Source organism: Lissotriton vulgaris, chromosome 11, assembly GCF_964263255.1.
Source record: "Lissotriton vulgaris chromosome 11, aLisVul1.2, whole genome shotgun sequence".
Lineage (NCBI taxonomy): Eukaryota > Metazoa > Chordata > Amphibia > Caudata > Salamandridae > Lissotriton > Lissotriton vulgaris.
In genome coordinates, this window is record NC_141699.1 from 1,076,451,714 (window position 1) to 1,076,740,071 (window position 288,358).

General features: G+C 44.1%; 1 protein-coding gene across 1 annotated transcript; it reads left to right on the forward strand.

Moving 5' to 3' along the window:
* Positions 1-46,218: 46,218 nt before the first annotated feature.
* On the forward strand, positions 46,219-206,583 carry LOC147684148 (uncharacterized). The gene is made up of 13 exons (XM_086942602.1): positions 46,219-46,360; positions 62,311-62,454; positions 75,451-75,804; positions 79,014-79,445; positions 87,798-88,229; positions 100,119-100,550; positions 119,256-119,669; positions 125,612-125,983; positions 153,436-153,789; positions 158,039-158,317; positions 173,361-173,660; positions 189,549-189,643; positions 200,956-206,583. The coding sequence occupies exons 1-13, from the start codon at positions 46,219-46,221 to the stop codon at positions 201,049-201,051; spliced, it is 3,846 nt and encodes a 1,281-aa protein (XP_086798728.1). The 3' UTR covers positions 201,052-206,583.
* Positions 206,584-288,358: the final 81,775 nt, after the last annotated feature.

The following is a 288,358-nucleotide window of genomic DNA, read 5'->3' on the forward strand; positions in this document are numbered from 1 at the left end:
GTTTGTATATCACTGTGTCTTGCCTGATTGCGCGCTTTACTTCCTTTTGGTTGAGAAATTTTACTGGCTCGCTCCGCTGGCAGCCCACCACCTTCCATGGGTCGGAAGTTCCCGGAAGAAGCATACTTGTTTTGAGAATATATATATATATATATCACATAACATCTCTTCAACAGAAGAAATCAGAGGCCAGAAGGGAGTCCATGGAGAATGACACGCTTTATTTGGCAATACCCAGTGGCGGCGGATGCATTTCGGCAATAAGCCTTCCTCAGCGCCCTGCACTGCGTGGAGCCGTCTCTCGTTTTTCCACGACTTGCTGTTCAGTAGTGAATTCACATGCCCTTAAATCTCCTCCCACCTACAATGATTGATTCAGCACACCCGTTGGTCGTTCTGGTAAATGCACACACTGCAACTCCCACAATGTATTATGTTGATGCATCTGGGCTTTCGGCATGGTGGGAAGGGAGCATAACACGTTGGTGTGGGCATGGTGATCCAGTACAGGTAGGTGATACAAATGTCTCCACAGTATGTGTCAAAGTCCGCAGTCACCTCCTTGGGTCCCCTCAAACTGCTGCAACCAATGCACCCAAGACCGCAATAGAACAGGGGCAGTCACGGGTCAGCATAGCGCCCTGACGTAGGTAAAATACCTCGCTCCGTTCGTGTTGGTCTCAGTAGATTGGTGGTCCCCGGACTTCTCGATCCCTCGAGTCACGAAAATGCTGTAAACAGCATGGTGCCAATTTTAAACAAATCTCTCTCTCTCTCTCTCTCTCTCTCTCTCTCTCTCTCTACATATATATATATATATATATATATATATATATATATATATATATATATATATATATATATATATATATATATATATATATATATATATATATATATATATATATATATACAAAAGAATTACAATGCAAAAAGCGGAACGCAAAATGCCATGCCAGAAGAAAAAAGCGCAAAGCCACAGCAACAGCAAACGCAGAAAAAGAAAAAAACAATGGTACAACAAGAGAAAGTAATGCAAGATTGTACCATTACAAATTTATCTGACGTTACACTGACAGCAGCGGAGAAGCAAATATTGGCTCTCGGATTAAATTATTGCCCGGAGAGCACCTTCAACTATACCAACACGAGGGCGGACGTGTTCCGCTTTATTCGTAAATTAAAACTTAAAAAGTTTTTTTCCTCTAAACCGTCCTCTAAAACAACTGAGTGCACCACCAACCAAGAGCCATCTACAAGTCGTATCTCTACAGTTCCAGCTGCATGAGATGCCAAATTGTTATTAACACTTTGTGACCTAGGGGAACCTTGGAATCCCACAAAAAATACAACCGCAATAGAAATTCCAAGTACACAGTGTGAACTACAGGATGTGGACATTCGACAGAAAGGAGCCGGTGATAGTCCATTCAAGCCGGTAAGCACATTTTTGCCTGTTATGCCCAAAGACGCGGTAGACATTTACCATGAATGCGTAGTAGAAGATTTAAAAAAATTACACCGCAAAGTACAGGCACAAAATTATAAGCACAATGTTGAACTAAATCAATATATGACATTAATGAAAAAATTGAGTCAAAATCATGAAGTAGTAATCAATAAGTCCGATAAAGGCGGAAATATTGTCTTGTGGCAAAAAAAAGACTACATTACAGAAGCCATGAGGCAATTAAATGATACCAACTGCTATGTAAGATCTAATGGCCTGGCCTATAAAAAAGCCAAAGAGGAACTTAACATTTTTTTACTATCTTACGAAAGACAGAACTCTCTTTCATCAACTGAATTTGACTTTTTGCACGTGGAACATCTGGTAATACTGATACTATACCTGATTCCCAAGGTGCACAAATTGAAAGTTCCAACACCAGGTCGACCAATTATATCGGCCATCAACAGCATTGGGGAAAATATTTCCCGTTATATTGATTTTTTTCTTCAAGACATTGTTAAAAGCTTACCGAGTTACTTGAAAGACACTGGTGACTTTTTAAATAAGTTGAATTTGATTGAATGGCAGGAGAATTGGTGCTTAGTGACTCTTGATATCGAGCCGTTATATATTTGCATAGATCATACCAAAGGCATTGAAGCAATTCGGTACTATTTGGGTTCAAGAACGTGTGAGTATTACAGTCACAATAAGATGTTGTGTGAGCTGGTCCTTTGGTGCTTACATAATAACTACTTCATGTTTGGGAAAGAGGTCTGGAAACAGGTCAGGGGTGTTTTGCGATGGGATCATGCTTCTCTCCCAGCTACGCGTGTTTACACGTGGGCTGGTGGGAGGAGCGTGGTCTCATCGGCACACCCGGTTTTAGTGGTGTCCAACACTGGATGCGATTTATAGATGATGTGTTCTGTATATGGGAGGGTGACGAACAAAGAGCCTTAGAATTCGTCAATGCTTTAAATTGCAACAAAGAAAATCTTTTCTTTACCTCCAATATCAGTAAAGTACAGTCAGACTTTCTGGATGTACACATCACAGTGAACAACAACACAATAACAACATCACTTTTCCGCAAACCTACTGCTGGCAACAGCATATTGCATGCCAGCAGTAAACACCCGAAACATGTTGTTGCAAATATTCCATTTGGAGAGCTGTTACGACTGAAAAGAATCAGCAGCACTCCTGAAATGTTTGAAAAAGAAGCAGATATGATGATAACCAGACTGAAAGCTAGAGGATACAGCAATGCAACACTACAAAGGGCTCTGAGGCAAAGTCGGGAAAGATCAAGAGAGTCTCTGCTAAAATCAGGGGTTCAACAGATCCATAACGACAATGCTACTCCTTGCTTAATCTTATCATACAGTAAACAAGAAAGGCAAATTAAATCGATTGTCAGGAGACACTGGCCAATTCTCATGACTGATGGGTTCCTAAGTGACATACTGTCAGACTGTCAGAAACACCGACAATAACATATAAAAAAGCCAGGTGTATGCACAACAGCCTGGTTAAATCAAGCCCTGAGCTAGGTGGTGGCAGCACCTGGCTCAAACATAAAAATGTTTTTTACAAATGCTCAACGTGTCGAGCGTGTAAATTTAGTATCAATACCACGCATTACAACACCCCCTTCAGTCAAGTCAGTAAAGCTATTAGAGGGAATTACAACTGCCATAGCGACTTTGCCGTGTATGTTCTGACATGCACCTGTGGCCTATGGTACATAGGCAGTACCAAATTACAGGTGCACGTCAGAATTTTACAGCATCTTCGAGCAATAGTCAACAATGATAGCACATACCCCGTTTGCCACTTTAGATCTACTCACACAATGATCTGAGCAATCTGACATATTTTGTCATTGATGCAGTGGCCCACCTCAAGCAAGGGGGAGACAGAGAAAAACTGCTTAGAAAGAAGGAAACACAATACATTGTTGAGCTAGATAGTAAATATCCTAATGGGCTCAACACCACAGAAGATTTACATCATTTTCTGTAGATACCAAGCTGTAAATTCAAACATGTGCGTGATAAACCCTTTTCTTGAAACAAGTATTCAACTTATGTTTCCAATATTAGGGATTTCCAGTTCGAATATATAAGTGAATTTTTTGGAGGATTGTTTGGCGATCTAGTGCATTTCTGGTGAACAGGTTGGATAAGAAACAACCACTAAGGAACTGAAGCTAAATCAATTCACCCGCAATTCATTTCTAACCAGACCGTTCTATGTAAATATTGTTCATATAAGTATTATGTGTTTAGTATTCTTTTTCTTCATCTTCATTCAATGTATATATATATATATATATATATATTCTCCAGTCCTGACCAAAACAATAGCAATCAGGCGCTGACTCCGTGGGGTCATGTTCAGAAACAAGTATTTTATTTTTCAGTGCATTAGGATTGACGCGTTTCGACGGTCAAAGCCGCCTTGCTCACACCACAGAGCAAACAATGAGTCATTGCTTTTAAACATGTCAACATTTGATTGGTTCTCAGTTTGGCTTCCCCGTGGTCATGGTTACCAGATGCAAACTCACTGGAAAGTTACAGCGTTTTATGTAGTTTAACTGCTCTTACTTATTAAAAGCATCCTAAAGTATAACCACATATAAATCCTGCTATATAAATAATTGACAATTTATCTCATTGCCGATTATGAATTTTCAGCCAAAAAACATTACATCCTTCGCAATTTTCAAGAGAATGTATGTAAACTATGTATCACAATGTGTTTAAAACAAATAAACCAGTTCAATCTGCCGTGTAAGTACAAAAACCCTGGTTGTACTTAAATTTACAAAATACTGGGTCTAGTGCCCGTTTTATAAACAAGAACCTTAAAAATCACGGGGTTCATTGTGTGTGTTTAACACACATAATTGTTTTTTAGAACAATTTTGAAATTGAGCCCAAGTGGGCAATGGCAACACATTGTATGATTAATAATACATAAACATCACATTGAGCTAATTATTAATTGCACAAACTAGCAATGTTAAAACAGTGAGAAATTAATAGATTCCGAGGACAACCAAAATAAATCTTGTGAGCATATACGAATATACTACAATTCAGATAAGTGACATGTAGGATATATATATAATTACATTCTGATCTCTGTTACCGGAGGAGTGGTTTGGGAACTTCGTGGAAAAAATACTGTTTTACATTATTGAGGGAATCATAAGTGTACACTAAGTGCTTCATCTGCATTAAGGCCATGTGGCGTCTTACTGTCTAGGAGAATGATGTATCGTGATTCCAATCTCCTAAGGGCTAATTGTCTGTTACCCCCTCTGGCGCTTTTTTTCACATGGTCTGTTACAAAATATTTTATGTTGTCTGCATTACCTTCGTGTGTCATGTTAATATGCCTCGCCACTGGATACGTAGGGTCGTTGTTTTTTATGGCCCTTAGGTGTTGAAGCACTCTTACGTGGACCGGGTGTATTGTACTACCCACGTATAGTTTATTACAGCTACACTGCAATACATAGACTGCGAAGTCTGTTTTACACGAGTAATTTGCTCGTATCTCTAGTGGGGTTTTTCTGTGTGGCACATTTACCTGAGTAACATTGGTGCCATATTGACACGCTTTGCACTTAGTGCACTTAAAGAAACCATTTTTAGTTTTTAGCCATGGCAGTTCTTTCTTTTTCAACACTGGGGCATTGTCAACTAGCACTTCCCTCATACTTTTCGCTTTTCTAAACGTGAGTTGTGGGTTCCTAGTGCAGCATTTGCCTATTATCGGATCATTCCGAACTATAGGCCAATGTCTGTAAATTATGCTTCTCACTTGTTTATGGTAAGCGTTATATCCTGTAATGAGACGTGGGATTCCTGTGTTAGCCTCAGATTTAGGTTTTGCAGTTTTGACATTGAACAGTAGTTCTTTTCTGTCTTTTGGGTCACACTTTTGTTCTGCCTTTTCTAGTATTTGTTCTGAATATCCCCTTAGTTTTAATCTGTTGAACAGTGCAGTTTTAGAATGATTATAAGAGGTGGCTGTACTGCAGTTTCTTTTCATGCGGAGACACTCTGCATATGGTATGCTGTCAATTAGGTTTGGAGGGTGGAAACTGGAAGCGTGCAGGATGGTGTTACCTGCAGTCGGTTTGCGATAGGTGTTGGTTTCAATTTCATTGTCTATGGCTAACAATTCCAGATCTAAGAAATTTATCCTATTAGTACTTGTATCACAAGTAAATTTTAGGTTTAGACTGTTTTCATTGAGCCTTTCAGCAAACTCTCGGGCACTGGATTCACTACCTTTCCAAATTAGGAAGATGTCGTCTATATACCGACAGTAAAATATTACATTTTCTGTCATTTTCTCCATATGTTTCACCCTGAGTACTTGCTCCTCCCACCAGCCCATATGCAAATTAGCATAGCTGGGGGCGAAGCAAGTACCCATGGCCGTCCCCTGTATCTGTTTGTACAGTAATTTATCAAAACTGAATGTGTTGTTTTCTAAACACCACTCAACCATTTGGAGTAACATTTGTGTATGTTTATACAAATCTAGACTGCGGCCTCCCAAAAAGTATTTTATAGCATTAAGTCCATCATGGTGTCTTATGCTTGTATATAGACTTTGAACATCAAGTGTGACAAAAACATAATCTGAGTCCCATTTGATATCATAGATTTTTTTCAAAAAATCACCACTGTCTCTCGTATATGAGGGTAGGTCCTTTACAAAGGGTTGTAGGAAGGAGTCCACAAATCTGCTTGTATTTTCGAAAAGACCTCCAATGGCGGAGATTATTGGTCTTCCCGATGGGCAAGTCGAGTTCTTATGCACTTTCGGGATTAGGTACAGGTTCGGCGTAATGGGGTAATTATTCCGTAGGAACTCAAATTCATTCTTTGAAATTATCCCCGCTGCTTTCCAGTCATATAGACTTCTGTGATATCTTTCTTTTATGTTGATAATGTTTGTTTCACTAATTCTTTGGTAGCATTCTCTGTCGGACAGTTGTGATAGTGCTTCAGCATTATACATCTCCAGTGGCCAGAGAACTACGTTGCCACCTTTGTCCGACCAGCGCACAACTACATCGCTTCTTTCTCTTATTTTAGTCATTACCTTTTCATAAGCCAGTCTTTCATTTGCATATGATTTGTTGAAATCATTGCTGCTTGACCATGATAGGGTTTTGAGATCACTGATGACTTTTTCAGAAAAAATGTCTATGCAATCTTTTGGCATAATTGGACAAAATGTAGATTTGGGCTTAAAATCCGTCTTTGATGAACTCCCAATCCTTACTCCTGCATGCTCTGCTGCTTCCTGGGTGTCCATTATTTCACTCGTTTCATCTTTGTCCAGTTCTGCCATTGCCCTGATGAAGGTCATATCTTCGACTTGCCAATTTGTGGTTCCTAGTGAAGCTTTCTCCGTATTGTTCATTTCTCTGGTGGTGAAAAAGTGTTTTTTTAGTTTCAGTTTTCTTGTAAACTGATGCAGATCTATCCGAGTCTGAGTGTAATTGAAGTTTGTCCGTTTACAATAGGTTAATCCTAATGATAAGGTTGCTTCTTCTTCTTTGGTCAGAGCCATATTTGTTAGATTAATGACTGTGTTTTTGTCTTGCATGTTTTCCTCAAGTTGTGTTTCCATTATCTTCTGTTGTATCTTCTGTAGTTCTGTTTCTTTGTATTGTCTTTTTGCTGTTTTGCATGTGCTCCATCTCCTGTTTTTTCGTTTCCTGCTTTTCGTGAGGTTGCAGCCTTGTCTTGTGTCGAGTTCCTTCGGCCCCGCAGTGGCCTTAGGGTTCTCAGTCTTTCCTCGCGTAAAAAATCTAACTCGTCTACAGGGGTGGGTATTTCTTCGTCTGCCGTCGTCGTTCCCGATGTACCGGGTTCTGATTCGGCTCCAGAACTTACTTCCGATTCTTCTGGTGTTCTGTAGTCATCTGTGTTTGAGGAGGTTTGCTTTTTCTTTCTGTAGTTGTCATACTTTTTCGCAAACGTGTAGATCCGACCTTTGGTATAGTCTGCGCGGTCTCTCTGAAATTTTTCAGCTTTCCGGTCTTTAATTGTTTGCTCATATTTACTTACACGCGTTTTCATATCAGTCATTTGTTTGGTTATAAAGTCTTGGTCTTCTTGTTTATCCAAATCCTGGGCAATGTTGGATAGTTGCGCCAAAAGTTTTTCTCTATCCGATGTCGCATATTTTATCAAGATTTCCAACATATTTTTAGATGACTGTGCATTATTATTAGCCCATTCTTCCAACATTTTTGGGTCCGGATTATCATAAGTTGGGGCAAGAAGAATTCTTAGGCCTCTGGGTACCCTGTTAACCTCTAGGTACCTGCGCAAAGAAGTACACTCCCACCACTTAGAGATTTCTTGTTTGCGAAGTCTTTCATATTCTCTAAGTAGTGTTTTCACATCAGAGTCTTTTGTTGACGGTTTATCACTACTACTTCCCTTTCCAGTGCTGGATTTTTTATCTACATCTTCAAAGATGTCACGCGCTGCCTCCATGCGCTCCCTTTCCCAATCCTCCGCCATCCTGCACTCGTTCTAAGAAATATATAGTCGTTTCTGACACCCACTGTCCGTTTCGGTCTTATTGACAAGTTCCGCTTCGGACTACCTCTCCCATAAGCCACCTGTACGGATGTAGGCGCGCTCGCTCACAGCACTCGCAGGCTTACCTGGATTCTCCGATGCCCTCCGGCACACAAAGTATCCCGCTCACCGTGTTCGTGCCGATCGCTCACGCAGGCTCTTTTCCGATCGTTTGGCTCGGGGGACGCTTCCCTTTCTTCTCCTCGAAGAAATACCAAGTCGTTCTGCCCGTTGAGGAAAAGTGCTCCAAATCGAGGTGGGTCAGCGTGCGGGGCTCAGGCTTCTCCCGTAATACTTTCTCCAGTCCTGACCAAAACAATAGCAATCAGGCGCTGACTCCGTGGGGTCATGTTCAGAAACAAGTATTTTATTTTTCAGTGCATTAGGATTGACGCGTTTCGACGGTCAAAGCCGCCTTGCTCACAACACAGAGCAAACAATGAGTCATTGCTTTTAAACATGTCAACATTTGATTGGTTCTCAGTTTGGCTTCCCCGTTGTCATGGTTACCAGATGCAAACTCACTGGAAAGTTACAGCGTTTTATGTAGTTTAACTGCTCTTACTTATTAAAAGCATCCTAAAGTATAACCACATATAAATCCTGCTATATAAATAATTGACAATTTATCTCATTGCCGATTATGAATTTTCAGCCAAAAAACATTACATCCTTCGCAATTTTCAAGAGAATGTATGTAAACTATGTATCACAATGTGTTTAAAACAAATAAACCAGTTCAATCTGCCGTGTAAGTACAAAAACCCTGGTTGTACTTAAATTTACAAAATACTGGGTCTAGTGCCCGTTTTATAAACAAGAACCTTAAAAATCACGGGGTTCATTGTGTGTGTTTAACACACATAATTGTTTTTTAGAACAATTTTGAAATATATACATATATATATATATATATATATATATATATATATATATAAAAAAATTGTTTTTTTTTTGCACAGGTCTTTTTTTGGTTTATATCACTGTCATATATTTCACAAGAAGTTTTTGGGTACAAAAGGTTTCTGCAATACACAAGGAGCCAGTGCATAGGGTTATCTATTGTGACAAAAAAAACTATGTTTGAATACAGGATAAAGGAATGTGATAGCAAGAAGTATTTGTACAAGAATAGACCTATCTTTGGGCTTGATATTTTATAGTACTATGTATATAGATGAAATGTTATGTAAATAGTGTAGATAGATGTATATACATTTATTTATATATATTATCTTTATCTTTTTTATACAAAGACTACATTTCCTGTAATTTTTATGCCGGCCACAATATTTCAACCTTTGTGTATTATACAGTCCTTGTGTGATCAGGCATTCATGCTGTAATATTATTGTACCTTGTTTCCCACAATGTATTAATGTGGTATACTATTAAGTATTTTCTTTATGTTTATTGGGTGACCATGTGACTCACTTGAGAGGTGGAGCATCACTTTAAAAAATAAGTATTTAATCAGTCAGCTGACCGGGTGTACGATGTGTGAACAAGAGCACTCGTTGCTCGAAATGCGTCGCCCGTTGAGAGGTTAACAATAAATCTACCTTGCCGACAGCCTGGGGTCCGTGTCTTCATTTCGCCGTGAGTTCGGAAGTGGTGAAGATTGTTGGTGCATATATATATATATATATATATATATATATATATATATATATATATATATATATATATATATATATATATAGAGATAGATAGATATAGATATAGATATATATATATATATAGAGATAGATAGATATAGATATAGATATATATATTACCTACTGGCAGTTGCCAGTGGGTAGTTATAGTTAGGACCTAGTTTCCAGAAAAGCATTTTTTTACTTGGCTATAACTTTGGCATTGTTTGACCTAACTTCATGAAATTTGTCAAGAAGGGTTCTATTGTCATGGTTAGTTTGGGGGTGATCCGTGTAGTGGGGACTGAGAATGTGGGGCACAACATAAGGTTGCTTTTTGTAATGTTAATTCCAATAGGAATCTTTAGCCACAGCTACAGCCCAAACCGCTGAACGATTTACACCAAATTTGTCAGGGAGGTAGATGTTGGTTCAAGTAGGTGTCTTTTGCTTATTCATTCATTCAGTAGTTGTTGGGAAATGTAAGTTTGAATCGTGAATGCACCCGCCAACAGGAATGCTCTGATTGGCTGGATGCAACCTGAACAGAAATTTGCGCCCCCCCCTCATTTTATCTATCGGGAATGGTTCCATGTGCTTAAAATTTCGGAAAAAGCTAACATAAGGGGTCAGAGTAGAGGTACTCTGACCTCATTTTTGAGAAATGGGGGTGTTAGTGACACACGTTATGTGCCCAAAATTGATTTTTTACATTTCCCATGATATTGGTGATGACTTTGCGGCCTCAGTGCATCCCTCGTGTATCATCGCAGGGACATCGCAACTATCAACATAATCGTGAACATTGGTGAAAAAAATTAAAAATATATCAGTGAATCACTAATAATCATTGTTATAGAGATATTGAGATTTTGATAAATGTTTTTATAGAATTATTTATATACTGTGTTATCTACTGTGATAGTTAGAATGAATTATATCAATATCATTTTTGAATGTGGTGGTTGCTATTGAATTTTAGAGATGGTTGCTCTAGAAATACAATAGAAAAACATGAGTTTGAAGTATACAGTAATAAACCCCTAGTTTGTATACTATACTATGTGTGCATGTATGTGTTTTCACTTTATCGAAAAGGCGCAACCGTTGCAGTTAATGGCGACATTGCAACATCCCGAATAACCGTGAAAACTGAAAATAGGTCTGAAAGATGGTTTTTAAAGAAACTTAGTACAAAAATATGAGTTTAAACATGCTTTGAAAAAAGTATGTATATTGTAATATGACCACAATGTGATCCTTTCGACAGTATGCTCTGGCAGTGGGTGCTTGGCGTAGAAGCCGGATCCTGGCCTCGAAATTCAATTTTAGAAACAAAATGCACAGCACTCCCGAGTGAAAGTTCTTTCACTTGTTTTATTCAAACGGACCCAACGGTTGGGTCCGTTTGAATAAAACAAGTTAAAGAAATTTCACTCCGGAGTGCTGTGCATTTTGTTTCTAATATTGTAATATGTGTAGGGCAATGTTCAGAATGCATGTTTTGACATATTTTTGGATGTGTTGGTGGTCATTGAATGTCTGCTTTTGTTTTCCGTTTCGCGATGTGTCCACGGGGATAACGATTAGTGACATCATCGCGGTCTCTGGAGTCACTGCAAAAAGATAAAATAGGTTTTATGGATGGTTCTTATAGAAACTCTACTAAAACATGATTTTAGAGAATACTGTTAGAAACCCCTAGTGTGTAAAATACTGTAGTATATGTGTTTTACACTTTATAGAAAAGGCACGATCGTCGCGGTTAATGACGACATTGCGACGTCTCGAATAACCACAAATATGGAAAATAGGTCTGAGAGATGGATTTTAAAGAAACTTAGTACAAAAACATGAGTTTAAACATGTTTTCACAGAAGAATGATATAGTAATAAGTCTAGGGTAATGTTCAGAATGGATTTTTTTACATATAATTTTTTTGGATGTATTGGTGGTTATTGAATGTCTCCTTTTGTTTTCCGTTTTTTGTGATATGTCTGCAGTGATCACGAAGTCGTCGCGAATTAAAAAAATGTAAAAAAGAAAAAAAACAAAGCTTATTAATCCACTGAAGCCAATACAAGCTTATAAAACTACCTCTTTAGCCATTTTAGATAGAAAATACAGCTTAAAGCCCTTACAAATTCAGTAAATAAATCATAAGCTATATGGACTTTGTAGTTGGGAAATGGAATTTAAAAAACCTTAGAAATTCACTAAGAAAACCGAAGGTTACTGTGAGGTTATAGTGAGAATGTAGCATTTAAAAAACCTTAGGAATTCACTGAAAAAGCAATGGTTTCAGGGATGTTATAGTTAGGAAATAGAATTTAAAAAAACATAAAAATTCTGTGAAAAAATCAAATGTTACAGGGATGTTATAGTTAGGCTGACATTTCACTCGTACAATAGCAGAGAAATGCAGTAGTTATAGTTAGGCCGAGCTAACTATACCTCCCACCCCCGCAATGCATTGCTTATGACCTCACATTAATACATCACTCATGACATGGTCAGTGACATAACTGATGACATCACTGATGACATCTCAAATGACATCCCTGATGAAATCATCCTAAGAATCTCTGACGCACCCACTCACACCCCCATGTAACCTTTCATATACCCACTCCAACTTCCACACTACCATTCTCGAAATCATGACACACCCAAGCCAGTACTTACACACCCGCTCACTGATTCATAGGTATACACACACATTCACATAGTCACCCATATAGCCACTTAAACACCAACTTGCTCACTAATATAGCCACTGATATATCCACTCATACACCCATACAGCCACTCTCACACTGTCAGTCACTCATAGAGCTACTCACACACCTACTCACTCACCTAGAGAGTCACTCACACAGCCATTTACTCATCTTTACAGTTATAAGCACTCAGTCACTTATTCATACAGATATTAACAAATACTCACTCACCTATGTAGTCACTGACATAAGCACACAATCACCCATACAGCCATTATCTCAATCCCTCACTCACAACTACAGTCACTCATATACTCTTACACTCACCTATACTGTCTTTCACATATCCAGTTACTCACCCAATACCACTGACACATTCATGCACTCACCAGCACACCCATACACACACTCAGTCACCTATACAGCCCCTCACTAACAACACTCACTAACCCATACTGCCACTGACTGACCCACTCACTCATCCATGCAGGCAGTCACACACCCTCTCACCCAGCCACACAGAAGCTCATGCACCCATACAGTTACTCAGACACCCAATCAGTCACCCATAAAGCCACTCACGTACCTACCCAGCAACCCATACAGCCACCTAGACACCATCTGACAGACTGATACAGCCATTCTCAAAACCTAGTCACTCACCCATACATTCATTGAGACACCTAATCACTCACTTATACAGTCAGCCTTGCACCCACTGAACCATCCATTAGGCACTCATACAACCACTGATTCATCAATACACCTTGTTATATATATTTAACACTCATAAACATTTTAAATACTCTCACAGTCACTGGATGATGTCATAAACATTTTAAATACTCTCACAGTCACTGGATGATGTCATCAGTGATGTCATTTGAGATGTCATCAGTGATGTCATTTGAGATGTCATCAGTGATGTCACTGGTGATGTAAATGACCATGTCATAAGCAGTACATTGCGGGGGCGCGAGTTATAGTTAGCTCAGCTAACTGTAACTGCTGAATTTCTCTGGTCTCGTACAAGTGCAATGTCAACCTAATTATAACGTCCCTATAACCTTTGTTTTTTTCACTGAATATATATACACACACACACAGACTGCACCCTTCTTGCAATTTATTCCTGTATTTCTTTATTTCTCGTAAATTCATGAATTAAAGGAGTGCCCCATCTATGCCTTTTTGCCTTTTTATTTTGAATTGAGGGGAAGGGTGCACTTTAGATATATTTGATATATTTGCACCCGTCTGGTGACCACTCATGCCATAGGTGGATCTGACTAGTGATGTTTGCAAGAAATCATGAGCATAGGTATATATATATTGACTGAAAAAGCCGCACTTCCTCGAGGAACTTCCAGGCAATGAAGCATCATGCACCACATCATGCGTGTAAATTACTTTATTTAATCCATGAATGCATCAAATAAATGTGTGTATATATATATATATATATATACATCCGTGATGAAGGAGTGACTACAACTCCGAAACGCGTTGGACATCGTGCCTGAATAAACTTCCTTGCACTGAGAAAACTGTGGCCACGGCTCCTTTGTTGGCAACTCTACGCTAAAATTGTGAGTTCTCTTCGAGGTAACAGCGTGTCTCATACAGAGGGGGTGGCTACCCCTGCCATGTGCCCGCCGGATTGGAGGCTTGGGTAAGACGAACTTTTGTGTTTCATATATATATATATATGCGCGCTCACTCCTTACAACTGGGCTCCGGCACCCGGGCATCACACCGACCCCCGCTGGTGAGAAATCCGCTGCGCTGGAACGTTTCTTCAAAATATATCCATACTAATATAATAAAGAGAGAGCCAAAACCTTTGAGACGGGTAATCTCAGGAACCACAGCACCAATCACAACACCCAATACAGCGTTGGAAAGGGCAGTTGCAGCAGACGGACATAGGCTATGCAGACGCCCACCATATACATTTAAAAGGTAAAAGAACCGTGTCAGCAAAGTAGTCCCTTATGGGCGTATCTGCGTTGTGCTGTGGGCGTGTGCTGGGGGCGTGACAAACGCTGGGGGCGTGTGGTACGTCCTCCCTTCATGCCATGTCTCATATCGTGTGCTAATCCCACCCTGCTCCTTTTAAATACCCCTGCACCTCTTAATCATAACCCAACCTTACTCCTTAAAATACTCCAACACCCTTAAACACTAATCCATCTTAACCCTATAAATATACCCTGTACCCCAAAACCCAAACCTATCCCTAAACCCTAAAAATACCCCTGTACCCCAAAACCCAAACCTAGCCCTGAACCCTAAAAATACCCCTGTACCCCAAAACCCAAACATAGCCCTGAACCCTAAAAATACCACTGTACCCCAAAACCCAAACCTACCCCTGAACCCTAAAAATACCCCTGTACCCCAAAACCCAAACCTAGCCCTGAACCCTAAAAATACCACTGTACCCCAAAACCCAAACCTACCCCTGAACCCTAAAATACCCCTGTACCCCAAAACCCAAACCTAGCACTGAACCCTTAAAATACTCCTGTAGCCCAAAATCCAAACCTACCCCTGAATCCAAAAAATACCACTGTACCCCAAAACCCAAACCTAGCCCTGAACCCTTAAAACAACCCTGTACCCCAAAACCCAAACCTACCCCATAACCCTAAAATACCCCTGTACCCCAAAACCCAAACCTAGCCCTGAACTCAAAAATTACCCTGTACCCCAAACCCAAACCTAGCCCTGAACCCTTAAAATACCCCTGTACCCCAAACCCCAAACCTACCCCTGAACCCTAAAAATACCCCTATACCCCAAAACCTAAACCTAGCCCTGAACCCTAAAAATACCCCTGTACCCCAAAACCCATACCTATCCCTAAACCCTAAAACTACCCCTGTACCCCATAACCAAAAACTATATCTGAACCCTTAAAATACCCAAACACCCCAAAACATATACCTCAGTACCCCAAAACATATACCCCTATACCCATACTTACCTTATCCAAACATAAAAAAACCCATGCTTTTACCATTCATGCATTTACAGCGAATTTCGTTGTAAATGTATGAGTGGTAAAAGCATATAAAATGTAATGCCATGCGTTATAATGGCATTGCGGAGTCATGGTACTTTCGTAATGAAAGTATGCAGAATGAAGTTACGGAATAATGGGTGTTTACCCTCCCCGGTAAGTACATTGGTGGCACGGCGGCCCACATCCCCAGCAACATACTCATGTTTTTTCACCACCCATATGAAAAATGCACTGGTCTCTCTCATTTATGGCCAGCCCCGACATACACTTTTAGACACACCTCCCGCCACAAGTTCTAGAATTACGAACTTTAGAGCTGGGGAGCTATGTTCGAATCTCGGCATCAGCTCAACATCCTGTGATTCCAGGCAAATCACTTTGTCTCCCCGTGCCTACCACAAATGAATGTGTTCTTCTGTAATGTAAATTGTGCTCATGTCATTTTGTCAAGTTCGCGCTATATAATATTGCAAGGAAAAATAAAGTAGGGAAACTCGAAACTCGAGTTCACACACTACTGAACGCGCACTCTTAAGTGCATCAGCAGTGCACTGTGAATCAGAGCGTTTCACAGGCCTGTCACAGATAAAAAATGCTATCAAAACGAAATCCTACAAATCAATATACTACTGGCCGGCAGCAATTCATACCCGGACAACGTCGGGACGGGCTGCTAGTATATATATATATATATATATATATATATATATATATATATATATATTACCTACTGGCGATAGCCAGTAGGTATATATAGTTAGGATTTTTTCTCTATGGAACTTTTGAAAATTCTATGTCTAATAACTTTGGCGTTTGTGGACGGAATTGGCTGAAATTTTCAGGAAAATGGCACATTTTGTTTCTGAGCAGCCCCTGAAAATTGGGGGGGGGGGTCGTCAAGGGGGGGCCGAGAAAAAAGGGGGGTCCCAAAAATGCGTTTTTCCCATTCATTTTTCCATAGGGCGGTTGGCCTCACTTTTAGCTCGAACGGCTGAATGGATTTGCACGAAACTTGGCAAAATTGTAGGGACTGTTAGCCCGATGTGCCTTTGCTAGGTCTCAATATATGTGCTTCAGTGGATTTTGAGAAATTAACGTTTAAAATAAGATATATATCTGTAACAGCGCTCCGGGCAGCGCTCCGGTTCGCGTACTTTTCGCGTAACGGAACTTTGCGATGCGAAGCTGATTGGCTCTCCGGTGTCTGTCAACATTCTAAACAGTCCGGAGCGGCCGCCATCTTGTCTCTCGGTAGGATCGAGAGACAATAGGAGGCCAAAACAAACGGGGAAATGAAGGAAAGGGGGCAAGGTAGACCCCCTAGGATTGATGAGGGGGATATTATAGAGCCACGCGGGGCCCAAAAAAAAAAAAAAAAAATCCGATTTTTTCGCCGTAGAGACGCGTCTTGGTACGCGAACCGGGCAGCTCCGGGAAGCTAACCGGCAGTGTAACGGGAGTCTGAGGAGTAGCTGATTGGCTGTCAACATTGCAAGCAGTCCGGAGCGGTCCGCCATCTTGTCTCTCGGTAGGATCGAGAGACAAGAGGAGGCCAAAACAAACGGGGAAATGAAAGAAAGGGGGCAAGGTAGACCCCCTAGGATTGATGAGGGGGATATTATAGAGCCACGCGGGGCCCAAAAAAAAAAAAAAAAAATCAGATTTTTTTGCCGTAGAGACGCGTCTTGGTACGCGAACCGGGCAGCTAACTGGGCAGCTAACCGGCAGTGTAACGGGAGTCTGAGGAGTAGCTGATTGGCTGTCAACATTGTAAACAGTCCGGAGCGGCCGCCATCTTGTCTCTCGGTAGGATCGAGAGACAAGAGGAGGCCAAAACAAAGGGGGAAATGAAGGAAAGAGGGCAAGGTAGACCCCTTCTGACCCCCTAGGATTGATGAGGGGGATATTATAAAGCCACGCGGGGCCCAAAAAAAAAAAAAAAAAAATCCGGTTAAATATATATATATATATATATCTTTAAGCGTGTTCTGGCGCGCTTACGTTTTGGGTTTGGTTTGCGCTGCAGAGACGATACGTCACGGTTATGCGATGCATCATGAGGCGTCTCACGGGCTACGTGATACGTCACTTAATAAAGAATATATTTTACAGCTATAGATATTAGCTTTTAAAAAACCAATGAAATTCACAGAAAAAACCATAGGTTATAGACCATATATAGTTAGGAATTTGCATTTACAAAACCTTGAAAATTCAATGAAAAAACCATAGGTTATAGACCATATATAGTTAGGGATTAGCATTTAAAAAACCTTATTTTATTTGCACAAAACCATTGAAATTCCATATATAGTTAGTTGCACTAACTATATATCGCGGACCCGCAATCCACTGCTAATGATGTCACATATTACATCATTCATGACATGGTCAGTGACATCACTGATGACATCTCAAATGACATCACTGATGACATCACTGATGACATCTCAAATGACATCACTGATGACATCACTGATGACATCTCAAATGACATCACTGATGACATCACTGATGACAACACCCAGTGACTGTATGTTTCTGTAAAGTTAAAATATGTCTTACATATTGAAGAATGAGTGGATGTATAAGTGTCTGGATGAAGGATTTAGTAGGTGCATGACTGACTGTATGAGAGAATGATTAAATGTGTCTCACTGAGTGCATGGGTTAGTGATTAAAGTGTCTTAATTTGGCAATCATTATTTATGTTGTTCTGTAAACTGCTGCATGTTTAAATCAGTAGCTATATCAGAAACTATATGGGTTATTGAATGGTTGCCCAAGTATTTGTATGGGAGACTGAGTATGTGTGGGTGTGGCTGGGAGGTGTATAACTCTGTGCATAGATGTGTGAGCAGTTGATTCCCTAGGTGTATGGGTTCAAAAGTGCATGTAGAAACAGCTGTATGCACAGTTGACTGTGTGCATGAGTATATTGGTGAGTGAATGGATATCTCAGTGCTACATGTCAAAGTAAGTACATATGTAAAACACACTCCATGTGAGAGTTGACATATATAAATAACTGAACATAAGAGCCAGTGAATGTGAGAGTGGCTGTATGAATCATTGTGAACTTGTATCAAGGATTGTATAAGAGAGTAAATATGTGTTAGTATATGTTTGAATAAGTAAGGTGTGTATAACTGTATAGTTGAGGAAATGGAGATGTGATTGATTCTTTGCATGACTGACTAGGTGTGTGAGTAACTCCATGGATGTGTGACAGTCTGTGAGTGCCTGTTTACACTGAGTGTATCTATGGTTATATTAGAGTCTGAAGATGTATTATCACATAAATGATATCATCAGTGATGTAATCAGTAATGTCAAATGAGACGTCAGTGATGCCATCAGTGATGTCATTTGAGATGTCATCAGTGATGTCATCAGTGATGTCACTGACCATGTCATGAATGATGTAATATGTGACATCATTAGCAGTGGATTGCGGGTCCGCGATATATAGTTAGTGCAACTAACTATATATGGAATTTCAATGGTTTTGTGCAAATAAAATAAGGTTTTTTAAATGCTAATCCCTAACTATATATGGTCTATAACCAATGGTTTTTTCAGTGAATTTTCAAGGTTTTGTAAATGCAAATTCCTAACTATATATGGTCTATAACCTATGGTTTTTTCAGTGAATATATATATATATATATATATATATATAGATATATATATATATATTATCTACTGGCGATAGCCAGTAGGTATATATAGTTAGGATTTTTTCACTATGGAACTTTTGAAAATTCTATGTCTAATAACTTTGGCGTTTGTGGACGGAATCGGCTGAAATTTTCAGGAAAATGGCACATTTTGTTTCTGAGCAGCCCCTGACAATTTGGGGGGGTTCCGTCAAGGGGGGGCCAAAACGTGTTTTTCCCATTCATTTTTCCATAGGGCGTTTGGCCTCACATTTAGCTCGAACGGCTGAATGGATTTGCACGAAACTTGGCAAAATTGTAGGGACTGTTAGCCCGATGTGCCTTTGCTGGGTCTCAATATATGTGCTCCAGTGGATTTTGAGAAATTAACGTTTAAAAAAACAGATATATCTGTGACAGCGTACCGGATAGCGCACCAGTTCGCGTACTTTTCGCGTAACGGAGCTTTGCGAAGCGAAGCTGATTGGCTCTCCGGTGTCTGTCAACATTCTAAACGGTCCGGAGAAACAGTCCGGAGCAGCCGCCATCTTGTCTCTCGGTAGGATCGAGAGACAAGAGGAGTCCAAAACAAAGGGGGAAATGAAGGAAAGGGGGCAAGGTAGACCCCTTCTGACCCCTAGGATTGATGAGGGGGATATTAAAGTGCCCCGCGGGGCCAAAAAAAAAAAAAAATGTGATTTTTTGTCGTAGAGGTGTATATCGGTACGTGAACCGGGCAGCTAACCGGGCAGCTAACCGGCAGCGTAACGGGAGTCTGAGGAGAAGCTGATTGGCTGTCAACATTGTAAACAGTCCGGAGCGGCCGCCATCTTGTCTCTCGGTAGGATCGAGAGACAAGAGGTGGTGAAAAACGAAGGGGGAAATGAAGGAAAGGGGGCAAGGTAGACCCCTCCTGACCCCCTAGGATTGATGAGGGGGATATTAAAGTGCCCCGCGGGGCAAAAAAAATAAAAAAATTGCGATTTTTCGCCGTAGAGGCGCGTCCCGGTACGCGAACCGGGCAGCTAACTGGGCAGCTAACCGGCAGCGTAACGGGAGTCTGAGGAGAAGCTGATTGGCTGTCAACATTGTAAACAGTCCGGAGCAGCCGCCATCTTGTCTCTCGGTAGGATCGAGAGACAAGAGGTGGTGAAAAACGAAGGGGGAAATGAAGGAAAGGGGGCAAGGTAGACCCCTCCTGACCCCCTAGGATTGATGAGGGGGATATTAAAGTGCCCCGCGGGGTAAAAGAAAAAAAAAATGCGATTTTTCGCTGTAGAGGCGCTTTCCGGTACGCCAACCGGGCAGCTAACCGGCAGCGTAACGGGGGTCCGACATCTTGTGTTTTTGGAGCGTCCGGTTTGCGTACCGGGTAGCGTTCCGGTAAGCGTAACAAGGGGAAAACCAAGAGAAACAGTAAAATAAAATTTAAAGGAATAGATTTCCACCAAACTTGGCAAAATTGTAGGGACTGTTTGTTTGATGTGCCTTTGCAAGGCCTCAAGATATGTGCACGTGTGGATTTTGTCTAATTAAGGTTAAAAAAAAATATATATATCTGTAAGAGTGCTCTGGCGCGCTTACGTTACAGGTTTTGTTTGCGCTGCAGAGACGATACGTCACGTTTATGTGACGTGTCATGAGGCGTCTCACGTGGCTACGTGATACGTCACGTAATAAAGAATATATTTTTCAGCTATAGATATTAGCTTTTAAAAAACCAATGAAATTCACTGAAAAAACCATAGGTTATAGACCATATATAGTTAGGAATTTGCATTTAGAAAACCTTGAAAATTCACTGAAAAAACCATTGGTTATAGACCATATATAGTTAGGGATTAGCATTTACAAAACCTTAATTTACTCGCACAAAACCATAGAAATTCGCATATATAGTTAGTTGCAATAACTATATATCGCGCACCCGCAATCCACTGCTGATGATGTCACATATTACATCATTCATGACATGGTCAGTGACATCACTGATGACATCACTGATGACATCTCAAATGACATCACTGATGACATCTCAAATGACATCACTGATGACATCACTGATGACATCTCAAATGAAATCACTGATGAAATCACTGATAACATCTCATTTGACATTACTGATCACATCACTGATGACATCATTCATGTGATAATACGATGATCCTCTTCAGACTCTAATATAACCTTAGATATAATCAGTGTAAACAGACACTCACAGACTGTCACTCATCCATGGAGTTACTCACACACCTAGTCAGTCATGCAAAGAATCAATCACACCTCCAATTCCTCAACTATACAGTTATACACACCTTACTTAATCAAACATATACTAACACATATTTACTCTCTTATACAATCACTGATACAAGTTCACAATGATCCATACAGCCATTCACTCATTCACTGGCTCTTATGCACAGTTATTTATATATGTCAACTCTTACATGTACTGTGTTTTACATATGTACTTACTTTGACATGTAGCACTGAGAAATCCAATCACTCACCAATACACTCATGCAGACAGTCAACCGCCCATACAGCTGTTTCCACATGCACTTTTGAACCCATACATCTAGTGAATCAACTGCTCACACATCTATGCACAGAGGCACACACCTCCCAGCCACCCCCACACACACACTCACTCTCCCATACAAATATTTGGGCAACCAATCAATAACCCATATAGTTACTCATATAGCTACTGATCAACACCTGCAGCAGTTTACAGAACTACAGAAATAATGATACACAAATTAAGACAGTTTAGTCACTAACCCATGCACTCAGTGAGACACATTTAATCATTCTCTCATACAGTCAGTCATGCACCTACTAAATCCTTCATCCAAACACCTATACATCCACTCATTCTTCAATATGTAAGACATATTTTAACTTTACAGAAACATACAGTCACTGGATGTTGTCATCAGTGATGTCATCAGTGATGTAATTTGAGATGCCATCAGTGATGTCATTTGAGATGTCATCAGTGATGTCATCAGTGATGTCACTGACCATGTCATGAATTATGTAATATGTGACATCATTAGCAGTGGATTGCGGGTCCGCGATATATAGTTAGTGCAACTAACTATATATGGAATTTCAATGGTTTTGTGCAAATAAAATAAGGTTTTTTAAATGCTAATCCCTAACTATATATGGTCTATAACCTATGGTTTTTTCATTGAATTTTCAAGGTTTTGTAAATGCAAATTCCTAACTATATATGGTCTATAACCTATGGTTTTTTCTGTGAATATATATATATATATATACATATGAAAGCTCCGATTGCACCACAATGCATGACACGTTTCGGCGATGCCTTAGTCGTATATAAACGACTAAGGCATCGCTGAAACGCGTCATGTTACGCTTGTCCCTGTAAATCATGGATTAAAGTAATTTATGACTATTGAAGTCCCTGTGGAGTGCTTTCCTGAGGCCAAGAAGGAGTAAGGAGTGAGCATGCATATTTACGCGAATTCACCATCGCGTTACAAGCACCCGTCCGGGAGTGCACTGCATTGTGGTGCAATCGGAGCTTTCATATGTATATATATATATATTTAGAAGAAACGTTCCAGTGCAGCTGATTTCTCACCAGAGGGGGTCGGTGTGATGCCCGGGTGCCGAAGCCCGGTTGTAAATATGAGAAATTCCGTGTTCGGTTGTGTCCACAGATAAGAATCGCACACCAGGGTCACTTTCAAAGATCAAAGTGTATTTAACGGCAACACGTTTCGACCGAGACAGTCTTTTTCACAAGCCACCGTTCCACCATTTACATCCACCATTTGTAATGCAAATTATTAAACATGAAAAATGGACAGACAATTTTGGTTACAACGAGGCTCCAGATTGCATTTGTGGCTATAGCTGAGCATAAGAAGATAATGAGACTATGATTCCTGTTTTTTTATCATGGGCATTTGAGGTTGGATTTTGATATTTGTTGTTGTGTTGGGGAATGTGGGAGTGTTCCTAGGCATTTGGGAAGGTGGCTAGACATATTGGGTTGTGCTTGGGTATTTGGAGCTGTGTTTGAGCTTTGGTAGCCCTACTCAGACATTTTGGACTGTGTCTTGGTGTTTGAAGTTGTGAGTGACCATAACAGGTTTGAACTTAGACATATAGGAAACTATTTGCAAACTGAATTTTGTAGTACGCTTAGTAGTTACACAATAGTACCACTCACACATTACAAAATACTATTTACAAACCAACATGCCTGTCTTTATGTGCGGGGATCATTGCCCATACTGCAGAGATTTCTGCACTCATATATCTACCTTTTAGTTCTAAATGTTGGAGAGACAGGCAGGAGTCACTGGAACATTGGGAATACTAATGACTACTTTGGAGGGGTTTAAGGAGGAGTAATAAGAAGTTTTAGGAGAGATGGGGATGGACACGCACCCACCCAACTAGTAGTCCATTCCTATGCACAAACTGCACTTCTAAAGGTACAATAGCCAAAAAGGTTCTCAAAAAGTGGACAACATACTTCTACTGAGACCTGGAGTATGTCTTGAAGCACACATGGCCAACAACTGGCACTGCAACATCTTATCATAGATAATAATGGAGGCAGGGACTTAAAAAAAACCCTACAGGAAATAATGTTAAAATAAATACATTTATTTTAACATATATATGTGCATTTAATTTAATATTATAAAAATTATATATGAATAAACATAACTATTATTTATTATAAATGATTGTAATACATTTTTTACATTTAAAAATACATGCAACTCATTTTTTTAATTAACTAAACTAATTTAAATCACTCCTACACATATTTTAGTAATTTTTACAACATAAAAATACATATAAACTTTTTACTTTAGGTTTTTTAAAACAAATCCATAAAAAATTCCTTTGGTTTATTATATCTACAATCATTAAATATTTAATTGAAAATTAAGGTAATAATGTTGCTGCATTTTGTTTATTTTGTTATATAAAATTACATTATATTAAGATTTAACATACAAATATGGTTGTCCTTTTTTTTTTCAAGTTTACCAAACCTTTCAGGAAAAAGACATTTAAGTCTACACTTTGAGTAAATATATACTCGAAAATGGTGTGTAGCTAAAGTAGTAAAGTTATTCAAAAGTGTAAGAATTCATTTATTCGTAGTAAACGTACATGTGTAAATGTACCTTTGTAAATAGCGTCCATGTTGTCTTGCACAATTTGGCTGTACATCATGGTAACATCTGCTTTAGAAATGCTTTTGCTATTTTAATGATCTTGCTAACATTGTAGGTATTTGTTGATTTGACTATTGTCATTGCTTGTCACGTTGTCAGACTCAAAAGTCATGCAGCTTCTTGGGATGCTGTTGGGGGCCTTGAGTCAAAAGCATTGCTTCTTATTATATTATCAGGAATTTCAGGGCACAAGATGTCATTTTCTCTATCTCTGGCATGTTGTTGAATTGTCACGCATGTCCAGGTGGAGGTGATGTGCTAGTCAGTTACAAGGTATGGGGCAAGAGGAACACTACCTACTAGGCGGCATATTTATCAAAAGTCTTGAGTCGCCCTTGCACCACGCAAGGGGATGCAGGACAACACAAAGCTTAGAACTAGATTTACCATTCCACGAAAGGCCACCTTGCGTGGCCCTGCGTGACTTGGTTAATCTGATACTGTGCATGTTGCCATACATCAACCCATGGAGTTTGGTGCATTTTCAGATTTACCATGAGTGTTAGACCTGGGAATGTGTCAAGACGCCGCGACTTCCCAGGAGATCATAACGAGGAGAAATATCTTTATGTCTCCTCGTTTTTTCCTTTTTCTACATGTGCTGCATTCTGCCGGCACACGTAGAAATAGGAAAATTCCTCAATGGATTATTTTTGTGCAAGAAGGTGTCCCTTACTCCACAAAAACAATCCTGCCTAAAATACAGGCGCCCTTGCACCGTGGTGGAAGGTTGCCTGTGTTGGCGGTAGATAGCCAAAAGTGTGCCATCGCAAGGAGCAAGCAGGAATGTGCCATATATTGATAAAGATGGTGCATACCTCCCCTCTCCCTTTCATGCAGTGTGTTGCTGTATTGTGTTATGTGAGAACATGATAAATATGGCCACAGATTCCCTAGTGTTTACAATGGGGAAATCATACTGCAAGATCATATTGCTGCTGTGATCTACAAGTAGAAATGCATTTAGGAGAGAGACTTGCCAACAAGTCTCCTGCAGCCTTGCCAGTTCCTGTGTAGCCAAGATATTCCCTCCAATGTGCCCTCTCCTCCATTATGTGTGCTTTCAAGATCAACAGCAGTGCAGTAGGTGAAGGTTGACAAAGTCATTGCTCAACAACTTTCTGTGGCAATCCAGAGTAGTGGAGGTCTTTGGAAGACTTAGGGTTCTCCTCAGGCTGAGTGCACACCTGTTAGCTTTTTATTGCCACAGAGGCATTCTATACTTAACAACTTCATTCATTCATCAAGCAGAGGTGGCCCAAGTCATTAGGGTCCATTTAGAATTGCAGCTGTAATTGTATTCTATTGCACCATTTGTAGTGCATTTCATACTCCCAATAAGGTGGCGAAGAACTCTGATTTCTGAGCACTCCTTCATCGTGTATGGTTGGAAAGGTGCATCCCAGCGCTAGACCTCAAAAATGTATGCGCTGCGACTGCCTACAAAAAGGAATAAGAGGGTAGATGGAGAAGAGCCAGGTCCCGGTTTTGGCTGAATGGGATGATTGGGTCCCAAGTTCTTTAGGCCAGATGGATAAAGGGAGATAGGAGGCCCATGTGCCCCATTCTAGAGTCTCAGTTATGGATGTATTTAACTTAAGGTGATTGCATGGTATCTATTGGTCAGTTTCATATAGACATTGTTTGATAGTACACGAGCCAGGATTGTATGGATTTTCAAGCACTAGGATATGTAATCTTTGTACGTATAGCAGTTTAGGTTAAAAGATAAGATTAGATATGGTGGTTGACTGAGGTTAACGATGAAAAAGGTAAAATTGTAAAAGAAAGGAACATGTTTCAGGGCAGTTAAGGATTTAGACTGGTCTCCATGCGGCGGTTCCATAGGTAGGAACATAGGCAGTATGGTTTGACGACTGTTTGACTACAACCTATGCCCCTCACAGCTTCCACGAGGTGTGTCAGAACTTAACTTCCAGTTTGTTACCCCTTCCACAGACAGCTGAACGGCAAACATATTATAAGTAGCGGTATGTTCCACAAGTAACTCAGAGAATGGTGAACCTTAGTGCGTGCATACCCATCGGGTTCCTCTATAGGTCCTGAAGAAAGTCTGGCAGTGACACCAATAGGCTGAAACATGTAGAGCATGTATCTCTTTTACCACCTTTACACTCAGATGCCAATTTAACCTTTATAGGCATCCCACACTGTTTTTAAACCTTGTCTTATTGTTCCATATTAAAGTCTAGGGAACAATAAAGATAACTTTAACTTTCCCTAACTCACTTACTTGCACACCGTTCACAACAATATCACGCTCCGCTGTAATTCAGGCATCGTAGCACACCCGAGTGGCATTCGGCCATTTGGGTGGGACACCAATGATGAAGCATGTCGCCAACTAGTGGTGAGTGAGGGGTCTTTTTCCTTTTTTTCTTTCTTTCCTTGTGTGTTTCTCTACATCACTTTTTATATTGTGGGGCATACTCCCTCTGTTGTTTATTTGTATAAAACAGCACTACATAAAATATTTTGTGTTAGAATAGGACATAATTGTTGACCTGCTGGAATAGTCCAAGAAAAATAAAATAAGTAGAAAAAATAATTTAAAAGCTTAAAGACTGTGTGCAGAATCACAGCATATATAGATACGTTCATTGCAATGGCTTAACTGACCCTTCTGCATCGCTTTCAATAAGAGCATTAATTTGATCTGGGATGGGGGGATGGGCATCGCAGATGTCCGCCTATGCTATTGGGCGGCCCACTTACTTGTGGTTAATGATTGGTTGAATGGAAGATAGGGTACTCAGCTTTTTGGATGGAGGTGGCAATCCTTGGAATGGAAAATATTTGATTTATACTCTATGGAAACCCCATCCCCCCTCAGCCCCCTGAACCAACTCCGGTGATCCCCTTGATGTAGCGGTGGCACTGAATTGACTGGTTGGGACACAAGGATCGTACTCGAGACCCCAGTGTGGACAGGATGATGACTATGACACTCGTCCTCCTTGACGGGATTTAGGAGATGGGATACAATTGGGATCTGCACAGTTGGAGACGTTGGAGACGTATAGCAGGAAGCTCACATCAAGACATTCAAAACCCTACAAGAGGACCATGACCTACACAGATCCCAGTTGTTTAGATACAGCTATGGCACACCCTCAAACACCACCGCAACAGCCTTGGGACTGTCCCTGAATACGGCCCCCTTCAATCTCAAAGCCTAATGGGCTCCATTGAAGGGAAGGGGATCTCTGAGATTTACAAAACCACTACATGCATTTATTTCTAAAGTTTTATATAGCGCAAACATGACCCGAGAGGGAATCAGAATGTTTTACAGGTGATCGAAGTAAAAGACAAGTAGAAGACAACAGAACAGTCTCATACACAAGAGAGGTACGATCAGGGAAAACTAATAAGCTGAGGAACTTAATGCCCAAGACCTGTTTACATCGCTGCATACCCAGATAGAGGAATGACTAGGCCACCTAGATGGCTCCGACTAGAGGGACGTCCGCATGTCGCCCAGGGTACTGGTTATCTCCTTGAGGCTCAGTCCCTTCCAACATAACTTCTTTCATATGACCCAGCTGACCACTCTGAGGCAGCCGTTGCCCATGCAGGTAAGAGCGGTGGGCCGGATTCTGACAGACGACTACAAGGGAAAATTAATTATTTATTTAATTTTTCCTCGTGGTCGTCTGCTGAAACCCCATCCCCCCCCTCCAACCCGACCCCACAGCCCCGCCGCTCTTACCTGCACGGGCCGCGGCTGCTCTGAGGCTATAGCATGCAGGCAATGTTCACAACCTGTCCCCTGCTATCTAGAGACATCAGTACCGATGGGCTTTATGGGTCAGTGGCAGACTGGCTCACGTCAGCCAGTGACATCTTTGCTCCCCTAACCAAGTTCCCCCAATCCCGGCACAGTAACTCCCATAAATGGTTTACCCCCCACCTCAAGACCCTCCATCTGGAACTTCGGCAACTTGAGCGTAAGTGGAGGAGAGACTACTGCTCCTTAAGCAGAGATGCCTATGTGGCCGCCCGCAATAGGTACAAACTGGCCATCCTCGCAGCAAAAAAAGCTTACGCTTCAGAGAAAATCCTATCTGCTCCCTGCCAGTCGAAAGAAATCTTTAAAGTTCTTAATGAATTTATCTCCGACCCCAGGACGCTCCCAATTCAGACCCCCACTCAGGAAACATGCAACACCATTAGCACCTTTTTTATTGAAAAAATTGTATTGATTAGGGACACCATTCCAGTCATTCCTCCTGGCGCTGGATCTGTCTCCCCTCCCCACAATACTCTTTCACTTACACAGCTCCCTCTTCTAGATTCTATTTCTCTGGCCACTCTTGCCACTCGTATTAAGTCTGGATCTCCAGACGATTGCTGCCCCCCCTCCGTACTCCGGGACATCTGCCACTCTCTACCCGACTGCATCCTCCCTCTGTTAAACTCCTCCCTTCTTTCTGGTACGGTGCCGGGCGCCTTCAAGGAGGCTGTGTTGGTGCCCCTTCTGAAGAAGCCAGGGGCTGACCCCGACGTCCCGGCTAATTACCGTCCTATCTCTCTTCTACCCTTCTTTTCTAAAATCCTGGAAGCCCACGTCACCACCTGTCTCTCACAGTTTATCGAGAGCTCCAACTTTCTCGAGGCTAATCAAGCCGGCTTCAGACCCGGCCACTCTACGGAGACAGTGATCTTGGCCGTGCTGGATGCCTTGAGAGACGGTGTCGACAAGGGTACCCCCCAGGCCTTGGTATTATTAGATCTGTCAGCCGCCTTCGACACGGTGGATCATAACATCCTTCTCCACCGTGTCGAGCAGGCTGGCATCCAAGGCCTGGCGTTGGCCTGGGTCAAATCCTTTCTGATCGGCAGGTCTCAGACCCTTAGTCTGGGCACTTTCAGGGCTCCCAGGGAGCATTCGCCCTGTGGAGTCCCCCAGGGTTCCTCTTTATCCCCTCTTCTTTTCAATCTCTATCTTCGCCCCCTTCTTTTTTCATTGAGGCAGTGGGACGTCACCGTGTTTAATTACGCGGACGACCTACAACTCATCTTTCCTCTTAACTCCCCCTCTGCTATCCCCAACTTTCAGGCAGTCATGTCCCACATTCTCCATTGGATGGGCCACAACCAGCTAAAATTGAACCCCGGTAAGACGGAGCTCCTCCTTCCTGGCAGGAGTGCCACCTTCTGGGGGCCACAATTCTGGCCGGCGGAGCTTGGTCCTTCCCCCACTCCTGTAACCTCGGTGAAGAGTCTGGGGGTCACAATTGACTCCGGCTTATCCCTTGGGCCGCAAGTGGGGACAGTGGTCTCGTCCTGCATCTACCAGCTACGTAGGATCAGGAAGGTGGCATACCTCTTTACACCAGATGCCCTCCTGCGGATCATCATGGCCCTCGTCCTCTCCCGCTTAGATTTTTCCAACGCAATCTACCACGGTCTGCCTAAAACCTCGATGGCCAGACTGCAAGTGGTTCAAAATCAAGCGGCGAGACTGGCCCTAGGGATCCCGAAGTGGCAATCTGCCAGGCCCCTCCTTGCCAAACTTCACTGGCTCCCTGTCACCTCAAGGGTAGCCTTCAAGATCGGCTGTATCATCTTTAAGTCGTTAGCTGGGGCCTGCCCCGTTTTTGTAAAATCTCTCATTATTCCCTACCGTCCATCCCGGGATCTGAGATCCGCTCACCTTCATCTCTTGACCGTCCCTTCTTACAAGCTCTGTAGATCTGGAGGCCGGAGATTTGCATACCTGGCCCCCAAGCTTTGGAACTCTTTTCCTTCACCTCTTAAAACCTCTAATTCTTTGACCCTTTTCCGTAAATCTCTAAAAACTTGGCTTTTCCCCCAATCTGGCTAGTCTCCCTGTCCTCTTTACTTCCAACCAGCGCCAGGAAACCCATGGTGTCAGTGCGCTCTACAAGCACCCCCCTACAATACATATCACCCAATACTGGCGGACTGTCCAGAGTGATTGGGGAGTTGGTAGATCTCTCCCCCACACTGGCCTTTTTGGGAGTAACTGATGGAATCAACGACATGGTCGGGTACAAAATCCTGGTAGGGACTGGAGCCATGGTAGCCAAACGAGACTGTGCCAAATTGTAGAAAGTGGCTTCTCCCTCTTTCTCTGTTCTTTGAGTCTGCGAGCGAGCAATGCGCTGGCGCCCCAAAAAGGAAGAAACTGTCTACATACCATGGGAATGCCCTGGAAAAAAACTAAACGGTATGGGGGAAATGGCAGGCGTACCATGAGCCAATCTAAAATGTAACCCCTTTGTAAGGTACTATACATTGTATTTGCATGACTATGTTTCTGTGTGCAGTTGTGCAACATCACAGCCATTATTTCAAAATAATAAAATTCAATTTATAAAAAAAAGAATCACAGCATAAATAGAGTAGCAGCACTCCTGTACTGCACTTATTTACCAAAGAGAGTGCAAAGTATATTCTGCAAAATGTGCTAAATATACCTTAATGTATGTGGAGACCACAGCCCCTGAGAAAAGCAATGAATATTTTCTTCCACTGCACGCAGGAGAACATACCACTGCACTGGGTCTCGTGTGTAACTTCTGGTGCAAGTAACCAACATGAAAACATTCTGTATACAAGTTGGAAACTATCGTAATACATGATAATACTATGTTAAAGGTGTGATCTGATATCGCAATAAGTAAAGCAAATGAGAAAACCGCAGTTTGATGTAGAACTGAGAAAGAACCTGGCACTTAAAGGGTTCATGTATTAACTGCTCCATGTCTCAATTTACGAAGAGCAGGAAAGAAAGGTATATTGCTCATCTGAAGTGGTATTGTTTTCTGGTGCTTTGACGTAAGGCCAGGTAATGTCTTTGTTGCAGTGAAAGGACACTCTTCTCTTCTTGCGCCCCCGCAGAGATTATAAATAAAACGTACGTGAAGAAGAGAAGTCAGGAGCGGAAGTGCTCTGGACTTACAGGATGTGACGTCACCCAACCAGGTTCACAAAGCTCTCATCCTGATGGGGCATCTTTGCCTCCAGTGTCTGGGTGGGGCAATGACAATCTCCCTTGAGGCGAGCAATTCATTATTAGCTGAATGTTCTTAAAACCATATCTCCATTACCAGTTATGACAGGGAAACTGCAGCTAGCTTTGAAAAATATCAAACCAGCTGATAGAAAACTTGGCCTTTTCTAAAACAAGAGACAGGGGATATGTCTTGAAGTGTAAGCCTCTCAAGCATTCTGATTAGAGGAGTGATGTTGAATAACACGCTCCAGGGCCTTCCTTTGGGTAATTAACTTTACTTGCAAAGTAAATTTCAGATTTACTTTGAAGAATCAGTAATATACAGAATTGTTCATCTCCACACACAATAACAATGACTTTTGGTACTATCATGGGAAACAGTGAAATACCAACACATGAAACGAGTAATGATTCTATAAAGGTTCCTCAAATTCCTTCACACAGCTAGGTTTTATGGAGTCTGTCTTGTGGATAGCACCACGTTAACTGGCACAAAAGACACCTGTGCCAGTCAGACTGTGGGTGACTCTCCATCAGAAGAATTCCTTGAGTCTATTGACACAGAGTTGCCTTAAGTGAAAATGGTTTGAGACCCACCGTCAAAGTGGAGCTAGAGATAGGAGCTGAGTTCAGAAGAGTCGTGTTGGCCTAAGGGAAGACCTCTGTGTGAATTACCCGCTGGGGTGAGTGGAGGCTTTGTTAAGCAGCACCCAAGTTGGTGTCTGAATAAAGTTTTGAAAGGATGAGCTCCCTCAAATAATTCTTTCTATCATAGACCCAGAAGAGTCGCAGGAATCCTTAGGAAATGCATCACCCAGGGCTGCCTATCTCACAAAAGGAGGAGAGAGTGCTGCCTGTTGGGGGTCAGCTGGCAGAGTTAAGTCCAATGGGAGGTCCTTGAGAATTTAAGCTTCCCAGAGCTCTGTCAGAGTATTTCCACTAGACAAGACCTGCACCAAAATTCCCTGACACTAACCTGGTTGCATAAATGTTGCAAAAGGGCCTGAGACACATATTAGTATTTTGGAATTCCTGACAGGAGCCGAGCTTATGCATTTTACAGCACCTGGAGTTTGTAGAGGAGTCTTTTCTAAATGCCGATAAATAGGGCACTGCCGTAATCCAGTTTGAATAAGGTAAAGCATACTGACTAAACACGGGCATTAACTTGATCTTCATAGTTGAGTTTATTGTCAAATACAATTGCCATGTTCTTGCCTTTCTGCACTGTTGAGGGGAGTGCACCCATTTCCTGAGGCCACCAACTTACCTTACAAGAACTAAATCTGGAGGCAGAGTCTTCTGGGTTGCTCGATACCAATGCCACTATTTGGGTATTGTCGACGTATGACACCATTGAGAATCCAAATGATTTAATAAGTCTTGCCAGCAGGGTGACACAAAGATTGGAGAGTAGGGATCACTTAGGAGCCCTGTGGCATCCCACATGGGGAACAGAACTGGTCTGAAGTAAATTCTACAACAGCAACGCGTTGCACTCTTTCCGATAGGAAGGATTTTATCAGGCTAAGAGCGAGACCACTTATTCTTAGCTCGGTCAACCAGGATGTTATGATTGACAGTATTGAAGGCCACTGAGAGATCCACTAATATCAGTGAAGCCTTACCTCCTCCGTCTAAGATGGACCTCCACTCCTCCAATGCGGCTACCAATGCTTTCTAAGTGCTTTGTGCACTTCTAAATCCATATTGTGTAGAATCCAACATACGGCTAGTGTCTTTAAATGATAAGAACCCTTTTCAGAACCTTTTCCAATATCATGGCTCGAAAAGGTGGCCTAGAGATGGCCCTATAACTAGGCTCTTGTGGATCAAGACTGGATTTTTTATTTAAAGGTAGAATGGTAGCTTTCTTCCATCAAGAGGAGAGTAACCAGTGTTGACTATTTAGTTGAAGATCGTGGTCAATTGAGTGTTTAAGATTACTGAGACAAGATGTGCGATTTTTGGAGGACAAAGGTTTTAATGGAGAGCCAGATTTGATAGATGTCATTAGATTAGGGACCTGCTTGTTGCTGAGAGAGGAAAACGTGTCCAAAACAAGAGTTAGATCTGGTGCTCTACTGTCTGCCTGAGATACAGGCAATGTTTGATCATTGATTACAAAGGTGTCAAAAACGTCCTTAACTTTTGTCTGAAAGAAGTTAGTTGGATCATTACAAACCTTTTGGGTGCAATTGTTGTTGTTTGGCACAGGCATCTTCGCTAGACATTTCACAGTGTTGAAAAGCTCTTTTGCAGAGTTATTAGATTGTAAAATCTTGTTGGAGAAATATTCGTTTTTTTCTCCAACATCAGCTTTTTATACTCTGCAATTGATTGCTTGTAGATCTCTCTGTCCTGAGGATCATAATTGGATCTCCAAATTCGCTCTTTCCTTCTACATGGCTGTTTCTGGGCTCTCAAACTCTCAGAGAACCAGGGTTCTGAGGGAGTTTTTCTATGATTGATAAAAGTTTTCTCTGGCGCAAGAGTGGCAATCGCCTTTCCTAATCAGGCGGAACAGTTCTGTATGGTTACACTAAGATCTGTGGTAATGCTAGGCTTAGTCGCAGATAGTACTGAGTTTAGAGCAGACTGACTGATGTTCTGCCTGGCTCTGCCCTGAGTGACCTGGGGGTTCATACCCCTCCTAGGCTGATACCGAGCTATGTTAATATGAACCAGCACAGCTTTGTGATCTGACCACAGTAGTGGTAAAGAATTCATTACCTGGAGATATGGATTGCTGGAAAAGATGCTATTCCAGCATTAGTCCTGTCGAGTGAGTGGGAAATTTGACAAACTGATGCCATCGTATGCTGGTCGTTGTATCGATCAGGAAGGTGGTGTCTTTATCCTCAGCTTTCTGGAGGTGTAGATTCAAGTCCCCGAATACCGAGAAGACCAGTGATTTGGCAATGGATTTCAGCAGTGGGCCTAGGCTTGATGCACAGGATGTTCTGAGTCCAGGGGATGATATGTCAGTGAGCCTCTGAAGGTATAGTGTTTTGTTAGTTCTATTTGAAATGGGGAGGTTTCACAAATTAAACTGCTCCCATCCAGGGAAAGTGTGCAGATGGGAGCAGGAATTGACTTGTGACTCAGCCACAATCAAGTGCCCCTCTTCATGGCCCATATTGATTCACCACATTTGGGCCTTTTCCAACTTTATAGATCACTTGACAATTGCCCAATGATTTACAGTGAATAGCCTGATCCTTTCTGACTCTTGTAGATCCTTAGCCACCTTCATTCAGAGAGGGACTCCGAAGGGAGCCACCCCTATACTGGGCTGTCACCTTCAAATGTCCTGAAGAAGACCCTTCATGACATTTTAACCAAGCTTTGTCTGTAATCGAAACGTCGACGGCTATTCTTGGTTCAGCTTCAACAAATCTCCTGGTCTAAATCACTGAGCAAATACACTAGCCACCAGAGATATTGTGCTTCTTCTGACCATCTTTATGTATATTGTTTCACTTTGTATATATTCACTGGCCCACGATCACTGAGCGCCAAATATCACTATACTTCTTGCCATTGCAATCTTCTTCTTTCTAGCTTTGACAGCCCTGTAAATATTTGTAAATATCCATGGGAGCTTCAATTCTTTTGAATACAATACCGTTACAAGCATCTACTAATGAGTGCTGTTTATTATTACTATCCTGGTGTTCCTACATTCTTGAAACTGTATGCTCTAGTTAATTTAAATGATTGCCGCATTCATGTATGTACTAAGCAACCTATCTTGATTAATTCTGAAATTGAAAATATATTTTTTCCTTACCCCGACGGAAGCATTGTAGCTTTTTCTAATACATTTCCAGGTTCTGAGGCTACACAGGGTCACTCCATTGTGGTTACACCACATCCAGGGAACAACATACAGGAAGGTAGTGGTGAGCGACAATAGCCAGCCCAGTTTTTTTTTATCCTGTCAGCTTTGACAATTGTGTAACCGGCTGGAATTGCCTGAACTTAGGGGCCGATTATGATTGCGGATAATCCGCATCCTCTGGGCCGGCGGAAGACACCGCCAGCCCGGAGGATGCGGATTATCCGCTGCGGATTGGAAAAAGACCCCCGCCAGATTAGGATGACTGGGGGATCTATTTTCCATCCGCCGCTTTTCCGCCGCGGTCGCCTTCCGACCGTGGCGGAAAAGCACTAACATGGCTGGCGGTGTCTATCAGACACCTCCAGCCACCGGTCATATGCCTTTCCACGGCGGCATATCGGCCGTGGAAAGGCATACGGTGTTGTCTTCGGGGGCCCGTTGCGGGCCCCCAGGAGTGAAGAGGGGGGGTGCACATGGGGGGTACCTATGGTACCCTCCGGCCTTTGCGTGCACGAAGCGGCAGGCACCACGCGGTGCCTGCAGCTTCGTGCATGCAAAGGTAAACATGCATTTTTTTAACATTGCGGCATGTGCTGTTTCAAGCAGCACCCGCCGCAATGTTAAAAATACAGGATGTGACCGCCAGGGTGGCGGTCACATCCTAATTAGCATGGAGGGACCGCAGCTGCCCCTGCGGACGGTCCCTCCTCCTCTGGGGTGGCGGACGGACGCAGGCCCGTCCGCCATCCTAATAGGCCCTTCAGTCAGGACAAGATGCAGTGTCCGCACAGGTTTCAGTGAGAAAGGTTATATCTGGCTTATGTATTTCCAAACATTCTGCAAAGTTGATTTTATGTTTAATTAGCTACCTCAAGCTGAGCAAGGTACGCTTAAAAGCCTCATGTGGGACTGCTAGGGGGGCTGAGTTCTGCATGTGTCTTGAATTGTGGCATTAGTAAGGGTCCAATGACAATTGGTGCATTGTACAAAGTTCGGACCGAGATATGATATTGCACAGAGCATATTCTCACTTTCCATATTGAGAGCCAAAGGTTCTTCCCTGGAGTACCTCAGAGTGGGAGGTCTTCCTGGAGGAAATTACTTGGGGTTCTGGCACTCAGTGAGATCTGGGCGCAGACAGCGTGCCAGTAGCGCAACCGCTTCACACCTCTGCTACGTGGGTGCTTCAGAGTGGGGCTTTGTGACTAGGAACGAGGAAGCATTACTGCTCAGCGCATGACGATAAGGTGAGGGCAAATAAAAATGCAACTGGGGTCCAACAAACCCTCTGATTGGTCCCAGGCTCCGCTGTGGAACAATCAGTCCTGCCAAGTATCACGCCTCAGGCGTTAGACTAACGCATTTCAGTGTGGTACTCCAGTACTGGTAAAGCATAAACAGTTAAAGTAAAGGGGAGAGAAAGGAACATATAAAATGATTAAAATGGAGGCAGCAGCCTTCCTAACACAGCGCCAGGTAACTCCTTAAAGTCTGCACGCTAGTGCCTACAAGGACCTCAAATGGGGTCAGAGTTGCAAAAGTCTGGTGCCAGCCCAAAGGCAGAGGCTCCACGGACGCGCAGATTGGCTCTTTAAATAGCCTGTCATCGGGGGGTGTGACTAGGAGTGAGGGAACCGCGCTGCTCAGTGAGCAACAATAAGGTGAGGGCAAATGACATTTCAACTGGGGTTCAGCAACCCCTCTGATTGTCCCCACGCCCCCTGAGGGGTAATCAGTACTGGTAAAGCATAAACAGTTAAAATAAAGGGGAGAAAAAGGCACACATAAAATGATTCGAATGGGGGCTGCAGCCTGTGGCCAGGAGCTAGACACCTCCTGTAAAGTCGGCACTGTAGTGTTTACAAGGAACTCAAATACAGTCCGAGTAGCAGTGGTAGGTGTCAGCCCAAAATCAGAAGCCTTTCAGTGTTTAAGACTAATTAGGTCTAGCCCGCAGGCAGTGCATGTACGTTGTCATGTGCGACAATCTGTTGTTCTTTAAAAAAATTGAAAAAGTGGCTTTTAGGCCGCCCATTAATTACCATTGGTTGGCTTCATCGTCTCGCTCATTTGCTTGCTTCTCATTGGTCAGAGTGTGTTCAGGTTTCATTTTCTTGTTCTTTGTGTGTTCATCTCTTCAATAGCGCATGGCTTAGGTACTGATTGATTGCATGGTTAGTGTCCTTCCACTGCTCCTATTCAAAATTGGGTACTTTGTTCTTTCTCCATCTCACAACTGAGAACATTTTTATGGCTTTGAGTTGAAGGGTGACAAATAAGCCAGTTGTTTTTTAATAAATAGGTCTGTAAATATGGACACAGTTTTGAAATGTCCGTGTCTTTAGGGAATTCACTGGTCTGAATTTGGATCAATTACAGATGACAGATTTTATGCGCTGATATTGCAATATGTACATCAAAGGTGCCTGCCAATGCTAGTGCTAATTTCTTTTCCATCTGTGTTAGCTCTCCGTCTATTTTGCTTTTTACCCTCTGCCCCACCATCTACCCGTGTTGCCTTTAGTCAGCCCTACCACCGTCCATGTTGCCTTTACAAAACCCTCCAACTCTCTGTCCATTGTCCCTTTAGTCCTCTCTCCCTTCTACCATACATCCGTGTTTGAGTTGTATTCCTTGCTGGGGCTTGTTTTGTTTTGCTGCACCCTTGTTGTGGCAGATGCCTGCATCTCTGCATATGCAGCAATTTATGTGGCTGTGTGCCCAGAGGCCCTCTAAAAAATAGATTTTTAGTGCTTTATTTACATTGATGTCTGGGGCAGAGAGGTGTCCAGCAGGTAAGTTGACACCTCATGTTAACAATCCTTTTTAAGCCTCGCCTAGACAGTTCATGCGCTGTCTCAAAGAGACATGTTAAGAAACATGTTGTTTTTAATCTGTGGGCTTCGGCCCAACAACAGGCTTTCCATTTGCTCACTTCATCATCTGTCTCCTATTCTTTGTCACCATTTGTAATCTAATGTAAATTTAATGTAAAAATTATTTATAAAGCGCTCGGACACCACTGGTTTCATGGCGCTATAGAACGGATAGACAAGGGTGGAAAGCAAGGTGCAGGTGTTTTAGTCATCATACGCTTGCCGGAACAAGTGAGTTTTTAACAGTTTCCTGAAAGATGTATAACAGGAGGTGGACCTAAGGGCATATGGAAGGGAATTCCATAGCTTGGGGTGCCAAAAAAGAAAACCCAAGGCCACCATGTTTCTTCCGCTTAAAAGAGGGAACGGATAGAAGGTTATGGTGCAGTGAGCGGAGATTCCGAGAAGGGACATAACGGTGAATCCTAGATGTTAGAAAGGCGGGGCCATGGCCAGTTAGTGATTTAAAAATAGTGCAGCCAAGTTTAAAAATACTGCGCTTTGCCACCGGAAGCCAATGAAGCTTTTTCAGCAAGGGGGAGACGTGTTGATGTTTAGGTTGACCAAAAACAAGTCTCACCGCTTGATTCTGCACCAGTTGTACTTGCCGAAGCAGGTAGGCTGGGATGCCAACATAAAGGGCGTTGGCATAGTCAAGGCGGGAGATGACCAAAGCCATGATGACTAATATAAGGGCCTCAGTGGTCAAAAACCTACAGATTTTTCGAATTCTCCGAAGATGGAAAAAACACGATGAGGGGACGGCATTGATCTGAGGTGTTAGAGAGAGGTCCTTGCTGATGATTACCCCTAGGCTCTTTACGGAGTCAGCAGGGGAAGGGGCGGAGCACCAAGAGGGTGGCCAAAAATTGGGGTTTCAAGGATTAAGAGAGCCTCCAGTTAAAACCAGCTCCGTTTTGTCGGGGTTAAATTTCAATTGGCTTTGACACATCCATTCGCCAATAAAAGTCATAGTAGACTGAAAATTGGCGATGGATGTGGAAGAAGAGTTAAGATTAAAGACTATTTGAATATCATCAGCGTAATTGAGGATAGTGGCTGAGTTATTACGTAGGGATCGAATCAGTGGTTGCATGTACAGATTAAATAAAAGTGGCGATAGCGCAGACCCTTGTGGGACCCCACAGGTTAGTTTCTGAGGAGTGGCTGAAAAGGTGGATAGATGGACAGCCTGGTAGCGATGAGATAAGAAGGATCTGACCCACTCAAGGGCCACGCCCCGGATGCCGGCGCTGCCGACACGGTCGATCAGAATATCATGATCAACAGTGTCGAAAGCAGCCGACACACCATTTGTCCCTGGCATGCATGGTCATGTTTCTCCTTGGGTTCAGCCTTCCCGCAGAGCATGGACCCAGTACTTCTAAACATCCACTGCTCATGTTTTTACAACCATTTTAGATCAATTTTTTAACTTCTTTTTCAGCACTCTACACAGAGCTCATGCTTTTACCAGCTCTGCCTCCTCCCACCCGCCCTCATGCCTGTCCACAGATCACACCCTTCCACAACACTGCTTTTCTCTTCGTTGATGCTTTCTGTTTCCCCCACCTCCTGTCTCTGCTTGTCCCTTGCATCTCCCGGTGCTTGCCCCATCCAGTAATCACTCCCTCTGCCTACCGACTTGGTACATTTGTAGCTTTTGTTTATTTTCTGTGCATGTCGTAAATACATTATCTAATAAATTAGTATGGTTTTATTTCCTCAAGACTTCATTAAGACAACTTAATTAGCATGGTTAAACATACACTTGTGAGTAGATTCTCTAATGTTGCAATAAATGCACTCTTTAATGGTAAATCCCAGTAAAATTCTTTCATTAAGCATGAAATCAAGTAAGAAACGTGCTAAGTGCAAGTTCTTGTCATGTATCTGTTAACATCTTATCTTGTAATTTGTTATGTGTAAAGACTGTCGTGCCAGGCCAGGGGCACTAGGACCCTGAGGCAAAGGGCAGAGGACAGGGGACACCGGACACCGCTTCCGGTTAGGGGAGGGGACAGGAAGGGATAAGGGACATTCAGAAGAAGGACCTCGGGGCAAGAAGAGGTCAGGAATCATGCATGCTAAGTGAGAAGTAAATAAAGACGACTTACAACCAGCCATCTAGTCCTGTGTTTCCTGAGGCAGCACAACACGACAACTGGCGACGAAGAAACATGCATCGAGTGCCCAACAGGATTGCAGAAGTGAAGAGGAGCTGCTGTGTGTCGAGTCGAGGGACGAGCGACGACATCATCGAGACCAAGAGCCCACCCTGTCTCGTGTGCGCGTGAAGGAAATGGCACGGGAGCCCACCCCGATCAATGAAGAGCTCTCAGAAAGCGAGAATGGAATAGTGATGAGAGGCACCAGATTAGTGATGCCCCGAACATTGAGGAGACAGACGGTAGAACTAGCACATGAGTCACATCGAGGGATAGTAGCAACCAAGAAAATGCTATGAGAAAAAGTGTGGATCCCAGGACTTGACAGCATTGTTGAAGAAACTGTGATGCATTGTCACATCTGCCAAGTAACAGGGCCCCCATCAAAGCCGGAGCCACTGCAGATGTCCAAACTTCCAAAAGCAGTGTGGACAGAACTGGCGGCTGACTTCTATGGGCCCCTGGAGACAGGAAACTACCTGTTGGTAATAATAGATGAATTCTCTAGGTTCCTAATTGTAAGACAAGTAGCGTCAACTTCGGCAAATGCAACGCTGCCAGTCCTGGAAGACGTATTCGCAGCATGGGGCTCACCACAGACACTAAAGACAGACAATGGCCCACCATTTTCTGGAGAGGAATTCAAAAGGTTTATGGAATACCTCGGCTTCACCATCGAAGAGTAACTCCTCTGTGGCCACAAGCAAACAGAATGGCCGAACTGTTCATGGGGACAATTAAAAAGGCAATACCGAGAGCTAAGCTAACGCAAATCTCAATAGGACAAGCACTATGCCAGGTATTGAGAGACTATTGAAACACTCCTCACAGCTCCACAGGAAGGTGCCCCGTTGAACTGGTGTTGAGGCGCTCGTGCAGAACGAGGTTGCCACAAGTGAAAGTGGTGGAAAGCGTGGAGCAAAGAGACATAGCTGCTAGAGACAAAGAAGCGAAAACAAAAATGAAGGTGTACGCTGATCAGAGGAGGCACTCTACAAACACAAAAATAAAAGAAGGAGACACCGTGGTGGTACGGCAAAGACAATTGCGGAAATCAGACAGTGCATTCTCAAGAGACGGTGACAGAAGTGAAAGGGCCAATGATAAATGCGTCAGCAGGACAATACCATATCACCAGAAATAGCTCACACTTCAGAGAACTGAAACCAAAAGAAGAAGAGCAACCGACACCTGCGCTAAAGGAGGACACACAGGAGGAGGAAGCACCAGCAGACACCAGAGAACAACGACCAAGAAGAGAGTGCAGGAAGACAAAAAGACTGATTGAGGAGATATAAAGAGACGGAGGCCTGTGAAGACTTTTCTCACTATCTATCTCTAGCTCTCTCACTCTCTCTTTTCTCTCTCTCTCTCTCTCTCTTTTTCTTTCTCTCTCAATGACCACAGGCAGCATCCTGCGAAATGTTTTGTTTGCAACAAGGGGGGAAATGTCGTGCCCAGGACAGGGGCACTAGGACCCTGAGGCAAAGGGCAGAGGACAGGGGACACCGCACACCGCTTCCGGTTAGGGGATGGGACAGGGAGGGACAAGGGACATTAAGAAGAAGGACCTCGAGGCAAGAGGTCAGGAATCATGCATGCTAAGTGAGATGTAAATAAAGACGTCTTACAACCAGCCATTGAGTCCTGAGTTTCCTGGAGCAGCACAACACGACAAAGAGTGGACAACTTTTCGAGACCCCATTACCAAGAGGATATCCTCCATATGAGTGGCCCAACATTTACGTCTGAGGGGCAGACATTGTGAAGAAGTGGTGCAACCCCAGGCTACTTCTCTCAGCAGAAACAGGTGTATATTTGTATCTACAATTTGTTCAGCTTAAAGGGGCTTTGCGGTTTTATGTTTACTTCTGGTGGTGATGATGGGGAATTCATGGGGACGAGGGAGGATGCAAAAGAGCCATGGGCCCAACCCCATCTGGTTCCACCTGGTGACTCTATAGATCATATGCAAGTTCCGTTTTTGGCTTTACTAGGTCTTCTCGTGAGCTCCAAATAGAACGACGCATGTACAAGAAATGCACATACAAAATACTTCTATGAGAACTACTGGAATTACTGGGGTGTACAAGATCCGCCACTGCAATGCAAAAATGCAAGAACAGAAAGACAGAAAGAACTGTTAAATCATCAGCATCACTTGCATACGACCAATGCTGGTTCGATGGATTGCTCCCGCACTGTGTGTTTGTTGTGTTCATGACTGGTATTACATCACTGCAAGGTAGAACTCGTGCTCCTGCCCACACCACACACCTTCTAAAGAATGTGATTATGTGGACGGATTTTCTCACAGTGAAAGTTGTCGGTCTCGTAGTATCTGGGGATGTGTATGCAAAAGTTTTTCAACTCTTCTACAAGACCTGGTCACATTGTTAAATATCCTCTATGGCCTTGATGGCCTGTCGTTCAAAATCTAGACTATGATAACTGACTGTACATTGAGAGGCGTTGCCTGCGACTGGGTTTTTTGTTTTGGTTAAGTATGCTGATCTAGTGATCTGATGCTAGAGTATCAAAACAAATACATCTTCTGACAGATATATAGGGCCTGATTTTGATTTTGGTCGGAAAGCCTCCGACCTGTGGTTGAATGCTTCTGACCGACATCTTCGGTTTCAATTTTGACCGTTGTATTACGAATACAGCGGTCAGAATTGAATTCGGCCATTCATTCCGGCTGTCTTCCAACACGCTCCTTGAGCCGTCAGCCAGTCGGAACGGACACGTAATCCCTTAAGGAGAGCGTTTCCGCCGTCAGGATTACGATGTCAGTTTCCTACAGGCTTTTTATGTCGCGCTTTCTGACATGAAAGGCCTGTTGGAAAGTGGCTTTGGGGACCCCTAGCAGGGACCCCTTTCCACTGCGGCTTCCGGTTGGGGGCCTGGGGAACACGTAAGGGGCCCCCCTGTCAATCCCTGAATCTAGTGACAGGCACTGTGTGGTGCCTGCCACATGGTGCAGAGATTAACAAAAACTTCCATTTCTCTATGGGAGCTTGTGCTGTGGCCTGTTACGTCCTAATACTGTGGTCGGAAACGCCCACCGAAGGTCGGTCGGTCCTGATTCCGCAACGATGTCGAATGGACTCAGGTAATGAAGCCCACAGTGTCATAAATATAACAATAATAAAATTAACACCCAATAGAAGGATATTTTTGTGAACCAAATCTAGATCGTGATATTTTTACTAATGCTATTCAAGCATACAACCTTAAATGTTAATCATTAACCCCTTCCACGCTGATGACGAGCTGGGCTCGTCATGGCGTAGCCTCCTCGCACGCTGATGACGAGCCCAGCTCGTCACGTAAAGTGCGGTTTTGAAAATCTCAGCGTGCGAGCGGAATTCCGCTAGCGCGCATGAGGTTAAACACCGGTGCGTGAAAGCTGTGGATCAGGCCCCCTTTCCTCTCTTCTCCTCCCCAGCCGCCACAACCACAAAAGCTCAATCCCTGTATAATGCTGGCAAATAAAATAGAAAGATTAAATTTATTATTGCATGTGATTGTACTCTTGCTAGACATAAAAGAAACCCTGGGCCTCATTTACAAGCCCCTTGTGCCGCTGCGTCACTTTTGTATTGATACAGGGGAGGCACAATCAGTGCGCCACACTGCGCCACATCTACAAACTGACACATTGGGTCCTGCGTCACATTATATCTGCACTACGTATAATGTATGCAGGGTTGGCATTCCTACGCAAAAATGCCACGTAGAACTGGAGCAGTGACATTTACAACATTTCACTGCGTTAGTCTACGACTTTACTGTGTCAAAATCCATACGCCTGCTCAGACCCGGTGTAAGCAACAATGCTGGGCTTTTACAATGGGGCTCACCTATGTGTTCTGATGCATGGCTTAAGTTCAATCAGTTTTATGACCAACTCCAGCAATGCATCACTTTTGCGCCAACAGATGTGTCAGAATTTCTGAGGCATCTGTTAAACCTTGCGCCAAAGAGCCCTGTTTTGTACATGCAGACAACTTAAAATGAGTCCGTAAGGAATTTCTGAGAAAGCAAGTGCTGCATGGTCTACCATTAGGAGTGCCTTGACCGGGATAACTGAAAATACCTTTACACAGGAGACTAACCTTCCTTGATCAGACACACTTGCTACAGCAATCCATCAGAACTAAACTCTAAAAACTTACCGCTGAGCGGACCAGGTTGTAGACAAAGAGGAACCATCAAAGGCAAGTTAATATTTGACAGCAGATAGGTTGCCAAGGGGAATTTTACTTTGAGAAACTCATCATGTAATCACCATACATTGGTGCAAAGAAAACCTCCAGGCAGGGCTCCCACACTTGGGATCTGAGTTCTTATCAGGACAACCTCACAGTAATGTCACAGCGCCAACATTTTCCAGCATGGATGACTGCCATACTTTTAATAAAAGAGGACTAATGCCTCCTAAGGGCACTATAATACTTCTCATGAACAGTACTGACATTTCTCAGCAGGGATTCGATCAGTGCCTAATTTGTAAAAAAAACAAGTACCAGGGCATTATTCAAGAGTCCACTGCGGCTTGCACCATACAATGCCCCTGTAATACTGCTAACGGAAGTAACAACAAAACTATTAACCATCACACACCTGTAAGTGTGATAATTTGGACTATTCTAGGCCCCCAAAGCTATAAGAATGGCTTGGGTGGCAGGTAAAAGTAATTTTTAATGTATCTGAATTAATATTCGACTATTGTTGTGGTTGTCTCAGACAGCGCCACCTGGTGGCAGACTGCCACATGCACCAGTATTGACAATTAAGTGCCAGTGCAGAGCACCGAAAACCACCGGCTCAAATTAAGCACCTGATTCTGTACTTTTCATACACACTACTAAAGCTTCTCAGCTTGCCCTTCACATCTTTAATTCAACAACACGTCTGGCACTATTAGCATGAATGCCAGGCTTTGACAATAGCAACAAATCTCAGGAGTATAGCCGAACATTTATTAGAACGATCTTCAATAGCGCTTAATTGCTGGTATGCTTTTTTGAATATGGTAAGGTTAGCAAAATAGCTCAGTGGGTTAGATCCCCAGTGCTGAAATTTCAATCATGAGTCTCAGGAAGGTAGATCCAGCTTTTCATCCCATTGGGATTATTACACAATGAATACCAATTTATAATGGTCAATAATTCCAGAGTATATAAATGTTTGTAAATAGATTGGGCTATACCAGCATTAAAGTCCTGCTCGCTTGTTAAAGTCCCTCGCTTTTGGCTCGGGCCTTTAACGCTGGATCAGGCCTTTAATGGCTGATTATAGCCTGCTACAGTGGGCTATAAGGCTATATTAGAACATCGGAATTTTGGGAGCTCCATCGAAAACAATAGAGTGCTCCAGGCTTCTAATGGCCAGTAGAAGCTCTAACATCCCCATGTTTCCCTTTCACAGATTTTGCTGTGAACAAAGGCCTAAAGGGAGCCCAAGGGGATTTTTCAACCCCCTTGGGTCCGGGAGGCCTTTATTTTACAAATTAGAACATTCTGCCCTTTAGGGGCCGAATGTTCTAATAGCTTTAGAGTACTCAGTAGCTGCCTCTACCAGCCATTAAAAGCCCACTTCCCTTGTTAAAGACCCTCACCTTCGGCTCACGCCTTTAACACTGGAGCAGGCCTTTTATTGGCTAGTAAAACGTTTTACATAGTTTCCAAGGCTAAACTAGAACACCTGTTAAGTTTAGTAGGGAGGGGACGGATGAGACTCACACGCACACATAAACACTCACAGCCATGCATTCACACGCACACGCAAACATATCCATTCACAACACTCATTACCAAAGATTCATACATACACATATGCAGGCACCAAACATTTTTTTTTCCAAACACACACACACTTACCTGCAGCTCTACCATGGAGGTCCCAGAAGGCTTGGGACTGCTGCCTTCCCTCATTGTCCACCAATGAGGGAAAGCAGCAGTCCCAACGTCATCACAGAGAGGGATGGAGTCTGTGAGAATGCTGACCCAACCCCACTCTGTGAAGAAGTGTCACTGATTGACACTCGACCCTGGGCGCTTCAGGGCTTAAGACTGAAGCGCCCAGGTACGAGGCAATCAGTGACGCAGGATGGCAGGAATGCGCCACATTTATGCAATATGGCGCATTCCTGTCCTTTTCCCTTTCACTACCGCTGCTTTGGCTGCCTACGCCAATGCAGGCATCCTTGCACCATGGAAAAATCGAGGAGAAATAAAGATACTTCTCCTCATTACGCCTCACCTGGGGATGCGTATCTTTTAGGCACATTCCTAGTCTTGTAAATCTGGTAGTGCATTAAAAACCCATTGGAGTTGCATGGAAACACCCACGCAACGCCCACGGAATGCCTAGCCAGGGCAGAAGAACTCACCTTAGCGATTTGTGCTGCTTTTCTTTACTTCGGATTTTTGAAACCACTCAAAGCCATGCAAAGTCGATTTGCATGGCTTAAAAAGTCTGACATGAGGTTTGCGTTGCTCTTGCACCACCATGAGTGATTAAAGAGTGACGCAAACTGGTTCCAAATATGGCTCTTGATTACTCATGACTGCAGAGCTGCATTGACTGATTTAGAGCAGTGTGGGGTTCGTCCATTATCATCCGATGTGCCACCTTCACTGTCTAGTCCTGCCAAGGTGAGAACCAAAGTCACTCGGCTCACCTGCCTGTTCCTCGGTGTAGACTCACAAACCAGTGTCCATGCTTTGAGCACACAGCCTTTCGTGAGACTGTGGCGCCACGGACCTGGGCCTCTTGCTCTGCTTCCTTTGCTTCCTCTAGCTGCCTTCATTTATTAATTTATCCATCCATCCATACATCCACCCAACACATCCATCCATCCATCCATACATCCATCCATAAAACAGTCTATCTATCTATCTATCTATCTATCTATCTATCTATCTATCTATCTATCTATCTATCTATCTATCTATCTATCTATCTATCTATCTATCTATCTCTCTCTATCTCTCTTTATCTATCTATCTATCTATCTATCTATCTATCTATCTCTCTCTATCTCTCTTTATCTATCTATCTATCTATCTATCTATCTATCTATCTATCTATCTATCTATCTATCTATCTATCTATCTATCTATCTATCTATCTATCTCTCTATCTATCTCTCTATCTCTCTCTATCTCTCTTTATCTATCTATCTATCTATCTATCTATCTATCTATCTATCTATCTATCTATCTCTCTATCTATCTCTCTATCTCTCTCTATCTCTCTTTATCTATCTATCTATCTATCTATCTATCTATCTATCTATCTATCTATCTATCTATCTATCTATCTATCTCTATCTCTCTTTATCTATCTATCTATCTATCTATCTATCTATCTATCTATCTATCTATCTATCTATCTATCTATCTATCTATCTATCTATCTATCTATCTATCTCTATCTCTCTTTATCTATCTATCTATCTATCTATCTATCTATCTATCTATCTATCTATCTATCTATCTATCTATCTATCTATCTATCTATCTATCTATCTATCTATCTATCTATCTATCTATCTCTCTATCTATCTCTCTATCTCTCTCTATCTCTCTTTATCTATCTATCTATCTATCTATCTATCTATCTATCTATCTATCTATCTATCTATCTATCTATCTATCTATCTATCTATCTATCTATCTATCTCTATCTCTCTTTATCTATCTATCTATCTATCTATCTATCTATCTATCTATCTATCTATCTATCTATCTATCTATCTATCTATCTATCTATCTATCTATCTATCTCTCTATCTATCTCTCTATCTCTCTCTATCTCTCTTTATCTATCTATCTATCTATCTATCTATCTATCTATCTATCTATCTATCTCTCTATCTATCTCTCTATCTCTCTCTATCTCTCTCTATCTATCTATCTATCTATCTATCTATCTATCTATCTATCTATCTATCTATCTATCTATATGTCTATCTCTCTCTCTCTATCTATCTATCTATCTATCTATCTATCTATCTATCTATCTATCTATCTATCCATCTATCAATCTATCTATCAATCTATCTATCTATTATTATTAATATTTTTTTTCCGATACTCAGCAAACAGGATCCCTCAACACTCATGTGCCCTCTTCCCCCCACTGGCTGACTCATGATCAAGCTGGCTAAAGGAGCCGCAGCAGTAACATGTGAATAGTTACAAATTAAGAATTAAATAACAAATAATTTATGTAAGCCAACTAAAAATATGATTTTGCCAGGCCCTTTTCGATTAAGAAGCACAAAGAAATGGAAGTCATAATTAGGAAGTGACGTTGAAGGTCACGTTGGGCGGCGTGACATCCTGACAAAGTGCGGGTGTGAAGAAGGAAGTTCCATGTAGCAGGGCATTGGGATAGTAGTAGGTAAAGGTTATTGTTGATAAGAAGCCGCATTTTTCAGCACTCTGAAAAAAAAGGAATACATTCGTGTGCACCAGCCCCAGGGGCAGCAGTGGACTCTTTGAACACCAGCACTTCACTCCCAGCTCACCGCTTCCGGGAGGGAATAATGGCCTTTCCTCTGAGAGAAAGGACCAGGAGACAGCCTCCCTCACAAGCAAGGTGGCGCCTCCTAGGGTTACACACCCCTCAGGGCAGCCGAGATCACGTTTCCTCTGTGGAGTCCAACTTCCCACAGAAAAGAAAGGACATTTCTTCTCACAACCCAGAATAACAAACTTACACTCTCTGGCACTTACTGCAAAACAAGTGGACATCAAGCATCCAACATGTGTATTTAAGATAATGCTCTTCAGTAAAAAAAAAACATTTTCATGACTAAAATAAGGGTACTAAGCAGACATCAATTCAACTTCCTAAACTGAATATTTTTAGTTCAAATATCTTTATTGCATTTTAAAGGAGAAATACAATAGTAACACGTTAACAATACAGTGCAAAGTGAGACCTAAATTATTCGCTCAGACAACTTTTGAGAATAAAAAGATTTAATCGGAAAATTCATTGGACTGGGATAAAAAGGGTGGTAAACATAACATTATAATATGTTGACTACTCTATTAACCTCTAGAGACCACCTACCTGCTTCAGTAATTACTGATGGGCATGCCAATAGTCTTTAAAATAGGGTACCCCCATAAAAGAGATTTTAAGTAAATCAAAAGTTTTTTATAACACACCTCCCCTGTGACTTATCCTCATAACCTACAGTTGGGGATATTTTATTGTGTGTATAATACATGGTGGCCAGTAATACACCAACTGTACAAAAAGTGGCTCTAACTTTCTTTTTACAATGTACTTGTCACATCATTGGATCTGTAATATGAAAACTGAATCACATCATTACTGTGATAAGTTCTTTCAATTGGGTGTTACATTACATTGCCTCCAGCAGAGTTTGTGAAAGGCACGTTTCAGAGCAGAATTACACATACTATCTATAAACAGCGAAAGCGATAGCTAGCTTTTCATCTCTTTTCCAGGAAAATTAACAATCATTAGCAGATGAAGAGATAAGATATTTCTGGCTGTGTGTTTATAATTTTTGCAGTGCTAGATTTCTGTATCAGATAACTGCACTCTTTATACGTGTTATTGTTGATTTTGAACTACAGCCACATGTAGAAGTGATTTACTTAATATTACTTAAAATGTGTTTCGGAAGGAATTATAAACTTTCAGGGCTATTGACAAAGGTAATTTACACTTGTGAGTAATTTACACATGTCAGAGTCAGATTCTTTTTGTTTCCAAGAAATAAATTCACACAAAAATATAACACATTACATATTAAAATTAAAAATATCATGAAATCTCCAAGATAGAACTTAATCATATCAGTACAACCAACAAGCAACACATATCTAAAACAGGTATAAAACAGTATATACAAATATCTTCTCAACTAAAGTACATGTTGGGTGGATCTACAACCCATTTATCCCACACGGATGTATGACGGTACCACGCGTACTTTGACAACGCGTACCGTTACAACGCTACTTTTACCACGCAAGTCGTTACAACGACTTGCGTGGAGGGGCGCTGGATAGTAAATTATTTAATTTACTTTTCCAACTCCAGTCCCTGTGGACTCTAGGGAAAGGAGTTGGATAGTAAATTAAAGTATTTACTATCCTGGAGCGCCCCCCAGCGCATTTCGTTGTAACGACCTGCGTGGTCAAAGTAGCGTTCTAACGGTACCGCGTTGTAAAATATGCGTGGTAACCGTTGCATACCATCCCACACATATCAAATTATTTTAAAGGGCATCAGTTTAACCACCAACAAGACTCATTACATAAGCTTATGCAACAAGTGCATTGCGCCATGTCTGGTAGCATAAACCGGCTGAGAGACGGTGTATATTTGAAATACCTTTTAAAAGAATATCATAAGTGAGTCGACAGCAAAACACTTTCACAGGTATACATTCATAATATATTCAGGTGAAAAGAACTGCTAGGCCTATTTAAGCGTAGGCATAAAATCACAATGATAACAAGTAAAGTGTATAGTGTAACAATATAATTATAAGTATACAAGACTCATTTCAAATGCTTAAGTAAAACAATTACATTGTACCAGGCCAACATAGCGTAAGGCGGAAAAGGCACAGTACATATTTAAAATGCCTTGTGCAAGGACATCATAGTAAATCTACAGAAAAACACTTTTACTGGCATACGTAACAAATTCAGCTGAAAAAACAATTGACCCTATTGAGACGTAAGCATAAAATCTCATTTATAGCGAGTAAAGTGCATTGTGCAACGCCATAGGTATCAAAATTGTCAAAACTTAAACCGGTCCAGCCTCACTAAAAGGCCCTATTTATTAAATTTTCAGGGCCAATGTCAGCCACAGCGCATCCTCCTAATTTGGTCTACATTTACCCCTCTTAGTTCAAGAATCACCTCAATGTCCATATTTAGGACTTCTAGGGAGGGGAAATCCTGGCATAGGACGAAACAATTTGTCGTCAAATATTGGCCGATGGCAATTGCTATATACTGATCCTTAATCCACATCCCAGGTTTAATCCCATTTCTCTAGACTATATTAAATTTTTTTTTAAACTGGGCGTATGATATTCCTTTCCTCTAAGAAAAATACCCAATCCACCAGTAGGTGACTCACTGAATATTTTTCCCTGCTTACATGGACTCTGACCATAGTTCTCGGCTATTTTTGCTTTTAGCCCTTGCATTCACCATCTTAGGTCAATTCCTACCTTCAGCCGCCAAACTTTATTTAGCAGATTCTGTATAAGTACAGGAAGAGGTTGATACCCTCTGGGGACGTTAGAAAGGGCACAACAGATCCCTTGTTCCTCAAGCACTAAGGATTATCACTCCTGCTAGTTTCCTCCTAAAAGTGCTCACTAATGTGTTTCCTTCGCCCATTTCAAGGTGGATATCTGGGACACCTAGGCTTTCCAACATTACTGTCACTGGATTCCTCTTACCAAGTAAGATTGACATTACCTCTGGGAGAACCAACACTTGTGAGTAATTTACACATGCAATTTACTCTTACACTTTTGAGTAAACAGGGGTGGAGCCAGTAAAAAGGGGTTGGGCCAAGTTGAGATTCTAAATTCTAAATTATTACTTAAAAAAAGAAACAGTAGTGCATCTAGCACCACAAATGGTCAACCACTGATACTACAACACCCTAGCATAGAAAATAGTGGAATATGGACTTAAAACAAAACTACATAGGACATTTTTTTAAAATTAAGTTAATTAAAATAGGGAAATTTCCACCACAGCTGTGTCCTATACCTATGCAAAGTATAAGAAAACGTTAAAAGGAATATTTAACACAAAAAATGATACATATATTTTTATGTTAAATATTAATGTAAACTAATGTATATATTTATTTTGAATGTATACACAAAAAAGTTACAGCACAACAGACCTACTTTTGAATTAATTTTGTAATTAATTGAAATATAATAATTGAAATAAAAAGTATTTTTGTGAATTTTAGATTAAAAATTAAATTCCAACCTAAAGTAAAAGTAAATGCAGAAATAATTATTAAACGTGATATGTCGAATTATTAAAAACTAATTTAATTAAAGTTGAATAAAAGTCAATGTCATATTAATTTTCAAAATAAAAAAGTTTGTGTAAATATTTTCATTATTAAAAATAATGTTTTATTTTTGGGGGGATTTTAACTCCAAATTGCATTTATGTATATTTTAAAATATTTAATTTAACATGATTTCCTATGGGGTTTTATGTTAAGTCCTTACCACCATTATTCACTAGGAGAGGGTGTTGCAATACCTGTTGCACCATGAGCCACAGTCCGGTTAGCAACATTCCCATCTGCTTTGCCGCGGGCTACCGTTTAGCCCGCTGTGCCTCCCATTTCCTCCCGGTTATGCCGCGGTGCTGTGCGGCAGCCCGCTGTGGCTATTTTGGCATCACAGGTGTGTTCAGCAATGCCTTTTATTTTTCACACGGCACCCCGTTGATAATCCTTTAGCCTTTCAGGAATGCCACAGTTCCTGTTCTGGAACCGTGACACCGAATACGATGCTGCTGGGGCCTTGATTAACTTAACTTGTGCCCGGGGGTAAGTGTTGCCAATATGATAGCAGCCATTTTCATTTTGGAGGCCATGTTTCTGCCGGTCTCCTTCCGATAGTTCCATTGCCTTGTTCCCAGAATGCCTAGGGAAGAGCCTTTACACCATTCTATAATGGCGTTCTTTCCTATTATTTTCTTTATTGTTTTCCTATCCAAGATGGAGACTTGTTGCATTACTTCTTGTCTTTGGTTATTTAAGGTGCTAAGTCTTTCATTTCTTTGCGTTGCAACACTACTCGCTCCTGCTGGCGTGTCCTTGCTCCTGTTGATGTATTTTGCTCCTTTTGGTGTATTGCGCTCCAGCTAGTGTACCTCTGTTTCTGTTGGTGCTCCTGTTTCAGTTTGGAATGTCCTTTTGAGCCTTTGTTCTTCTTGGCATTCTCCTGGGTTTTCTTGGTTTTTCTTCCTAATAAATATTTGTTGCATTCTTTTCTTCCTAGAGTCTCTACCCCATTTGTTTTTTTTCCCTCTTCTGGTCTCCTTCAAGAAGGCACAGTCTACTCTGGCTTTACATTATCAGCAGGACCGTGGCTTCTGGAAAGGGTCCCTATCTAGGTCCTCTGGAATTTATTTTAGTGCCCGACTACCTGTGGAATTGGAATTGAAAGTGGATTTGTAAAGCGCATGGCTACCCAGGGGCGTCCCAGCGCAGAGCTCGAGGAATTAGCTAGGGAACGGATGTGACCTAGGGGAAAAGCCAGGTTTTCAGGAGCTTACGGAATTTTGATAGGTTGGTTTCCCTGCGAATGTTAAGGGGGAGGGAGTTCCAAAGCTTGGGGGCATTGTACGAAAAGAGGTGTACTCCTGACCGCGCCTTCTTGATTCTGGGGACGTTTGCCAGAAAGAGGTGGTCAGATCTTAGCTTCCTGTTGGCTTTATATGGTTTGATCAGGGTTCTCAGAATTGGAGGGCCCTTGTCCTGGAGAATTTGATGTGTTATGCAGATTGATTTGAAATTATTTCTCTCTTGGATTGGGAGCCAATGTAGTGAGCTTAGGGCAGGCTTGGCAGAGCATCAATTTTTTTGTGCATATTAGCAGCCTAGCTGCCGAGTTCTGGACGAGATGGAGTTTGTTTATGACTGATTTTGGGGTGCCAAAATAGAGGGCGTTCCTGTAATCCAGTCTGGAGAAGATGAGACCCTGAATGAGGAGTTTTATGGAGTGGGGGCGGGGGGGGGAAGGACGGGGGTAAAAGGGGGAGAATTTTTTGTGTGGTGCGTAGAAGACCAAAGCAGATTTCAGCGGTTTTTCTAGCGTGAGTTTGAAAAGTGAGGTCCTGGTCGAGCCAGACACCCAGGCTTTTTATTTCTTTTTTGGGGGAGGGAGCTGGTCCCATGCAAGTTGGCCACATAGGTTTGGGGGAGAATTTAGATTGATTGCCTAGCACTAGGATCTCTGATTTGTCTCCATTTAGTTTGAGGAAAGATTTGCTCATCAAGCTGGAGATTTGTTTGAGACAGGAGCATAGATTTTCCAGGGAGTGGTCCGTCTGATTAAGGGAGACAACGAGTTGGGTGTTGTCTGCGTACGTGACCAGATTGATGCCGAAAGGGGCTACAATTTCCTCCAGTGGGGACATATACACATTCAAAAGTGTAGGGCTTAAGGATGAGCCGCGGGCACCCCACATTGGAGTGGAATAGCTCTGGTTCGAATGTTGCCTTCGGAGACCTGAAAGGTTCTATTTCCTAAAAATGATTTGAGCCAGGATAGGGCCGACCCTGTAACTCCTTTTCTGTTTAGACGGTGGACAAGAATACGGTGGTCCACCATATCAAAAGCTGTGCTTAAGTCTAGGAGAATCACTGCTGCAGATCCATCCGAGTCCAGGATCATTCGTGCCTCTTCTACAACTGCCATCAGGGCGTTGTCCGTGCCCTGGCCAGACCGGAAGCCTATCTGCGAGCGGTGTAGGAGTCCATTAGATTCAAGGAAGGCGGAGAGCTGTTGGTTAACGAATTTCTCCGCCACCTTGCTGATTACAGGGAGTAAGGATGGGCCTGTAGTTGCCCAGCTCTAGGGGATCCAGATGGGTTTCTTTAGCAGTGCTCTTACTGTGGCTCTTTTCCAGTTGGGGGGAACAGTACCCTGTTCTAGGGAGGCGTTTATTAAGCTTGTGATGGGGAGGTGATGTGGGTGTCACAAGTTTCAGGATGTTAAAAGGTGCGGGGTCGAGGCGGGAGCCACTTTTAATGGAATTTTAAGATTGGGGGGAGCATCTTCACTGTGAGGAGGGAGAAAGAGTCTAGGTGGGGGGCATTAATTGAGGGAATAAGGGGTGGTGTTCTGGAAGGTAGTCGGGGACTGGGAGGGTTTTTAGGATATTTTGAATTTTGGTGGAGAAAAATTCTGCCAGTTCGTTACATATGCGGCCAAAGGGGTCGGTGACGGGAGGTGGGTCTGAGACTTTCAGCAGTCTTTAAATGATAAGGAATGTTTCCCTAGAGGAGTTGGCGGAGGCTTGAATTTTTTTTTGAAGAAAGCCGCCTGGGTGGTTTTCAGGGTAGCTTTGTAGGACCCGATGGCTGCTCTGTATTCTATTTTTTTGTTATTGGCCCAGTCCTTCCTCCATATACGTTCTAGTTTTTACATTTTTTTTTCATGTCGCAGAGTTCTGGGGTGAACCAAGGGGATTTGAAGGTTCAATTTTTTTTAGGTAAGATTTTTCTTGGCAGTACTTGATCTAATGAGTTTTCTATCCAAGTTGAAATGTGTATACCGCTGGGGAAACCATCCTGGCTTTCCCTGTGAGATGGTCCCTCCTGGGCATCTCCAAGGTGAAGACAAGCATCCCCGGCGCTGATGGGGCCGTTAGTAGAGATTAAGCAAGCTATTGCCCAGAGTTGCTGAGTGGGACCCATGGTTGGAGTAGGCACCGAGGCGAGAATTATCGAGTCCGCTGACCATGGCCCAAGACCCTGCCGCATTGGGAATCGAACCCTGGTCCCGGGGCGACCTCTGCTTCCGGGTCTGTCGCCTCTAACCAGTGAGCCACACCACTCCACAAAATGGCCTTTTACGTGTGTCGCTTGATGGCTTTTCAAGTAAAGATGATAGGTAGCCAAGTCGATTGTTAGGTCACCTGCCACTTTGTCCAATGGGTCATCAAAGTGGAGGTTTAGGTCTCCTAGTACTGTGAAGTTGGAAGAGGAGCAGGCGCGTGAGATGATGGCTTCCATCAGTGAGCTACAGAATTGTCCCTGTGCTCCCTGTGAGCGGTACAGGAGAATGCCCGAGAGGGATTTTGAAGGAGAGAGTTGAATAATAAAGTGGGCGTTCTCACAGTCAAGGATCGGGCTATCTAGTAAGCGGCAGGAGAGGTGGCTTTTATAGATGATTGCAATTCCACCACTCTTTCCACTTACTCTGTCGAGGCGCTGGATGAGGTATCCTGGGGGGAGGGCTTGCACAACATCAGGCTCCGAGCTTGGGGATAACCATGTCTCTGTCAGGAACAGAACATCTGTTTCTGTGTCCTGAAGAAACATGTCGATTTCCGCAGAGTGTTTGGGCAGGAATCTGCAGTTCAGCAGGGCCATGCTGATTGAGGGCTCGATGGGGGATGGGATTGTCTTTGGTGAAAGAGTGTAGGAGCAGTGGGTGCAGTTGCTTTGTCGTCCCTCCAGGGAGATTGAGTGGAGGCATGGTGTATTTGTAACCTGCCTGAGTTGAAGTAGTGTCTCCCGGGTGTAGATTCTGGGGGCTGAGATTCCTGGCCCTGGGCCCGTTCTGAAGGGGACGGGTGCAGACGGGCTTGCCTTCGGCGCACCACCGGCACGCCCGCTGCACGCGTCCGCTGCGCGAACAGAAAGCCATTGCTCTTTTATAGTAGGACAGGGTAGAACAACTAGCCTGCTAACCTGCACGCTGCAACTGAGGGGAAGTTGTAGTCATTTCCGGCCCGCCTTCCCTCCGCAACAATCTGACTACGTCAGTGGTGGGCCGGGGAAGGGGGTGATTTGGCAAGGGGAGAGCTGCGTGATTTAAGAAGCAATTTTTTTCCGATTAAAAAGAGTGATAGTGTGTAAGGTCTGGTGAGCAGCAGTGGTTTAAAATCAAGCCCTTTGCCACTCGCTCCAGCGATGTGGTAATTCGGTCTCCGTTACCTGTAATGGCGAGTCCTGTTGTAGTATATTTCTTCCATCCCATTCACCGTTGGCACCACTGCACTGTAAGGCCTTCTCAAACCAAGCCGCGAGGATTGTGTAAACTATTCCTTAAACATATCTCCACTCTTTGAAGTTATGGCGCCGTTTGTCTCAGCAATGATGTGTTTGTAAGCCCACATCCCTCGTTGGGAAAATGAGTGACCTCACACTGATGGTTACACTCTTCCATATACTTTGTTGTTCACTGTATGAGCCAGTGTTTCGCATCAGATAGGTACCTACTATGGTCACTGACGATGTTGGCTTATCTGATGAAGGCGTGGACCAGGGGCGGCTCCTCCGTTAAGAAAGAGGAGCGTTGCCCCACTGCAGAGCAGAGCTGCAAAAATAAAATGATAATAATATTATTATAAAAAAAAAATTGTAGCTCCGGAGCTGGGTTAGGGCGGGACAGGGCTGTTGGCACATAGGGGGAGGAGTGGTGTACACTTCCAAAGTGCGCATGAACTGTATAGCTGGTCCTCTTGGGCCGACCAAACAGCTCATGCACACTTTGCTTGTTCCCCACCAGGCTGAATTATACAGACTGATGAGGAACATGCCAAGCCTCCCTGCATTGGAGTGTTGTGATTGTCTCACGGGAGCCTGGGAGCCGAGCGCTTCCTACTGCCAAGACTGCAGGAAAAGGACAAGGATGTAGGAGAGGTGGCGGCCGGTGAAAAGGTAAGTGGTATGTTTACTTTTTTATTTTGTCTACCCCCTGCCACCCCTCCTCCTCTACCGCCATTCACTGCCAGCCGCTACTGGCATTGACCCGCCATTAGTTCACCAATTATGTTTATGACTAGTTGTAGGTTTCCTGATGAAATTGTAAAAATAATACCAATTCATGCGCATATAGCGTGCCAACTGAAAAATGGGCACATGATTTTGATTCTGCTTGATTGTATATTCTGGTGGCTCAGGAATCTTCTAAATTAATTCAAAGGACTTTATATACTTTACGTTTGTTGAACCAATGTTTCCCCAATAAGCCTCAAGAAAGAAACATGTAAGCTCTAGGAAAGATTTTCTTAACATATTTTAAAAGTCATAATTGTATAAGAGACTGTTTTTTATTTCGAAAACTATTTTGAAAATGTATTTCCAAAAATGGAGACCCAAAACTTACAAATATTCTACTAGACTTCTGTTTGGTTCACCATAGAGAAACTGACGATTTGCCCATCATATGTAAATCATAAATTGATCCTAGTACGGTTGGAGGTTAACAGAAACTGAAGTTCCTAGCATCCTACCAACTTCTGGGCAAGAAACAGCATCCCGAATAGATGTAAAGCTCATACGCATTGAGGATCAGAAATCAAAGTAGCATTGTTTAGTATGGCTGATGTTGACTAAGGGGGTAAGGTTGGACAGCCTGAAATCTATTCAGAAGCATTAAAGCTTAGAAAAAAGTAGCTAGTTCTGTAGAAACTAAGGATACACTTCACAGACTATTGTTAACAGGTTTGTGGATTTATATAGCTATGATATAGGGAGCGATGTATACTTTGGCAGACAGAGTAATCTCCATTGGACCGGTGGAGGACTTAATGTCCGCCAGGCCAGGACTGCTCCGCCGGCAAATGTAAGAAATGATTTCCAAACTAGTGGTCCTTTCTAAAGCATTAGCAGGATCTGCCATCATGAAGGGTCCTGTCAATGCAGGGTCCATCAACATGACGGAGCCCTACACCAAACTGTTCTATTTTTTGGTTTGAAAAAGAAAATTCCAACGCTATGGGGAGCAGAGTCAAGACTGATTTGCATATTACTTGGTCCACACTGAAATGGCATGTTGAGCACAAAAACTATGGTTTTAGGTCCACATCTCTGTACTACAGAGAATGTTTGACAATGTTCAGCATTCCGTCCATCATCTTTTTGTGTTGCTACCGCACAAACTAACCATAATACTCTAAAGAATGAATGACAGTGTGTATGCACTTTGAGTAAAGAGGAGCATGAACTTGTTAACTCCTTCGCTGTGGCGGCTATTCCGCCGCAGCGCTAACGGTCGCGGGGGGGGGGGGAGGGCGCAGGTGAGCTCCGCGGGTGACAGAACCGTTCTGTCACGGCTCGCGGGTGAGCTGTGCTCATGACGGAACGGTTCCGTCACGGCCCCGCCCGCCCGCTCAATTAAAAGCGCCGCCCATGCGCGGCGGCCGGGCCGTGAAGGAACCGTTCCGTCATGAGCACAGCTCACCCGCGAGCCGTGACGGAACGGTTCCGTCAATAGCCTCGAAAGGGTTAAAGACTATAATGAGAGATTGGGCAGATGAAACGTTGATAAGAGAATAGATGATGGTTGAGGAAGAATTTTGGTTTTCAAATTTGAATCTAAGATTGTGAATGGAACATGAGAGAATGGGTGAGTTGTGCATGGTGAGTCGTGAGCTTACAGAAGTTAGATAAATAGAATATGTGGGTGAGAGTGAGTGAGAAAGGAGTTATGTTGTTAGTGGTGATTTTTTGGTTGGTGAAGAATGTTTTTCAGAGGGATCTCTGAGTTGGTTGTAAGACTGCTTTTTTCAACCTGCCTCATAACTGGTTGGATTCTTGCTAATTTGCTTTAGTGTTCCCTAGGGCCCGATTCACAGAACTAACTTAAGACAAAATCCTAAACTTACTACTTTTGGTATTCACAGAAGTTAGGATTTTGTCTTAAGACAAACTTAAGACAGACTTAAGACAAACTTAAGACAAAATCTAAACTTCTGTGAATACCAAAAGTAGTAAGTTTAGGACTTTGTCTTAAGTTAGTTCTGTGAATCGGGCCCCTAGAGTCTATCATGTCAATTGAGAGAATGGTGGTGTTGGTTTTAAGAGATTGAAATGGTGTTTTGGGCAGATAGTTTTGGATGTTTTAGGGACTATAATTCCATCTATAGTCTAGTCAAATGGTCTTTATTAGGATTTAAAATATCAATAAAAGTACAAATCATCACTGCCAATATACATATAACATACAATCATCAATATAATACTAAAAAGAGTTAAAAATGGGATAAAACAGTAATCTTGCAATCAATAAATAGCATAAAACCAATGTGCAAAGCATAGTAATGAAATGCAAACATACGCTATGTAAACCTTCAGTAGACACGGAGTCTAACAGCATTATTGTGCAAAAATCGCAAATTGTAAACTTTGAACTCAGTGCAAATAAGCAATTGTAAACATCCAACTAAGTAGAAAAAGACTATCACATATATGCTAAATCCAATTAAAAAGAGAGCTTACAGGTGTATAACATGTTTTAAAGTGTATTCATAGAGGCTCGTGAACGTACCACTGCTCGCAAAATTCCATCTATAGGTGTGGCTATAATTGATGTGAAGGTTAGAAGATTGTCTGTGCTTGACGACCGGCTTTCCTCTAATACTGCCGGGGTCATAACTCAAAATAATTCTGAATTAAATGCAATGTGAGCAATGAGTATGCACACTGGTTATCACCAGAATTCTTTCTCGCAGCAGAAGGTGGTATTTGCGTCTTTAGGATTATGGAATGCTGCACATTCATATTCGATAACAGTAGTGTTATTAATGCTTCTGGACAAAATATAACTAACATCTGTTGTGAAGTTCAAGCTTTAGAAGAGCATGCCTTGTGGGAAACAGGAAGTTCCTGGGTTAGTGGTATGGGAAAGGAAAGAGTTTAGCAAGGCTGTTGAATAGTTCCTTAGTTTGGGTGGTGGCTTGTTTAGATTATTACTGACCTCTGTAACTAATGTGTGGATCTGTGCAATTGTCCTGTTTCTCTTGATTATATTTCCTGAATATTTATTTCTAAATTGTGGGTGTAATTTGAAAAGATGATCTTCAAAGTGGAAAAGATAAGAGTATGAGATGCGGGAAGGCAGAGATCACAGATATTGTAGGCTGAATTTTCAGCTGAATTGTCTGCCTCAAAAGAAGCAGAAAGTGATGCAGTCTGTATTTTAACTGTTAAATTAATTAAACTAGTTGTTTAGTGAGTATGCAATAATCAGAGGTGGGAAATTGTTAAAGTGTTTGTGCATTTATATTTTTGTACATCATTACCAACATGCAAAATGTGGTTTCACATTCAGTTATATATGTACAGACAGACATTGTGTTATTGCCTTTGGAACACATTTTCTATGATATATGTAGAAGCTTTATTTTCCTGACTATTCTTTAGCTAGGACTCAGTTAGGGCCTGGTAGCCATGTTTTCCAAAAAGTATGTCGTCTATGCACATTTCACTGTTCATTATTTCTGAAGCACACAGACAAGAAGAGTCTTGCTTATTTGGTTATATCTAATGACGTTATTCCTGCTGTCTTCGATTAAAACTTCCTAGAATGGTCACAATGATGCTGCTTTCCCAAAGGACCTTCTGCTAGCTCACAGTACCTTATTCATTCATAATAGACTGCTGTTCATGGGAATATTTTGCCCTACCATCTCTAGATGACATTTGCATAGAGTGGGCAGAATCAATATTCATATAGTGGGATAGTGCTTAGGTGATAAGGCAATATGACGTTTAATAAAACTGTGCTCCGAGTTTGCTGACAATGTAACACTTTGATCAAACTACGATGATTTAGCAGTTTTGGTGTTTTAGTATGAAAATAGTGTATATAAATCCTAAATTTTAAGGATGAGCCAGAGCTTTCCTAAATTCTGCCTGTTTCTTTATTGAGTTTTCTGCCTCCTTGGTAAGAAATTTCTGCTTTTGCACAACTCCGTAATTATTTATTTTCTAGGTGTCTTCATGGCAATGATTCTGTACCAGATATCTTTTGAATCATTAGAATAAATACTTTACAATTCTTCAGCTGATCTAAAACTCAGTTATTGAGTGATACCTTACCTAATAGACTTTATTTTGGATAATTTTGCTGTGTTGGGAGGTGCCTTACCTTGAGGACACATTGCCTTGTGAAATTGAGGTTTAACACTGTATCTGATTCATCAAATTGATGACTGTTTTATGCAAGTAATATTTTGGGGTGCAAGAATTTCTGGGGGACCCCTTGCCTACAATGGCAGATAAATGATGGGCCCATCGCAGACAGCCAGCCAGCCTATGTGGTCAGTAGCAGTCTTTAAGCGGTATGGTGTGCTCCTTTCTCCTATTGGCAGGCGGGCATGCCTCGACGAACCAGTAGAGCTAGTCCAACTTCTATCACCTGCTCCAATCTTTCAGGCTAGCTTTGACAAGTGTGACTAGAAGTTATAGAACACTGGGTTCCTAATGGTAATGTATATTTCTTTTGTTTTTGTATAAAGGGCAGTGCACACAGTACCCTGCACTTTGTTGCAAAGGGGTGGACAGCAGCTGCCGGCGGGGTGACTGCTACTGTGATAGTTACTGCACCACGAACTACGACTGCTGTTCCGACTTCACCGCCGCCTGCAATGGCGTCACTCAAGGTAATTCATTGGTACACTATTTATGAATCACACTCTACGCACTATACCATTTGTACTCTTGTTCCTTTACACATTTTATTGAAGATATAAGAAAATGTAATCACAGCTAGAACACTGTGGCACTAGTACAGCTCCCCTGATGACAGCATGACAGTCAGAACCTATAGAAAACATGCATTGGCAAACCCAATTGGCCTGGCTTTTTATTAGTGAAGTGATGAATTATTAGTAAATGTCCTTGATAATTGATAGCCGAGTGTTTGCTTGTGTAGAGGTGTAAGGATAGGCATGCCTATTATGTGGTGGGGGCTACATGAGAGGGCGAATGTTGGTGATTGTGGATAGATGAATGGCCCATTGTTTGACACATGGGTGAACATGGGTGAGTGAACAGCAGCTACAGAGGAGAATAGCCCCTGCTACTGGTAATAATATGACAGAACATGCATGTACTTATCTCTTTACCTGTTTATTCTGCTATTTACTTATTCAGCCATTGATCATCCATCATACACTCCCCTGTTCATCCAGTCATCAGTCCATGTATTCAGTCACCGATTCATCCATCCATGTACTCATTCTTTGACAGATACAGTCACACATCCATTCATCCAACCACTAAACCACTCATAGATCTAGCACTTACTCATCAATCTATTCCACTTTCCCTTAACCCATTTTCACACTTAACCAATCAAGAATTCACACAACAACACCCACATAAAGTGAAATAAATAAGGTTGCTTTTAGCCATACCCAAAAAGAGCATACAATACTATCACATCCTTTCAATATTAGCACATCAGACAAGCACAGCTCTCTGGTTAAATGAGCCCAATGTGGCAACGTTTGTTTAGCTTACAAGTCACAAACTTCACACCTCATGAGCCCTCTCACCGGTTTATCCTTCCGCAGTAACAACAATGAGTGCCATCAAAGTAGGAGCACCAGTGGTCTAGATACTGCCATAAGACAGTCAACAAACATAGCTGTGAAGTCTGGCAGGCATCATATAAAACTATAATTGGGAAAGCTAGTATGGCAACGTTTTTGAAAGTGCTCAGAAGTCTTTCATCATGAAGTGCTGTGTTTGTTTTCACTTCTATGGCTGTTTGGATTGATGGAGGTGGTTAGCATTAGCAGCCCCTAGGACTTACCTGTAATCAGCCCTGTTAGACGGACCGGGAGGGTCGGCCGAGAATAAGGGGAGAGGTCTCCGGGGAGAGCCGTCTCCAGCGATCGTACAGACAAGTAACTTCCCCCCCACAGATGTACACCACACAAGGATAAGGTTTAACGTTCTTTATAAGCAATTCTTTAAGTACGGTGGAAAGGTACAAGGAGGTCTGGACTCAGGGGTCCCCTCGGTTCTAGTCTCTTGGTTAGGGAAGGGGGTAGCGGGACAGTCTTGTTACCACTCCGGTAGATATGGTGATAGATGGATAGCTCACAATCCTCGAGCTCGGCGTTCTAGATGATCGGGCCGCGGCGGAGCCAGCAGGTCCCGAGATGATTGAAGGCAGCGACGGTCCGCGGCGGAGCCAGCAGGTCCCGATGAAGGTGGTAGTTACAAACGGTCCGCGGCCACGCCAGCAGGTCCCGATGACGATGAAGGTTTCAGAAGGTTGCGGCAGCGCCAGCAGGTAGGACGATAGTTCGCAAGGCAGGGCTACGGCAGCGCCAGTAGTCCGTCAAGGATGAGTTCTTCACTGCGTCTCTCGACTCCAGGATACAACTGCCTTCCTGCTCTGGAGCTGCCCCAGTTATAGGTCTGGCGCCCTTTGATGTCCGGACCCTCGCTCTTGGAGGTCGGGAGGTCCGGGATGAGGGAGTCCAGACACCCAGCAGGGGGGTGGAGCCAGCGCCTGGGGGAGCTGGGGCGATCGGCACCTGGCGGGGGAGAACCATCGACACCTCTTTCTCCCATTGACCTGCCAAGTAGTCCGCTCACCTCCTGGGTGGATGGTGGTGCCGGGATGTCGGGGCCTGGCCAGGCCCAGGGTTAGGGTCGATCGGAGGCCACGCGGCCTCGTGGTGCTGTGTCCAAGATGGCGCCCAGGCCGGGCGTGGGGGCCGGTAGTGATTCGGGCCCATGATGTGGAGATGCCAGGGGGTAGGGGTCCCATATGAGACGGGAAACGGGTGGTTGTTGCACGTAACACCTGGGGAGCCAGGCTCGGGCCTGGTCGTGAGGGGAGGGAGCAAGTCTGTCGTGTGGCCTGTCCAACATGCGTCCCCCCCAGCTAAAGGCGGGGAGAGTCACCCATCCTCTTGGGGACTCTCCTCGTCGAGGCGGAAGAAGCGGGACAGGCCATCTGCGTTGGCGTGATCTTGCCCAGGTCGATGTTCCACAGTGAAGTCCATCCCCTGCAGGGAGATGGACCAACGCAATAGTTTCGGGTTTTCCCCCCGCATCTGCATTAGCCACTGCAGGGGCCGATGATCGGTCTGTACCCGGAAGTGGGTGCCGAAGAGATAAGACCGGAGCTTTTTGAGGGCCCACACCACTGCGAAGGCCTCCCTCTCGATAGTACTCCAGCGTTGCTCTCGGGCCAGGAGACGTCTGCTGATAAAAGCCACTGGTTGGTCAACTCCTTCGGGGTTCAGCTGGGAAAGGACTGCCCCAATGCCATGGTCGGAGGCATCCGTTTGGACGATAAATTCCCGACTGTAGTCGGGGGCCTGGAGCACAGGGGCGGAGCACATGGCGTCCTTCAGCTTCTCGAAGGCCGCTTGACAGTCTGGGGTCCAGTTGACCTTCTGCGGTTGGTTTTTGGATGTTAACTCCGTGAGGGGCCCCACAATGCTGCCATAGTCCCTCACGAACCGCCGGTAGTAGCCTGTGAGTCCCAAGAAGGCGCGGACCTCGGTCTGGGTGATGGGGGGCTGCCAAGACTGGATGGCAGCGATCTTGAGTTGCAGCGGGGCCACCAGGCCGCTTCCCACCTGGTGCCCGAGATAGGTCACGGACCCCTGGCCAATTTGGCATTTGCTGGCCTTGATCGTGAGGCCGGCTCGTTGGAGGGCCTGCAGAACCTCTCGGAGGTGGTTGAGGTGGTCGGACCAGTGGTGGCTGTACACAGCGATATCGTCCAAGTAGGCGGCGCTGAATTCTTCGAGTCCCGCTAGGACCTGGTTTACTAGCCGTTGAAATGTTGCTGGAGCATTCTTCATGCCGAATGGCATGACCTTGAAGTGGTAGTGGCCATCAGGGGTGGAGAAGGCCGATCGTTCTTGGGCCCGGGGTGTGAGACCGATCTGCCAGTAGCCCGCTGTCAGGTCGAAGATGCTGAGGTAGCGGGCAGCTCCCATGCGGTCGATCAGTTCATCTGCTCGGGGGATGGGATGTGCGTCGGTTCTGGTGACCGCATTCAAGCCCCGGTAGTCGACGCAGAACCGGAGCTCAGGAGTGGTGCCGGGGGCGGCCGCTTTGGGGACCAGAACCACTGGGCTGGCCCAGGGGCTGTCTGAGGGTTCGATGACCCCGAGCGTGAGCATCTTGGACACCTCCTCTTGGATGCAGGCCCGTACCCGATCTGGTACGCGGTAGGGCCGATGTCGGATAGGAGGACTGTCTCCCGTATCCACGTCATGTAAGCACCAGGGGGTGACCCCTGGGGTGAGGGAGAACAGGGTGGCGAACTGCAGTAGGAGGTCTCGGCAGCCTTGGCGCTGTTCCCGGGTGAGGGCCTCCGAGAGTCGGACCCCGTCCACGGAGCCATCCTTCTCCCGAGTCCGTAGGAGGTCAGGTAGTGGTTCGGAGTCCTCCTCGGCTCCGTTGTCTGTTGTCATTAGGAGGCTGAGCTCCGAGCGCACGAAGTGGGGTTTTAGTCTATTGGCGTGGAGGACCCGGAGGGGGTTCCGTGAAGATTCCATATCTATGAGATAGGTGACAGGGCTCTTGCGCTCGACCACTTTGAAGGGCCCTGTCCACTTGTCTTGCAAGGCGCATGGTTCGGTGGGAGACATCACCCATACCTGTTGGCCGGGTTCAAATTCGATGGAGGAGGCATTCTGATCGTACCACCTTTTCATGTCTTCCTGACTGGCCTCCAAGTTTGCTTTTGCCAGTTCTCTGAACCATCTGGAGGGTTCTTCAGGGGGGGCATTTCCCAACCTTCTTTGACTAGGCTGAGCGGCCCTCGCACAGGGTGTCCATATAAGAGTTTGAACGTGCTGAAGCCGAGGGACTTCTGGGGGACTTCTCGATAAGCAAAGAGGAGGCACGGCAGTAGCACATCCCACTGGCGACGGAGGGGCTCTTCCAACCCCCCAATCATCCCTTTGAGCGTGCGGTTGAACCGCTCAACTAGTCCGTTTCCTTGAGGGTGATAGGGGGTCGTGAATCGGTAGGTGACCCCACACTGTTGCCAGAGGGACTTCATGTATTTTGAAATAAAGTTGGTGCCTCAGTCGCTGATGACTTCTCGGGGGAAGCCCACCCGGGAGAAGACCCCAATCAAGGCCCGGCCGACTACCGGGGCTGTCACAGTTCGCAAGGGAACAGCCTCGGGGTAGCGGGTGGCGTGGTCCACAAGTACCAGGATGAACCGATGTCCTTGGGCTATACGGGGGTCCAGAGGCCCCACAATGTCTATCCCCACCCTCTCGAACGGGGTGGTGACCACTGGGAAAGGTTGCAGAGGAGCTTTAAGTTTGCGGCCGCTTTTCCCGCTGGCCTGGCACGTGGGGCAAGACCGGCAGTGCTGGAGTACGTCGTTCCTCATCTTGGGCCAGAAAAAGTGGGTCACTAGGCGACTGTAGGTTTTGTCCTGACCCAGGTGACCAGCCAGGGGGACATCGTGGGCCAGGTTCAGCAAGAAGTCTCTAAAGCGGAGGGGCACCACTAGCACTCGACTGGCCTCTAACTCTGCGATTCTCTGTTCGCTGTACAACAGGTTGTTGTCCCAATAGACCCAATGGGTTCCGGAGGTATCCCCTGCGCTCTGGGCGAGGGCTTGTTGGCGGAGTCCCTCGAGGGAGGGACATGTCTTCTGTTCGTGGCGAAACTGTTCCTGGGTAGGCCCCCCCTCCTGCCGCCACTGAGCCAGGTCGGAAAGATCCTGAGGCTGAGCGAGCCCCTCGGGAGTTGGCTCTGGGGGGACGGCACGGTCGGTGTCTTCAACTGGAGCGACCGGGGGAGGAGGTGCCGGCCATTCCGGTTCTGTAGGTTGGGGGATAGCGCGGGCAGCCATGGACCGGGTGGTTACGCACGCCCAGTCCGGGAGGCCCAACATCCCCAGGTGCTCTCTTCTCTCTACGGTGGCCCATGGGGAACTCTCCAGATCATTTCCCAGGAGACAGTCTACGGGGGCATCATCTCGGACCGTCACCTTCAACATGCCGGAGACTCCTCCCCACTCGAAGGGGACGCAGGCCATCCGACATAGACTCTCCGAATTGTCGGCTGAACGTACAGGGCAGAGAACGTTCGGCAGGATCTGTTCTGGGGTCACCAGGTGACAGCGGACGGCTGTTACACTGGCCCCGGTGTCACGTAGGGCTTCGGCCCTGCGTCCATTAATGTTCACCCACTGACTGTACTTCCGGGTGTTGGCGGGTAGGGGGGCCCGCGGGACCATGTCTCTTCCCCCTAGGCACGCTAGAACCATGGCGGCTGGTTCCCATTCTTGGTGTTCTTGCTCACATTCCTCGTGTTCTTCGGAGATTTGTTCTTCCCCCAGGGCGGCGGCAGCCATCTGGCGGGGTCTCGGAGTCTGGCTCTGTGGACAATTCGGGTCACTTGCGTAGTGGCCGACTCGCTGGCATCGGTGACACGTGACGTTGGCTCTGTACCCCGGGCGCGCCGGGGTGTGGTCCCGGTTGGCCGGGGGTGGGGTGCTGGCAGCGGGAGCGGCCGGGGCGTTGTCTCTTCCTCGTCCCTGGCCCCCTCCTCCTCCTCGGGGACGGTGCTGACCTTGGTTGCTCCGGTTCTGTTCCTGTGACCCCTTTCGGCCCACTCGGGTAATTTCCCACCGGTCAGCCTCGGCAGCGAGCTGCCGTGGATCAGTCAATTTACTGTCGAGGAGGTGCTGCCTGAGCTCGACGAAGCAGTTGTTAGATAGATGCTCCCATACCATGAGGTTGAAGAGTTGCTCGTAGGTCGTTACATTGCTTCCCTTGATCCAACCCTCGAAGGCTCGGCTGAAATAGTTCACGTACTCCACCCAAGTTGTACCCGGGATCCGGGTGCAGTCTCGGAACCTCTGGCGGTACATCTCAGGTATGAGCCCATAGCGGGTGAGGAGGGTAGCTTTCATGTGGTCATAGGAGGTCATCTGATGGTCTGGGAGCTGTAGCAGGGCATCGCGGCCCTCATTGATGAACCTCCCCCATAGGCCGGCTCCCCAATCGCTTCGATCGATCCGGTGGGAGGTCATAGCTATTTCGTAGGCTTTGAACCATTGCTGTATGTCGTCATCTCGGAAATATTCTCGAACGACATCCTTGGGGATGTGTATTTTCTTTTCTGTTGCTCCCGGGGTGCGTGGTTGCTCGGGCACCCCTAATTCTTTGCTCTGCTTACGTAAGTCTATCTCTGCTAGTTTGCGCTCGTGTTCATACGCCAGTCTCTTCTCTTCGAGCTCTCTTTGTCTCTGTTTCTCTTCCCGCTCTTCTCGGAGCCTCAGATGTTCTAGGTTCAGTTTTTGTTCGGCTAGTTTGAGTTCGCCATCCATTTTGAGCCGGGCCATTTCTAGTTCATGTAGTCTGCTTCTTTCTCGCTCTTGGATCTCGTCTTGCGAGAGACCCGTTCTTCGCTCCTCGGGAGCCGTGGTGTTTTTCTCTGCTGCTGTGACATTTTGGTCCGGGGGTCTGACGGCCCCGGTTTCCGCCCATGACTCAAGGGCGTGCTTGAAATCATCTTTAGTACTCAGACCGGTGGTAGCGATACCTAGTTCAATGCAGAATTGTTTCAACTCACGATGGCTGTATTCTTCCAATTTCTCCATCTGGAATTTCTCGGTGGATCCGCTCTCTTTGGTTGTCATTGTGGTTTCGTCGTGGGGTGAGCTACTCTCTGTACGATTACGCGTTGATTCGGATCGCGCCGCTGGCCACCAATGTTAGACAGACCGGGAGGGTCGGCCGAGAATAAGGGGAGAGGTCTCCGGGGAGAGCCGTCTCCAGCGATCGTACAGACAAGTAACTTCCCCCCCACAGATGTACACCACACAAGGATAAGGTTTAACGTTCTTTATAAGCAATTCTTTAAGTACGGTGGAAAGGTACAAGGATGTCTGGACTCAGGGGTCCCCTCGGTTCTAGTCTCTTGGTTGGGGAAGGGGGTAGCGGGACAGTCTTGTTACCACTCCGGTAGATATGGTGATAGATGGATAGCTCACAATCCTCGAGCTCGGCGTTCTAGATGATCGGGCCGCGGCGGAGCCAGCAGGTCCCAAGATGATTGAAGGCAGCGACGGTCCGCGGCGGAGCCAGCAGGTCCCGATGAAGGTGGTAGTTACAAACGGTCCGCGGCCACGCCAGCAGGTCCCGACGACGATGAAGGTTTCAGAAGGTTGCGGCAGCGCCAGCAGGTAGGACGATAGTTTGCAAGGCAGGGCTACGGCAGCGCCAGTAGTCCGTCAAGGATGAGTTCTTCACTGCGTCTCTCGACTCCAGGATACAACTGCCTTCCTGCTCTGGAGCTGCCCCAGTTATAGGTCTGGCGCCCTTTGATGTCCGGACCCTCGCTCTTGGAGGTCGGGAGGTCCAGGATGAGGGAGTCCAGACACCCAGCAGGGGGGTGGAGCCAGCGCCTGGGGGAGCTGGGGCGATCGGCACCTGGCGGGGGAGAACCATCGACACCTCTTTCTCCCATTGACCTGCCAAGTAGTCCGCTCACCTCCTGGGTGGATGGTGGTGCCGGGATGTCGGGGCCTGGCCAGGCCCAGGGTTAGGGTCGATCGGAGGCCACGCGGCCTCGTGGTGCTGTGTCCAAGATGGCGCCCAGGCCGGGCGCCGGGGCCGGTAGTGATTCGGGCCCATGATGTGGAGATGCCAGGGGTCCCATATGAGACGGGAAACGGGTGGTTGTTGCACGTAACACCTGGGGAGCCAGGCTCGGGCCTGGTCGTGCGGGGAGGGAGCAAGTCTGTCGTGTGGCCTGTCCAACAAGCCCTCCGACTGTTCAAGGACCTTCAGACACCCTCTTTTGGTCCTGTGCCTTGATGTACTTTGCTGTACTTTGCCTGTGCCTCCTTTCACTCTTGTGCATCTTTCATCTCTCTGTGTATCTTTTCAAACTTGTTTTTATTCAGTGTCTCTTTCTGGTCTTGTTACCTTTTTATCTCTCTGTGTGCATCTTTTCATACTTCGTTCTGTGCCTCTTTTTGTGCTTCTTTGTATTACTCTGTTTCTTTCATATCTCTCTGTCAATCTTTCAAACTCATTCTTGCGCCTCTTTTCATCCTCTTAACCTCTTTTAGTCTCCCTTTTCTGTGCTCCTTCTGCCACTTTTCAAACTTGTTTGTTCCTTTTTGCCTCTCCATATATTTTTTGTGCTATGTGTGTGCCTTCTTTTTGCGTACATATCTCATTTGCTTCTCTGACCTTTGTGCCTGTTATCATTCTGTGTATTATTATTGTGTCTGTTTCTCTTGTGTCTGGAAATTCCCTGCTGTTTTCCTGCCCTTCTCCCTGCCAGTGCCATTTACTTGTGCCCACGCTCTCCTGCTTTCCTCCTCCCACACCCCAGAGCCACACCCACATACCCTGCACTCCTCCCCCTCCCAGGACCTAATTAAGGGTAATGCAACCCTGTCTGCGCCCACCCACACGTGGACTGCGCCTAGCGCTAGAAACTCTGGCCCGTCTCTGCCCACTGCTATCCAGCAGTGATCCTCCATGCCCTCAACAAAGCCTGATACTTGCTTTGCTGCTTCTGCTACTTCACCCCCACACCCCCAGTCAGTACTCCAGCACCCACAATAACCACCCAAACAGCACCTCACCTGCTCTAGCACACACTGATCAGCCTCCACACAAACTTCATACCACACTCTTGTGCATGGTTCTCAACACCGAAACACTCAGCAAACATGCCACAGAAATTTGCCCCCTTCTAGACGACTCTGCCCTGGACCTCCTCTTTGTCACAGAAACATGTCTGACCCAAGCATTGGCTCCAGGCATCGCAACAGCCATGCTAGCTGGATATAAGGTCATCTTACATGACCGCCAAAAGAGGGGGAGGAATCACCTTCCTCTTCAAGGACATCATCAGCTGCATCGCTTCCGCAGACAATGAAACCATCACCTCCATGGACAACGAAATCAGCACCTCACCTTCAAGCTTCAAATCACCACCAGCTTCACCCTTTGTGGCTCCCTGGTCTTCCAACCCCAGAACCCCATGCCAACTTCACAAGAAACTTCATGGACTTCATTGCTCCACTAGTTTTTGACTGCAGACCTTCATCCTCCTAGAAGGTCTCCATTTTCATCTAGAGAACCTCATGGACTCAATCTCTCTTGCCCTACTCAAAAATCTTTAAAACCTCATTCTCACCCAGTACATATTTAACCCCACTCACACCACCTGGCACATTCTGGAACCCTTTTTTGCCTCATTCTGTATCCTGATCAACAAATTAACACCTATCACTTGGTCTGATGACGCTCTTGTCAGCTGCAGAGTCAACATCGCACACACAGAAGACCAACCACTACAGGCCTGGCCTACTGTTTTTGGCACAGCCTAGCTGAAAAGGACTGTGTTTCACCCTCTCCAAGACTCAGCCCAAGCACACAGGCAATCTACCTGCAAACACTAAGAATTTTAACAACTCGATTACCACCTGAGTCAACATCCTGGGCCCTTGCACACTAAGCACAGCATCAAGAACATGACCTCAGTCTAGCTGGTACACAGAAAAACTCAGGATGACCAAACAGCACAAACACAATCATCATGGAGAAAACTGCCACAGTCATGTCTATACTTACCAAGCCTCATCAGACCCTTTCCCCCACCATGCCTCCAACAAAGGAATGCCTCCCATTAGCAAAGTACTAAGGGCCAGATGTAGGTAGCCCTTTACCGGTCGGAAACGGCCGAAAATACTGATTTGGTATCATTACCGAATCGGTAAATGTACCGATTCGGTAATATGTACCGAATCGGTAAAATAATTACCGATTCGGTAATATTTACCGATCCGGTAAAATCACCGAAAATGCAATGTAGGTAGGCAATGTACCTTCTGCACATGGCTTACAGAATCGGTATTTTACCATGGAATACAAATCCATGGTAAAATACCGATTCCGGTGTGCATGCACATGTGTGCATGCACACCTATGTCATGTGACAGGCAGACCTGCCCTTAGGGCAGGTATGCCTGCCACATGGCACCTGTGCCTGTTTTGGGGGTGCCAGAGGGTGTCAAAGTGACACCCCCTGCACCCTTGTGAATTCTTTAATTACCGATTCGGTAAATACCGAATCGGTAATGCCTAATCATTCCTATGGGCTTCAAAGCCCATAGGAATGAATGGGCATTACCGATTCGGTATTTACCGAATCGGTAATTAAAGAATTGTTAAGGATTCAGTAACGAATCCAGATGTTGGGACCTACATACCATTTACCGATTTTGAAATACCGAATCGGTAGGATTCGGTATTTTAATATCGGTAAATGGCATTTACCTACATCGGGCCCCTACTGTCTTCATTAACACCTCTATCAACACAGCCACCTTCCCAAAATCTAGAAGCTTTCAGCAGTCACTACTGATGAAAATTTTACCAGACCCCAGCAAGCTCGTGAACTACCATCCGATCTCCCTCCTCCTACCTGGCCAAGGTCCTGGAGAAAGCCATCAACAGACACCTCATCCCACACCTCATCAAACACCAGCTACTGGACACTACACACTCAAGATTCAGACACAACCACAGCACAGAGACAGCCCTCATTGCAGCGACCGACATTATACGTATGATCCTAGATAGAGGAAAAACTGCAGCCCTCATTCTACAGGAGCTCTCAGTGGAATTTGACACGGTCTCCCACACCATCAGAGCCAGCATTCAGGGAACTGCCCTCCAATGCAGCTGCACATTCCTAAAGGGAAGAACTTAAACAGTCAAATTGCGGCCATACCCTTCTGAAGCCCAGGACATCTGTGGTGTACCTCAAGTTTCTTTTCTCAGCCTCATCCTTTTCAACATTTAAAAAAAAATGCCATTCATACCATCAAAATCCTCTTCTACTCCAGTGACCCTGAACTTATACTGTCCCTCTAAGACAATTCCACCAACACAAAGAACAAATTCAGCGCTTGCGTGACTGAAGTGGCCACCTGGATGAAGTCCACCTGCCTCAAGCTGAACACCAACAAGACAGAGTTGGTGAGTTTCAGAAATGATACCTCACCGTAACAATCCCCATGGTGTTCTACAGACCTCGGATGCACCCCCACCACCTGCTCTAATGCAAGAATCCTCTGACTCATCAACAACAACATGCTGTACATATTTGCCCAGGTGAACTCCATCACTGCATCTTGCTTCAACACTCTAAAGATGCAGAAAAAAAACATACAAGTGGCTGCCAAACAACTACAGAGAGACTGTCCCCCAAGCTGTCATCACCAGCGAACTGGACTATGAGAATGCTCTCTATGCAGGATCACCAACCATCTCATGAAGAGACTGCAGACCATCCTTAACAAAGCAGCCAGACTTGTCCACAACCTCCCACACCTGTCCCACACATGAGGGGACTCCATTGGCTCCCAGTACTCAAGCGTGCATAGTTCATACTCCTCACACACACATACAAAGCATTACATAACACAGTCCTATCCTACCTGAGCAGCCATGCTCACTTCCATCAACCCTTGAGTGACCTCAACTCAGCCAGACTATCACAAACTCATGTCCTACTCATTCACAAAACTAAAACCGGTGGTCAGCCTTCTCCTTCGTCGCTCCTAGATTGTGGAACAACCTCCCACTGTTACTTAGAGCCTCCTCTTGTCTTCCTGGATCGTGCAAGAATTTGAAGACCTGACTCTTTGATGACCCCCCCTCCCCCTGGGCTCGCCTCACACTCCTGCACAGCGCCTCAGTCCCTGATGGGTGATAGTGCAATGCATATAACACATGGGAAATGCTGATGTCCTCACTCTCCCATTCATCCATCCATGTACCCAATCGTTCCTGCCCTCATTAATTTGGGCAGGCAACAAATATATTGCTTTGGGAAGGAGGACAATGTAGAGTTAGGGGACATTGCATTGACACTTTTCAGGTATTCAGATTATTTATTTTGCAAAGAAATTTAATGTCATTATTGAGGCAGGTTGTTGATTTTACAAAAAAAATTATATTATTTTTAAGGCACATAAATAAACAAGCATTAACAATGTCCATTATTTTGTTTTTTACATGCTGATTTTTTTTCTCCAAGTTTCACTAACATGCCATAAAGATACTGTTAGGTCAACAGCTGTGCAAGTGATCACTCACATGTATTACACATCACATTCACTCAACAAAACCTCTCCAGCAGTTTTATTCAAGCTTTAATGTGGTATTGGATATAGATGAAAAGATCCACAGTGGGAAGGATAGGGGTAAAAAGAAGTGTTTTTGAAAATTAGGTCGTCCTGGTGCTAATGGAGGAGGAAAGTTAGGACCTGCTCAGCTAACTACCCACAGCAGTACACATAAGTTACAATTCTTTATTCACCTGCAGAGTTCAAGGCATAGACCTATTCTTGTACCTCAATGTGCATTTCTCACTCTACTTGCCACTGCTGGCCATATCTCTGTCACTTACTTCAAACCCTCAATGTTTAATGGTGCCCCTATGGGCCTAGTTCATTATAATTCAAGTGGGTGCACACAGAGTGAAGTTGTGTTTTGAAGGGATTGATTGAATGAGTTGATGTACTGCACCTGGTGGTCAGTACACACAGGAGGATGACTTTAAACCAACACTGCAAAGTACACCTTGTCTCACACCTTGTTCTCTCTCCTTTTCAGCACCCCCTACACCCCCTGCACCTCCAATTGCAGCAGATGAGCCAGTTCAAGCTAAGCCTAACACCACTCTGGCTGCAACCACTCCTCAATCAACAACTATTACAACTACAACAACAATGACCCCTCCAACCATTGGAATAACAACCGTAACTAAGAATGTGGCCCTTCCGTTGAATGGGTCTCAGACCACAACAACAGCAATTCAGTCTTCCAGCATGGGGTCAGCCCTGGTCACAAGTAAACCTTGGAACGCCTCAACATCTGCGAGCACCTCCGTCTCCCAGCCTGTAGGACGCAAAACAACCGACTCTGCTGTGCAACAGGGACAGCAAGCGACAACTGGATCCAATCCAGGTAATGGCTGCCAATGGTCGCCTCTGGGAGTAGAGTATTGGGAGTGGATAAATTACAAAGGACACAACACGTAGTGCCAGGCACCTCCTTCTTTCAGTTGCAACTCAGGGTAGAGTTGCAGAGAAGACAAAAGCTTGCACAGGGAAGTTGTGTGGGGTACACACTCCAAATTCAAATAAACCTCCAACAGTACAACTAGGCCATTATCCAGCCGGTTGATTTAATTGCAAAGACAAACTACTTGAATCAGCAGGCAGAGCTACATACCTCACATGAAATGCAGAGGAGAAAAAGTAATATAGACACTTAGGACTGGGGATTTAGTAACACTTTGAGGTTACTCTCAGGTTCATACATGATCAGAGTGAAAACACATTCAGTTGTACCAAGAGCTTGGGAGGGTACAATTTCCTTTTACTTTCCCAAAGCAGTAAATACACTGATAGTAAGACTGGCAAGGTATGAATGTCTCTAGGACATCTGTACAGGTTCCCTAGCACCTGTCAATGTTATTGTGGCTCCTGCAGCCTTGGTTGGTCACTGTATTGCTAAATGTAGCTGGATGGGAGTCTACAACAGTATGTGTTGGCTGGGACTCGGTACCGCTCCTGTTTATATGTGCACTCGGCTGACTTCTGCTCCCCTTCTTGGAACGATCATGGGGAGATCGAAGGGCTCTCAGGCAACCCAGATTCAGGGAAGAAAGCTGCTTCACTCTGGGCTCACTGATGGGTGACCAGTGTCATTGGTGGATAGCAGCCCAAAGCCCGCTTCTTTCTGCACAGCTCCTGGAGGAACTACTCGCTTATGCATATTCCTCCAAGATTTGCCATGACACAGTTTTTGTCCTCTACTGTCAGCAGGAAGGATCAGGTGGGACTGTGGCTCTCTGTGATGGAGGACCAAACAAAGGGAGAGGATACCTCACATCCTGTTGGATAGAACACCTATGGGGAAGAATGAAGATGGAAAGGACTGTCCCACACCTCAAAAGGGTTCTCTGTCTCCCATCCTCTAAAGCAGGGTTCTCCCCCGAGTGGGTCCTGGAGAGCTGGATCCATGCCAGATTTTTAAGACAGGTATGTTTATCTAAATGGTGATATACTAAATATCTGGTATGGATTCGGCTCTCCAAGACCGACTTTGGAGAACCCTGCTCTAAATCCAACAGTCTGGTCTACTTCAGTGGACATCTGAATGCTTTAAAGGAGTCCCCCTACTCATTGCTGTCTCTGGAGGCTTCTGAAGGCTCCTTCCATGGTCCCTCTTGTGTACCATCCACACATATGAGACACAAAATAGATTCCTGGGCCGTAGCACTCACACACACCACATAGGCTTCACACCCTTACAACTACACATATATAGTGTAAAAATACATACATGCAGCACCTATATCTCAAATGGTGGAGGGAAGAACACGTTTAACGAAGACCAACAGACCATTTTAAAACCCCAAAGATAACTTTCTGTGCAGACATCATATAAATAGGTTTGTCCTGCAGGTCACCACTGTCCGTTCTCTACAGCCAGGTGAATTGATGGTAATCACACTCATAAAAGGTGGAGTGCCCATTTCTACACAGGCCTTCAGTGTACGCATATGATCATCATGTGCACTGAGGCTAAAAATCAAAAATAGCCAGAGACTTATAATTTACATATATCCCAGCCACCGGGGAGAGGTTCAGACCTGCACAGAGCCCACCTTCGTATCCACAAAGTCTGATGGGATTGCATCCTCTGTTGCATTGGCAGTGTCCACTAGAAGGTTTGTCAGATTTGGGTTGATCTTCACAGACAGTGGAAATTGTGAGTCTGGAAATATTCACAGGTGGATGCTATGGGAGAGTAGACATCAAACTACACAGTTTCAGAGATGACGGCAGAGAGGCGCGATGAGTCTACAAAAGCACGGATATCTGTGAAATATGAGAACAGAGGTTGAATGTCCTCTTTATAGATGTACATGAACTTGGTGTCTTGTTTATCCTCTTTTCCCTCTCTATGACTATTTCATGGTGTGGATCTGATCTTGGTGGCCGGGAAGAGGAATCCAAAGAGGGAAAAGTAGGATATTGCTGGACAGGTTTATTTTTTTTCCTGCACTTACCCTGTACCTTTTATATCCCTATCTTTCTTCAAAAAGGGACCACCATTTTGTTTAAGATTATTTCCATTTATCACTTTACTTTAGCTAATCCACCCTCATATCTAGTGTTTTAAGGACCAAGAGGATAATCAGCCTTTTTCCTGAAGTTTACCACAAAAAATCCTTTTTGAGGAATAACAAGTGCTGTGAACAGAATCTTTTGCTGCACTAATTTAGAAGCCCATTCACAAGGCAGTGTCTCCTTTTCCCTGAAGATCACATGTGTTGGAGAAGGGAGATGCTGCAGATTTGCACAAAAGCCCATCTAATTTGTGACAGAGTGGCGCTTCTAATGTTTTAACCAGGCGCTGAGCTGACACCGTAATTGTAGGGCCAATTCTGCTTTGAGGTGACCCCCCCATCATCAGCAATCACCTGCCACCAGCCAACCAAAGAGAAGCCAGTGAGATCTGAAAAATTACAAAAAAGATGTAATGAATGCAAAATCCCTTTTCCTCAATTGAATAAAGAAAATTCAATGAACACACCCTAAAAAGTATTTCCAATTGTTAGGAACAACTTAAAACCCCAAGATAAAGCAAAACCCATCAAATCCAAAATAATGTATGCAAATCCAAGATTTCTGTACCATAAATCTTGTCAAACATCTACTCTCCCAGAAAACAAAAGTCATGCGTCCTTGAATAAACCATGATCACTGGTCTCAATATGACTCAATATCCAAAGAACAAATTACAAAAATATTCAGGACACCAAAACCCATCTGCCACGGTGATGACCCACTGCCTCATAGGTTACTGAAAAGGTCAATTGTGGTCCTTCAACATGTGGTGTCACATAATCATCTAAGAGGTGGGTGAGGGATTTGGGTTGTGTGGTCCTTATGTCCTTGATGGCAGGAGTATAAACATGAAAGGAGTAATGAGATACACATTAAGGACTTTAGAGGTTACCTTAGCTCATGAGTTGTATGGTCTAAAATGTAACACTAATCTTTAAAGGGTAAGTGAGAATTAATGGAACAGTAAATTTAAATTCTTAAAGATTGAAGTTGAAGGTGCTGTGCCCAATAATATTCTGCTCTTCATTCCTTCAGTGTCGCAGATTTCATTAACAAATGTCACAACAATGACCACAGGCCAGATGGCGACAACCACATTTTTAGGAACACCATCCAACAAGACCTTCAATGCTTCTCAGTCAGCATCCACCGTGGGTCCTGGTATGTTTCCTCCCACTGGGTCAGGAAATGTGTCAGTGTCTGCCACTGCCACAGGTGTGAACCAAACCAACACAACTTCAACAGTGATGACAACGTTGAAAAACCCTAACAACACGCAAGCTACCATTCAAGGAATCACCTCTACAGTGACACCAACGATGTCCATCCTAATCTCTGCAGCAACAACAACAGCACAGCTTAACAACACCAATGGGACGGGAGTCACAGGGAAGGATCCGGCAGCAGGGTCACCCACCTCTGCACCATTGGCCGCATCGAATCAGAGCACTGCATCAGGACTAACAGGTAAGGCATCCAGCTGGCCAGCATGATGTGTCTGATTTATATATTCACATAAAGAAAACTTTTATCAGGGGTACTTAGAATTTTTACTAAGATCTGCCTTTATTAGCTACCCACTGCAGCACTACCTTGAGAAAAGGCAATCCTGGTTTGCAGGTTTGGAGTATATTTCTATTATTACACCTGTGTGTACACACCTACATTATGTAAGTGATAGTTGACAAAACTTCTTTGTATACCACATTCTTTGTGCTTTTAGTAGTAGTAGAGTTTTTAGACACAGCACAAGCAACAACTTATACTTCTCCAGGTGATAATGAATGATTTTGGAGGTACATACGCCCTCAGCTGATTATGTGTCCTTCAACAATGAGGACGGTATCCGCTTCAGGGACACCGCACTCTGCTTCTTGTATAACAAAAAACGTTAATAGTTAGCATGGCACCCGCTTCACGGACACCGCACTCTGCTTCTTTTATTTAAAAAAACTTTAATAGTTAGCATGGCGCACGCTTCACGATCACCGCGCTCTGCAATACAATAGGTATTGCTTTTGCAAAACTTTGAACTATTGCTAGTGTAAATGACAATGCCTTTTTATTTTATAAGTGGCATTGCCATTTACAATGCCAATAGCTCAAAAACTCACAAAAGCTACCAAGGGCGTGAGCAGGGTTCATTTAAGAAGTGTAACTCCCTTATCTTGACTAGGAAGAAGGTTCCCTACTTGGACAGGGTAACCACCTGCCAAGTAGAGACCCTACTTCTATTTTTATAAATTGGTATGTTGTGTCTTAATTATGTACTGAAATTGGTGTTGTTAAATGCTTTACAATGTGTTGGAGATGCTGCAGATTGGCACAAAAGCCAATGTAATTCCTGACAGAGAGGTGCCTCTGAAGTTTTAGCTGACTGCTCATGCCAAGCTACTAAGGGGTGAGTAGGGGTTATTTTAGAAGTGTAGCTGCCTTATCCAGACTAGGAAGAGGGGTCCCTTCTTGGACAGGTTAACCATCTGCCAAGTAGAGACCCCCATTTCTAACAGAAGTGAAAGCTGCCTAATAATATTGTGTTCTTCATTTTACAGTGTCGCAGACTTCATTAACGAATGCTACAACAGTGACAACAGGCCAAATGGCGACAACCACAGTTTTAGGAGCACCACCCAACAAGACGTCCAATGCTTCTCAGTCAACACCCATCGCGGGTCCTGGTACGTTTCCTCCCACTGGATCAGGAAATGTGTCAATGTTTGCCACTGCCGCAGGTGCAAACCAAACCAACACAACATCAACAGTGGTAACAACCTTCAACACCACACAAGCGGCCATTCAAGGAATCACCTCTACAGTGGCACCGGCATTGTCCATGCTAATCTCTGCAGTAGCGACAACAGCACCGCTTAACAACACCAATGGGACGGGCACTGCATCCGGACCGACAGGTATGGCATCCAACTGGCCAACATGATATCCCTTACTTTTATATTCCCATAGCTAAAACTTTTATCAGGGGTACTTAGAGTTTCTTCTAAGATCTGTCTTTATTAGCTACCCTCTGCAGCACTACCTTGAGAAAAGGCAATCATGGTTTGCGGGATTGTAGTATATTTCTTTTATGTAACACCTGTGTGTACACACCTACAATGTGTAAGTGATAGTTGATAAAACGTCTTTGTATGCCACATTCTTTGTGATTGGAGTAGTAGTAGTGTCTTTAGACACAGTACAAGCAGCAACTTATACTTCTCCAGGTGATATTGAATGGTTGTGGAGGTACAAATGACTTCAGTTGACTATTTGCCTGTGTGATCCATGAATGTCATGCTGAATTGTTTCTGTGCCAGAAATAGGACATGTCCAAATGGACAGAACAGATTAATCTGGAGGTCGTCATGCTATGTGAGGATGAGTGCCCTTTGTTACAGTTCTTCAGCCAATAATAATCAACTAAGCAATTGACCGTGGTCTATTCCACCCCCTTCCAAGAATGCAAGATGCTTTTTTGGAAGTTCAACATGGGCTGGGGTGCTGCAGGTACTAGTGGCGAGCAATTAGGAGGAACTTTGGGCCCTACTTTGCACACTTTCTCCTCGTTGTTCAAAGTAGCAGCTGTTCCACTTGAGACCACAGCTTGGGCAGTTTTACCTTTGAGCACGCAGAGCAGAGGAAGCTGTGTTGGCACACACTGTTTAGCCACCCCAAACCTGGGGCGTCTACAAAAGTCTATGGTTACACCGCAGTACCTTCGCCTGCTCCACCACTGTAAACATCTGAACTGGCAGGCTGTCTTCCAAGGGGCCACCAAGTCACATTGATGTTTGCCTTACTATATTGAGGGCTGGGAACTGTCACCCATACGCCCTACCCCTCTCCACCACTGGAGGCACTGCAACAATGGGCAGGGAAAATACAGAATGGCCTGACACAAAGATGGAAATAAAGTTGTGCATTGGGAAATCATTGTCTCAATACAAAAAGTTTGCTGAGGGGCACTTTCAACATAGCGGTGCGGTGAGGGCAGCGCCACATCAGTGGCTCCCTTCACAGTACAGGCAACCCCACAATGGTATCGGGATATTTAAAAGGGGTGCTATCCCCTTTAAATCTTGCTTCATTGGAAAGTGCTTTGCAAAGGGAATTTAAAATGTGCTATTTTCCTTGTATGGGGTCATTAAATCCGAGTTTCCTTAGGAATGTGAATGCTGCAGGAGTGGGAAATAGCATTTACAACACAGCATGAACCATGCATGCAGTTGCATGACAAGCGTTACAATAAATGCCTCTTTGCCACGCATTACTTTACCACGCTTTTTGTTACAACGACATGGCTGAGAGTAAGCAGTGTTGGACTTCGAAGTCCAACGCTTTGCCTACTGTTCTGCAGGCTGGAGTTGGAATAGTAAATTATACCTCTCCATAGTCCAACGCATGTCCTTGTAACAACATGCGTGGTAAAGACACATTCGTTGTAATGCCCGCGATGTAACGGCATGTGAAGTAAAGGCATGCGTGGTTCTGACATACAACCTGCATGAGCAGTCGCAGGGGAATGATTCACATGCTGAGGTGTGTAGGACATGATTGGGTCTAGTTTGAGACTTAGAAAACTTTGAAAAAAAGAGTATCATATGGATTCTGATTGCTAGAGGTTGTAGGAAGGCAGCTACAGTTGTATTGATGCTCATTTTTGCATACGCAGAGCGTGCCCATCCTGGCCATCCATGGTAAAGGACACACTGGCACATCACTCTTTGCAACCTAGATACCTCTTGATTAGTTTCATACACTGTAATTGTGCCCTTCTCCAGTATAACTAAATTCAGGTGTAACAAAAAAGAGTCCCCAAAATTATTTTAATCTGCTGCTTATCAATATAGGTTGGTGAGGGTTCAAAAAGAGGAACTGACATCTTGTATTTAACAAAACATTTTCAAGCTTTTTGCAATAGCCCAGGCCGACCCACTTTCCCAATGTGTCCTGACGCAAAGGCTAGCTATTGAGGGAACATTATTGCTTGTCCAACCAATGAGAACCATGGGGGCATATTATCAAGACAGGCGATAAAATTATGGGCGTTTTAGCGGCAGAAAACTGCCGCTAAAACGGCGATAATGGGCTTGATAATATGCTCTATGGAATTCCAATTGAAGCTCATGTTAAATATCCTTCACATCTAACATGGGCTTCAATTGGAATTCCATAGAGCATATTATCAAGCCCATTATAGCCGCTTTAGCAGCAGTTTTATGCTGCTAAAGCGGCGATAATTTTATCGCCTGTCTTGATAATATGCCCCCTTGAGCCCTAGTTCTTCTGCCTCATGCTCCCTCAGTCCTGTTCTATCCTTAAAGCTTCAATGCTAGCTAACATCACCTGGTGCAAACCATTCCTAAGGCTCAAGAGCGGCGCAACCATAAAGAACTGTTTTTGCACGTTTGCTTTGTGGCATTTTGTTGTGGTAGTTATGTGTTCCATTGCTTTTTGTCCTGCTTTACATTTTTGCAGCATTGTTGCAATGTGATTTTGTCGTACTTCAGTTTTTTGTTTGGCGCTCTGGCTGATTTGTTGTGATGTGCCATGCTATGTTTTAATGGTGGTGTTATGTTGCTTTGTGTATGTTATCGTGTTATTGCCACATGTCAAGCCAAAACGAGATCATGCCTTGAAAATTCCTGTGTCGAGCAGCCATGTACAACTTTCTTTGGTGGTAAAATAGCGCTGCTCCAGCTCTTTAACACACGTAAGAAATTTATCAACCCAAATCTGTAGCCAAAGCCAGTGCTCCTTTTATGTGACTCAGGGCCAGATGTACGACCCTATTTTGCATGCGCAAATTGGGTTGCAACCCGTTTGCGCATGCAAAATGGCCCAGGTCCATGTACAATTCCTAAATAGTGAGTGGCAATTTATTTGTGCTTGCTATTTTAGGAATTGCAAGTCGCTATTAGGAAGGGCCATTCCCTTCCTAATAGCGACCGCAACCCCATGTATAAATTTTTGCGACCGCAATTGCAGTCGCAAAACACTCACAAATAACCACCCCGTCCAAGAGGGTGGTAATGCAGTCGCAATTTGGAAGGGGTCCCCAGGGGACCCCTTCCACTTTGTGACTGTCTCTAAAAATATTTTTCAAGGGCAGGCAGTGGTCCCATGGACCACTACCTGCCCTTAAAAAATTAAACAAAAACGTTTCATTTTTTTTCTTTTTAAATCCATCCTGTATCGCTTGGAGTTAGTGAACATCTCTGTACGGTCCCTTTAGTAGACAGTATATGGACAATGATGTCCATAGGAAGATGCAGTATTCCTGGATGAGCTTTCCCTGCCCTATTTGAGGAAGCTGTCTCAATTCTTGAGAATTGTAACTCTCTCTGCTAGAAAAGTTACCTCTAGTTGGATGACAAATGGTTGTCCACATGCATCTCCATGACAACCTCTCACACAAAACTGTCCTCTTTTGTAGGTCTGTCTTGATTGAGCAGATGTCTGCAAGGCTAATTGTTTCCAATGCAAAGAGAGTTGTCTTTGAAATATGCTTCCTTCAGCTATTGGCTAGTTGGGTCAGCCCCCTTTTAGCCATTGCTTTGAGACTTAGTCAATCACAGCTTGGATCAGCCCACTATTGTATACATCTCTTACTTTAAGCTATTGGCTGGTATATTATTTGCCCTCCGAGTAAGGAGGTCACATTTTCTGGGGTTTTTGCTTCTCAATCCTCACACCTTTTTTTGTTTCAATTCTTTATCAAGAGAGAGTGGAAAAGGCACAAAGAGTATACAGCTGAGACAAACATTTGTGAGTACACTCAGATAAGAAGAGGAAAACATTTACAGTCACAAGAGCAGTGGTCCACGAACAGAGAGTTCAAAGTGCAAAGTGTGTCACTTCCCAAAAGCTCGATTGGGTCAGACATCTACTGAAGGTTGTCTAGACCGGTGAGCGACAGGTCGTTGTCATCGCAGGGGTGTACATTGATCATGCGAAATGATCCTCAAGCAGTGGCAATCCATGAACATCAAACAGTGCAACATAATGCAATGGAAGAACAGAAGGGTACATCTAGTATGTAAATATCTGTACACCAAAGCCACAAGCACAGTAACTGGAGGGGAGATGGGAGAGAAGAGTTAGGAAAAAAAGACAGAATGCAAGGAGTTGAAGAGCTAGAAGATTAACAGTGCACTGGGGCTATTTACATTGGGGAGATGCTTAACTTCATCCATCAGTCGCATTAACGGTGGAAGGGGCAGGGGGATTCCAGATGGGAGAGCTGGAAGGGGGTGGGGACCAGGATGGGCTCCTCCTATCAGAGGGTGCTAGTTTATGATCCTTATCTGTGCTTAGGTCATTACATCTCCTCTGCGGTCATCAGTCTCGGATGCGTCTATAAATGAGGCCCATACCTGAGTGAATGTCTCCATTCTGCCTTGAAGTCTATATATAGGTTGTACATAAGTTGCAGTTTTGTGCATTTCCATCAGCCATTCAGAGGTGATTGGCCTGTGGGGGTGCGCCAGTGGTGCAGGATGCAAAATTTTTATGGCTGTGAGAGCTGTCGACAGCAATTGCCTCGCTGGGTTAGTGAGTGTGTGCAGACCGACCGCGTTGTGTAAGAGGACTGTTTCCCAGACAAGGGGATTGGCATGTCCAGGGCATCAGCCAAAGTGGTACTAATCGGGGACCAGATGGCCTTCAGATCCAGGCACAGGATATGTAGCATGTTGCAATCTGAGTGGCGGCATCTTCAGCATACCGCATGGAGTCAAAAGAATGTAGAGTGTAGATTTTTGGGCATCCAGTACTAGTCTTGGAGTTTCTTGAAGTGGGTGAGTTTCATCCTGGACTCAAGAACAACCCATGGCAGGACCTCCAGTATATTGCAGAGTGCATGTTTCATCTGTAGATATTGCCATTCTTGCATCTGGGGGAGACAAAACTCTTCCAGCAGAGAGTTTCTTAACGAAGCTGATCAATCGTCAATATCCTCCTGGACCACCATATCTCCCCGGCTATAGGTCATTTATCTACGAGGAGTATGGAACAGTGACAAATCGGGCTACTGTTGTGAATATAGACATCTCTAAGGAACAATTTGTGTGAACGTCGCCATGCCTGGACAGTGATGAGTAGCATTGGAATAAAGGCGGACCGGTCTTGGACCATATATCAGGTGGAGGTTCGGGGCCATCACCTATCAACTGATGTTCTAAAGGCACCCCGAGCAGCGTGTCTTTGTGCATCAGTGACAGTGGTAAAAATATTTCAAGCTCTGGAGGCTCAGACCTTTGCAACACCTGTGGGCAAGAAGTCAGGACATTTTCAGTCTAGATTTGAGGGTCCTCCATGTGAAGCATTTTATCCTGTAGTCAATGTCCTGCAAGACTGATATTCGTATCATAATTAGCAACATTCCCAGGGCCTAGGTTGGTATAGGAACTACGGCCATGTTAACTGTTTATCTCCTGCCCCACAGGAATAGTTCAGTTAGACCAATTTAGCAGAGTAAGCTTTGGTTACTGGTGGATCCAGATTAACCGCAGCTAATTTGTCCACACCTCTGGTTATGTATACCTCCAAATATTTAAGGCAGTCAGGATGCCACTAAAATTGGCAGGTCACAGTTGCTGCCTGTGTCATAAGCCGGGATAGTGGTAGCGCTTCACTCTTATCCCAGTTAATTTTATAACCTGAGATGGTGGAAAAGCATGTGGTGACAGCCATTAATTGATGGATTGAGTTGCAGGTTCGAGAAGGGGAGTAAGATGTCATCAGCATAGAAAAAGATGTTTGAGAGCCTATCCAGATTAGGGATACCATGTTTATGGTGCTTTGTTGGATGGCCACCGCTATAGACATAATCGCGAGCAGGAATAGGAGGGACAATAGGCGGACCTCCTTGGCAGCGCCTCCGTAACACCAACAAGGAATCCCACAGGAATCCAATGCAGATGACCTGTTCCATTGGTTTGGTGTGAAGCCATTTAATTTTTGCAATAAAGTCCTCTACAAACCTGTGGAGGGTACAAAACTTGTATGCTCTTTCAATCCTGTCAATCGCCTTTTCAATCATCACACTTTTCATAACATTCAATTTTTTATTTCATAATACATTATATACAAAAAACAATCTCTATTTAATTATATTTTAACTATGGCAAGAATGTTTTAATGTTTCGCTAACTAATGGAAACACAGGCGCACACAAATGTATTAGTGCATTCAGGCCGGACCTATTGACTTTGCCAGTTCTTGTTTTACCAGTAATAGCAGCTATTTCTTTGCCTTTGCAAAATTGATAACATCAAATAACTTTAGACATCTTTATATAAAGCTGTTTTAATGTAAGTTGTTTTGTGTAGTGCCAGCATGCCTTGCAAGGTTACATAATTCCTTTGTAATGATTTTATTGTTGGTTAAGGATAGGTCAGTTATAGTGGTGTATTGTTTATTGATTATGAATGATGGTACATGCTCTGACACTCCAACAGCTCAGAGAGAAAGCTCAAGGGGAGACCTACAAATATTAACAAGAGGCAAGACAGTCTGTCAACAGGGGGAAATAAAGCTTATTAACAGAGAAAGCAGAAACATAGGCCCACAAGAAGGTAACACACCATATTGAAAAATAATGAAAGTGAGTGACAGATCCTATTTACTTGAAAATTTAAATTCATTTGAAGGGAATGTACACGATACAGGTAAGATTGAATACTTCAAAGGCCACTACAGTTGTTAAACTATACAGTTGAAACTGTAAAAGGAAACTAAAATTTAAAAGACCACATAAGTGAATTTTGATTTTTATACATTTAAAGGAGTTTTGTAAATATGTTATTTTCTTTATTCATACAGGATCTCAGTCTTTAGGATTGAATTTCACAACTGTGGCCTCAGTTCAAATGGTGACAACCACAGTGCCAGGAGCACTACCCAACCAAAACTCCACCGCACCTCCATTATCTCCCTCTGGGGGTTCAGGAACGTTCTCCACATCTGGGCCAGGACAAGTGTCAGTGGATGCCACCTCCTCAGGTGCAAACCAGACCAGCACTGCATCACCAGTGGTCACAGCTTCCAAAAACCCCAACATTACACAAGGCTCCATTCTAGGTAATGCTTCAGCAGTGCTAACAGCATCGTTCGCATCAACCTCTGCAGCTTCAACAACAGCAAAACTCAACACCACCAATGGGACAGGAGTCACATGGAAGGATCCAGCAACTGTGTCTCTGATCTCCGGACCGGCGACTCCATCGAACCAGAGCACAACATCAGGACCAACAGGTATGGCATACCAGTGGGCAGTATGAAACGATAGATGACACACGTTTTGAAAATTTGTTCAGATCTGATAAACATCGAGTACATAAAAATCTCTTCTGGTGTTGTGAATACATTTTTATAACAAATGTATAGCTTGGAAAAAGTCTCTCAATAAATTGGTTATATAACTGTTTGTAAGACCCTTTCTCACTGATCATCATTAATTGAATTCTTGTTTAAGGTTCCTGATAAAAGCTCAGAAACCAGTTGAGATGTAGAAAGAGCTTTAATGGTACAACCATCAACAGGAGATTACAGCAACTGACTCTTCAGGAGAAAGCATAACATTCTGATAATGATGTCAGGAAAAACAGAGCTGGTAAGATTCTATTAAAGGGAAAGTAACCACAACACATCCCCTTACCAATATAAAAGAAAGGGGAAAAGTAAATGGAAAACATTACAAAAGGTCAAGGACAGAAAATAAGAAATGCTTAAGACATAACATAATCATTGAACTTCCGAGGAAGGTGTATAGACCTCCTAGGAACAACATTCTGAAAACAAGAAGAAGAAGAAGGACCGGGATTACAAGAGGAATTGGAACCGGTATTGGAATAATTACTAACACCATCACACTTGGATAATCTAGACATATTCCAAGTGCAACCATTATCCAAAGTGACAACGTTTTTTTTGATGGAAACAATGGTGAAAGGACCGGTGAAATTTGAAACACCTTTATGACCACACTTGGGTTTTTTCACCAGGACATTGTCACCCACATTCCATTTCCTATGTTTGACAACCATCTTAGCATCATAACGTTGTTTGTATTTCTGCTGATAATTTGTCAACACTTCCCTCCTTCTCACCTCTCTCTCCACACTGTCATTACAACTTTTCTCAGGAAGCCAAGCAGGATTGAGCTTAGAACAAGCTAATCTACCCCTCAAAGCCTCGAAGGGAGATCTCTGCATGACAGCATTGGGAGTCGTGCGGTGTGCCCACCACGTCTCTCTCAAGACACTGCTGAAAGAGACTTTGGATTCCAGAGCCCTCTGCGCACAACTTTTAACAACTCTATTCATCCTCTCCGTGAGACCATTCGCTTGTGGAGAGTAAAGAGCTGTTTTCTGATGAATAATCCCCAGATCTCTTAGGAAATCATCCATCTCTCTGGAGGTGAATTGCACCCCATTGTCAGTGAGCAGGAACTTTGGAACACCCTCAGACACAAATATCTCTTTCAAAAATTCAATCACAGTTCTAGAATTAACAACACTCATACATTTGGAAACAACCCATTTAGAAGTATAGTCAACTAGTAATACAACAAATCTTTCATGCGAGGGCATAAGTTCAAACGGACCAGCAATGTCCAGGCCCAATTTAGTCCACACAGCAGCAGGAACCTCAACAGGAGACAACGGTGATTGGCTAGTAGTACGTGATTTGTCATTGACAGCACACAAATGACAATCTTTGACGACAGTCTCAACCATGTGATCCATACTGGGCCACCAATACCTCTCTCTAATACGGGCTTTGGTGAGGTTTCTGCCCAAGTGCCCTTCATGAGCTAGGTTAACAACCCTCTCTCTCAAGTCAGCTGGAGGTACAACCCTGTCACCTCTCATCAAATTACCCTGCACGAAGGTTAAATCATCCCTTACCGTCCAAAAAGGCTTCAACATATTCTCAAGACTATCATAATGTGGCCAACCTCCTCTGATAACACTTTTAAGCAACTGAAAAGTGACATCATCAGCAACAGACTGTGACCAAACCTCCTTGGAAATGCTGGGCTCCAAAACCCAATTTATGCAAACACTTTCTGTGACAACATCCCTTTTAATGGGAAGACGAGAAAGACAATCAGCAGGTTTATTGTTCAAGCCAGGAATATACTGTACCTTAAAGTTGAATTCTTGCAACCCTTCACTCCATCTTTTCAACCTAGGCGTCATATGATCACTTTGATGACATGAAAAGATTTGAACCAGGGGACGGTGATCTGATTTTACAACAAACGGAATCCCCCACAAATAAAACTTAAAATGAAGTACTGACCAAAATACCGCCAACGCTTCCCTCTCAATACAAGAATAATTAACCTCAGCATCTTTTAAGGCCCTAGATGCAAAAGCAACAACAACCTCTTCACCATTCACAACTTGTGAAAGTACAGCACCTAAACCCTTAAGGCTGGCATCGGTGGTGAGAATAGTTTTGAGTTTTGAGTCAAAATGGCCCAGAGTAGGCATCTTACCAATTTCCTTTTTAACCAATACAAAGGCTTTCTCACAATCCTCAGACCAAGCAAAATGAACACCCTTCTTTGAGAGAGCCCTAATGGGTTCTACCAGACTGGCAAAACCTTTGACAAACTTGGAATAAAATTCCGCCATGCCTAAAAAAGACTTGACTTGATCTTTATCCACAGGAGTCGGTGCCTTCATGATACTTTCAGCTAACTCTAACTTGGGCTGGATTCCACTACCAGAAATAACATGTCCTAAATATGTGACAGATTTTAAACCAATACGACATTTTTCCTACTTCACAGTAAGACCACTCTCATCTAACTTGTTCAAAACAGATCTCAACACTTTGTCATGTTCACACTCATCCATCCCATACATCAAAATGTCGTCTTGAAAGAACATGACATTTGAAAGACAACCTAGAACCATTTTCATTACTCTTTGGAAACACGCAGCAGCAGAAGCTAAACCAAATGGCCTGCGTAGAAATTGATAAGCACCCAATGGTGTGACAAAAGATGTTAAATGTCTGCAATCTTTATGTAATACAATTTGATGGTAAGCCGAAGAGAGATCGAGTACACTAAATACCCTTGCACCTTTCAAAATGCTGATGCTCTCAGCTATGTTGGGCAATGGCTGTCGATCTACCCAGATCCATTCATTTAGACCGCGCAAGTCCACACACATCCTAATTGACTTCCCACCATCCTTGGGTGCTAGAACCACTGGACTTAACCATTCAGACGATTCGATCTCCTCAATCACCCCCAAATTCAACAATCTTTCAATTTCAAGCTTAAGTGGTTCAAGCATCATATTGGGTACCTTTCTCACCTTGTGCACACATGGTTTAGCAGATTTCTTGAGAATGATTCTGTGCTCAAAACCTTTCAGACATCCCAGAGTGTCCGAGAAAACCTTAGGATAATCATCAAAATATTTCTCAGGACCAGACACAGAATCTATTTGAGGAGAAGAAGTAATAGGTAAAAAAGCAGCAAGAAAATCTTCCTTTAACATGACTTGGTTCTTTGGATCATCAGCTCCTGGATTAAGGATGATTCCCAAATCATGTTGGTGCCGCCATCCAAGAAGATTGTCACCTCTGATGGCAATGTAAACTTTGCCAGAAATATTTTTACCTTTGAAAGAAATGTTAGCTACAGTGTATCCCAGTATCTCTATTTTAGATTTGTTATAACTGAAAGGAGAGATATCAGAAGGTAACAACTGAACATTTCCTAAACCTACAACTTCATCCCAAATTTTGTTTCCAATTAAGGTAAAAGGGGAACCAGAGTCTGCCATAAGTTTGAATACAAACTTGTCAATTCCTATATCACAGAATGGCATGAAAATGTGTTCTGAATCAACCATTCCATTACTAACACTAGAAATTACCACTGTACGTACAACGTCAGAAACAGGTTCATTTGTTTCCCTCTTTTTGGTAGACCTACATACACGTGCATAGTGGCCTTTGATACCACAGTTGTTGCAAATACTGTCTTTAGCAAAGCATTGAGGAAAATTGGAAGTATGAAAGAAACTCCCACATCTAAAACAACGCATTTTCTGATTAGTGAAAGGACGTTGACGAGAGTCTTTAGGAACAATGGAATCTTTAGAGGAAGAAGGACGATTTTCAAAAGAACTCTTTTGAGAAACTGGGTTCCTTTGAGGAGGTTTACTTTTAGGTCCAGTACTAACTTTAGCCACCTCTTCAAGACATTCATTGAATTCATCTTCCCCTAACATATGTACCGAGTCGGACGTTTTCTTTTTATTATCACTAACAGTTTGACTCTCATCTTCTTTATTCTTTCTTATTTCTTTGACCCATGTAGAAGTGTTTTCCATACCCTCTACAATAGCTACTGCCTCTTTCAACGAAGGATTTTTGGATAATAATTTCTCCTGAACTCTAGAACTGTTCGTGCATCGTACAAGTTGATCTCTAACAAGAGATTCAGATAGGTCACCAAAATCACATGTGCGTGAAAGAGTCTTCAAAGCAGCAACATAAGTCCCAACACGTTCACGAGAACCTTGAACACGAGTAAAAAATCTATGTCGTTCCAAAACAACATTTATCCTAGGGCCAAAATACTGTTCTAACATAGTCATAGACATCTCAAAAACATCCGCAGGTTCACCATCAGCTCCACCCATAGGTATAGTGTCCATACTGTCATACGTATGTCTACCCTCAACCCCCAAATTGTGCAATAAAATGGCTTGTTTTCTGAAAGCCGAAAACTTCTCCCCACCAATGGCTACCAAGTAAGAATCAAACAAATTCCTCCATCTCTTCCAAGGAAGAATAGGTTCACCTTCCTCTGAAAGAAATGGAGGTGGCTGCGACATGCTAGAAGTAGTAGCCATAATGAAGAATAATTGGAGCAAAATGCAGGAAGATTTTATACAATAATAGAAAAACAATATATATATATACTGACTAGGAGAATACAATACCTATGAAGAAAATAAGTAGACCAAAGCAAACATTGTAGAATAGCACAATTGCGTATGTACCCACATTCGTAAATTACTGTTAATGAGAAAAAAAAAAAAATGTGCTGTTGTGCACATCAACCATGAAAAGAGACAAACCAAAATGTTGTTTTGATGTGTAGCGCTGCTGTGCGCATCAGCGTAGATAAAGGAAAAAATTTGTGCAATATGTCAGGCAGCTGTGCGCATCAGCGTGGTAATGAGACGATAAATAACAAAAATGCGCTACCGTGCGCATCGGCGTAGTCAACTCTGTTGTGAAGGTAAACAATATGCACTGCCGTGCATATCGGCGCGGTTGTTAAGGAAAACCAAAATGGCCGCTGCGTGATGTCGTCACGCGTAGGACGTCAAGCGTAAGACGTCTAGGTCAGAAGTCAAGTTGCCGGGAAGAGGAGACTCGTGCAATGGTGCACAGACGCTTCAGGTGCATTCGCGTAATGGCACGCTCACAACAGGTTGCCAGGGCGAGGAAAGCTGACGGCACTCGCGGAATGACACGCGAAGGCACACGCGATGTCACAGGGGATGGGACACGCTATGGCACACGCGATGGCGTTTAAATAACAACAGAGTAACGGTAAGCCTCAGGAAGGAGGGATTACCTTTGAGAGTACCTGTTGAGTTATTTTCTCGAAGTTGTGAGTTTTCTGTAGAAACCGAAGTCAACAAGAATGCACAGTAAAGCCTCCCAACGTAGAATACAGGGTTCCAATAGTGGTCCAAAAACGATTAGTGAAACTGTCAGCCAAAACAGTTTGCAAGGTTTTGGAGAATCCAATCCAAGAAAGGCAGCAAAGTGAGACTGTAGAGTAAAGATCCAAATGTTGGAAAGTAGGTCCAAAATAATTATACTGAGTCCAATGTCCAATGTAATCCAATGGCCGAAAACCACACAAAAAAAAAAATAATGAGAAATCCAAGTCCAGACAAAATTCCAAGATGTAGGGGAATTGATGGTTGTAGGTGCTTGTCCCCAATCAAGCCTTGACCCTCGTCGCCAGTGATAAAAGCTCAGAAACCAGTTGAGATGTAGAAAGAGCTTTAATGGTACAACCATCAACAGGAGATTACAGCAACTGACTCTTCAGGAGAAAGCATAACATTCTGATAATGATGTCAGGAAAAACAGAGCTGGTAAGATTCTATTAAAGGGAAAGTAACCACAACAGTTCCCTTCTCCCTTCATAGCTAATTTCATTTTTGTATCTTTAATGACTGTGCTCCCTTCACTGATTTGTACCCAATTCAGCATGTTCAACCTGGAAGCCACGGTCAGACCAAGTATGGTGCTAATTGGTCAAGCCGCCTAAAAGTTATAACCAGCGATTCCAAAGCTTGTGACTTTATAATTTAGTGTGGTTCTTCCCATAACAAACTTAGATCTCTAAAAACTTAGAATCCCCTTGGTGAAAGTTCAACAAATATTAGTGGCGTGGCAGTTCTTCCATCATTCTGCGCCTTAGGTCTGCGGTCCATAAACTTTTGCTATGGATCCCCAATAAATCATTAAAGGAATCCAGAGACGCCAACGGAGGAATTTTTGGAAGCCGGGGTCCCCCAGCCTATCCAATTTCTAGGATTTAAACCTAAGAAAATTCACAAAAATATATAAAAACAAGTATACACCAAACATATTTCTGAATTCTGAAATATTTTGTTTGGTTTTCAATGAAAAATAGAAAAAGTTTTCAAATGTGCTTCTTTAGTAAAACAAAAAAAAAAAGTGCTTTTTCATTTGTATACAGTTGATTAATTGTAACATATAATATTTAATTCTGTAAACCATGTGTGGGTCCCCTGAGTTGATCTAGCAGACCCCCAGGTGTCTTAGGACAACAGATTAAGAACCACTGCCTTTGGTAGTTGTGTGAAGACTCATCCAGTTGGTCCTGTGATGTAGGGCAAAATGGCAGTTTCTAATGCATATGCAGCTGTTAGGAATATTTTGATTTTTTCTCACTCTCTTTGGATAAATAAGCATTAGCAAGTCAGTAAGCTTGCATCTAAAGAGGTAAAGAGTTTTAGTAAGGTAACACCTGCAAACAACAGTTATGCATGCCTGGTTTTAGATGTGGTTGTACACTGAAGCCAGACCTATTCCCTTTGTCAGTGTGTGTTCTTGTTTCCATTATTACATACGAGACCCTTGCTACACCACTGTTTGCTCACTGTGCCTAGAGGCCCAGGGTAACACATGCTGTCCAGTCTGAAGTGTACCTGGGGCATCTGGTTGTCTAATGCAGAGGGTAAGAGGCTTAGGGGTTCAGCCCAGAATAATCATTCTAGAGGAAGTGAAACTTATTTGCATGAGCTGCCTCCTCTTCTGCAATGACACAGAAAACATAACAAATCACAGAATCATTGCCAGAGATATTTCAAGTGGTTGAGCATTGAGTTGTAAAGTGAAAAATCTATCTATCAATCATATAAAGAGGCCGTAAACACTGTTTTCCTCATATTTATTTTGCTACATTCTGGTAGTAGCGCTTAAATTTTGCTTTGCACTGTAGAAATAAATATGCAAGGACCGCCATGGATTTCAGTCTAGTGGTCCTGAATCTGAGGATACAGGATAATGAGGATGCTATAAGATGCTCTGAGTGCTGTGCGGTCAACGGGAGGGGCTTCTTGGGACTATTCCTCGGTCCACGGTTAAGGTAGGGCAACTTCGGCCACATGTTTTGATGTCCCTCAAAGTCCTCTTTTGTCCAGCAGAAGTCCAGTCATGACTGGACTACTGGTCTCTGGTCACAGTAGGTCTAGCAGTTTCTTCTGGTGAGGGATAGATCCGACTTTGGAGACCAACCTGCACTCTGACGACTCTCCCAGGTCCAGCAGACTCGGGTGCAACTTTTCACAGCTGAGGAGTAGTCTTTTTGGCTGCATGTCAGCTGCAGTTCTTTTGAGGTGGCTACCGACTAGCCAGTAGGGGCTACCTCAGCTTTTATGGCTGTGCTGCTGGAGCAGAGCAAGCAGCCAGCCAACTAACTCTTGGAGTTCACCTTTTCTGTCTAGGGATCGAGAGCGACCTTTCCATGAGCAGGCACCACAGGCACAGCTCTCCCTTTGCTAGCTCAAGGAGCAGCAGGTGCAGTCCAGCGGTTGCTGCAGCCTCTCCTGCCAAGTCCAGGGGGCAGCAGGGCAGTCCTTCTTTGGTCCTCTCTCAAGTCCAGATGTGACCTGTGGTCTGGGTGCATTGAATGCCATATATATGCCCAGAAAGGGTCCTTGGGCGATGAAGAGGTCATTAGCCAATGGTCTACCAGGTTTCCTCTAGCTTTCTGACCACCTAAGGTTATATGTGGCATCCTAGCTACCCCAGAATGCACTATTCTGCCCTCTCTCAAGTTATCTGAACTCTTCGCTTGGTGTGGAGAGCTTGGAAGCCCACCATGGGGGTATGGCTACTTATGGGCTACATGCCCATGGAAAAAAATGGTTTGGCAGCTGGCTTCCCCTCTCTGTTCCCTCCTCCAGCCTGTCTACCTGAACAAAGGAGCTGCCACTCTTGAGGGCGGTTGCCATTTCCTCATCAAAGGTGGCTTCTCCTTTGAAGGCCAACACATTGTGTGGCTTCCTGAGAGGGGGAGGTAACACCTCCCTCTGCAGCAGGCCTCTATTGTTCCTGTACTTGGGAGTCACTGGCACTCCTCCCCAGGAGGCCAGAAGGCTATCATTAAATCTGATTGGACCTCAAGTTGGGTTTGATCCCACAACTAATTTGATACCTTGGAGTACCAATTTTAGTGGTCCCATTCAGAAGTTATCAAGGCTCAGGTGTCATCCTGTAACTCTAGACTGTGCAATGGCACTTCTGGTCAGTCCGCAGTAACGATGACAATTTGTGGCTTTTACTGTTTGTAAGTATGAAAATATACATACATAATATATATATCACTAAGTGAAGCTTCGACTTTGTCATAAGTGTAAGTGGCGAAGTTGAACTAGGAGTTGTAAAACTGCACTTCCAGCCTGCAGCGCAGGCCGGGAAGCATCTTGTGCTTTGTCACACTCTGAGTGGCACAATGAGTGCTGCAGCCCTGGGTGGACACTTTAGGTTACATGCTCTGGATGCCTGGATACTAGGGACTGATGAATAAGTTAGCTTATGCCAATTGGTGGGAGCCAAAAACAAGCAGCATCAGCCTAAAGCTTGGGAGGCGACCATTCAAAAAGAGGCATTTACTTACAATATTTAGCCAATCCGTGGAGAAATTGAAATCCGTGCTGAGATGGGAGCTCAAGCCATTTTGAAGGACTTCTTTCTGTGTTGGGGTTCACTCCAGGGCCGGTATTATAGAAGGTGCCTTTGGGTGCAGCGGGCATGTGCACCTGCTTTGTGTGCCCCCAGTGCACTTTAATCTTACAGAAGGGGCCGCACATGTATGTGCTGTACATGTAGCACTAGCGCTACTGAGAGAGGGCGGTTCCTCATTTGCATGGGGTGTAGCCCCAAGCAAATAAGGATATCTCTTTACCTCTGCTCGTGCTCCCTATTATGGATGTGGGAGCAAAAATAAAGAAGATGCTAGGAGGCCACAAAAAGGTGCTACACTGTCAGAGCGCCCCCTGATGGCAGCCCTCTGGAGGGGGGGGTCAAAGGGGTCCTATGGACCTCCCAGACATCACCTTGAAGGTGGGGGCAGTCATTCACTGCATCCGCCTGCAAAGGGATCTTTCTCCTCTTAGAAGTGCTGGCGGGTTGCTTTGAAGCAGCCGCTCCGTATTTCACTTGAATGCGCCACCCTTAGGGACGCACAAGTTCACCCACTGCTGCCCTGAGGGCAGCACATTCAACACAATAGGTCATTTGAAGGTGTGTGAAGGTGCGCCGTGATGCAAACAGAGGAAGTGCCGCAGATGCGAAATGTTGATGATCATCCTTTCTTTTTAGATTCATCTTGAATTAAAGTGCCTCTCTGCCCCTGTCTGATCTTGTTGCTTGTCTTCTGGCATATTCTTTCTTTGTTCCTTGCTTTTTGCTTACCATGTTGCAACAGGAACACAACTCTCACTCTCACGTTTGGTCTTCCAATGACTTTTGTTCTGCTGCAAACATCCTGGTGCAGTCAGTGCATCTCCTTTAAAACTGAATACATATGCATGTGGACGGTCTTTCACTGTTTGATTCACTCTTCAATATGCTTTCCCAATTGAGCTAGTTTACATTTATACATGTTTACATATCTGCAGTTTGTTGTTGAAATTGCTCAGTGTGCATTGCAGCAAATTTAATCAATGTTGTAATTACTATGAAGGAACGTTCATCATCACTTTGTATACATTCATCGTATAATGTGGTATTATATGTGTAAAGGCATGAATGGCACTGGGAATGGTTGGTGGTGGGGCGAGAGTTAACTGTCAGTATGCACGGCGTGGGTAATCAATAAGTGCAAGGAGGTACCCTAATGTGTGAATTCTTAGGTCTATTTACGAGGGTAAATGTACATGTGCTAATGTTCTCATGTGTAAATCTACTCATGTATCTGGTGTAAATCTGCACTGTTTGCTAATCTGAGTGTAGAGTACACCTAAGTGTAGACTTACATGTCTTCGCCCTTCAGTTCAGACAGTGGAGAAATCTAAGAGTGAGAATTTAGTGGTGTACAATTACACCTGGTAACCTTTCACACAAAGGTAGAGAGCTCTGTCACAGTGGCCGAGATCTCTTTAGGGGAAAGTGTAGGTAAAATAATGCAGTTTATCAGTTAAAAAAATGTTTAGAGTATTTAAATGGAAAATACAAATGTAAAATAATTTAAAATGATTAGATTAGGCTAGAACTAACAAAATGACATGTTACAGCACATTAACTCTTCAAAATAAATGTGTATTACATAATTTCAATATATTAATTATTTCATATATATTTATTTTTAAAGAAGGCAAAAAATGCTACAATCACTACTATTTTTATTTGTAATTCATATTAAATACATCGGATCCAGTTTTAGATATTTAATGTAAATAATGTTTTCATTTTTAATAAGTTTGAAAATGTTTTTAAAATATGTTTTTGATTAGTTCTCAAAATATTTAAAAATCTAGTTAATAATTTTGTATTTTTTTAACAGTAAATGCATGTATCTTTCTATAATTTACAAGACGAAATAATGTAATTATGATATCATCAATTCCAATGTAGGATGTGACTTCTGTGGTTCAAGAAATTAGACCAATACTGGAATTTGATCAATATGTGTTCCAAAGTTTAGCTGTCTACCCTTGAGTTGGATAGGTCCAGGAGAAATGCCCTGACAACCATTAATACACATTAACATTCTTAGAGTACTCATCCTGGTCATCAAAGTCTAGGGAACCCTCCAAGTGAGTCTTTCATTACTTGAATACATTTCCATACATAGATGCTTCCGTGCCATACTCTGGAAGTTTATTATCATGAACTCCTGTTGTAGCATGACAAAATAAAATTAAGGAAATTCATACTTCTCCAACAAGCCATTCAACATACACACTCTCACTCAGGGCACCTACTCATGTAAATCCAGAATTCATGGTGAATAAATGGTAAGACAGCAATGAGTATTGTGAGCATGCGAATTATTATTCTAAACAGATAAAAAGAAAAGAATGGGCTAGATGTCTAACAGAGAAAAATGTCAAAAGCAAAAAGAAAATGTCTTGAGCACTATGGGATCAACAATGGAACGGATATGTTGTGAAAAAAGCATTCGGCATTAGAAACTATGACGAACTGTAAATTTGTCTTTGCTGGATGAATGATCTAATTATTTCAGTGGTTGGGCCTGTGCTATGGAACACGCTTCCACTCCTGTTGAGGCAATGTTCGGACCATCTGACGTTCAGGAAAAAGTTGAAAACCTTCTTGTTTAAAATGTGACAGGTTCTTTGTATTCTTCCATCACACTCTCCCTTCTCATGACTGGCTTTTTCTCCCTCTATATGCTATTGTTGCTTTTTTTGGGCGCAGAGATACTCCTCCGGGAGTGGATTCAAGCACGATACAAACCCGCAAATAAAATAAATAAATAAATAATGTAAAATGTTATCCTAATATTCAATCCAATGGATCATCAAACGAATTTGATTGCATTTCATTTAAATGTGCCTCTAACAATATTGCTCTTAATTTTTACAGTGTCTCAGGTTGCATTTGTGAACTCTTCCACACTGGCCACAGTCCAAATGGTGGCCAGTACTATGACAACAACTTCCCCTAACAAGACTACAAATGCTTCTCAGCCAACACCCACTGCAAGCCCTGGCGCATTTTCTACAATTGTACCAGGAAACATGTCAGTGGCTGCCATCTCCGCAGCTTCAAACCAGACCAACACTACATCGCAAGCAGTGACGATGATGAAAAATCTCAATATCACGCAAAGTGCCATTCAAGCAAACACTTCTGCAGTACCCCCCACATCGTCCATGCTTACCTTTGCAGCGGCAACAACAGTACAACTCAGCAACACCAGTGGGACAGGAGTAACAGGGAAGGATCCATCAACAGCATCTCTCATCTCTGCACAAGTGGTCCTTTCCAATCAAAGCACATCTTCTGGACCAACAGGTATGGCATATCACTGGACAGCATGACATGCATGTTTGCACATTTGTGGACGCGTCTGTGTGTACATATAAACCTTCTGACACCAATCAAAAAATGTGTCCCCTGGCATATGAACATTAGCAGAAGTTGTTAGCTTTCACTGTGGTGGAGAAGGTGTCAAATATTTAATCCTGGTTGAAACCCTTTTTATTCCAATTCATGGAATCTGTCTGCTTTTCAAGGGAGATTTGAGAGTTGCAAAAGGTCTTGAGAACTGATGCAGTTTTGAGAAGCTAAGCCCATGTTAATGGCTGGACTTCCAACATGCCCTCCAAGACGCCCAATGCTCTGCTTAAATTTCTGGTAGCCAGTGGGTTTAAACCTGCTGCTGACTCTGCTGGTTTAAACATTTGACCTAATAACCCATCCACCACTGGGTCATCAGGTCATAGTGGCAGTCACTGTGCCATATGTAGGGCAGGCGGCCATGACTTGATTTCCCTGCTTCTTCTTGGTCACCGCTGGGTTTCTACTGGCCTCTGCCTTTTAACCAGCAATCAAACTCCTCTTAAATATCTTAAACAATTTTTTCTCAGCTTCCATTTAAATATTTTATGCTAGTTATACCAGTTAGCTTAGTGTCAAACCACTCTTTAGGGGTGTTTGCAGGCTTAACAAAGTCCTGTTCAATCAAAGTAGTCAGGTTTATCCTAGTATTACATACATTATTAATACTAAAGTAGTATTATTTACCACCATTGAATTAAAGTAGTGCATGTATTTTACATAGGACAGATAATAAGTAACATTAGTGGTATGAGTGTGTATTTATATATGTGATGAGAATCATGTAATCCACATATGATTGAAACCTTTTGTGAGTGAATTGTAACTCATAGCCAGGTTAAACAGAAGAGAGCTGGTATTCAGAGTTTAATATACATCTGCAATTTCTAACAAATGATGTCAACATCTAAATGTACAAAAAATACATTTCATGAGAGAGGTATTTAAAACAAGCATTGGCATAGCCAATAGGTCTCACCTTTAGGATCTTATAAGTGTTTAGCCATGCAGCACACAAGCTGGGAGGTTACAAACATCAGAAAGTACATTCAGCAGCCGGTCACATTTCATGTGAGTTGCTTTTTTAGGCATTCAGAACATTGCTTGGTTTACTAATAGTGCCCACTTGTTACTGGTGACAGGGAGGTAGGTACAGGCATGCTGTTGTTAAAGTGCCCTAACAGTGACTTCAAAATAAACCCCATAGCTGAACCAAATAAAGGTAGTTGAAAAGGACGACACTCCTCTGCAAACAGCCCTAAGTGTGTTGATGACTTGGGTTTTAGAGGGGGTGAGTATGCATACCTTACATGCACGTCTGAATTTAAGGACAGTTCACTCTTATTTGGATATAAAGTGGTAACACTGCGGTACCTGAGCTAAATGCTTAACAAGGGGAGTACCCCGAAAATCATCTACAGTGGTCAAGCCTGCTATATGTCAATCAAAATTCCGGGAACTGAGATAATGTATAACACACGCCCCGTTTACAGCTCTGTATTAACACTGTGAGTAGCATGTGTGGGACAAAACGAGAAAAAAAATCTGATATTTAGTAGTAATTCACAAAAGTGAGGACCATTGCTCCAAAATACTGAGCCAGATACCTACTGCTTAACAGCACAAGCTTTGGCAAAACCACTAGGTCTCGGCAAACAGAGAACTATTGGCCTTGTCAATGTCAATGTCTTTTAGCCATACTGAATAGCAAGCAACAGGGCTTCTGTGCAGCATGGCTGAAAGTCAATATGTATATATAACCAACATGTCATCTGTGGACACATTGTATTAAAACCCCAGCCGCATTAGAATGCTCATGCCGAGATGATACCGAATTATAACATGAAAGCTAAGGGAAACAAAACCAATCCAACCACCAATCATTTGAGATGGGCATACCACAACATTAGCTTTGTCTGCGCCATCCATTTTATTCCCCAATCTCAACATGGCAGCTATGGGGAGGGGAATTTTTTATTCAGCCCGAACAAAGATAGCGGCTACTGCTCATGTGTAATGCAGCTGCAATAGACCCACCCTGCGCACCGACTGAACCACCAGAGGGGCAAATTCTGTGCATTGCAAACATGGAGCATGACGGCGTATCATTATAGTGTATGAACCTAACTGTAAATCTTGATGACTCACTTGCTCAGCAAGTAGCGAAAAATTGCATGCTCTCCATGTGAATTGAAAAACAGTTTGAGGAGTCTTTTGTTGTGGCATGCATCGTGCCTCCTATAATGCAGCTTATCGCTGTAAACATGTCAAAGTATGACTTGAAAAGCTTTGCTTTGGCGTAGGGATCGTCTGATGGAAAACACGAGAAAACCAAAAGGTAGCATTTCTGTGGTTGCGTCTTTCATTGCCCTCAATGTACCCGGTTTTTATGTCCACCTTCAGGAGTCTGCCCGGACTTGGTAGCTCCATCTGCCGATGTTGATGCTCGGCGCTAATTAAAACAATAGCGCTTCTAATGTGTGGCAGAATGAACATTCAGTGAAGACCTGCTTCGCGTACTAATGTGGGAGAGGGGAAAACACATGCGCAAAGAAACATACTCAACCAGAGGTGTGTGCTTCGTGCCCAACATGTATCCCCTTTCAGGTATAAACAGTGACGACACACACAACTAGAGGAATGGACTGCTGAAACAAGCATCGGCTAGCAGGCTTGAAAGTAGCAACACACCATGAAGCACTACCAGGAACACACACAACCAGAGCAGGGCAATGCGGCTGTAAAGTTTGTCCATTTGCATGTTGAGAACTGTAACACACACACACGCACAGATGGGGGCACTACAATACAAATTGTTTGTAGGATTAGATACACTGAAGCACACAAACAGCTGCACAGAACACAAAAGGCGGCAACAGCAGATCAGCTTGTCTTCCCACAGACTTAAAATCATCAACACACAAATTCCCAATGAAAGCAAGTTTCCATAAATACATTGCGCAGCGAGTCCTGTGTCCACAGAAAGTGCTGCCAGCTGCACACATGGGCACCTTTAAAACAAGGGAGTGGAATGTCAACAAGTGTGCGCGGCCACGCTAATTGAAAACAGATGGCCCCTGCGCGCCGCTTCTCACTCCTGCAAGGTGGATGCCAGCCCAAGTACTTGAAAAGAGCTGACCGATATCTAAAGGTCACTCCTAAAGCAGCGCTGCACGCTGCCCTAAGCTTGACCTAAAAACTTTCATTAAACACTTAGAAAGCTAATCATTGCACTTGAGTTGTGGACACCGTGGTGTACCTGGATAAGAGGAATAAATTGTACTAAGAAATAAATTGGTATGCAACTTAAAACAATTTGATATATATATATATATATATATATATATATATATATATATATATATATATATATATATATATATATATATATATATAAAAATAACCTACTGGCAGTCGCCAGTAGGTAGTTATAGTTAGAACCTAGTTTCCATAGGAAAAGCATTTTTTGATTTGCTATTAGGGGAACGTGACAATCTTGCCTGCTACCGACCTATCTCCCTTTTAGATTTTCTAGTAAAGGTAGCAGGTAGGATTGTTTTGAATAGATTACAAACATGGGCTGAGGACAATAATATTTTAAGCAGGGTGCAATATGGTTTTAGACAAGGGCTAGGGACAAATGAACAGGTTTTAAATGTTACTATTTTATTGGTAAAGTGTACTCAAGCTAAGGAGGGCAAACTTTACGCAGCATTCGTGGACCTCTCAGCCGCATTTGATTGCGTCATACATAATAGTCTCTGGGAAATCCTTTTGGATTTAAAGGTTGAACCACTATTAGTGCAATTCTTGGTACAATTGTATGCTGGCAACGCCAAACTCTCTCCAGATGCTTCTGGAGAAGACTCAACAACCTGGTGTCGATGAGGCACTAAAACGACTTTAGTCGGCGCCGATTATGCCTCGTCAGACTCCATTCGACGGCGAATCGACCCCACCTGGCGCCGAAACCACGATAAGCTCCCCTTCCGAAGAAGGAGATGGCGCCGTACCAGCGCTGACTCCGGCTCAACCACAACATGCTCAGACTCCGAAGAAAGAAGCGTAGGCGGAGCCGGAGAGCGATTTACGGCACCGGGACAGTGCCGACCCCAGCTCCAGACAGGCGCCGCCTGCCTGGAAGGCCGAGGTGCGCTCAAAGCTTTGCAACCACCTGAGATGCCACAGGGAGCCCCATGGGACTATGCGGTGTGGCAGGGCTTCCATGGATCGTAGAGGGGGACCCAGCCGGGCTGCGCCCTGACGACAACATATCTCCAACGTCCCTGGAGGGCAAGGGCTCATTTGGCCCCAGGGGCAAACCCACCAGCGAGTCCGTCGGGGACCCCACAAGTAGCGGAGGCCCCAAGGACGCACCAGGGACAGGAGAGGACCCAAGGGAAGCCTGCAGAGCTGCAGCATAGGCCTCCATCTCGGTCCGAGTTGCCCCCACACCCGGATAGGGCGGATAGAGGGGAGGCGACTGTTGGGGCACACGTTCGGAACGTTTCGAGAACCAGTGCGATATGTGCCGCGACTTACCAATAAGTGGCGAACGACGGCCCAGGGCCCCAGAGGGCAATCGAAAGTAGAGGGGCCTGCGGGCTATGAAGAGGCCGCGGGGCAAGTCGACTCCGACCAGGACAGCCATGCCGAAAGAAGCTTCATCCGGCGCTCCCGCAGGGACTTCGGCTTGAGGTGTTGGCAGGCGTCGTAGTCCGTCGAGTCGTGGTGTTCACTCAGACATCACATACAGATAAGATGTGGGTCCGTCGCGAACATTTGCTGCGAACAGGAAGTACAAGTTTTAAAACCCGAAGGCATGGCACACTGTTCCAGACACGAAGCGTCAAAAGGGGGCTGAGAACAGGCCAGAGGAACTGCTTACTCTGGATCCCTGTTGCGCGCGCAAAAGAAGGAAACTGACGTCAGCGCGCCGGGAGGGACTTGTATGACCTCGCTGACGTCACGTACGTGTACGTCGTCAGGGCGGAGTCTTGTGGCGCCGTCCCCTGTCGCGCAGAGGTGCTGCTGCTGCAAAAAAAATTCCGGATCCAGTCTGACGCCTGGGGATATTCTAAGTTAAGGAATCTGCGGCTAATGTCTCTATCAGATGAAAGGTACAAAGATGTGCAATGGAGCGAAACACCTGAGCTGAATTACATCATTCGCATCACTTGGACACATAAAATAATTTGTCACATTCACAGGTGCATCACTCAATACTAACGTGCAATATGTTTTTTGAGGAAAGCTAAGCCAAACTGCATTCTCCGTGCTAGAACATGCCAAAACAGAATGTTTGTTTTATTCTTAAAAAAAAACAATATGATCGCAACGTGCATTTATTTTACGTTTGGTGTCATTTACATAAACCACAGAAAGAATGTAAATACATGTTCGGCCACTATTGACGTTTTGTTAGAAAGTGCTAATATCCATAAACCACTTGCCTTGTTCTAAGGTTAGAGGCTTGTTAATAAACTCTACAGCAAATTAATGGAGTACGGAAAGGGAAGGTATTCTACGGAAGCGTCTAGTTAAAGGAGAAGATTTTGAACAGTCAAATGCCCACCTGCTGGTCTGGCATTTAATTATCGGCTTCGCTTCTTCACAAGCAGCTTGACCAAGTTTGATGAGTATTATTATATAAAAACATTATTTCGAGTTTCCGGTGCCCTCTAGAGGAAATTGTGTGGTACTGCCGTAATGGAACTACACCGTCAGCCTGTGGCATCCTGTATCCTCCTGCAAAGCCGGATGTATCTGCAATAGCACCTTCCTGGCCCCCCTCCCCCAGCTCTCCTTTGTCTCTCCAGTCTTTTAGACTTTAACCTGCTCTAAGTGATGTATATAAGAGGAATTATTATTACTGCTGTTAACCCCTTAAGCGCTGCCGTCGGCCAACGGTCGTCGGCCAACGGTCGTCGCGAGCACTACCTTGCCAGTGCTGCGCACGACCGTTGGCCGAGGGGCCAGCGCTCGTTATTCAAACGTTCAGCACTGGGTGCTGAACGTTCGACGCAGCTATGAGGTTAATACTGCTTCTGCTGTCCTACAGCTTATCGTTGTCAACGAGAGAAGATTCTTCTGCTGCTTGAAATTGCACTGTATATATTTAATGTATATATTTATAGATATCTATATATAGATATATACTCACCAGTCATGCTTTAAATGGAAATATAGAAGTGCGAGCACTCACTTTTTAGAGTACCGGTTTGCTCCTGGGAAGTGCCGGTACTCTCGCATTACGTGCATTGCTGCAGTGCGGAGAGTACTGAGAGTAGGGGTACTGTCTAGACCAGCCCTACACCTATCCACCATAGGCGTCACCAGTCACCTGACCCTGCCAATAAAAGGGCCAGTCACATGTGCCCTGGACCAGTTACACATCCAGAGTAATTGTGCCCTTCTCATTATTTCCTTAGCATGAGGGCTTAGGGCCCTTGATACAAGATCACCTTGCAGTCTAACAATGAATGAGGAGATGTTTGAGGGGCAATGCAGTTGTTTGGTACGTGTTATGGGAAGTCTGCGGATGACCTGATCTGACTCCTCCCTTCTGCTCGTGATGTTAAAGGGAGGTAGAGGTGGAGGACTTCTATGTTCACACGCCAGGTCCACTTCCGTTCACTTCAATCACCTATTCAGATACAAAGTTAGAGGTGAGAGGCCAAAGGTGGTAGGGAGAGAGTTTGAAGGTGGTGTACGTGCAGGGGAAGAAAACTGAGGTATATTAAGGGGAGAAAACATTAGTGCAGCACCTGGAGAGAAAGACCAGGCACCGCAGGCCTGTAATAAAAAATTAAAGAATTAAAGCAGTTTTTTAAAACAAGTTCAGTTCTCTCCTCTGAAACTTGGCAACCTGGGCATGGGCTTGTAATGTGCAGGATTCCCCCCACAGATGACACAACACGTCTGCTGTGCTGTACGTGGTTTATTACTTACAGACGCACAGAGAGTGCCGAGCCTCTTGCTTCTGTGGCTCTGGCACCCGTACTAAAGCCTTCGCGCACTTTCCCAAAATGGTGGATCGGCGTGCTACGTCACCACGCCGATCCAAGCACTAGAGCGCTGACTCTACATATCTCCCCTTTTTATATACATTCAACAACACTTGGGAGTTACTGTCCATCACTCATATCATAGTCCGAAATCTGGCCGGCCTCGTCACAGCTCTCCCCCCTCTGGTGCACCTTACCGGGGTGCAGGTCACTTCTCTCCCACTGGATCTCCCCAGGGTATCTCCTCTACCTTCTTGGCTGCTTCCCCCCTTCGGGCTCTCCTGGGACCTCTGTTCCTGCCGGGGCCTCTCTCCGCTGGGCGATCCTGCCGCCCCTTGCTCGCCCCTTATGTTCCTTCCTTCAGTCTCTCCTTCTCCCATGGTTTGCTCATACTCCACCCCGCTTCTCTCCATACCTTCCTGCTCCTGTTCGCCAATGTCCCACTGTAGTATTTTGTTGCATCTCGCCATGCGGTCTTGGGACCATATATTCCCATCACTAAGCAGGGCAGCCCTGTCGTACACCTCCTTGACTTGGAGAGGTCTACTGTACTTGCTGTTCCCCTTTCTCTGCAGCACTGCTAACTTGACTCTTACCCATTCTCCTTCTTCTAATCCAGTGTCTCCCACATTCCTTCTAGAGTTATAGTGTTTTGTGTACACTGCTTGGGCCCTTTCCAAATTCGCTTGGACCACAGCTGGTGACCATTTGCTGGTTACCGTTTTCTCCTTCCACGCCCTGTTGTCCTTCGTGAATGGGTCTCGGCCCCTCAAGATCTGGAACGGGCTATACCCCGTGCTCGTGGGGATGATACGATACGCCCATATCATTTGCCATATCTCTCTCTCCCAGTCCTTGTCTCTCATTATTGCTGCCTGTATGGATCCCATCAGTACGCGGTTAAACCGTTCCACCAGTCCATTTCCCGCTGGGTGGTATATGGATGTGTGTTTGTAAACTATGCCATTTCTTTCCATGAATTTGGCCCATTTATCCGAGGTAAACTGCGGACCATTGTCACTTAGTATAAGTTTGGGAATCCCTTCCCTCAGGAAGGTGTCTGTCAGAAATTTGAGTACGGTTTCAGTGTCCATTTCTTCTTCCACCCTCACGTCTGGCCACTTGGAGTACCTGTCCATGAGCACACACACATATTTCTGTGTTCCTTGTCCATCTAGAATCGGACCTAAAATGTCAATTGATAGTTCTTCCCACGGATTCGTGGGTGTGTAGAATTTACCCAAAGCTGGCCTCAGTGGTTTTAGGGTTTTGTCCGCTTGCTGGCATTGGGTACAATCCCTGACATGGCGTTCTGCTTGTATGTCCATGCCCGGCCACCAGTACCCTTCCTTGGCCCTCAATTTCGTCTTCCCTATTCCCAAATGTCCTTCGTATAGTAGCGTGAGTAGTCTGGGGATGATTCCTCTCGGCGGTATCACCTTGTCTCCTCTGTGTATGAACACCCCTCGGTCGTCCACAGAGAGTTCTTCTCTCACCTCATAGTACCTCTGCAGGTTCCCACTCAGATGTCTTTTCTCCGGCCACCCACACACTATGCATTTCATTACCTCCTGTAAATTCTGGTCTTCTCTGTAGGCTTCCTCCCATTCTTGGTTGCTGAAGACCCTTTCATGGTCCTCCATCAGCGCTACCATTTCCTCCGTGGCCTCTTGATCCTCTTCTTCCATCTCCATCGATGCCGCCCGGCTCAAGTAATCTGCCACCTTGTTCCTGTTGCCGGGGATATATTCTACATCATATATGTATTCTAGGAGCTTTAATGTCATCTTAGCAATCCTGGGAGGGGCACTAGCATGACCACTGGACGTGAGTACCTTCACCAGGGCTTGTGGTCTGCTTTCAGCTGGAATCTTGTTCCCCAAAGAAATTGTCTGTATCTGGTCATAGCCCACACCACGGCTAGCATCTCTTTTTCTATGACGCTGAACTTCTTTTCCGTTTCACTCAGCACTCGGGATGCGAAGCTCAGTGTCTCCACCACTCCTTGCCCCCTGTCTTGCATCAGGACTGCGCCCAGTCCTTTGTCGCTAGCGTCGGTGGTGAGGATTGTTCTCCTTTGAGGGTCGTATCCCTGCAACGGTATTGCCTGCACAACGTCTCTTTTTATGTTCTCAAACTCTTCTTGGGCTTCCTCTGTCCATCCGAACACCATCTTCTCCCGCGTTAGCTGCCTCAAGTGGTGGGTCTTGGTTGTGAAGTGGGAGACAAATTTGCTATAGTATTCGGCCATTCCTAGGAAGGACCTGACCTCTTCCTTGTTGGACGGTGGTGGCTTCTCACAGATGGCCCTCACGTTTTCTGTTTTCGGGGTGATCCCTTGCACCCCAATCTCGTGTCCAAGATAGGTCACCTTCTCCATTCCTAGCCGGAATTTCTCCCACTCCGCCGTTAATCCTCTTTCCTCCAACACTCGCAATACCTTAGACAGCTTGGTGTCATGATCTATTCTGTCCTTGCCCATCACCAGGATGTCATCCTGGAAGTACTGGATGCCTTCCATGTTCTTGAAGAGTTGGTGCATCAACTTTTGAAATACTGCAGCTGCCGATGCCAGCCCGAACGGCATCCTACAGAACTGGTAGCACCCAAAGGGTGTGATGAACGAGGTGAGTTTCCTGCTCTCCGGATGCAATGCTATCTGGTGGTAGGCTGATGTTAAGTCGATAATGGAGTACCACTTGATTCCTCAGGTCTTTGCCAACATCTCTTCAATGCGTGGCAGCGGGAACTTCTCCACCACAATGTTCTTGTTTAGTTTGCGCAGGTCCACACAGAGCCTGACCTTGCCGCTTGGTTTCATCACCACCACCAATGGTGCTAGCCACTCCGCGCATGTGATGGGCTCAATTATGCCCTTCTTCTCCAGCTCCTGAAGTTCGATTTGCACTGCTTCTTTCACCACCAATGGCACGTTTCTCACTCTGTGTGCTACCGGCGTCGCTTCTGTTTTCAGGATGATTTTGTGCGTGAACCTCTCCAGCTTTCCTACTGTCCCGCCGAATACTCTGGGGTAGTCTCTCTTCCATTTCTCCAGGTCCGGCCATTGTTCCGGTTCCGTTAGCAAGACTTGCACCGCACCTCCGGGGTCTAACTTGATGCCTAGGTCACCCTGGTCCATCCATCCCAGTACCGACGGTCCTTTTTCTGAGACATACAGTTTGCAATATGCACAGCGTCCCTTGAATTCAAATTTGAGCGGTCTGAAACCCACCATGGGTATGCGGTCTCTGTTATACGATACTGGCCGTATGTCCAGCCGTTCCAACTCCGGGCCCAGTTGTGGCCTGAACTTTTCATCCCATACCGCCTGTTGCACTATTGTGTAAGGTGACTCTGAATCTGCCACTATGCTGATCGGCACTCCTCCAATGTGCATGTCCAGCACTGGCTTGTTTGATCTCTTGGTGTCCACACACAGCACCTGGTCGTAGATACCTAGGACTGTGTCATCCTCTTCATGACCGCTTTCTTCTTGGTCATCTTGTCCCTGGTCCACAAATTTCACTACATTCCTGATCGCTTTCCTCCGACACACCTTCTCATAGTGTTCTACGATCGAACGGAACAGGCACTTGGAGCGGAATGCCGGGCACTTCCTATCATGCGCTTCGTGAGTCATGCTGCCGCACCGATAACACGTGTTTTTGGCGCCCTTCGAGTGGTTCCCGGGCGGTCCTGGATTTCCTTGCCATTTGTTCGGGTTTCTCTGTGGTGCTCCCTTGACCCTGTTATCTCTTCTGGGGGCCTCCTCTTCAATTCTGTTTACCGTGGGTCTGGCCAGCGTTTCCTTCCTTGCTGCCTCTGCGCATCGCCTCGCCAATTCTGCTTTTTTGACGATCGCCATTACCTCCTTCAGGGAGGAGTCCCCATTGGCCCACAACTTGTCCTGCACCGCCTTACTCGTCGTGTGCATCACTATCTGATCCTTTATGAATTCGTCATGGAAATTCGCATATCTGCACGTGGACGCCAACTTTTTGAGTGCCGCTACATATTCATCGACCGATTTCCCTTCTTCCTGTTTCCGTTGTTGGAAGTTGTATCGGTCAATTGAGACACAGACGGCTGGCCTGTAATGTTCATTTAGTTCTTCTATCGCATGGGCATATACATCATCGTCATTATCCTGTCTCTGTTTGGGTACCAGATTCTTGAACACCCTCAGCCCCTCCGGGCCCAAATTATGAAGCAGTATCCTCCTCTTCCTCTTACTTGTAAACGGTTGCTCATTCTCGTCCTCCAGCACCTCAATGTAATTGGAAATGTATTCCCTCCAGTCCTCCCATTTCATTAGGGGTTCACCTGGTTTGGGTAGAAACGGTATGGGCGCCGTTGTTGAGGACACCTGCGCACACACTGTTTCGCGCTTCTCTCCTGGTGGTGTCTCCCCTTGTCCCTTGGGGCTCCCTGGTACGTTATTTTCCCCTTCTCTTTTCGGGCTCAGTGGAGCGCTTATGGCCACGTCATCACGCTGATCCAAGCACTAGAGCGCTGACTCTACAGGGCCCAGCTCACCCATGCCTTAAGCCAGCCCTGGCCTCTGACATTTTGTGTGCATTCATCTACCTTTTTTCTGCATATGGTGTACATTCTTTGCATAGTTGCGGTATTATGACGCAGAGTACAGAAAGCATATACTCAGAATTGCATGTGCAAAGATGTTTGGTGGTTGAAAATGCTTCTTTTTAGAGTTTGCAGCCGAAAAAAACTGCTTTTGGCAATGTACTAAACCTATTTCAGGAGTCTGTAACTTTTGACCAACTCCCTAAATGCAGGTGGAAATTGAAAAAGAATCACTTTTTGGAAGGGGCATGTTTGAGGCATCCATTGCGAATGGCGATTCCTAGACACGTCTCAATAGTTTCAGACCGATATAGTAGTTGTAAACCATTGAAAAATGACAGACCCCTAAGTTAGGATGGTTACCCAGTTATAATGGGGAAGTGGCCCCTTAGAGATTCCTTCTTCTTTGTGAACTGTAAAAAAAAAACGTTTGTTTAGGAGCAGGCAGTGGTTCACGAGAACCCTGCAAACACTCAAACAACTTTAAGTAAGCTTTTATTTTAAAATGCAGCCCAGTTTCTTTTACGGAAAATTGGATGCCTTTAAAAGAAAAACGTTTACATTATTAAAATGCCATTACTGACACACTGGTCTGCTAATCACCAACCACATCATCCCTGTGGTGGCATCAACAGTTTGTGACCTGCATCTTTAATAATCATGAGGATTCCAAACCACTGCAATTTGGATTTTTAAAAACAGACCTAGTAGTACAAATCTTTACTGATCAGAAAAATACTGGTTGCAGCTTGCAACAAGAATTTTGTGATCAATTATTCATATATCTGGCCCTCGGGTCCTCGTGTACAACGAATGCATTAGACAGAAGGAGTTGCAATATATACACTCACTTCTACCACAAGAATTCATAGTTTGCAAAACAATCTGTGTACTTATAGGTCGGTTCACAAAATACTGAAAAGCAGTGAGTTGTAATTTGACCTACCTCATCAATATTCAGGATGTAGGTTGCAAATCGTGGCTCACTGCGATTGGCTACACTCACAGGCCTGGTGACCTACTGTTATCACCAGACCACCGTGTCTGTGACTGCTTTTAAATAAAGCAATCTTTTTTTAAAAGCAGCCCGTTTTCCTAAAACAAAAATAAGATGCATTTACTAAAAGAGAATTAAAATGTTTTCAATTTTTTTTTAAGATGAAGCAGTGGTACAGACGACTACTGCCTACTTTTAACAAAGTTTTTTTTTCATATTTACTAAAGAGAAAGGGCCCGCTATTGACCTGTTCCCATAAGTGAATGGCTTAACCGCTTTGCTGCTGATGACGAGCTCAGCTCGTCATCAGCCACGGTAGTCGTGTGCGGATGACGAGCTGAGCTCGTCACGTAACGCGGCTTTTCGCAAATTGCCGCACACAGCGGGAAAAGCCGCCGCAGCGATGCGGTTAACACTTTTGTTGAGTTGGCAGTACAATATTAATGTTTGAGACCAGATTTTGGTAATAAAACATTAATGCATAACTTACAGAATGAGTAATTGGAAGCGTCATCCTTAACTCACGTCTTTTAAATAGTGTAATCAAAATGTTTCCTCAACCCATTTAATGATTCGAAAAACCTTTCAATTCTGGAAATCATGAAATAGGCTTGGTATATTTCAAAAAGGATTTTAACGTTTGCAAGCCTTCTGATTTACCAAAACAGGTTTTTGTGAACGGAAAAACCCTTTGTACATGAGGCCATGTATTTCTTATTCTTCTTACTGTGAGTGTCATAGATCATTTCTGACTGTGTTATTTTTTTACTTATTTTTTTTATTTAACTCTGGGTTATCCTATACGCCCACCGGCATGAGATTTTTCATTTTGGGCGGTGGCAATGATTTTAAAAACAAGGACAAATTTAGTGTGACGTGACAAGGTAGCCTGTCAGTAATCCGCATGTGGGGGCTTGGAGAGATAGTTTCAGTCAGTGCTGTGAAGCAGGGTTGATTTCCTCAAAACACATCTTCATGTTTTTCCTGAGTGGTCTTACCTCCACTCCTGCTCCCATGTCAGCGTCATAGGCAAAAATAGCCTTAAACACCAGAATGAGGAAAGGGCTGGACCTTCCGGTTCAGTATCCAGTCTACAAGCAGTAGTTATTGGAAAATGAAATTGGAGGCCACCTTATATATGGGGCTCCCTCATTTCCGTTTTTACAGATTTTTACAGATAAATACAGAGAGAAAACCATTATTTTCCTTTCTGTATCTATACTACTATTATAAAGAGAGAACTCTCACCTTTTGGCAAGGTAAACTCGGGAACCACAGCGCCAATCTACACACCCGATACATTGGTGTAATCCTCAGGGTGTGCAGATGGACATAGGCGATATAACGTTAAAAAATAAGTTAGATTAAAAAAATTAACATTTAAAAAAAAAGTAGTCCCCTCGAAGTAGCACCGGCCGCGACCTGCGTCTGACGTCAGGAGCGCGGCGTCCAGGAGTGGCGGACATGGCGCGGGGGAGGAGCGGTGATGACCTGAGAGGAGCGGTGGAATGAGGAGCAGCAGCTGAGGTAAGGCAGCGGGGGTCGGGGCAGACGGGGGACGGGCTCATGGACAATGTCGGGGCGGGAGGGGTAGTTTTAACATGTTTAAGAGGCAGCGGGGGTCGGGGCAGGCGGGGGACCAGCCGGGCGGGAGACGCACACTCTGTTGGCTGAACACTGTCACCTAAAGCACTGCAAATTGTGGCTAGGTACGACACCCCCCCTGGAAATTCGGAGCGCGCTATGTTTGTTTTGAAAGATGGCAAGGAACGGTGATTTTTCTGCGCATTCCGCCCTTAAACGGCAGGTAATTTGGTGTGGAATGATGGTATAATTGACATTTATGTCTTTTAAACGGGAAACACCATTTACATCGATGTAGTTGACATCGCAGCTTTTTAGTCCGCATGCTATAACGGCGAGATGGCATTAACATCGCATGCGATGTTAAGATGCCATTACTCGGAATAATACCTAGCACGTATTTTAAAAAAATGGTCTGCCTTCGGCATTTTGATACTGGGCACGATATGCGCAGGGAAACATATAGCCTCTTTGGCAATTAACAGGCTGAGACAACTTTAAAAAATGATGCCATTACAATGTCACGTACATTCCCCACTTTATAAAAATGCAGAACAGAAACAGTCTGAGATGCAACGCATGCAACAATCTGAGATGCTGGCTACAATGTTGTTAGGCGACACAATCGCAACAGAAACGTTGCTATTCACAGCCTACATATGTTATAATGGCGCAGATGTAAATTTAAAAAAAACTGTCGCTATCACAACTGGGTGGATGGATGCATGAATTAAGGATGGGTGGAAGGATGGCTGATGGTGGATGTTCTAATGGCGCATATGTCAGATGCATGGGTGGATGAATGGATGGCGGGTGGATGAATGGATGGCTGTATGGGTGGATGGATGCATGGATGGGTGGTGGATGGCTGGATGGATGCATGGATGGGGAAAAGTGTGGAGTGGTGCATGGCGGCGTATGGATGAATGGCTGCATAATGGCGGACCGTATAATGATGAGTGTGTGGTGGGTGTGCGGCTGTATGGATGGATGCATGGATGCATGGCTGGGTGGATGGATGCATGGCAGTCATTTATCCATGCTTCACGGGTCCGAACTGACAGAGACATCTCGCTGCAACATAGCATTGCTCTTTGTGATGCACATCTGAACACTATGAAATATAATTTTCTTGAGCCTCTATAAAAATGGAACCTTGGGCACATGGGCGAATGCACATTAGGCGCACTGACAAAGCAATGCTGAACAGATTCATTTTTTTCGCCTGACCAAGAAAAGTATTTCTCGGAATAATCACAGCACCATCACAAATGGTTTCTGAACTAGCACGTATTTAAACTAATGGTCTGCCTTCGGTGCATTTTGATACTGGGCATTTGTTTACGTCCTGTGTGAAGAACATTAGAGCGACTGCGTTATGTCAGGTTAACATTACGTTTTTGTTTCTCGTGAGGTCCAAGAGTCTCGAGAGCACGATGTGCGCAGGGAAACATATAGCCTCTTTTTTTTGCATGCTATTTTCTATCGCTCCTCTTTACAGGAGACGTAAAGATACGATGGAGTTCAGTATCTTCTGCTTGAAGGCACCCCCCTTGGGCCTGACACACTGTAGCCCTGGAAGTAACATTGATTTTCTGTGACTCTAATGGAGTTCCCTGTAGGTAGCAGTATTGTTTTCAGATGCAAGTCCTGTTTGGAGCAAAACTTCAATGGTGGCGGGTGAAAGGTGAACACGCCTCTGGTATTTTTTTATCATGAGTCACAGGTAGAAGAATAACATCTGCCAAACGTAGATGCTAAAAACGAACATCAACTAAATGTGCATGTTTGAGGGAGAACGGGGAAATAAGAGGAAGAACCATTTCTTGATCTCGGTTTTCCATTCAAAATATTTGACATCCCGCATATTTCAGTCAGGTATTTATTTCCTCGTGTGTGTGCTCAATGGTTTGTTAAACTCAGTGTTATTCAAAGGCCCGGGATATAGATTTCCCAGCGGTGCACAGTGTATGGCCTAGATCTAACGGCATTGCTAGAACTAAGATTTCGGATAGAAAAGCACATTAGTGAATTCGGCTCTGGATGAAGGCTGTGGATTGCAAGAGAGGGTCAGGTACTCACTTCTCCCTCAATTACCATTTGAACGTGTTTGTTGACTTACTTGATTTCGGTATATGCGATGTTGTATATCGTGGTCGTATCACATGTTGCCTTGTAGTCAGGGTTCTTGAATAACAATGCACTTTTCATATTACACATTGACAGTGCAGTCTGTAGAATCATAGCCATTGTCCAGTCTGAAACGTGTGGGCTCAAACATCGCGTTGTCATGTCGCGCGATGTAAAGTCGCCGATGTGACACGCTAACCAATTAAATGCCCGCATTTGCGTCGCAACAACGTGCGATGAGAAAATTGCCGATGTGACTGCCGTTGCGATGTTATGACCGCGATGAAAACTCCTGCGCGGTCTTTGTTTCCGATGGATCGTCATACAACCCTTTTAAACAACCCACTGCCCAGCCCGTCCCGACTTTGTCCGGGAGCAACAGGCAGCTTCCCCGACCCATGTCGGGGCGGGCGGGGGTCGGGGAAGCTGCCTGTTGCTCCCGGACAACGTCGGGACGGGCTGCTAGTTTATATATATATATATATTTTTTTTTTCAGTTTAAGAAATTTTTATTTGTTTAAAGAAAGTACAATACAAAAGATAATATAATAGTAGAGTAGAACCAAAAGGATATAAATGGAAAAATAGGTTGTGTTATCAGTGATTCTAAATGCTATTAGAACATTGGTATGTTGGGAGCTCCATTGAAAACAATGGAGTGCTCCGGGCTTATAATGGCTGGTATAAGCCCGGAGCTCCAACATTCCAATGTTTCTTTGTTCACAGCTCTGGCTCTGAACAAAGGCTTCAGGGAGCCTGAGGGGATTCCAATCCCCTCACGCTCCCAAAAGGCTTTGTTTTTGCGTTAGAACATTCTGTCCTCTAGTGACAGAATGTTCTAATAGCCGGTATAGCCCTCTACGGCGGGCTATATTATAGCCTTATAGCCCGCCGTAGCGGGCTATACCAGCTATTAAAGGCGCGCTGCAGCGTTAAAGGCCCAAGCCGAAGGTGAGGGACTTTAACCAGGCAGCAGAACTTTAAAAGCCGGTATAGACCTGCTACGAAGGGCTATAAGGCATTCTACCACTAGAGGGCAGAATGTTCCAAAAATAAAACAAAGCCTTCAGGGAGCGTGAGGGGATTCAGGCTCCCTGAAGCCTTTGTTCACTGCGAAAAAAGAAACATTGGAATGTTGGAGCTCCAGGCTTATACCAGCCATTATAAGCCAGAAGCACTCCATTGTTTTCAATTGAGCTCCCAACATTCTAATGTTCTAATAGTCATTACTGCCTGGCCAATAGCTGTGCGGATTAAAAGATAAGGGGGTTAAAAAAAGAAATTTGTTTTAGTAATTAGGCTTAATCAGCAGTAGATATGCACAAAGTTGATACTAAAATTTGCACTTTGTCATATATCATCTGTGGGTCTTTTCGTATCAATGAAACCTTTCAGGCATTCAAGCATGAGTGCTCATTTATCAGTTAATTAAATGTTAATTAAATTTGGAAATATACTAGTTTCAGCTTCATATTTTCACAGAACCCGAAAAAACTTTGATAAATGCAGATAAAATTGGCAAAAAATAAATATGTATAAATGCAGATGGAAACGTTAAAAAAAAAAACATAAAACTGAGAGCTCTGCTTATCTTCCACCGCCAGAACTACACGGAGCGTGTTACAGGCATCGTGGATATGATCCCTCATATTACTAAGATGGTGGGCAACGCTGGATTTACTCAGAGGCTTCTGGTTCTACTAGATAATGACTGTGGACCCAACTAAATCATGTCCTTCAAAAATAATCAGTTTCACCCCTAAGGACTTTATACTCTGGGTAGGAAAGGCATTGCTTAACCTTTCACAGATGGCTTGCTACTTGCCAACAGGGCTCCTCATGTCTTCTGGTTCAGAGGAGGGGGCAGAGCAACCGGTTATGTGGGATTCTGTCTTCAGTTGACATCTTCTGAGCTAGGATGCTTGAATTGAAGATAAGGGGGTCCTCTTCTACTGAGTACCTTTCAGTTTTTTTAATTGTGTTTATGTTTGGCCCCTCAGTCTGTACTGTGTCAAAAACAAAATGGCCCTGCACACCACCAAGCTAAAGGAATAAAAAATAAAGAATGGCTACCTATTTCTAGAGCGACCAGGAGAGGCTTGTGCTCAACATAGAGAGACAAAATCAGAAAAAAGTGGAATGGCGCTATAACCCATTAGAATTCGGGAGAGTCATTTATACTTGATTTACTTCTTTCTTGTAAGGTCACACACTTCTTATATGTACGGACTTGGATGAGAATAGCGATTAAGCGACAATAATAATTTTGTCTGTTAAAGCTCTGACATATATCATACAGTAATTCTGATTGTAGTGCACATGCTTTTTGTATGAATTTTATTTTCTTGATTTATGCAGGGATTCAGGTTTCTGTTATGAATGTGACAACAGTGGCTGCAACTCAAATTGTGGCAACCACATTGCCAGCAACATCATTCAATAAGCCAACAAACACTTCTCAGTCAATGACCACCTCAATTCCTGGAACATCTACTACCTCTGGACTGGGCATGTCGAAAACTCTCGCATTGTCAGGAACTAACCAAACCAACACGTCAACAGCGAACACGACTGAATTCAAAAGCCCCAACACCGTTCAAGCAAACACATCTGCCACGCCATCTATATGGTCCATGCTAATCTCTGGAGCAACAACAACACAACTCAACAACACCTATGGGACAGGAACTACAGGAAAGGAACCTGCAACAGGACAGGTCATATCTGCACCAGTAGCCCCATCCAATCAAAGCACAACATCCACACCAACAGGTATGGCAAGCGACCGAGCAGCGTAAAGTAAGGCGTGTGTATGTATTTTCAAAATGGCGGCCATTTTCCCATTATTTCAAGCATTTAACGCAAGTCTTAATTTGCATGCACAATCAGGTCAAAAACGGAATATTACACGTCAGGGAGGAACTCCATCACGCAGTGCAGCAAAGTCCATACGCCCCATGATTCTAGGGGCAAAGGAAAATCTAGTTTCCCTTGTAGCGTCTTACTTAGCAGGATCCCACAGACCAAGTAAGTGGGGACTTCCTGTCCCCAATCATTTTTTATCTAAAGCCAGAGTGTTTCAGTCAGTATCAGGAAACTTTCATACAGTAAGGACAATGAGGGGGAAGACTTGGGCCAGGAGTAAGGAAGACTTCAGATAAGTTATCAGGACCTCACCACAAATCTCCTTGAAACAGGCACCCAGTGAACCTACAGATAAACAATATGTGAGTTATCTAACAAATAAGCTTGGCTTTGAACAAGCTTTTAAACATGATCTGGCCATCTTAAAACAAATGCAAAATAAATGTTGTTAGTTTGGCCTGATGCCAAAGAATAGCTTCTAATTGACTCTGCATAGCTGCCAAGTTGTGCATGTCAATGCCTGATATGATGCTCCAGTCCAATTTTTTTCCTATGAATCCTGGGACTTGAAGTCCTGTTTTATAATGAAATACATAGGTATAGAAGTCCCAGAATTCAAAGAAAAACCCTGGACTGGAGAAGTACATCACGCATGAACCTAGAGAACTAAGCTAGGCTGGATGGCACCATGTTTTGTTTGATCTTTGGTGATCCAGACAATTTTTGCCAACAGAGCTGCATTTTGGGGCAAATAGTTTTACTTTTCCCTTTTAAACCATGGGCTTCCCACGTCCTACATAAAAGTGGTACTGGCTTAAAGATCTGAATGTTTGAGTCACACATTCAGCCTTCGAAGAAAGAAAATATACAGTATCCAACGTAGTTTTCAATAATCAAAAGAAAAAGACTTTTAAAAACATTACCCAGTTCTCATTTTACATTGTTAAGTTATGTTATGTTAAACTTTATTTGTAGAGCGCACGTACACCAGGTTGGTTTCTTGGCGCTGCTCTAAGGGAATTGTACTAAGGTGTTACTAGTATGCCAGTTTGAATAGCCATGTTTTCAGGAGTTTGCGGAAACTCATGATATCAGTGCAGGATCTGATCTCCAAAGGCAAAGTTCCAGAATTTGGGGCCTATGGTGGCGAACCTTGTCCCCCTGGCACGTTTTAACTTGAAAGGAGGTGTGAGCAGGAGATGCAGGTGGGCAGATCGCAGGTTACGGGTAGGGATGTATCTACTGATCAGGCTGTTGATGAATTTTGGGATTTTACTATTCAGGGATTTATAGATGATACATCCTATCTTGAAGGCGCATCTCTGGGTTATTGGGAGCCAGTGTAGTTTTTCAGCAGAGGGGTGATGTGTTGGTGCCTGTTACCTTGGAGGATCAGCCCTGCCGCCTGGTTTTGAACCATTTGAAGGCGGTTGGTGAGGTAGGCCGGAATGCCAAGGTAGAGGGAGTTGGCATAGTCAATGTGGGATATTACCATCGCAAGAACTGCCTGTATTTTTGCTTCCTGATTAAGGAACCTGCTGACTTTCCTTATTTTCCTTAACTGGAAACAGCAAGTTGAGATCACAGATCCGATTTGATTTTTCATGGTCAGGTCGTTGTTGATTACGACCCCCAATGTTTTGGCAGATGTAGCGGGGACGGGGGATTGTCCCAGTTCTTTGAGCCAGAAGTGGGAGCTCCAGGGGTTCGACGGGCCACCTGTGAGGATGTGCTTGGCTGTCTTGTGCAAGTGATGAATCTTTCTGTTACACTAACTACTCTAGTGATGGTTGGTTGGTTGGAGTTTCTGCTAATATCCTAGTGCCATAATTGATTGGTGAAATTAGCGAGAAAACATTTTATAGTTTTGTCAGAATATGTAAATGAGAGTTTCCTAATTGGGCTGTTTTACTTGTGTGTTGCATAAGACATAGGTTTATGTTGGTCGTGGTTCCTAGTGACGTCAAAGACACTGCCAGGATGGGCGAAAGACACTCCAAATTTACTGCTTTGAAGGGGACAGTGAAGCAAGAAGGGCTAGGGCAGCTCAAGGTTGATGAGGCATGAGAGGTGTGGTGCAGCGGCCAGGGCAGCTGACTTCGGAGCACAGGGTTCACAGTTCGATCCCTGGCTCCGGTGGCAGCTCAGCTCAGCACAATGTGACTCTGGGCAATAGCTCACTTAATTTCCACAACGGCCCCCAGTTCCTTGAGGCCCTTAAGGGTGAGTAGTTAGCGCTTTACAAATACGGATTTACATGACAACATTGGGGCTGCTTCCTCCACACTGTTAAGGAAAAAAGAAGCAGAGGGGCGAAAGGCATGATGGGATTGCATAGACTTGGTGTGCACACAAAAAATCATTGAAAACGTTCTAAAGGCCCAGTGTGCCCCACACAGTTTAATTTCACCAGAAATGGCAAATGTATTCTGTGTATAAAAATACTTGAGAATACTGGGAGCTTTCATTTTTTTTTTAAATAATGTAAATGGTGCTGAAGTATGAAAAGTTGGTAAAACGACCCATTTTGAGGTGGTCTTCATCACCTCTAAAGGATGGTGCTTCTCAAACTCAATGAAAGTTCAACAAACACAAGGGTGTAAAATAAAAATAAAAACATTTATATACATTGTGAAGGTGTGCAGTTGCAGGGTGAGGCTTTTCACCTCACACAATGGTTTGCTGAAGATTGAGGACTCCAGGGAGGGGGAGACTCTTATGCAGTAGATTGGAGGATCAAAGGAGTGACCCCAGGGAGCGCCCCAAACCATAAAATGTGGCCATTGGCCACTGCACATGTTAAAACTCAGAGTGCATTAGTTCCTCACAAGACGACTGAGTGCCACGTGTAGTATTTGTCTTCGAATGCGCAGAGCTGCCGCCTAAGTCAAGTGGGGTCAAGAGTTGGAGGCTCTGGAGCAAGAGGCTACACACAGAACTATCTGGCTGCACTTAAAGCCTCTGCAAATTGAGTTGTGGGCTAGGATGAATGCAGCTCCCCATTAACCTGTGGATGCTGCACATGGCCAAATATTTAAACTGTTGGTTTAGGCTGTGCCCTCTGGGAAGATGTGGCCGCCAGTCATGATTTTGCACCCAATGACTTGCCACTGAGCTCCTTTAAAGGCTATCAGGCATATGCATCAAAGTAAATACCGGGAGCAAATGGGCAGATTCTCAGAATCTGCCCCTTTGCTCCCGGAATTTTTGCATTTGGGATGCATCATCCCAAATGCAAATATCGCAATTTAAGGAATCTCTAAATTGAGATTCCTTAAATTGCGATTGCATTTAAAGAATCCCAAATTGAGATTCCTTAAATGCAATGCATGAAAGTCAAAAAAATAGCGAATTCACTAATAGGGGGAGCAAATTACCATGAAGATGTACTTCATGGTAATTTGCTAAAACTTTGAAAAAAGCACTTTTGTGCATTTTTAAAAGTTTCATGTTGCGCACACACATGCCCTTAGGGCATGTGTGTGTGCAACATATGTGCATAGATCAGTTTCAGGGGTGCAACAGGGTGTCATTTTGACACCCTTGCACCCTTGAAATTGCATGAGCAATTTGCGAGTATCTACTGGTACTCGCAAATTGCTCATGCAATCTCGAATACATTCCTATGGGCCTACAGGCCCATAGGAATGAATGGGACAGCATTCCTTAACCCCTTCCAGGCTCATGACGAGCTAGGCTCGTCATGGTGTAGCCTCTTTGCACGCTGATGACGAGCCCAGCTCGTCATGTAACATGGGTTTTTTAAAATCTCAGCATAGCTCCAGAATACCTCTAGCGCGCATGTGGTTAATTGCGACTAGCAATTTGCGAGTAGCAATTAAGGAATGTTAAGGAATCGCTATTTTAATAGCGATTCCTACATGCATAGGCTTTTGCTATTCCTAAATAGCGATTCCTTAAAAATCGCTATTTAGGAATAGCAAAAGGCTACGTTGATGCATCTGCCAGATAGTGCACTGGATTCCAGAGCAGAAAAAGGGAGAGTCCTGCTGTTCAGATTCAAAGACTGATCCCCTGGATGAAATCCAGTTGCCTCATATTAGCTTGGACAAGACCGAGATGGTAGTCTTTGAATAGAATGCCTCACTGTGGAACTCCAGCTGGTGGCTTCACCCCCTTGCTGGTGGCCTCACCCCGTTGCCCTGTTCACAAGCGAGAAACCCCGGAGTCATTATAGACAACCAAACTGGACATGACCCCCCCCCCAAGCCAATCCAGTGGTCACGGCTTCAACACACTAAGGATGCTGAAGAAAATCTTCAAGTGTCTACCAGGCATCACCAGGAAAACAATCATTCTGGCCCTCGTCACCAGCCAACCAGACTATGGAAATACCCTGAATGCAGACTGTCCAAAACGTTGCAGCCAGACTTGTTCTCAACCTCCCAAGATAAGCCCACATCACACCACACATTAGAGAACTCCGCTGGCTCACGATACACAAACACACACACTTTAAACTCCTCACCCACACCTAAAAATCTCTCCACAACACCGGCACTGCCTTTCTGAACAGCTAAAAACACTTCCACCAACCTTCCAGACACCTTCTCTCTGGAAGGATCCCACTAGTATGCGCCTCAAGCATACACAGAAGCAGAGCAGGGGTCTCCACCTTCTCGTGCCTGGCCCCTAAAGCCTGGAACGACCTCCTGCAAGACATCAGAGCCTCCTTCTCTCTTCTTGACTTTTCAAGAAGCTGAAGGCCTGGCCATTTTGTGTAAGCCCCCCAGGACTGTCCACACACACATGCTACAGAGCACCTGGATACCCTCACGGGTGGTTAGCATGTCATAACAACACCAACCATACCATACCATACTATCTCACTTGCATAACACTTTGTTGCAGTCATATCCTCTCCCATGCACATACTCAGAAAAGCAAATACCCTTAAAGTTAACGCATACAGTAATAAGAAAATAATGCTCTAGGGAAACGATATTTATCCGAAAGTTGCCAAAATCATTTCCCCACACTGAAGAACTCTGCTTCCATTTAGCTGTCCACCACAGCTCCCACTTTAGGTCCGAAACCACCAAATTTCACTTCTAAAGGAAAGAGCCTATTTTCAGTACACTATCCAGATGTAGATCTCCATCTTCCTTGGAAGCTTCTCCTTGGATTGGACAAAATGAACGCACTACCTGACCTGGGCAGGCGAAGAAATTCCCAGTATGGACAGCGATTGTCCATCCCCTCTCATAACACCATGAACAGGCCATCTAGATCGATGGAGGTGAGCCGGCGTACCATGTGGCAAAGCAACATCTGCTTGACTGAGTGAAGTCTCATGAAAAACAGACAAAAAGAGGAGAGGGGAAGTGAAGCCCAGTATATGATACAGGAGGTGCCTACAGATTAGTCTTACTTTGAAGTGTAGTCAGGAGGGACTTATACCTGGCATATCTGTGACATATGCTTTGCAACATCAAGAGATTTCAAAAAGACAAGGAAAACTTTCCCTTAAAGGCAGATCTAATAAAATATGCCACAGGCAAAAATATAGGTTCTGGATAGATGAATATTAATTAAAACACCATGCACGAGAAATAGATCAACCAGACTGACTACAAGGTCATATAACTAAGTAAGAAACTAGGAGGAAGGAGCTTTGTTTCAGAGGGTGGAGACCCAAAACAAAAGGTATCTTCACCAAAACCATAAAGTCAGGTAGGAACTCATAACACATGAGTAAAGATCTCACATGAGTGGCTTGACCATGTAGGCTAGTACTGAAATCTAGTGGCTCATAGAGTGAATTTTGATTCTTATGAAGTCAATTTAAAGGTGTTTGTTGTAAACAAATATGTTCTCCATCCATACAGGGCCTCAGTCATCAGGAATAAATGCTACAACAGTGACCACTGTCCAAATGGCGACAACCACTTCATTAGGAACACCACCCAACAAAACCTCCAATGTATCTCAATCAATACCCACTGCAGGTCCTGGTACAATTTCTTCCACCAACGCCGCATCACCTGTGTCAACAGCCTTCAAAAGCCCCAACACCACAATTCAAACAAATACTTCCGCCACGCCACCAGCATTGTCCATGCTGACCTCATCACCTCCAACGACTACACAACTAAACAACACCAATGGGACAGGAGTCACAGGAAATGATTCAGGAACTTGGACCCTGATCTCTGCACCGGGAGCCTCATCGAATCAGAGCACCACACCCAGAGCAACAGGTATGGATTGTCTCTGATCTTTGTATATATGTTTATAACATGAGCCAGATATGCCCTTTTCATCACCTCCATCAAAATATAGTTAGTCTGCGTTCGGCTGATGGTTCGATTGACGACAATAACCTTAAACAGACAATTTGAAGGGTTTTTGATTTATATACACTTATAAATATTAACCTTTTAAATATTACTTTTGTCTGGGGATGATTTGTGGAGGTTTGGCAGCAATATATCAGTGGCAGATTGTTGTAAAGTTTTTTTTTTAAAGGGGTACCTTTTTAACCATGCTGTATCTAATTCCTGTGCCCAAAGTGCCAGCGGGGTCTGGTGCAGGAAGTGACCTTTAGCTTTCTGACTGCCAGAAAGCACTAACCTTCTACTTATACCATGTACCTTATACCTTGTTTGATCCAATTGGAGCATTGCACTCTTTCATCTTGCACTGCCTCTACCAATGACCACATACAGTGAGAATATGAGGGCTAGTCATGATAACGGGAAAATTGGAATTGAATAAAAGGTAAAACAGAGCCACCAGGCACCACCACTTTAAGTCGTTGCTTCAGGCCTAGGTTCCGTGTGTTCCGGTTCAGCGAGGACTGTTTCCATGAGGAGTAGGGTCAAGACTGATTTGCATTTGGCTGGGTCCAAACTGAGGTGGCATGGTGGGTGAAAATGATGGATTGGGATGCGACCTGTGAGATTAATTCAAGCATTCCATACATCACTTTGTTGTTTTAGCATGTAACGCCCTAATTGCGTCAGGTATGCCTGGATGTGGGTCCCGGGCTCATTGTCCCACTGGAACCATGCTGACTGAAGAGCCCTAACTAGGTTGAAACTCGTCCTAAGTTGCATGTGTTTTCCGGTTCAAGGAAGACCTGCCCTGGCAGTTTGGGCTTGCCTGTTCCCACGAGGAGCACCGTCAAGGCTGATTTTCTTATGGCTGGGTCCATACCCTTGTGGCACGGTGGGTGAAAAACGATGGATTGGGATATGACCCGAGTGATTGCCAGGGGCTGAGATTAATTTAAGCATTCCATCATTCACCTTGTCTCTGTAATCAACAGACTACTGAATGAGGTTCTTGATCCAAGGTATAGTTGGGTCTCTTCCTTTGATGTTAGTTCTTGTTTGAATCAGATATAACAAAGTAATCAACAAGTTTAGATTAATCACAACACATTCGTTCCTGTTTTTGTTTGCACGTTCATCACCCACATGCTGCTGTTTTTGTCCATGATTTGTACTCCTATCGTTCTGAATTTCCTCTTGATATTTGCCAGGATGTCTTTGCTTTGCTCTTTCCAATTTTACAATATCAGGGACATTTTGAAGTTTATTCTGCAGAAGCTCTATCTTCAGCCAAGGTCTTCAAGATTGCCAAGAAGCTTTTTTCTCTTTGTGTTTTTTTCTTCTTATCTGGGACCCTCTTAAGGAGACACTTGACACCTTACACATGACCTCTTAAGTGCAGAGTGACACTGCGGCTGCAGGGAGGAGCTGCCCTCTCCTTGGGCAATCAAGCAGGAAACTTGACAGACCTTTACTGCTTGTCAGTTTTAAAAATGACTCGGAGCATTTCATTGGTTGAATGTTCAGGTATCCTTCATCCAAATGACAGAGTGCATCTTCCTGGCAATTGGGGGCATATGTAATTGGAGAAGTGTGGCTCATTGGTTAGAGCGGCAGACCCTGATGCAGAGGTCTAGCCCGGGACCAGGGTTCAATTCCCCGCCTTGGCGGGTCTTGGGCACAAAAATTCCATGGACCTGATAATTCTCGCCTCGGTACCTATTCCAATCATGGAGTCCCACTCTGCAACTCTGGGCAATAGCTTGCTTAATTTCCACAGCGGCCCTCACAATGCTAAGGATGCCTGGCCTCCACCTTGGGGGTGCCCAAGAGTGGACGCCTCACAGGGAAAGCCAGGATGGGTTCCACAGCGGTATTCGTACAAGCGCCTTGAGACCCTTGCGGGTGAGTAGTGCGCTATACAAGTATCAATTTACATTTACATATCCACCATTTTGAGACCTGAACAAGTGGCTACTGTTGCTCACAGCTCCTTTTCAAACAACTATTGCTGTAAGCATAGAAAAAGAGATCCCTAGACTACCCTCTGCTGCTTCAGGAAAGGAAGAAGAAAATATTTGTCTTGGGAAGAGTACATATTTAAAGAAGCACAACAAAACTTAGATGTGTGGGTTTTTTTTCACTCATCTGTGAAGAAGTTGCATGCAAAGAGGGTCCCATTCAATTTAAGGCAGAGGGCACTACACCTTTGGTACATCATCAAAGCAATGAAGTATCATGTCAAAGCATGAGAAAGAGTACAAGGAGTATAGGAGTTTCTTTCAGGAGCAGAAGAGAAAAGAAACAGGTCAAGAAATGAGAGAGACTTCAGAAAGTTCTCCGAAATGTGCTTCAGGAAGCAGAAGAAAACAATCCTTTCCCAAGCATCTTAAAACTCTACTTCAACAAGGAAATTCATCATGTGGGGTGGGAAGAAGAATGTTTTGTTTAACCACAAGAACCCCAGAGAAGACCTAGGGAAGGGAACTAGAGGCACGGGGTGGTAGGAGTAGGCAGCCTCCAATCTATAATGTTTAACGCAAAAAGAGCCGCTCCTAGTATGGTGACCTGAGTGCTACAGTGTTATCTTGTGAGTGCAGGCATCTCACAAAAAGTGAAAGACTGGTCTCACACACCACCTGGTGTCATGCTTCATCATTAACCTGTCCTCGCCTTCTAAAAACGTGGTTCGATAGAGGGCGGTCGGGTGGGCATACACCTGAAGACAGGGATGCACTTCTAAAGCTAAGTGGGTACCCTTACAAAAAAGTGAAGTTAAAAGGCCATTACCAATGTCACACTTGTTTGAATGTAACTGGCATCTGTATGGTGTTTAAAATAAATGATCGGTGTGTTGGTGATACTATTGTCCCTCTGATAGAGCGCGCAGTTCCCCCCAGGTCACCGAGTTCACCAATTACTTACACGCACTGGGCCCTGGCGTGCACAAATTTAATACACCATTGACATTTGGGGTGAACTGGGTGATGGTTTCTGTTGCACGCTTCTATGAGCAATTAAGGTTTGGTTTTACACCTCTGCTTACCATGTACCTGACTTACCCCAGGCACAAATACATATGACAGATCTGGAGCTATTAGGGAAAATAGTAGACAGGGATCCTAGGAAAAATACTCTTTTATGCTTCAAAACATACTTATCCACAATTTTCTTGTAAAATGACCACAGACACCTGATGAAGTTAAAAGTTTTATGTATGAATTCAAAGAGAATATGCCAAGGTAAAAAGCGATAAGCAGAATAATACGTCACACATCAAAATCAAAAATACCAGATAACTGTGCATTAAGACTAGGACCATTTGAGTATAATGGGAAGACTAAAGGTAGGAATTTTAGAACAAAACTAATCACTGCAATTTAATACTAGGACATAGAGTATGAATGGGACCTAAAACATATACTTAACCTAAAATCTTTAAACTATTCTTGCTAGGTTTCACCGCAATCGTACTAAAGGAAAGGGAAAAATAGGAACATACTAATAATTTGACAGTTCAGCAAAGGTCTAAAGGCAGGGAGAGAGGTGGAACAAGTCTAATAAGCAAAACATATATGATTTGGCATTTCAAGAATGAATATCAAAAATCAAGAATATTCCCTTTAAGAAGAAGGAAATGAGTTTAAGTGAGGAAAGACTATGAGAAAACGCAAACCCACCTCTTATATTTACCTAGATAGGAGTGAAGACTAACCCTGGCCACGGGTCAGTTCGGAAAGACGGGGACAGGACCCTCAAGGAATTGGAATACCAGGATGTGAGCAGGTACAGCCCACGGACAGATCAGGACAGGATACCCCTCAGGTTCTGGGTCAAGACTGGGCCACCCAGGGTACGACCAACACCCACAGCTTCGGACAGCAACGCCTGCGTTACCCCCTCTCCTGCAAGTAATCCGCCAGTAACCCCGATTGGGTTTTCGAATTTCCCAGCAAAGTGCTTCGCCAGCACTTAGGACTATTTCCACCCCTTAGGAGTTTGTGGAAAGTATGGACAGAGTGCTCCGCAGCACTCTCAGATTGAGCACCTATAGAGTTCGTAGGGTCAGTGACAGGTCTGCTACTCGGACAAGTCGGACAATTTTCCTAAGCAAAACTAGGGCAATTATACTGTTTTGGGGTACCTTAGACCACCCACTAATGTTGCAAGTGACAGTTTCCCACATTATGATTGGTCAGGAGAGGTGGTGCGGTCATTACCACCTCCTAGAATTCAGTTTTCCCCTCATTATCATTCAATTTTGCACACCCACCCCTTGGGTTCACGTTCCCATCCATAGAACACAATAGAAAATACGAGTGTCCAAGGCATAGTAACAAAGTTTCGGCGTTTCAAGGTGAGTTTCATCATCTTGTGCTGGGTTCTCAGGCGCATTGGGCTTCAGGAGCCAGCTGGCTGATTTCAGCTTCTGCGCAGTAGAGTTTCTCCCAGGTCACATGGAAATACTCAGAGGAGCCTCATCATGGCGCCGGTTATGAATTTTCCAGCCCCCAGAGACGTGATACATGCAAAGTAAGCGAGAACAAATTAAAATCACACATAAAATGGTCACACTGTATACCGTGATGAAATTCTAAACAACCCTTATTCTATAATGACTATAGCATTACTGTTTAGTGCGGAAAGACAGATAGGCTGAAGCGGCGATAGCAAGCAGAGAGCGTGGTGAGAGACAAGCGGCCATTTTTGCATCAGTGCGCATGTGCAATACAATCCCTCCAGAAAGCGAGTGCGTCACATCACATGGGTATGACCGACGCATGCGCAGACTGAATTTCAGCGAAGCAGCCGATTCTTTAGTGCAAGCTTCGTTAATATGGAAAAGACATACAAGCAAGCATCCTGGGGACACCCGCGTGTTTGGGAAGACGTGTAATAAATGACGAACAATTGGTTTAATAGGATTATACATTAGGCGAGGTTCTTGTATTAGAGCAAGGCGCTTTACGTGCGAATCCTTGCTCCATCAATCCCCTCTTTGATGATATTTACTATCATCACCACATAAAGGAAACAGATGCCAATTCTTCATTCATCCACATCACTCATTTGGATTTCAACAAACTTATTGTTGAGTTTTCTTTCAGCTTCTCTATGAGAGTGGTGATTTTTCACCTTTTTGTAGACTTCATTTCTTAATTCTTCTAATTCTAGTTCATCAATATTTCTCTTCACCCCCCTCTTATGCTCTAGAGACTTCTTTTTGAATTTCTGGCACTTGCAGCAGATGAAGATAATCAATACGACCACACCTATCACAACTATTGGCATCAGTATTTTCCACAAAATATTTCTACCTAGGTTAGAAAACCAACTACCTATAGAGGAGAGACCTCCAGTCAGTCTCGTCCAGGCACTGTCAACCTCCAATGGTTTGAGTTATTTTTCCAAATTAGTTATGTTCTTCACATATTGTTTTAATTCGATACTTTTATCAGGAATGTAAGTGCAACAATGTTGCGCTTTCAGCATTCTACAGACTCCGCCCTCTTTTGCTAATAGGGTGTCAAGAGCAAGGCGGTTTTGCAAAACCATTGATCTGATCGCAACCATTTCAGTATTGACCATCAGGAATCCAGCAGCAGTGTCCGTTGATAGCCGGTCCACTACTGTAGACAATTTGCAGATTCTATGAGTGTTCAGAACTACCCCCTTTCCAGGTATCAGTGCACTAAAAATATCACCTATAATTTCACCTACACTTTCACGTTTACTACGCACTAAGCCATTAGTTTCTTCATCGCTTCCAGCAGCATTATTCACATGGTATATTTTCGGGAAAACAATGCCAAAGTAGCAGCTTCCATACCAGTGATCCGGCAATTTGAAATAAGCCTTGTTCCCACATATATAATATATTCCGGGAAACACAGGTTCTGACCCATTTTTGAAACCCCAACCTCCAATTACCTTGTAATTATGTTCACACTCGCTGGAACCGATGAATACATTGTTATAGTACTCTGTCTTTTCCCTATGGATACAAAGTTTCCCTTTTCGTTCAAAATCCAGCAACAAGGCAGGATTAGCTTCGCCTTGCGAGGTGTTATCCATGTGCTCAGCCCACTTAGGGACTCTATCCTTTTCGTCATTTGCCTTCTTTTGAAACTTTTCTCTCCTTCTGTCTGCCATCTTAATGAACATATTTTCCTGCTCTTGCAGAGAACAGGTCAGATTATCTTGTCTTGCTTCATCTAAATCTATGTTGCCTATAGTCAGAAAATATTCTCCCATATAACGGGTCACGTCACTTTTGGTATGTACAAGGTTCAGGTGTCCTCTAATAGGAAGCTCAGAAAATACTACGTCAGCATTTGAATAATAGTACTGTAAAGTGCTCCTATAAAACAAGCTAGCTAAAATACTACAGGAAATTCCATAGGTTAAAGGTAGATGGTGATATGTCACGCCTTCAGCCACTGAGGTAGGTAGCTTCATGCAGACATAACAGTCCTCTATTTCCATAGCTTCTACGTAATGCACCAACAAGTTAGCAAAAACATTTAAATGTGTCCTGTTTCTCATTTTGTGAAAGTGTAGTCCATCCTCATCTGATGCTTCTAAATTAGGTCGTGTGTGTGTCAGTCTTACTTGTTTGTCGCGTCTTTCTAAGCTTCGTGGTGTTTCTGCAGTCTGTACAGCCCCTACGTCTACTGCTTCTGGTTCAGTAGGGGACAAGTTAGGATTTTTACTTATCATAAAAGGTAGAAAAACTGTTAGTCCTATCCACATTACTATTAGCATTGCTATACTACACAAGCATATTTTACAGCAAGTTTTAAGACACCCACATCGGGACCTTCCAGAGACATTCGGATCAGACATGTTTATCCTACAGGTGGCTTTTGCTACCCCTCTTCGTTTCTTTGTACCAGTGGCTCACTTCGGGGCTTTCTCAAGGAGGGTCTTCGTCAGAACTCCGACCAGCGATGGACTCTTCGTCACTGTTGCCACTATGGTGGGGGTCGTCAATTTCCTCCAACACAAAGTAAGTCCATTCAGGGCTCCGATACAGTCGGTTCTGTTTCTTTACTCTGTTGCTCTTTCTTAGCGACTTGCCTTGGGCTGCCTTTCTTTCACTTTCAGCCCTTTTTCGGTCTTTCAGTTTTTCTTCGACTGTCTTTAGTCTGAGCCTCAGTCTTTTGACGTATCGGGGTGCACTTCTGCCTCCGTGCCTCCCAGTGGTTGAGGAAACTTGGCCTTCTTCGTGCACTCTCTTTACTTTTTGTTGTGGCACTTCTGTTTCCCTACCAGTCTGACTTGTTCCAGGTCTTTCATCTATGTCTTCTGCCTGGTCCCTAGTCTGACCCTGCTCAGATTCAAATCGTACTTGCTTTTTATTTCTCGTTGTTTTTATTTCGGTTGTCTGAGCACGTTGATCTATTTCTATCTGTTCCTGTTCATGCTCTTCAATCTCTTCGTTTTCTTCTGCATGAACGTCAGCTCTAATTACTATCTGTCCCTCTCCAGTCTCCGGAGTTTCAGGAGGAGTTTCGGTGTCTTTATCTGACCCTACTTGGCCTACTTCCTGATCAGGTGTGATGTGATTCTCGTTGACCTGATCTCCCTCTTCTATTTCTAACTCACCTGGACTATCCCACTCACTGTCTAAGTAGGAATATTTCCTGGTTCGTATTGGATCATGAACCTGGTCGTCGGCAGGGAACCATTCAACGTCTTGACTTGTGCTCGGCAGTTCAATGTCAGCTAGCTCCGGACTCTCCTCCTCGGGAGCTTCTTCAGCTGCGCTGCCTTCAGCTCCAGTCGCGTTTTCTCCAGTTACCCGCTTTGTGTGGCTGGCGTGGATCCACTTCGATACACCAGCACACTTTACAGCAGTTGTAGTGACGAGGATCACTTGTCGTGGCTTTCCCCACCTTGGTTTCAGGCAACTGCTCCGGGTGTGTTTCTTTAACGCCACCCAATCTCCTGGTTGCAGTTTATGTGCTGGAGTCTTTGGCCACTCGTCAGCTGTCTCTCCAATCTGCTGAGAGAGAGAACGCACTTGGTCACCCAGCTGCTTGCAGTATTCTAGCACCATATCATCAGAAATGCTTAGCAGTTTGTGTCCGGGTACCCATGCCTGTCGCATCACTCTTCCCATTAACACTTCATGGGGACTTAGGCCAGTTTTTCTGTTCGGGATACTTCTCAAACTCATCAGCACAAGGGGTAAAGCCTCTATCCAGTTCATTTTTGTGGAATCACACATCTTTGCCAATCTGGATTTCAGGGTGCCATTTATTTGCTCCACTACCCCAGAAGCCTCTGGACGGTAGGCACAATGCAGTCTTTGCTTCATTTTAAATGCTTTACAGAGTTCTTCTAGGACATCGTTGGCAAAATGCCCACCTTGGTCCGTTTCGATTGTCTCGGGAATTCCGTACCTAGGTATCAACTCCCTGAGCAACAATTTGGCAGTAGTTAGGGCATCATTTTTCTTAGCGGGATAGGCTTCCACCCACCGGGAGAATAGGCAAACTATGACTAAGATGTATCTATACCCTTTGCACCTAGGCATTGTTATAAAGTCTGCCTGCATTCTGACAAAGGGACCTACTGCCTTTCCAACAGTACTCTGTTCTACCACAGTCTTTTTTCCTGCATTGAACTGCTGACACACTAGGCACCTCTGGCAAAGCCTTTCCGCCTGGTTCCTGAATTTTGAATTACAGAACACCTTGTCAAACACTCGACACATTGCGTCTCTTCCCATATGTGTTGGTTCATGTATCATTCTGATCATGGGGTCGATCAAGCTATCAGGCAGTACAGGCACCCCAGTCGAGTTTACCACCACACCATCATCTCTCAATTTGCATCCATCTGCTGCCCACCTGCCTTTTTCTTGCCTGTCTGTTGCCTGTTGCAAATCCTTTAATTCTTCCCACGTTGACACATTCTCAAACAACATAAGTTGGCAGCTGGTTCCACCCCACAACGCAATTTGGAGGGACATTTTGTATCGGGCACAAAACTGTGCAATTTGGTCAGCGTACCTATTACCGGCGGTCACATCATCATTCCCAGATTTGTGAGCCGCACACTTGACCACAGCGAATTCTTTGGGCAATTGGATAGCTTCCAGTAAGTTATGCACCACCTTTCCATTTCTGATAGGGGTGCCTGAGGAAGTCATGAATTCTCTTTGCAGCCATAATTGGCCGAAGTCATGAACAACCCCGAAACAATACTGGCTGTCGGTGTAAACAGTTATTCTCTTGTTCTTACCCCTCTTACATGCTCTGGTTAACGCGATGAGCTCTGCCACTTGTGCAGATTTCACCTCGCTCAGGTAAGATGCCTCTATGGTTTCCGTCAATGTGACCACAGCCTAGGCAGCACACAGACTCCCACTCTCATGTCTCAAACATGAGCCGTCCACGAACATTGTCTTATCCCCATCAAGTAATGCTATTTCACGGATGTCCGGACGGGGCTTTGTACTGAACTCAGTTAAATCGATGCAATTATGTTCCCCTTCCTCTTCCAGTTCTACATCCAGAGGAACAGGTAACAACGTCGCAGGGTTTAGGACATTGCACCGGGAAATGGTTACATTTTCAGCACCAATCAAGATTCTCTCATACTTAGTCAGCCGACTAGGTGTGAGGTACTGGGTCTTAGTTCTAGTCAGTAGGATTACAACAGAATGAGGAACATACACAGTGACGTGATGTCCCATGACAATGTTCTCACTCTGTTCCAGACTGACGCAGGTAGCAGCCACTGCCTTCAGGCACCCAGGTAATCCAGCAGCCACTGGATCTAGGGTGGCTGAAAAATAGGCCACCGGACGACTAACTAATCCGTGCTCCTGGGTCAAGACTGAAAGAGCACAATTCTCTCTCGTGTCACAGAATAGCTCAAAAGACTTGGAGTAATCAGGCATACCCAAAGCAGGAGCGGTACATAGACAGTTTCTCAATGTTACCCAAGCGTTCATGCTTTCACTGTCCCAGCTGACGGGGTCTTCTACTCCTTTCTTGGTCATTTTTATCAGGGGTCTTGCTAGCGCTGCAAATCCTACAATCCATTGTCTACAGTAACCCACAACTCCTAGGAACATTCTCACCTCTTTCTGAGTTCTGGGCAGTTCCATTGCTTTAATTATTTTGATTCTCTCTGTAGTAACTTTCCTGATTCCTTTTTCTATCTGGTGCCCCAGATACTTCACTGAGTTTTTACAAAATTGTAACTTGTCAGGTGACACTTTATGTCCTCCTTTTCCTAAGTGATTCAACAAGGCAATTGTGTCGGTGACACAGTCCGTTTGGGTTTTAGATGCCACCAATAGGTCATCTATGTACAGCACCAAAACAGACTCTCTCGGCAGCACTAGAGTTTCAAGGCACTTCTTTAGTATCTGGTTGAAAATCGATGGACTTTCAGTGTACCCCTGGGGGACACGATTCCAGACATAGATATGACTGTCAAATTCAAAACTGAAAAGGAACTTGCTTTCTGGATGCAATGGGATGGAAAAGAATGCATGGCACAGGTCGATGACAGTGAACCATTCTGCATTCCAGGGAATCTGATATAGTATCACTGCAGGGCTAGGCACAACCGGACAGCAAGGCAAAACAATTTGGTTTACCTTGCGCAGATCTTGCACCACCCGGTACTTTCCACTAGGCTTTTTGATCCCAATGATGGGCGAATTACAGGGACTGCTCATCACTTCCTCTATTATTTCTGCTTCGAGCAACCTGGTAATCTCAGTCGCTACTCCTGCTTTCACTTCTGCACTCATTTTGTACTGTCTGGTTTTGGGATATACAGCATTCGTTTTTATTGTTATTTTAACTGGGTCCACATTTGCCATTAAGCCTACATCCTTTCCCGTGAAATCCCACACTTCGGGTACCACTCTTAACTGGAGCTCTTCAGGTAAATCCTCAACTGTTAAAGGTTTGAAATCAGAATCTTGTCTGACCAACATCAGTTTGTACAGACCATCTTCATCAGGGGTCTGTATTTCGACGCCTTTTGGTGTGCAGTAGATGGTACAATGCATCTTGCACAACAAATCACGTCCTAACAGGTTCCGGTACTGGAATCACAGACTACAAATCTGTGCATTTCTTTGAAATTTCCTATTGAAATTTCCATTGGTTCAGTTACTGGGGTACTTATTATTTGATTGGAGACGCCCACTACTTGGATCGCTTCTCCCGAGAGGGGTAGGTTAGGAACATCCACTGTTCTTACAGTAGATCTGGTAGCGCCAGTGTCCAACAGAAAGGTGACGTCTTTTCCCTCAACCTTTCCTTCAATGTATGGTCCAGTCTGGTCTACCGGTAAGGAGGCGCCAAGCACGCACTCCTCGTCCTCCCCTCTCAGGCCCCGTCAATCTTGATTTTCATAGAGGAAGGTGTCATTTAACAAGTACTGTGGTATGACTGCATCTCTTTCATTCTCGACTTCCCATACTTCCGCCCTCTCATTCTGCTGACCCTGATTCTTAAAATTTTGTCTAGGAGCGCGAGGTACTGGAGGTAATTTTACCTGTTGCTGGTTCTTTCTTGTCCCCTCTTTCTGCACCTGTGGAGTTAAACCATTTACAGGGGCATTACCGGCCTGCAGGTGTGGACACTCGTCTCTCCAATGCCCTATCTGGCCGCACCCGTGGCACGGAAACTTCTTCATAGCTTCTTCTCTACTCATTTTAGTTCGGGGCTTCCCTCCTCCCCCAACAGTGGCATTCTGAGCATTATTATTAGTATTTAATTTGCTTAACTGTTTCTCCTGCTGTTCAGCTAATTTCACCTGTGCCCACATTACCTTTTCTTTGAGAGCCTTCTTTTTATTTTCAATTTCATCTTCGCAGTATTTTGCGTACTTTAGAACATCATCTATGGTTTTCCCTGCCAACTGATTTTATTATCTCGAATCCATTGTGATATTTCAGGTCTTAATCCTAACACAAATCTGTAACTGAAATGGGTCATGTCTTTCATGTCCACATTATCGATACCACTGTAAGTTTTGAATACTTGCAGTAACCTTTCATAAAAGGAATGTACAGTTTCATCACGTTCTTGGGTTGTTCTATCTATTCGGGTCCAATCTGTCTCTTTTGCAGGTACCTTTTTCTTGAGATACTGTATGACCTGGTCATATTTCCTCATTACATCAGGTGAGGGAGCTCCGGTTTTCTCATCTCTGGGGTATTCATCATTAGGCCAATCAATTTCTATTTTACATTCGGTCCATAGATCTACAGGGACTACAATGTCGAAAAACCCATCCAGGTCTTTCAGAAGACATTTCTGAACTTTTATGAAGCGTTCAACCTGCCTGTACCAGTCAACTGGTTTCTCCCGTAATTTCGGGAAGTCATTAGTAAATGACACAATATCCTGTCGGGACCAGGGGACATGGACATACTTTCCTCCCGGGACCTCTCTCATGGGACACAATTTTTCTGCGGGAGTTACTTCTTTCAGCATATATTCTGACGCTTGTGATTTTGCTCTACTGTCTTCCTTTTTCTTTGCCCACCGGGTTCTCCATTTTCCCACATCCCCCCATTTCTGCAAGAGCTTTAATAATTCTTTTATCTGGATCTGTTTTCCCATCACATTCAAGCTTTCTAAGTCTTTGTCTGCAAAATCTACTCGGTAGGGTTTCTGAAGAATTTTGGAGCGACTGACATCTATTCCCATTTCTGTGGCAGTGTCCATTAACCTTTCGTGGAGCAATCTAGCGTTTCGGGTAAGATTTTTACTGATGAACAGCAACTCCCACATTTCCAGCCATCATCTCTTCTATTTCTATTCTTAATTTATATATTTCTAACGCTTTTGGTTGGGGAGTGGTCTCTTTCTCCAGCTCTTTGGTCCATCTGTCTAATTCTTCTGGGGATACTACTGTGGCACTCCTAACCCCAGATGCACCTTCGATCAACACCTCTTTTGGCCTACTCTGACTTCTTGCCCCCGACATGCTAGTCCTAGGTTCCCTAATGGGCAAATCCATCAGAACCACTGATTCACATTCACTCTCTTGATCGTCATCTATGACCACTTCCTTTCTCGAGGGTGGGAAGCTAGGAGTAGGTACTATTGGGGAGATAACAGGAGGACGAGGACTGGCCAGGTTATCCCTATACAGAGGAATAGCTGGACCAATAGTTACTGGAATAGTCAGGGAATCAGGATGGGGATGTATCTGGGCAATGGTTCGAACCAAATCCTCTCGCTGTCTAGCCAGGGTCTCTTTCTCCTTTTCTCGTAAAGCCTTTTCTGCAGAATTGTCATGCAATACCTGAGGTACCAAGGGAGGATAAATACTTGGAGCAGTTGGAGTGACCAATCGGGGTGGACCTTCTCCGAACGGCTGATAATTTGGGACCGTAGATTTAGGTCTACAAAACCCATCCCCGTCACTGACTTTACTGTCCGTACCCGTACCATCTGTATCACTATCCCTCCTACATCTGGGATATTTTGAAAATGGGTTTGGAGATTGCACAGGTTCTGATTCTGCAACATAGGGAGGTGGGTTTTTCATTAACAAATCTTCTAGGTGTTCATCCTCTGAGTCCCCCACGGGCATTAAGTGATGGGTCTTTTCTTTACTCTTTCCTTTCCTCTCTTCTAGCACCCCCATCATTGGAAACAATCCTTCTGTCATCATGTTTTGCCTCCACTGTTTCATTTTCTGCTCTTTGGTTTGCGCTTGAACCCTCGGATACCATTTACTTATTCCCTTGTCCATCCGGGGTCTATCTCTCTCCAGAGCCTCAATCTCCCATTCCTCCAGGGCTTCATACTGGGTCAACCTAGGTCTAGGGTGTAATTCATTCATGCGGGTCCTTAGGTTAAACAGGATCCGACCATTAAATGTACCTTCAACAGGGAATGCCAGGACTCCGTCATCTGCAGTATACTTTGCCCAGTTTTCTAGCCAGACACAGGTATAATACCCTTTATCAAACATCATGAAAGAGGCAGGAGTATTTGGCGGGGGAATGAGCACACCTTCCCTCGTTCTAATGGGTTTATCAGTTTTGAAAAAATTCTTTATTTTATCAGTAAATGACATTTTCCTTTTTATTCCATACATCATGTGTGGTCTACCTCGCAAAATCTGATCCTTATGAAATCCTAGATACTTTGGATTTGGTATAAAATCTGGATACCACATATAATTTTCCAGACTCTTCTAACTCGGCCTGATTAATTTTGTTTACCTTTGTGCTTCCAATGCTAGTGCGACTTCTATTTCGTAGTAACCAATCAACTTAGAGAATACAAAATCCTTAACCAATGGGTGCGCGGCCTTTTCGCAAGACAGAGTCTCACGCTTCGGCACTCACCCCTCCTTCACAAATTCGGCTTCACTACACACCCGCTGTTTCGACCAATACCAGCGCGGCACGGAGTGACGTCAGAGCAGTCTTCCGACCGACTCCCTTCTTCACAAGGTAACGGAAACTTTTTACTCTCTCTAAAGTGCGAATGCAAATTTTAGTTTTTAGTCAACAACACGCAACGTCTGCCACTATGTCTGAGTGTTCTAAAGAGATAAAAGAACTTTCTTTCGCTGCTAGTAAACCACTTCTGTCTACTTTTCATTCACTCTAGGTAGACTTCTTTGCCTACCCTCACACACGAGTAATATAGAACCCGTTATTCTTCCAACTCATCCACTTTTGTCAGGGATATGTACTGAGCCGGGATTTCACCAGCGAACTATTTTACTTACCAGTCAAGCCTCGAAGACCCTACTACTCCTTCCGTATGCGACCCTTACTAGGTGATATCGCAATGAAAGTTTTATAACAGACTCGTAGCTATCATTTACTCAGATGCAAACAAAGGTCCTAATTAGTGCTTCCAGTTATTCCTAACCCTGCACTAATGCCTCAAACCAGTGACTTCAACAGCTAACCGGATTCTGCTCACCGTTAGCTAAATACTTCCCCGGGGATTCGGACTACACTGAACACTTACAAACAATTTTTTCGGTTAATATAGCATACACACTAATGGCAGCAATGCAATATTCATATACATAGACATATATATCCTTAAAACATTTCAAAAAATCTTTAAATCGATGTAATAAAAATCAGCAGCATAGAAATTTCAGCAGCACATTTTATATTCACGGTTTATTTATCAGCTATCCTGTCTACCTAATCTAACTAGTCCAAACCATCCTCTGGTTACCAGAAAATTACTGATAGAGCGCGCAGTTCCCCCCAGGTCACCGAGTTCACCAATTACTTACACGCACTGGGCCCTGGCGTGCACAAATTTAATACACCATTGACATTTGGGGTGAACTGGGTGATGGTTTCTGTTGCACGCTTCTATGAGCAATTAAGGTTTGGTTTTACACCTCTGCTTACCATGTACCTGACTTACCCCAGGCACAAATACATATGACAGATCTGGAGCTATTAGGGAAAATAGTAGACAGGGATCCTAGGAAAAATACTCTTTTATGCTTCAAAACATACTTATCCACAATTTTCTTGTAAAATGACCACAGACACCTGATGAAGTTAAAAGTTTTATGTATGAATTCAAAGAGAATATGCCAAGGTAAAAAGCGATAAGCAGAATAATACGTCACACATCAAAATCAAAAATACCAGATAACTGTGCATTAAGACTAGGACCATTTGAGTATAATGGGAAGACTAAAGGTAGGAATTTTAGAACAAAACTAATCACTGCAATTTAATACTAGGACATAGAGTATGAATGGGACCTAAAACATATACTTAACCTAAAATCTTTAAACTATTCTTGCTAGGTTTCACCGCAATCGTACTAAAGGAAAGGGAAAAATAGGAACATACTAATAATTTGACAGTTCAGCAAAGGTCTAAAGGTAGGGAGAGAGGTGGAACAAGTCTAATAAGCAAAACATATATGATTTGGCATTTCAAGAATGAATATCAAAAATCAAGAATATTCCCTTTAAGAAGAAGGAAATAAGTTTAAGTGAGGAAAGACTATGAGAAAACGCAAACCCACCCCTTATATTTACCTAGATAGGAGTGAAGACTAACCCTGGCCACGGGTCAGTTCGGAAAGACGGGGACAGGACCCTCAAGGAATTGGAATACCAGGATGTGAGCAGGTACAGCCCACGGACAGATCAGGACAGGATACCCCTCAGGTTCTGGGTCAAGACTGGGCCACCCAGGGTACGACCAACACCCACAGCTTCGGACAGCAACGCCTGCGTTACCCCCTCTCCTGCAAGTAATCCGCCAGTACCCCCGATTGGGTTTTCGAATTTCCCAGCAAAGTGCTTCGCCAGCACTTAGGACTATTTCCACCCCTTAGGAGTTTGTGGAAAGTATGCACAGAGTGCTCCGCAGCACTCTCAGATTGAGCACCTATAGAGTTCGTAGGGTCAGTGACAGGTCTGCTACTCGGACAAGTCGGACAATTTGCCTAAGCAAAACTAGGGCAATTATACTGTTTTGGGGTACCTTAGACCACTCACTAATGTTGCAAGTGACAGTTTCCCACATTATGATTGGTCAGGAGAGGTGGTGCGGTCATTACCACCTCCTAGAATTCAGTTTTCCCCTCATTATCATTCAATTTTGCACACCCACCCCTTGGGTTCACGTTCCCATCCATAGAACACAATAGAAAATACGAGTGTCCAAGGCATAGTAACAAAGTTTCGGCGTTTCAAGGTGAGTTTCATCATCTTGTGCTGGGTTCTCAGGCGCATTGGGCTTCAGGAGCCAGCTGGCTGATTTCAGCTTCTGCGCAGTAGAGTTTCTCCCAGGTCACATGGAAATACTCAGAGGAGCCTCATCATGGCGCCGGTTATGAATTTTCCAGCCCCCAGAGACGTGATACATGCAAAGTAAGCGAGAACAAATTAAAATCACACATAAAATGGTCACACTGTATACCGTGATGAAATTCTAAACAACCCTTATTCTATAATGACTATAGCATTACTGTTTAGTGCGGAAAGACAGATAGGCTGAAGCGGCGATAGCAAGCAGAGAGCGTGGTGAGAGACAAGCGGCCATTTTTGCATCAGTGCGCATGTGCAATACAATCCCTCCAGAATGCGAATGCGTCACATCACATGGGTATGACCGACGCATGCGCAGACTGAATTTCAGCGAAGCAGCCGATTATTTAGTGCAAGCTTCGTTAATATGGAAAAGACATACAAGCAAGCATCCTGGGGACACCCGCGTGTTTGGGAAGACGTGTAATAAATGACGAACAATTGGTTTAATAGGATTATACATTAGGCGAGGTTCTTGTATTAGAGCAAGGCGCTTTACGTGCGAATCCTTGCTCCATCACCTCCACCATGACATGAGTGGTAGACATATTTCCTGAACAGTCCGTGGCATTCATCAGGACCTATAATACACAAACGGGCTCCATCCTTACCGTGTTATGATAGTGAGGGTTCCTCTGACTGGGGTGATCAATATCACACTCCACCGTCTGTGTGGCTAAAATATTCAAGCCCTAACAGATGGGACCTACTAGCCCCATAGGAGAGTGAGGAGGGGAGACCCCTGTGGACAAGCGTGTTTGAAGGAAGTTCTCCCGCCTTTGCACCTACGTCCATGTTCCTTGCCTCCTCGCTGGGAAGAAGAACCCCAGGATTGGGAATAAAGAGAGAAAATATCCTTTCTCTAAATTCTAAAACACTCTTAGCCCCCAAAGATGAAAAAAAAGAAAAACCCCAAAGAATCTAAAAACATGAAATCTAAACCCCCTTAAAAAATGTTTTTTTGAGAACCACCACAAAAAAAATAGAAAAGAGATTTTCATTATAAAGGTCTGGGGTTTGCAAGGCTGCCCATCATGAGTTGGTGGCAGGGCCTGTATTATGATTGTCAGTGTTCAGCTATGCTTTAGCTGCAGGCTCCATCAAAAAGGCATTTTTTGATTTGCCTATACTTTTTGGCCCTGTGGACAGATTAACACCAAGTTTGGAAATTGCGTAACGTAGTCAGCTACGGTCTGACATTACCATTTAATGCAGATCTACACAGGAGTTGAAAAAAATATTTTCTACATCTTAGTTCCTATAGGAGGTTTTGGTAGCGCTTGCAGCCAGAGCTGCTGAATGTATTTACACCAAACTTGGAATAAAAGTAGAACTTTACTCAGAATTTAATAATAACAATAAGATTATTTTTGAAAGTATCTTTAGTAATTTTAGTTTTTTAATTATTCTTTATGTACATTATCTAATGAAATGTGTTCACATTAACTTAATTAATTTAAGGTGTTTTTTCTCTTTTTGAGCTGCAAATGTAGGTGACACATTATACCATGTATTATATATTGAAATGTTCTTTTTACCTTTATTGTATCTATTTTATAAAAAGTGAGTCTATAATTTTTGTAAAAATATTTTAGAGTTTGTAAACAATACCCAATCAAATTCTATTCTTTTTTTTATAATTAGTGATGTGTGCTAGTTAATGCTCACAGACATTTTATTGAAGTTACACAACAGATATAATTATCCTATCAAAACGCGAACTTGTTAAATTAGTCATATGATCAGTAAGTTGATATCCTTTGGTGGTGAAAAAAATTATTATTAACCAATCAATTATTAAATCTTTGCTAGGTGATGTTTTCGCTTTTAGGTTTTAAGTCATTTCCATTTGATGCTTGAACTGTGTGGATGGCTTGCCACAGATCTCTTGAAGTCTGGATCCTACAATATTCCATCCTAAGTCTAATGGGCAGAGCAATATATTAACAAGCAAAGTTCTCCAAATAAATGGAATTATTTTAAATGTAGAAAATAATGATATTGGATATATTCCTGGTTTATGCTTTTGTTTTCTAATGATGGACGACCTTGCTTTAAAAAAATGCTGTGTATCCCAAAGTATGCTGTTTTTTTTTCACACTGTTCCCAACATCAAAAGTGTCTCTTCATTATAGAGTAAATTACTTTTTTTCGGCACGTATATGTTGGTGCAGATCGTATAGCTGCAGGAGAAATATATGGGGAGTCCAAATTTTTTTTTTTTATGTTAACTTCCTACGGAAAATGTGTTCTGAGCTGAAGCAAAAAATGATGAACGAATTACATCACACTTGGCATGAAATGAAAACTTGAGACTTATTAAGAATATATCTACTCAATGGTTCCTGAAAAATCATTGTTGCAACAAGGTGTCGGGCTGGCTTCAAGAAGTTCATGTGAAGGGGACTTTTGTACTTCTTGACTATTAATCTGCAAAGCTTTCAGGGATGTAAGTCCAGGAATCCTCTAAAAATATTACATTTGTAAAAAAAAAGGTTTGGAAGAGGGAGCATTTTTCCCTTTTTCAAATGCAAGGCTCACTATGGAGTCAAAGATACGGTCGCTGTAGTGGCCACCACAGGATGTCACGGGGTATAAAGGAACCAGGGTAGGGTCCCAAGCAGCAGTTTTCTTCTTTTGTGTGTAGTTTTTATACAATGCGAACCCGACCCGGAAGGTATTGGAGCGCTTTAGATGAGCAACAGTTACATTTCACAAGGACACCTTCATGTTTTTGGTAGATACAGGGAGGTTAAGTGATTTGCCCAGAATCACAGGATGCTGAGCGGACCCTGAGGCTGGAACCTTGTTCCCCAGTTCCAAAGTAGGCAGCTCTGGTCACACATCCACTCCCTAGCTCTCCCCTAAGTGTGTGAATTCATGATTTTACTAATAGGTCAATAAATTCTCTGAAAAAACTATATCATTAGTGCTGTGGGGAGATGTGGAACCTGGCCTGCTTCCAGGTGAACACTTGATCAGTTGTAATCACCTGTGTAGTGTTGTGTGATTATGTGCAGTAGGACCCTTGTGGTCCTAGGCAGACTGCTTACAAAAGACTCATTACAAAAGTTACAAAATCAGTAGGGAGGTATTTGGTGTGTGCCCGGGTGAGGTCAATAAAGTCCAGGACACAGTGCGCTCAGTAAACGGTTTCATGCTGAAGATTAAAGAGGTGTATTACAGAGCTCCATGTGTGGCGTAGTCATTTGCATGCTCCCGAGCTTGGGTGGATGCGACAACTGGCGACAAGTAGGAGATACATACCCCCAAGAAACAAGACTGCTCTCCCTGAGAGTTTGCCAAGGTCCAGCAAACTGCTTGTGTGTGCCACGTGCGCCCCAGCAAGCAAGCTACTGTTGGCATATTTGGACTCTAAGCGCTGCCCTAGCTCGTAGAAGGCCCTTGAAGAAAGTGAAGGCCTTACAGAGGAGCACGGTCAGAAAAGCCCACCAGAAGCCTACTGGTAAAGCCGAAAGACGGAATACTGCACCACAGTGTGAAACAGGGCCATTGTCCGTACAAAGCAGAAAGCGTTTAAGACGGAGACAACCAGGCAAAAAAGAAATGATAAAAGGTGATGACAAACAGGTACGATGCACATAGTTGAGAGCGGTGGTGAACATTCGCAAAAGACAAATCCATTACTCATCCTCAAGAAAGAAGATGGTGTTGTACATCATCAGCCTGGCCGCGATGACCCAAATGTAAGCACACAGGCAATTCTTACATTAGGTGCAGGTCCGAGTGAGCAGCAGCCGTCGTTGGCAGAATATATTCTCAAAATCTGTAAGTCCCAACACAAGGTATGACACTACTGTGTTCTTGAAGCCACCAGGCCGGCGAGGTACTTTCAGCCACTTTCCGCTTCCTGGAACAGCACCATCTTGCTGCCCGTTCGTATTTCATCTATTTTAGCCTTGAAATATCCGGCATAATCAGACGGCCCCATTGATTAAAATAACACATGTATCTCAACTTGAGAAGTTCCATCCAAATATATAAGCCATGAACTATTGGACACAACCAGACGTTTCTATCTACTGACGTAGTTTAAATCACATGAATTTAGAACGTCCATCTGAACATATAAGTTCCTTTTTCCACGTCGATATCTGTGGCGCTACATAACAACAAATTCTTTGAAGAACTTACCTCGCGGCTTCACACGTTCATCGTGTATGATCCAAATATATTTTTACCTTTGACTAGAAAACGACAGATTATATCAGGAATTAGCCAAGTGGCTTTAACTATTGAATATAAGAAGATACCATCTACTTTCGATGTACTACGTAGAAATTCAGTATTGTTAATAGCTTTCAACAGTGACTCCTGAGGAAGGCGTTGTTTCAGCCGAAACGCGCGTCGAGTTTTTATACATATTTCTTCAGCACCTTTTATGCTAATGACAACTTTGTATGATTTGTTTTAATTATAACTTGTATGATTTATATGCTATGTACTTATTGTTGATATAACCTGTTGATGTTTTTTTATGAATCATATTTTTATCTTATCATATAGTTTGACTTTTGCTGAGTCTCTATATGATTTTTATTTATGCTGATTAAACATATAATTTTAATATAAAATTCACATTCGATTGTTCTTTTCACCACTGGTTTCTAGACATATTGTTCACTTATTTTTCGGATGGCCTAGGATTTTTTTTCCCGCATAGGTTATTACCCTGCCCTAGGAGTCTGTATATTACCGCTACCCAGGGGGTCCTTGTTTTGTTCTCACTTGAAGCCACCACCGTCATTCGACATGGACAAAAAGCAGAAAATTGGAGCTAGATTGACTGCATGGATCGAAACATTTGATGACTTCGTAGATGCTCTAGAAGAAGTAGATGACAAAAAAATCATCCAATACTTAAAGAACCTTGCAGATGATGGAGTGAAAGAAGTGATAAGGAAAATATCACAAGCTGATGAGTCATTGTACCGTCAAATCAAAGAAACTTTGGAAGCCAAGTTCAATCCATTGCCGAATGTTGACTATGAAAGGTACATTTTCAACCAGGCAAGATATTAAGCTGGTAAAATGATGGATGAGTTTGTTGTAAGAATTGATACCCTCATTGTGGAGAAGTGTGGCTCTGGGGTTAGAGGCGGCAGACCCAGGCGCTGAGATCGGCCCTGGACCAGGGTTCAATTCCCCGCCTCGGCGGGTCTTGGGCTAAAAAATTCCACGGACCTGATAATTCTCGCTCCGGTGCCTTCTCGACTCACGGGTTCACACTCTGCGACTCTGTGCAATAGCTTACTTATTCTCCACAACGGCCCCTCGCGGGGGGATGCCTGGCTTTCACCTTGTGGATACCCTGCCGGGGTTATCTCACAGGGGAATACCAGGACGGGTTCCCTAAGCAAGCGCCGGGAAACCCAGTGCGGGTAGCTGTGCGCTATATAAGCTGAAATACATTTACATTTACATAAGACACTGCAAGTTCAGTGAATTCAATGACGAAGAAGCCATGCGTCTCAGAGTCATCCATGGTTGCCTCTTGATTTGTTCAGAAAATGCATGCTGAGAGAAACACTCAGTCTAGAAAAGGTACTCATGGCTGTGAGAACTGAGAAACATGCAGATCAACAGGTTGCTGATATGGAAGCTGGAACAACCCAGAAAGAATCAGCATTGATCATGAAGAGTAAGCAGAAACACAAAGTTTAGGTCCAGAAGACGATGTCTCCGAAGAAAAACAAAATGTGTTTCCGATGTTGCTGCTCGTTTCCACATGAAGGTAAATGTCCCGACATTGCCCAGATATACAAAGGCTGTGGGAGAGAAAACCCTTTCATAACAGTCTGAAAAGTGAAAGAGAAACTAAGTGTGTCAGGCAGAGAAGAGAAAATGGGTGACCGCAGAGAGACATGCACATGTAGGATTGACTGCTTGCAAAGAAGAACCTAAGTCACGGAAAGAGCACCATGTGAAGCAACCAAACTCATTTGGCCGTTGCCTCAAGATCACACTAAAGGTAAATGACTGCCCTATTCATTATAGACAGTGGTGCATCGATCAATATCATGCCGGCAGACAAATACAGCAAACTGTCTCCGGTACCACGTCTAACATCATCTAAAACAAAGGTATACACAAGGGCTGCTTCTGCACCATTGCAAAGTTAAGGGTCATTTGTAGTGACCATAAGGCATAAGAAAATGACAGTACAAGCCCAAATTCTTGTTCAGCAAGGTCCTTCGTCGAGTGCATGTTTACTCCGTTTCAGCACTGACATAGGACTGCTATCCATCAACTACAACTTTAAGGCACATTCTGAAATAGTGGGGCAGTTCCCATTGTTTCATAGACTAGGGATACCGAGAAAATAAAGGTGCAACTTCACATTAATGAAGATGTTTGTCCTGTTGCTCAGCAATACCATCAATTTGCTTTTCATTTACAGGAGGCTGTTGAGAAAAAACTAGAAGCATTATTAAAGCATTACATCAATGAGCGCTCTACTGGTCCGATGTTATGGGTTTCGCTCATAGTAGCAGTGCCAAAAAAGGACAGTGGATGTGCAGTGCCCATTTGTGTTGATATGTGTTGAAAGCAATCGAGAGTGAAAGACATCCAGGTTCACACCTATTCTACATGAATACACAGCTGAATTGTGCCAAAGACTTCTCCCGTCTTGATTTGAACAAAGGATACCATCAACTCGAGCTGGAAGATTACATAGGTACATTACTACTTTTTCAACTCAGGTTGCTTTGTTCAGATACTCAGACTCAGTTTTGATGTGTTAGCGGCAGCGGAAATATTTTAGGATGTGATTCGCCAACAAATTCAACCTGTCACACATGCTTTTAACTACAGTGATGATATATTAGTGTATGGGGTAACACAAAAGGAACATGACAAAGCTCTTACACAAGAATGCTGTTTGGGTGCCGATGCAGGTCTCATGTTAAATGCAGAAAAGTGTTAGTTTCACAAAATCAAAGTCAAATTCTTTGGGCATATTTTCTCTGAAGGAGGAATGTTTCCTGACCATGAAATAGAACAAGCATTGTCATCCAGCTGTCCCACGCAAGATGTAATCATGTTGCGATCCTTCTTAGGCATGTCCAGTTATTACTCCAGATAGAGTTGTGATTTACCCACAGCGTGTGTCCCTTTAAGAGTGTTGACAAAGAAGAATGTCCCCTTCCAAAGGTCCTCTGAATGTGATCAAAGTTTCAAGAATAACAAACATGCAATTGAAAATGCAAGTGAAATGGCTTACTTTGATCCAAATTTACACACTGAGGGGCATATTACCAAGCAATAGCGATAATTATCGCTATTGCTTGGTTAGAGACAAAAATTTACCGCCGAGCTGCAGCGATTTTTATCGCAGATAAACCTTGGTATTACCAAGGTTTATCGCAAATGCGATAAAATCGGCCGCAATGCATGAATATCGCTGAAAAGTCCGCGATATTCATGCATTACCGAGCTAATGCTCTTAGCCATGTTATCCACCTCCCACTGGATAACATGGCTAAGAACTGCTCCTGGGCAGGTGTTAGCTTTTGGAGATATTCCCGCTTAGCGCGAATATCTCCAAAAGTTGGTAATAGGAGATAGCGATGTTAGCGACTGTTTCCAGTCGCTAACATCTTGGCACGCCCACTTTGCATGTCATTAGTGATAAATTTCTCTGACATGCAAAGTGGGGCCCAAGATGGTCACTATCTCCCACTAGCTCTCGCTAACTGGTGTTAGCGACAGCTAGGTAATAGGGAGATAATTTTATCTCCGCTTTCTTGGCTTTTAAAGCCAAAAAAGCAAGATAAATCCCCTTGATAATATGCCCCTGAGATTGTTAGGGATGCAAGCTGGGTGAGGATGCGCACGATCCTTGCTCACCACAATGGACATCCAAATGCTCAGAGACACATTGTGGCCTATGCTAGCAGTTTGTCGGAACTGCCAAGAAATATGACAAACGGTTTGCTTTTGTATATGTAAAATTTATTTTCAATAAAAATATTTTGAAAAAAAAAAAACAGCAGTTTACTTCTCACGAGTGCTGTCACAGCATCACAGTGCAACGTCTAAAGCAACTGAAGCATACATCAACTAGTAAAGTCTAGCACCCCTTCAGCTCTAACCATTGCTGCTACCATTACAGCGACATGCTCACACTCATTGATATCATTGGAATGCAATCATGGAGAAAGCATACTCAACCTCTCACAATTGACACTGAGTAACAAAAATGTGCAGGAAGAACTTTCTGTGAGTCAAGAAGGTATTATGCTAAGAGGTTCGAGGATTTTCATACCTGAGACCTTGAGACAACAAGTCATTGAACTTGCACATAAGGACATTGGGGCATTGTAGCCATCAAGAGAGCCATCAGAGAGTGAGCATGATTTCCTCGCCTTGATGAACGAGATGAGGAACCGAAAACATGTCACCTATGTAACTGCTGATATTCCCAGACAACACAGCATCTGCTAAATATGGCTGACCTTCATAAACAAGCGTGGGAGAAAATTGCAGTTAATTTCTTTGGACCCTTAAACAATGACCATCATCTCATGGTAGTTATTGACGACTATTCACGTTTTTGATTAGTGGAAGATTTATAGTCACCCACACATGACGTGGGGTGTTCCCTTCATCCTCAAATCTGACAACGGTACACCCTTTAATAGCAAAGAATTTAAGGACTTTCTCAGTTGTTTGAACATCAAGCACCAGAAAAGCACATCTCTGTGGCCACAGGCAAATGGCATTGTTGAACGATTTATGGGCACCCTGAAGAAGGTGATTCAGCGTGCTGTGCCCAATGAAATTGATCTCAAGTCAGCCTTAAGTCCAGCCCTTTGTGCCTATTGATCAACTCCGCGTTCAACAACAGGTGAAAGTCCTGCCACCTTGCTGTTTGATAGAGCCATTAGGACAAAAATACCACAATGGACCACAAGCCGAGTAATAGACCCTGATGAGATTCGTATCACCGACAGTACTCAGAAAAGTATTATGAAAGTCTATGTAGATAAGTGCCAAGGCACTCAGGGCACAATTTTCGAAGTCGGAGACCGGGTCCTAGTCAAACAAAAACAGAAAAATAAAACTGACGCTCCATTTAATGCTGAACCATTGAGATTCGCAACAAGTAAAGGACATATGGTGACAGCTCACTTTCCCGGAAAGTACATTACAAGGGACTCCTCAAATTTCAAGCATCTACTATGATGTTTTTTGGTTCCAGACCTTACTAGTGAGACAAGTCCACCTGAGTGCCCAAGTCAAGCATCTGGGTCTACATCTACAATGACAGTGCAAAACTTTCTCTGCATACAACTCGATCTGGAAGATTGGTGCGAGCACCTCTGCAACTCCTTGAAGAATTCTAATGTATATATGTTGTCCGTATTTTTATTTAACAAAAGGAGATATGTAGTGTTGTGTGATTATGTGCAACAGGGTCCTTGTGATCCCAGGCGGACTCCTTATAAAGGTATGTAATCAGTTGTGTGGTATTTGTGGTCAGCCGCGGCCGCAGCAGGTAAGAGCGGTGGGGCCGGCTGGGGGGATTTCGAGAGACAACCACAAGGGAAAATTAACTAAATAATACATTTTCCCTCATAGTCATCTCTCGAAATCCCCCCAGCCAGCCCCACCGCTTGCTCTTACCTGCAGTGGCCGCATCTGTTTGTGGTGTGTCTGTGTGAGGTCATTTAAGTCTATGAGGCAGTGCGTTCAGTTAACGGTTGCATGCGAAAGAATATAGACATGTATTACAAAGCTCTGTGTGTGGCATTCTCATTTGCATGCTTCAGATTGCTACAACCTGCCATCAACCAACCACCACTATTAGTCAGTGGGGGAGGTCTAAACCCACTCCACACAAATCCATATAGAACCGGAGGCAGTGGAGTCCCACAGAAGCCATATTCTCCCTCCAGATGTCCATCTATCTAGGAGCTTCCCCTTATACAGAGAAGCAGGGCATACATCTACTGAGCCCAATTCCTTCTTCTTCTACCTCTTATCACAGACATAAAGAAGAAAAATAACAATTTTGGGAGCAGCATATTGGAGCCTGTTCTCGTGGAAAATAGACAAGAGAGAACATAGGCATATGTTTCTTTACCCCTGAAATGGGCTACATCGTTATTTGAAGGCCAAGGGACCCTCTTCTCCTGAGGGGATTCACTTCGTATATCTGGCATTGTTCTGAGACATATTTTTCCTGTACTCCAAGAGAAAGCAAACAAAGTGTTCAAGTAAGAGCTAACAAACACATAAACAGGCAAAGAATCTTCTCAATAGGATGATACAAAAATAGGAAGAGAAATAGGGCAAAGTGACTTTAAGGAACAACATAGATACATTAGGGAATATTTTTTAAGGGGGGTGCCATAAACCAGGAAAAGCAATAGAACGCAAAGTTTAAGGTTCGAGGTAGCACAATAGACTGCATGTCTGACTTTTTTGGGTGAGTCTTACAGACCAAAAACAAATCCTAAGCTAAATTCTGATGGATGATACAGTAAACTTTATTGAATTACAAAATGCTTGTCCTGTAAATTTTTTCTTAATTCTTACAGGGCCTCAAGATTTGTTTGTAAATGCTACAACAGTGGCAATTGCACAAGTGGTGGCAACCACTTTCACTGAAAATGCTTCTCAATCAGTGCCCACTAAAGTGCCTGGAACTTTCCCTACCCATGGGGCTGGACAAGAGTCAAAAGGTGCAAACCAAAGCAACTCAACCTCACCACCAGTGACAGCGTTCAATAACATCAGCATCACACAAGCAAACACTTCTGCCGTGCCAGCGGCATCATCTGCCTTAAGCTCTGCAGCGACAATACCAACGCAACTCAACACAAATGAGACAGGGATTACAGTGAAAGATCCAGCAGGAGGATCAAATCAAAGCACATCAACTTTACCAACAGGTAAGGCAAGCCAAGGCTCAAACCTGAGACATATTTTTCTGAATCAGTGATGGTGATTTTTTGATACTTATTTGATTTCTGATTATGGCAAATCTGCAGGAAAGTTGGTGAAATGTATACAGGCTCAAGAGTGATCTTGTAAAGGTTTCCACATTGATCAAGGAAGACAAAAGTTATATTGGGGCGGCAGAAGATGGATGTCAGAATTTATATTTCATTTCTGAATATTCCTGTGGGGGAGATTTGCTTAAAGATGGCTCAAAAACTGTTGTGCAATTAGCAACTACATTTATCATTCACCTAGAATAATGATTTTAATTTTGCCACTGCTCTGTTGAACCAAAACGGTGTTGCCAAAAGATGTTCCTGTGAAACATAAACCTGTGCTCGGGATTAGGGAAGAGCTCCCTGTCAAGTGAAGGGTGCTACTTGTAGGGACATGAGGACCTGTAAATGTGTTTGTTCATTTGTAAACAAGTTACCCACCAGCCATCACTCTCCCTTTACCCTGGTGAAGGTGCGATGGCTGCCTTTAATTAGGAGCAGGAGGCTCACTGGTTAGAGGCGGCAGACCCGGGAGCAGAAGTCGGCCCGGGACCAGGGTTCAATTCCCGACGTGGCAGGGTCGTGGACCAGGGTCAATGGACTTGACAATTCTCGCCTCGGTGCCTACTCTAACCTTGGGTCCCACTCGGCAACTCTGGGCATTAGCTTGCCTAATCTCCACAACGGCCCCATCAACGCCGGGGATGCCTGGCTCCACCTTGGGGATTCCCAGTAGGGACCATCCCACAGGGAAAGCCAGGACGGGTTCCCCAGCGGTATACAGCGCCGGGACGCCCCTTTGCTGGGGCAGCTGTGCGCTTTACAAGTATACGACACTTAACATTTAACATTTATTGCGTGCTTGTGCTTTAATGTGCTATGTGCTATGTGGATGATGCTATACAAACTTTGTGGTCATCCACTAGACTTGAGAATGTCCAGTCCATTGGGAAAAAATCAAAAAGGGCAGGATAACAAAATGCAAGCACTTTCCCCTTGTACAGTGCACATATAAAAGCAATTCTAGGCACTGTTCACAATTTGGACATTATTGCAATGCTTCTGAAGTGCTTTAGATATCTGTTGACCTCATTATGAGGGATCTGGTAATTCAGATTCAGTCTGGTAAGTAAAGTTATCAGGCCCATTGGAGTTAGGAGTCTGCTGGAACACTGCTGCTCAGTGGTATTTCACCCACAGACCTGCACCTTCACCTTCTGCAAGTCTTTATAAGCTGTTGCTTTATTTGTGGCACCCATCCTTGCCTCTCATAAGACGCCACTAGTGGGATGTGCACTCTTGAAATGTGTGAATTCTGGCCCTGGGTACGGGTAAGGCAAGTGGTAAGTTCTTCTGCATTCTTAGTGAATGCATACTGTTTAGGTCTGTCTTGACAATGCAGTGACGTACAATATCTACTGTTACAAATTCTTGAAACTATAGATAAGGTTGACTTTGGTTCCACCCAGAGGAGCTATTCTCGCTCCACTCTTGCTAATGGTTGTTTGGTGTACCATTCTGCCCTGTAGAAGAGCTTTCATTGTAACATATGAGGGACTAGTTAACATCTGAAAAGTACAGTCACTGTTTGTTACATTCAGTTACCTCCTCTCTGTATTCTGTAGAGAACTCATACACCATAGGTCTGGCTTCAGTGAGCTAACACAGTGCTTAATTTGTCAAAATAAAAGAGTTCCAGGGCCCTTGTCAGGGGGTTACTGCAGCTTGCAACACTAATTGCCCTTGCCAGCATTGCCCAAGGCAGTACCAACACAATTACTAACCATCGCACCGCTACAAGTTTGACAATTCAGAGTATTCCAGCAGTGGCATAATGAAAGTAGAGGGCCCCCCTCCAGGTGCATGGAGGGGCCCATGCTCCAGATTTTATCCGGAGCTCTCAGGCCTGAGTACTGTGCTAAGTGGGGCCCCCGGCAGCATGGGCCCCCCCCCCCGCCCCGCACAGCGGGGGAAAGCGGGAGCCAGTGTTAAGCCACTGTTTTCCAGGAACCCAAAGGTATAAGAATAGCTTGAGCGGCAGGTATGATACAATTTTTAATGTTCATGGAATTAGTAATCATCTGTTGTTGTGTTCACTCTGGATCAGGCAAACAGCGCCACCATGTGGTGGATTGTCATTTGTGCATATGTTGATGATTAAGCTTTTGATGTTACTATCATCAGCATGGATTGAATAGTAAGATTGTAGCCATTTCATGTGGATGTGTAGTGTCCTGATTTTCCACCTGACCTGGTTATCTCCTCAGACACCTATCAAGTTGCGCCACACTGCATACAACAAGGGCAACATATCGGGGAATACGTTGGGGTGTGGTAGAAGTGCACTGACCACAAATGAGGACAGCTGCGCAGGGAACAGTTCTGTTTTGGGGAATTCTTTGGACTGCTGCAATCACCAGTGAGGCTGATACTGCTTGGCTGGGTCCTGTTTGTATTCAACCCATCGCTCTCAAAATAGAGGTTTCCCTACATTGCTAGTGATTGGTTGTGAGTCCCAGTCACTAGAAGGGGCAGGCCAGAACATTTATGAGTGCATCCCTAATTTGTAGAAAGATGGACTTACAATTGTCCCTTCCCTTGTGCTTGATCTCTCCAGGTGTAAGCATCATAGGTGAATGTGCAATGCAGACATCTTTCACTTTAGATCCAAGACTGTCTTGCAAGCAACTACCATCAAGCTAGGCTTATGGATGCATGAGCTTACCCATTCACTTTTCTTTTTGAATTCCTCGGTTTATGCATGTTAGTGCTGGTATTTGCAGAGCACAAACCTAGCTTGAGACTAGCGAACCTCTGAACAGGGGCACTGAGAAGACAATATCATAGGGGAAAGGTCAAGGGTAGACTGTTGGCTTAGGGGGAGTGCTCCATGAAGAGGTGTGTTTGCATCTTTTTTCAGAATTGTAGGAGAGTCAGACCTAATCTGATGTCGAGAGGATGCTATTCCTGATCCTGTGAGCATGAATGGAGAAGGCTTGTTTCTTGGTTGTTTCTTTCTGGCAATGTTTTGTCTCCAGACTGTCAATATCAAGGCTTCTGGTCTTGTGGTATTCCTCAGACAAGACTAGTTTGTTTGCCATGTAAGTTGGAATCTTGTGTTAAGGGATTTATGAGTAATGCAGCTCGTCTTGAAGATGATCAGGTTCGGAAGCGGAAGCCAGTGTAAGTCTTTCAACATAGAGCGGTGTGATTCAATTTCTTTGAAACTTGGATGAGCTGTGGTGCTATGTAGAGGACAACTTTTAGGTGTTGTACGGTGGAATCAAGGAGACAAATGAGCAGGGCGCTCACATCCGTCCAAATAGGAGCGATCATAAGGCCTATAAGGCTGTTGTGAAGTCATATTACGGGGAAACGGCTCCTGTTCATTCAAGAGGGAGAGTTGGAAAGCTGGTGTCTTGGACTTCCTGGTGATGTGTTGCTTGAATGATAGATCTGTTTAATGGATGAATCCCAAACATTTTGAATGGTTTCTCAGTTGGGAAGTGACGCCTTGCAATTTAAAATAGGATGTAAAAAACCAAAATAACTAAATACTTTTTTCAGAGTACTACATGTCTCTGGCATTTCATACACATTGGAGATGGAACAAATGAATAAGTTGCATGGTTATCATTCTGTGGGGTGTATACCCTTGTGTTCAATGGATCAGCCCTCCCACAGCACCCATATTTCCTCTACAAGTCAGAGAAACAAAGGGGGTGTTTTAAATCATGGTGCCGGCTCCCCATTTTGCCATGGAGATATAGTATTCTCCGCTGTGGCCAAACTCAAGGTTCACTATGTTGGTAGGGAGGCAACTCCATTTTCACCTCAATGGCGTTGCCTTCCCGCCAACATATACATCCTGCCCTAATTGTTGTAATTGTTGTATAGGCTTTTGAAAAAAGCTTGTGAAGTGCTTGACTGTGTACAGCTCAGACTTGCTCAAAGTCTTCCATGATTCTAGCCCATCATTTTTAGAAAAGAAAGGAAAGCAGAAGTCACCTATCAGCAAAATGTGACAACATTAGGCATTAATACCAATGCTAAGTAGAATATTTTAGAGACGGTCTCCTCAAACTTTCAGTGATCAGGATGCTTCATCTGTTTTCAAACCCCAAGTTGTACAGTCAATGGGGAAATGCATGTATAGGCTTTTTCTGAGAGAACTGAGCATAACACCTTCTGAATTCATCCATAGGACTGTCAAAGCCAGCAGTAAATCTCACCACACAAGTTACTTCATCATGGAATGTGAGCAAACCAACGGCGGTGATCCCTGACAATTCATCAAGCTACACAATCTCAGTGAACAGTCCCACTGGAGGCGCTCCAAATGTAGAGCAGCACACGTCATCTGCACCTTTGTACACCGGTCTACTGACGACGAAATCCAGCGACACAAATCAGACAACAATGTTTGACTCAAAGCCGGCTGTGCCAACTGCTTCCTTAAATCCAACAACACCCAAACAGCGAGGTAGGATTTCCCTCTTCAAAATAATTGACCTCCATACTTATGAATTAAGTGGGTGCAATTGTAGCATAACATTTGTAGTAACAGATGCCAGCTTTCTGCTTCTCTTTCAGTCAAAGGTTTTAAGAGGTTTGGGCAAGGGATGAAGGCAATGTCTCTGGCCAGGGGACCTGGGGCACCTTCTGAATTTCAATGCATTCCTTGCTACTTCTAGAAAAGTTGGAAGATTTGGATTTTTCATTACTCCTGGGTAGGAGTTGGGCAGGGGCAATACTTTCTTTAAAAAGTACCCTACACATGATTCATTGCTTTTTTAGAAGTTTTGGAAATACATCTTTTACAGAGGAGTGCTGTGAACCCTACTTTTAAGAAGCAGATGTTATTGTATTTTTGCAGTTAGGGGGAAATCACACACAATACTTTTCTTGCTTCAAAAGGTTATTGGTTCAAAACATATTACACATATATTTCAAAACAGTTTCTCAACTTATACCAAGATTTAAACAAACTGTGCTAACCTTTGCTATCCTTCTACCTACTGAAAGAAGTTAGTAAAATATTATACAAGGTATATATTTTTCTTATCAATAAGTTATAACTGTTTGAGTGGTACACGTTATTGAGTTTAAAACAAATAGGGTTGAGAGGATAAGATTAGGGGAGTTGTTTAGTTACTTTAAGGACCATTTTACACTTAACTGATGAAGGATATTTTTCAGTACTAGATTAACTTTTTGTACTATTTTAACGTTATTTCTTAATTTCTTGCAATAAATTATCTATATATATATTTTAATAAATTATGTTATGCTACCTATTGTACACAACCTTATTTTATTTGTACTGTTTTCATTACGTTGTACAATTTGCCATTTCATATAATTTTACACATTTCACATAATTGTACACTATAGTGTATTACTTTACTTTGTACTTTATAAATTGTATTTTATTAAGTATTGCTTATGTATTACTTATTTTAGTTTGGTTTCTGTATTTTTATTTTACATTTTTTCAGTCATGTGATTCACATTTTATAAAATGCTCCTTTCTTTTAGAACTGTGCCATACATTGTATCACATTGTAGAAAAGTAGATACGTTTGTGCATGCAAAACTATTTGTGACCTTTTCCTACCTTATGTGTGCAATCCTACTTCTCAAGGGAAAGACACATTAATTAATAATTAAAAACAATTTTGATAATCAGTTATAGTTTTTAAATTAAAAAAAACAACTTAGCTAATGTCAGAGGTGGAATTTAAAATAATTCATTTGATGTTTTATCAAACTATCTGCAGCTGGCTACAGGTTCATCAGAGTAGTGTGGGTGGAAACATGAGCCGTGACCGGTGAGCGTGAGAAGGCGGACTTACAGCAATGTGCCATGTGGAGCCGGTAGCTGAGTACTGCTGAGCACAGCATCTGTACACCATGCTGGCACCCTACATCCACTGCCTGGGGGGACAGGAAGGAAGGAAAGCTGGCTGACCCCAGGCACATTGGAGTGGCATATTGGAGTAGTGGCAGCGGTAGGGAGCCAACATTAAGGTGGAGCTCAGGAGGTGCGGAGGCGTACAAACCAGGCTTTGGCTCTGCTTGTACCTTTCCTGGGGTACTCTCCTGGGCCCATTTTCCTCATGTTTTATTGTTCATCATGCCAGTCAAGTTTGGGCCCAGCAATATGCAAATCAGCCTTGACCCTGCTCCCCATGGGAGCAGTTCAGCCCGAACTACAAAGTCAGGTTCTCCCTGGACTAGAAACAAGCATTCATGGTCCAGTTTTGCGGTATCACCTCTCATCAGTCAGACCAGCTTGAATCTTGTGGCATAGCGAGCATGAGACCCATGTCTGGGTATACCCTTTCTTTTCCCCTTAGTTCGACAAATGCAAAAAGGACAGATGATGGATGGAATGCTGAACAAATCAGACATTAACCCCCAGGCACAGATCTGGGTTAAATTCATAGTTTCTTTGCTTGGCATGCAATTGTAGTTTGAACTCAGCCATATGCAAATCAGTCTTTACCCTGAGGGAATAGTCCAGCCCGAACTGCCAAGGCAGGTCCTCCCTGGACCAAAAACAAGCATCCTGGGACTGGTTTCGGATTATCAACTCTATCAGCCAGGCTAGCTTGAATCCGGTGACAGAGTGAGCATGGGATCCACGTCTGGGCATACCCTGCCCACTCCACTTAGGGCAACAACTGCAAAAAGAACAGATGATGGACTGAATGTTGCACAAATCAAACATTCATCTCAGTCAAAGATCTGGGTTAAATCCATTGTTTTCTTAATTGCTGTGCCATTTCAGTTTGGATTGGGCGATATACAAATCATCTTGACCCTGCTCCCCATGGGTACAGTCCGGCCTGAACTGCCAAGCCAGGTCCTCCCTGGACCAGAAACAAGCACCCTGGACCAGCTTAGGGGTATCACTCCTCATCAGCCTAGCCGGTGGCATAGTGAGTACGGGACCCATGTCTAGACATACCCTTCCCACTTAGTGCAACAAATAAAAAAAGAACAGATAATGGTCGGAATGCTGATAAAATCAAACATTCACCCCCAGTCACAGCTCTGCATTAAATCCATCATTCTTTTGCTTGCCATGTCTATCATTTGTCCTTTTAGTAAAAAAATCCAAATCCTGCAATACACAGATGATATGGTTTGACTAATGTTCACCCGGTTCAGCCTTCAGACGTCTCTGAATGCCTCATCTTATTATTGCACAGACAACGCCTTCACCATCAACTTCTGAAAAATGAAAACGATGATCTTTGTCAGGAAACTAATAAAACAGGGCCCTTGGTTCATCAGGGACACTTGGCTAGAAAGAGTAAAAAGCTGTAAACACTTGGGTGTTTGTCTGGATGAAAAAGGCATCATGGGCACAACTAAATTCTTTAAAGGTAACAGCCAAAACCATGACATGTTCTCTTGGGTGCTTAAAAAAGAAGCTGGTCTGTTAAAGCACCAGAACCTTGCTGACAGTAGTGTTGCATAAAATAATGCCCTCAATATCTTATGGAGCCATCACATTTGAAGACCAGCTCTTTGTATGGCTAGATACACAACAATGTGCCTACCACCACCATCTGTTTGCCATTCCAGATAGCATGAGTCATGCGTAAATCTGGTTGGAGTTTCAACTGACATACAGGGTCTGGTGCTCCATGCAAATTATGTGTTGTGTTGCCAAAAACGAAAAGATTCCAGATGTGGAACAATGAAACATCTTCTCTGGTAAAAATACATGAACCCAATTCCGCGTGGGTGTCTTTCGTCGTAACCTCAATCACAGCCTTGGAGGCGGAGGAGATAATAAGAGCAAATCTCCCAAATAAGCATACATTCAAATTATTAATGAAAAATGCTAAGATAATTTCAGCGGAACAGGATCTAAGGTGTCTAAAGCCCAAAGTGCACAGCAATTGGGCAGTAGACCTTTACTCACCATGCTTTCTTCCAGAATACCTGAGTCAGCCGCCCCAAAGCCAGTCCAAATACAAGCTTATTTAACTCCAATTTGGTCTGATTCCATTGAGAACCCAGTGGTTCGGGCGCAAGAAGGGATAAACCATTAACGGCTGCAGGCTCTGTGATCAAGCTGAGGATTCATCGACCCTTGTGATATGCATTTGGAAAGATCTAATGCACTGAGGATTTGTTTGTTACATCTGATGTTTTGTGTACTAACCCTCATAAAACTGTAAGTCCATGGTTTTGGACTGCCTAAAAAGAAAATACTGCCAGTTATCAGGGAACTTTTAACATTCTTGAAAGCGGTGGTGGGAGAATTGATCAAGGAAGATCAAGGTAGCTACTGGCAAAATTAAATTCTTGGTCCCCACTGTGCCCTACACTCTACTGTAGCATGTTTTTCTCCCCGGTGGCAAATGATAAACCCCTCTCAATAGTGGAGCATCTATACCACTTCTTCAATAATGAAATCAGACTTTTTGTGACTACCTCTTTTTATATAGTCAATAAGGGGAAACTATTTTCAAACACCTGATCCTAACTTTTCTATACAGTTTTAGAAATCAAGTCTAGATTGTACTTCACAGATTTTGTTCTGGTGGCCATGACTTGTCGTCCCTTGACCCTGTAGTTTGGAATATCTATTTCTGGTAAACACTTTTAAATGGCAGCATCAGAACTTATTTCTGGTGACAAGTAAGTGTTTTATATCTTTGTGGTCCCTGTTTTTGTTGTCAATTATTTTATACATGCAGGTTAGGTCATCCTAAAATAGTATCATTGACCTGAAATTTTGTGTCATGCAGCCATAGCTCGCAGTACATTCAATATGGCTACTTTCATACTTGGCCATAATGTTGATGGACCCTTTGGGTGGATCTCACATTAGAAAAGGATTCGAGTCATAGGAACTTCCGTCCATGCTGGCTTCCTTTCCCAAACAGAATAGATGAGATGATGGCATAGCTGGCTTACAGATCAGGACTGCAAGCCTTAAGATAAAGTTGGATCCATTTTGGCTTGTTTTACATTGTCAGATGATCTGGTGGCATTGCATGCAGCTTTGTTCTTACTGACACTGTCTTCATATGTGTGCTGCCTTCCACTACATGTGCATTTACTGTGAAGATACTACTGTTAGCTGCATAACTCTGTACACGTGTGTTGTCAATAGCAGATTGGGTATCTACAACAATCCATTATACACATAGACATGAGTATCCAATATAGGACTTCTTTATGGAAGACCTTGCTCAATGGAGATGTATTACCAGCACAGGTTCATCTATTTGCTATGTACTAATTGTTGCCTCTGCATACTGAACTCATCAGAGATCAGCCTTGGTTTCGTGGAGGCGATGCCATGTCATCTCGTTTCGCATCAAAAGACGGGAAGGCAGCTTGCTTGGCGTGCAAGAAGCATTCATCATCTGCCTCACCCAGGACATGGGCGAGCATTGGCATGCGTGCTGTGGTAACTCTGATGGGTTTCCACTGGCAGCTAACTGCTATGCATGCTATCCAGGATGTAGGATTGACACTCTTGAGGAAGCAGTGTTATTAAGAGGTGGATGTTGGTTATTCAATCTCTCTTTGTGCACTTGCTGTACAAGGACAGCACAATTTTCCTATCACAGTTGGTGTGGTTAGGGTTATATTAATTTCTAGCCAAAATGGCTGCCTTTCTAGTTTATTTTGCCAAAGCTTCACTGTCCTTGATGTTATTCAGCCATTTTCCCATGAAATCATTTCCTGTTCTAATCTTAGCACATATACTGGTGCTTGTATCTCAGAAGGATGCATCGCAATGCTTTTGATTACCCTATTTCATTTAACATTCATCACCCATCTTAGATTTTGTTTGTTCTGTAATTCCGCTTCTGCTTTTTTCCCTGTTGTGTTCTGCAGCCTCAGAGATTATGCTATACTCTTTTCTTCTCTGTCTTGGGTAGTTTGGTGTCTCGCTTCCCAACACTTGTAAAGCTCTTCATCTGCCATCAAGAGCTATCCATATTGTCAAGGATATGTGCATGCCCTTAGTGAGTTACTCCTAACTTTCCGACTGGCATCATCATAAGAGGACAAGTGACAAATTCACCTGTATGCTAATAATAGGGTGGCACTGTGGCTATTGGTAAGAGTCACCCTTTCTCCAGGCAATCACAAAGAAAGCATGAGAGATCTTCACTGCATCAGAACCATGACAGATTGCAACACCAACAGCTTTATAGGTCTGCTTTAGCTATGGATCATTCTTAGACCCTGGCTTAAGGGGTACAACAACTTCATCTTGAGAATATAGCTTACAAAATACCATATTATTAAGGCCTACAGTAATTCCAGTAACCCCTTCTAGTGCCCCATTTTTAAAATTGATTCTTTAGATGAATTAGAGGGAACTTCGAAGGTATGGGATAAATATTTGGAGTACCGCGGACTATCATGATAGAAATGTCTGGCGGATATGAAGATGTATTTAATACGCCCTTATATTATTGTACTGATGTGCCTGGAGACATGCTATGTGATATATTGTTCTTGAAAAACCAATAAATATGAAATAGAGGGAACCTTTTGACTTTCTAAAAGTGCATTTTGGTTTTCACCTTCCACAGTTTTCTAATGCTTGAGCCAAAAAAAGATATTTACTTAACAGCCATGCTTGACCTGCTTCGACTTGGGCTTCACCTTCAGTAATGTCTTCTGATCAATGCCTTCAGATTTATGCTACCTTTTATCTACCTTCAAAACGTTCCAAAGCCCTGATCTTGAGAATTCCTCTGAAAATGCTGCTTGTCATATTAGGCAAAGAAGTATGGATTTACAGAGTTATGTGACAAGTTTCCGCCAATTGGCTGCTGAGTCGTCTTTGAATGAAAGAACCCAAATTCCATTGTTTCGACATGGATTAAAAAAAAGAGATTTAGAATGTATTGATTTGTACTCAGCATTTTACTTCAGTTATTAAACTCATCCACATAGTTTTGTTAATTTAATATAGGCTTTGACAGAGAGAGACATAGTGAAAGTAATACGTTTCTAGTTAGATTTATAAACTTTTTAACAGTCTACTATGCTTAAAAATTAGAAAAGACAGTAATTCGCCCTAATGAAGAGAATATTGTGAAAGTAATGGCACCCAGGAGTCCTTATAGATAGAATGAAGAAGAACAAGGTTGAAAAGCAGATTTGTGACTTTTATTGTGGTGATTCTGGACATCTAATCCATGCTTCTCCTATACGGCCTCAAGAGTATTTGGAAAAGACTCAGACCTCTGTGAAAGAGATAACGATGGAAATGAGTTGGCTTCCCTACATTGTATGATCAATAGGTAGCTCAGATAAACGCGATTCATTTGCAAATTTGTACTGAAAATTTAAGATTGAAAGTCTGTTATTGTTCCTACACTGTTGGATAGAGGCGCATGTAGCATTTCTATTGATCATAATTGTACAGTCTTGAATACCATTTATAAGAGAGCTAAGTAGGCAATCAAGTAAATCCAGACTGTTTATGGCATGACAACTTCTCAAGACCCATCTAGGGGGACATCCATTCAGAAATACTCTCTTCGATTTAATAGCCGCTCCAAACTAGGCTGTGACTTTGGTAGTTCCTTAGCTGAAGAAGCACACGCTAGAGGTCCACAATCTCCTGCCTAGTTAGTGTTCAACTGGATTTATTGTTAATCACAGAATCCTGGACTTCACAAACCTCCACTCCAGACCTGGCATTGGCCTGCCACCATGGGTTTAAAGCTTTCTACTTTGCTTGCCCAGACAGACAGGGTGTTTGGCGAGCTACAATTTTTAGAGACCACATTAAAGCAGCCTCATTGGTCCTCAGCCCTTTTTTACATGCTGTGCTTTTACGTTTCTAGATTGCTATCTAAGCCAAATTATAGGTATATCACTGGGATTCAGTTATCTTCCTTCCATTCCAAAGAGAATTTTTGCAATCTCCCGGTTGGTTTTCTCAAACCTCTAATCGCCCAGCCAGTCTACTTTTTTATGGTGTAAGTGATTATGTGGGCAGAGGTCTCCACCAATCCGCCTCCCTATTCCTAGTGGACTATCGATCGGGTCTGACTCTGCACTAATTGGTCACAGGTCCTACGCATACTGCTGGCCACTGCCTTTATCTTATTTTTGCCTTGAACAACCAGTCAACTGTGGTCTTCCTGTCCCATAGGTATGAATGGATCACTCGCCTATCCCTTTCTACCTTCTTTTCCCTAATGCACTGAGCAGTCCTAATTGGTCTCTTAATCTTGTTATCTCAAAATGACCAGGATATAAACTTTCTTCTGAAGCTTTCTCAAGAGCTGTCAACGAGTCTGGGCTTCCATCTTGCATAAATTGGATCACCTTTTCAGGTCCGGGCTAAAGACAGACACTAATAAACGGCTTCCACACAAAGTACAACTGCCACACACATCACACAACTCCGATACACACCACCACTGTCCCATTCATCCCTTTATTGCCATACATAGCTCCACTGCAACACACATGAATAGATACATAAATACAAGACCGTTGCCAAATACAAACACACTATACTGCATGCAGACACCACCAACAAAGAACACATTCACCTAAAATAGCTTAGACTGATTCGCTTTGTCATAGCTTATTCATATAATGCTTGCTGCATACAATTTACCTTTCTGTAATGTAGTAAATAACAAATTCACCCAGCTGTTACACAATTCAAGGGTATTCATTGTGTGGTTATTAAACTGTGATTGCTACTATGGGCCAGATATAGGTCGCCCAATACCGGTGGGTAACGGCCGAAATTACCGAATTTTGTCCGTTACCGACCGGTATTAGGCTACTGAGATGTAGGTGGCCTAAATTGCAAATTCGGTAATTTACCAATTCGGTATTTTAAGGAATCGGTAAATTAAGTGCTTTTCCCATTTTAGGATTCGTTATTTACCACCAACTATAAGTTGGTGGTAAATAACGAATACCTTTGAAAATGCAAATCTGTGCATTTTCAACTGTGCCATGTGGCAGACATACATGCACACAAGCATGATTCAGGGGTGAAACAGGGTGTCAAAGTGACACCCTGGCACCCTTGAATGTGTCCCCCATTTTAGCGAATCGGTATTTACCTATTCGGTAATTGCCATTCATTCCTATGGGCCTCCAGGCCCATAGGAATGAATGTCAATTACCGAATCGGTAAATACCAATTCGGTAAATACCGAATCTTACCGATTCAGTAATGTTTACCGATTTTTTTGCTACATAGCATTTATGGATTCTAAAATACCGAATTGGTAAAATTCAGTATTTTAGAATCGGTAAATGTAATTTACCTACATCCGGCCCTATATGACATAAATGAGATGTACCATGTTATTCAAAAAAGCAGGTATTTGACATGGCTTCTGCTTCCCCGGTGGAGGATCTACAGCCAAATTTAGAGATCCTTGCCAAGCACATGAGATCTCACTGCCTTCAGTTGAAGGCACTGATGCTTTGCTGAGTGGGTGCCATGTTTGATGCACCTACTCTGTTAAAGTTGATGTTGTCTAAAGATGAAAGAATGATGGCCTTGGCACACAGGAAGTTCCCACCCTGCATGTGGGGCCCATTCTGTGTTTTCTCTAATGGTGACGGCCATGCCTCGCAATCCTAGGGCAGAATGATCATCATTAAGACCCAGTTGTGTAACTCAAAATGTTGGGGTGCCCCTGCAGAAGGTGAATAGGATCCCCTGAATCTCCCATATTTCACAGATATTCATTGACCTTCAGCTCCATGGGGCACCCTGATGGGTTAGGGGCCCCTGAAGAGTTGGGGGACACCCTGCACCGCATAGTCTGCAGGGGTCTGCGTTATACACCTGTTATGACCTGATGACCCGGTGAACTTCAATTTAGCTCATTTACAGAAGTGCTGCTTCTCTACAAAACTCTAAATGACTCCAGTGTTTTCAAAGCCTCAGTAGATGTCATTGTGATTCACTGCTCTAAGTACAAAGCTCTAATATTCTGTAGTGATGTGCAATAGTATTACCCTTTGGCGGGCAAGGCCAGCAAGATGGAGGGCTACACGTAGCCATGCAGAGCTCTGTCCCGGCCGAAGAAATCCTCAGTGAATCCTGATGCCCTGGGGGCCCATCATTACCCCCAACCTGGCGGACTGTGCCTCGTAGTCTTAGGGTTGTGAACTGCGACAGCTATTGGGGCCCTGGGCCGGCAGCAGCTGTGGCCTGCTGAGTTGCGGATTGCGCTGTTGAGCGACCCTATGAGACCCAATACCTACATCGGACCCTGCTGGGGCGAGCGGTGAAAGCCCCACCCCGCTGGTTCACCCCTGAGGAGAGCGGAGTATGTTGTGCCTGGTTTGCAGCCTCCCAACGCGGGGGGCACAGGAAGCATGTCTGGGTGGCGTGCCACGAACAGCAGGGCCTGACAGCCGGCATGCGGCCGGTGAGAGTAGTGGGCCTTCCACAGTATGGCTGCCTATTAAGAGGCTGTCAGAGGTCAGGTCTTGGGGTTATATATTCCGCAGCACTGGCTCTGCTCCTGAGGCTGGCTGCAGAATGGAGCATGTTCACAATGGTGAGGTTGTGCCTGGAGTGACAACGCGATGCCTGGTCTTGGGAGATGCACAAGCTGTAGCATTGGAGCAACAATAGACACTTGCAGGCAAGCGGAGCAGGCCTCCCTAGAAGTGGTAGCTCTGGAAGTGGTAGTGAGCAGCATGGCCCAGGAAGGCACATCTGCTGAGACACTGGCATCGTTCCTTGCATTGGAGAAGTGGAGGTAGGGGGCTTTCCTTTTTCTCTGCCCCTGTGATCTGGATGGTTGCGATGCATCTGAACTTGGTGGCCCCACTCGCCTTCCCCCAACATTGTGTGAGCATCTGGAGCTGGACCCTGAAGGGGACTTGCTGGGGCCAACTTTGTGGAGTTAGGAGTCACTGCCTGCTTGACGTCCCCCTGAGCTTGGCTGAAGCACTCATCGCGGAGGAGACATCGACCGCAGTGAAGAGATTTGCCAACAGTTTTCCTAAGCTCCTCCCACTCCCCACGTTGGGGTCATGGAGAACACCAGCAGAAAAGTAAGAACTGGACACTACTGCTCCAGGGGGCAGTGCCGTGTGGAGGAATATCCTTCCCCCTCATTTCCCCCAATGCCTTAACGAAAGGTTGCTGCAACAAACGTTATAGAGAGTGGATTTACTGTTTCGAACTCTGGCAAAAGGCAAAGACCCCAACCACCTCGTTGAGGTAAAATCGATCGATATACCAAGACGGTAGAACCTCCACTAGATGACCCTGCTGCTCCTTCATTGCCCCACATTGCAGCCCTGCTTACGGCGAATTAGACCTCTAGGATCGCCCTGGAATCCAGGATTGGTGAAATCTGTTCTGATGTGTCACTCCTGATGCAGGATCTCTGAAAAGTCTTGGACCATGTGACAGCTGCAGAGGACAAGGTGTCTGAATTTGAGGATATGACACATTCCCTTGGGAAGGAATTGGCAGAGGTGACAACGATCACTAAGGATCTTGCATAGAAGGTGGACAACGCTGAAAAGTGGATGAGGCAAAATAATTTGAGACTGGTGGGATTCCCGGAGGTGGTCGAGTGGGGCAATCTGGTCGACTTCCTGGGACAGTGGCTCTGATCCACTGCAACTGCTGAAAACCTATCTGCATGCTTTGTCATTGAGCGGGCACACACAGCGCTCACTGGTCGACCCCCACCCAGTACACCCTCAAGACCAATAATAGCACATTTTCTCAGCTTGCAGGACTAGGATACGCTCCTTAGAGAGGCAAGGCAGCAATGGGTAAATAACTATGACACCTTCACCATTATGCTGTGCCCAGAATACTCCAGAGAGGAGCAGAAGCAAAGTAAGACGTTCGATGCAGTAAAGGCCAAGCTGCGATCCATGAGGTTGCATTATATGTTACTTTTTCCAGTCAAACTGAAGGCACTATTTCAAGAAAAGGTCTATATCTTCCTAACATCTGATTATGCTTGGGAATGGCTGGAGGAGAGACCCCAGATTTGGACCACACAGGGACAGCCATGAGAGGCTGCTGGCTGTGGAAGGCTGGGGGCCTGGCCAAAACTTTGCAGAGATATTGGGTCTCACGGACCTTTGGAGGCGGTGCCACTCTAGCGAGAGGGAATACTCATACTTCTCCAGAGTACATGAGGTCTTTTCTTGGATAGATTATGTCTTTGCGCCTGTGGGAGAGGTGGTGGTGCTAACCGGTTTGAATAATTGCCACAGGGACTGTCAGACCATTCCCTCTCTCAGTGGGGAAAAGGCGGCGAGTAGGGACAACCATAGGATGAAAGTTAAACGCCTAGGACCTGAGGGATGAAGATCTGGCCCAAAAAATATAAATAGATATGGAACTGTACTTTACCAAAAATGAGGGCTCCGTGGAGTCCTCACTGACACTCGGGGATGCATATAAAGCAATTCTTCAGACACAAGCACAGAATATATGTGCAAGAAAAAGAAGCATGAGGTACAAAAGACAGTGAAGTTTTAAAGGCAGCTGCAAAGCCTGGATACAGCATTCCAGGATCAGCCCAACCTGCAGACCTGTAGGCACATTGAGGTGTTTGAACAGAGAACCGAGACTTGCCTAGGGAGAGGTGAGGCAGCATCAGTTGGCCACCCATCACCGTCTTTATGACGCTGGCGAAGAGGCAAGCAAGTTGCTAGCGTGGCTAAGCAAGAAAGAGGCTGAGATGCATTGGGCGGGAACCATCATGGCTTCGACTGCAGTGTTTTATACGACTGATGCCCAAATAGTGGGGGAGTTTGGCCAGTATTATGCATAGTTCTATGGAGCCTGTCCGCTGCCACTAGCTGACCAATTTAGGGATTTTCTTTCAACTGTGATGATCCTGGGGTTCCCCGTATGGATCTTTAAGGGGAAATAGACCTCTCTGAGGTCAAGGCTGCCATTGTGAAGCTTAAACCTGGGAAAACCCCTGGGCCAAACGGGCTCCCGGTGGAATTTTTTTAAAGATACGCTGGTACACTGGGACCCCATCTCCTGAACCTATTTTGTGAAGCGCAGGATAGGAGGCCGCTCGCACCAGACTTACAATGTGTGGCTATAACCAGGATACACAAAGAGGGCAAGCCTTGAACTAGCAGTGACTTTTTAAGGTCCAATTTCGGTCTTGAACGTTGAATCTAAGGTACTGGCTACGATCCTGGCAACTAGGCTGTTAAAAGCTATTGTTCTGCGGATACATGGAGACCAATCAGGTTTCATGTGAGGCAGATCCACCAGGCTTAACTTGTGAAGACTGAACAACTGGCTGGCAGAGGTGCAAGATAGAAGGAGGCCCCACGACTTTCTTGTATTAGATGCAGAGAAGAAAAATAATATTCAGAGGCTACATTTACAGCATTGGTCCGAGATATAGGCAGTGGGTGGCATTATTGAACCAAGCCCTGATGGCTTTGAGAGAGTGTTGTCCAATAAAAGACTTTCCCGATTGGGTCAGGACGCAGCAGGGATGCCCCCTGTTCGCTCTTACAATAGAACCTCTAGCATGTATCATCTGCTACCCACCCGAACATTCTGGGATTCCGGGTTTTGGACTTCAGTCCGCTGGAAGAGAAAATCTCGCTCTATGTGGACGACATTCTAGTCTATGTCACAGAACTTCATGCAACGATTTCTGTCATCTTCCAGACCATAGAGTTGTTTGCTAGCTACTTGGGTTACAAAATAAACTGGGGGGAAATCAGTGCTATTTCAACCTACGGCCCCTCTGACACCGTCGCCTTACAGGGTAGACTGTGAGTTGAAATAATGAGTTTTAAATACCTGGGCATACATGTGACCTGTGTCTTGCTGCCAACCTTGGGAAGGTGTCTTCTGCCTTTCATGGAGATGCAAAGCATTGGTGTGGGCTGCCCTTGAGAATCCTGCCATCTTCAAGATGATTATACTCCCCAAGCTGCTTTATAGCCTCCAAAATACATATTATTATATCCTGGAGGAGATGTTTATTAAAGTAGACAGGTGAGGATGCTACTGTGGAATAAGGGCCCCACTAGGGTGTCGCTACAGTCACTACAGTGAAACTCCTACAATGGGGAAATATCCCTTTCGGATGTGCGGGCCTACTATTGGACCGCACACCTGATACCAATCAATGATTGGATGTTTGCACCACAAAATCACCCACCTTAAATGTTGCAGAGGGCCAGGCTACTGCAGCGCTCCCCTTGACACTATATATATTGCAGGCAGGTTGCTGCCGGTTACGCAGGTGACGTTGGAAGTTTGGAGAAGGGCCACCAGAACTATGGGTTTGGCATCTAAGGTAACCAGGGAAACACCACTGTAGAAGGGGGGTATGATGAGAGAATTGGGGAAGCTATGAGGTTTGAACCTTGGGACTTGACTGCATCTCCAAAATAGGGGACATACTGGAAGATGGGGACTTTATGCCATTCCCCTCTTTGGGGCGGGAATACCACCTTCAGTAGAATCAGTACTTATATTTTGGGCAACTATAACATGCCTGGCTGGCCGAAGGATTGGACACCATTTACATACCTGAATATGCCCCGCTTTAGGGTAGTTTACTTATGGAGTAGCTTGGGAGCAAGGCAATCTCGCACACCTAGAAAACAATCAATAATAATATCCCGGACAAGCTAGGTGAACTGCGAGAAAGATGGGTGACGGATATTGGGGAGATGGGCGATACAGATTGGGAGGCGGCGTTGATGTATCCACGAAGGTGCAATAAAGTCATGGGTATACTATGGCTAGAGAGGCTGAATAGGGTAGGAAAGGTGGTCTCCTGGATTGTTTAAGGTGTACAGGGTCAAGAGGCGACTTCTTGCACACACTTTAAGTCTGCCCTAATATACAGACCTACTGAGCCAAGGTTTGCATGAGAACTCCTGGCTATCCTGGAGGTGGATGCCCCAATTGACCCAACATGTGATCTGCTGAGAATAGCGACAGAGATAGATGTCCAAAGAGCTTCGCAACTTTTGAGCAATCTGGGTGACGTTGTGGCAAAGAGAGACATGGCCAAATACTGGGGAGCACAGGAGGTCCCAACATTGTGTAAATGGGCATGTAAATGACTGCTGAGTGATTCACCTGTATGAGCAGGGGGTGTCCCTGCAAGTTCAGCAAAATATGGGGACCGAGGCAGATGAGACTGGTAGCGTGAGACCAGGAGCCATGGATGCTGCTTCGGGGGTGTCGGATAGAGGTAAAGTCCTAGCTGAGTGCTGTGGGGTGCACTGTCACCCTTGTTGTACGACACTCTGTGTTGTGGTCACTAAAGGTATGGTTGATTCAGGGGAGTTTCCCCCACCTCCTGATGCTTTAAATGCCTTTGATGTTCCAGACATTGCATGGTCTATACTTTGAATTATGTATCTTTTAAGCACCTACTCGGGTGCTATATGATGCCTGACTATGCTGTTGTTATAAAAATCAAATAAAGATATTTTTTTAAAATAGCATTACACTTGCTCACCCTATATACCCAGTAAGTAGGTCTTCTTGATTAACACAGAATATGCAGTGGTTCCAGAGACTGATACAACCATGAATGCGAGTACATATTCGACGACTGCTGCGCGAGCCTCATCAGCGGGCAACACCACGAGTGCCTCCTTCCTGTTGATAAGCATTGGACTATTGCCCACCATTATCGCCCTCAGCATGCAGGGCACTTCTACTGAGACTGGAAGTGTGACCACCAAGCGGACAACCACGACATGTGCAAATAGGAGGGTCATCACTACAGAAACAAACACAAGAAGAAGCACCACCAGAAAAAACACCCAAAGAGTCACTACTGCCCGCCACAAAGGTACGACGAAAACTAGTGTTATGCCAATCCAATCATTTTTCCCCAGAAAACTGCCGGTGTCACTAAGAAAGAAGCATAGCAACAGCCCTTTTTAAAAAACTGTGCTATGTCTAGCAGCACAGTTGGCCTTGAGCACGTTAGGACCCCTCTGAAAGGTTTAGGGGCCCCTGAAAGGTTAGCGGGTCCCCTCTGAGCTGCAGGTGCTGCAAGTGGTGCCAGGATCTGTGTTACGCCGCTGGGAAGATACTGACATTTTGTGTTACAATTGTGCAGCTTTGCTAGCCAGGGTTTAAATTGAATTGTAATGGACCAACACAAAAGGCACAAAACATCACAATACGATATAGGTCGCTCCTACACTTGTAAGTAAACATGCAGTTGCCCTTGTTGGTTTTGAGTAAAAAAAGCAACCTGGCTGACCTTGCTTTCCATCTTGGTAACTCATGTCTGGTGTGTAGTGACTTTTCCAAAGTTTGTTGAAGTCACTTTGGCATTTGCTTGTAACATGGCTTCTTTATGTGTTTATTGACTGAAGACAAAGCTAGGGTGTTGCCCATATCTTAAGAACTAGCATAGTAATAGGTGGTCTACGCTGGTGGCCACTTGTGTAGTGATTTCTCTTCTGGTCCACCTTTGTTAGTTATGTTAGTGGATGTTTAGTATAGCACTCAGCTACTCCGAGGAGTGTCCCGGCGCTTCTGACCTAAAACAGACACGGGACGGACAGAAGGGGAACAGGCACTACTGAACAAACAGCCAAGATTTTAAATCCTTCCTGAAGGCTAACAAGTTGGTGCTCCTTCTCAAAGACACAGGCACACGGTGTTCCACAATGCCAGGCATCTAAACGACCGACCTCCAATCCGTGCTCTTCTGATAACAGGGACTTAGGCCAAAGCCAATGGTTCTCCCTTAGTTTTGCATCTTAGACGTTTTAGGCTGCCTTTGCTCTGTATAGTCACATAAAACACATTTGTTTTTGTGACATTCTTCTAGGAATACGTGGTACATGTTTGTTTGTTAGTCACAGACTCTTCTTGGGAGTTCCTCTGCACATTTCATACAATGTTGCTAGGAAAACATAGGGCCTCATTACGATGTCGGTCGGAAAGGCTCCGAACGGCATTTGGTTCATCTGAATCTGTGTTGGAAAACTTGTTCCGACCAACTCAGAAACATTTCCGACCGACTGATTACGATAGTCGGAAACAGTTTGGCCGTTCCAACTCAGTTCTGACTGGTATTCGGAGAAACCGAGTCGGTCGGAGCCGACTCGTACGACTCTACGGACCATGTTTCTGACCAAAACGTTACGATGTTGGATTAGGCAGCCTTTCCGACTTGGTTTCTCCGACACAGATCAGCTGTCGGAATCCGAATTTGGGGACCCATAACAGGGTCCCCTTCACCCGGAGACCTCCGGTTGGGGCCCTTCGTGATCCATGGGTACTCTCTTTACAACCATGCTCTGTGTGGCAGGCACCATGGGGAGCCTGCCACAGGGTGCAAGGTTTTCCGCACTCACCCCTTTCTTCAATGGGAGCCTGTGTATTGGGTCGGAACACAAGCTCCAATTGAAATCAATGGGAGTCTAACCGAACGGTGTTCGGAAACTTTGTAATCGGTCGGTCAGACTCCCTGGATCCGATTCGGTCGGAAACGGTTCCGACATCATAATGAGGACCATAGTGTATTCTTTTCTTTGCTCGTTCAGCCACAACTCCCAGCATCTAGACATAACTTCATCACACAGCTGCATCGTCTAACACAATAGTTGTGTCATATAAACTGTGTACTGTCCCTTTGGGGGCAGAGAGGAGAATTCCAGTCGAGTGGACTTTTTTGGAACAAACGCAGCACATGACGAGCAGCCTTGTGTATACTGAGTGTACACTCATGATGAAGACCACCTAACTACATACACCAGGTATGGGGTCTGTTGCCAATCTAAAGGATTACATATATCCCTGTGCTCATACAGTAAGGGTAAACCTAGACAGATAGGTAATTTGCCATGGTTGGGATGCTCATTTTATACACCCTGTTAGTAAAGCTAATTACTTTGTTTAGTTGGATCTACCTAATGATCGCAGCACATTTGCTTCATAATAGACTACAATATTTTAAATAAATGTATTGTAAACTCCCTTTGTGTCTTTCTCGTGGTTATTACGGGCATGCATGAGAGCGAGAGTAACAAAAGAGGATGATCTGTTTCCATGGTTCCCTTGAGGACTAGAGGCTCGTGTTTGAGGTTGACAAAATCACCTGTTTCTCTGGGAAGGTTTGGAGTTCAGGTGAGGCACTGTGAGCTAGCCAGGATTTGGGCTGACAGGCACTGATGTTGTAGAGAGACTCAGTCCCTACATTCTGATGTCCTGTCGTCCTAAGGAGCAGTTATGCTTTGCTAGCAGAATCCATACAACACTTATAGCGAAAGGCAAATGTCTGTCCAGCACCAGGGATCTCAATTGTCACTCATTGTGAGTGAGGCTCACACATTTATAGTTTGAGTTGAGATGTCACTTACACAAGTCTAAATTCACAATGGGAGAGATGGGCTAGAACTTGTACTCTAAATGTGATTGTTAAGGGCTCTGGTGGGTGCAATGAGGCTCCTGGGAGCTATAGGGGCACCAGACAGCTCTCCCAACTCAGGGAGTACTTCAGCATTCAACTTCAGTTGAAGGATAGGGCTCTCAGCATATAGCAGCAGGCTTGGGCCTGAGCAAAGAGTGATTACACCCACTGAACCTGAAATATCACCCCAGACTAAGCAGACCCCAACCTGAACATACCGGAACCCAGCATCTCAAGAGGAGATCGATCTGTGCCTCCTGCGAATAATCATTGCTTGAATTGCACTGTTGGCAAGCCTTGCCCCACCTGCTTCCTTTTACATGGTTTAACATATTGCTTTTATTTGAACCCTTGCTCTCATGCATATTCTTTATTTTAGCCTGGAAGGTAATTTTATTGAGTTAAACCTGTATTTTAGCCTGGAAGTTTATTTTATCTTATTGAGTTAAACCTTTCTTTTACCTTCTTGTTATTTCCAGGTAGTTGCTTTGTGCAGCATCCTTAGTACCCTGGACTCTGTTTCATAGCAACAGCTGTGGTTGCCGAGCACCTGATTGCCCGGCAATCTATCCCCACCCCCCAGTGCCATTGTGAGCTATTTTACTTTCCTCCACCATTGCTTTCCTTGTGCTATTGGGGAGGTTTGCTCTGTCTGCCTCCCTTTCCAGTATGACAGCCTATCACACCCATCAAACGCCATCTTTAAAGCTGGCAGATATTTTTATATGAATGCACATCTGAGGGAAGCTAATCTGTAATCATAGCCGCACTTACTGGGTCTACAGCTTGTCCCCCTGCTAGACTTTACACCTGCTCTGAACTCTTAGACACTGGGGAACAGATAAGTTCTAGTCTTGACATCTGGGATCACTCTTGCCAACCACTACAGCCTCCTTTTTGAGCCTAAATACTTTTCGTGGTACTACTCGTCTCTGACTAACTCAGTATGTGCTTCTGATGTCATGACTATCCCCCAATTTCTCTAGCCACGCCCACACTGGCATTAAGTTAGGCCTACTCAGGGTCTGCTCTGTGCCCACACATGCGCTTAAAATTCACAATTTTACCAAGAATCACAACTTCGATGTCATCTGTCTTATAGAATCTTGTGTATCTTCTACTTTAGCTCCTGCGTCTGGTGGTCGCTACAGGCTTTCATATTATTCACAAAGACAGCCCTGAAAATAGCAGAGGCGGTGTTACAATTAATATTACACCACCCTGCTGTAGCCTGTAAGTCATTTCTCCTTCACCAAACTTCTTATTTGCACAATTTTGTTCCTCCCCAATCTACTTGCTAGACCATAATGCTTTGTTATTGTTACTCATGCCTCCTTTTGCTCAGATTTGGGTGATCTTCATTCTCCTTATCTATTATCCACCTCAAAATTAATTTTTCTAGGAGACCTCAACCTCTGGATGGAGAGTCCTTGATTCAGTACTATTTCTCTTTCTTGAAAACTGCCATAATTTGGATCTTCTGCCCAAACTTAATCATCTGATGAACAATGCCAGCTACCTTCTCAAACCTATTCTCTCTTGTTTTGGCAACATGTTGGTCTCTAACCCCATCCCGATTCCTTGGACCAATTGCATTTTGGTTACAGCTATACTTCTCTTGGCTACTTCCCCTCTGCTCCTTTCAGCTCGCCTGTTAAAACCAAAACTTGCTTTTGGTCATCCAATAAAATTACTGAACTCGAATTCCGCTCACCTTTACACCCTACACCTTAGATGGTTCCATGGAAGACAGGGCTCCCAACTTTATCATATGGACCCTTTCTGCAGTTGAGGCCTTCCTAAACCTAAAACCTGTCCGTCAAGCTCATACTCATCACTAAGCCCTTGGTATACTGAAGAACTAGTCATTAACAAACGCCAATGTAAAATACTCGACTCCAATACTCTCCTTTCCACAGCGACTTTTACCTGGTCACTCTAAAATCTTACAAAAAGCAAGTCATAATTGTATGGTCCTGCTACAACCTCTTGAAAATGTAATCTTCTTGTAATTCTTCTAAAGAAGAGTTCAAAGCGGTTAAAAAACATTCTTCTTCCCCGGGCATTCACAAACCATCTTCCCATAGCACACTATAGTTTTGTTAAATACTATCCAAATTATTTATTGCTAAAATATCCAACATAACATCTCAATTTCCTCCACCCTTATCTCTGCACTTGCTCTACAGCATTTCCTACCTCTGAATTTATATGTTCCCCGACTGATCTTTTAGCTCCTTTCTGCCAATGTTATCCTTGGTCTCCACCCTACCTATATCTTCATCTCCTTCCCTCTCCTTATTGCCTGATTTTTAACTGCTTATCCCGACGAATCTAATGGCCACTGTCAAATCTGGCTCCACACTTGACGTTTGTCCTGTGCACATCTTTTGGAAGCCATCCTTAAAAAAACTACAACTGACCCACTCATTCCTCTTAACTACCACCAAATGTCATTACTTCCAAACCCTTCTGAGAATCTAGAAGAAGTATTTCCACAATCACCTTTCCTAATACTAGGAGGCTTCCTCGTTAATACAGCGTCCTCAATCAGTCTTCCTTCAACCTCATAGCCCAGCTACTGTCTTGTTAGCCATCTCTGAGGACCTGTGAATGAAAATGGAGCAAGGAGGTAAGGCAGCCCTGATCTTACTAGGCATCACACTCTATTCTGATTACTCGTCTTCAACACATAGGGTTCCAGTGGCCTGCTCTGTCTCTGTTTATGTCATTCTTTTCTGACCACTCTTAACCTCAGCAGCGCGGCGCGAATTTTCGTGCTGTGCTGAAGATTCGAAAAATGGGTGTGGTCATGACGGAACGGTTCCGTCATCCGCACAGCCCAACCGACGCTGATGACGGTACCGTTCCGTCATAAACATCGAAGGGGTTAAGCAGTTCAACTTCCTTCCTTTTGATCAAAGTCCAAACATCTACTATTTGGGGGTTCGCAGGAGTCGTCACTAAGCCCCACCATGTTCAACGTTTACGTCTCCCACTTGCTCTTCTCGCCAAATGCTGTGGATATTCAAATTCTATTTTGCATGAATGCATGAGCTCTAGCAGTGGCAACCTTAGCAGCTGTCTATCTGAGGTGATCTCCTGGATGAGTATCAACTGTCTGAAGCCAAATTCCAATAAACCTGATGTTCTCCTTGTTGGCCACCTTCCTTCCATCTGGTCCTTGGCGTGGTACCCAATGGATCTTGGCCCTACACCTGCACCCTTACTCTCAGTTTATAACTTAGGTGCCATTTCTGACTTTTCTGTATCCTTTTCTAATCACAGTTCTCAAGTTGCATCCACTTGCTTCTATTACATCAAGCTCCTCTGTAAGAATCTTCTCTTGCTCAGCCTTCAACTCAGGAAAACTGTGGTCCAAGCGGATATACTATCTACAATTGACTATGGCAACTCCCTTTTCCTAGATGTTCCTGCTAAATCTGTTTCTCAACTCTAAAGTGTACAGAATGGGGCAGCCGTTCTCCTGCTTATTCCACATCATTTTCTGTGTCCCACTCTCTCCCAATTCTGCACTAGTTCCCAGTTACCAAGCATAGCATAGGTATTTGTATGAGTTACGAAAACGTCATTTATTCAGTCATCCATTCATTAATTTATAGCACAGGCCCACTTTCAACATATCCGAATCCTGCTGCACTACTTTCATAAGTGACAAGCCTAGTGAGGGTTTGTTGTTATTTTATATTTATTTCAATTTTTTTCTTCATTTCACTGATGTCAGACTTATGACAAAATCCTTACTTAAGTTTGTCTTAAGTCTGTCTTAAGACAAACTTAAGACAAAATCATAACTTCTGTGAATACCAAAAGTAGTAAGTTTAGGTTTTTATCTTAAGTTAATTCTGTGAATCGGCCCCCTAGATTCTAAATGTGCAGGAAAAATGGTTTCTAGAAAACATGTTTATATCTATAAATTGCTATAACACACCCTCTCGTAAGACGGCTCTTTGAGCACAATTTCCTTGCCCAATTTCTATTATTTTGGTGGTGGAAATGGACAGTGGGGTACAAACATATTCTAGCCACTTTTAAATTTGAAAGCTATTGCTACTAAAAGCTTATCTACTGAGCAGCTAAAATAATGTGATGTTTGGTTCCTAACATTAGGTTGATAATTGACATCTGAACCAAATGTTCAGGGTACATGTAATTTGAGTTGAAATGACCATTGTGTAAGGTGGTAAAAGACCACTGTCCACTCTTCTACTACATAATGCCCCTGCCAGACCAAAGTTTGGGAGGAACCTGTCTTAAACTAGCATTATCCCTCCCCCTCAGTGATCAGTGTGCTATACAAATGCTGATTGATTGATTAATTGATCACCAGGAATGTATCACACCATGTGGGCACTGAAAGTACTAATTTCAGACAGTCCGCCTCACAGTTTTGTGCTGACTGTGGCTGGAACATTTTTGACTGGCACCATTTACTGTCCATCATGGTAAGATAAGGCAGTGCTGGTGCAAAACCCTTTTACCACCTTATTATGAAAACAGGTTTATGGATGTGGAAAGGTGTGACAAGAATGTTTGCTCACATCTGTTGGATTGAATTTTGTTCGATGATGATGTGCTCTGTTGTTTTTTGTGCTACATTATCACAAAGTGATGTTGTTGTGTTGTACAGAGGGTGTGTTGCGTTCTGCGTTGACTGTTTTGATGTGTTGCACCCTCATGTTATGAATGTCTTGTGATGCTGCTTTGTGTATGCATTTTATTATACATTAGATCTGCCAACAAATGTTGCAGCATTTCGATACAAAAGTAGTACAGGCCTTTAAATTTCCCTTGACAACTACAACACAGTTAAAACTTAAGGGGCACATGACTAAGCAGCAGTCAAAACAGAACACAAAACAACAGCTGAAGGAAAACACACCAAAATCACATTGCAGTAATGCAGATCAAAAGCACAAAGGCACAAAAACACAACAGAACAGATCAGCACCACCACAAATTGCCACACAGTGAATGTCCAAAAACTTTTTTGTCCCACATTACCATCTCCAGAATCCTGTTTTTATAAAACCACGGTAAAGCGTGTTTGGAGCGAGCACTTCCTTTACTTACCACCAAGGACATAAAATAGTACAAGTGACATATGTTTCTTTCTGGCCTTGGGTCTTAAATTATCACTGGTAGTGCTGAATTATCTGACACAACCCCTAGTATTGCATCACATAAAATGAGTGTTGGGAGTGCTGTTAAGGGATAGTTTCTGCCACTGTTTTGGGTATCTGTTGACTTAAAAAGCCGAAGAGCTGGAGGAAAGCTATGTACCACCCTTCAGTGTGGTAAATGATTGCCTGTAATGGGAACTTTAAAGATACATGCTACAGACATCTGGACATGTAGCAGCATTTGTTGATATATTTGAATTAGAAAATAGAACTAACAAAGTAATTTACAGAAAGCAGCATTACAACATCATTAAAAAATAGTAGGACACAAGAAAAGGATCAGTCAAAATATTATAATAACCACAGTACAACACAACAAAATCGCATTGCAATAAAGCAACACATTAGTATATAACAGCACAAAAAACAACACAACATGTCACTACCACACAAAAATACCACATCAGTGGTGTAGCTTCACGGGGGATGTTTGGTGTGTTACACCCGCCTGATACTTGGGTACAGGTGCTTTCAGTCAGGTCTGGTGAGGTGTGTGTTGGATTCCACTCTGGATTTTTACATGCCCACTCTGACACAAACACACACACTCTCTCTTTCATCTCTGCCTTAAAAGTGGGTTAGTTTGCAATCTATTGTGTTTTAAGTACCCCTAGCAATCCGTACTCCTCTCTTTCCACTGCCACTTAAGCCCCACTTGAGTACGGCTTCTCATTAAATATTTTATCATTATATGCCAGCATGATTTTGGGAAATCTGAAGTTTAACCCCCCCAAATCTTGATTCAACATACTACTCCCCTGCACATCATACATATATACAAACATTTTTGCCACAGATTACCACCACTAGATTTCTGCCTTCATGATACAGTGGTAATAGATGTGTGCACTAAACACCTGCTTACTTACCACCCAGGAAATGAAATAAAACCAGTCAAAAATGTTTTGTGATCTGGGCCTTTCTGTCTTAAATTGTGAATGAGATCACGCAGTGTTATTCTACTGCCTTAGAAAGTGGTAAATGGTTCTTTTGGTTAACATTAACTGGTGGTATGTTTTAATCTTTCATATACGTACCACTCGTGATGCTTGCATTTCATTTCACATATGCATATTAAGCTGTGTATAACTTACTTTTCCAAACACATAGGCTGATCCAGGAGTTGATTGATGGAGCAAGCAGTGGCACATTGTAAAGTTACTGTAAACACTTCATTCTCTGGAAAGACCAGTTGTTAAGTTGTAAAATAATGAACTCTAGTGCCCAAAGTTCTGCTTCGAAGCCCGCAGCCATAGCTTTTAAATGTCGGTGCTGGGAATGGGTAGTCTTGAATCCACCTCATGCCTCTTTAATCCACTACCAGGCACACCTGACCCCTTTACCCCTTTCCTAGAGGTGTTGGCTATCTCTGTTCATGAAGATATGTCTGACTTTCTCTTCCTCCTTTCCCCAGTGGCGTAACGAAACTTGAGGGGGCCCCCCCTGCAAAGTACAAGGAGGGGGCCCCCCCATTCTCCATGCCAGTCAAGAGCTCTCAAGCCAGCAACCCGCCATACTGCCCATGAAACACATAAAACGTGCCTCCCTATGTCTTTATTCGTCCCTCTCTGAAAACCAGGACATGTGCTAAAATTGCCGAAATCTAATGGGACAGCTGGTGAAAAACCTGGACTGTCCTGGCGAATCCAGGACACCTGGTCATCCTAGGCCCTCCAGAGGTTGGAGGCTTGTGCTCTTCTCTAGTAGTCAGTGTTAGCTGAGTGGCAGGGTGTCCTAGTGAGGCACTGCATCAGAGGCAGGAGCCAATGAAAAGTACCAAGAGGAAGGATGCAGCCATGGACTATCATTTAGAAGTCGCCAGGGATCGCACCTGCGACACCTTGCTACCAAGGGCCTCCCCTTGCGACCCATGGCATCTCCCTTGCGACCCATGGCAGGTAGATCAAAATGAAGAGCAGAGTACAAACAGAATGCTGATAAGAACTGTTTACTTTCAGAAACTTCTCGTTCTTGTGTCAGCCGTTTCTGTTTTGTGAAATAAATATATTCATCCTGGCAACGTACGCTCTGATAAACTTTCCTTGGTTCTCTTGATTGCAAAGATTAATACAATATACGATCCTTAAAATATAAAGCCTTATTTCTCTATTTGGGCCAGATAGATAGCTTCCAAATTACAATGCTTTGTAAAAGGAATAGATGGCCCTGAATAGGGTGCTCCTGGTGACTTGGACTACCTGGTAAACTTACTATACATTAGTACCAGTCTAAGGGCCTGAGGAAGAGGAGATTGTATATCTATCTGATAGATTTGAGAACAGAGCCAAACTTTGCATTTATAAAAGCTTTTTAACAATAAATTATGTGACACCCCACCAAGTCAGCTATACCAGGTTTGACAAACTCCAGACAGTCCTGACCTTCGAGCCAATAGCATGTTGCATTTTTGGAGATGTTATTCATTTCCCTAAACAGAGTCGATACAATCTAGTACAGTTACAAAATTAATTAGGAATATAATCAAAATGGCACAATACATCAGAGCTAGTGAAGAAATACATCAAACACCTTTCTTTGTATTGAGAGAGCCTAAATAACTAAAAGCAGACTGGAGCCTACATAACTAAAAGCAGACCGGCTGTGTGCTTGCGTTTTACACAAAAATGACTAAATCTATATACACTTAACAGGTTGGTTTTGCGTTTTGTGCTCCTTAAAAAAATAGAATGCATATACTTCTTTCAGAGAAACGTGATCCGCTTGACTCAACTAGAGCTAGGGTGACCAACCGTCCATAAATTTCACAGACCGTCCGTAATTTGGATCTCACGTCCGTTGTCCATGGCGACCCCTTTAAAGGACGCCTTTTGTCCGTAGTTTTGGGCATTAGGGAACATCACTGTTCCCCTGCCAGAAGCCTCACCTCCATGATGGGGCCACCACACACTCATCCTCCGAGCGCACTGAGCGCAAGGCAAGCCCCATCCACCCATTGTCATTCTGTATGGGGCTGGTTGCCACATATAGAATGACAATGGGACTGTCTGGGCTCTTAATGCATGTGTTGGCCTCTTGCAACCTCGGTCTAGGGCAGGGCGTTCAGTCAGGTGGAAGAAATGCACAAAAACGCCAATGCTGCTACACGAGAATCAGGTTCACAAAAAGAAGGCGGTGAAACAAGTAAAAAAAAAAAAAAGGGTTATGGGTCTTTCAATGTCTCATCATTTTAAAACGGACGCATTTTCAGTGTTATATTCAACAAAGCCACGCTTGCTGCTTTTTAATTTAATGCAACTGACAACCATTGACAAAGCCAACAGTTCTGGCTTGTAGGCGTAACTCTGCGTGTTCTGTTATATATCTGGATGCAATGAAAGAAGCAACAAATTACCAGTCGGGCGGCACACTATGCTAAGCACAGATTTTTAGCTTAGTTGTTTTAAGCCATGCCCTTAATTACATCGAAGACCCCCTTTGGAGAGAACCCCCAGTTTTTTCATCCCACTTAAAGTCCTGAAAACAACACCATGTCACAGTGGCACTGTGCTTCATGCATGACTCATGACTTCCACCTTTTTTGGATTGCCTATGTAGAGGGGTATAGTGAGCCCTCCCCTGTCCCACCCCTAGCTTTAGGAACTACAGCAGGGGTGAAGCACTTGGTGGGCTCCTTCCATCTGCAACTCTGCCGACAAAGGCTCAGCTCATAATTCATGTGAAAACGTGAATAAGTGAAGGGATGGCTGGATGGATTAGTGAAAGGGTGAATGGATGAATGAAAGGTTGAATGAATGGATAATGAGAGAAAGGATGGACGGATAAGTGAGTGGATGGATGGATGAGAGAAGGTAAATACATGGATGCATGGGTGGAAGGGTAGATGGACGGGTAAATAGATGGATGAGTGGATGGATGAGTGAAAGGGTGGATGATAGGTGAGTGAATGGGTGGATGGATGAGTGAACTGATGGGAGGATTTATGAATTGATAAGTGAAAGAATGAAACGATGGATGATTGAAAGGGTGGATGTAAGGCTGGATGAGTGAGTGCAAGGGAGGGTAAATGGACAAAAGGGTGGATAGATGAGTGAAGGAGTAAAAGGGTGGATGGATGAGAGAAAGGATGGATGGATGAGTGACGGGGTGAAAGGGTGGATGGATGAGAGAAAGGATGAATGGATGAGTGAGAGGATAGGGTCATTGGATGGATTCATGAGTGGATGAGTAGATGGATGGATGGATGGAAGGATGGATGACTAAGTGAAAGGGGATGGTGAGAGAAAGGGGGGATGGATGGATGACAAAGGGTGAATGGGTGGATGAATGAGTAAGTGAAAGTATAGCTCGATGGGTGAAAGGTTAAATGGCTAGATGGATGAGTGAATGGATGGATGAGTGGAAGAGTGGATGGATGAGTGTACGATTGGTAGGGTGAAAGGATGAATGGAGGTATGGATGAGTGAAAGGGTGGGTGGAGGGATAGATGAGTGGAATGATGGATGGATGGAAGGATAGATGATGAATAGGCTTGCAAATGGTTGAATATTGATATGGATGGGCACACAGAAGGAAGGACAGAATGAATGGCGAAAGACTGAATGATGGATGAAAGAATGATTACACCTTGCAACCCCCATTATGTTAAGTAACATTTCCTATACATTGACTTTCATGTTTATATGAGTCCTTGTCTCTGTATGATGTAAGTGATGTAACACACCCAACACCCTGTCCTACTTACTTGGGTTGAGTAGCACTATAAAAGAAATTAAATGCACATGAGATACAGTCTTGGTGGAGATTAGGGGCACCATTGGAGGGTGGTTGCAATACTGGACTGGCTGAACAGGGCATCATGCGTTTCCCTGGGAGGCTGGAAAGGTGGGGTGGGGGTGGTTTTGTTACCACAAAAAGACCTGCACATTTGCTCAAGCTGCGCGCATACTGAAAAACCATGAAGTGCACAATTGGCTCAACCTAATATAAACTTATTTTCACTTGTACTTAAGTAGTTGTCTATGTACTTACTGATATACTTTTGCGCAACCTCCTCTGATATGTCTGTAAAACGTACCTTTTATCCTGAATTCCGACTTCCTGTCCTTAATTTTTGTCCTGAATTTGAACCCTTTGTCCTGAATTTTTACACTCACTGTCCTGAATTTGCACCCATGCCAGTTGGTCACCCTAACTAGAGCTGATTAAGTGAGTTGTGAAGCGCTATAAAAGACTTTACGTACAAGAATCGAGATACAGCAGAAAAATGTGTAGGGACTGGCATAATACAGGATGATGCAGCCAGTTCCATGCGGAGCCTTCTTGACGCCACTGACAAGGGCTTTACGTGGGATGCAAAAAGCGGGGGTCTCTGAAAGGGGGGTGGTCTATGTAATTAAGGGTGTGACTTAAAGAAGTAAACTACATTTCTGTGATTCTGTGTCTGCTTGGTCGTCGGCTTGGTGGCCATCTTGTTTAGGGCCGACCCCCACCCCCTGTCAGGAGGCAAAAAACTTGGGGGTATGGTTTGATGCGGGCCTTACCTTTGGGCCCCAAATCAACCGTGTGGTGGGTTTGTGCTTTGGAGTTTTGAAAAGGCTGAGGAAAGTTCTGGAACTGTTGCCCATGGAGGCCCGTAAAACCCTGGTACATGCATTGGTGACCGCAAGGTTGGATTATGCGAACCTGCTGTACCTGGGGGCACCTGGGAAGAGTTTTGGTCGCCTTCAAGTGCTGCAGAATGCGGCAGCACGTTTGATTCTCAGGCTGCCCAAAAGGGCGCCCTCGAGGGAGGCCTTGCAGAAGCTGCACTGGCTCCCGGTGAGGAGCAGAGTAGAGTACAAGGCCCTCTGCACCTGCCATCGGATTCTGAATGGCAGGGCACCTCGACCATTGCAGAGCTTGATTGAATCCTATGAACCTGCTCGAGCGTTAAGATCTGCGGGTGGGGGACTGTTGAGAATCCCCAAGGTGAAGAAAGCCCGCATGGGAGGCAGATCGTTCAGGTACTTAGCGGCAAAACATTGGAACAAACTTCCGATGGAGCTACGTTTAGAACCAGTAGAAACTAGGTTCCGTGCTAAATTAAAAACGTACCTATATGTCAGATAGACTGCTCGCCCTCCAGCTAAACTCTCAGCTTCCGCCTCTCTCACCTCAGCGCGGGGACACGCCGGTGTGCGTAACTCAGCGCTCTACAAATGCCCCTATTATTATTATTATTATTATTATTATTATTATTATTATTATTATTCTGATAGTGTGCCAACCAATCGGTTTTTTGGTTCCTCTCTGAGCTTTCTGTACTTGTATCCAGATATATAACATAACTGACAACCTAAAATCAGCCAGGACTATTGGCTTTATCAATGATCGTTAGCTCTTCAAGATAAATAAGTAACAGCAATTATTTTGCTATAAATAATTACTATTGATTTTTTTAAATTATGGGACCAGTGGAAGCTGTAGTGATCTTCAGAGTGTTTTAATCGCTCAAACACACAATGCACCCACTCACCTATAAACACTGTATTTTATTTTGCCTTATCAGCCTTTAGACAGCTGTGTATCTCCAGCGCAAACATTACACAAAATGGCAACTGGAATAGTGACCAATTGCTCTGTGCACTCTACAGAACTTTTTTGACCCAGTAACAGGAAGGTCGTAGGATTATTAAACCGTGTGGATGATGAGAAGGCGTGAGCGGCTGGGTGCCCCGCAGCTGGTGCCTGGGCGGCTTTTGTTGAAGGGCCGTTGTCTGTTTTTCCTTGAAGGCACTTCCTAGTTACTGATAAGGCCCTGCATAGGGTGCGTGGGTAGCATCTCTCTCGCCCATGAGTAAGGGTGGAGCTATGCCTTAGGGCGCACAGTGTGTCTCCTGCTCCCTGTAGGCAGGGGACACGCCATAAATTTGAACCACAGGTGGTGGCCAGGGGGTGCAGTCACAGGTAGGGGTTCATGGGTGGGACACGTGGGTACATGCAGGAAGGTGCACGGATGCAGAGACGTTTTAAACACATGGGCAAAGTGGGCTCTTGCCCAGGGCCCCAGTCTTTCAAGTGCCCCCCTTACAGAGCCAGTTCTGTTCTGCAGAGTCTTGCCCTGAGGACTGACTGTTTTTTAAACAAATTCTTAAAATTACAGTTTACCTTTAATTTATTTTTAATGTGGGTGATGTGTGAGAGTCTATTACGGGCCTTTTGCAGCCAAATGTTGTGTTTCGATATCATCAAACATCCATAAATATTTTTCTTTTAGTTCAAAACCAGACCCCATGTATGAGAAATGGGAGGGGGCCTCAAGAGATTATTTGCAGTAATATTAGTGAGCTGCTGCTGTGTTACAATATTGAAAACACATATCACTGTCCCTGAATTTTTAGAAATAAACACATTTAGAATTTAGATGAGTGAGTCTGTGCATTTTCATTGACCTGGCCAAAGAGGGCATAATAGAGCTGAAATAGGATCAGAAATTCAAAACTGTTCTGAACAGGGGCCCCCAAAATCCATTTGGCCCTGGGCCCCCAAATTCCTTAAAATGTCCCTGATCACTGTGTTAACACTTACTTACAGAGCCCTCTAATTGCACATCCCAGGCCTGTAACTCAGAGGGCCCCCACCCCATCCTTCCGGGCCTGGCTTGTGGCTCTGACTGAAAAAAAACAATGTAAGTTGTTACTTTGTTTCTCTTCAGTCAGCAAGAAGCTCGGAGCAGGCTGCTGACTGCACTTGCTTTAAAGAGAGAGAGGCTTGCTTTTGCGCAAGCCTCTCTCCCACAGCTCTCTACGGAAGAGCTGAGGGGGCCCCCTTCACCTACTGAAGCCTGTGGGTGTTTGTTACGTCCCTGCCCTTCCCCTGTGTTTGTCTTTCCCTCACTTACTCTCGATCAACATCGGATAGGAAAAATAAAGTACAGTTCCCCAAAAATGAGAAGCAGTGGCCTCCAGTGGCAACCACCTGCTCAAATTAAGCACTGGGCAAGACTGCAATCCAATGATAACCACGTCCACCAGCTACCAATCTAAGTGTAGATTGTGGTTGTTGCTTTATGGGCAATACAGATCTCCTTTATGTAATTGAGGGTGGTCAAAAAGAATTACCAATACTAAAATATGTAATTATAACACTCCTTTTTTCATTGCAGTTAAAAAGTCTCAGGTGATCACTTTGCAACTGAAGCTCTTGAGAACACTTCCAATTATGAGTATCTTGGAAATTGAGAAGCAACTGTTGGAGAAGGTGAGTATTGTTTACATTTTGTAATGTACATAAAGGATGCTTAATGAGTGCGTCATCCTGCAAACAGATTATTTTTTTCCATACATTATTTAAGGTCTTATAAAGATAATCCATAGCAGTACCCAACGTACTGTCGTCCAGGCTCTCATCATCTCTAGACTGGACTGCAGTAACATTCTGTACTTGGGTGCCACCAAGGATGTGTTACGCAAGCTTCAGTTAGTACAGAATGCTGCTGTGAGACTGCTTTGTAAGATTCCTAAAACTGCTTCCATCTCTGGGTCAGTTCGAGACCTCCATTGGCTCAGGATTGAGAGCGGCATTAAATTTAAAGCATTGAGACTTATGTTTAAGATAAAATCTGGTAAGGCACCTCCCAACCTGAAGACTCTAGTTCACTCCTATGTTCCATCCCGTGCACTCCGCTCAGCCACTCATGCCAAGTTTATTGTTCCTAGGACGAGACTAGTGCGTATGGGCGATCACTCTTTTTCGCATCTGGGTCCTTCTTTATGGAACTCTCTTCCTATAGGTCTCCGAAATGAACTTTCTTATGAGAATTTTCGGAGGGGCATGAAAATTTGTCTATTTAACATGTAGATCTCCTTCCTTATTGCTCTTGGCTCTTTCAGGAGGCGCCGGGAAACCCTAGGGTAGCTGTGCGCCGAGCAAAATCAAAATAACAATACCAAGACACATGTTTAGCAAACTGGACGGTCTGTCTCTTACTGTTTATGGCTCGTTGTGTTTTCGGCCCCCTTGTATAGCTCTAATCTCTCCTAGGTGAGAAATACATCCGTATATGTTATTTCTGGCAAGCTAGACTTATCTGCGGAAGATATAATCCATGTAGATCTGCTTCCAAACCAAGTTTTGGAAGATTGTGAAGGCACAACTGTGGTAAAGAGTGACATGGAAACTAGCAAAGCAATCTCCAGAGATCACTTTGCTTATTGACAGATTGGAAATTGGTTCCTTCAGCATTGAGGCTTCTTCCTCATCAACAATCAAACTTGTGCTTTGTGAGAGAACATTTTTCTTTGTGAAATGAGTGAGGGTATTTTAAGAGTGGACAGATACTTATCTAACCACCATAAGGTGCGTGGCTATTATCCAAGGAGGAATAAGAAACTTAGTGTAGGATGTGAAACTGATTCAAACAAGTGTTCTTTGAGGTTGGATGTGAACTTTACAGGATCTGGTTTTCATCTCAGACAGAAGCACTTTCAGGAAGGAGGTTACAATGTATTGTGGAGACAACATATATAAGAATAGACGTTTTGCAGTCAGGCCCTATATCTCACCTTATTTTCTGACTATGTGCACCTACACAGTTAACAACTCAGCTTTTATAGAAAAGCATGCAAACAATGGCAGAATTTGTTTGGACAGGAAAACCTGTCCTAAAACTTTCAAAATTGCGCATGCACAAGGGACAAACCAATGTCTGTCAATAATAGCCTATAACCAATACTGTCTAAGAGAGTGAGAAAGGTATTCAGACAAAGCTTTATATAGCTTGTTATTTCAGCTGTTTGATGTCACCCTCAGTGTCAGGGTACATACATCTCCATACCAGATAATACAACACTTTTGCTTACATCTAATACATACATGTAATGTTTTACTAACAAAAAGAAAAAAATTGCCTAGATTCCTTATTGACATTTCTCAAGGAATTAGGAACGCCATCTTAAATTTGAAAATCAGTTTTTGCAGAAATTTTGTAAGTGATAACTTCAAAAATATATTGAGATTTTTTATATTTCCTCCTTCTAATATGTTTAGTAAAATCGGCAAATTCAACTGTTTATTGTTTTAATTTCACTAATTAACATTTTGCTTTCTTGTGAGGAAATTCATCTATTTTTTGCATGATTCACATTTTTGTATTTGAATTCTGAATTTATGACCATTGTAGGATTGCCCTGATTCTGTCAGTAAAACAGGCTGACACTCGTAACCTTCCAAATAATAATAAGTGGTTCCTTATAAGATACAAAAATAGGGATTTGGACAATTTGTCCTGTTGCATTTGGGACAGTTGTGAACTATGTGGAGCAAGATACATTGTCCCTATAGTTGTATTCATGCCACGTAACCCAGTTGGTTGTGCTTAGTTGTGACTGCTTTGTTACTTCAAAATTAATTTTTATTTAGGCTTAGTAAATGTGATCACCTTCAAAATAACAGCCTAAGTTGGGTGTAAAGTTACCTTCTTTAGTTTTGATGTTGAAAAGGAGCTAGGTGTGCCTGGGACAGCTCAAGTGACCTAGGGGCAGATGTATCAACATCCGTGTTTGCGATTCTCAAATAGCGATTTTTTGAGAATCGCTATTTGAGAATTGCAAAATGGGATGTATTTAGAAATTCGCAATTCTTTTGCGAATTCTTAATATTCCTTAATTGCGATTAGCAAATTGCGAAATCGCAATTAAGGAATACCTTCCCATTCATTTCTATGGGCCAGGAGGCCCAGAGGAATGATTGGGAAGTCATTCTCAATTTGCGATTCGCAATTTGAGAATCGCAAATTGAGAATAATTGCAAGGGTGCAAGGGTGTCATAAGGACACCCTAATGCACCCCTGAAATGGACATGTGTGCGCATACATGCCCTAAGGGCATTTATGTGCGCCACATGGCACCTTTACAAATGCCAAAAAGTGCATTTGTGAAAGAAATCGCAAATTACCACCAACTCGAAGTTGGTGGTAATTTGCGATTTCTTCATGAGAAATCACAAAACTTGGGTGCTTGATACATAGAATTTAAGGAATTGCAATTTGCGATTCCTTAAATGCTTTCGCAATTCCTTAATTTTGCAATGCGATTTTACTTATACATCGCATTTTGCAAATTTTTAGTCGCAAACGTTGTTTTTTTTGCGAATCGCAGCGCTTGCAACTGCAAAACAGGTGATACATATGCCCCCTAATGAGGTATATTTTTGTGATTGGAAGATTGATTACCTTTGTACCCCTCTTTACAAACCGTACTAAATTAATTTGCTTGCTCAAATTTTTGAAAGGCTACACACAATACTGAGGCGGGGTGGTGGTAATTTGACTTATATTTGCAAGCGAATGTCCCTGTCTGTACGTACCTCCTTCAAAAGAAAGACTAAATTTGATTGTCTCTCTCCAACTCTGTGCTGAACATCCGGGTATAATACCAACTGAAGAAGGCGCTAGAATGTGCTTCAAATGTTCTGGGCATGACTACTTAGTAGTATTCAGGGTGGCTTTTTAAACTCAAGGTTCTTATCAGCCATGTAGAGTTTTGGCTTGCAATGGTTTCTCACAGAAACCTACTGGCTATCGGCATACTCATAAGTGGAACTATGTCATAGTTTATTAAAAGCGAAAGTTGTAAATGAGATAACTGTTTAGGAATTCAGTTATGATCACCTACCAGTGAAATACTATTTCCCATTTTAAAAACCCAAACTTCACCCACTAATGGTTCAGGTGAAAATGTGAAAAAGAAGCTCAGAAGGGAGACTTCTGTCCTGTAAATGTTGGGGAAATACCTAGCAAGATCTCTTGTGAATCCACCTGCTGGAAGGGTCTTGGTTTCAGTATTAGGGGTGCCAGCTTTCTGACTGGGTCTACAGGAACATCTTGAACAGCATCTGTAGAGAATGGTGGATGATGGATGGATGTTAGAATTTGGTAATGGAGGACTAATTGCAGACAGCTGAAATGGTTCTTGATCCAGGGGTAACTGTTGAGCAGGAGGAGCCTAAAGTAAATGGCCTGGGGTTGGTAAATCCAGCACCGAAGAACTAGAGGTATATTGATATATTGACATTTGGAAAACCCTTTTATGATGTTCAAATTTTGGTTCGACAACTTTGAGGCCGAGATGAAAATCAAGCATTAGCTCGAACCACTGGAAAATGATATCAAAGTTGAAGGCTAGAAGATAAACCTTTTTTTTTTACACCACCAAGGGCTCCATCCAGGAAATCTGCAATTTCGGAGTATATACAGAGTCTAGTTGATCAACATTGTACGATCTACTATTGAATTCTAATGACTTTTCACATATTTTGTCCATATATTTTAGGTTTAAAGTATTTTATGAAGGCATGAAAAACACGGGGAGGGGAGCAGGAGGTCAGGCAAGCATACAATACAAGAGGCAAAACGTTGCAGCGAGTCAGAAGAAGAAGAGGGAGGCAGGGAGCCCCAGAGGGTAACAAGGCAAAAAACATAAGGCAGTAAGTCACTGTAAACAACCCCCCGTAGGCCCCCACTCCCTAGGCAAGGCCAAGCCAGAATAGCGCTCTGCGATACAGCAAAGGAGAAGCATACCATACCACCAGCCCCTCGACCCCAGAAAAGGAGAAGAAAGAAAAGCAAGGAGGAAAGAAAAGAAAACAACACCCCAACATCCCCGTCCGAAAAGCAGCATTAGAAGCATATAACCCCACTTCCCGCCCCCAGCCCCCGGTCCCCAATCCGCTCAATCACTCCGCCGCTGGCGCCGGCGGTGTCAGCCTAAGGAGGCGCAAGTACCGTGGGCACGTTAGCTCGCGAAATTCCGTGGACAGCAGTGCCAAAAAGGGATGCCAGAGCTCCTCAAACTGGTCAACATTCCCCGCCACCGTTAGCGATATCTTCTCCATACCCAGTACCTGCCAGAGCCTATGCAACCAACCAGTGATAGAGGGGGCAGTGGGGGTGCGCCAAAGGACAAGTATGTTCTGAACGGCTGAGCCTAGCGCAATCGCAATCTGCCTGCCCCTGCGGGATTTCAGCGGATACATCAAGTCATTGGGGAGGCCAAGCAAGACATACGCGGGGAAGCGCGGGAGCTCAATCTCAAAATGCCTATCCACCTCATCTAAGACTTCCTTCCAGTAGGCCGACAGCACCGGGCACTCCCAGAGAATGTGCGTGAGGGTGCCCTCCTGTCCGCAGCCGCGCCAACAACCCTTATCGCCTAGTTTGCGCATCTCGTAGAGCCGCTCCGGGGTGTAGTACCAATAGGTGGACACTTTAGTGAAGGTTTCCGTCAGCCCAGTGTGGTACGCAGAGTGCCTCGCCCGATACGCAATCTTGTCCCATTCCTTGTGGCTCAGGGTCCTGCCCAGTTCCCTGTGCCAGCGCTCTCTCCCCGGGTTATGGTAGTGAAACGGCGGGGGTTGGAGAAATTTATACAAATCAGTGATGAGTTTGGCGTCCGAGGCCCGGGTCACCAACCATCGCTCATAGGGCGTAATCGTACGGGCGGCGACGTCACGCACTGAGGGTTGAAGAGCCCAGTGGCGGACTTGCATGTAGCGCAGTCTGTCCCCCTCCGTCAGGCCAAACTCCTGTCGGAGCTGCTGGAAGGGGAGCACGCCCTCCGGTCCGTAGATCTGGAAAAGCGCTCTACATCCCGCACTCACCCAGTGGGAAAAGACCCCCGGCTCCAGACCCGGAGTGAAGTCCGGGTTGCCAGCAATGGGAGTGAACGGCGACGGAAAAGTGGTGAGCTCCCGGAGCTCACACACCGCGTCCCACACTCTTAGCGGGACCCGGGTGATAAAGGAGGCGTAGAGATTAGGCGGGCGGTGAACGCGCCGTAGGAACGGGACCTCCTGGAGGGTACGGCCCGCAACTGCCTGGTCTTGAAAGAGCCAGTGTTTGTCCGATTCCCACCGGCTCCACTCCACCAGGTACCAGAGCTGCGCCGCCTGAAAGTACTTCCGGAGGTCCGGGACCCCGAGACCTCCCGCCTCCGGGGCAAGCATGGAGAGGACCCGCTTCATCCGAGGCTTACGGCCTTGCCACACAAAGCGGGAGATGTCTGCCTGCGCCTGCCGTATCCAGCCCACGGGGGGCTGAAGAGGTAGAGCGCGGAAAAGGTACAGGATCTGGGGCAGTATCGTCATCTTCACCGCCGCAATACGGCCCAGCCACGAGAGTAGGCCCTTGTTCCATCGGCCGAGTTCCTCCTTCATCTTCTTGCCTAGAGAGGAATAGTTAGCTGCGACCATGGCAGGCAGGGTGGGAGCAAGCAAAATGCCCAAGTAAGGCACCGTGGAGGAGGACCACTGCAAAGGGAAGAGACTTTGAAGGTCCCGTCTGGTGTCGGCAGAGAGCGACACATCCAGTGCAGCCGACTTGGTCATGTTCATTTTAAAGCCCGCAACGCGGGCAAAAGCGTTCAGCTCCTGGACGCAGGCAGGGAGCGACCGCCTGGGGTCATCTAGGGTCAACAAGACATCGTCCGCGTATAAGCTGACAGTGTGTGTGTATTGCCCCATCTTCACCCCAATGGCGTCCGGGTTGTCGCGGATCCTCTGCGCAAACGGCTCCATATAAAGGGCGAAGAGGAGCGGCGAGAGAGGGCAACCCTGTCTCGTGCCGCGCTCAATGGTGAAGCTGCTGGAGCTGTGTCCATTGACACGCACTGACGCCGACGGTCTCCTATAGCAGTTAAAGACCATAGTGCGGAACTTCTCGCCGATTCCCAGTTTCCCAAGGACCAGCTCGAGGTATGGCCAATGAACCCTATCAAAGGCCTTCTCCGCGTCGACCGACAGCAGCATCCGCTCCCCCGGGACGCGTGAGGCCTTTTCCAGGACGTGCGTCACTCTCTTCGTGTTGTCGACCGTCTGCCTACCGGGTACAAAACCGGCCTGATCAGCCTCCACCAAACCTGGTAAGTGTAGACCCAGTCTGGCCGCCAAGATTCCGGTGTAAAGCTTGAGGTCCACATTTAGGAGCGAAATGGGCCGGTACGAGCCGCACAAGGTCCGGTCCTTCCCCGGCTTGGGGATAACCGACACAGTCGCCGAGAGGAGGTCCGGTGGGATGGCGCCCGGTTCGGAGAAGGAGTTGAACAAGCGAGCCAGGAGGGGAGCAACAGTGGGACAGAAGGTCTTGTAGAACAAGGCCGTGTAGCCATCCGGGCCCGGGGCTTTGCCATGCTTCAGCCGTGCGATCGCGGAGATGACCTCCTCCACGTGAATGTCCCTCTCTAGGTGGTCCGCCTGGGAGGGGTCCAAGGCCGGGAGGGCCACGGATTCCAGATAGGCCTCAGCCTCTCCCGGTGGGGAAGAGTCTGAAGCGTACAGTGCCTCGTAAAAGGATCGAAAGGTATCGGCCACCTCCGCGTCACCAGAAACCGGGATCCCATCCACTCCCACCAGCTCCTTCACCACATTGCGTTGCTGCACAACCCTAAGCCTATGGGCCAGGAGCTTACCGCACCTGTCTCCGCCGGTGTAAAAGGCATGTTTCAGGCGCAGCGCTGCGTACTCCGCCCGATCTAGATCCAACGCAGAGAGGAGTTTTCGTGCCGCCTTCAGTTGCTTCCAAACCCGAGGTGCCCCCGTTCGGCGGTGGACCTGCTCAAGCTCCCTAACCTGCGCCGTCAGTTCTTCCCTCTTGCGCTGGCGTTCCTTATTTTCCGCCGAGGAAATGGAGATAAACTCTCCCCTGACGACTGTTTTCAAAGCCGCCCACTGTGTAGCCAGGGACGTGTCAGAGTTGTTATTGTGGGTCAGGTAGTCCTGGATGACCTCCTCCACTCGCCTCACCACCGATTTCTTATGGAGAAGCGTGTCCCGAAGCCGCCACATCCCTCTCGAGGGGGGGGGCGCCGGCCACGCAAAAACTCCGGAGACCGGCGCATGATCGGACAGAGACAAGACCCCGATGTCCGCCGCCATGGCGGCCGAGCGAAGTGGGCCGCTCACCAAAAGATAATCCAACCGCGAATAAGTGCGGTGTGCGTGGGAAAAGTAGGAGTAGTCCCTATCGGTGGGATGCATGGTGCGCCAGAGGTCATGCAGGTCCATCTCTGCAATCTGGTCCCTCACCGCTTTAGAAAGCTCCCCTGTCTGCGGAAAACGCTGGGCAGACCTATCTAGAGTGGAGTCGAAGACCATATTCAGGTCTCCCCCCAGGATGACATGGCGATCGGGCGAGGCAGTAACGTCCACCAGTACCGAGTCCAGGAAACGATCCTGGTGATCGTTTGGGCTGTAGACCGAACCAACCGTAAAGGTAACACCTCCTAAGCGCATGCGATACACTAAGAGTCTCCCCTTCTGCTCGGCATGTTTATACAGCACCTCCCCCCTAAAGGAGCTGGCTAGAAGAATGGCCACCCCAGCGGTCTTAGTCGCAGCAGAGGAAAAAAGTTGCGTGGGGAACTTGGCAGAGCGCAACCTATGGCAATCTCTGGAGAGTAAATGGGTCTCCTGCAGGAGGCAAATATCCGCCTGCGACCCTTCCAATAGGGAGAGGATCGCCCTACGCTTTACGGGGTTATTCAGACCCTTGACATTAAGGGTCACTACTTTCAGGGGTGGCATCGCCTCCAGGGAAACAGCGCGCTGTGCAGCAGGCGGGGGATCAGCGGAGGGGGCGCGCGGGGTAGGGGCGCAGGGAAGGCCAGAGGCGGCATCGTACTCGTTCGGACAGCTTCGGACGGGACCCCCCCCACAACAAACCAACAATGAAACCCCCCCAAAAACCATTGATGGCAACCGGCCAAAACAAAAAGCAAAAAACAACACCCCATAGTCTCAGTCTAGCCCAAATGGGCGAGTCTGCAGAAAACAGTCAAGTGGACGTCCAGCCACACACCACCCCCCCGCCCCCCGACCCCCAGCCCAGCATCGTGAAAGCTAAGAACCTCTCCCCCCGGAGAAAATTTAGGCCGTCAAGGCCACACCAGTAGATTCAGGCAAGTTCCTGGCCGCAGTCCTCAGGGCCTCCGCCATGTCAGCTCTGATGGTGGGCGAGTCCGGACGACTCACTGGCGCTGACGATGGGCGCCTTCTCGACCTCCGCCGGCCCCGCCGCTCGGGGCGCCTCCATGCGGGGGTAGCCCCGTCCTCCTCCGTAGCAGTAAGTCCCAGCACCCCGCAGACATCTTGTAAGGAGCGCAGCTGGTGCAGTACCCCATTCCAACGAAAGATAAGGCGGAAGGGGTGACCCCAGGAGTAGGCTGTCTCGTGCTCTCGCAGAAAGTCCGTAGCGATGCGGAAAGACCTGCGCTTTTGCAGTGTGATGGCAGACAGGTCCTGATAGAGCGCCACAGGTCTTTCGCGGAAGGTCAATGGTTGCTTCCTACGGGCCTCAGTCATGATGCGCTCCTTTAGAGGGAAATCCGGCAAGAATGCCAGGATATCAGGCGGGGGTGCCGATGACTGGCGCTGGCGGCCCACCCTGTGTGCTCTGTCAATGCGGATGGGGAAATCCGCTCCCTCCTCCAAGATGTCACGGAACAGGTCCTGCAGATAAGCCACTAGGTCCGCACCTTCATCGGCGGATGGAACACCCCGGACCCGGATGTTGTTCCTCCTGGACCTGTTCTCGAGGTCCTCCGAGTGGGCCTGGAGCTCGACACATTGCTCCCGGAGGCGGAGGACGTCCTGTTGGAGATGGGTTATCTCCTCATCGCGGCGTTGAGCCGCCGTCTCCACAGTCTCAACCCGTTCGCCCAGGCCCTCGACTTCCCTGCGCACCTCCCGGACCTCTCCAGCCACTTCGGTCTTAAGAGTCTGAAATTCCTCCTTGAGGGAGGTGAATAAGTCCTCCATGAAGGACCGCGTGACCGGCGGCTCGCCCGCAGTTGCTTCCGTTGATGCCCGGGAGGCCCCCGGGGACGGCTGCGTCCTGTCGCGTAGTTGCTGGGACCTGCCGAGCATTTCCGGCAAGGTGCGATCACCCCGTGCCGCGCCACGTCTTCCAGTCCTCTTGGGGCCCGGCAAAGCCCAGGGTTAGTTGCTGTAGGCGAGCGCCATCGCTCGCGGGCACCAGATGTGAGGCCTTCGCCGAGGACAAGGGTGGTGCGTCACAGGCGACAAAATGGCGGTCCGAGCATGGGCAAGACGGCCCTCGGGCCAGCAGGGCAGGCAGCAATGTCCGAAGAGTAGGCCTCCCGTCTCGTGTTCCCAGGGAGGGCAGTAGATGAGCTGGCGCCAGAACGAGTCGAGGCTCCCGTGTGCGAAGGGCGCGGGCAGGGGCCACCGGGCTCAGCCACACAAAGACAAGATGGCGGGAGGGTGGGACCCAAGAAGGCAGCCCGGGCCAGCAAGTCCGTGGGCAACTCTCAAATGATAACGGGTCCGGAAAGTGCAAACCCGGTGCCTCCCCCCATCACCAGTCGATTGCCCGGCTCGGGCACTGCTCGAACTCCGCCATCCAGCGCCTCCGGGCGCGGAGTTCGCAAGGCGTCGCCCCTCGAGACCCCGGGCAGTGGGGGGGTCGCCGGTACAGAGCTAAAGTCCGTCGCCCAGCAATGGTGCTTGCCACCAGGGCACCGCCAGGAAGCCACCTCGCTCCGCGGAGTCCGCCTAGTCCGATCCTTTGAGATCTCCGGCGTTCCGCTTTTCAGCACTCGGGCCAGCCAAGGTGCGCGGACAGCGCCGCACTACGCTCCGCCTCCAGGCTCCTCTCCTCGGGGCGGCCCGGGCTCTAATCCTCGGAGCGATCTCCGAATAAACTTTTCGGGAACTTCCCCCGGGGCTCCAGAAGTCAAAGTGGCACCAAAATGTGCCCCAGGAACTCCGGCACAGTTCTCTCGCCCGCAGTGCAGCCGCGGGGGGAGAGAGGCGCAGGAATCGGGGCTCGAGCTGAGCCGGGCCGGAGGAGCTACGGGAGGAAGCGTCCGCTCACCCCGCCATCTTGGCCACGCCCCCTGTCCATATATTTTGAACCCCTTAAGCAATCTCTTTTACTTTTGTATGTTTCCCACCAAAGTAGCCTGCTTTTACTTAAACTTGATATGAACCTTTAACTTCTTAATGACATTCTTTTTTCTTGTGTTGTTATTTGTAACAATCACATTTTCTCTGAGAATTGCATTGTTCCTCTGATCTAATCACCAAAAGCCAGCCAAAATATCACAGCAAACATGCTTACCTTCGTGGACTATACTGATGGGAATATTCTGTTGGAGTGGTTTCATGCATTTTGTTTGAAATTTGTTTCTCACTCTGGAATAGATTGAGTAACCTCTTTGCCTTAAGAGCTTCAGTTGTGTTACATATTCATGGGCAGATATTCCATAAATGGAACTAGACAAAATATTTGATGCCTGGTTCCACATTGCAAATGGTTAAACATTGCTTGCTTCAACATGATATTTTATCTTGGTTGAAGATCAACTTTTTACAAGACAAATAAATCCTGGATACCTAATTTAAAATGCTCAATTGACATTGTCAAGCGATTAATGGTAAGTGCAGATGGCCAATGTCTGAGTCGCCATTTTATCTTAAATTCCATATAAAGATTTAGAGGTTTGTATATTGAGAAAATTATGATTATTTCACTGCTGATGCCTCTTTTGTGTTTACAGGTCAGAACTTTTATCAAAGAGAAATTTCCAAACGTGACTATCTCCGCCTCCATGAGAATTAAAGAAAAAAGAATACTCCGGCTTACTGCTTCCTAGAGGGCATGGACACATTCAATATTGCTGTATATTTTTTTGATGATTCAAAAACGCACATTTGCCTCATTCTGGATGACACCTTGAAAGACTCAGCTCAATCCTTTTGAAGTCTGCGTTAAATTAACTCACTACTGTCAACTCTTCCAGGCTTTTCAAATCTGATTTGTCAATCAGAACCACAAAGGGAGTTGTACAATAATTCACTGAGGCAAAATAGGGATTTGAGGGATACAGTTAAAAGACTGAATGCTATTCTCTATCTATAAATGCTCGACAAATGCTTCGCCACTGTCCTCCAAAATGGTATATCATGATACACCTCCAGCAGTTTTCTGCTTTAGGGCTTTTTTCATTCATTCATTCATTCATTCATGAGCATTGAATTTGTGTTATCAACTCCTTTTATAGTTGTTGAAATGGCTACATTTGTGTATAATGTGTCAATGGCAACCTTTACCCCTGTATCCCCCACCAGTTGTATAATGAGCAGTGCTGCAAAGGTTTAAGGATGTTTTATGTCTAATGTCAATAGTCCTGCCACATCATCAGTGTGTCCCAAGGGCATCCCACACATGTCCATGAAGGCCAGACCTATGCCAGATTTTTGTTTACTATGTGAATTAGCTTCTTTAGATTCTGTGTAAGTAACTTAGTTTTTATGTTATTTAAATGTGCTAAAAATCTGCCATACACCCAACACAGTTACCCAATAAGACCCATTCTGCTTGTGTCCAATATATGTCTCTCTTAAAGTCAGACCATGGCCCTTCTCTTAGGCACTTTTTGAGACTGGCTCCCATTCTTGTCCACCTTCCTCTTCACCCAATCTAGTACCGCCTGTTCTCCCTCCCCTTCACATAGTTTTTATCTTCAGCCTAACGTCACTCCAGATGCAGGTCAGCCTGTTGCTGTCTCCTATTCCTCCCCTGGGTCAAGACATTTCCCAGACCCTATCACATTCAAATCCAGTCGATTACCTCCTACCCATTCACGCCCCTACTCCCACCTCCCATCTCTTATGGCTAGTGTGGTGTCTGTTCGCCGATCAAGTGTATGCATGCCATCCACCTTCTGTGTCCAGATCCTGTGCATCTCCACCCTGCTATTAGCTCCTCCACTGCACACGAGTAGGTCACATGATCTGCAACAACATAAAAAGATTTGGCAAAATGTCTGGTGTCAAATGCCATCCAGTGTCCTCAGAGCAGTGTTGACTTGTCTTCTAAATGGGGAAAACACTCTTGTTGGTGTCTCTTACATTCCTATTGTCAGGTACTATGACAATTACTGCTTGCAGCTCTTGCGGACTTAATCTCTAGCAGGAAGGAGGCACAACAGATGTCCGACATGAGGGTGTGCTCTCTATCACTATTTTCTTTGATCAAAATACTGATTTAGCGCTGTGACTATCATCCCTTTATAAGAATCCACCATTCAAACCTTTTTATTAGGGCTTGCATACGACAGCTTATGCACTGCTTGCCCTCTCGCTTGCAAAATATATTGTATATAACCAGGGGCTTGCAGCCTGCCCATTGCTTGGTTAGCTTCATTGTCACTCTTATTTGCTGCCTTCTAATTTGCCAGCTTATGCTGGTTTCGCTTCCTCTTTATTTTGGTGGAGCCTGGACCAAGTACTGGTTGTTTCAGCTTGATTGATGTCCTTCCGTTAATCATTCTGTGATTGAGGTATTACTTTTATTTTGTCTTCTTCCATGTTGGCTTTGTTGAAGCTCCCTCAGTTTGAAGCTATGTTTTATTATGCCACACACACTTCAACAAAACCTTTCTCCTTCAAAATGGATGTTTACTGTGACAACAGATGTTATCTACTTTTCTACGGACAACAGATGGTATCTGCTTCCAAATGTATTTGAACTATGACATGACATGGGCACAATTGCTTTCTTTATGTCATAGGATTTTTTGCCAAATGTCTTTTTTCTTTCTATTTCACGCATGGGGAGATTAACTGATTTGCTCCGAATCACAGGGGTGTTGTGCCTAGACCTAACAAGCATTGGCCAATAGGTTTTTGACTTTGAGACTATTGGCTTTGCCATTGTTTGTTGTTGCTGATGCACAGCATAAGCATTGCTGTCTTTAGCAATAATTTGTAGCTGTGTTGTACAGCAGTGTCACTTCTGATCAGCAATGGCTAAAATAATAATCACCAAAAAGGCCTATAATGCATCCAGTGCTAATGCACTTTGAAAAAAAATGCATTAGCCTTGGCTGAGTCATAGCACTTTTTTAATTTAGTTTTAATCACAGTGCAAACCATCTGCGTTCCTGTACAGTATGATTACATAACATTGCCGAAGCCGGTAGCGAGACCTGTTTACTTTGCCAGTGCTTGTTTAAACATTACAACTTGCCAGATGTCAGAGTGCAGAATGAAGATGTACTTCATGTCACAAAGGACTTGTCATTCATGAAAAGTATGTATTTTCAGACATTAGAGAAAAGAAAACTGGTGTCTTTCCAGGAACAAATTAATTGATACATAATCGAATATCTTCTAAGGATGGGCAAATTAGTTAAAATATTTAAATATATTAAGAATTAGGCGCTCATGTCATATTTTTAGGAAATTATCATGCCATAAAAAAATACACTTTTCTAACTAATCCAAACACTGAGCCCTGAAACTGTGACTTTTTGTATGCTTTTTGCATATTACTGCTAGAATAAGAATTCAGCACTAAAAGTTAGTTTTGTGGCAAAGTTCAGGGTGATCCTTTAAATGTGAGTTGCTGTTTTGCAGTTTGAAAAGACATGGGGCCTGCTTCAGAGGTTGGTTGATAGAGTACTCAGCCCCAATCAGGATGCAGTATACTGTCTGGCAACCTGACTGTAAAGCCGAGCAGACTATCATGTTTCTTAAGGCGGTGCTGTTGTTGGCATCAGCAAGAGAAAACCTACACTGACTGCCCAACAGAGTTGGACCAGTTGCTATAAATACACCTTTTTCTGTTAGAAACCCCCAGAAAATGCATGGCAGTCCTGAACAGAAACCACCCACAAAAAATGACCTTCAAAATCTTGTAGAAAACTCTGAGAGTGTCAGGGCCATTAGTATTTTGTTTTTTCAAAAACAAACTTCTGCTCAGCAAGGCTGTGGAGTTCTCTAAATATGGGGAAGTAGTTCAACCACTACACCCACCACGCTATTTGAAGGCGATATGCCCCCAAAACTCTTAGCCAAGTCCTTGGAAAAGGACATAGGTTTCAATAAAACGGATGAACACACAAAAGATGAATTTTGTTGTATGTAGCATCCTGAGTTGGCAATTGGGATCAAACAATCTGAATCAGGGTACGACATCACCTATGCCTCTACCTATCTGCAAAAGGGAATGGAATCCCAGGCCCTGCTGAATTGATTACCCTAGGACATCTTCGAAGCAAGCCCAGCGAATATCAGCAAATCATATTTAAGAAACGTGTGACTCTTTTTCTTCTACATACGTCATAGTCTTTCTCAAAATGAGTACTGTTTGCTGCATAGGCAGTTTCATAGCATGTATCACATTACTTTAACTGTTTTTAATGAAGACTTCAAAATGTTACAGTAGAAGTGATATTAAGTGCTGATTAATGGAAATGGAGAATTTGATTGCATGTTGATCAGCAAAGCATGCATGATGCCCCCAATGCTCCAGCAAAGAGATCTGCAAAGACTACTTGTCAGAACCCCAATCTCAAAATGAAGAATCTTCAGTACTGGTGACAATGTGCTTTGCATTATAAATGTCGAGGCCAGTACAGTGAGACAATAACAAGTCTGTGTATAAACCGGTATTCTGGAAGCATTGCGACACCCATGAAGTTCTTACTTTTTTCTAGAAACGACAAGTGATGTACCAGGGATTTGAAAGTAATCCCAACCCGCACTTTTGTCTTGTAGTTTTTTAAGTTGCAATATGTAGGTCGCAAGAACAAAATAACTCCAGTAACCATATCCTTCTCTAGAATCAACTTGAGACACCATACTCTGACAGAGCAGGGGAATTATTAATTGTTTCCTGTTCTTTTAGTGCTAGTTCTTCATTTCTGATACCCTCCCATATGGGTTCACTCTCTCTGTGCTCCTTCCTGACATCCTCAGCCCTACCTCCGACACCATTCCATCTCGTCATGTCATCTTCTCGCTACTTCCTGCTCCCTATTTATCTCTCTGGTTCTTCTCCCTCCCTGTTAGCTCCACATCTCTGCCACTTTACTCTTTGCTGACTGCTAGATAGTCAATATGTTCCTATGCATCCAAGAGTCAGGAAAAGATTATATCTTTGAAGATACTTCCACAAGTACAAACACACAACAGTCACAACTAACTACTTCAAAAATTGCTTCATGCTTTTTTTAAAAACATGGCTAAAACTATTTATATTTATACTTGCTAATAGCAAGAATTTATATATTTCAACTGAACTCACTTATAATTTTCAAAGACACAATGTGAATCGCCTTCTTGAGTTAGTGGCCATAAGTATATAGTTTAATATTGTTGTACTTTATTTTATAAATGTCTGTGCTTTCTCTCCAGAACAAAGCAGGTTTTTCTTATATATTAAGTAATATTATAACATTTATAACTGTTGTCTGGAACCTTTTTTAAACGTGTAGTTACCTAATTTTGACACACAATCTTTTCATTGTACAATGTGATCCTTATGAGGAATTGGGATTTCTATAGATTGGGATATCATGTGCATTTAATTATTATACATTTCCCCCACAGTTTTGCAAACATACCAATGCAAATTTTCACTGTGAGTGAAAATACCTTCAGGATGGTTTTTAGAATTTGCTCATTTCCACAAAAAAAGTTTGAGAAATAATTGATGTGCTAAATGTAGGTGTAAATTATTTTTCTAGAAAAGAAGAAATTGGGGGGAAACATTTAGCTATTTTAGTATTCTAAACTTTGACAACTTTGTGAAGTTGGAAAGGTTTAAAACAAATCACAAATAGAACATTTTGTATTTTTAACAAATTCTAAATGTAATATCTGAAACTTATACTTAGGATCAACTGAATTTGTAAACTCAAAGTTTAACTAGGTCAATTTTGAACAAATGTAATCTCCATCACATCTTCAGATTAGCCTTCATTCCACAGGGAGTTTGGCTGCCTCACAAAAAGACCAAATGTTTTGTGAGATACTGATGTCTTATATTTTGATATAGTTCTTCTAGTATATAGAATCTATTTTGAGTTTCTGATTAACCCAGAATTGAACCAAGCTAATTTCCAAATCTTTAACTCACTGTAAAGATCTGATGAACTAATTTCAGGAGATTTTGTCCTTATTGATGGATTGTTAAAAAGAACAATTCTGACATTTCTCATTGCAGTTATTTCTGTTTACAAGAATATATTTTCTCAAGAAGAATGATTGCATTTTGCTAGTCACGCATATTTCTGCTCAGTTGCAAACCGTATGTCAAATGTTGTGTTGCTTGACTGTTACAAACCGTATGTCAAATGTTGTGTTGCTTGAAATAGTAATAAAACCTCTCCTCTCAATCCTCGGAAGACTAATTTCTGCCATGAAAAAGAAACAAATTTGTTTGCTCCTTGCATAGGCTATCTTGCATGTTAAAACAATAGAGTCATCACCAAAGGGGCGGGAAGATCTGTTTTGGGAAAATCACATTGATTGAACAATTGTACTCTTGTATTCATGATGTCTGTGTTAGTAGACTGTCTTTTAGGGATACCTGAAGACTTGGGGAAGGCAATTGTTCTTTGAACCTTAAAAACAGGACATCTGCAAACTTCAAAATCCTGTGCAAGTCTGCTCATAATGATTTATTATTATTCAATTTATGATCTTTAGTGAATTATAGCATAATAAAGTGATTATCAGCAAGTATATACTCCTTACTTCCTTGTTTCTAAACTCATGCTTTATATATCCTTTTAGTGTATCAACCACTCCTCTTCAGTTTAAAAATTAAAAGTATATTTTTATAAGAAAAAAAATCCAGGTGCTTATGTCCACCTTTAACCATGTGTTTTTTTTAGCAATATTATCTATGGGATTAAGCGCTCACAGATACATATTAATGGTGAGTGCAGACATGGGGACCCAGGTAAACTCAAGATCTGATTTCACTCCTGGAGCTTGACGCACCATCTTCGAGAGGAAATATGTGGTGATGTTCTTTTATCGGAAATCATGAATAATGGCTCAGAAAATTGAAGCGAGTTTACCTTCAGAATAAATTCATAATCATCTTCGTCAGCCATCTCAGATTAAAAGTCTCACACGTTAAGTGACACACATACTTTACAAGCAGTAGACTTGCTTCCATTGTGTTCTAATAATGCTTCCTCTTGGTGTACTATTAAAGACCTTGAGTGCTAACATTCTGTATTGATTAAAACACTGAGGCACACTTGCATGCTATGCTGCTTGAACAATTGCTATGCAACTCAAAGGCTTCGCTAACAATCATGCCCTGGAAACAAGCAAACCCCAGACTTTAAATGCATTGTTTATTATCAATGCCGATTTGAAGCTCGCTGTTTGAAATGCAAGTAGTAACTTTTTTAATTATTAGACAATATATATATTGATAGACAATAAACACTTTTTCTGTCTTCCCCTGTGATGTTATAGAATAGGTATTTTTGATGGACAGGGAACTGTTTGCAGATATAACCTACATTTATGATCAAACTACTTGTGACAAAATCGGTGGTGGTGCCCACAAAACAGATGGTATTAAGAGATGTATCCTTTTTTGTATTTACATCTGCTTTTATTATTGTGAACTTTTCTTATGCCCCACTGGTGGCATGTGCTACAAAGTAATTGTTAATATGTGTTCAATGTAGGTTTTTGCTTTTTAATGAACTTAAAATATGTATGTTGTCTGTAAAGACATTTACTTTAGAATAGTAAAGGTTTTGGTCAAACTGGGTAATTGGGGCCAAATAAAAGTAGACATACCATTAAGGAGTTAAACGCCACAAATAAATCCCCTAGGAAGTGTGTCTGCTATCCTTCTCTGATTATTTCAGAAGTCCAATCAACAGGTTTCTGTGTTACTGCATGCTATACAGTGCCGAGTGCATACATTGCTACTTACAATTAGCCCATACATTATACAAGGATTGTTTGCTATGGCTCCATTTATACTAATGATGTTTCTGATCTATAGAGCTTCCCTGCTTTGCACATGTTTTGAAGTTAATGTTAAAGTTAAGGGTTTTATAGAGCGCTCATAGACCCAACGGTTTCTTGGCGCTACGTTTTGGCGATGGTGTTTTAATTTGCAAGCAAGGTTCTCTGAATTACAATAAGACTGAGCCACAGTATAACACTCCTAGGCAGTTCTTGAAAGATATCTGAGAGAGATTATTTTGAGGCAAAGATATAATTTCTTAGCTCTCTGAGAGCCTAGGTAAGTAAGTAAGTAAGTAAAAACTTTATTGTTCAGTTAATTAAAACCATAACAAATTTTCTTTACACTTGTGTCGTAATGTTAAAATTTTTTAAATTAGTTAAGAATACTTGTTCAAAATTTACATCAAGATAAAATTCAAATACTCGTTAAAGGACAAAAGAATGAGGTTTCAGAAAATCACACTACAGTATTAGAGGTATTACTCAGTCGTCAAGCGTTTTTCAAAGGCAAGCAAAAACTTTACAATCTTACAATTGATTTGTGTATCCGTAGAGTCCAAGCAGCCTATAATGGCTGTCCTACAGGTACGTAATCCTTTAGTCAGAAAGTGATTCTTTAAAAGAAGAGTTCGCTCTTGATTCAGCTTTGTACAATGACAAATAATGTGGATTATATCCTCTTTTTTATAATCACAGAGCCGCCAGGCGATGGATCCCGTGTGTTTCCAGGCTGGTGCATCAGCCAGCGTTGGATATTTTCCGAATCTTAGAGCCATCAACCTTTTTTTAGTAAAAACAGAGTATGTAGAGTCCAAGTAGAGCGCCGGAGTAAGAAGTTTATAGCTGTTAATTGCAACCCAAGAATGTGAACGATGGGAAAAGATCTCCTTGTCAATAAGTAGAAAATGTAGTTTGGCGGCTTTTGAGAGCCTAGGTAGATAGTAACTGATAACTTGTTATTCACTCTGCAGGTTGTATTACACTCCTCACCTGGAGGTTTTGATGCGTTATCTTTACTTTCTCGGTCATGTTCTTCACTGGTGGTAATTGTGAAGTGCTCCACTGCTCCTTTGGATCGGTCAGCCCTTTATATTATCTGCTTCACTGCCACATCTAGATCCACTTTCCATACGGTTAGGAGTCTATTTAGCTGACATAGTGTCAGAAGAAGCTCCTCTAGTTAGAATTTCCAAGCGCGAGTAGTTTTCTTGGGAAATGGAGCACATTGTGTAGGTTCTAGTGTGAGTTGTAGTTGTGTAACGGTGTTGACAGCTAGTATAGTTCTACAACCATACCATATCTCAAAATGTATCATAACAATTGCAGTTTTAGCAAGTTTGCAGCCAAGCCTAAGGCATCATTAGCACCTTTCCTGACCAAACAAGAGAACAACAGCACCATAATCTGCTTGGAAGGGTACTTACAGATCAGGTTTAGGGCAATGAATACATGTTACAAATCCCCTGGGTAAACTTGGGGTGCCTTCTACAAATGACAACCAAAAGGTAGAAGGAAAATTGTGGGTATGGGGGGTTGAGGGCAATCAATAAAGGGCAGATTGGAAAATAGGCAGAGCCTCTCACATTGATATGGAAGCGTGTGTTCTGCATCATGGGATCTCCATTCATTGTAATAAACAACGAATAGAAGTTGGAAAAAGAGTTACCAGGCATAGTAACGTTTAATCTGTACTGTAATGATAGGGTTGAAAGTCATCAGATATGGTTGTATATGAACAGTCATGCAACTCTTACAAAGTGGGAAACTGGATCTAGTTGTGAAAGCCGGTGACCTAATTGAGTTGACTTAATGGTCACGAAGCTATAGAAGGTAATGACCTTTGTTATTCATGAGTTGGTCCTGATGCTTGATGTTAAAATCTTTATGTGCCTTATATTCAACTTTGAACCAATGTCTCTACTAGGGAAGGTGGTATCTTTAACACGTCAACCTGCCTGATAGTTGATTATCTCATGAAGGCTAAGGGCCAGTATTATTAGTTATCAGCATCGGATGCACTTTTTGTCATAAAGCAGAAGCTCAATGGTCACCAATGGATGTAATCACGTGCCTCATAACGGTATCGAGTAGAGACTAACGCGTTCTTTCTGCCCTGCTTACAGTATTTGAAAATAGAGTAATCCTTTTGTGACAGAGTCCTGATGAAGTCATTCCCGAAACGTGTTGTGTTTTCCACAAAATATCATCAAATCTCTGCACATAAATGAGTTAGACTAATTGTTGTATATAAGAAAAGGATTATCTTATGCTTTGTTGGAATATTAAATGAACATTCAACGGAGACTCTAATCATCAACATGAGGGAATATTGATGTATTAAACGTTATAATAAGTATCAAGTTTTATTTATATATGGATTTTTTTTGTATTAATAAAAAATGATTTTATAATTCAAAAAAATAATAAAATATCAACAAATTCACTTGTGTTTTTGTAATAATGACATTGACAAAGAATTGTAAAGAATAATTTTCAAGAGCACACATGCCCGTGCCTTCAGATTAAACAGTACTATGCCCGGTAACTCTTTTTCCAACTTGTATTTTCCTTGGTAGGGTACATCCTATTTTCCAGGGGCCCGTTCTATTTCCAGTAAATAAACAACGAATAGCTCAGCCCATACTGGGGCACTTTTTTAAATGGAAGTAATAGTTTGTACAAAAAAATGTATTGGATTAAACATTTTGCTACATATCTATAAGCTATGCCGGTTCAATTTAATTTAATAGCTCAATAAAATGAAGACACTTAAGCATAAAATGATCTCAAATAAAATTAATTCAATGTTATCAACCTTCACAAAATATTTTTAAAGGATTAAAGAAAAATTAAAGACTGACACTTTGACAAGATAAGCAGCAACTGGGTCAGGCCTAAAATTCACAGCTTCTTCAATGGTGTCAGTACCACCACAATCCCATCATGCCTTTGTGGCGGTAATTTAAAAAAATCAAGGGATACTGGAGGTCTACTGTAGGCTCAATATTGTGTGCCAATTCCAGAAAAAGGTGCATATGAAGAAAAGTGTCTGCATGGAGAGGAAATAGAGTGTGAGAACAAGACAAAGATATTCCCATCAGCCTACCACTTGGCAGAAAATCGTCATCTGGGAGTTTTTGCACAAGAACTGGTATCTGCTAGGTCTCTCACCTGTAGATATTGTGAGGAGCCTTAGAAACAGATCCTCCAGTGACAGAAAAGATATATATATATATGACATGGCTGGATGGGAAGAGTTGCAGTGAACAAAAAGTGTGAAAGGAAATCAAAAAGTGAATTAAAATTACCTAGTGTGATGCCAAGGCAACATACTTTATTAAGGGGGTCATCACAGAGGTAATATTAAAAGCAACAGTATGTGGATAGTATTGAACAAATATTACTATCAATCAGATGGATCTGGTCGACATGTTTCAGCCTGTAAAGGCTTTCTTCAGGACCTATGATATAAAATACTACTGCAACAGATGTTGGACGAGTTATAAAATCACTTGTCAGGAGAACCACAAACTATGTGGATGCCTACCGTATCTCAAGTGGTAGATCAAAGTTTTCTCACCTGTATGAAAAAATAGAAACAACAGACGCGAGACAAACATGCAAAGAAATGAGAAACAGCAATGTATACAATAAACATCACATATATTGGCCTTTAATCTCATTTAGAACAGATATTAGATTGTTGAAACTCACCCAAAGAATTTATGGGGAAAAGCCTCACCTCGCCTGGCACTCGCTCAGGTCAATAGAGGTCCCGCTCTAAGGAAATAGAAAAGGTAGCGAAATATCCTTTTTTTTTTACTATTATTTTTCAAATAACAGATCAGTGAATTGTTAATCCATATTTGTTATATATCTCCTTCAAACTGCCTACTTTAAACATGAAACACTGGATACAAGATGCGGTTCATGGACCAGGCAAAGCTGACTGATGACACTTATCTAGCGTTCTCTCAAGAGAGATAGAAGCACCAAGTGTAACAGCTGATAGTGAAGCAAGAGGTGGAGCAAAAAATAAAATGAAATGTCCAACCTAAAAGCTCTGGGTAAGAAGTATCAACCCCAAGAAGAGGGTCAGAACAGAACTCCAAAAGAACAGGCCATCACTTTAATCAGATGCTGTAAGGACTAAATGGCTTCTTAACTAAGTGCCAAGATCACCCACCTATCCGTAGGTACCTCGGGCTTCCACTGAGCCGAGGGGAAGGTACTGATGCAGGTGGAGACTGCGCTTATAAGGACCAGTGGCTGACCATAGTGGAAACCACCAGCCATGGATAGTGATTGGCTGGTGGGTTAGGGTGTGGTCCCCTCACATCAACATACAATGTATACCAGTAATGTGCTTTCTTGTGATATCTCTGTACCTCACCGGATGTGACCGGCTGGTACCTATGGCAGTAGTGATATAGCCTACATGGGGTTGTCAAATATCGACATTTTGGTGTATTTTCTTTACACTATATATGCCTTTGCCAAGCGTCCCATCTTTAACCTTAGCTGCCCTTATTTCAACGTACACTGCGCCTTGCAATTGCTGTGGTGACAAATATGCATAACACATGATCCTTAACAACGATCTTTGGCGTTGCTGTAATCTGCTCGTTTTACTTTGGAGCTTTCTTTCTTGCAACCTTTTTGCATTTTTCGAACGATTTCTCAAATGCAGCCTCCGCCTTTCTGAAATTGCATTGTATACCTGTACTGTTTATAACTACGGCCTTTATTCCACTTGGATTGGCCTCTGCCATTTTTTAACAGCTAGGATTGGCCCATCCTCGGACCAATCGTGTGCCCTAGTTCAGCCACAAAAACTGTGTGAAGACAATAGTAGTCCTGATTTCATTACCTCTGCAATTTCCTTGGATCTCTAGACTGGATAACCCCAGCCATTATACACCAGAGCTTATGATAATATTGGGTTTTTTTAGTCCGTAAGTGATGTGTATTAAGTTTGAAAGACCAGAGGACTTGATGATGGAATCAGAGCGATGAAATGAATGGTCCATAATTGAAGATGGTATCTTTAAAGAAATTATTGGTAAATAAATGTTGGTGGAATCGGCGTAATGAAACTACTGGTAAGTAATTGAAGATGGGATTGGAGTAATGAAAATTGGTTAGTAATTGAAGATGGAATTAGTGTAATGGAAACTGGTAAGAAATTGAAGATGGAATCAGAGTAATGAAATTACTGGTAAGTAATTGAAGATGGAATCGGAGTAATGAAATTACTGGTAAGTAATTAAAGATGGAATCAGAGTAATGAAATTACTGGTAAGTAATTGAAGATGGAATCGGAGTAATGAAATTACTGGTAAGTAATTGAAGATGGAATCAGAGTAATGAAAACTGGTAAGAAATTGAAGAAGGAATCAGAATAATGAAATTACTGGTAAGTAATTGAAGATGGAATCGGAGTAATGAAATTACTGGTAAGTAATTGAAGATGGAATCAGAGTAATGAAAACTGGTAAGAAATTGAAGATGGAATCAGAATAATGAAATTACTGGTAAGTAATTGAAGATGGAATCAGAGTAATGAAAACTGCTAAGAAATTGAAGATGGAATCAGAATAATGAAATTACTGGTATGTAATTGAAGATGGAATCGGAGTAATGAAATTACTGGTAAGTAATTGAAGATGGAATCAGAGTAATGAAAACTGCTAAGAAATTGAAGATGGAATCAGAGTAATGAAAACTGGTAAGAAATTGAAGGTGGAAGCAGAGTAATGAAATTACTGGTAAGTAATTGAAATTGGATTCAGAGTGATGAAATTATTGGTCAGTATTTGAAGCTTTAAAAGACTAACATCCTGTCCAAAACATTGAATAAATATGTGTCTCTGTCACTTACGACCTCATGTATATAATTTCGTACCACAGAAAATGTGAGGTTCTAATAATATACCCCATCTATTGTCACTCGTTTCCACCTAAGAAAGAAGAGCGAATTGCGTCTCATGCAAAAAAGCAGCGTATACCCCTCTACTTTTAAACATGAGTAGAATTAGTATATTTTGGTAACACTTCATTACTCTAACATTTCATATGAGTACTTTAAAACTAGTCTGGGTACCCGTTTATTGACGTCAGCATCTTGGTTGTCTAGGTCTGCCCCACAATGGCAGAGAGGGAATATAGGTACTCCTTTGTGGAAATTATGTCCTTTATGTTCATGTTTGTGTGCCCTATGAGGTATATTTACTAACATTTTATGCTGACTTTGCATCACAAAAGTGAGGCAAATCAGCACACAATGGTAATTCTCAAGCCTATTCACTGAAGACTCACATAGTAACTTACTAATCTATTGTGTCAAGAACCCCCTCAGGACTGAAAGGCAACGATCCTTATCCATAAACAAACAAATAACAGTCAATAAATAAATGCTGGTATCCACAATTTGGGGCTGTCAGAAATTGAGTTTGACAATACCCATATTCCCGCTGGCCTCACCCAAGCCTCAATTACTGTCATTAATGTCATCTTTGTCAAGCTCCCAGCGGCAGGACGACCAGCTGTGCCCTAGTAGACTCTTCTTATGTTAATCATATCAGTTCATTAGCTGATATCAGGGTCAGAGTAGGCCTGTCCATTTCAGAGTTTGTATCCTCATCTGTTAAGTTCATAGAGTCACCTGCTGTGTCCCTATCTGGGAGACCCAATACTGATGCCAAAGATTGTTCTTTCTCACCTTCCATCTGCTGGCATTTTGGTCTTCTGGAGCATGTCCTCTTGCTGCTAGGTCTCTTTGATCTATGTGCCAAGCATCAGCTCTGGGTCAGTTGGTTATCTGTGCCTGACGTTTATGCTTCCCTCCATTCCAGTTTGTTTTGTGGTGCTTCTCCACCATGGTCCTAATTTGTGACAGCCTTGTATGCACTTCTCTTGACAGAGGGTCACATGCACTTTCTTTAGGTAATGAGCTATTTCCTTTGCATCAGGACCATCAAGACTTTTTTTATTCTACATTGCCATGTTCAGTCACTTGGTAGTTGAGACTAATTGGCCAGAAGATTAGAGCATCATTATTCTAGCAGGGACTAGGAGTTGTGGTATGGAGCCCAAGATGCTTTGCACCAAACTGCCTTCATCCTACATCATCTGGGCTGCACAGACTCAACCACTAGTTTCCCTCTGGTGTATTATACTTGTTGCACCCCCAGATTTGCTGAGGGAAGTTCTGGGCTGCCAGGCCATGGGGATACTTTGAGCAAGGCGGGTCACATGGTTGGCCACTGACAGCGAGGCCTGCCCAGTGTGTGCCTGATTGAAGTCTTCTGCCAGAGGGTGAGGACGCACCATGGGAGAGGTGCCCTGCCTGCTGGACAGTGAAAGTGAGCAAGAGGTTGAGGCCCTTAAATCTTGTGGCAGGTGCTGGACCTGGCGTGTACTCAGATAGCTGTCCTTAAAATTGCAGATTAAGCCCCTGGTCGTGCGATGTGGCGGAAGCACCAGTTGAGGGCCCTAACCTAAGCTCACGTCTAGCTCCCTATCTCCTGCCGCATTGGGTGCCCGTCATTGACTCTTCCCCATGATTGGGCCTGGTAAGCAACTTGGGATGGTGACTCCTGCACCTGGCCTGATTATGTGGCTGCCCTTGGATGAGGAGTGGCCTTTATTGAGACATGAAGGGCTACACCTAGCTCTGCCTGCTCATTCCCATCTGTGCTCTCTGGACTGCACTCCTTTAAGGCCACTGGAGGGCAGTCTACCACAGAGATATTCCTGGTAAGAGATGTTTTTCTACATCAAGCAATGTTGCTGGAAAACTAGAGTATTTCAACCTGGGTCTGGTAAACTAGCAAGGCAGATGGCGACCCCTTCTAGGCCACTGTCGATCCCCATGGCTAGTGGTGACTTTCACACAGTTCTGAAGGAACTATTTCTATTCTGGCCTCTATGGTCATTCCCCCTCTTTTTAATGCAGGCTGCTGTTTCCACTACTGGACAGATGTTTTTGTCTCCCTTCCCTTTGGATGGTATGTTCACCTTCCTTACTCTAATAGGTAATATTAAGGAGACAGGCAAGATAGCTCACAGAACTAAATTGAAATTTGACGTCCCAGCAGTGGCTGGCAGGGCTGGGGGTGGAAACCCTTTGGTTCAATCTTCAGACTCTAATGAAGATGATTTTGGCACACTTAACATCATTTTGAGTGTGCCCTTAAGAGCAAGATCATCATTGTGGTCATCGACCCTGGTTTACTGAGAAAAGACCAATGAAAACTCAAAGAGAAGCTGCAACATCACAAAACCATCCTACAGGATCTGCTCCCTCAGGCGCTGGACTCAACATCGCAGTTGTAAGACCCTCCTGAATTGGTGAAGTTCCTTGACGGCTGTCCGATGATACTGAAGATAGAGCCAGAAGAAATAACTTTTGCATTGTAGGTCAGTGGCGGCTCCTCATTGAGGGCCCGATGTAGGAGCCTTAATACCGGTCGGAAACGGCCGATTTCGGCCGTTTCCGACCGGTATTAGGCTTTTGAGATGTAGGGGGCGTTTTATTTAAGAATCGGTAATTTTACCGATTCGGTAAATTTACCGATTCAGTAAAATACTGAATCGGTATTTTTACCGAATCAGTAAATTCCACATGTAGGTGGCACTGAAAACAGTGCCACAGGCCTTTAGGAGTCGGTATTTTACCACCCAATCCAATTGGGTGGTAAAATACCGAATCCAGGTGTGCATGCACATCTGTGCATGCACACCTGTGCCATGTGACACACAGACATGCCCCTAGGGCATGTATGTGTGCCACATGGCACACATGCCTGTAATTGGGGTGCCAGAGGGTGTCAAAGTGACACCCCCTGCACCCTTGCAAAATTCGGTATTTACCGATTTGGTAAATACCGATTCGGTAATGCCCATTGATTCCTATGGGCTTCAATGCCCATAGGAATTAATGGGCATTACCGATTCGGCATTTACCGAATCGGTAAATACCGATTCCTTCCGATTCGGTAATTAATTACCTACATCTGCCCTCCTCTTTTTTACCACTTCTTAAATACCGATTCGGTATGAATCGGTATTTAAGAAGTGGTAAAAAAGATTTACCTACATTGGGCCCTAGGACCTCATTTGGGTGTCTCCTCATATAACACTATTATCCTGAATTATCCCTCATGCTCCTGTTTCAATGGAATCCTGATTATGACCCTATTATTTTAATGGATCAAAACGCTGTTGACTATTAAGGCAGACTTCATTGCATCTTTGTGTACTATGTGGGACGTAAGTTTAGGGAAATTGTGGTGTGTATATATTTCTGCATATTTCACGCGTTTATCATATTCTTCTTGAGCTCCAGGCATTTTTGCTTACCACACTGCACTGTGTTCTTTATTGGTGGTTGAAATGTAATGGCATTATATGAAGGATTATTAAATGGGAACGATCATTCTTTGGAGTATACGATCAATCACGTTTTACTAGGGATTACTGTTCTTGGTACATAATTGAAACCCCAGGTCCCTCGTGATCACGGGGTACACCTTGAGCTACAGATCAAACTTCTGTGAGATAAGGCGCAGCCGAGTCCTACCTTAATTTCGACTATTAGGCAGTATGAGCAGGGGTTCATTGGTTACATGGCACTACGCCCCCATCATTCCCCGATGTCTTAGTTATTTGGCAGGTGCCATGACCACCACAACACGTAGCCTGCATTACTTTCTTTTGTTATTGTTTGGATGGGTTCTGTGCTTGATCTGTCTAGGATGCCAGAATTCGAGGGGGAAGGGAGGTTTCAAGGGGCTAGCTCAGCTCTTGGTCAGGACCATGCCCTCTGTGCACTTCATTAGGTCATCAATTAATTATGTGCTCTGGGGATCCTTTAAGTAGGGCACTTTAACATGCCCACATTTTAATATGGTAAGTTTAAAACTGGAACATTTGAGGAATGGGCTACCCTAGCAAAAAAGTGTTAGAGCATGAAAGACTACAATGTAGATGTAGAGGGGTGTTTTTTTCAACTTCCTCTTCAGCTTATGCTAGAAGGGCTGCAATGTGGGTTCATCTGGGGAGCCCCTTTAAGACTCACACTACCCTTCTAGACCTGTTAGCAGAAAGGACTTGGTAATGGGCTCCCTAGACACCCTGGTAATAGTCCTAGGCAGCATCCATGCTACCAATGTGAAGCATTTGTTTTAATTTCACTTTCTAACACTTTGTGTACATGGGGAGGCATTTCCTGGGTTCTACGAGGTGACTACAACTGCTTCTTAGATGCTATCCAAGACAGGTTCCACAATCTCCGGTCATACACAAGGATAAGACTGGTTATAACACTGATCAGTAGATTAGCCACTAGACATTTCATTTTACTCCAACATGCAAAATGCATGTCAGGCTTGATCTTATTTTATGCACTGAGATTGACAAGGTTACATTTCTCACACCACAAACATCAGAAAATAAAGCTTCCGACCACAACTCATTAGGGCTGCGTATTATCTGGGAAACTGGAAACTACAACCTGCTCAGCTGGAAGATGCCATCTTCACCAACACGTTGAAGGAGGCCACTGAGAATTTATTTCGCTTCAAACACAAGAACTATGATCATTTGGAAGGCTTTCAAGTTGGTTGTTGGCTTGCAGGAGCAAGCCTGTATGCCCCAATTGATGATCACAAAACTATTGAGAATTTGCTTGAAGAGTGAACTTCACGTTAGCTGCTGGAAGAGGAGGCAGCCAGGAGCACAGCGGGGAAAGCATCACTATTACAAGAAAAAGATAAACTTGCTTGCTTGAATACTTGAGCTCCTGAAGTGTATTGATTAAACTTCTATTGGGCCAAAACAAACACAGAGTGGGATCAAATGGGTAAATGTCTTGCTAGACGAGTCCACCCACCTTGGCTTGAAGCCACAATACTCACAACACACGACAACATGGGTGGCACTTTGAACTTACAAGGGGCTCCGCTTTATATGATTTCTATTGACGGTAATGCACTCAGCATATATCCCTATCAGTGGATGAGATCTCAAGATATTTATCCAAGATAACAATTTCCCATTTACCCTCCTCCTGGCTGCGAATCTGGAGAAGCCAATCAATGAGCAGTAAATTAGAGGGACCCGGTTGGAACTACTGATGAGTAAAACCTCTGGCTCTGATGGGCTTCCTGCCTTGTTTTATAGAACCTTCGTCGTATTATTGGTCTCCACTGCCCAACCTTCTACAAAGCCTCTCAACAAAAGGGCTATATACCACCTCCACTCATGAGGCAATTATTACACCCCTCTCTAATGTGGGTTGAGACTCAACTTCTATAGCCGGTTACAGCAGATGTCAATTTTAAATAATGAGTACAACATTTTTGGTAAAATACCTTCAAGTAAGTGCCTAAAACTTCTCCCAGGATTACTCCACTCAGACTGGGGTTGCTTTATTCTCAGGCACAGCACTTCTGTTAACATTAGGCATGAGGCCCCCAAACCTGGCCTAACTCAATGTGCATGGCTTTAGACCTAGAAAAGTCATTTGATGCTTAAACTGGAAATATATATGCTTCAGATGCTGGAAAAATATGGGTTTGGAAAACAAATTATCAGAGTTGAAGCAGGAAGCAGCAGGACTGCCCACTCACTCTCCTTCTTTTTTCCCTGGTTGTTGAACCCTTAGCAGCTATGATCCGTGAGATCAGACAAACTGGGGTCTCCAGATAAGAGACATCTACATTGCATCTTCTTGTATGCCGATGATATCCCAATATATTTAAGAGAGGCAAATATTGATTTATTCCATTTGTCTGACGTATTGATAATCTTTCAGGGGATATCAGGCTTGGGAGCTAACGGGGCTAACTCATGTGCATTACCCTATTGCTCCTCGCACGAGCCCATACCTGCTGTACAGATCAATGAGAAACTGCGTTGGGCCATTTTTTGGGTATTGAAATATAGGATATGGATGTCAACTTATTATATAGAGTTTTCCTTTTGGGAATTCTGGCATTTATGTGAAAGCAGAATCAATCCCTTTAGGCTTTCACAAGAGTGTGCCAGGGAATTCTCACATTTTCACACATCTCACCTTGCATCACAAGGTTTATTTTTCTCAACATAAATGGCTTAGCGTGTATATTTTAGCTGTTCATAGCTCTCTCAGAGACAGAGGTGAGGACTTTGATTACATTTTAGAAAGCAGAATAGTGCAGTTCTGAGCTCTGAGTTGAGCTACCTAAGGCCATCTGTGCTCTTTGTCCCTTAACCTTTCTTCTCATGTAGACTGCCTTGGCTGGCAGATAGGTCAACTGTTCTGACAAATATAACGGATGTAAAGGAACAAATGTGTGTAGAATCTGTTGAACTGCTTGCCCCCATTATGGCAATACTTTTTATAGGTTAGTCACACAGGGACTCTTAATAATGTAGAATATGCTGCAGGGTTTCATAACATTTACATTCTATGATTACCCTAAAGCTATTTCTAATTCTTTTATTTCATTTATTCTGCAGTAAAATTGTCTTACATTGAACCTTAAACAATATTTTTTCAGATCTCTTTTCTGTGTGCCAGAATTCACAACAACAATAAATATGTGAGCTTGATAGTCTCTGGTATTGTTACATACCCAAGAAGCAATAACTTCAGTTACACTGAGGGATATGCCTGGGTCATGACCTGCCTGTTCCTTGAGACCTGCTTTGGTAAGTTGGTCCATGTATACTCTTGCCAAAGAGTCACAAGGGATCAACCAGGTAATGTTTGTAGAAACATAACACAGGTGTAGCATGCATACATGTATGGTAAAGTTGGTTGTCATTTATCTGAACACTCTTCAGATAAAGCTAAAGTATCAGTAGTTCAGCCTAAATTAGAAGAGACGATAGTCAGGGAAAGGTAAGAACCTACGCATTAATAAGACTGAAATCTAAAGAAGGAAGAACTACACATAAACTATGTTTATATTGTGGAAAGTCCAGTCATTTTGTTACTGACTGAAGAAATAAACATAGATCAATTAAGAAACATGTTTTGATAGTGCTGCTGTCAGCATCTGGCTTGGAATATGCTTACCTTTATGTGCCCGTCCAGCATTTGACTCTATTCTGAACATGCTTGTTGTGAGTAGCAGAAGAGGATGGGAGGTAACACAGGGTGTGGGAGCTACCTGGATAGAAGACATGTACCCTATTAGGGTGTGCATCCTGAAAAAGCTATGTAAAGACAAATAGGACTACATGTCCCATGGGACCTCAGGACACTAACAAGACTTGCTAATCATGGCAGCCATCTTGAATGCCTAGCATATAAGTTCCTCATGCTCCATGGTATCCTTGCTAGGCAATCATGATAGTAGTTGCAGCTAGGATAATGTGTTGGAATTCTTGACAAATGTTCTTCTGTAAAATCAACCACAAACACGCTGAAGTCAGAGAAGTCACTCACATCACACTTGCAAGGATATGGACCTGTGCTTGTTGTGCTCACAAAGGAGTCAATCATTAAGATGTAAAACTTAATAGCACTTGTTTTTTTCACAAGAAGTTATTCGTAAGGATTACAAACTCTAATCCTTGTATTAATTTCATAAGGTGTTATCCATTAATATTTTGAATTCTATGACTCTACGAAGAGATTTATGTGATTACTTACTAATAGTTGTAGGCTAATCATGCTCGCACATAATTAATGTTGTATAGTATGTGATATCAGTAACAGCTGATATTTAATTACCAGGAGTATAACTAAGATGTGCAATGCTAGTGGATGCATTTCTTATTACAGTTCTTAGCTTGTTATATTGAGTGTCCATAGAATCTTGGCAAGCTAGTTCATAATAGTGATGGCAGCACTCATTAGCGCGCGTTATAACCCTGAGTGTGATTTACTGTTATTATATCACCCCTAATTACATTTCAGCTCAGATGAAATGCTAAGTTGCTTTTCATAACTTAGAGTGGAAAACACAGAGAGTGTCCACAAGTATATCATTTACATTATCAGAAGTTAAACTTCAAGGTTCTCTCTACAGCCATCTAAAAATGTCCTTTTGTTTTTTAATATCTACACTACAACAGTGAAAAGTAGGGATAGATGTGCAACCAGGCAGTGTGATGCTATGCATTGTCTCTGTTTCTCTCTCTTGTCCCATTCCTCTTACTTTGGGTCTAAAGCAAACCTACACTGTAGTAGTGTCAAGTTAGATATGGTGGAAAGTGATAGTTTGTTTATGTCTTCAGGTCTGTATATTTCCAAACAAAGATAAATTTGTTGATCTGCTTTGTTAACAATAATGAAAACTATTGCTTTAACTTGCCAGTTCAAGGTGAATTTGGATATGTCGTTCATGAATTCTTGTCAGGGCAGCTGTCTGACTGCACATTAGTCTGGGGAGAGTCGTCCTTCTAAAAAGCTTGTAGAAAATGGTATACGTCCAGCTATTCTTTGTGCAACTTCCTTGCTCTCTTGTTACGAAGAGTCCAGTGAAGAATTTATTAAGAAAAAAGCAAATGTGTTGTCCCCACATAGACGTTATGATTGTTAGACTGATCTGGAAGAAGGTTATCAATAACTTATAGTTAAGTGTATGCGCTCACTGAATCAAAAACAAAATAACTTAAGCAGTACTTAAATGAAAACCTGAATAATTAGTTTATTAGGCCTTCCCAGTCACCAGCTTCTTCTCCTTTATTTTTTGTTACAGAGAAAGGGCTTGAATTGAGACCATGTGCAGAATATAGAGTCCTCTATACAATTTATGTTGAGGAACTGTATTTGATACAGGTATCTGCTTTGTTAAATCAGGTTCGCAATGCAAAGATTCTCACAAAACTAGGGGCATCAAGTACAAAAATTCCATAACGAAATTGCAATTTATGTTAATTACCAATCCACAATTTATGGTTCCTTATGTACTAAAATAATACCTAAGAATGATTACGGATCATTATGATTCCCACTTGCTAAATAAGAAATTGCTAATACAGAATCATTCATAATCACAAATTGCCAGTGGCATCACAAATTGACAATGTTGCTCTTGCTTTCTGCTTTTGATCAACAGAACTTCTAACGACTGTTCCATGCAAGTCCCCGACTGAGTAACAAAAAAAGAAAATCAGTCTTTGTGAAATCAATTGATCCCTTGGAAAGAGGTGGATAACTTGACCAGATTTGTTGCTATATGATCATGCGCAACATCTCTAGACATTAAACGGGGTTCTCCACTGAACAATAGTGTCGCAATAGACCTCAAAACCCAAGCAAATATCATCAAATAAAACAACATTCTGGAATGCCGACTGCTGCTAATTGTTAGAGATGCTGGACTGGGTAAAGTTATTTTGTTTCTTCTCCACACTCATTTGCTCCTTTAGTAACTGGCTTAACCCACAGTTTACTAAGAAATAGAAAGCCTTGTTTGACTTCATATGTAGAGGGTGCTGTAGACAAGTGACAGCCAATTATATTGGTGAAACACTCTTATCATTTAATAAAAACTCTGATTAGAAAATTCTTATTTTGTACGAGTGTGGGAATAGCTTAATCTGTGATTGGGTCTAGCAATATTTTTTCATGGCATTCATTGTAATGTTTACTTAAAAAGAAAAAATTTCTGAAGTGGCCTTCCAAGTTGATATACTGCTAAATAAGACATTGAAAAGCACACCACAAACGTATTAACAAGAAATGTCCATATAACTGGATAAAATGGCACTCCTTTTAATTTAATTTAATATTTCATTTCTCATGCAGGTGAACTTGCCATTCATATTGATAGTTTAGAAACACATTGTTCTGTATTTGCTTCTTCAAAGGATATGTGTTAGTTTCAAAAATAGCATCACACTAAATTAAATATTATTCACAGTATTTTATTGTTGGCAGTGTTGGTGTCAAATGTAAGTGCTTGTAAATGTTGGCTTTGCTGACTATTCACAACTAAAGTGCAAGAAGGGGTATATAGGAGCCAGCATCCTCCATCCAGTCCAATAGGTTGTCACTAAGCTTTGATTGCTGAAGGCTGGCCAAGCAACTCACAATGTATACCCTTTTATTCACTGACCATGTACCCATACCACCTTAAAGGGCTTCATTTCTCAGAAATAATGGCATGATTGGTGTACTATGTTCTAAGTTAGGCAGATGTTGAATTTATTGCGCGTTTAGGTCATTCTCATGGATGAATCCTGAAATGATTTCCAGAAGTGTCTTTTTTGAGTTTGGAGGCAATGGAGAACTTCTAATTTGTGGAGGAATTGCTGGGAATCATGGTGAATCTAGTAGTGGAATATACTAAACTATGTCACTCAAATCCAAATCAGGTTCTCTCCATTATTTGGAGGCTTATCAAACATGTGTCTGTATGTCTGCCTGATTATTGTTGTGTCAGTAGTTTATGTATCACTGTTAGCTTTGATAAATATAGGTATGTGTGAGAATATTTTCTTCGAAGGATAATTTACTAAACGTTTTTTGAAAATATTACTCAGAAAAAAATATTTTTTTTAGGCTTTTGTCTTGCAAAATATTTTTATTGCAGGGCTTTTCACCTGTGATTCTTTTTATAGGTTCCCAACTTCTTGCAGAGGGCAAACACCAATGTTACAAATTTCGCACCCCACAGAAGACTATTACAATAAAATGGGGGTAATTTACTAAAATATCTTGAATATAAGTGTAAGAATAAGATGATATAGTATACAGATATGGCAATGTAGAGGACACACCTGATGGCTAATACTTGTCTACAACTTGTATATTAATCTTCTTTATTCCTGATTGATCAATTTGATATCTGAGAGCCTTTAATTTCAAATACAACTTACATTTGAATACATTTGAAACTCATTTTTTGTAAATATAAAAGAATCATAACATCTATGTAATTTTTTGGGGATTTCCTGCGCTTTCATTTTAGAATTTAAATTGGAGTTTTGGAACTGAAATGTTGCAATAGCAATATTTGTATTTCTGAATCCAAAAAACGAATGTTGACAAATTTTGAAACTTCAAATATGTGTAGGTTTTCATTACCTTTCAAACTTCTTATTTCGAATTAAACTTTCGAATTTCACCCATTCCTACATTTTCCCCAGTAGGTTATTGGCTATACCAAATTGTTCATACAGTTCTACATGTGGGCATTCATAGTGAAGGCTGCCTTATTAGTAGTGTGCAAAACATATGTGAGAGTTGTTCTTGACTGAATGTTTTTATATGTTAAAAGGGATTTGGAAAAATTGTCAGTTTGTGACGTGATTTGATTTCAAGATGGCCGCTCAAGTTTGAACGCATCTCATTATGACAGTGAAACTACAGCAATTTGCCCGAAAATCAAAATTTGCCATGAATGTCTGTCTACAACTTGTATATTAATCTTCTTTATTCCTGATTGATCAATTTGATATCTGAGAGCCTTTAATTTCAAATACAACTTACATTTGAATACATTTGAAACTCATTTTTTGTAAATATAAAAGAATCATAACATCTATGTAATTTTTTGGGGAATTCCTGTGCTTTCATTTTAGAATTTAAATTGGAGTTTTGGAACTGAAATGTTGCAATAGCAATATTTGTATTTCTGAATCCAAAAAACGAATGTTGACAAATTTTGAAACTTCAAATATGTGTAGGTTTTCATTACCTTTCAAACTTCTTATTTTGAATTAAACTTTCGAATTTCACCCATTCCTACATTTTCCCCAGTAGGTTATTGGCTATACCAAATTGTTCATACAGTTCTACATGTGGGCATTCATAGTGAAGGCTGCCTTATTAGTAGTGTGCAAAACATATGTGAGAGTTGTTCTTGACTGAATGTTTTTATATGTTAAAAGGGATTTGGAAAAATTGTCAGTTTGTGACGTGATTTGATTTCAAGATGGCCGCTCAAGTTTGAACGCATCTCATTATGACAGTGAAACTACAGCAATTCGCCCAAAAATCAAAAATTGCCATGAATGTCTTTCTTTTAAGAAAGAATGTCTTCTATATCATAAATAATGACATAACAATAAAACTGTGATTCACAGCATTGATGCATATGCAGTAGGCGGTGGACTGTATAAGTTGCAGTTCCAGATGTTAATCCACTGTCAGCTCTAACCCAGAGAAGAGAGGTCAAAGCTGTCTCTGTGGAGCAGGTATGTCTTCTTCTTGAACTCTTGTTTCGTCATGTCTATTTGACCCTCCCCCACTTCCAGGTCAGCGTCATATTGCTGTCAGGAAACCATTTCCTCATGAACTGGTTCAGCTGCAACAGAGAAACATTGTTGTTGCTTCATGCAGAAAAAGCACAACCCCAAAACTAGAATTTGATGATACAATAGTTTTTTTAATTATTTTTATTAGTTTTCATCATGTTACATAACAATTCTTCATGCATTTATTCAATATCATTAGTAGTCAACCTTATAAAGACAAAACACAAAACAATAATAATAATTACCCTAAAGGGGAAGCATTCCTGCTCTATCTAATAAATATCAAAGGCAAGCTGTTTACAATACATCTGATGGGATAAGCTACATTATTTGTGGTAAGGATGACATCATTTAATGAGAAGAGACTATAATCAATTATCCATTTTTTCTTATTCTGATTACTACAATCGTCATGTGCTTAAACCTAAAAATGTATAATGTAATGTATAAATTGTATTTGTGTAATCCTCACAATGTCTGATCTACTTTGTCTTCCAGTGCCACAAGTGATGTACAGTGCTCCTTTGCTTTCAAACTAGGTCTACAAAGTAGAAATATCAACACACACAATCCTGGAGCTTCTTCGACTAATATCGGTTCAAGTTTCATCAGGATTACATCCCAATCTGAAATCCCTGCTGCTTTCCCTGCTTGGAGATAATGGGTCTGCTCACACTATTCTCGGCCAGACCTATTTGCGCATCTCTAATTGCCATTTTGTAAGGCAGAGGGTCAGTCCCATTTTGGGTGCCCCTGCATTCATTTCCTAATGGTTGATGTTCTTTATTGTGCAAATGTGTCTGGCAGGACATTCCATCGACCACTGGTATTCTCCCGCAAGGCTCTAGTCCCTGCTTTTTTATCACAGTTTTTGGAGACACCATACACATTTTCCACCAGTGACCGCAAGATTTTAGCGGGGTTGTTTTCAGTGAAGATAAATGACAACAGACTTTTCACTGAATTATCTGTATAAATGCCTTGTCAACTAAAATCCTGATCAATGATAATTATGATGTAATGCAGATGCCTAGAACCTTTCGTAAAACCCAATAAAGTTTGTTTAAATTAAAAAAAAGATAAATGAGAATGGTGCCAAGCAATGTCCTTGTTGTCACAGTACATTGTCTTAAGTTATATAAGTAAGCTAACTGAAAGTGCAAATACGCAAAGCAGAAGAGACATGCTCTGATTATGTGAGGTGAAATAATGCTGAAGTAGCAAAATTCTGAGCATCTGAAGTTCATTTATATTTTATTTTTAAAGCCCTGGTTAGCTAAGCACTTCTGTAATCAATTTTAGATCATATTCCAGCTTTTGCAATGGTAGAGCTATGTTACATTGCTAGAAGATGACACATGTTTCATAGCAGCACCAGGCGGAAATTAGATAATTCAATGATCCTATTCCTTTGGCAATCCATAGATAGCTTCTCATCAAACCAGACTCCAGGCATTTTCACTGCATCTCTAAACTTAATAATGGAATTTCCAACCCCGAAGGAATGGTATAGATAATTCTGTTTTCTCAACCAATGATCTGCACCTATACTCAAAAACTCGGCTTTGGAGGAGTTCAGGATCAACCGACTCACATTTATCCATGTATGAATGGGAGACAAGATTACTGCTACTTTCCTAGCATCAGCTTTTTAATCTTGTGCCAGGGCAAACACAATCTGGGTGTCAGCAGCATAGCTTTGAAAGCTCACATCCATGTTGATGAGCAATTTGTTCAATCGCTTATATATAGATGTTACACAGGAGAAGGGACAAACAAAATCCTTATGGGATCCAGTGTTACACTGCAAAGCTTCAACCTTCTCCTGGCCCATCATCACTATGATTTTTCAGTTTGTTAGAGAGGTTGTCAGTCAATCTTAACACATTCCAGGCATCACTGCTCCTCCACACAGTCTATTGTGCAGGGTCTGGTGGTCAAAGGTGAGGAAAGTTGAAGGCAACTCAAACGGTGGGTGTTGAATATTCTTCCATGCATTTCAGCTAAGCTTTGTTTTAAGTGGCAAAGCATGATGATGTGTGTACTAATTAATTATATTGTGGTATATCACATAAAGAACATCTTCTTACCACAAGTGTGTTTCTGAATCCCCGCATAGTACCAGGAAGGGCTTGAGGCAACCTTACTTTATATGCAATGTTGGAAAAGTGAAAGTTTATGGTATCACAAATGCAGGAAGAATTGGATGGGCTTTATGACAGTCAGATGTTAGCTCCAGTTGAGTGCTCCAGTTGTGTTTATATGACCTCAAATATGTAAGTAGGCCATATCGGCCGTCTGGTGGATGGCCTGGTAGCCGCAAGGCAGCAGCTCCAAAGGAGAAGGACAGAGAGGTTCACAGAATCTCAGTCCTAAGGTCAGGGGGCACTACATAGTGCTCTTCTCCTGAACACATGTTTCTGCCCACTGTGCAAAGGGACCAGCATTCAAACAAAAGTGCCACTCTGTTCATGTATTCACTCCCTGGAGGGCAGGGGAATTACCTTTTATATCCTTCTCTACTCTGACTTTCCACTAAAACACTACTTTCCAGCCAGGAGTTTGATTAAGTTTGAGTAGTCCAAATGTCTTGAAACCTCTTAATGTCTTCACCTTAAAATTTCTTCAGAATACGAAATACTTGTTTTTCATAATTATCCTATAAAATGGTAAATACTGCAAGGAAGCTTAAGAATTATATGGTGCTTTATTGAACACCCTCAAACAGGGTAAAACCTAGGATGCGAGTCAAATATTTCATGAGATTGGGAATTTAAGAGGGTGCAGTTAAGAAAATGTTCAAGAAATATTCTTGTTTTTTTTTCAAATAAATCATGTAGATGAATTTTAAAAATACTGTAAGCAAAGGAGACAAAATACGTGAGCACAAACAAAAATATTGAAAAGTGATATTCTTTCTTGCCTTTTATTTTGACACATTATTATACCCCATTGGCAACTGGCTGCATTTCATATGCAACACCTCTAGCCAGTTTTGGCACTAAAGCCTAAACCACTTTGCATGCTGGAATTTAGTAACCTTTCCTTATCATTTTAATTGAGAAAGTACTATGCCAAAATGCAGTTGCATAGTTGGCTAAAATGCCAGGGCTGGCTGAGAATGGCTCACAAGAAATGGGCCCAAAAGGGAGCTCTGAACATATTCAGTAGTTCAGATATTGTAGTTAAGTTCAACTATACCTTTTAAAAATCTAATAAAATATATGATTGCCAACATACCATTGGTAGCCCTGGCTCAGTAAAATTGTGGAAGTGTCCACATAGTGACCCTTAATCAGAAATGGGAGCCGGTGGGGGGGGGGGGGGGGGGGGGGGGGGGCTAATGAGGAGGGTGATTTGCTACCTCTTTTTCAGTCAGGGCATGAGTGCCAAATGTTTTGATTAATAGTCCATTATGGAATGGCTACTCTGCTTTGTTTCACTGAAAGCAAAGCAATTTGGGGTGGGCGGAATTTACAGTTTCACTCCGTGGAAGTCTGCAGAGTTACATAACACTCAGCAGAGTTCCGCCAACATCCCAAAATGTGCATCTCGCGCTGAAATTTGTCTCCAGGAGTGCGAGCAGCACTGAAAAATCAGTGCAAACTGCACCATGTATTGTGCAACAGTGCGCAGTCATTCGAATTGATTTTGCTGCCGCTCGAGTAGAAAATCTCGAACTGCAGTAAATCTACTAGAGCTGCAGCCCTTTGACCATGACTGCTCATGAATGCATGTGTCCAACCGTGTTAGAAAATCACACTAGGGGATGCCAAATCTCGCTTGTGCTTGCCAACTTTAATTTCTTGGAGCCTCGCCAGAGAACAATTCTGCCATGGGGCGACTGGCAGAATTTGGGCAGACCAATGCATCAAAGAGTACTGCGGAGTCACCAAAATTCTACCAATCCCACAGGCTGAATGAAACATTCGCTGACCCCTAATAGCAATGTGTTCACTATGATTGTCAATTTTTCCGAAGCTAAATACTAAATGAACCCCTTGGCCAGAGCTTGGGGCTCTCCCTGAGATGAATTCATGACCCCCTACCAATCCCCCGCAAGAGTGTCCGGCGTCATAGTTGGAAGACCTCTGTATTTGTCTTTGCCTATGTATTATGGGCAAGGGACCAAATGAACTTTAGAAATTAGGTCTTAGGGCCAGATGTATGACCATAGCATTTTGCGACTTGTAAATTGCGACAAATTGTGAGTTGCAGTTTGCGAGTCGCAAAATGCTATGTACAACAGTGTCTTAGACACTATTTGCGATTCCCAATGGGGTCGCTAATTGCATGCCTCATGATTATTAATGAGGCTGTCGCAATTTGCGAACCCATTGGGAATGGTTAGCACTCCCAGGGATTGTGGCCTGCTGGAGTCAGCTGACCACCATGTCTTGGACTGCTTTGTCAAATTTTTTTTTAATGCAGCCCGTTTTCCTTAAAGGAAAACGAGATGCATTTAAAAAATAAAAATGAAACTTTTCAGTTTCATTTTTTAAGGACAGGCAGTGGTCCCTGGACCACTGCCTGCTCTTAAAAAATATTTCTGTATGCATTCCCAAAGGGGAAGGGGTCCCCTGGAGGACCCCTTCCCATTTGCGTGTGCCTTACCACCCTTCTGAGAAGGGTGGTAAACTGTGAGTGTTTTGCGACCGCAATTGCGGTTGCAAAACATTCATACATGGGTTCTGGACACGCAATTAGGAAGGGACACGCCCCTTCCTAATAGCGACTCACGAACCCTATTTTGCGGGTCGTAAATTGATTAGCGACTCGCAAAATAGGGTTTGTACATTGGCCACACATTTTTTGGTCGCAAACAGGTCTAAAACCTCTTTGCGACCACACAAAACGGACTTGCATCTGGCCCTAAATGTATTACAGAAGGTAATTCAATTTTTCCCCCCATCATTTGAATTTCCCAAAACTAGGCGCCTCATTCACAAGCATTTTACTTCGAATGCGTGCGACTCATGCTTGTTGTACTCCTTTTCAGAAGTGCTACAAAGGTTGTCACAATAAAATATTTGTGGGTCAGGTCGAATATTTGAGTGAAACCAGAATGGAAGAAGAAAAATCAAGACAAAGGGCTAACCCCATCCATGCATGAATCCTATTACTTACTTGTTGTAGAATCCTCTCCCTGACAGTAGTGTCTGTAAGATTCAGTAGGGTGGATAATCCCAAGGACAGATGGATGTGGGTTTCTCCTATGAAGAGAACAAGCACATTATGTTTATTAGACCATGAAATATTTATAGCCCTTATCCTAATCAGACATGCCCACATTCCTGAAATCAGATTTATGGTCAATTGTTTGTAATTCCTTACACATGTTTGATGCCTATTAACAGGGAACATGTTTATTTAGTTAGTATTTCTTTTCTCAGTATGTTTTACATAGAGGCAGATGCATCTCTGCTATCTGTCTTCTTTTAAAGGAGAGAATGGTTGGGTGTTGATAAAAGCTTAATTTAATGATCAACAAGAGCGGAAATTTATGCCCAACAACTTGCCCATTCCAAACTTGAGTAGATGCTCGCTCCGTATGTCTTAAACATGAAAGACAATAGCTGCAAAAATTGAAAGTTTAGTACAACCCCAAGATTGGATAAGTCATTTCATACAGGTTTTAAATTCGGGCAATGAAACCTGCATTTTACCATTAAATAGTGATCACAATGGCATCTTTGAACTATCAGATAAAATAACTTTATAACCATTCACGCCCCAAATCTGGACCCTATTAATCTTGAAGAAGTTATGCTGGCCCTAGAAAAAAGTGCAAATGGAAAGGCTCCCGGTGTTAAGGGGGTCCCCATAGATATCTTTAAATTTAAGATGAGTTTTTGGGGACCTCTGTTACAAAAATTGTTTAATACTATTGCTGAGGGCCTGGTACCAAGAACATGGTCTGAAAGCATTATCGTCCCGATATTCAAAAAGGGCAATATGAGTGATGCTAAATGTTATTGCCCAATCTCTCTCCTCGATACAACTTTGAAATTGATGGGCAGGATATTGCTGGAAAGGCTGGAATTGTGGGCAGGGGAAAATAAAATTATCACTGAAACACAATACGCTTCAGAAGGGAAATAGGGACAATAGAACATTGTATCAATTTGCATCTACTGATTGGTACATATATGATTGTAAAAAAAGGTCACTTACACCTTTGTTGTGTTGTGGCAAACATTGACTCACATGGGTGCAATAAATTATATTGTTAAATATCTTTTGCGAATGTATAGTCGCTTGAGCAGCAGAGTCCGTTATGGGCTAGAAGGAGAGTGTACAAGTTTTAGGGTAACCCGGGGTATTAGGCAGGGATGTGTGCTTGCCCCTCTCCTTTTTTAATTATATATAAATGGAGTTGATGAGGGGTTACAAAAATTAAATGCTTATGTCCCAAGAGTTGGCAAACACCCTGTTCCAACTTACTCTATGCGGAGGACGCGGTTCTTTTATCGAGAACTGCGAATGGCCTTCAGTCCCTCATAGAAAGATTTGCAGAATTCATGCTTTAAAAGGATTTAGTACTCAACTTGAAAAAACATTTACGATGGTTTGTGGGCAAAGAAGAGTAAAAACAGAGATTCATCATGTAAATAGTGTCCAAACACATTCATTTGTATACCTGGGATTAGTAGTTTTCACAGCAAAATGATACTGGAGAGCCCATATTGAACACTGTAAACAAAAAATTTTTTAGGACGACCAAAGCAATTTTTAGATTCTCAAAAACGATGGGTAACAAACCAATCAGGGAAATCATGACACTATATAAGAGCAAGTGCTTTAGTGGAATCTGTTATGGTGCAGCACTTGGGGGGTCGGCAAATTGTACATTTCTTCAAACTCGAGAAAATGTTTTTTTACGAAGGTTGCTAGCCGTACCCAACTCCACCCCCTACGTATAGTGTACATAAAGCGATGGGGGAACCGTATATCAGTGACTTTATAAGCACTATCAGCCCGATTCATGAAGCTAAATTGCGCTCGCAAAGGGCCAGATTCTGAGAATCTGGCCCTTTGCGAGTGCGATTTTTGCATTTGGGATTCATCATCCCAAATGCAAAAATCGCTATTAGCCAAATCGCATATTTGCGAGGAATTGGATTTAAGGAATCTCTATTAGAGATTCCTTAAATGCAATTCATTAACCAATTGGAAATTGCGAATTCGCAAATATTTGGTCGCTATTTACCACGAAGTCTGACTTCGTGGTAAATAGCGAAAAAATAGTAAAAAGCACTTTAGTGCATTTTTTTCTGTTGCAAGTTACACACACACACATGTCCTTTGGACATGTGTGTGCGCAACACCTGTTTAAATTTGCATTTCAGGGGTGCTACAGGGTGTCCTTTGGACACCCCTGGCACCCTTGAAATCGCTATCTTATTTGCGATTAGCTAATTGCTAATCGCAAATAAAGAATACTCCCCATTCATTCCTATGGGCCTTTAGGCCCATAGGAATGAATGGGGAGTTATTCCTTATTTGCGATTAGCAATTTGCTAATCGCAAATAAGGAATGTGTAGGAATCGCAATTTATTTTGCGATTCCTACATGAATCCCGTTTTGCGGGTCTGTAATAGCGATTCCTTATGAATCGCTATTAAAGACTCGCAAAACGGGTCTTTGATGAATCTACCTGTGTAAGTTTAAACACCTGGTACGGGATATGGAGTAAAGAGGGCACAAAGTTTACAAAGGATGCTATTAAAGACTGTATTGCACTCAACCACACCAAATAAATCCCTTGGCTGATATGTATCAGAAATCTCTTAAATGAATGCGCCACGGATATTGATCTGTAAAACCCCTCCCAAATAAGTGAGTACGACAAAAAAGAACTGAAGACTAGTCTGATGGACTCACACATTTGGTTGAGGGAAGTCGGTGCTAATATGAAACATTGACAAAGGAATACTGTGATAGGACCTTTGGGATAGGGATACAAAATTACTTATAACAGGTCACAACACAACATATTGATTCTACCTTACAAGATTACGCATGAGATTAACTCAATTTTTAATAGCTTTTCCAAAAATAGGTAAGTGGAATCGAAATTTGCCAAAGTTTCCCTGTGGGGGTAAATAAAACCAGCCAATGTTGCACTTCATTTTATTTTGTGATTTCTATAGAGGGATCAGGAAGGGTATTTTCACGCCCTCTGTTCTTAAGAGAGAGGCTATTATTATATAAACCTACCTTTGAATACATTTGTGGCTTAGTAAATCTTAAAGTTTGCAATGCAGTGGTGGTTTTTATCCAGAAGGCAATTAAAATAAGACACAATAACTCACATCTTGAGGCCCTTGTTTATGAGGAAATTGGGTTACAAAATGATTAATGTGGATTCAAGCTATAACCTGTGTTTATTACACTACATGTTCTAGCACTTTGCACTTTCTGGATCATGCTTTTTAGAAATATTGATGGAATTCTTTATTCATGTATTTTAGCCTGATATATGGTGAGAAAAACAGAAGTAAATGGGTCACAAATTGATGATGTCACAAATTATATCCTGTGTTCTATATACTACATATCTTATCACTTTTGCACTTGTTGTATCATATTTTTTAGAAATAAGGATGGAAAATGTTAATTATGCACTTTAGCTTGGTATGTTTTTGAGAAAGACATAAGTATGAATGGAGTTAAATTCACGCTTGAAATGGTCATTTTTGCACTGTGCACTTTGTGCCTTTTGATTTCTGGGGACTGTTATTGAGCTGTTAGATTTCGTGGCCAATTTTAAATATACTTCATTTTATATATTGTAAAAAGCAGAAATCCCCCTGCCTTAGTACATACCAAACTAGAAATGTTGCATATACCACCTATGTACATGGGCTGTCCCATAAGAGGTTAAATGAGAAACACCAGTGTTTTCAATAATGTCCTTTTTCCTAAGAATACTTCTGTGTCCCTATTGTCAATTTAGAGGACCTGAGGGATAGCAATAAAAGAAAATGTGATGACCTCACACACACCCCTGGGTGTCATGCTTCATCATCAGTCAGCCCATGCTCGCCAAAAAATCCTCTAATGGCAGACAGGCCATCGGTTACGCTGAGCGTACTTACAGGGAGAACGAGGCAGAGGATCCAGATGAGGATTACAAATCCTGTTCACCTCCCCTATGGATATTACACTTTATTGAATGGCTGGTGAGGAAAAGATTAAAACAAGAATATGTGATGTGTACAACACTATTATGAGTCTTACATCCATTCAAGTCGACAGGTTTCAGCCCTCTTGGTGGCCCAGAAAGGATGAGGTGCTTTCTTCAGGATTGGAATCTGTTGTAAGTAGATTAGGTAAGCAGCAGGACACGTCTTCAGGTTATTAAGATAAGACTGCAGAAGATTAAACAACAGAATCCTACTTTCCCTTAAACGTGAAACAACCATGTGGTTGTTCTTGTTATGAATTGATGCATATTTATGGAAAACCATTGATTCTGAAGCTCGAGGTATTTACATATGTTCCCTCCTTGAGAGTCAGATGGAACGGAATTATATTATGGAATTCTGGTCCACATTATTCCAAGTGGGTCCTTTTTTCTACACCTGTTTTCCAGATGTGTGTGAGCTAGTCCCAATTTTAGCACACAGTAATTCCACCCAGTAAAAAGGCTCATTCCAAGTTTTTGTTCTAAAATACAAAGCTCCACCCTGCCTGAAACCTCCTTTCCCTTTCCTCCATTACTCCCCCAAACCCATCCTTCATCACCCACCCTACTTAGAAGTTCCTGCATACTTTTACTACATACTCAGAGCTGGTGGAAAACGTATGTTTTAAGGCCTACGGAATTGAAATTCCATGTGGTTTTACAACTCGAAAAACTTTCCTATAGGGTGAATCCCCATTCTGTGGGTTTAACTTTTAACTGCATGATACTGTGAAGTATTTACTATATAATCACAATAAAATCACATGCAACTCGGAATGAGGGCCTGTAGTAGTCACCTGCTCCAGATATCTTGGCTAAAGAATCACTGGTCAGCATTGGTTGGAAAGGGTGGTGTGGTGCAAACACAGTCCGGGGAACAGTAGCGTAGCTAGCCATTTGGCCGCCCACAGTGCTTGCTGCCAATGGTGTCTAAGTCTAAAACTTTGCATTGCAAACCTGAGTAATTGTATCTTTAACAGGTGTGCAAAGGGTTTGAACCAGCATAATATAGCCTCCTATCGTGAAATAAAACTGCAGATTCTAATGGATAATATCCAGATTTTATTCAAAACAAAAACAAAGGAGGTGGATATTATCCCACCTCTGATATTTGTTAGCCCTCTCTTTTTCTGATGGTAATATATTTGTTTGGTTACTCCTAGTTACAATCTTGACTAGCCAAGCAATGGGATCAATCATCTAACAATAATCTGGGGCTGCAAGTTGAACATTTGTCCTGAGAGGAGTATGACCAAAAGAAAGAAGTTCTTTGGCTACCCCTTGGTTTCCTTTTACTGTTTGTCATGTTTTTGTTCATGGACTAAAGACTCTAACTCATCAATAAAAGAAGAAGTGGTGTATGGCTAAATGCTGATTATAGGAGGGGATGTCATTTGTACTTCTTGCCCAAGGGAGCAGCATTATGGGAGTTGCTGTATTCTTTTAGGCACACAATAAAGCAAGAAAAGAGGCTGCTTAATCGCCTCTATTGTTAGTAAAATCAGGACTCTCCTTCAATATTATCTTCGATAATCTGAAATTTCACATTTAACTTAAGACATATACAGCAGGAATGAATTTGCTTCTAAATTTTTGATTTGAATCCCCCAGGTTGTTAGTTGGTTGATTTTAGTTGTACAATTTCTACAGAATTCTACTACCGCAATATATTTGAATCTGGCGTATGACGGATTTTTCACCATTGCATATGCCAAATATATTGATGCCTACTGGTGCTTGATACTGAGGTAAATTTAAGAATTATGTTGTTGGTATTTTCTTCTTTTACTAATTATACAATCAAATATACCCAAACACTTTTTTATGCATAGAGTACTGGTAACAGCAATTTCTTACTTGTACAAAATGTACTTGCTCCTGTAAAAAGAGTAATGAGGACTATGAAACAGTAACAGTCTATTTCACTGTTTGATGCTGAACCTTGTTGCACCTTGTACTGTGACATTTCTAGTATGGTGACTAACCAAGTTCAAGGCTCATGTTAAGAGACAAAAAACATGAGGTCTGCTATGCTATTAAATAAAACAATTCACAACCACCATCACCATACAAGTGCATATCTTTGTTTCAAGTATGTACTTCTAAAGATAGTACAGGCAGTCAGATTCCATCCAGATGTCGGAATAGCATATATATTACCTAGTGACGATTGCAACTGGATAATTATAGTTAGGATCTTGTTTCCATAGTAAATGCCTTCTTTGTGTTGTCAAAAACTCTAGTGCTGTTTGACCAATCTCAACGAAAATTACCCAAAAAGTGCCACATTTTGACTAGTTTGCATATGGAAAGTTTCAGAATGATCTGTCAAGTGGAGGCCAAGAAAAAAAGGGGGGGTCCCAAAACACAAAATCCCCATCCATTTTCCATAGACGTTTTCTTAGACAGCTCTACTGCAAACACTGCTGAATTACATTACACCAAATTTGGCAGGAACCTAGATCTTGATCTGGAAAGTGTATTTTCTGTGATTTGGTGTAAATCTCTTCAGTAGGTTTTGAGTAATTAAGGTCCAAATATTTTGCATATCTGAGCCCCTCAAACCCAATGAAAAAAATTGGCATAGAGATCGGCTTGCTTTAAAAAAATATATATAAAGGAGCAGGATACAGATACGTTGTTCTCCTAGGTCAAGTGGGCGGGGGGGGGGGCTTGGGCACCCAGAGGAAGCATTTCAAAATCTCCCACTGAACAGCAGCAACCCCGCTTTGCCTGCTTTCAGTAGTGCTGGATGGGAAGGCAAGTCTGCCATAAGCTGGCAGGAGATTTAAACATGCTTCTGCTGACTGGGAGCAGACTTTTGTTTTGTTTTCCTGCCCTCACTCGAGTGGGTAGGGCAACAGAACACATATTGCTCCCGCCTGGGAGCATAAATAGCTGCTCCCTCCTAGCGGGAGCAATAATAGCTGGTGGTCCTTATGTGCTTCTTTAGGCGGCCTATACCTGCTGTTTCTGGTAGCACTTATCTTCTGTTTCTGATGATCACTGCCTGATGCGTATGGTGACCTTTCCCTGCTTCTGCCAGGTGGTGCTTCTAGTAGTCTTTGTCTGCTATTTTTATAGTACCTATTTGTTGCTTCTAACAGCCCTTGTCTTCTGCATATAACCTTTGTCTTTTATTTCTAGCAGTCGTTTAATGCTCCTTCTGTTGCTCATTGTGCAATTTCTGTCAGCCATCCTTACCTGCTTCTTCTAGTGGTCATTGTCTGCTGCTTCGAAAGTACCTTATCTGCTGCTTCTGGAGGTCAATTTTTTTTGTTAATGAGTATTATTATGTGCTGCTTCTGACACTCCATATCTGCTCCTTCCTCCATCCTTACCTGCAGGTGGTGATGAAACTTATCTGCTACTGTTGATGTTCATTGCCTGCTGTGTCTAGCTATACTTGTCTAGTGCTTCTAGATGTGCTTATCTGCTACTTCAAACAGTCTTGCCTGCTGGTATTTGAAGTCATTATTTGTTTTTGCTTCTTATCTGTTGCTTCTGGCTTACCTTAGCTGCGGCTTCTAATGGCCATTGTCTGTTGTTTCTTTTGGTACTTATTTGCTGCTGTCGCTTATCTTATGCATCTGGAAGCCTTTGGCTGCTATTTCTGGTGGTCCTTTTCTGCTGCTTCTAGTAGTGGTTCTTATCTGGTTCTTCTAGTGGTCATTGTCTACTTTTTTGGGGGATTCTTATCTGCTACTTCTAACAGTCTTTGTTGTTTGCTTCTGCAAGTCTTTTTCCAGCTATTTCTAGTGTTCCTTTTCTGCTGCTTCTGTTGGTACCTGTCTGCAATTTCTGACAGTCCATAAATCCTGCTTCATCAGCCTTCTATAGCTGCCTCATCTAGTGGTCATTGTCTGTTGTTTTTACTGTATTACTTCTGGAGGTCATTTTCTGTTGATATTGACAGTATTGATTTGATTCTTCTGGCTAAACATTTCTGCTTCATCTGACAGACCTTGCCTGCTATTTCTGGTAATCCTGGGCCATAGTATTAGCAGTTCTAATCTGCTCTCTCTGGCATTCATTTTCTGCTGCATCTAATGGTCATTCTTTGCTTGTATTGATGGACCTTACCTGTTGCTTCTGGCAGTCCTTTCCGGCTGACTCTGGTTGATCATTTTATTTCTATTGATCCTTATCTGCTACTTCAGGAGGTAATTGACAGATGTATCTAAAGTTTCATATCTGTGCCTCTGATGGTCATTGGCTACCATTTCCACTTTTCTATCTTGCATCTTCATTTGCTTTGACATAAAGGGCATTCACCATGCTTGATGGATTACTGCTCATTCTATGTTCCTTTACTTAGTTTGCACATTCTTCTCATTATAACACAGTCAATTAAGATTATTGATTAATGTGATTAATCTATATATCACTAGCTGCTATGTAATTTGTTCTTTGGAAGTTGAGAAAATCAATGGACCTGGACAAAACAAAAAAAGCTGTATTACTTACCACACGGCCCCTGGTACTGCAATCCCACTGGGCCCTTCACGCTGCTTCTGGCTTGGCTACCTGTATCAATAACTTCTTAGTTATACGTCCTAATGACAGCTAGCTCCGAGCATTATAGGTCGGCGGGTGATTGGCCATGCATTGTCCCAGGGCTTTACAAAAGGTAACTCTTACATACTTTCCCCAGGCCCTCTGTTGCCTAATTAAGTTTCCCAGAAACCTTTGATCTGAAGGAGCACATAGACCTGAACCTGTGCAAACCACAATTCATTTTTCCACACTGATAGCGTCCGCTGATAGCGCTTAGATACCTTGGGGTGATAATGTGCTATATAAGTGTATAATAACATAACATAACATAACTCCTGATCAACTTGTGTCTTTCAGCAACTCTGTATTTTTGCTGCACTATAATTCTCCTTTGAGATTGAAATAAGGGTATGTATAATCTAATAAACAATCACCGTTACCTGTGCCAGGGGTAGAAGGATTGGAGGTTCTGCCAGTTGAGGTGATATCAGAAGGGGCTCTTTGTGTGGCTGTTGGCCCCGTTGTGGTACTTCCTTTTCTCACTGCGGTGGTGTCACCAGTCAGGCTGTTTCTTGAGGTTATGACAACTCTTGCAGTTGTGGTTTCAGGAGTCTTATTACCTACTTGGTTTTCCAAGCTCACCTGCTTGAAGGCAGGTGTGTTGGTTGATGTAGCCATGCTTTTACCATTATTGATGGATTCAGAGGTACTCCCACTGGCCTGTCCTAAGGAAGTTGTGATGTTGGCTGTTGTATTTTTTATAATATTGTTTTGACTTAGCTGCTGTGCAGTATTGTTTGTTACTCTTGAAGACATGGTTTCTGAACCTAAGGTGTTTGTGAGTCCTTCTGAGCTGGTAGGGCTTGTAGTATTTGCCTTGATATCTTGTGTATTTGGGTTCTCAAAGGATCTGCCGTTGAGAAAATCCGGTGGGAGGATGTTATTTGCTATTGTGGTGATACTTTTAGGAGTAGTAGTGGCCACAGGTTTCCTTGACGTGGTCTGCACCATCATGCCTTTTGTACTTGTGCTTTTGAAAGTTTCTATATTTACAGTACTCTCTAAAGTAGGGTCTGCTATCTTGCTGATGCTGTCTTTTATAGTTGTAATGATAGAAGCTTTCTCAATTGTGACATTGCTTGAGCCAGTTGGTGCTGAGGCATTGAGGTTGGTTGTTGCTGGTGCGAACTGAGAAGCATTTGTGCTTATTTTATCCTCTGAGCTAGTCTTCAAGGCAGTATGGATTACATGATCATTTGCAGATGTGCTTTCTAAGGCAGTGCTGTCTGAAATGACTTGTGCAGGACTGAGGGTGGTCCCTGCAGTTATACTTTCAGTTGTCCTGGGGGTGACAGGATTTTCAGAGGAGACCTTTACTTGAGTACTGGTGATGGAGTCTGTTGATGTGCTGCTTTTCATAGCAGTGATGTCCTCACTGGTTTTTAAGAATACCTTCACTGAAATACTATTGCCCTGTGCCCTGGTTGTATGCTCCCAATTAGTTTTGACTGCATTGGTTTGTGAGGTGGTTTGTTGTAGAGGTATATGGGGTTCTGCTCTGTGTGTTGTGGTCTCAATAGTTGTGCTACTTGGGATGGTTTCTGTGACAGGGTATGTTCTTCCGTCATCTTTTGCTTTTGTACTTTGAGAGGTTATGCTCTGTTTGGGGGTTTCTGTCCTGCTCTCTGCCATGGAAGTCCCACCCTCTGCGGTGGTGGTCACACCTTTATACGTTTGATTACTCAAAAGTGTTTCTTTCTTGGAAGTTCCATTTTCTAATGCTGTGGTTCCTGCAGATATGGTATGGTTTATGAGAGTGTCTGAGCCATGCTCTGTCACAGCAATGGGGTCAAAGGTTTTGATAACTACACGTTCAGATGGGTGGATGCTTCGATAGTCATTCACAATGGTCTGAGTCAAAACATCTGTGCTAGAACTTGGAGCAGTGATGCCTTTAATGAGGCTGCCAGTACTGATCTGGATAAGAGCAGTAGAATGTGGTGCTCTTGGAGTTGCAATATCACTACTTGTAGGTGGCTTTAAATTGCCAAATTCTATTGTGTAGCCAGCACTGCTGGAGGTGCCCTTTACTTGAGACGATATTCCTTCTGATGTACCCATGTTTGTGCTTTTTAAACCTTCCCAGCTTTGCCCTGTGGTGGTTTTTCCTCCACTTGTACTTGCTGCTGTACTGCCGCCTGTAGCTAATGGGCTTATGTTCCCTGTCTCCGTGTTGAGGCTGAAATTTGTGATGATGTCTTTGATAGTGGATCTGTCTTTCTCCTGAGTCACATTTCCTGCTCCAATGCTACTCCCTGTGGTGGATCCTCTTCCTGTTGTGCTGGCTGTAGTGATGGTATTTATCACAGCTGCAGTTGTCTGTGCTGCCTCCATGTTAAGAGAATCTGCTGTGTTTGCTGGTGTATTGCTGGCTAATGCAATTACAGGTGAGGTCACCTTATTCATGCTAACATCAGCACTCCCTGTGAAGTCATTACTAAAAGATCCATCCTTCACGTGTGTCGATGGTAGTGCTGCCAAACTACTCCATGTGCTTTTTAAACTCACCCAACTTCGCCCTGTTGTGGATTCACTTGGTGGTGTGATTGCTGCTGTTATGGTACTTATCACAATTGCAGTTGTGCTTGCTGTTTCCATGCTAATGCTAGAATTTGTACTGAAGCCACTGTTGGTGGACCCAACCTTTATTGGAGCCGATGTTGCTGTCAGACCACTCCATGTGCTTTTCGAAATCCCTGAGTTTTGTTTTGTGGTGGATCCTCCCGGTGATGTGTTTGCTGCTATAACATTACCGGTCACCATTGCAGTTGTGCTCTCTGTCTCCATGCCAATGCTGGCAATTATTGTGAAGTCGGCGCTAGTGGAGCCATCCTTCACTTGAGTCATTGTTCCTGTGGCAAATTTGCTGTCTGTGGTATGTCCGCCTACGGTTGTGCCTGCTGCTGTAAAGTCATGTATAGTGATTGCTTCTGTGCTCACTATCTCCTTACTGAGGCTAGAATTTTTTGTGATGCCTTTGCTGATGGAACTGCTCTCCACTTGACTCAATGTTCCTAGTGCCTGGTTACTCCCTGTGGTATGTCCTCCTATGGTTGTGCTTGCTGTTGTAAGAGAATGGGCAGTGATTGCAGCTGTACTCACTATCTCCGTGCTGAGGCTAGAATTTGTTGTGATGCCTTTGCTGGTGGATCCACTTTTCACTTGAGTCAATGTTCCCAGTGCCAGGTTATTCCCTGTGGTATGTCCTCCTATGGTTGTGCTTGCTGCTGTAATAGCATGTGTAGTGATTGCAGCTGTACTCACTATCTCCGTGCTGAGGCTAGAATTTGTTGTGATGCCTTTGCTGGTGGATCCACTTTTCACTTGAGTCAGTGTTCCCAGTGCCAGGTTATTCCCTGTGGTATGTTCTCCTATGGCTGTGTTTGCTGTTGTAAGAGCATGTGCAGTGATCGTATCTGTACTCACTATCCCCGGGCCGAGGCTAGAATTTGCTGTGATGCCTTTGCTGGTGGATCCGCTCTCCACTTGAGTCAATGTTCCCAGTGCCAGGCTACTCCCTGTGGTATGTCCTTCTGTTGGTGTGCTTGCTGCTGTAATAGCATGTGTAGTGATTGTAGCTGTATTCACTATCTCTGGACTGAGGGTAGAATTTATTGCGATGTCTTTGTTGGTGGATCCACTCTTCACTGGAGTCAATGTTCCTAATATTACGCCACTTCCTGTGCTTTGCCCTAAAGTTGATATTCTTGCAGCAGTGGTCGTGTTAACTGTGCTGGGTTTGGATGTTTCTGTGTTGGCTGTGCGTGCTGTTGCTGAGCCGTAGTTTTCAGTTGTTGGTGTTATTCCTCTAGTTGTTCCATTTGTAGAAATCCTGGTGGTTGCTGTCGTGGATGCCTGCGTCGTCCTCACTTGGAGAAAACAAAAAATCAGAAATACCCAAGTCATTCACTATATATAGTGACAAGCCCATCACTACCCTGACGTTTAAGACGTCTGGACACAGTCAGCTTTGGAAAGCCAGCTAGACACATCTCCCCAAGTAACACAGAGAGTAGAAGTGCAGTGTAATCCGCATGTTGTGTAGGAAGGAATTCTAATCCAAGGTGAACCCTGCTTATCCACATATGTTTATGTAAGGACTTTTCTCCCTCAATGAAGAGGTTAATAGACTGATGTGAAGGTTACTGAGTGCCTGAGTGCCTAAACCTGTGAAAGAATGTATGTGTGAGGGAATGCAAAAGCAAGTGAGTTCTCCTTTAGAAACTCAGGGCAAAATAGGGTTAAAATACGATTGCCATGGGAATTATCTGATTATGTACCCTAAATGTGACCTGATTTCCTATGGAAGATTGTCTTTACAGTGTATGCTACACAGACAACTCGCCTTCTTATATGTTAGCTTGCAAGGAAACCTGAAATCCACCACTGTAGTAGTAGCTTCACAGAAAAATATTCCCAAAAGATTGGTGACTAAAAACATAAAATGCTAAGATCCATAGATAAAATGGGATGTTATTTACCAAGGTATGTAGAGCAGCCTGACTTGAAAGTTGTATAAATAGCATAATGCTTCACCTGGATTTAATTTGTTTCACTTCTTTGATAAGCAAATGCAAATTCTAAGCCACCATTTAATGTGAAAAACAAAACTGCTCAAGACACCTATGAGTGATTTAATTAAAGCACAAGGTAAGTACAAATACACAAAGGTTGTTTACAAATCACAGAAAGTACCTGTACCATATACAATGTACACAAAACAGTCAAGACTACAAAGGGGCACTACATCCCGATATGGGAACACACATTTAAGTGAACGTATCATGGTTATATCCAAACAAAAACTTTCAGGTATGTGTTTCCTGAAGCCCACATAAAGTAAGGCTGTATTAAGGAAATTCACATAGGACAGCATAAATCAGTGTGCTAGAGTGTCCATGATGTTTCAAATGTTTTTGAAATATGGGGTTTTCCTCAGGACAATTGGATGGTAGGGACACCTGGGAGAAGATTCAACAGTAATATAAATTACTAAAGGAAATGGTGTTAAGAGGTCTTCATCATGGGCTGCAGTGAATTAAGGATATTAACCTGAGAACAAAGAAGGCCACGGGGTGGTAACTTATCTCAGACACACACGTAGAGTGAATTGTTAGATCCATTAATGCGAAAGGCAGACAATATTTAGGGCGGTAAATGTGAAAACATGCATCTAGGGGCAAGTTTATCAAACATTCAACCAGTGCAGTGAAGCAAGCTACCTTGCTGCACCTCGTGAAAGGGAAATGGCAGGAATGCGCTGTATTTAACATTATGTGGCACATTCATGCCACTGTCTTGCACTGGCATAAAAACTGCTGCCTAGCACCAATGAAGGCACCTTTACACCTTGCGCCTTTGTTGAGGATATGTTATGGGATAACTAATGTTATTAGATTCCAATTTATTGGTTGTGAATCCTGGATCATCTGGAGAAAAGACATGTGCAATTGACTTCCAATGAATTGAGAGATAATTTAGATTTTGCTATTAGTGTATAGAGATAGGACCATTGGATTAAGAATGATGTGAATTAGAAGGGAATTAAGATAGTGAGAGGAGTATAAGAGGGGCTATTGTTTAATTGAAATCGATGTGTACTTTTTTAATGAAAATTTGAAATGTATTTAAATTATAAGTTGCTCGCATTGTGGTTCTAAATTGATGTATTGAAAGGCTGATATTTTTATGAACTTTTAGAAGCCAGAATTTTCAGTGTCTACCTAGTATTGCATAATGGATCTGTGGCTAAAATTGTGGAACAATTTGTATTGTTCATTAAGATTTTCATAGTGTAAATATTTTGTATAATGAGCTGAAAATAAAAAAGGGCTTTGATACATTTATAGATTAATTATATTGTTTGCTGCTCTTTTGACATTGGCTTTATGGATTATTTTACAGAGCCAATTAACCTTCTTTTAGATTCCTGTATAATGGAGTAAAAATGGTTGAGGAGTTTATCTTAAAAAGAAGTTGAAGCAATCTAGAATTTTGAGGTGAGTGTGGAACATGGGGAAATGTTAGACACCATTCAGGGTAATATTTTGGAAGAGAATATAAAGTATTAGTTATGAAATGGAGGTATATAACACGCTAATATTATTCTATCCATTCCATGCATAAAAGAGCCTGAAACAAAAAGATTTTTACTAACAATCTGAACAGTAGGAAGGATTTGATAGCAAGGGGGTGTTGAGTTGGAAATCAATTTGTCTGGAATTTTATCAGAATTTGTTGATCTTATTATGGGCTGGGGGAAGATTAATTCTAGACCTTGGGTTTTATCAGTGAAATAGTTTTATCCGTGAAATAATTGAAAAAAATGTATTACATCCTCACATGCCACTTTTGTATATATCAGAAGATAAACATCATTGTATTCAAATGATAATTTGTTGATTTAGAGAATATATAGTTGGAAAACTGATAGGTATCATGGGAAGCAATATCTTGGATTTTTATAATGAAGTGTTATCATTATTAATATTTTTATCTTTCAGGTATTTGGATATGATTTAAGGGGGATCACCAAAAAATTGTATAACATTATAATATTTTATGTCCCAAAATATTAGCGTGTGAAAATGAATTTATTTCATATTGTTGCCAATGTTTCATTTACATGGAATTGCTGTTCATAAAAACGTTTTTTTAAATGTTTTGTTTTATTTTTAATACATTTTTCATGAAGTCTGAATGTGCATTGTGTATTTAAAAATCATGGAGAAGCATTAAAAATTGCATTTTTATATATTTGACAGCCCTGAAGAAGTTACAATGTCACAACAAATGATGGTTGTATTAATTTGATTTTGGATGTGGTTAAAATTCATTAATTGGAACAATTTGACAACTTCCTGAAATAAAGGACTTTTTCATTGAGTGTTTATATTGAAGTTTGTAGTCTCCTCAGATCCTCTTGACATTTCATATGGACACATAGAGCACACTTGCTGGGCTACTAGTGATCCGGTAGTTAAGCATCGGGCTAATTTCCCTGTAAGCCAAAAGTTAGTAACTAAATTTAATGCTTAATTATATGTTAAGTCCCTCTAAACAGTCGTCACTTGCAGGGGCATTGGGATGGTCCGATATTTGGCGGGAATACCACCCAGCAGAGATGGGCTACACATGTCTATCGGGGATGCACGGTTCCGCATCTCTCCTTGATTAGCTGTTCACACCCCAGAATTATGTCCACTGGTTTTTTCAGGCCTTGCATCTCCTGAGATGGCTGTCTGATCACTCCCCAGTTACGGCGACACTTCTCTTAAAGGTAAACCGGCCCCCTCTCAGATGGTGAATGTCCCCATGGCACCTGCATGATCCGAACTACCAAGAGAGCCTCCAATCAGCCATTCAAGAATACCTCACCATTAATGCCGTCTCCACCCCCTCCAAAGAGACGCTGTGGGAAGACCTGCAACCAACCATTTGAGGGATAGACATTAGCTATAGGTCCCACGATAAATGAAAGTGCTCCGCGCAGAGAGTGGACTTAGAGACCCAGTGTATCTCCATAGAGGCGCAATATACGAGAGAGCCTACACCGACCCTGCAGAGAAACCTGTCATTTGCACAACAACAGCTAAACCATCACCTTACAGATGAGGCCAAGGAAATTTGGTTGGCGTCACAATATAGAATTTACCAGTGGGGGGACAAATCCAGCAAAATGTTGCATAGATTGGGTCAGTCCCGACAGACCCCGGCCATGGTTCCAGCCATTAGGGGTAGAGACAGGGCTCTACATGCACCTCCCGGGGAGGTGGTGGAGGAATTCGCCCACCATTTCTCCACGCTACACAAACAGAAGGAAAAGATCTCAGTCGACTTACTCGCTGAGTTCCGGCGAGATATTCCCCCCAGCGGCTATCTGATCAGATGCAAGACCAATTGGACGTCCTCTTCACACTAGATGAATTAACGCCTACACTAAACTCGTTGCTCTCAGGTGGAGCTCCGGGACCCAACGGGCACCCTATGGAGTTCCTCCATTCCCATGTAACTATACTAGGCCCGCACTTATTGGACTCGATTCATGAGGCCCTTGTGCAGCAACTATTACCCCGCGACTGGTGCCAAGCGGAAATTGTCCTCTTTTTAAAACCAGGCCACCCACCAGAAGACCCGTCCTCATACTGACCGATCTCCCTCATCAATTTTGAATCCAAACTGCTGGAAAAAGTTCTCACGGACCGCTTTTGGTCCTGCATTCATTACCTGGTCCATTTAGACCAATCTGGCTTTATGCTGCACCGGGCCACCCGGCATAATATTCGGTGTGTTCACAACGCCATGTCCATGGCTCCGGAGTTGGGCCATCCTGCGGCCTTGCTCTTGGCTGATATAGATAGGACCTTTGACTCTCTCAGCTGGGTATACCTATTCCAACTTTTAGATGCGATAAATTTTGGGCCACGGTTCCTCGCATACGTATGCCTAATATACACAGAACCTACGGCCTCAGTTCGTATTGCTGGGCACCGTTTTCCCTTCTTTCCTATTGGTAGAGGCATGAGACAGGGCTGCCCCCTGTCCCCTCTCCTTTTTGCCCTGACGGTGGAGCCTCTGGCAGCTTGGGTTCGTGAAGATCCAGTGCTCAGATGTTTTGACTGGCCACGATCGCAGTCAGATTGCATTGCGTTATACGCAAACGATGTCCTGTTTTTTATGACTAACCCCTGGATACCTGGCCCACAAATTCTACAAATTCTCCGGGTCTTTGGTCAAACTACTGGGCTTCACACAAACTCGGCTAAATCTGTGTTATTCCTTGTCTGCGGCCACCAGGGCAGCACAACGTGGGCATCCCAGCTACAGCACACCACAGAGGGCTTCGATTACTTGGGGGTGTATATGTCTCCCTACCCACAGATTTAATTGGCTCGTAAGATCAACCCGCTCCTTGCCAACCTTCACGTGGAGACCTTAATTTGGTCTTCCTTACCTCCCTAGTTATATGACCGTTCTTCCATTTTCAAAATGATCTCTCTCCCTAGGGTGCTCTACCGTCTCCAAAACGTTCCATATCACACTCCAAGAGTGTGGTTTGCACAAATTAACGCTATTCATAATACATTTTCATGGGGAGGGGTGGCAATTCGGGTGCTACTGCAGAAATGTGCACATTCCACATACTGTGGAGGCATAGCGGCTTCTGACATCTACTCCTATTATGTGGCGGTCCACCTTCTGATTATTTATAATTGGTGATTCAACTCACCTGCTGACCCGCGTTCGCACTAGAGCACACATCCATGGAAGGGACTCCCCTTTTGAGACTACACTATAGCGCACAAAAGCTTGACTTCCTACCGCACGACAGCCGAACAACGATTAGCCTATGGCGGTATACCGTTTCACGCATGGGATTGAATAGGCGGCTGACACAGACGACGCCCCTATGGCACAGTAATTATTTACGCCAGGTCGTCGCTCTGAAGAGGTTCCGCCAGTGGGACCAGATAGGGATTTCCACCCTAGGAGACATGATGGGGGGCACAATTCTTAAAACCTTCCAGCGATTGCAAGAAGAGTACCATCTCCATAAAACCCAGTTCTACAGGTACCTCCAACTACATCATGCTCTAGCCCCCAAGCTGGCAAATCTCACTGACCTCCCGGAATTTCTTCCGCTCGAAGGCCGCCTTCTCATGGGTGACCATGCGCGCACAAAATAAGACAGATTTAGCTAACAACACACTCTAGCACAACCCTACTTAGAACAAGGAAAGCGTGGCAGGATGACATCCCTGATCTGACAGATGATGACTGGGCGGAGGCGATAGCTAGCCCTTGGGGCACAGCAGTAGCCTCTAGAATCTGCCTTATTAAGTTTGAATATGTTCATCATGTTTACCACACCCGTATTCGTCTCTGGAGGATGGGCGTAGTGCTATCCCCCTTGTGTCTATGTTGCAGTGGGAAGGAGGGGACGTTCCTCCACATGGAATAGAGTTGCTCTGCATTACTGCCTTTCTGGCGGAGGGTGTCATGATACCTCAGTGAGGTGCCAATTGTGGAAGGGAACGTCTCCACCAACAATAGGGAAGTGGCGAAAAGAGTTGGATAAATGCATGGGTGCAGAGATGGCCATATTTCAAGCTAGGGGCTGCCCTCAAAAATGTTATGTTATGTTATGTTATGTTATGTTATATTTATTTTTGTATAGCGCGCGGCTACTCAAAAAGAGTGTCCCGGCGCTTTAAATAATGAGACCTACAGCAAAATAACACAACACAGTAATAAAAACAAGGTGAAAAACAGAAAAAACAGAGAGAACAGAGAAACAGCCTAGAGGGCAAACAGCCAGGTTTTGAGGCCTTTCCTAAATGCAAGTAAACATAGGAAGATATGGTCTCGGTGGGCTACATACCGTGGCATTAATCTCCCCCCCCCCCCCCTCTCCCTTCGCAATCCCTGTAGGAACAGCCTCAAGGGAATAATGTATGTTGCACTGGGTTCCTTTGTGGGTACATGTGTGTGCTGAATCTTGCAAGCCAATTTGGGTGGGGTGGTAAAGCCAACGTGCAGTTTTCAGTTTGTTTTCTTTTGATATATATACAACTGGTACCAATTGTTTATTTCATTACAGCTGACTCTGTGACATTTTATTACCAAGTAAATTATGTTGGGCTTTCGCCCAAGTGGTAGTATATAAAGCTAATAGCATATGTTTTAAAACAAAATGATATGTTACATTTGAACATGGTCATACAAAAAAGTTGAAATATGTCTTCCCTGGGATCCCAAAAATAGTTAACCCAACACTGGTTTTGAGAGACAGAGTTAGAGGTAATGGTAGGCAGTGAGGTAGGGGGAGAGGGGGTTAGATAGAGGTCAAATAGATGGAAAGTTACATTTCGAAGGGGGAACCTTGGAAGGTGGGGGGCACTTTGACCTTGCCATAGAACATATTTGGGTCATGCAATCATCCCTTCTTCAGGCCCTTTCTGCATTTGAATTTACCTGTGCCGCAGGTTGCGTTGTAGTCTGAACAGCAGTCAGGTGGAAACTTTTTCGAGCAGAACTCATCACAATAGCAGTCTCTCCTCAAGCAGGTGTCATTCTTTCCAAGGCAGCAAAGCAGGGGGCTCAGGGAACATTTTCCTGCAGGTAAAGGAAAAGCAACATGGCGCTGTTACACAGCTGTCAAGTTTTGAGAATGCTTAGGAGAGACACCTAATTAGCATGTTTCATGATATTGGGGGAAGTGATATCACACATGCTCTGACCTCAACATGAGAAGTGACATCAGATAAATGATAAAGAAAAAGTTTAAATAATTATATACACTTACACCAGCACTTCAATCAATCAATCATTCAAAGCATCTTTATTCAGCAGGGAGACCCGCCATAAAAGCAGTTTAAAATAAATACAAAAAAGATAAAAATCAACATCACCGGCAAACAACATGTATCATATAGAACTTGAATAAAAGCATGGCATACACAGATAAATGGTATAAAAATAAAATAGAAGATGTTAGGCAATTTGCATAGTGCTTTTTGAAGGCACTGCTGCTTCAAGAAACAAACTTATGCAACAACAGTTTTCATTGTCAGTCAATTCTTGCAGACACCTACAAACTTCTTGGCATTTATGATAATTTCTGATCCTTAAAAAAGGTACGAAAATACATTCTCATTAAGAATTGGTAGTACCCACAGAAGAAAGTAAAGTGGATCCTAGTTTGCTTAGATTCATTGTTGCATGGGCAAAACTTGTGAGTTCAAGTTGTGCTGGAAAACCTGAGGGAAGTAGAGGGAATATTTCAAGGTCCCTGCTCTAAATTGAAATAGAAGCAAGTGCACCCAACTCCAAGTTGTATTCATCAGCTGATGCAGCAACAACATTAGCAAGTAAGTAATCCCCAATACTGGGTTTCTGATTCCTCATTCAACCTGAACCCTGCAATTGTTCTAGTAGCAGGGTCTGTTCTTGCTTTCTGCTGGGTAGCACACCAATAGCTAACTCAGAAGCAGCAAACCTTAAACCAATCCCTTTCAGTGACTTTATTTTATGTAGGACAGCCAAGGAATAGAGAGCCCTTTGTCACAGGCCAGGCAGTCAAAAGTATCTTTCTAGTGAGTGAGGATTCCACATTGCTCATAACAGAGATCCACAGCAGTGCAGGACAAATTGATTTTTGGTTGCATAAATAACTACACTCCAGTGCACAGTGGAGTTAGGTGAACCAGATACCTATACAAAGTAGAGCTAGGTGAATCCGATACTGATGCAGAATGGAGCTAGGTGCATCCGACATCAATGAATAATACAGCTAGGTGAAACAGACACCAATGTACCAAGGAGTTGGTGAACCAATCATCAATGCATCACTAGCTAGGTGAACCACACACTGATGCATAGTGGAGGTAAGTGAACCCAACACCAATGTACACAGGTGCTAGGTGAACCAATCATCAATGCATCACTAGCTAGGTGAACTACACACTGATGCATAGTGGAGGTAAGTGAACCCAACACCAATGTACACATGTGCTAGGTGAACCAATCACCAATGCATCACCAACTAGGTGAACCAAGCAGTAATGCAGAGAGGAGCTAGGTGAACCATTCAGTAATGCACGAAGTGACAGCAGACTCAGACACCAATGGATAATGGAGCTAGGTGGATCAGACACTAATGCATTGAAGAGCTAGGTGAACCACAAGGCAATGCATGAAAGAGACAGGTGACCCAGACACCATAGCAGCCGGAGTCCACACAGACACCAACGGAGGATGCACCAAGTGACTGATACACCACTGCAGCAGGGGGTCTACACACACACACAGACGGAGGATGTCACCAAGTGACTGAGACACCACTGTAGCAAGGGTCCACACAGACACCAACGGAGGATGCACCAAGTGACCGAGACACCACTCCAGCAGGGGGTCTACACACACACACACACACACACAGACGGAGGATGTCACCAAGTGACCGAGACACCACTGCAGCAGGGGTCCACACACATACACACACACACACAGACGGAGGATGTCACCAAGTGACCGAGACACCACTCCAGCAGGGGGTCTACACACACACACACACACACACAGACGGAGGATGTCACAAAGTGACCGAGACACCACTGCAGCAGGGGTCCACACACACACACACACACACACACACACAGACGGAGGATGTCACCAAGTGACCGAGACACCACTGCAGCAAGGGTCCACACAGACACCAACGGAGGATGCACCAAGTGACCGAGACACCACTCCAGCAGGGGGTCTACACACACACACACACACAGACGGAGGATGTCACCAAGTGACCGAGACACCACTCCAGCAGGGGGTCTACACACACACACACACACACACAGACGGAGGATGTCACCAAGTGACCGAGACACCACTGCAGCAGGGGTCCACACAGACACCAACGGAGGATGCACCAAGTGACCGAGACACCACTCCAGCAGGGGGTCTACACACACACACACACACAGACGGAGGATGTCACCAAGTGACCGAGACACCACTCCAGCAGGGGGTCTACACACACACACACACACACACACAGACGGAGGATGTCACCAAGTGACCGAGACACCACTGCAGCAAGGGTCCACACAGACACCAACGGAGGATGTCACCAAGTGACCGAGACACCACTCCAGCAGGGGGTCTACACACACACACACACACAGACGGAGGATGTCACCAAGTGACCGAGACACCACTGCAGCAAGGGTCCACACAGACACCAACGGAGGATGCACCAAGTGACCGAGACACCACTCCAGCAGGGGGTCTACACACACACACACACACACACAGACGGAGGATGTCACCAAGTGACCGAGACACCACTCCAGCTGGGGGTCTACACACACACACACACACACACACACACAGACGAAGGATGTCACCAAGTGACCGAGACACCACTGCAGCAAGGGTCCACACAGACACCAACGGAGGATGCACCAAGTGACCGAGACACTACTCTAGCAGGGGGTCTACACACACACACACACACAGACGGAGGATGTCACCAAGTGACCGAGACACCACTCCAGCAGGGGGTCTACACACACACACATACACACACACACACACACAGACGGAGGATGTCACCAAGTGACCGAGACACCACTGCAGCAGGGGTCCACACAGACACCAACGGAGGATGCACTAAGTGACCGAGACACCACTGCAGCAGGTGTCCACACACACACACACCCCGATGGAGGATGTCACCAAGTGACCGAGACACCACTGCAGCAGGGGTCCACACAGACACCAACAGAGGATGCACCAAGTGACCGAGACACCACTGCAGCAGGGGTCCACACACACACACACACACCCCGACGGAGTATGTCACCAAGTGACCGAGACACCACTGCAGCAAGGGTCCACACAGACACCAACAGAGGATGCACCAAGTGACCGAGACACCACTGCAGCAGGGGGGCTACACACACACACACACATACAGACGGAGGATGTCACCAAGTGACCGAGACACCACTGCAGCAAGGGTCCACACAGACACCAACGGAGGATGCACCAAGTGACCGAGACACCACTGCAGCAGGGGGTCTACACACACACAGAGACGGAGGATGTCACCAAGTGACTGAGACACCACTGTAGCAGGGGGTCTACACACACACACACACACACACACAGACGGAGGATGTCACCAAGTGACCGAGACACCACTGCAGCAGGGGTCCACACACACACACACACACACAGACGGAGGATGTCACCAAGTGACCGAGACACCACTGCAGCAAGGGTCCACACAGACACCAACGGAGGATGCACCAAGTGACCGAGACACCACTGCAGCAAGGGTCCACACAGACACCAACGGAGGATGTCACCAAGTGACCGAGACACCACTCCAGCAGGGGGTCTACACACACACACACACACAGACGGAGGATGTCACCAAGTGACCGAGACACCACTCCAGCAGGGGGTCTACACACACACACACACACACACACAGACGGAGGATGTCACCAAGTGACCGAGACACCACTGCAGCAAGGGTCCACACAGACACCAACGGAGGATGTCACCAAGTGACCGAGACACCACTCCAGCAGGGGGTCTACACACACACACACACACAGACGGAGGATGTCACCAAGTGACCGAGACACCACTCCAGCAGGGGGTCTACACACACACACACACACACACAGACGGAGGATGTCACCAAGTGACCGAGACACCACTGCAGCAAGGGTCCACACAGACACCAACGGAGGATGCACCAAGTGACCGAGACACCACTCCAGCAGGGGGTCTACACACACACACACACACACACACACAGACGGAGGATGTCACCAAGTGACCGAGACACCACTGCAGCAGGGGTCCACACACACACACACACACACACAGACGGAGGATGTCACCAAGTGACCGAGACACCACTGCAGCAAGGGTCCACACAGACACCAACGGAGGATGCACCAAGTGACCGAGACACCACTCCAGCAGAGGGTCTACACACACACACACACACAGACGGAGGATGTCACCAAGTGACCGAGACACCACTCCAGCAGGGGGTCTACACACACACACACACAGACGGAGGATGTCACCAAGTGACCGAGACACCACTGCAGCAAGGGTCCACACAGACACCAACGGAGGATGCACCAAGTGACCGAGACACCACTGCAGCAAGGGTCCACACAGACAGATGGAGGATGTCACCAAGTGACCGAGACACCACTCCAGCAGGGGGTCTACACACACACACACACACACAGACGGAGGATGTCACCAAGTGACCGAGACACCACTCCAGCAGGGGGTCTACACACACACACACACACACACAGACGGAGGATGTCACCAAGTGACCGAGACACCACTGCAGCAAGGGTCCACACAGACACCAACGGAGGATGTCACCAAGTGACCGAGACACCACTCCAGCAGGGGGTCTACACACACACACACACACAGACGGAGGATGTCACCAAGTGACCGAGACACCACTCCAGCAGGGGGTCTACACACACACACACACACACACAGACGGAGGATGTCACCAAGTGACCGAGACACCACTGCAGCAAGGGTCCACACACACACACAGACGGAGGATGTCACCAAGTGACCGAGACACCACTGCAGCAAGGGTCCACACACACACACAGACGGAGGATGTCACCAAGTGACCGAGACACCACTGCAGCAGGTGTCCACACACACACACACCCCGATGGAGGATGTCACCAAGTGACTGAGACACCACTGCAGCAGGGGTCCACACAGACACCAACAGAGGATGCACCAAGTGACCGAGACACCACTGCAGCAGGGGTCCACACACACACACCCCCCGATGGTGGATGTCACCAAGTGACCGAGACACCACTGCAGCAGGGGGGCTACACACACACACACACATACAGACGGAGGATGTCACCAAGTGACCGAGACACCACTGCAGCAAGGGTCCACACAGACACCAACGGAGGATGCACCAAGTGACCGAGACACCACTGCAGCAGGGGTCCACACACACACACCCCCCGATGGTGGATGTCACCAAGTGACCGAGACACCACTGCAGCAGGGGGGCTACACACACACACACACATACAGACGGAGGATGTCACCAAGTGACCGAGACACCACTGCAGCAAGGGTCCACACAGACACCAACGGAGGATGCACCAAGTGACCGAGACACCACTGCAGCAGGGGTCCACACACACACACACACATACAGACGGAGGATGTCACCAAGTGACCGAGACACCACTGCAGCAAGGGTCCACACAGACACCAACGGAGGATGCACCAAGTGACCGAGACACCACTGCAGCAGGGGTGCACACAGACACCAACGAAGGATGCACCAAGTGACCGAGACACCACTCCAGCAGGGGGCCACACACACACACCAACGGAGTATGACACTAAGGGGTCTAATAGGATGACGGGCGGACTTTCGTCCGCCCGCCACCCTAGCGGTGCTGGGACCGGCTGCCAGTGGTGTGGCGCGCCACGCAACGGCAATTAGGATGCCACCGCCACAGTGGCTGTGACATACCCCATCAACAACATTGTGGCGGGTGGTGCTCACTGCACCACCCACCACAATGTCTTGGAAGCACCCTGTTCATTTGCATGCACAATGTGGCAGGCACTGCGCGGTACCTGCTACGTTGTGCATGCAAATGCAGGGGGGTACCATAGGTATCCCCCATGTGCACCCCCCACCCCCGACACCCTGGAGGCCGGCAACGGGCTCCTGCTTTCAGGCACCGAATGCCTTTCCATGGTGGCGTTGGGCACCACTCCACCTGTATGGTAATATGGATGGCGGTGTCCTGCTGACACGACCACCATATCCAGCCCATTTTCCGCCCTAAAAACCGGCGTACGGTCTCTCCATCTGCCGGGGTCCCCCCTACCATTGTAATATGGTGGGGGAAATGGGAGGCGGGTGGTTGGTAATAGCGGGCAGAGCACCACCATCATACGGGCAGTGGCGATCCACCCGCTATTATAATAGACCCCTAAATGACTGAGACAACATTGCAGCGTGCCATGCAACACCCATTCTTTGTCATATCAAGGGCCTCATTTACTGTTTGGCAGCTCTCAAACCACAAGGTGTGAGCAAACTGTACATCTGAACATCAGAGATGCATAGCATTGATACAATGCCGGAGGGTATGCTGGAAAAACAACATAACAATCTCAGAATTGATACCTGTGCTATCAGCATCAGAAGACCACTGAACACTGAGACCAGGAAAACAAGAATACAATAACATAGAAGAATATTGAAGACAGAATATTGAAAGATAAGTGCATAGGAATAGATTTACAATTCTTAACTCCACATCTGTGTACCTTAAAGATATATATATTGCATAGGTATATACATGTGCAGTCAGGTAAAAAAAAAAACACTAGACTTATTTACCTGATGATGTTTATTTTAACATGCTTTTCCTCAATATCCTGTCCCATCGGTTTAGTGGCTTTGATATTCAAGGTCACATCACATCAGAACACAGTGGTGACCGTTGAAGTAGATGGAAGGGGAGACAAATACTAGGGTGATAACCTTAAGCTATATGTAATGTTTGGTATATAAATATTCTAATGAATTTCGCTTCCTTTTAATCATCTTGTGCATTGTATTGCTGGAGGATCAGTTTTAATTGCATATTTTAATTGCCCCTTTGTTGCTGGAATTGTTATTGCATATGTTGTTGTCTGTCTGTACTTTTATGGATATGCATCTGTATCCGAATAAAGATGATATTGATTGATTGATTGATTGATTGCTAGGGTGATGGGGATGAACAACAACATAGAGGAAGGGAAGGGAGGAGGCTAGAATGGAAGAGGAAGGCACTTGGGGAATGTGTGAGAGCATAAGAAGTGGAAATAGAGAAAGAGATATGGGTAAAATGAGAAGAGAATAGTAGTGGGTGCAAAAAATAATTACAAGAAATTAGAACATACTCATAGAGAACGTGTAACTCCATCAGAACCGATATATGTGCTGAACAACAGAACATAATGCCGCCTCCCAGAAGTTAGTGAAGAGGAAAGAAATCCATGGGTGAGGAGGTAGAACAGGACTTTGGGGGAAGGGTAGAATGTTAGCAGAGAGATAGTTGGGTAGTGCACGATAGTGTAAGAAGAAAGGGAGAGGAGAATGAAAGGCAGTGCCTAGTTTGTGAAACAAAGAGTGCTTGTGCCTAAATCTCTGCTCGGAAGCAGGCGGCTGGTGCAATTAAAAGTAGGTGAGCCGAATACCAAAGCTGGTGGTCTTCAATCCACTACCAGACACTTTGTGCCTCTTTTACTCACTCTAGGCGGGCTTCTGACTTCTCTCTTTGTGATGTTTCTGCTGCCTTTCTCTTTCTCCTTCTTTTTGGTTTGCATGTTTTTCCACCCTTGCAATCTGTAAATATCTGATGCTGGGAAATAAGTGCCGGTCCCCAAAAATAATTGCTAGTGGCTCCCACCGGCACCACCAGTTCATATTAAGCACTGCTGACAGATGCTAGGGGGATGTTCTTTAGCATTGTTCATATCACTTCCCCAGAACAAATTTCCATCCCATAATTTACTTTGAAGCAGTGATTTTAGTTTTGAAAACCTTAATCAATCAAGATGGTAGTATATTGACATATATCAACTATGTTTATAATAAATTATCTAAATCCATTGTACGGTGCTAAGGGCCTTGTTCTCAGGACTTCGCAAAGAGGAAAACCACTCTCTGACGTTTTTGTAGACCTGACCTTACCACTGCACCCATTATCAGACAAGAGTAGGTACCACACTTCGGTCTTATGTGGTTTTTCATTATTAGGTCTCACTTACAATTAACATTCACATGCCTATTGTCGAAGACCTCTTGTGTACAGCACCAGTACTTAGGGGCTCATTACGATGGTGGAACGATTACCACCACCGGGCCGACGGTGACGATCGTTCCACCATCGTAATGACATCTACCCACCGCCATATTAGGATGGCGGTGGGTATCGCGGCAGACGCAAAGTCCATCCGGCGCTTTACTGCCAGTGGCAATCGTAACGATTGCCTGGCATGCGGAGCAGGGCCACTAATGTGGTGGTGGTGCCTAACAGGCACCGTCCGCCATATTAGGATGTGGAGACAGAAAGGCCGACATGGAAAGGCTGGTAGAGATTGGGTCCAGGGGCCCATTGTGGGCCCCCCTTGTGTCTGGGGGAGGTGGGGTGCACTTGGGGGTACCTATGATACCCCCCTACATTTTGCTGCAACTAGTGGTAGGCACCATGTGTTGCTTGCCATGTGGTGCAGTGAAATGGCAGACATGCGATTTTACCATTGCGGCGGGTGCTGCTGTCAGCAGCACCCCCTCAATGTTAAATTGCAGAATACGACCGCCATGGTGGCGGTCGCATCCTAATTCGCAGTGCGGGACTGCAGCATGTCTGACAGCCGGTCCCAATACCGTAGGGATGGCGGGTGGACTCCGGTCCACCCGCCATCCTAATGAGCCCATTAGAGTGGGCTTTGGGCCGAATATATGATGTTACAATGCAAACAATTACATTGCATGCTTGCAATATGTCGCGGAAGGTAGATACAACATAGTAGCACTCCATATTACATACACAGGGAAACAAGACGATCACTGCATCAAACCCAGATCCTACCCACTACCTTATTGATCCTCAGCCAGGACACAAACGGGTGGCTATATTTTTCAATACTAGGTTTCAGCCCAACAGCACACATAATTTATAGGGAAGGCAGGTATATTACAATCTCTGGACTTCTACATGACTGGAAAATCACAATTGCCACTACGTATACCCTCTAATACAGACCAGGGTGTGCCCTTCACCTCATTGCTTGAGGCATTGTGGATTTTGCCATAGGAGATATAATGATGGCTTTAATTCAGTTTGGTACTCTGCAAAAGACACATCTAACCTCATTCCTCTAAAACGGAGGCTTTCTCTAAAAAAATGAAATCAGCACTCAGCGATATGGGCCTTAGAAATCCATGGAGTGAACAATACACTAATCAATCAAACTATACCTTGATTTCATAATCTCATGGATCGTATTACAAAAGTGAGTACATTCTCACAAATAATAGGCTACCTCCCTTGTGGAGTCATACTAAACCAAATAGACCATGTCTTTATAGAAATTTACCTATTAACCAATGCAAATTTTTTCTAAAGGTAGAGGTGGATACTTCACCCAGTACTACTAGAGATCGGGTGCTAAATGAGGAGCTTAAAACACATATTGAATATTTCCAAACAACCCATCCTGAACATACTGGCTATACCTGGCACTTGGGATGCCTTTAAGGGGTGTTACAAGGAAAATGTATTAAGATGGCAGCAGAGTATAAACAGTTAAAACACAGGGAGGATGATATGTTGAAGAGGAACTCACACTAGCAAATAAGACACACAAGGAAAGCCCTTCAAGAATATTGCCAAGGAAGGTTAGGGCACTAAGGGTGTAAATAGAGCTGCTTTCACACCTCTCCATCCTAAAAAGAAGTCTTGTGGCCAAGGATAAAGTAGGGACACATTTAGTGAGGCAGTTGCAACAAATGATAGAACATAGTTATAATGGGGCTGTTAGACAGTCTTGCCCACGGTATGCGTCATCTGAAGATGGGAAGTTGAGAACTTTTTGAGACTTCTATAGTCATCTATACACATGAATCATCTTCATATTGAATATTTGGAAAACGTTGACTTTCTCTGACTGACTGATCAGAAAAGACAAGAGCTTAAAACATGTATTTTAGAAGTCATAGCTGTTATTAAATTGCTTAAACTACATAAATCACCAAGGCGATAGACTCAGCTCAGGTTTTTATAAAACCTTTGTTACAACTCTGACACCCTTTTTAACAGATTGTTTACTGTAGTAGCAACACAAGATCAGATGAATCCCAATAGGAAAGCAGCACACATATCTTTACTCCCTAAGCCTAGTAAAGACAGGACAAAGTATGGTATGCACAGACCTATAGTTCTAGTTAATGTTGATATAAAGTTATGTCCTAAAATTCTAGCAACTAGAAATGAAAACTTTCTTTCTACCAAACCTAATACATCTGGACGTGTCAGGATGCATCAAAGGCAGTCATACACACCATATTTGTAAAATAATCTTTAAAAATAATATTCATCCATTATTGCAGGCCTATAAGTGTTTAATGTTTCCACCTCATGAAATAGTTTGTGACAAGAACTTTCAATTGTTTTGATGCTTTTCAAATTTGTACTAATGAGTTAGGTTGCTTGCATACACAATATGTCACTTATTTAACAGTCGCAAGCTTTGTGTTCTATTATGCACTATATTACTTTCTAGGTTAGTCTCCTAATATAATAATAATATACTTCATTTGTTTTGGAGGCCTTTAGGAGTCTATTGTTTTCCCCAAAGGCAATGCTTGGTGAGAAGACTGTTTTAATTCTCAGATGTTTAAAATGTATATCTGAGTTATATCTCACTATTTTGTCTTTAATATATTGTATTTTTTCTTGTATTTTGTATTTTCGATATTGCATTATGTGGACCTCCTTTGGAGTTCCATCTCATAATACATTGCATTTAATTGAATGGTTTAGTGGTCTACTTGATTGAAAATGATTGTAAAAAGAAGATGCCAGCTATTATAGCATTACTTTTCCTGCTATTAACAAACGTATGTAGAGATTACCCTACATTAATGCCTTTGTTTCTGTCCTGGGTAGGCAGGATAAACGCAATAAAAACATTCTTTATCCATTTCAAGCACTCCAATTGTACTTCAGATAAAATTATTTGTTGACCTTAAGCAAGACATTAAAGTTCATATGGCAAAACCAAAAAGCTTGATTGACTTTTATAAATATCTCTGTGCCCTTAAGCAAGTAGGGGTCCTGGCATTGCCAGCTTTTGTGACATACTAAAGAGTAACACAGTTAACGGGTATTATCAATTGGTTGCTGAGGTGCATATAAGAGCGCAGGGGTGGGAAGGACTATATGAGATCTATTATGCACACCCAAGCCAGATAGATCACTTAAGGCTTACAATAAGTAATACCACTGACATTGCCCTGGCCATTTGGGATACCCTGAAAAAACACTCTGGTATGATTTCCTACCTATCCCCAGAACCCATGTGCACCATAACCAGGTCTCTTAGTTTTATGGTAGTATTCATTTTTGGAACATTTCCATATGTATTTATCCATATTTATTTTTCTGACCCTCTTATTGGAATTTATCCATATTTATTTTGAAGTGATGTCAATAAATGAAGTGGGAACATGCATATTTCTACAACTATTTAACTGATAAACATTCACTCATACCTTGATGCCTGTGGGATTTTTAACTCAAAAAATAGCCAAATATAATAACACCATACACCTTAATGTAAATTTTAGCATTAACCCACACATATGTGTTGAAATCTGCATTAGTTTAAGGAAATATCAACCACTTTTTTAACTGCCAAAGCTGTCAACCTTCTTAGCTGTTTGCTTGGAATGCATGAATAACAGCATGGCGTCACTAAAAAGATGCCCAATTTCCTTATTTTTTAGCTTTAAAAATAAATATATAAAGGAAACAAATTTTTTTCTGTCTGTATTTATCTGTAAATTAGTAAATCTGGAAAACTTGAAGCCTTAACCATAACCTAGAATTTACAACAGCCTTGTATCTAGGCCCATTTGATAAAAAGGAATCAGGGAAATTAACTGGTAATTTCTGAAATGTGTCTGGGCAACGAAATCCCACTCTCTGGAGTCTCTTTTTTGGATGTAGTGGAGGCATAGAACCACCCCACCGAGCCATTTTTGGGACTGTGAATCCCATCCTCCAGGGCCTAAACAATCATAAAAATGCTGTGGGTGGCCTGATCCGATCCCTATTGCAATTGTAGGCCATGGGACTGTGGGGATATCCTTCCTGCACACATCCTGGGTTCATAGGGAGCCCGCTGTATTTGTTTGCTCCTGCCCAGTGGGAGAAGCTTCTCCCAATGTTCCAGTTGGGTCCTTGGTTTGATTGGGCCACTTATAAACTATTGCCCAATTGCCCAAGGGCGTCAGGGCACTAAAGTGTTTTATCCTCCAGAGGGCAAGAGCATCATCCCTATACTAAAAAAATGAAAACCTTACAAGGCAAAAAGCCAGGTCTTCAAGGACTTACGAAGAGATAGGTGGGCTTCCAGGCAGGAGATGGATTGAGGGAGAGTGTTCCAAAGCTTAGATGGCTCCAAAAATATGGACCCGCCTTTTGTAGATCCAAAAGGGTTGCACAGCTTTATGCACTAGTGTTTGAATTTCATCAACTTAAACCATAGTAATCAAGTCTTTATTCTTGTTAATCTTGCTTTTATTCATTGTTAATCCATCAAGCCAAAGCCTCGGAATTCCACAATGTTATGCATGTTGCTTATTCCAAAATTGCCCATCCAGGTCTATTCTAGAACAATTAAACAGATTTCTGAGTTGTTCTATTTACGATCTTTACACCCAGTTTATTTTGGTTTATTTTAAACCTTCTTCAAGGGTATCTGTAGTATGTAATAAAATATATATGCGTGAGTCAGCCACAAGATCATGGTCATAATAACATCCAATCACTAATCTAATCATATGACGATAACATGAAAAAATCATCTTAAATAACCCCGCGATGAACTAAAACATAGTGTACATTAATCCGCCCCTCTGCTCCCACCCTTGTATCATCCAACAAACAAAAATACGTTTATGCTTGTGTCATTATTACTGTGCCCCACACTTTTAACCCAAATTCCTCAACACCAAACAACCCCATATTTCCAACAAACTCATATGGTGCGCTCATCGCTGTATGTAAACTCACTCCCACACCCCATACTTGTCACTTCTCCCATTATCCTTTATATAAACTCTTACATACCTGATGTAATCTACTTTTGCAACCACCTTGTTCTTCCCATGCGCGCACAACATAATTGAATAACCACCCAATGCTCACTCGCTAACTTAAAAACTACATTACCAACCCCACCTACAAACACACTGATTAGCACGTATTGCATCCACATGTGCCCGCCCCACCAAAACTACTTGTTTAAAGCAATACCACCAATATCCTAAATTGTGTACCTAAAAATGATTTACATCCTCATTTAATCTCAAAATCAACGCATGAGTGAGTCCCCATAACATGACCTCATGTCCAATAGTCACTTAATATATATTAACTCCTTCATGTCGGTAACTCCCATAAACAGTATTTGAAGCTTAGATGCCGCCACAGCCAAGGCTCTTCCTCTCCATCTAGCCGACGAAACTTAGGAATAACCAACAGGTTTTTTCTAGCACAACGCAACTGTTTAGTGAGACCATACCGTTAGAGGAGATGCTTAATTCCCGCAGGGCCTGAGTTGTGAAGTGCTTTATTAACAATGGATATGGCCTTAAACACAATTCGTTTGGCAGCCAGGAGCCTTTGCAGTTTCTGAATACCAGCACAGATTAAGTGATATTTGGGAAGTTCAAAAACGAGTCTTGCTGTTGCATTCTGGACTAGCTGAAACGTATCAATGACTGTCTTATTAATGTCCAGATAGAGAGCATAACTATAGTCCATCCTGGACATAATCAATACCACAGCCTCTTGTTTATGCGCAGAGAGGGACTGAAAAGTAAATGCCTTCCTAAGGGTCTTAATAACCCAATACAGGATGATACTGTCTTGTTGACCTGAGGATTGAAGGACACATTGTTTTCAACTAGGACACCAAGATTATTTGCTGAGTAGGCAGGGCTGGGACATTGCCCAAGCATTACTAGCCACCAGGAATGGTTCCAAATAGATTGTTAACCCCCAAAGATCAAGACCTCAGTTGTGTCTCCATTCAATCAGAGGTAATTAGTTACCATCTATTTGGCCACAGCCTGCTTGCAATTGTTAAAGTTAGTGGTGAAGGCCTCTATATCCTTTGTGGGAGACACAGTTATTTGTGTGTCATCATCAGCATAAGATAGTGCCTGTAACCCAAAATATCTAATCAGTTTGGCCAGCAGGGAGACATATAAATTGAAAACGTTAGGGCTAAGAGATGAGCCCTGCAGAACCCCACACAAGGTAGGTATGGGGTCAGAGTAGAATTGGTCAACCACCACTGTCTGTGACCTAGCTGCCAGGAAGGATGATAGAAGGGCCCTTCCCTGGGTCGTGGAGAGTGGCTTCACATACCCTCCCGTTAAAAAACCCCAAATATTAGCCCCGGGATATGGGGTCCCTGGGACCTTGAAAAAAGGCTCAGAGAAGGGGGGGCACATCTCTTCCCCAATAGAAAAAAGTTATCAACATCGGGGATGCGGTTCTTGGGGTTTTGAAGTGGCTTGGGGCGGGCTTCGTGCCCCAACCCCATTAAAAATAAACTGGAAGAGCTGCTCATTTCACAGTCACTGCTCCAGCTGGGGAGTGCACCATAATGCCCTGCAAGGCCTTTTAAAAAAAAATCTATTTGATCATGTGGTGCCCCTGGAATGGGCAGTGCACAGGCAAACATTTTTTTTTAAATATCGTGGTGGGCTACAGGAAGCACTGAATCCCCCAATAGCAATTTTTTTAATGCAGTAAGTCTCCTTACTCTTCTACCCAGGAGAGCTCATCATTATTTTCCAAACACTTGGAGGGACTCCTTGTTGTTGGCTCTATGGCTGTGTTTTGTGACCAGAAATTTCTTTTTTTTTAAAGACTAAAAAAGACATGTTTTTTTTGTAATGCTTTACTGGAATTAGTCTGTAACAATCACCATTACTAAACATTGTAATGCTTATATTTTTTAAATAATAATTTGATTTTTGTTATTTAAAACTTTTTGACAGTGTCAATAGATCTGCTTTGTATATGTTGACGTGCTGACTCCTTGTTAAAGCCAGTAGGCCAGCTTTTTATATTTTCGGTTGTTCTGACCCTATGACAAAGCCAAGAGGAGAGCCTTAATTAAAATAACTCTCTATATATTGTTACATGAGATAGTCACGGCTATGGACATCATACTTTATGTTAAAAAAAATTGAAATTCACTGAATAACACAAAGGTTAAAGTAATGTTATAGTTAGGAATTGAAATAATATCTTACTTTATATTTTTTTTTAAAACAATAGAAATTCACTGAAAAAAAAGTTAAAGGGACGTTATAGTTAAGCAAAAATGTTAGTTAAAACATATTGTTATAAACAATGCCACTGAAATTCATCCGTTATAGTTATCTCAAGTAAGTATAACTCGTGCAGGGCTGTCAATGGTTGATTAAAGCTGGCATGTTGTCTGTAAATAGAAACTCACTAAAAATCTAAATGAACAATCTGCACTGAAGAAGTGTTCTCAGGAAATATGCTAAAATGATTGAACATAAGAGTTGACAGCTGTTTAGAGGGTAAAACATCACGAGGAGCTGTGCTGTGAATAGATGAACTGACTGCATGGATTTAGCCATTACCCCCAGGTCCCTCCTGTCCTCGTCCCCGTCGTACTGAACAGTGAGATTAACCATCTCAACGACAGAAAAAAGAAAAGCAGGGATGCTGGTACGCCCCTCCCTCTCCCTATAGGCAATATATAAGGGTACAGTACCCAGCATGCCTCCTGTTCTTTTTTCTGTCTTACAACGTTTTCTGTTTGGAGCCGGTTGGCTCCTGGAGCTTACCTGCTGCATGGCTTCGGGTGAGGCTGGTTGTGAGACGGCATCCCGACAACCCCGACCCGTACTCCCCCCTTCCCCGAACTCACCTCCTTCGCCACCCCCGGGACTGTATCCCCGGCCTCATTCTACCACCCTAAAGACTCGACCTGAGACGCCAGCAAAACGCCAGAGAATCACCCGCTTCTTTTCCCCACAGGGACCAACCAGAACATCGGGTCAGACAGCCTTAAATATCGCAGACTCCGGAAACCCCGCCCCTATGGCAGCGACAGCACCGGATAAAAGGGAGAACCCGGAAGTGCAAGTTGTCGGAGATTTGTGGCAGGAACCTCGGACTGGTGGATGCGAAGGTGAAGACGGAGGAGTAGGAGAGCAGACGGCTGAAGCAGACGTGTGGACCGAAGAGTGGTGGAGTCCACAGGAGGTGGCTGTAGAGCGGCCGTAACTCAACGGGAGAGTTACGGCGGACCACGTGAGTGCCTTTAACCTCACTAATTCAACTCACTAGGAGTCCCCTGTATAGTCCTTGTAAATCTCCCCCTCTCTTTAGAAGCACGTCCCCTGCACTGTATTATACTTGTATAGCACTGCACTGTTCGACCCGCTCCCCTCTTCACGTCCCGACCAAGCACCCTTTCTTCCTCCCGCCCCGTGTTCCTTCCTCCCGGCCCCTTCCTTTCCTCACTGCCTCGTTTTTCCGGTCCTTTCCCGCACACCTGGGTGACGGTGACTGCCGCCGAGATCCTACGAATAGGATAGGACTAACGGTCCCTTTTGTTTCTCTTTTTGCTCCCTGCCCTCCGTGGATCCTCCACGTCGCCGGAGCCGCCGTTGGACCCGCCGAAGACCACAAGCAGCAACGCCGGCCCGGAGTGGATCCAGCCCCGAACTTCCTCTTTGTTTTCCTTATGTTCTACCCTGTGACTTTGAAATAAACCCCTACTATAGCACACTACATACGGCCTCCTCGCTTGCTTTTCCGGCCCGCTGTACACCCCCCCTCACATTTGGTGTCAGAAGTGGGATCAGCCGGAAGCATGGAGGCCGTTGTGAAGAAGATGGCGGAGTCCCAGGATCAGTTTGCCAAGCTGATGGAGCAGTTCCTAAAGACGGCCGAGGACGACAGGGGCCAACTCCACGACGTCTTGAAGGGTCAAGGGACCGCCCACGGAGAGACCATGGAGAAGCTAACAACGGCCCTGGGTCAGCAGAGACCCCTAGCCTCCCTCCCTTCTGTGGTGCTGCAGAAGTACGTCCCGGGGGAAGACCCGGACTACTTCTTTACTAACTTTGAACGACTTGCCCAAGCAGCCAACTGGCCAGAGGACCGCTGGGGGCAATATTTAGGTCCCCTTCTCACTGGCGATCTACAAGCCGCATACCAGCAGGCCAACATACAGGGCACCACCCCGTATGCCGATATCAAAAGGTGCGTGTTGGAAAGGCTTGGGATCGACGACGATACATATAGACTAAAACTACGCCAAGCCAAAGAGAGGCCTCAAGAGAATCCCCGGGCCCTCTCGTTCCGAATCAAGGATCTTGCAAACCGATGGCTCAGGCCAGAAAACTCAACAAAAGATGAGATACTGGAGAAAATCTATTTGGAACAGTTCCTGAACTCTTTACATCCTACCACACAGCGGTGGGTGAGACAACATTCCAGACTCACCCTAGAAACCGCCATTGAGATAGCCTCCGCCTTCAGCCGGGCCCAGGAACTCCAGCGGGGCAAGGAGGAACATCAGCACCGAGCCTCGAACGCCGGTACATCACGGCCTCTCCGACCCCTTCTACCCCGAAGACCAGAACCCACACCCCTGTTTTCCTCCCCGGTTGTGTTCCGCCCCCCTAATCCAGGACCCCAGTGTTATGCCTGTGGTGGTTACGGTCACATTGCCCGGATGTGCCCGCAAAAAGAAGAGCCTATGGAGGTCGGACTTGTAAGGAACTATCTATGCAACCCTCCGGGCACCACACCCCCAGCCTTTCATTATCCGGTCTCTATCAACGGCCAACGAGTCATGGCCCTGGCCGATAGTGGGTGCCGGCAGAGCGTCCTGAGACCTCAAGATCTGGCACATCCAGTCAGTCCTACGGGGATGGTTGCCATTCAGTGCGTCCATGGGGACACCAAACAATACCCCACTACCCGGGTGTGTGTCCAGCACCAGCATGACCCCGGCTCCTCCCTCACCATTGGTCTGGTTCCCGCTCTCCCCGAACAAGCCATTCTGGGGAGTGACTATCCGGGACTGCCTACGCTTCTCCAGGACACCTCAAACTCCTTGTCTCAGTGGTGGAAGGACGCTCCTTATTCAGGCCAGAGCAACCCCGCAACGATTCCGAAAACCCAAAAAACCAGAAGCCAGAAGAGAAAAGAGAGGAAAGAATACGTCAAAGCGTTCCCCGCTTTTACTGATGACCATCCTTGGCAGACGGATAGGGAATTCCGAGCGGCCCAGCAGGAAGATCCCCTTCTTCAGGAAGCGTGGGGAAGGGCCCTCGAACACGAAGACCCTTTGCAAGTAGGTCCCTATTTCTTTAAGAAAAACGGGTTGCTGTACAGAAAAGGTGGGCCCCAGCAGAACGCCCAGTTGCTTATCCCAGGTCCCTTCCAGGACAAAGTCCTCTTTCTTGCCCACAGCCACCTTCTGGGGGGTCATTTTGGCGACGAAAAGACCAGTCAAACCGTTTTAGAGAAATTCTTTTGGCCCGGGGTGTACCAGAAGATCAAAAACTATTGTCGGGAATGCATTGTATGCCAGAAAAACAGCCGACATAGACCTCCCCGAGTGCCGTTGCAACCCCTTCCTCTCATAGACGTCCCTTTTAGCCGAATAGGGATGGACATCATAGGACCACTCTTGCCCTCCCGTAGCGGCTGTCGCTATGCCCTGGTCATAGTCGACTACGCCACCCGCTTTCCTGAAGCCATACCCCTGAGACAACCCACTACCCAAACGATAGCCAAAGCCCTGATCTCCCTGTTTTCCCGGGTGGGGTTTCCCCGGGAAATCCTGACCGATCAGGGCACACCTTTCGTTTCGGCCTTAATGAAGCAAGTGTGCGCTGAACTGGGGATAAAACAAATCCGTACTTCGGCCTATCATCCGCAGACGGACGGATTGGTGGAGCGGTACAACGCCACCCTCAAACAGACCCTCAAGAAGCTCTTGGGCCTGGAAGCAAAAAGGTGGGAGGACATGCTACCCTTGGCCCTCTTCGCCATCCGCTGCAAACCCCAGAGCAGCACCGGCTACTCACCGTATGAGTTACTGTATGGGCGTCCCCCACGTACCCTGCTAGATATGGCCCAAGAGGCCTGGGAGGCCGAACCAGATCGCACTCGTCCGCTCCCGGAATACCTTGAGAACCTGAAGACTCACCTCTCGATGATGCGGGACATAGTGAGACAAAATCTCGAGAACGCTCAAGAAAACCAAAAGAAGCAGTATGATAAAGGTACCAGGCCCCGTGAATTTGCTGTCAACGACTTGGTACTCCTCATGATGCCCTCATCGGACCAAAAACTCCTTGGACAGTGGCAAGGGCCTTATACCATCCTCAGACGGGTAACCCCGGTTACCTACGAGGTTGAGATAGACTCTAACCGTGGAACCTCCCAGATATACCACGTAAACCTGCTAAAAAAATGGGAAGGACCCCGTCCCGTGCTACATGGAAATCCCGATCACCAACTTCTCTCTTTTGACTCCTGTGTTGATCCAGAACTGACTCCAATACAAACCCAGGAATTACGGGATTATCTGGCCCCCCTGAAAACGGTCTTTTCCTCCTCTCCGGGTCGAACCAACATCACAGAGCATGCCATAGAAACCACACCAGGAAAAATAGTACGCTTAAGGCCCTATAGACTTCCCGAGGCACGCCGAGAGGTCATACGACAAGAGATAGCCGACATGCAGAAGATGGGAATCATAGAACCCTCAGTGAGTGACTGGAATTCACCAATCGTCCTTGTGCCCAAACCGGATGGATCGGTCCGTTTTTGTATAGACTTTAGGGAGGTCAACAAAGTCTCTACCTTCGACAGCTACCCCTTACCCAGGGTCGATGAAATGATCGAAAGAATAGGCAAAGCAAAGTACATATCGACCCTGGATCTATGCAAAGGGTATTGGCAAATACCCCTCAGGGAACAGGATAAAAAGAAGACCGCCTTTTCTACCCCTGAGGGGTTGTACCAGTTTTTGGTTATGCCCTTTGGTCTACACGGTGCCCCGCCACCTTTCAGCGCGCTATGAACCGCGTCTTGAGACCCCACGCACAGTACGCTGGCGCGTATTTGGATGACATCATCATCTTCAGTGACAGCTGGCCCCAACACTTGAAACATCTATTTGACGTTGTCTCCTCCCTAGGGTCCTTTGGGTTCGCCATTAACCCCGCCAAAACAACCTTGGCGGCGAAAACGGTTAAATACCTGGGGTACCTTCTGGGAGACGGAGTAATAAGACCACAAGAAAGCAAAACAGCTGCCATTCGGTCCCTTCCCTTCCCCCACACTAAGAAGGATCTCCGAGCCTTCCTCGGGCTTCTCGGATATTATCGACGCTTCGTGCCAAACTTCTCCCAGAGAGCAGCAGCCCTGACGGATCTGCTAACGAAAGCCAACCGATCCGAGGAGAAGCTACGGAATCCCTCTCCCGAAGCCTGGCAAGCCTTTATGGACTTGAAGGAAGCCTTGACCTCCAGCCCTGTCCTGATACCCCCCGACTACTCCCGGCCTTTTATCCTACAAACGGATGCCTCCGATCATGGGTTAGGGGCGGTGTTATCCCAAAAGGATTCCCAAGGTGAAGAAAGGCCTATTCTGTATGTCAGCCGCAAGTTGTTCCCCCGTGAAAAACATTACGCTGTGGTGGAGAAGGAAGCCCTGGCCATCAAGTGGGCGGTGGACCATCTCCGCTATTATCTGGAGGGCAGAGACTTTGTCCTCTACACGGATCACGCCCCTCTGGAGTGGATGGCCCGGAACAAAGGTCAGAATGACAGAGTCCTCAGATGGTTCCTCTCCCTACAGCCCTTCCGCTTTACGACCAAGCATAGGAAGGGATCCGAACAGGGCAATGCGGATTTCCTTTCGAGATACCCTGCGTCTCCCTCCCCTACAGGAAGGACAGCTAGGGAAAGGGGATGTGAGACGGCATCCCGACAACCCCGACCCGTACTCCCCCCTTCCCCGAACTCACCTCCTTCGCCACCCCCGGGACTGTATCCCCGGCCTCATTCTACCACCCTAAAGACTCGACCTGAGACGCCAGAAAAACGCCAGAGAATCACCCGCTTCTTTTCCCCACAGGGACCAACCAGAACATCGGGTCAGACAGCCTTAAATATCGCAGACTCCGGAAACCCCGCCCCTATGGCAGCGACAGCACCGGATAAAAGGGAGAACCCGGAAGTGCAAGTTGTCGGAGATTTGTGGCAGGAACCTAGGACTGGTGGATGCGAAGGTGAAGACGGAGGAGACGGAGAGCAGACGGCTGAAGCAGACGTGTGGACCGAAGAGTGGTGGAGTCCACAGGAGGTGGCTGTAGAGCGGCCGTAACTCAACGGGAGAGTTACGGCGGACCACGTGAGTGCCTTTAACCTCACTAATTCAACTCACTAGGAGTCCCCTGTATAGTCCTTGTAAATCTCCCCCTCTCTTTAGAAGCACGTCCCCTGCACTGTATTATACTTGTATAGCACTGCACTGTTCAACCCGCTCCCCTCTTCACGTCCCGACCAAGCACCCTTTCTTCCTCCCGCCCCGTGTTCCTTCCTCCCGGCCCCTTCCTTTCCTCACTGCCTCGTTTTTCCGGTCCTTTCCCGCACACCTGGGTGACGGTGACTGCCGCCGAGATCCTACGAATAGGATAGGACTAACGGTCCCTTTTGTTTCTCTTTTTGCTCCCTGCCCTCCGTGGATCCTCCACGTCGCCGGAGCCGCCGTTGGACCCGCCGAAGACCACAAGCAGCAACGCCGGCCCGGAGTGGATCCAGCCCCGAACTTCCTCTTTGTTTTCCTTATGTTCTACCCTGTGACTTTGAAATAAACCCCTACTATAGCACACTACATACGGCCTCCTCGCTTGCTTTTCCGGCCCGCTGTACACCCCCCCTCACACTGGTCTTCCGGGATTCCCCTCCTGCCGGGCTTGAGGGGTCTCCTGGGGCACGTCCTGGCGTTTCCTGTTTCCTGACGTTCTGGATTTCTTCAGCTGGGTGTGTCCGGGCCGCGTCTCCGTTCTGCTTGGCTTTTCGAGACGCGGCTGAGCTCTGGAGGTCCTCACGACGGATGCCAGCGCTCTGGGCTGGGGGGCAACTTTGGGGTCGGAGTGCCTTCAGGGTCGTTGGTCCCTCCTGGAGAGTCGTCAGTCTTCGATCTGGCGGGAGTTGTCTGCTGTGTGTCGGGCTGTCCGGGGGTTTCGGCTCCTTCTGATGGGCCAGCATGTGTTGGTTCGGTCGGACAACTCCTTGACGGTGGCCTACTTGAATCACCAGGGCGGTATCCTTTCTCGGTCCCTGAACGCAGTGGTGTCCCCCTTGTTTTGCTGGGAGGAGTGCCATCTTCTGTCCCTGGTGGCTGTACATGTCCGGGGGTGGACAATGAGGTGGCGGATGCCCTCAGTCGTTTTTTTCCTGCCTCCCTGGAGTTGGCCTTGACTCCGGTGGCCTTTCGTCAGGTGTGCGTGAGGTTTGGTCTTCCCTTTTTGGACCGCTTTGCTTCCCGGCTCAATGCGCAGCTTCCCCGGTTCTTCTCCCGGATTCCTCAGGAGGGGTCCTGGGGGGTGGATGCTCTGTTCCTTCCTTGGCCTTCCCGCCTGCTTTACGCCTTTCCTCCTCTGGTTCTGATCTCTCGCTTTCTGTCTCGGCTGCTGATGGAGGAGCTGGAGGTGGTGGTGGTGGTGCCTTTTCTGGCCCCGCAGGTCTTGGTTTCCCACTCTGATGCTGTTGGCTGTTCAGGGTCCGTGGTTCTTCCCCTTCCCTCCGTCTCCGTTGTGGTCCTCTCCGATGTTGCACCTGCGTCGGCTTCGGCTGTCGGTTTGGCGGTTGAGAGGCAGGGGTGGTGGAATAGGGGCCTCCCGGAGCATTTAGCCTTGGCTATTCAGCGGTCTCGGAAACCCTCTACCCTTCAGTCCTATGGTAGAGTAACTTTGAGCGTTGGTGTCTTGGCCTGGCCTTGTCTCCCTTGGTTTGGTTGCTGCTCCCTTTGAGCCTTTGGAGGAGGTTGATATGAAGTTTGTCACCCTGAAGGTTGTTTTTTTGGTGGCTATCACTTCAGCTCGTCGCCTGGGGGAACTGGGTGCTTTGATGGCTCGGGAGCCTTTTTTGTCCTTCTCTGCTGATGGGGTGGTGCTTCGTCTGGATTCCTCCTTTGTTCCTAAGGTTTCCTCTCAATTTCATCGCTCTCAGGAGCTGATCCTGCCGGCTTTGGATTCGGCTCAGGTGGTCGGAACGACCTTCCTTGGTCCTTGCTGGATGTTTGCGGGCCTTGCTGGTCTATGTTGATCGGACCCGTGCCTTTCGGCTTTCTGACTCCCTGTTTGTTTCTTTTGGTGCTGTCTCCAGCGGTTGCCGTGGTTCTTCTATTTCTATTGGGCGTTGGTTGAAGCAGGTTATTGTTCTGGCCTATTCTCTTTCTGGGTCTCCTCCCCAGGCTGGGGTGCAGGGGCGTTCTACTAGGGGGTGGCTGCTTCCTGGGCGGAGGTTCGTGGTGTGTCCCTTTCGGAGATTTGTCAGGCCGTCACTTGGGCTTCAGCTAATACCTTTGTTAGGCATTGTCGTAGCCAGAATGTTCTGGGTGATGACAGTAACTTTGGTTTGGGGGTTCTTAGGGCTGTGTGTTCCCAATTCCCCTTGTTTCCTTCTACTGTGCTGTTGTTTGCAATAAATTGCTGGATTTGCTGTACAGTTGTGTCCTGGTGGTTTGTTGTTTGATGATGGCCGGTTGCTGCTTGGGTATTCTCACTGTTCAGTACGAAGGGGACGAAGACAGGAGGGACCTGGGGGTAATGTCCTATTACTTACCGGTAATCTTCATTACCCCGGGTCCCGTTGTTCTCGTCCCCTTCGTACCATCCCTCCCTCCCTCCCGGGCTTTCTGGCACTCATCTTGGGCTTGGTGGTTCAGGAGGCATGCTGGGTACTGTACCCTTATATACTCCCTATAGGGAGAGGGAGGGGCGTACCAGCATCCCTGCTTTTCTTTTTTCTGTCGTTGAGATGGTTAATCTCACTGTTCAGTACGAAGGGGACGAGGACAACGGGACCCGGGGTAATGAAGATTACCGGTAAGTAATAGGACATTTGTTTGCATTTTATGAATAAATATTATTCTTTGCAACTACTAAACATAAAAAAAAAACATTGCAAGAACCACACATGCAGATAGATCCCCAGAGCAATAAGCTCATTATCAACACTGAAAAAACAGGTAGACGGATCCATTCGCGGCTACACTTCTCTTGAGTCACAGCCCCCCTCGAGAACATTACGTGGAAGGAGTGATACAAGAAAATTGTAGTCAGAATTACATCTGACTGAGCTATTGTGTTTTAAATATCATTGACAAAATGTTGCCCGACTAGAGTTAATGATAGAACATCTTCACCCAATGGGACAATATTTTTGTAAATGCTATTAAGGATGCAATATTTATGTCAGGTGATATTTATGTATAGAATATTCTGACATACAAACCAATGGTAATAAATGGGATAATACAATGCACCCTTCGGCATGTATACTAAATGTTAATTTCTCACCAGCATATATACTAAATATTATATACGCGCTGAGTGAAATGTTTGAAGCTGACCAGCCAATCAGAACTCTCACCATTTATACATTGTATGTAACAAAATGGATAGGAATGCGTTTACTCCTTGGCACTGGTGGGGACCATGGGGACCAGCACTTCTGCAACATATATTTTCCAAGACCATGAAGAGGAAAAACTAATAAAGAGGAAAGATGAAGGAAGAAACGATGGAAAACCCGTCAGAAAGGGAGAAAGCAGGGACTTACAAGAGTGGGGTGAAGGCGCAGAAATTGCCTGGTAGTAGATTAAAAATGCATGTGGGTGATTCAACATTATGCAGCCTTGTTACTGGGTTCACCAATGTTTAGTTGCACCAGCCGCGGGCTTCTGAGCAGAGCTTAGGGCACTGCCATTCATTCTTGCACAAATTAAGCACTGGTTAAGAAAAATTGACTTCTCTACAAAAGGACAGAGAGTGACTGGATGTTCGGTGTCTGTTCCTTTATATGTCTTCCATTACGTTCTCAAAAAGCCCTGGTGTTGTTATGCATTAAGGAAGCAGGGAGCACAGCCACAGGCAAGGTGCCAGTGTTTTGTGTGTGTTTTTGTAGTAACTTAACTCTCTTTTACATTCCCAACCCCGGCAGTGTTCCACTTATCACTGCACTCCATCTGACACCCTCTGTATCATTTCATCTTCATTTCAGCATCATATCTTGTAATTACGCCAGCTCTGTTTTTTTTTCTCAGTGCTCCAAATGAAAGAGTGTTTTGTTGGCTCAGGCACTTCTGATGGAATCTCTGGTTTCAGGGCCTAAGAGGACTTGATTACAAGGCACGCACACACACACACACATGTGAAAGAACACCACAATGAAAATAGAAATGATGTTAAATATTTTTCCTTGCATTGCAACTAAATTCCATATTTTGTTTTGAAAAAATTGTGGAAGAGCCATAGTCCAAGAAAGTGTGGTGACATATTGCTTGTTTACATCTCTTTGCAGATTGTGAAATTATTTGTTTGTTGATTGTGTTTACTGCCTTCACCCCGTTATCACACACCAGCCATGCTAACTCCTAATCTACCTCAACAAGCTCTGGCTCATCTCTCTTTCTCTTTCTATCGCTCTCTCTCTCTCTCTCTCTCTCTCTCTAAAATGCATGTATATAAACAGCCCGTAAATAAACAACAACTTTACCTAAAAACTGGAGCTGCAGTTTTAATATCTGGCTGTGTGACTTTGCATGCTGGAGCTGGTCGTGGATATATATATATATATATAAATATATATGAACACGAACAAACCTGGTTCACCACATATCTTTGATGAGACCTTACAGGTATGGCGCACCAGGTGTTTTTTGTTGAATATTGAGGTGCTTTGTTCCAGAACAAAGATTAGCACATAGTCTACTCCAGGCCGAATATTTACGGCCAGTCCTGCCGTGGTGGAAGCCCCGCCGCGCTCAGCGGTCCATTGCTGACGCCAAACAACGACAGCATCAATGTGGCAGAAGGTGCATGATGAGAGTTATACGGTGCAACCTTGAAAGTGCAGAACATTTCGCCGACCCACTTGGGATAATTACCGTTATTATTGGCATCCCAGCACTCCAGAGACCATCATGCTGTGTGCTTTTTGACGCCCACTGGGGCGGGTCTATCAAACTATAGGTGCTGTGAACGTATGTTGCCTGCTGGATTGTTTGCCCATGAATAAGTGTTAAGGAACATGAAACGCGCTGGGCAGCTGAACTTAGGGAATTGTTGTGCCTTTGATGCTGCAGCTTTCACCAAATAAATGTGGATACCTACCTTTATGCATGAGGCTTCATTTCAGGGGACACCCTTGTGTTGGAATATCTATATCTATATCTATATCTATATCTATATCTATATCTATATCTATATCTATATCTATATCTATATCTATACTACTATTATAAAGGAAGAACTTTGCACCTTTGAGGCGGGTAAACTCGGGAACCACAGCGCCAATCCACACACCCGATACATCTTTGTAATCCTCAGGGTGTGCAGATGGACATAGGCTTATAAAGTAAAAAAGTACGTTATATTTAAAAAAAATTACATAAAAAAAAAATAGTCCCTGAGAAGTAGTGCCGGCCGTGACCTCCGTGCTCACGTCAGGACATGGCGTGGGGGAGGAGCGGTGACGAGTGACCGGTGAGGAGCAGTGGACCGGGCGGACATGGTTATTGATTAGGCCTTCATGTCATATAGGCCGATTTTCAGTAAGTTCATCTTGGGTTAAAGTTATTCTTTTCTGTGAATTAGTGGTTTTAAAACGGGAAATGTCCAAAGACTGTTGGCATGTTTGCGCTCCGTACCCGGTCCCAGGCAAGCCAAGCACTTCACGGCCTGCTGTTCGCCCGAGTTTGGTTTCGTCTCTGCTTTCCAGGGCGGGCGGAGGGGAGAGAGCGGGTGCAGGGGAGAGAGCGGGCGGAGGGGAGAGAGCGGGCGGAGGGCAGAGAGCGGGCGCTGGACGGGTGAATCGGACTTTCAGCAGCAGAAGAGGGAGTGAAAAAATCTGCTGCTAAATGAACCCAGTTTGTTCGTAAACCATCATCAGAGAGAGACATTTGAATGCACTGCATCTACCTGCAAAATAAACCCTTTGTGTGTGATGCATGCACCAATGTTCCAGTCCAGGCCAAGCAAAACAAAGCAAACAGTGCTCATCTGAGCCCCGTCTCCCTTCTGTTCTTGCGTCTGCCCTTGAAATCTCAGAGTCTGGGGGCCGCAGAGGGCAGGCCAGGGGTCGTAAGGGGCATGATGCCAACTTAATTCCAGGAACAGGAGAGGTCGGGGGCTGCTGGGGGGTGCCGTTGTGTAGTGCCCCCTGCACACACACAACCCCTCACAGCAGACTTGCGTCTGCCCTTGCAATCTCGGAGTCTGGGGGCCGCAGAGGGCAGGCCAGGGGTCGTAAGAGGCATGATGCCAACTTAATTCCAGGAACAGGAGAGGTCGGGGGCTGCTGGGGGTGCCGTTGTGTAGTGCCCCCTGCACACACACAACCCCTCACAGCAGACTTGCCTCTGCCCTTGCAATCTCGGAGTCTGGGGGCCGCAGAGGGCAGGCCAGGGGTCGTAAGAGGCATGATGCCAACTTAATTCCAGGAACAGGAGAGGTCGGGGGCTGCTGGGGGTGCCGTTGTGTAGTGCCCCCTGCACACACACAACCCCTCACAGCAGACTTGCCTCTGCCCTTGCAATCTCGGAGTCTGGGGGCCGCAGAGGGCAGGCCAGGGGTCGTAAGAGGCATGATGCCAACTTAATTCCAGGAACAGGAGAGGTCGGGGGCTGCTGGGGGTGCCGTTGTGTAGTGCCCCCTGCACACACACAACCCCTCACAGCAGACAGCGCCTACCAGACTCATCTTGAGCGAGTTTGGGGTGCTGCTGCTCCCCGGGCGCCCAGTCTCTCAAGGAGTCGCACCCCCGGCCCTGCCTTGGCCCTGCCTTCAGACACTGCTTTAAAATACCAGAGGTAAAAGAACAAGAAATAATGCTTTAGCACACTGGTGACTGAGGAACGCAGAGGAATGTTTTACTCCATGGTGTAGACCTACAGGACGGCACAGCACTTTATACTCCCACACAAGAGGGTGAAGTGAAGTGCTTTGTAACACAGGAACAGCAAGGAGACAAACCTGGAAGACAACCACATTGAAAGGTGTCTGCAGGACTCGTGCGCCCTGTCGTGGTAAAAAGATGTAATGCACGGCGTGTGCACATAAGGAGGTAGTTACAGGAAGGATAAAACCAGCCAGACTTTGTGGGGATGCAGTGTGCAGTCTGACAACTTTACCCTCTGGATCCTGGCTCACCATCACATAGCACAGAACCTGACCGTCTACCACACCCGGCCTCAACACAGCACAGGAGGTGTTGAATGAATACATCTTTATTGTATAAAATCTATTTCTATATCTATATCTATACTACTATTATAAAGGAAGAACTTTGCACCTTTGAGGCGGGTAAACTCGGGAACCACAGCGCCAATCCACACACCCGATACATCATTGTAATTGTCAGGGTGTGCAGATGGACATAGGCTATATAAAGTATAAAAATATGCGTTATTTAAAAAATTAACATAAAAAAAGTAGTCCCTTCGAAGTAGCACAGGCCGCGACCTGCGTGCTGACACCAGGAGCGCGGGGAGGAGCGGCGTCCAGGAACGCGAGGAGGAGCGGCGGACATGGCGCGGGGGAGGAGCGGTGACGAACAGCGGAATGGCGGCGAGGACCGGCGGACAGGCAGGAGGAGCGGTAAGCGGCAAGGAGCGGCGGAGCGGTGAAATGAGGAGCGCGGGGTAGGAGCGGCGGATGAGGTAAGGCTCCGGGCAGGCGGGGGTCGGGGCAGGCGGGGGCAGGCGGGGGACGGGACGGGGCGGGCAGGGGCGGGCAGGGGCCCAGGCTGCTCGACAATGTCGGGGCAGGTAGGGGACGGGGATGGCGGGGGACGGGACGGGGCTGCTTGTCAATATTGGGGTGGGCGGGGGTCCGGGAAGCATGATTGCTCCCGGACAAGGTTGGGACGAGCTGCTAGTCTATACTACTATTGTAAAGAGAGAACTGTGCCCTTTGAGCCAGGTAAACTCGAAAAGTACACCACCAATCAAAACACCCAAGACATCTTTGAAAACCTCAGGGCAAGCAGAAGGACATAGGCTATTAAACATTAAAAATATACGTTGTTTAAAAAATTTCGAAATTAAAATAAAGTAGTCCCTTGCAAGTAGCGCCGGCCGCGACGTCTGCGTGATGACATCATTTGTGTTTGTGCTCCCTTGCAACTCTTCCGGAAATGGCGCCGAAGATCGCGACCTGTTGGGAGGACTGCCGCGGCCCTGCTTGCTGATGGGCGAAGTGTCGGCCTGTGCGGGCGGGGCGCATTGAGAGTAGCGGCCTGTGCGGGCGGGGCACCTGGAGAGTGTCGGCCTGTGCGGGCGGGGCGCCTGGAGAGTGGCGGCCTGTGCGGGAGGGGCGCCTGGAGCTGGATCGGCGGCTAAGGTAACGATCAGGCTCTCCAGGACACGGGCGGGAGGGGGCCGGGACAGGAGGGGGCCGGGCCGGGCCGGGAGGGGGCCGGGCCGGGCCGGGAGGGGGCGGGAGGGGGCCGGGGGCAGAAGTGCACGCAAGCCTCAAATGCTGCCCCTAGCCCCTTTCTGCCCCAGGCAACGCTGGGGCAGGCTGCTAGTTACTATTATAAAGCGAGAACTGGGAACCTTTGAGGTGGGTAAACTCCAGAAGTACACCATCAATCATAACACCCAATACAGCGTTGGAAAGGGGAGGTCCAGGAGATGTACATAGGCTATACATTTCTACAACATATACATTATGAAGGCAAAACAACATTCCAGAGAAAGTAGTTCCTTGTGGGCGTTGTTCTCAATTTGGGCGGTAACATTGGCAGAGGGGCATGTCCCATTCACTCGGTCTCAAGCACAAACACAACAGATTCTGCAGCACTCAAGCACACACACAACAGATTCTGCAACCACACACAAGCACACAATCAACACCGTTTTATGCACGTCCACTTCAGGAGGACATAATCATCGTTTAATGTGCAAAATCACGTTTTATGCACGTCCACTTCAGGACATCAACATGATCAAAATCGCTAAATAATAATGTGCATTCCGAAAGCTTCATACTCACTGAGTCCCCAGGGTTCACAGCCAACATAAACAAAGGGGCGCGGCTTCGGGACGAAAAGGGCCGGTAATACAAGACTATCAATCCAAGCCACACAAGCATCCAATCGCGAAACACTCATGGACGACACTCACAGCAAAAGTATCCAATCGCGCAACACTCCTGCCCGCGCCTCACGGCAAACAACCTTCAACAACCATCCAATCGCGGCAACAAGCATTCCAACAAACAACCAATGGCGCCACACACATTACACTAATAACCAATCACGCAAGCAGTCACGCAAGTAACACATTTATTTTAAAGAAATTTCAGAAAAACATTCACCCATTGGTCAAACACAAACGTAATTCCTAGGAGCATTATTGCTGTTGGGGACACTAACGCGGGCAAACAAAGAACGGAGCAATACATTTACGCTAATTCCGTAGGCATGCACTGTTCTTCAAATGGGATACACAGGGGGCGCCCAGGGACATCATAACGCTAAACAACCCTCTTTGGCCACGGACATAATAATGGTGAACAAGCCTCTTTCCTAAAAGGCATCATGTTCGCTCTTTAAACACGAGTGACGGTGAACAAGCCTCTTTCACACGAGGCATCATGTTCGCTCTTTAAACGCTATTCACGTACTCGCGCACTGTTGTTGGAAGGGGCTGCACAGGAATTCCTAGGAGCATTATTGCTGTCGGGGACACTAACGCGGCCAAACAAAACAACGGAGCAATTCATTTTTGCCAATTCTTTAGGCACGCACTGTTCTTCAAAGGGAATGCACAGGGGCCGCCCAGGGACATAAGAACGCTAAACAACCCTCTTTGGCCAGGCACATAATAACAGTGAACAAGCCTCTTTCTCCAGGTACATAATCACGGTGAACAAGCCTCTTTAGCCAGGGACATAACTACGGTGAACAAGCCTCTTTCCTAAAAGGCATCATGTTCGCTCTTTAAACGCGAGTGACGGTGAACAAGCCTCTTTCACACAAGGCATCATGTTCCCTCTTTAAACGCTATTCACGTACTCGCGCACTATTGTTGGAAGGGGCTGCACGGGGGGCGGCCAGGAAAATCAACAATTATAGCAAGCCTCAAAACCATTACACAAGGAGGCATGATAAACGTTAATTAACTGTCTAACGTTCTTGCAGGGAGAAACAAACACACAAACTCACAGCAGTCCCTCTAATTAGGACAAATAGCGCTCACAATACACAGTCACACCATTATTGCTGTGGGAACTACAGCATTATTTCTGTGTGACAGATTGTCAGAGGGCAAAGAACAAGGCAGAATAACGCCGTTGCAAGGCACAGCACAGGGGGCAGCCAGGGACAACTTCAATGCTGTGTGGAATTACAAATTGTCAGAGGGCACACAACGAAGCACAATAACGCTGTTGCAAGGCACAGCACAGGGGGCAGCCAGGGAAAACTTAAATGCTGTGTGGACTTACAGATTGTCACAGGGCACAGAACTAGGCACAATAACACTCTTGCAAGGCACAGCACAGGGGGCAGCCAGGGACTCATTGAGGACACTTTACACACATCAAACATCAATGCATGCTCGCAGCACTCACAATAATCTATACTACTATAATAAAGCAGAAACTTTCAGGCTTTGAGGCGGGTAAACTCGGGAACCACTGCACCCGATACACCGTTGAAATCAGCAGGGTGTGTAGATGGTTATAGGCTACATAAATTAAAAAAATAAACGTTATTTAAAATTTTACATAAAAAAAAAGTAGTCCCTCAAAAGTAGCGCCGGCCGCGACGTGCGTGGTCACGTTAGGAGCACGGGGAGGAGTGGCGTCCAAGGAGCGGCGGACATGGCATGGGGAGGAGTGGTGACGTCAGGAGCAGAGGACCGGCGGCGGAGGAGGAGCGGCGGACATGGCGCAGGGGAGGAGCGGTGGTGCGAGCGGACAGGCGAGAGCAGCGCCGGCGGAGGTAAGGGCACTCATGTAGAGGCAGCCAGGGGTCGGGGCAGGCGGTGGACGGGACGGGCCAGGCGGGGCACGGGCCGGGCGGGCGGGAAAAACACAAAGTGACATGTAGCCAGAGGGGACAATGTAGGGGCGGGCGGAAGTCGGGGAAGCTGCCTGTTGCTCCCGGACAAAGTCGGGACGGGCTGCTAGTATATATATATATATATATATATATATATATATATATATATATATTCTGCTCACTATTTCCGTTTGCTTTACCAGAAATCACAGCACTCAGGAGGGTAAATCATCAATCCGCAAGTTTATTTTTAGGAACCGCACAAACGCGTTTCGGCATACTGCCTTCGTCAGTGTCAATGACACTTAGTGATTGACATGTTAATAAAGTTTCTTAACATTACTGGACATAGACAAAGGACAAAACCTCTCTGAAACACCATAGGCGCCATCTTATAGTGTACATGAGTGACATAACATTGCCAATACGTTGTTGTTATATTCCACCTACAGATAGGTTTTTACTGCCTACAATCAGAGGGTACACATTATTTACCGTATTAAGATGTCAAGTCATACAGTCGTGGATCGGCAAAAGTCCTATGTCATTCAGCCCCCATTATTCGTTTCATTTATAAACCTTAGACCGAGCCAAAAGCAAAAAAAATTAGTTCAACTGGTCCAGAAAAAAATCAAAAGGATCACAAGTCAATGAAATGGATCAAAAACAGAACACAAAACAGAAAACAAAACACAAAAGAATTTATCTCTATTTCTATATCTATACTGCATAGCCATACTAGCACAGGTACAGATTTCCAATTCTTTATGCATCTTTCCTCGAGCGGATGCCTCCAGCAATCATCCCCCAAGCAATTCTTGTCCCAGATAATACCTCTGTGCTTTACATCTACAACCTGTCACAACATAATCTATCAGTTCAATACAGTTAGGTCAGGTATGTTATATTTCTTTTACTAGATCACACGCATAAGCATTAGGCTTCAATGAAAGTAGGACTATTCAGACTCCCCTCAGCATTATTTCCCAAGGTGGACCGCCATCTCCTCCCCGCTATTCAGGCCCCCAGGGTATTTCGTGGATAGATCTATAATATAGCTTGACTCAAGTCTTCGGAGCCGTCTCAGTCTATCTCCACCCCTGATGTTTAATGGAACTGTGTCCAGGCCAAAATATTGCAGCTTGCTTCTGTCCCTATTGTGCACCTCAGAGAAATGCGGGGCCACCGGGTAAGCTGGATCTGCTTTTTCAATGGCCCTAAGGTGTTCTAAAATCCTCATTTTGAGTTGATTGATTGTGCTGCCAATGTAGCGTAGGCCACATGGACAGACCAGGCAATAAACAGCCTATGGGGTACTGCAGGTGATGAATTTCTTGATATGCATCGTTCTCCCTGTGCCAGGTATCTCGTACGATAGGACTCTCCTGCTGCCTGCACAGGCCTTACAGGGACCACAGGGAAAGAAGCCTTTCATTTCCCATAATGTATTGCTCTTAGGTGCGGGCCCTTCTAGATGGCTGGTTACAAGCATATCCCCTAGTGACCTAGCTCTGCTAAAGGTCACCAAAGAGTATGTTGGCAAATCATTCTGTAGTACACTATCCGGTTGAAGGATGTGCCAGTTTCTTCTCAGCATGGTTCTTAAATCATTTGCCCCCGTTGAGAAGGGAGTTATCATTCTGAATTTGCCTTTACTCATGTCGTCCTCACTTTCTGGATGTCTCTTGGGGGAATTGGCACTAAGTAGTTCCCTCCTCGGTATCTTTCTCACCTTGCTTAAGGCATTTTGCAGCAACGTCTCGCCATACCCTCTCACTGCGAAACGTGCTAAGCACTCCGCGGCAGCCGCCTCGAAGTGCTTATCTCTTGAGCTATTCCTCCAGAGTCTCAATAACTCCCCATACGGAATGCTCTTCACTAGCTGGGGTTGGTGACTGCTGCTGGCACAGAGTATTGAATTGCCAGCAGTCTCTTTCCTGTATAGTGCAGTTTGCACCTGGCCATCCTCTATGAACACCCTCAGGTCTAGATACTCTACTGCCACCGGGCTAATAGTCCCCGAGAAGTGCAGGTTGTACTTGTTGTTATTCAGTACCCAGATATACTCTTCCGCTGTGTTTGCTGCCCCGTGCCATACAATGAATAAATCGTCGATGTAACGATGCCAGCACACTACTTCACCCCTATCAAGTTCCACCACACAGCTCCTGGGCACCTGCTCCTCCCACCAGCCAACCAACAAGTTTGCATAGCTGGGAGCGAAGCAGGTGCCCATTGCCATTCCAGTCCTTTGCTTGTACAGTTGATCCTCAAACAGGAAGATATTATTATTGAGACAAAACTCCACAAATTCCAGGATCATAATGTTGTGTTGTGCAAACCGCACAACACAACAAGAAATGCCGAACCGCCTCCAGACCGTGACTATGTTCTATGCATGTATATAGGCTGGTAATATCCAGCACCATCAACAGATTGTTGGAGTCCCATCTCATGTCCTGGATCTTATTCAGGAAGTCCTTGGTGTCTTTTACATAGGACCGTAAAGTTATCACCAACGGAAACAAGATGTTATCTACAAAGCGGGACATATTCTCTGTAAGGCTGTTGATGGAAGAAACAATAGGGCGTCCTGGAGGGCATGTATTGTTCTTGTGAAGCTTGGGAAGGTGATAAAAGGTGGGGAGCATTGGATGATTATTACGCAGAAAGAGTTGTTCATCTCTGCCATACCATTTGCGGATCAAAGTGTCATAATCCATGATGCTTTGTTGATATAATTCATTCATGCACTTCATATAGAATTTATCGTCTGATAACTGCCTTAGTGCTTCTTTTCTGTATTATTCCCTGCTCATGAGTACTACATTTCCTCCTTTGTCCGAGGGTTTCACTACAATAGTCTTATCGCTCATAAGATTATGCAATGCCACTTTCTGGAGGTCTGTTATGTTATTCTTGATTGGATGGTTGGCCTTCCTGTACCTCATAAGATCATTGTTCATCGCTTCCGTAAACACATCCACAGCATCCCATGGTGTCTGAGGGATAAAGATTGAGACCGGTCTGAAATTGCTCTCCTCCCTGTTGGTTACTTGTTCCGTTCGTAAATCCTCGAGAGCCTCTACTGCCGGTATGTCCTTGCTACTCAATGCAACCGTAGCAGTCATTCTCACACCTTTCTTGGTTTGATCTTTCATATGTGGACGTAGCTTAAAATATTTGTGAAGTTTTAATTTCCTTGTAAAGCGGAACAGATCGATACGTGTTTGGGTATGTTCAAGGTTTCTATCAGGGCAAAATGTCAGGCCTAGGCTTAATAGTTCGATTTCAGAGTCTGTCAAAATTCTTTCAGTAAGATTGACCACAGTCAAATTGGTCAAGTTACTGGCGCCGTTCTTTTACTTCTTCTTATTGCGGGTGGCCCAGGCTTTTGCTCTTCCCCTGCCTCCTCCTGCCGCCCCCTGCCCTCCTTGTCCTCCTTGTCCTTCTACTGTTGCATCGGGCGGTTTGTTTTTCCCCCCGCGTAGCCACGATTTTCTGATTATTTCGAACTCCTCGTGAAAAGGGGTGGTTCCAGTTCTACGGCCTCGGTTACTCCCTGGATCCCGTTGGTCATCACTGGAATCCTCGGTCACCTCAGACTCTGAGGTCACTGGGTCTGGAGCTGCTCTTGCGCTTGTGCTACTGTGGAGAGCTTTTCGTGGAGCATCAAATTTCTTGGCATATGTCAGTACCCGCCCTTGAAGATAATCATTCTCATCACGCTCATATTTTTCTTGTTTACCAAATCTTATCTTTTGCTCGTATTTGATAAGGCGGGCCTTCATTTGCTCCTTAAGTTGTGATATTAACTCCAGTTCTGTCTCTTTCTCGAGCTCTTCCTCGATTAGTTTGATCTCCGCTAGCGCTTTCTCTCTGTCGCTCCAGGCGTATTTCACGAGGATCTTAAGAGTTCCTTCACAATATGTGTCTGTATGCTCTGCCCAGTCTGTTAATAATTGTGGGTCAGGGTGTTCATACGAAGGCACTGTATGTACTCTTAGGCCCCTGGGCACCCTGTGCTCCTCAATATAACTGGTTAGACTCGTCGCCTCCCACCATTTTCGAACTTCCCGTTCGTAAAGCCGCTCTAACTTGGAAATGTTGTCCTTTAACTTGCTGCTTTGTGGTTCTGCCGCTTTTGATACCATTTCTGACGGCTTTTCCCGCCGTTTAAACATGTCTTTTGCCGCTGTGCGGCGCTCAGTGTCGGTGAACATGTCAGCACTCTGTGTTCAGCTGTATTCAGCTACAGCTGACCTATGACGGTTCCTATTGTGCGGATGTGATTGCCCTCCTTGACGTCCTACCGCATTGCCCGCTATTGGTTTACAAATATATGTAAAGAGGGGCTCACCAGACGGCGTGTTGCTCGGGAAGTCTCTGGGGGCACCCGGCACGCTCCTTCGCTTCAGTCCTCCAGCTACGGCTTTCTCCTCGCCCCAGCGGTGGAGGTGGTGCACAGGGTAATTTTGAAACCGCTCGTCTCTCACG

Bases quoted from the DNA above. Each gene is read 5' to 3' on its own strand.
- LOC147684148 (XM_086942602.1), top strand. From the start codon at position 46,219: ATGAGGGAAAGCAGCAGTCCCAACGTCATCACAGAGAGGGATGGAGTC. The intron at 79,446-87,797 runs GTAAGGCATCCA...TTATTCATACAG, and splicing joins CACTGCATCAGGACTAACAG to GATCTCAGTCTTTAGGATTG. The intron at 125,984-153,435 runs GTATGGATTGTC...TAATTCTTACAG, and splicing joins CACCACACCCAGAGCAACAG to GGCCTCAAGATTTGTTTGTA.